Source organism: Labeo rohita, chromosome 15, assembly GCF_022985175.1.
Source record: "Labeo rohita strain BAU-BD-2019 chromosome 15, IGBB_LRoh.1.0, whole genome shotgun sequence".
Taxonomy (NCBI): Eukaryota; Metazoa; Chordata; class Actinopteri; order Cypriniformes; family Cyprinidae; genus Labeo; species Labeo rohita.
Window position 1 is genome coordinate 19,557,740 of NC_066883.1, and position 242,759 is coordinate 19,800,498.

The 242,759-nt window shown below is 35.5% G+C and overlaps 18 protein-coding genes, 3 long non-coding RNA genes, 2 other non-coding genes and 1 pseudogene across 27 annotated transcripts; 9 read left to right on the forward strand and 15 right to left on the reverse strand.

Annotated features, from left to right (window-relative positions):
• Positions 1-6,657: 6,657 nt before the first annotated feature.
• On the reverse strand, positions 6,658-55,578 carry traf4a (tnf receptor-associated factor 4a). Of its 2 annotated transcripts, XR_007829213.1 has the most exons (8): positions 55,084-55,578; positions 21,951-22,002; positions 15,921-16,025; positions 15,524-15,685; positions 13,557-13,718; positions 10,624-10,779; positions 7,210-8,608; positions 6,658-7,107 (listed from the first exon to the last, which is right to left on the reverse strand). XR_007829213.1 is itself a non-coding variant. In XM_051129633.1 (7 exons), the coding sequence occupies exons 1-7, from the start codon at positions 55,224-55,226 to the stop codon at positions 7,976-7,978; spliced, it is 1,413 nt and encodes a 470-aa protein (XP_050985590.1). In that variant the 5' UTR covers positions 55,227-55,578; the 3' UTR covers positions 6,658-7,975. The 2 variants fall into 2 exon arrangements, 1 of the variants encoding a protein (XP_050985590.1); XM_051129633.1 differs by having other exon boundaries at positions 6,658-8,608.
• Positions 55,579-56,908: 1,330 nt separating this feature from the next.
• Positions 56,909-64,339, forward strand: LOC127177785 (uncharacterized). The gene is made up of 3 exons (XR_007829259.1): positions 56,909-57,167; positions 60,782-60,971; positions 64,191-64,339. It is a non-coding gene; the product is annotated as an uncharacterized LOC127177785 (long non-coding RNA).
• nek8 (NIMA-related kinase 8) lies at positions 58,378-74,106 on the reverse strand. The gene is made up of 15 exons (XM_051130298.1): positions 74,016-74,106; positions 71,358-71,563; positions 70,863-71,095; positions 70,656-70,787; positions 70,329-70,537; positions 68,689-68,768; positions 68,323-68,510; positions 68,095-68,242; positions 67,456-67,532; positions 64,493-64,610; positions 64,176-64,326; positions 61,085-61,248; positions 60,838-60,990; positions 59,311-59,469; positions 58,378-59,146 (listed from the first exon to the last, which is right to left on the reverse strand). Exons 1-15 carry the CDS (start codon positions 74,060-74,062, stop codon positions 59,118-59,120), a joined length of 2,094 nt encoding a protein of 697 aa, XP_050986255.1. The 5' UTR covers positions 74,063-74,106; the 3' UTR covers positions 58,378-59,117.
• A 2,732-nt stretch (positions 74,107-76,838) lies between these two features.
• On the reverse strand, positions 76,839-76,928 carry trnar-ucu (transfer RNA arginine (anticodon UCU)). The gene is given in 2 exon segments: positions 76,839-76,874; positions 76,892-76,928. It is a non-coding gene; the product is annotated as a tRNA-Arg (tRNA).
• A 292-nt stretch (positions 76,929-77,220) lies between these two features.
• Positions 77,221-77,294, reverse strand: trnat-agu (transfer RNA threonine (anticodon AGU)). Its single transcript has one exon. It is a non-coding gene; the product is annotated as a tRNA-Thr (tRNA).
• Positions 77,295-79,686: 2,392 nt separating this feature from the next.
• On the forward strand, positions 79,687-84,612 carry rab34a (RAB34, member RAS oncogene family a). 3 transcript variants are annotated; one of them, XM_051130095.1, is made up of 11 exons: positions 79,687-79,920; positions 80,473-80,533; positions 80,668-80,759; positions 80,856-80,924; positions 81,027-81,128; positions 81,215-81,279; positions 81,519-81,570; positions 81,661-81,742; positions 83,284-83,374; positions 83,533-83,640; positions 84,486-84,612. In XM_051130095.1, the coding sequence occupies exons 2-11, from the start codon at positions 80,480-80,482 to the stop codon at positions 84,551-84,553; spliced, it is 783 nt and encodes a 260-aa protein (XP_050986052.1). In that variant the 5' UTR covers positions 79,687-79,920; positions 80,473-80,479; the 3' UTR covers positions 84,554-84,612. The 3 variants fall into 3 exon arrangements, with proteins under 3 accessions (XP_050986052.1, XP_050986051.1, XP_050986053.1); XM_051130094.1 differs by having other exon boundaries at positions 79,688-79,920; positions 80,470-80,533; XM_051130096.1 differs by having other exon boundaries at positions 79,689-79,920; positions 80,470-80,533; positions 80,859-80,924.
• Positions 84,613-84,990: 378 nt separating this feature from the next.
• zgc:174895 (uncharacterized protein LOC100126024 homolog) lies at positions 84,991-87,286 on the reverse strand. Its single transcript, XM_051130097.1, has 5 exons — positions 87,078-87,286; positions 86,811-86,904; positions 86,132-86,278; positions 85,883-85,978; positions 84,991-85,584 (listed from the first exon to the last, which is right to left on the reverse strand). Exons 1-5 carry the CDS (start codon positions 87,273-87,275, stop codon positions 85,442-85,444), a joined length of 678 nt encoding a protein of 225 aa, XP_050986054.1. The 5' UTR covers positions 87,276-87,286; the 3' UTR covers positions 84,991-85,441.
• Positions 87,287-93,710: 6,424 nt separating this feature from the next.
• Positions 93,711-96,942, forward strand: proca1 (protein interacting with cyclin A1). Its single transcript, XM_051130264.1, has 4 exons — positions 93,711-94,385; positions 94,472-94,604; positions 95,138-95,272; positions 95,370-96,942. The coding sequence occupies exons 1-4, from the start codon at positions 93,854-93,856 to the stop codon at positions 96,736-96,738; spliced, it is 2,169 nt and encodes a 722-aa protein (XP_050986221.1). The 5' UTR covers positions 93,711-93,853; the 3' UTR covers positions 96,739-96,942.
• Positions 96,943-98,983: 2,041 nt separating this feature from the next.
• On the reverse strand, positions 98,984-100,989 carry LOC127177294 (dehydrogenase/reductase SDR family member 11). Its single transcript, XM_051129504.1, has 7 exons — positions 100,800-100,989; positions 100,223-100,432; positions 100,043-100,137; positions 99,829-99,958; positions 99,633-99,725; positions 99,484-99,549; positions 98,984-99,280 (listed from the first exon to the last, which is right to left on the reverse strand). The coding sequence occupies exons 1-7, from the start codon at positions 100,929-100,931 to the stop codon at positions 99,239-99,241; spliced, it is 768 nt and encodes a 255-aa protein (XP_050985461.1). The 5' UTR covers positions 100,932-100,989; the 3' UTR covers positions 98,984-99,238.
• A 4,389-nt stretch (positions 100,990-105,378) lies between these two features.
• LOC127177298 (uncharacterized) lies at positions 105,379-106,395 on the forward strand. The gene is made up of 3 exons (XR_007829207.1): positions 105,379-105,437; positions 106,106-106,169; positions 106,344-106,395. It is a non-coding gene; the product is annotated as an uncharacterized LOC127177298 (long non-coding RNA).
• Positions 106,396-106,413: 18 nt separating this feature from the next.
• On the forward strand, positions 106,414-108,762 carry LOC127176918 (zinc finger MYM-type protein 1-like). The gene is made up of 4 exons (XM_051128769.1): positions 106,414-106,506; positions 106,563-106,895; positions 107,174-108,358; positions 108,475-108,762. The coding sequence occupies exons 1-4, from the start codon at positions 106,414-106,416 to the stop codon at positions 108,760-108,762; spliced, it is 1,899 nt and encodes a 632-aa protein (XP_050984726.1).
• Positions 108,763-113,202: 4,440 nt separating this feature from the next.
• Positions 113,203-115,278, reverse strand: LOC127177296 (dehydrogenase/reductase SDR family member 11-like). The gene is made up of 7 exons (XM_051129505.1): positions 114,975-115,278; positions 114,390-114,599; positions 114,210-114,304; positions 113,996-114,125; positions 113,803-113,895; positions 113,654-113,719; positions 113,203-113,420 (listed from the first exon to the last, which is right to left on the reverse strand). The coding sequence occupies exons 1-7, from the start codon at positions 115,104-115,106 to the stop codon at positions 113,379-113,381; spliced, it is 768 nt and encodes a 255-aa protein (XP_050985462.1). The 5' UTR covers positions 115,107-115,278; the 3' UTR covers positions 113,203-113,378.
• Positions 115,279-120,167: 4,889 nt separating this feature from the next.
• Positions 120,168-124,225, reverse strand: LOC127176919 (dehydrogenase/reductase SDR family member 11-like; annotated as a pseudogene).
• A 318-nt stretch (positions 124,226-124,543) lies between these two features.
• Positions 124,544-129,019, reverse strand: dhrs11b.1 (dehydrogenase/reductase 11b, tandem duplicate 1). Its single transcript, XM_051129506.1, has 7 exons — positions 128,561-129,019; positions 128,259-128,468; positions 127,252-127,346; positions 127,016-127,145; positions 126,832-126,924; positions 126,681-126,746; positions 124,544-126,571 (listed from the first exon to the last, which is right to left on the reverse strand). The coding sequence occupies exons 1-7, from the start codon at positions 128,690-128,692 to the stop codon at positions 126,530-126,532; spliced, it is 768 nt and encodes a 255-aa protein (XP_050985463.1). The 5' UTR covers positions 128,693-129,019; the 3' UTR covers positions 124,544-126,529.
• Positions 129,020-129,301: 282 nt separating this feature from the next.
• Positions 129,302-134,270, reverse strand: ca4b (carbonic anhydrase IV b). The gene is made up of 8 exons (XM_051129503.1): positions 134,123-134,270; positions 133,715-133,762; positions 133,323-133,487; positions 133,065-133,210; positions 131,371-131,463; positions 131,212-131,278; positions 130,836-130,999; positions 129,302-130,754 (listed from the first exon to the last, which is right to left on the reverse strand). Exons 1-8 carry the CDS (start codon positions 134,178-134,180, stop codon positions 130,578-130,580), a joined length of 918 nt encoding a protein of 305 aa, XP_050985460.1. The 5' UTR covers positions 134,181-134,270; the 3' UTR covers positions 129,302-130,577.
• A 3,636-nt stretch (positions 134,271-137,906) lies between these two features.
• LOC127176816 (uncharacterized) lies at positions 137,907-140,064 on the forward strand. The gene is made up of 2 exons (XR_007829153.1): positions 137,907-139,294; positions 139,779-140,064. It is a non-coding gene; the product is annotated as an uncharacterized LOC127176816 (long non-coding RNA).
• A 222-nt stretch (positions 140,065-140,286) lies between these two features.
• Positions 140,287-143,432, reverse strand: si:ch211-105f12.2 (RIMS-binding protein 2-like). Its single transcript, XM_051128608.1, has 5 exons — positions 143,094-143,432; positions 142,776-142,938; positions 142,546-142,649; positions 140,708-140,779; positions 140,287-140,622 (listed from the first exon to the last, which is right to left on the reverse strand). Exons 1-5 carry the CDS (start codon positions 143,298-143,300, stop codon positions 140,557-140,559), a joined length of 612 nt encoding a protein of 203 aa, XP_050984565.1. The 5' UTR covers positions 143,301-143,432; the 3' UTR covers positions 140,287-140,556.
• Positions 143,433-147,129: 3,697 nt separating this feature from the next.
• On the forward strand, positions 147,130-152,408 carry ywhag2 (3-monooxygenase/tryptophan 5-monooxygenase activation protein, gamma polypeptide 2). Its single transcript, XM_051129709.1, has 2 exons — positions 147,130-147,378; positions 150,344-152,408. The coding sequence occupies exons 1-2, from the start codon at positions 147,292-147,294 to the stop codon at positions 150,998-151,000; spliced, it is 744 nt and encodes a 247-aa protein (XP_050985666.1). The 5' UTR covers positions 147,130-147,291; the 3' UTR covers positions 151,001-152,408.
• A 5,166-nt stretch (positions 152,409-157,574) lies between these two features.
• Positions 157,575-170,551, reverse strand: camkk1b (calcium/calmodulin-dependent protein kinase kinase 1, alpha b). The gene is made up of 17 exons (XM_051130126.1): positions 170,196-170,551; positions 168,409-168,765; positions 166,953-167,000; positions 166,808-166,861; positions 166,520-166,571; positions 166,286-166,419; positions 165,841-165,877; positions 165,721-165,742; positions 165,550-165,638; positions 165,241-165,440; positions 165,101-165,154; positions 164,952-165,025; positions 164,732-164,819; positions 160,997-161,125; positions 159,743-159,846; positions 159,606-159,632; positions 157,575-159,485 (listed from the first exon to the last, which is right to left on the reverse strand). The coding sequence occupies exons 2-17, from the start codon at positions 168,664-168,666 to the stop codon at positions 159,407-159,409; spliced, it is 1,449 nt and encodes a 482-aa protein (XP_050986083.1). The 5' UTR covers positions 168,667-168,765; positions 170,196-170,551; the 3' UTR covers positions 157,575-159,406.
• A 2,257-nt stretch (positions 170,552-172,808) lies between these two features.
• LOC127177655 (vacuolar protein sorting-associated protein 37C) lies at positions 172,809-174,178 on the forward strand. Its single transcript, XM_051130047.1, has 4 exons — positions 172,809-172,952; positions 173,123-173,294; positions 173,367-173,449; positions 173,532-174,178. Exons 1-4 carry the CDS (start codon positions 172,830-172,832, stop codon positions 173,964-173,966), a joined length of 813 nt encoding a protein of 270 aa, XP_050986004.1. The 5' UTR covers positions 172,809-172,829; the 3' UTR covers positions 173,967-174,178.
• Positions 174,179-174,474: 296 nt separating this feature from the next.
• c2cd3 (C2 domain containing 3 centriole elongation regulator) lies at positions 174,475-198,226 on the reverse strand. The gene is given in 34 exon segments (XM_051129067.1): positions 174,475-174,790; positions 176,331-176,439; positions 176,678-177,506; positions 177,582-177,772; positions 178,080-178,223; positions 178,309-178,442; positions 179,112-179,317; positions 179,918-179,982; positions 181,142-181,280; positions 182,901-183,209; positions 183,419-184,039; positions 185,320-185,400; positions 186,259-186,527; positions 186,653-186,788; positions 186,903-187,075; positions 188,687-188,870; positions 188,964-189,141; positions 189,226-189,469; positions 190,597-190,748; positions 190,889-191,338; positions 191,418-191,549; positions 191,637-191,755; positions 193,283-193,392; positions 193,501-193,520; positions 193,523-193,697; positions 193,894-193,979; positions 194,173-194,320; positions 194,480-194,617; positions 194,714-194,840; positions 195,255-195,382; positions 195,993-196,156; positions 196,366-196,523; positions 197,534-197,800; positions 198,081-198,226. Coding segments are annotated over 34 exon segments (6,570 nt in total). The 5' UTR covers positions 198,133-198,226; the 3' UTR covers positions 174,475-174,658.
• Positions 198,227-199,173: 947 nt separating this feature from the next.
• On the reverse strand, positions 199,174-200,446 carry med29 (mediator complex subunit 29). Its single transcript, XM_051129072.1, has 4 exons — positions 200,218-200,446; positions 200,058-200,128; positions 199,636-199,720; positions 199,174-199,541 (listed from the first exon to the last, which is right to left on the reverse strand). Exons 1-4 carry the CDS (start codon positions 200,401-200,403, stop codon positions 199,317-199,319), a joined length of 567 nt encoding a protein of 188 aa, XP_050985029.1. The 5' UTR covers positions 200,404-200,446; the 3' UTR covers positions 199,174-199,316.
• A 3,111-nt stretch (positions 200,447-203,557) lies between these two features.
• rrp8 (ribosomal RNA processing 8) lies at positions 203,558-207,496 on the forward strand. The gene is made up of 8 exons (XM_051129073.1): positions 203,558-203,764; positions 203,952-204,049; positions 204,130-204,433; positions 204,511-205,300; positions 205,396-205,525; positions 205,608-205,714; positions 205,878-205,974; positions 207,186-207,496. Exons 2-8 carry the CDS (start codon positions 203,963-203,965, stop codon positions 207,297-207,299), a joined length of 1,629 nt encoding a protein of 542 aa, XP_050985030.1. The 5' UTR covers positions 203,558-203,764; positions 203,952-203,962; the 3' UTR covers positions 207,300-207,496.
• Positions 207,497-207,538: 42 nt separating this feature from the next.
• Positions 207,539-219,552, reverse strand: si:ch211-149e23.4 (uncharacterized). 2 transcript variants are annotated; one of them, XM_051129068.1, is made up of 14 exons: positions 219,347-219,551; positions 216,063-216,395; positions 215,656-215,964; positions 214,522-214,809; positions 214,296-214,443; positions 213,930-214,099; positions 213,544-213,831; positions 212,163-212,474; positions 211,601-211,885; positions 211,352-211,508; positions 209,260-209,420; positions 209,099-209,174; positions 208,727-208,757; positions 207,539-208,634 (listed from the first exon to the last, which is right to left on the reverse strand). In XM_051129068.1, the coding sequence occupies exons 1-14, from the start codon at positions 219,411-219,413 to the stop codon at positions 208,485-208,487; spliced, it is 2,775 nt and encodes a 924-aa protein (XP_050985025.1). In that variant the 5' UTR covers positions 219,414-219,551; the 3' UTR covers positions 207,539-208,484. The 2 variants fall into 2 exon arrangements, with proteins under 2 accessions (XP_050985025.1, XP_050985026.1); XM_051129069.1 differs by lacking the exon at positions 211,601-211,885 and having other exon boundaries at positions 219,347-219,552.
• Between the last annotated feature and the right edge of the window lie 23,207 nt (positions 219,553-242,759).

A 242,759-nucleotide genomic window follows, 5' to 3' on the forward strand; every position in this document is an offset into this window, starting at 1 on the left:
CGAAATAAATTACTTTTTGGCTGACAAGAAATGTACCCCTGAATATAGAATGACTTGTTTATTGCGAATACACGCATACATTACCTAACGAAGTCTAGTAGATTAAACTAGTTAGTAGCTAATATTAAGAGACTTACGTCTTAGTCACCATATTTCCTGTTTTTGCTCTATTTCGCCGACAAAACTCATTCCAACACAGCACTGTTTTGCATCTCTGAGCAACATGACAGTGTTTTGTTCCTGAATGAATCAACTGTTTAAACGACTCAAATGATTCAATCGAAGTGACTCACTTAACTTGTTAAGTTAGTGACTTGTTGCCACCAGCCGGCGGTTTTAATTTCACATTTAAAGTATCTTATTTTTAAATAATTTCAAATATCAGTATTCAGCGTTATCAAAACAGTTATGTAAGCATTCCATGTCCCTCTAAACTGCATTAACTGTGTAAATACATTAAAAAATGCCACTTCAGATGCAGCTTCTGTTCCCTCTGCATTGCATTTAGATTAATTTTAATGACACTGATTTCATTTGCTTGGTTACAGCCCAAATGTAAGAATATGACTCAATAGATAATGTACACTTTTAGAAAAAATGGCTTTATAAAGGTTAAAATGCAGATAAAAGGTAAAAAAATCAATTTAAACTTATTGGAGCTGATCACAGAATATGAGGAATATCTGAAAATTCAGGAGTCAGCTGTCCACGGTAAGATGTACTTGCGCAATAACACACGCAGCAAAATATTGTCTAATTATCGTTATTGATAAAATTCCAGAAACTATCGAGATATCACTTTTTGTTGTCTCATGTCCATATATTTAGTTATTTGATTTTAAAAACTACACTGTAAAAAACAATTTGTTGAGTCAACTTAAAATAATTTGTAACCTGGCTGCCTTGAAATTTTTTTGAAAGTTGTCAACTCAAAAAAAGTTTGTTCAACTTGAAATGTTAAATTATACTAAGTGACAACTTAGATATTTGAGTTGAATCAACTTAAAATTTTAAGGCAGCTGTGTTACTTACCCATCTGTTAAGTTTAGCAAACACAAATATCTAAGTTGTTACTTAGTACAACTTAACATTTCAAGTTTAATAAACTTATTTTAGTTGACTGAACTTAAAATTTTAAGGCAGCAGGGTAACAAATTATTTTAAGCCGACTCAACAAATTGTGTTTTTTATTTTTTACAGTGTACATGTACATAATCAACTTACCATCTCATTACGACAAATCTAAACAAAGAAGACTCTGTTATTAGCTTATATGCTAATGTTTTCCAGTTTACCACATCACAACATAAAAGACAGACCCTTCATCAGCGAATCAGTAAACAGACATCACATCCTATCCCACTTCACAACACTCATTCAAGCTCACACACATCACTCATTGACATTTTGTGATGTAATTTGCTGAGGGCTTCACCTACGGTAGGAAAACACGGTAGGAGAGTTTAGTCCTTGAATGTGAGAGACAGGGTGAGCTGTAGCTGGGGTCTGCATCGCACGTGACTTTTCCACTCCGAATGGGAAACATGTATGAGCTAATGTGTAATTAGACGTTACTATTTTCGCTGAGCTCTGCCCTAGAGGAGCTGCTGTTTGAACTCGCTGTGCCAGGAAACTTAGGGGCCATCAGAACGGCTTTGGGCTCTTGCAGTTAACTTTAAATAACTTTAAATAACGGTGGAAAATGATACGGCTGGAGAAACTTACTCAGAACACCCTGAAAGCCACTCTTTTTGATAGAATAATGCCATGAAATATGTAAGTATAATTTCCTAAAACACAGTTTGTACATTAGAAATCCCCATATTCAAGTACAAGTACATAGTATATAATTTTAAAAAAGTTAGTTTCTTTAAAACAAGTGTAATATTGCCTCACAGAAATAGATTAATAAACATGTTTATCTGACATTTGAAATAAATACATAAAAACTCTTATAGCTAAGAGGGGTTTTTTTCATTAAAAAGTCTATTTTACATAAGCATTAAGATTTTCCATGACATTTACATTTTTATTTTCTCTCAAATTCTAGTTTTTACCTTTTTTTGTCATTCCCATCATTCTCAATGGAGATTCTGCTGCATTCTTTATGCAAAATGTAATTTCTAATTTTTGTTTTTAATTTTGAGGTGAAATATGACTATATACACTACCATAAGATTTTTTTAAAATGTCTCTAATGCTTACCAAGGCTGCATTAATTAGATCAAAAACACAGTAAATACTGTCATATTGTGAAATGTTGTTACAATTTCAAATAGGCGTTTTCTATTTTAATATATTTTAAATTGTAATTTATTCCTGTGATGCAAAGCTGAAGTTTCAGCATCGTAACCTCAGCCTTCAGTGTCACATGATCCTTCAGAAATATTTTTAATACGCTGATTTGCTCTATTATTATCAATGTTGAAATCAGTTGTGCGGCTTAATACTTAATTACCAGTCAAAAGTTTTTGAACAGTAAGATTTTTCAGATTTTTAAAGAAGTGTCTTTTGCTCACCAAGCCTGTATTTATTTGATCCAAGGTACAGCAAAAACTGTAAAATATTGAAATATTTTTGCTATTTAGTAACTGTTTTCTATTTGAATGTATTTTAAAATGTAATTTAATGTAATGTAATGTAAATAAAATGTAATATAAATAAAATGTAATTTAAAATGTAATGTAAATGTAATTTCTTGTGATTGCAAAGCTGAATTTTTAGCATTATTACTCCTGTCACAATCATTTTAATATTCTGATTTGCTGCTCAAAAAAAAAAAAAAAAAAAAATATATATATATATATATATATATATATATATATATATACACATGCATACATACATATATATTTATATATACATGCATGCATGCATAATAATAATAATAATAAATGTTTCTTGAACAGCAAAATCAGCACATTAGAATGATTTCTGAAGGATCATGTGACTGAAGATTGGAGATTGGAGTAATGATGCTGAAAATTTAGCTTTGATCACAGGAATAAATTAAATTTAAAAATATTATTATTAAAATATTATAAAATTAAATATTTCACAATATTACTGCTTTTGCTGTATTTTGGATCAAATAAATGCAGGCTTGGTGAGCAGAAGAGAATTCTTTAAAAACATAAAAAATCTTACTGTTCAAAAACTTTTTGACTGGTAGTGTATATTTTGTGGAAACTTTGAAGGCTCAAAAGATCAGCATTTATTTGAAATATAAATATATAGTAAGGACATTATTAATATCTTTAAATTTTGAATAGTTTAATGCATTCTTGCTAAATAAAAGTATTAATTTCCTTAGAAAAATCTAATGCTAAATTTGTGCACGGTAGCATTTCCGTCAGGTTTGTGAGATTTACCCTGCGAATTCAAATTCCAAACAAACTTGTCACAACACATAGTTTTTCAAGTGATTTTTCAGGGCTGACCGGTTTCACTAATAAATCGAACAGCTTTTCTCCTCTGGGGGACTTGAGAAGCCTTTACAGGCCTTCTTTTCTCAAAAAAAAAAAAAAAAAAAAAAAAAAAACTCCCATATGCCTGTACAGAGTCCAGAGAAAACCTCTGGCGCAACATCAAAGTTGAGCACGTGTCTGCTTCACTTCCTCCCCCTTCATCTCAGGAGGAGATCAGCACATGCAGCGGCGATGTGAGCGTAGTAATGAGATACAGCCCCCTTTCACTTATTGTTGTAAAACAAAGCCATAAAAAACTTGTGCAGACTTGGCACTCGCAGCGACTGTTTGGAGACATACTGAATGAAATGAAAGCTGTGACATTGTAAGACATTTCAGCCTGTAAAGACCTTTACACACCTTTTCGTCAATGCATTTCCACAACCTGTCCAGCTGTTTGTGATCAGGCTTTTTAAAGTCATTTCACAGGGATTGCACTCAAATAGAGCAGCTGATGCAATATTTTCAAGCTAACTGCAAGTAGAAAATGTATGTTCACAATAGAAGTTTCTGTTTTTATTACTTTTCCAGACCTAACTCGCTGTAATTCAACCAATTTTCCACAACCGTGGGAACATTGACTGTACATCATTTTATTCTAGTCTATGGACGTTTCACAAGAAGTTATTTGAGACTAAATTGGAGGACATGCTGTTCTTCAGTCAAATGTGGTTTGTTTCTTCTACAAAAGCTTTGTGTTGCCGGTCTTGTGGGCGGTTCCTGCGGGACTGGTAAACATACTGTGACTGTAAACTTTGAGACGGCCAACAGTCACGTGAGAGAAACTGAAAGCTCAGAGAAGTGTTTTCAGCAAGAGACTAGGGTTGGGCGATGTCTACCAAACTGCCAAACTAGCCTGTTACATTACATTACATTTGGTCAGTTACCTGGATGTGCAGCATTATTGGAGATTCTTGGATGTAAACAGTTGCACAGTTAATGTACTGTTGAATACATTGTTTTGCTAAATTTGGCCAAACGCCTTTTTCCCTCAGACAGTTTTTTGCACTTTTCTCCTTGATTTGTTATAACTTTTGGCAGTCTATAATACTCCAAATGTTTTTCCCAGTCCAGCCAGTTAGTACAGCCCAGAACATTACAATAATTGACCATTTTCAGCAGCAATAAAAAGCAAAATTTGCGAGTTCTGTTCGGTTCAGTGGCATTGTTTACATTCTGTGCCAGCAATATGGCCAACTGACGACATATCGTGAAAACACTCTATGATGTTCATCAGTGGCTCCCTGGTGTCCGCAATAAGGTTATGTACAGTGTAATTACCCAACGACATAACTGCGAGAGAAAGTATTGAAATATATATGTTTCTCCCAAGTCGTATTTATTCTCTTAAGGGGTTCTGTAGTACACATCATTTCCTGTTGATGCCATCATCTATCAACTATCCCCAACCCTACAGCCCAAGACATACTGCATGATTTTCGGCTGTCCCAGATGAAAGAATGGCATGAAACAATCGTGGTGATTTCGGTGATCGTGGCTTCTAATCAGTGGTCTTATGTTGTACAGTGAGAGAGGTTCAAAGACAGCCATTGCCATGGTCTTGTGACCAAAGACAGTCTACGAAGAGAGAGAGCTCGTGAATTACCTCTCTGGTTCTTTGCGTCTATTAAAAGTGACCGGCAGCAGCGTCTCTATTAATAGTGACACTTTAAGTTCATTTTCTTAAGGAACAGCGCTGTTGTTACCTCCCTTGTGAAAAATGTCATGTAGTTTTTAAGTTCTTAATCGTTTGAAAACTGTATGTGTGTGCATCTGTAAGTTAAGGGAGAGTGAAAGCAATAGAGTATGTGCTTTCCGTACATAATAAATGTAAATAATCTGTCCTTTTTGTCCTATTGTTTACTGTATTTATTTGCTTGGCCAGTGTCATTGTGGGTTTTGGTTATTTTGCTGTTTTAGGGTGTAGGACCTTTGAAATAACTGAAATCATGTGGCGAAGTGATATAGACATGTAATGCGGTCAAGAGTTGTCTGGAACTATATTCGCCTTGCACTTTCCTGAAAATAATGCACACCTTTAGACCGTTCATCAGCCAATCAGATTCAAGCATTCAACGCCCCGTAGTATAGACCTTTGTCCTGGTCAAGGCTAGAAGGGATACAGCTGTGGCTACTGGGCATGCGCACATCAGTCTAACGTTATTTTTGTCACACTGTACAACAATAATACTGTTGTATTATAGGGCTACGTTTAGGGTTGGGGTAGGTGTAGACGTTAATAAATCAACAATCTAATAGGTAGAAAAATTAATTTCATTGTTAGTTTCTGGTCGGAGCTGTATTCCTTCTAGCCACAACCCTTTTTCCAGAGTAAACGATGAGCGCCACCATTACGAATTCTAACTTCCGATTGGATGCTCTTCTGTTCCGGTCTCCATAGGAACCCATTCAAATACCGCCTATCTGTTTTTAATGTAGATAACGTCGGTAGCTTCATGTCATTTACATATTCATTAAACTTTGAGGAGTGAGGCACTGACAAATGACCGTCATTGCGACATTGCAAAGTGATGGCGCTATGGAGCCATGTGCTTTTTAAAAACATTTTAATAGGTTTAACATTAGATTATCAACTCAGAATATATGCTAATTTGACTAGAAACACTGGACACTGGAAATGCAAAGCTTTCTTCAGGTTAAAAGTCAGACTGACCCCGCTTCGCATCATACCCAACAACACCCCTTTGCGGTTATAAATTCACTGTAAACCACGGCTTCCTGGGGCTTATTGATTTATTTACCACTAGCGCATGCTGATGATGTTTTACTCTTTTATAGGTACATGCGTCGTAACATACAAGTCATTAGGTGTCCTCATCGTACAGTCTACATGCATGTCGTACCCAAGTTTATTAGTTTATTATCCATGTCGCACAGTGTGATTTGCAATGATCTTATAGGATTGCTAAAATCGTGCAGTCTGTAGAAGGCTTACAAGAGACAACACCAGATCTTGTAGACATAGTTTTATTTCAAGTGATATTCGACAAGCAATCATCAAATCAACATATAAAAACATCTGCACCACTTCTTGTCAAGCTTATGCCATGGCGCTGTAAAATAAATACTTCTCAAGAGGAAATAATACAGACATAATATGCAAAATCCAAACCAGACGAAAACAAAACGACCGATCAAATGCCACAGAGGAGGAACATAAAAAGGGTCCATAAAACGTCAACGTACAGCCCCGAAACTCATCGCCAAAAAGTGTTGTAGAAAACGTCTGAAGTACCTTGTAAAATACAGAATCTTAGCAAAAAATGTCTTTTTTTTCACTTTTCCAGGTTTTCTTAAAATCATTGCAAAATATTAGCTGGTATCGTAGCGAGATTAAATGTGAAGAAGAATGTGCTTTTGCATTTTTTTCTTATTAGTATTCACATATAATATATAGTAAGTATCAACAAAGTCCTCCACTGGTCTGTATGGAGCAATGGCAGCCATATTGCACAAGGCTCATCTTCCTCAGGCACATGGAAGAACTCTCTTCTCGTTCACATGCTGCTCTAACAGGCACGGGTAACCATGGCTACCGGCGCCGCTCGAATAGGACGCCCTCGCACTCGACGCGCTTACGGGCGGCCGTCGCGAGTGCCCGCACCTTTCTATTCATCATCTGCCAGAGTAAGACAAAGAACAGAAAGAATCAACTCAGCATGTGAGTCCAGAGTTCACATTCGAAATCACCCTCCGTTTATGACACAAACAGGTTGCTCACATTTATGTTTTTTTCACATATTAAAAAAATTTGGTTCCTTTCGCTCGTCCATCCGCCGCAACGCAACAAGCCCTCACACGCTGGTTAAGAATACAGGTTACAGTACAAAAAAAAACAACAAAAACAAACTGGTCCGCATCGTAGATCCTCACAGATTGAATGTAAACAACCTCTCGCATGGCTTTCGATCCGAAAAATTCGTCGTTTCCATCGTACAGTAACAAAAAAGCTTTAGCACCTCGGGAATCGGTCCTAATGTTAAAAAACAAGTACTACAATGCACCGAACAAGTCTGAAAACCGCTAGAGCGAGTTAAGCTACATTTAGTTCACAGCCGTTGTTGTTGTTAGTTTACATAAAACGAGTTCAAGTTCTGTTGAGTTTTCTTTCGTGAGGACCGATGCCGGGCGAAAGCGAGTAAAAAAAAATCAGCAATCTTCAAAGAACCAAAGTCTCAAAGTGCAAAGCTTCCGATTAGCCTTTCACAGTCCGCTTCGATTGTTTACTTGACATCTGTGAGAGAAAAAACATAAATCGTGCTTGAAAAATAACATTTAAATTAAATGTTCTAGGCACTACTGAATGTCCAAAGGCGTTGCTGTAGTTTGAGGAAGAGAGTGTTAGAAAGCAAATCCAAAAAGTGATGACTTTGCGAAAACACTTCTACGTGGGTCCCAGTCGAGAAACCGGACAGACGAGCTCTTTCAGTAGAGTTTCTGACAGGAAACAGGGTCGTACGTCAAGACAGATCGTCACTCGAACAGCCTCAGGCCATGATTTTTTGCGGGATCTCTATGGAAGCTTTGAGGAAGATGGAGTTGTCACGGATGTAGTTCCTCTTCTTGATCTCCTCGTGCGAGATGAACTTGGGGTAGCCGAAACCCAGCGTGCTCTCGTCCAGCGAGTTCCGGCTGCTGCACGGTTTCTGGAAGTTTTTCCAGTTGGGATCGGGGTTGAAGGTCTCCGTGATATGCTGAGGTTTGGACAGCGACGGGTCGCTCTGGTCCAGAATGGAGAAGGTCACCTTGTAGGAGAAGGGCCATTCCAGCAGGTTGTCGTACTCGCCGGGCAGTACGCGGATGTAGATGGACAGGTGCGAGCCTTCGCCGCTGCCGTTGCCGTTCAGGAAGGCCGACACCTGGAGCTTGTAGCCGTAGCGGTGCGTGTAGAAGGGCGGGCTGAAGAACTCGTGGTTGTTGCGCAGTTTGGCCTCCTGCAGCTTGCGTGAGTAGTCGGTGAGTTTCCAGATGAGAACGCCGTCGTGGCTCACCGACAGCTCCTCCATTTCACGTCGCAGCTCCATGATCTCCTGCCGCTGCCGTCCCACCAGATTACACATCATGGTCAGGTGGGACTTTGTGCTCTCTTCCAGGTGTCGTCCAATTGCCATCTTTGGGCACTGAAAATCAGAGAAGCATAGTGTCAATTTGCTTGCGGTTTTTTATCTACATGAGACTATTAGCATATAACTATAGACCTTGATCTTCATTATAGACATTATATTTAATTTGGCACAAATCAATGCATTAATAATTCAATGTATCAGTGTAATAAAACAACAAAATCAATGTAAATAAATATATATTTTTTTTAAACAGACAAATAGACTTTTTAAAGTCATGTTAAAAAGACGTACTGTAGGTAATTATTATATAAATTGATAAATATGTCTTAAAAGCAACATTCTTTTTTTCTCTGTTTTTAAACAAACTATTTTAAATATGCTTGTTTATTTGTCAGTTTGCACTTGTGAGTGATTATTTACTGTTATTATTTTACTGCTACATTTACCTTCATTGTTCAATGTATTGTGAAAAAGAAAAAATGTAAATAAAGAAATAAGTCACTTTTTAAACTCATAAATAAACAATTTAAAAAATTATTTAATTTCTATCAAATAATAGAAGTCAAAAGTAACAAATAAATTGATAAATTATTTTTAAATGCAACATGTACAACTACAAAACAGTTACAAATGACATTTTCTGTTTTTAATAAACATTTGTTTTTTTGGCAATTTGAAGTGATTAATTATGTACTGTTATTATTTTACTGCTACATTAATGAAAAATAAAACTGTAAATAAAAAAATAAATAAATTACTTTTCAAATTGATAAATAAACAGACATATTTAAAATAATGCATTATTATTATTATTATTATTATTATTATTATTAATAAACGATTCATTATTATTATTCTGTCAAATAATAAAATGTAGTAATAAAATAAAGACTGATGAATTATTTACTGTTTATTTTACTGCTACATTTTCAATGAATTAATAAAATGTAAATAAAAAATAAATCACTTTTTAAATTAATAAACAGGCATATTTAAAATTATTTAATTTCTGTCAAATAATAAAATGTAGTCAAATGTGACTAATAAATGTATAAATTATTTTTAAATGCAACATTTAAAAATATAAAACATTTAAAATTAATTTTTTCTGTTTTTAAAAAAAACATTTTAAATATGTATGTTTATTTGTCAGTTTGAAGAGTGATTATTTACTGTTAATATTTTTTTGCTACATTTAACTACATTGTTCAATGTATTAATAAAAAATAAAAATATAAATAAATAAATCACTTTAAAAATCGATAAGCAGGCATATTTAAAATAACTATTTATTTACTGTCAAATAATAAAATGTTGTCAAATGTAACTAATAAATGTATACATTATTTTTAAATGCAACATTTAAAAATATAAAATATTTACAAAACTTTCTGATTAATAAAATAAACAGTTTATTTGTTGATTATTTGTCAATTTGAAAAGGGATTCTTTAATGTTTTTCCATTTTTATAATTTTTTAATTATTTTACTGATTAACAGAATTTTAAACATGAATTATGTAAACAGTTGTACTACGTCTATTTGTCAGTGATTTTTAAAATTATCTTACTGTTACATTTGCTTAAATATTTCAATGCATTAGTTAAAAAATAAAAATGTAAATAAATCAATTAAGTATTTTTTTTTAACATGATAAATTAAACAAATGTTTTAAATGTTGATTTATTTGTTCATTTAAAAATGACTTATTTGCATTTTTAAATGATAAATTAATAATTTCTTTTACTTTTAAGTAGCACTGCTATTCCTCCACACTCTCAGGTCTAACTACTGCAAGTAAAGACATGAGACTGGAAACATGACACATAAAGTTGTTGACAGTGCCGCCTGCAAAATGCATAAAACATAAAATTTCCCCAAACTCCCTTGATCTCAAAAACTAGCAAAGATGAAATCTCACAGCAGACACCCCATCCTTAAAAAGGGTCTTTTACTATAAGCTTCAAAGAAATTTCTTCCTGACACAAACACAGTTTTTACAGGTGTAGAGGAAGGAAAACTGCATTGGGCAGCAGAGGAATTGAGTGAAGTTATAGCACAGGACTCACTCTGTGTTTGCAGCCGGCCTCCTTAAAGGGGCAGAGGACCAGCGCGCTGCCACAGCTCTCCTTCACGTGGTTGGCCAGATCCTCACGTGCGATGTTCGGGGTGCCGCACTGATTAGGACACTGCACGGGAAAGCGAGGGCAGTGGTACTGATGGTTCTGAGGGATGAAAGGCAAAAGAGTCAGCATTGACGTGAATCTGTAGGTTGCGCTGTGATTTCTTGAGCAATAACAGCTTGAGCACTGAGGCGTGACAACTAAAATATGCATGGATTCATGAAATCATCATGAGATCATCTATAAGAGCCGCTGCGCTCGTGTTCTTGTGGCTCAACTGCTGGAGCGTGACACTAGCAACATCAAAGTCAGGGCTTCGGCTCCCAGGAAACAAATACTGATAAATATTGAGGCTTTGGATTAAAGCGTAGGTCAAATATTAGTCACGAAGTAGGAAATGACGCACCAGAATCATACAAATCCTCCTCTGTATGTGGACATTAAACCAGTTTTTCTGTTTTCTAAAACCTTCGGGTACCTACGGAGGCAGTGGTATCAAAGGTGTTTACAACATAAAGGATGCTCTAAAAGGCAGGCCACTTAATTATGCCGCCTCCTAAGATCCCTCATTTTAACCAAATTGTGAGGCATTGTGTGTATCCATAGAAATGCATTGTAGAATTATTACAAGTTAATTATTACTAAACAAATGAATAATTATTAACAAAAATACACAAATTGTTAATGTGATACTGAAAAGTTCCAACAAATTTAGTTCAGTGTTGAGTCTGCACGATTTTGGGAAAGAAAATATCATTTTCGGAATTACGTGTCGAAATTTTCTGATAAAAAATGTGAATGTGAAAATTTGATTTAAGTAATAATAATAAAAAACTTCAGGTTCGGTTTGCTGTTTGTAGAGCTTTTTGAATTTTGTGATAATATATATGTATCAAAATGACTAAAATAATAAATATTACAATAGTTTTGAATAAATTCATTTAATATTTTTGTTTAGTTACAATAAAAAATGATAATAGTAATAATTATTATTTTGTTGTTGTTATGATTTTATTGTTACTAAAATATTAAACATTTATTGATTAAACTTTAACAATAATCGTTAATAATAAACTAATTTATTATTAAAATATCTGTAATAGATTAAATATAAAAATATTTTGTAAAATAATCTAGTAATGATTTCATTTTACAGTAAAACTATAAATTACTATACTAATAATTACTCTGCATTTTCAAATGTTCAGCCATTGAGCTTTCATTTTGTAAAAAACAAGCACATAAAATAATAAAGTAGAATAAAAAATAAACAAAACTAAAATAAATAATAAAATAAAACAAAAAGCAAATGCAAAGAATTCATGCGGTGCAACAAATATTTTTGTTTAGTTAAAATAAAATATATATAAAATAATAAATGTTGTTGTTATTAATGATTTTATTGTTACTACAAATATTAAACTAATTTATTACTAAAATAAAATAATATTTTAATAATAACAGTTTATAATACTCTAATTTAATATATATATATATATATATATATATATATATATAATAGTTTAATGTTAAATATAATATTTAAGAAAAATAATAGTTTCATTTTACAGTAAAACTAAAAATTACATTATTAAAATGTATGGCTTTATTTCTGCATTTTCAAATGTTCAACCACTAAGCTTTCATTTTTTTTAAAAAACAAAAACAAAAAAACAAATAAATAACTTTCTTAAAGCAGGTCCAAAGAGTTCATGTGAAGCATGACAATAATAATAATAATAATAATAATAATGTTATTATTTATGATTTTATTGTTACTAAAATATGAAATTTATTTATTACTAAAATAAAATAATATTTTAATAATAATAGTTTTATAACTTTATAACTAATTTATTACTAGGTTAATGTAAAATATAAAAATATTTAAGAAAAATAATCTAGTATTAATTTAATTTTAAACTAAAGCTAGAAATTACAATACTAATATTTATAGCTTCATTTCTGCATTTTCAAATATTAAACCACTGAGCTTTCATTTTGTCAAAAATAAACAAACAAACAAACAAATAAAATAATAGACAAAATACAAAAAATACAAAAAAAAAAATAATAATACAATATATTAAAAAAAAAAAAAAAAGGCGGAGCAACATTTACTGTGAACCGAGCCACTCTTAAGATACTGAAAACCGATCATGAGCTGCGCACGTGTAAATGAACACAGTGCCAAGCTCGACTCTGAAACATGCTTTCTATACATTTAATTAAATTGCAACCTTCGAGATTTAAAAATCACACTAAGGCACACAGAGATATGGTTTCATTTTGATTAATCTCACTGCCTATTTAGTGTAATTTAGTTCAAAATATTAGCATGCTATGAATTGTATGCTATCAATCTGTTAGCTTAGCGGCATGCTAACATCAGAATCCACTGAAATCACTTACAAGTCTAGTCTCTCTTGCAGAGAGCTTTAAATGAGTCACTTACAAGGTTCAATGACAGATGTAGCGAGGCAGCGCACTAGGTTTTGGAACAGAGCGTTTGTGTGCATGAGCCAGGCCGCTGAATCTCACAGTGTTTTCAGCATGTATATACCTCTATGTGTGTGAACGCAGGTGTTAAAAAAAGAAGCTAGTCCAGCCCAAGCTGTGGTTGGCACCAAACCCAGAATCTACTATGAAAGCCAGCGTTTATGTAGTCACCGGCCCACTGCCATCCCACCCTGTGCAGCCTCAAAACCCCTTTAATTCACCACTGAGCGGCTACTGTTCCATTCACACCCGCTGCTGGACGGGCACAGAAAGATCAACAAACAAACACTATTAGCATCCATTTTTCTGTCGTACAGATGCAAGGCCACAGCTGAAAGCCCTTCACAGTGCTGAATGATTTGTTGTGTCGTGTCGCTCACCTGGATGGTGTCGTAGACGAACTCCTTCCCACAGTACTTGCAGGGCTGCGTGCGTTTGGGGCATTCTGTCATGGTGTGCTGGGATAATAGTCTCCTCATCATTCTTGCGCCACACTTGTTCTCACAGTACACGCTCTCCTGCGGACAGATGCCCTGGTGGTTCTGAGAGAAAAGGAGATGTCAGAGTAAGAAAAGAAACTAGATTTGCATTTCCTAAAGATAACAGCGGCTACTTGAGGGTGAGTAATTGATGACAGAATTTTCATTTTTGTGTCAACTATCCCTTTAAAGTCTGTGACCATCAGTTCTGACTGTCCAAAATCTGGCAACAAGCATCGACTCGCCCAGAGTGCAAATTAGGGCAAACGTCATATACCGTATTCCAGCCTTAATTAGAATGTTTGTGTTACATCATATCTGCCTTGCAAGCACTTTCATGACGCAAAAACACCACTTATAAAGCAGTAAATAGCAAATAAAATGGTTATTTAATTATAGACTGCAACAATTTAGTGCAATTTTGCAGCCTGCCCTCAAAACACAAAAGAAAGATTCCCATAAAATGCAATAAAAGGGCTTAATAGTCTCTTTTATACATTGTGAGGTTTTCTTTAGTATTAGTTTGTATTGTAAAAATAGGAGTGCCACTATATTAGCAACCAACCGCAGCTTCTTGTGCTACTACGAGATCAAGCTGCCAATATGCTAATAACAATTTCACACATTTCAGAATTACACCACGTGGAGAAGCACACAAGCCTCTTTCTTTGTCTAGAAATGCTTGTTATAGAGCACACACAGGCAGTGATCAAATAATATGTCTTTGCTAATACACTAATGCATCCAAAAAGCTAATATACCAAACAATAGAGCGATGCAGGTTCACTCAATAAAACAGGTAATGGACTGATATGGTGCCCCAATTTTGAACTTCCAAAATGCAGTTTAAATGTGGCTTCAGGCGATCCCAAATGCGGTTGTAAATGATTCCAGCCGAGGAAGAAGGGTCTTATCTAGCGAAACAATCGGTTATTTTCATTTTAAAAAATACAATTTAAACACTTTTTATTCTCAAACGCTCATCCTGCCTTGCTCTCCCTGAACTCTGTGTATTCTGACTCAAGACAGTTAGGGTATTTCGAAAAACTCCAATCGTATTTTCTCCCTCAACTTCAAAAATCATTTAAAAATCATCCTACATCGCTGCCGAAGTACCGACCCAGTCTTTGCAAAGAGAACATGCAAAGAAGATCAAACACCCTTAACAAAAAAGGTAAAACGGCGATATAGGACGATTTTGAAGTTGAGGGAGAACATGAAATGGGAGTTTTTCGACATACCCTAACTGTCATGAACCGGAAAAACACAGAGTTCAGGCAGAGTGAGACAAGACGAGCGTTTGACATTAAAAAGTATATAAATTGTATTATTTTTATGAAAATAACGATTGTTACGCTAGATAAGACCCTTTTTTTTTTGTCTGGGATTGTTTACAACTGCATTTGGGATCGTTTGAAGCCGCATTTAAACTGCATTTTGTAAGTTCAAAATCGGGACACCATACCAGTTCATTTATATGGAGAAAAATCCTGAAATGTTTTCCTCAAAAAACGATTTCATTACGACTGAGGAAAGAAAGGCATGAACATCTTGGATGACAAGGTGGTGAGTACATTATATATGAATCCTTTAAATACACCATAAGTGTAAGAAGAGTATATGCATTTTGATAGCCTGGTTTATGAAAACCGTAAGTCGGATTAGTTAGAAAAGATATAGCACACCAGGTCAGACCAGTTTGAAGGTCTGACCCAAGTTTGGTGATTGTAGCGTTAAAGCTCTAGGAAGGGGTAGTGTTTAAATTTTGGCTCATGAGAGGAAGAAACACAAGAAGCTTGAAGCTTAAAATGTAGATGAGTTATGTTGGCTTTCTCAAACATGTCTCAGATTTGATTTGACCGCAGTACCTCGTAGGCCTCTCCTGTGAACTCGCTCCCGCAGAACTCACACTTGACCTTGCGTTTGGGACAGTCGTGCTGCAGGTGCTCGGGCAGGTCTCTGCGCGTCAGCTTGACGGAGCAGCGGTTGGGACAGGGAATCACATTGAAGGCGCAAGTCGAGAAGTGGCTCTGGAAAAGAAACAGACAAGTATGCTTTGTAGTGTATATTTACAGTGACAGAGTTTTCATTTTTAGGCCAAATATACCTAGTTCACCCAAAACAGTTGCTGGTACCCACTGACCTCCATAGTGTTTTTTTCTCTTCATACTATGGAAGTCAATGGCTACTGTCAATTAGTCGATGTTGGGATACTACTATTTTTTGAAAGAATCGAAAAATATAAAACGTGAAAAGCATTATTACCTGTAGCTGTTTCATCTGGCCGGTCCAGCGGCAGCCCTCTTCACTGTGAATACAGCGGATGGGCAGTGCCAGTATCTGCTGCTCCAGCTCAGGGTCAGGATAGATCTATAACACACCATTACACCAAGGACACATTAATCAACGTTGTCTCCTCTCTTCAAACACACTCATATATTAACCACTCAAGGACAGGACAGAGGCCTGGATTTAAACGCTCACTTATTAACTCAGACACAGCATAGGCCTGTGGCTTCTCCCACGCTAAAAGGGGATTGTCTGTTGATATAATTACAGCAAACGTCACGTCAGACATAAGGATGGGCGTGAGTACTTGAGTGCTCGGAAATGACAGCACTAAATGACCATTAAACTGCACACCAAAATGTTTAAATGTTCACATCAAAATGTTAAAATGCATCATTTTCAGTGATATCTTGTGATTCTGACAGAGAGTTTGAGTCAATACTGACACTCGTCAATAATAAGGTTCCAAATGCACATATTTTTATGCAGAATTTGGGATATCACACAGAAATTCTGCACAGAAACCAAAATGCAAAAGATTAATAAAAAAAATTCATTGCAGTAGATACATCTTCATCTGTACTTCTATTTTGTGCCAATTTTCCTAGAAGTGTATTTTTTTTAACTTAGGATGGAAACGTATTTTATTTTATTTTGCATTATTTTGTGTCAATTCAGACACTTGCCAATAATAATGTTTCAAATACACTTTTTTTTTTTTTTTGCAGATTTTGAGATATCACAGAAATTCTGCACAGAAACCAAAATGCAAAGTAATAATAATAATAATAATACAATCATTGTCGTTGATACATTTTACTTTACTTTAAACAAATTTTTATTTTTATTTTGTGCCAATTTTCCTAGAAGTGTATTTTTTAACTTGGGATGGAAAACTGATTTATTTGCATTTTCCCCATAAAATAAAGTCACAACCAGTGATTTTAAACCAGTGACACTTAATAATAACAGATATTATATATACAATACAGATATTTTTGTGCAGGTTTTAGGATATCACACAGAAAATGCTAAATAATAAGTACACATTTTCTCACCCACATTTTCATATGTACTTCAAACAGATTTTTATTTCTATTTTATGCCAAATTCTTTTTTTGCATAAATTAAAATCAAAACCAGTTTTTGTGGTTTTGGGCTAAATACACATTTTTATGCAGATTTTGGGATATCACATAGAAATTCTGTACAAAAACGCAAAAAAAAAAAAAAAAAAAATTATATATATATATATATGTATAAATAAAATACTACTAATAATAAAATTACATTGCAGTAAATACATTTTTATCTGTACTTTAAACAGATTTTTATTTCTATTTTGTGCCAGAGAAGAAGTTTTTTTTTTTCCTAGAAGTGTATTTTTAACTGGGGATATTTAGACTTTTCACTTTTATTTTTGGAATAAATTAAAATCAAAACCAGTTTTTGTGATTTTGGCAAAACACTTTTTTTTTTTTTTTTTTGCAGATTTTGGGATTCCACATAGAAATTCTGCATGCTAATGCTAATAATAATTAATAATAATAATAATAATAATAATAATTTTTTATTTTCATTTTGTGCCATTTTTTGTGCATAAAATCACAACCAGTTTTGGTGATTTTGACAAAATTTCAGTATAGACACCTGCTAATAATTAGGTTCAAAATATAAATATTTATATTCTTTTTCTATGCAGATTTTAGGATATGACATTCTGCACAGAAACTAAAATGCAAAATAATAATAATAGTAATAATATTTCTTTGAGGCAGATACATTTGGTGGGGGAAATTCACAAATAATGAATTGTTTCAATTGCTTTAGCACCTGATTCAGTAATAAAAATTCTTCAAATTAGATAATGATGCAAACACAGCCACAAAAACTGTGATGAATGTAGTTTTCGCAATGCAATTCCTAGTATGTCTGGTCTAAGTGCTAGACTGGAATCCACATACCTGAATTATCTCTAAAAACACCTGGTTATAATGCACTTTTGCATCAGTTGATCATAATTTGATGAACTACTACAGCTATAATCCACATAATTTATACAGAAAGCATCTGACATATGTAAACTGACCAAAAGTAATAAAAATTAGTTTAAATGTTTTCAAGTTTAAAATGCAGTAAATCACAGTCAGTTGCATGCTAATGATTTTATATTATTATATTATTAAAAAACGTAAAAAACACTGCTGCACAATCAAATTAAATTGCACAGTAATGGACGACCTCAACCAGAGCCCCGTGAGACGAGCGCGTACACGTGCGTCTGTGTTTGTACGTTAGATCCAGAGGCTATTGCAACTTCCCTTCATCCATAAAGTCGATAAAGGATGAGACGCTCCTCCATCCAATCAGCCCAAATCCCCTGCCAGCAGGATTTACATACACACACAGATCTGCAGCGTAACGACAGCACTGCAGACGCAGCCCTTCGCCACCCATGTAGTCCCATATGGAGCCGTCTCCCCCCCCCCGCCTCACCCTCCCAGCCACACACACACACATTCATTTTCATTGACAGATTTTCTGGCACACCAAGATAAACTCTCCCAACTGTGCCATCCTGCCGTACACACGACGGCTGAGAATTCACAGAAGATTTGTAGATAAAAAAAACAACGAATTATATAAAGAACTAAAAATACACCAAAAATGGTTGGTTGCTACTTTGAAACTATAGATTTGACAGAGGTGTATCAGAGACCAGAGACGTGGGGTGAACCCCACCTCAAACAAGCAAAGACAGGTACTGAACAGCAGCCGTGCAGAGGTGGATGGGTAATCTGTGGGCGGCCGTCAGGTTTTTAAAAATGACTGTTTGTGCAATAATTGTGTGCGTTCAGGCCTCATGAGCATCAGACGCTCTTGCGGCACTCCAGGCTTTCCAGGATGAGTAGAGTTATCCCGCCGACTTCATGCAAATCACAGCTTCAACGGATTAGTGCGCTAAAGCTCTTTCCAACACAGAACAGGTTTAACTTTGTGCATGTGCTCTTACAGAAGCCTGTCAAACACACCGCAGGAGAAGATGACTCAGATGTTACAGCGGGTTTTTAAAGAGAACAGTAATAGGGAAATTTGGGTAAGTGTGAGATGAATTTATGCCACTGATTTGACTGTAAAATCACTCTTGTTAAATTAAAGGTACGCTCATCATCTTCTGAGCACTCGGAGGTTTCATAAGCTCACTCTCTAGGGCACCGCATGAGAAAAATTACTCTTTAATGAACGCCGACACTTATGGCGTATTTCCCAGCTCAACCTGATTAATTAACTAAAGAGCACGATGAAAAATTAGCCAATACTTTAATTAAAGATTTGGTGAAATTCTTTCTTTAATGTGGCATGGTGCAGATTAGCTGAAGCGCAGAGTATAATTGCCTAACTGAAATATTTTGCGAGGAGGAGGAGGAGGAGGCGGCTACTGTATTAATATGAAGAGATTAACCCTTAATCACTTTTAAACTCTCTTTTATAAACGCAACACATTTTGGCCATACTTCAGTGAGTTTCAACCAGGTATGTGCGTGTGTACAAAACAGAACACCTATCACAAATTAGAAATGCAAAACAAGGATTTGTAAAGAAAAATGTTGCACGATTTCAATATAAGCTTAGAGGAGATTGGTTTTCCTTTGCTGTAAAGACTAGCATACAGTGTTCATTTCGTTGATGAATAATTTTCGTCAACGACATTTTTTCACCAACAAAAACGAGACGATAACAAAACTAAAACTCGTTTAGAATGACCAAAACTATGACGAAAATCTATTGACGTTTTCATCAACGAATAAAAAATAAAACGAAAATGTTAAGGAGGGATGATTTGGGAAGAGATTCATTCAGAACGAAACTGCTGCGTAGTTAGGAGGATAGATGTACTATATCATATCTATCTGGCAGGACATAAGCTAGCATACATTTGCTGCATGTCTCATAAAACATTCAAAAATGTCAATATCTGGGAGTAAGAGAAGAGCAGACATGGATAAATTTAAACTGACGATGCAAAAGAGTTTTCTGAGCGCAGACACTGACGCAGCGCCTCTCACACAACGCATGAGTACTCGTTCGCATCTTATGAAAGGAGGAATACACACAAAATTATATTGAATTGTCCGTTTTGACAAGTAGTCACGTTAACACACTAGGTTATGTCTTGGGTGAACGTTAACAGTTGGGAGAATATCGGACGTGTTTCAGTGCATTGCATCCAGGGTTGCCAGGTCTTCACAAGAAAACTCACTCAACTGCTACTCAAAACTAGCCCAAAACTAGCCCATTTCGAGGGGGTCCCCCATTTAAAAAAAAATAAAAAAATTCACAGTAAGGGTTGTAAAATACACTTTTTTTTTTTTTTGTCAGGCAGTGTTGCCAAATCAGCGGTTCTCCTGTGGGCTACTTTAACACTGCTGCTGCACGTGTTAAAGTTTTTTTGATGTCAGCGACCCCAATAATGTCATATTTAGCCCTTAGAATGCAAATTTACCAGGGGAACCTCACCAAAAAAAAATGTATTTTACTCCCCTGAATGCGATTTTTACCATGGGACCCCCACGAAATGCGATTGGGATAGTTTTGGGCTCGTTTTGAGTAGCAGTTGGGCAGGTTTTGTTGTTAAACTCTGGCAACCCTGTTGTCGGGGTTCCCCTTTGAAATTTGCATTCCAAGGGCTAAATATGACGTTACTGGGGTTGCTTAAACCCGAGGACATCAAAAACAACCCACGGCAACAGTGTTAAAGTAGCCCAATTCGCCGGGAAAACTACGGACTTGGCAACACTGATTGCATCTGTACATTCGGTTTTAAAGGGACAGCAGCCTAATTTAGTTGCCATTCTCTGTGGCATATGTTTGCTTGAAGAAATGAAGAATGTGGTAAACAAGATGTTATAAAGAATGCATAATTAGCCTATATAACCATTTGTATTTTATTGAAGATCATGTTCTTGTTTCTTTATGAGAAGTGATTTCATTTAATTTTAATATAAAGGCATGTTGCATGTCACAGCAGTTAAATCTGTGTATATCATGATAAAACCTTAATATCAAACCTATACAATGAGTTTGGTAATTCTAGAGAAATGCTTAATAAATGCATTACACTGTAACTAAACCAATTAGATTTTAGACGACTATATCTACTGTAGATTTAGTCGACAAAAATTTTAAAAACCGTTCAGACGACTAATATATGACTAAAACTAAATGGCATTTTAGTCAAAAGACTATGACTAAAACTAGATCAAAATTTGCTGTCAAAATTAACAGTGCTAGCATATTCTCACCAGAGCTTACACTACACCTACGTCATCTGCTGAAACGCTACTCTCTTGTGAATGCACATACAAGTTAGCGGAAGCTAGTGATTACAGTTTTAAATATGGATATTTTTCTTACACAAGCACATCAATTCACTTCAGAAAGCCTTTATTTACCCCTGGAGCAGTGTGGAGTATTTTTATGATGGATGGATGCACTTTATTGGACTTCAAAATCTCAACAGCCATTCATTGCCATTATAAAGAAATAAATTTTGCCCAAACAACTTTATTTATATATTCATAAATGTTCCATTTAGTGGTGCAGAAAGAGCACACTGCCGCATTAAAGCAGCATCAAATATATTCTGTCATATTCCAAACTAATCTATGTGGCATCTCTGTCTCTTTCTTCCTTCCTTCCTTTAGACATTCCCAGGAAAATGAGTGGCCTGTGGTAGTTCATTAGTGTGATTACTCTGGTGGTTTGAGAAGCGTGGACGCAGGCCGAGCGCCCGGGGCAGTCAGTGACTCACAAACATAGCCTGCTATTGTTGACACATTAGCATTTCGTTCACTCTCTCAGAGCTACTCAGAAAAAGTTGTACGGTGAATAAAGGCCTCTGTAACTCCACTCTATGCTACAGGGATGTAAATGACTGTGGGAGATTGATCTGTAATCTGGTTTAGAGCAGAATGGATGAGAGATTAGTGCGGAGTGCATTACTACCTTGGCGTAATCCAGTGGGAGCTGGTCCTCCGGGCACTTGAAGACCCCCTCACTGCAAGCAGAAAAAAAAGGGAAAGATGTATTTTCAACTTTAACTAGCAGTACACAACAAATCAGATAAATAATGGATTCAGTTCGAGGTTGTTATAAACAGCAGTTTCAGTGTAAAAGCATCTGAAAATAAATTGCAAGAGGAAACAAGATTTTCTAAAGAAAACATAAGTGGTGAGACCAGTCGTCAAAATAAAAATTTTTAACATTTTTTTTTAAATACATGTGTATACTATGGAAGCCTGTTTTCCGCCACTAAATAAAAAATTAGAAAAGGTAAGTGCATACATTATATAGATATTAACTTGCAATTGCAAGTTATAAAGTCAGAGTTGTGGGACGTAAATTAGCAATTGCAAGAAAAAAAAAAAAACGTAGAAACCCAGAATTGACTTTTTTCTCAAAACTGCGAGTTTGTATCTCTAAATTTAGACTTCTGTTAAAATTGAGTTATTCACATATTCTTATTCTGTGACAACTTTGCAAGTTTATTTCAGTTCTCAGTAGTGTGTGATGGAAACTAAGAATTACGAGTTATAAAGTCAGAATTGTGGGATATAAACTCAGAATTGAATTTTTTTCTCGCAATTGCGAGTTTGTATCTCACAATTCTGACTTTTTTTTGTGTTGTGTGATATAAACTTTAAAATTCCAAGTAAGAGTCAAAATTGCGGGATATAAACTCACAAATGCAAGAAAAAAACTCTGAAACCCCGAATTAACTTTTTTCAGAATTGCGTGATGGAAACTCACAATTGCGAGTTATAAAGTCAGAATTACAGGACATAAACTCGCAATTGCGAGAGCAAAACTCAAACTCAAACTCAGAACTGAATCTTTTCCTTGTAATTGCGAGTTTGTATCTCACAATTCAGATTTTTTTTCTCAGAATTGACTCTTCTTTCTCAGAATTGAGAGTTTATATCTTGCAATTCTGACTTTTTTTCTCAGACTCACGTGATATAACTTCACAGTTGCGAGTTATAAAGTCAGAAATGAGGTATATAAACTCACATTTGCAAGAAAAAAAACTCAGAAACCCAAAACTCAAAATTTTCTCAAAATTGTGAATTTGTATCTCGCAATTTTGACTTTTTTTAGATTTTTTCTCACAACTCAGAATTTTGTGATATAAACGTACAATTCCGAGTTATAAAGTCGGAATTTACTTTTATTTCTCAGAATTGCCGGTTTGTATCTCACATTTCTGAGTTTTCTTCTTAGACTTACATGATTTAAATTCACAATTGTAAGTTCTAAAGTCAGAATTGTGGGAAATAAACAACTGCAAAAGCAACTGCAAAAAAAAAAAAAAAAAAAAAAAAAAAAAAAAAAAAAAAAAAAAAGTGATATTTTCTTAGAATTGTGAGTTTGTATCTCGCAATTCTGACTTTTTTTTTCTCTGAGAATTGCATGATATAAACTCCCAGTTGTGAGTTCTAAAGTTAGAATTGTGGGATATAAACTCACAATTGCAAAAACAAAACAAAACCAAAATTTAGAAACCCAGAAGTGACATTTTCTCAGAACTGTGAGTCTGTATCTTGCAATTTTGATAAAAACTCCCAGTTGCGAGAAAAAACGTAGAAACTAAGAACTGACTTTTTTCCTCTTTTTTTTCTGTGAGTCTGTATCTCACAATTCTGACTTATTTTCTAGCAATTGTGAGTGTATATCATGCAATTCTGACTCAGAATTGCATAATATAAAGTTACAATTATAGTTATAAAGTCAGAATTGTGGGATTTAAACTCAGAATTGCAATTTTTTCCTCGTAGTTGTGAGTTTATCTCGCAATTCAGATTTTTTTTTCTCAGAACTGTGTGATATTTACAATTTCTAACTCACAATTGACTTTTTTCTAGCAATTACAAGTTCGTATCTCACAATTTATTCAGAATTGTAAGACAAAAACTTGCAGTTGAAAGTTATAATGTCCAGTTCTGAGTGGGAAAAAAGACTTACATTACATTTATTTGAACAAGTTAAATCAATGGGACAAAATAGGAGCACTATTCATGTCTGTGGGACAAATGGCACATGATGATTTACTCACTCAGGTCTAATGCTCAGGATTAGTGGTTTGTTAAGTATGCGCACCAGTAGTAGTGAGTCACGCCTTAGCAAGCACCACTAAACATTGACTTTCTGTCTGACTGGAGGAGTGCCCTAATCTGGGCTCTTTGCCCTTTTTTTACTAGGATGAAGGTTAATTATGTACCCTTGTTGTGAACTTCTTACAACACTGCCGTAAGGAGCTGAGAGAAAGACGCTGTGGTGGGACATAAAGGAGAAAAAAAGAAGACATGAGATTTATCCCGGCTGTGAGGCGACCAGCTGAGAGGGGCGTCGTGCCTCATTAGCGGGGCCCCTCTGGCAGCATAGGCCGTCCAGAACACTGATGTCACCATGAAATATTCACATGGTAAATAATGGAAGTGACTGCAGATCACGCTGACGGCCGTAGGGGGAGGTGTGTGAGTGTGTGTCATTGTGTCCTACTGTACAGTGCTGTTATTTACATAAGAAGAATCCAAAAAGACCATCTGTGGACGCGTCCCAAGAGATGTGTTAATACGGCCCCTCTACTGCCTACAGAGGCCATTAAACTGTACTTACGAATGTGACACTACAGTGTGTGCCACATAAGCACTGTATTATTTATATACAGTGTGAAACATTCAGCATAGAAACAATTTTCACTTAGAAACTGATTTTCACAGAACACATTGAAAACTGGTAACACATTGAAAACTGCATTCTTGCTAAATGTACTTCAGTTATCTTTCTTTTAAATTTGCTACTTGAAAAATCATTTTACAGTGTGCAAAATAATATTCTTACTCAGATTTGTCTTGTCTTTGTCTTGTTTTCCAGTACAAATATCTGAATTTTCTTAAATCAATATATATATTTACCTGAAAAACAAAATTACTTAAGATATTAGGATTAAAAACATAAATAAATAAATAAAAATTAAGTGAGTTTATGCCTAAAACAAGAAAAAAATCTCTGCTAATAAGGTAAAAAAAATCTACTTAATTCAAAGGAAAAACAGTACATTTTCATACATTTTTCAGAAAACAAAATTAAATATGTAATGTCATTTTTCTTTCCAACTACAAATGCACCTTGATTTTTAAAATGTATTTGTAATGGAAAAAAGGACAAAATTACTATTATTATAAAGAAAATCATTTTTAAGTGTACTAATTATTAATATTAGAAATAATAATTTATTTAATATTATACATTTTGTGAAGTTTTAGCAATTTTATGTGCATTTGTCATTTGTATTAGTTTTTTATATTTATATTTAGCTTTAGTTTATGCATATTTTAGTTTTAATAATTTTAGTAATAAACTAAATTATAAATTTAGTTTAATTTTAGTAATTTTAGTAGTAAACTAAAATTTTACATTTAAAAATTCCAATAATAAATTATATTTTAAAAAAAGAAAAATAAGAAAACAAAAAAATTGTAAGTTAAATAAATAATAAATACATTTAATATTTACTTTCTTCATGTGTTTATATTATTTTCACCTTAAGTTTTTCATATATATATGTATATATATTTTTTCATATATAATTTTTCATCTAGTGTATATAATGTATGTATATTTTAGTTTTATTAATTTAAATTAAAAAATGTAATTAATTTAAAAATGTTTTTAATTTAAACTAAAAAATATAAATAATAAATAATATTAAAAAAAATAATAATAATAATAATAAATAATAAATATTTTAATACTTTATATATAAGTTTACGTTTTTTTTATCCAGTGTGCATGTATATGTATATATATGTATATTTCAGCTTAATTTCAAGTAATTACTTATGATTTATATGATGATAACGTCTCGATTATGCATGTAACCCTTGTTCCCTAAAGGAGGGAACGGAGACGTTACGTCGACTGACGTTAGGGGTCTCACTTGGGACCCTAATGTCAGTCGACATAACGTCAAATGTGACTGAATGATAGCGAACCACTAATTTTTAATAGTTAACCATGCCACATGCAATAAGGGAATTTATTTAAAGGTAAAAGTGCACGGCGAGTTGAAGTTGAGTTGAGTCTTTATAGTGAAAAAAATACATTTTCCTGTGTCACGAGACCTTGTGACAGGCAAAACAACTCAATAATAAATTGTTTTCTGACTTTTAAACAAATAAGGCCACAATGTCTCCATTGATGGTTTCCCTAATGTAAAGGGAATGACAAGTCACATGACATGGACTGTCCCGAGTCTATTCGGAGACCAGATGGAAAGGGCTTTAACGCCTGAGGTGACGGCAGCCACATCCATTAAGGTCAGTGTGTCAGTAGGGTGCAATTAATAAATCAGGCTTTAACGAAAAAGTTAATCAATTGCCCACCAGAGGCAGGCCTACTAACGCAAATGCACGCCGGACTATATTTCTAGACCATCAATGTGGTTCCACTGGGGCTGTTCAGCTTTTGAGATGCGCTCTGATTTACAACCGAGAACCGCCTCCTGACTGATGAACAAATATGAGACAGAGAGGTGGGGAAGGTACACTGGAAACTCTCATTTCTTAGCATGTAAATAAATGGCTTGTCAGACTGATTCTTTCCAGACAGCAAGAGAAAACCGGCAGCTATACATTCATCTGCCGAACGCCTCTAATTCGGACTGACTCTGAGGCACTGACTCATTTGTTGAGACTCATTGTTATGCTTCAGCGCTGTATTAGCATTAGCGTAAGAAAGACAACATCAGCAAATGCATTTCATCTTCAGTGCTAAGGCAAGTATAAAAGAAACACTTCAAAACCCTTGATGCCTGGCCCTTTCTCTACACTTTGAAAGCCTCGCATGAGGGAACCTCTTACATTTTTTCTCTTAACTTTACGAGAGTGCTGATCTGACAGATTTGAGTTAAAGTGATAGTTCACTCAAACATCAAAAGTCTCTCATCTTGTAGTCACCCTAACGTTGCTCCAAACCATCACTTAAACATCAAATCTTATTCATGTAAGCACACATTCAGTAAAATTTTCAGTAAAAAACTGCCTATCTTTACATTTAAATCTGCTCCGCACACAAAAAATAAGTCTAACCCTAACGCTAACCTTAACTCATATTTAGGGCTGTCAAAGTTACTGTGTTAAGATATTGTTTAACACAATATTTTAAAATATTTAACAACTGTAATAATATCATTGGTTCATTCTGCTTTCTAAATACAGCTCTAGTTTTAAACATTAAAAAAGAAATACAAATATACATACAGTTATACATAAACAACAATTAGATTTATATTTTTAACAAAATACGCAGAGTTTAACTTACTTCATACTGTTTTATATATAAATAAATAAATATATAAATATATATATATATATATATATATATATAAATCAAAATTATTTACATTTACAATCTTTCCAAAGATTTAGATTTCAAACAAATGCTGTTTTTTTTACCTTCTATTAAGAATCCTGAAAACATTGATAATAATAATACATTTCTCTTGAGAAGCAAATCAGCATATACAACATATACATATTTTAGATATATATTTTTATATATATTATTTCTTTATATATATTTATAAGTTTGTGGTCGGTAATTAATTAATTTTTTAAAGAAATGTATTCTTACCAAAGACTTCTATTTCAAATAAAAGCTTAAAATAAAATTTCAATATGATAATAATAATAATAATAATCAGCATATTAGAATGATTTCTAAAAGATCATGTGACACTGAAGACTGGAGTAATGATGCTGAAAATTCAGAGAAATTAATTACATTTTAAAATATATTAAAATTTTACATTGTACTAATATTTTGTTTTTATTATACTTTTCATCTAAGAAATGCAACCTCTTTCAAAAATCAAACCTTCAAACCTTTATTATATAATACACTATAATACAATATGGCAGTCACAATATCTTTTTAAGGTATCTGACTGCCTCACTCCAAATCACAAGCGAGCAATGGGTGCAAATAAGTGAAAGCTCAGTTCCTCCAGCACGCAGGCCGGCGTGACAGATGCTCTACTAGAAAGACGACCAATTGAGATGAAGACCCATGTGTTGTAACAGCAGGACAGACGAGAGTGCCTGCAGGCTAATTATATATTCACGTCTGTCCCCCTTCACCTAACACAGAGCCACAGCCCTCTGATCTCTCTTGAACATCATCTTCCACTTCCTGTGGGCACATGAGGGTCAGATATGTAGCATTAACACAGCTGATTCTGATTTTCAATGAATTTTGATTGCCTCCAAAGCTCCTTACAATTCTCTGCCGTGGCCCCCCGGGTCAAATTAGTGACCCGTCCGTTTGCAAAGTGATATAGATGAGGACAGGCGTCACAACACTGCACTCACACCTTCTACATCGCCTTTGACAGGCAGGCCACCGGGAAGTGACCAATCACTGTAGAGAAAGCTCAACAAAGGAAACCTTGGAAGCACTGAGAGCGAATCTAAATGGCTTCTTTATGAAGCAACATCTCTCTCTTTCTTTCGCAGAATTGTATGGAGGTGTACAGTCATCGATTTAACAGACATGAATAGTAAGTGCACTTGAGGACGGTCGAAGGCAGCTAAATGCATCTCTGCCCTTGAAAAGTGCACTGTATGTTCATTTGGATAAAGGGAACCATAATTGTGACATCTCAGATCTTACAAAAGACTTCTGTTGCTCATTTACTATTAACCTTCCTATGCATCCCAATTCAACCTCACAGTCAAAAAAAAAAAAACTGACTTAGAATAGTTTTGTTGTTATATTTCACCGATTTTATTGTATGCTGTTTCCCACAATTGCAACTTTCTAACATTTGTGACCCTGGACCACAAAACCAGTCTTAAGTCGCTGGGGTTTATTTGTAGCAATAGCCAAAAATACATTGTATGGGTCAAAATGATTGATTTTTCTTTTATGCCAAAAATCATTGGGAAATTAAGTACAGATCATGTTCCATGAAGATATTTAGTAAAATTCCAACTGTAAATATACGAAAACTTAATTTTTGATTAGTAATATACATTGTTAATAACTTTATTTGGACAACTTTAAAGGCGATTTTCTCAATATTTTGATTTTTTTGCACCCTTAGATTCCAGATTTTTTACAACTGCAACTTCATTTCTTGTAATTGTCTCACTATTCCTTGTAATTATCTCACAAATGTATGAAAACCTCATACCTCACCAATGTGACTGTATATCTTTGTCTGTTTCTGTGAATTTATTATCTTCACTTCATTTTTCCACATAATTTTTTTCATAATTGTCAAATTATTTCTTGTCAGATTAGATCTCTATTTTTTGTAAAGGTGACTTTATTTTTGTAAGCAATGCTTTATATTTCACAATGTGGCTATTTCCTGTAATTCCAACTTTATTTCTCATAGTTTTCACCATATTTTTTACATCCGCAACTTTATTTCCTGTAATTGTCGCTTTAGTTCTAACAATTGCAACTTTATTTCTTGTAACTGTCAATTTATACTTCACAACTGACTTTATTTCTTGTAATTGTGGTTTTATATCTCACAATGTAACTTTATACCTCACAGATGCAACTTTTGTAACCATTTCTTGTAACTGAAAATGTATTTCTCCTTGTTTTCATGTAATTTCTCACAATCGACGGTTTAAATCGTACAACTGAAACTTTGTTTCTCGTAACTGTCTTAAGATTTATTGTAATTATCTCACAAAGTGATTTCATACCTCAAAGATGCAATTGTATCTCATAATTTCAGCCTTCATACATTTGCAACTAAAAATTACATTTCTTGTAATTCTAAACATAGTTTTTATCTTATTTCTCAAATTTTTGACAATTTTCTTATAATTGCAAATATACTTCCCATAATCATGACTTCATTTCTTGTAATGTTATATCTCACAACTTCGACTCAAATTTGTCTATTTCTCATAACTGTGAATTTATCATCATTTTCACTTTGTTTTTAACATATTTTTTTCAAAATTGTCACTTTATATCTTGTAATTGTCAGTTTAGAGCTCATAACTGCAATTTTATTTCTTGTAAAAGTGACTTTATTTTTTCATAACCAATGCTTTATATTTGCAATTACAAGAAATAGTTGCAAATTTGAGATAAACATTGTGAGATAATTACAAGAAATTGTGAGAAAATGTGGCACAATGTGGCTATATCTTACAGATCACAACTGCGATTATTTTTTGTTATTCCAAATTTATTTCTTATTGTTTTTACCTTATTTCTCATATTTGTGACTATTTCTTGTAACTGTGACTATTTCTTGTAATTAACATTTTAGATCTAACAATTGCAACTTTATTTGTTACTGTGACATTATACTTTACAACTGACTTTATTTCTTGTAACTGTCTCACAATTTCTTGTAATTATCTCAAAATGTAACTTAATACCTCACAGATGCGATAATATATATCATAATTGCAACTTTCTTACATTTGCAACTATTCCTTGTAATTGTAAAGTTTTTATCATATTTCTCAAATGTGTGACTATTTCTTGTAATTGCAACATTTTTCCCTCATAGTTTTCAGCTTATTTCTCATATTTGCAACTATTTCTTGTAATTTCTTAGATCTCACAATTGCTACTTTATTTCTTGTAACTGTGAATTTTTACCTCACAATTGCGATTTCCTGTAATTGTGGCTTTATATCTCACAATGCAACTTTATTTATTATTCTAAACTTGTAGTTTGGGCCTAATGGTCAGCATCCATCCCTGCTCTCTCTCTTCCCAGTTATCTTCTCCTCACTCTTTCCTTTTCTATTAACAAAGTAAGAAAACTACAAGTGCAGCTAAGTTTCTGGCTTGACATTTAGGATGAACGATAGCATATCATCTCACCCACCCACCTGACTGTGTAGATCACAGACCTCCGCAGGCGGGCTCAGGTCAGCACAACACTGTGACTGTTGTTAGATTGTGAGGGCTTGACCATCATAAATCTAGCATGTCTGTTCGTTTCAAACACTGCAGGAGCTGAGCACTTAACACCAGCACTTAACTGTTACTCATTCACTGCTGCCTACCCTTTCTCTCAGTGTCCCAGGCATGATTTACAATAGCCAAGTCAAATAATCTTGACCTTGATACAAAACATTGCAGAGATGCTTTAACTGATGCAAAGCCTGTGCATGAAGAAGCTGAATCGACTGTAAATTTATGATGACGCACTCAGAGGAAGTGTGTGGTGGTCTCTGGAACGACTCTGAAATCGCAATGACGACCTGTCAAAATTCTGTGCTGCTATGTGACACAAGCAGCATCTCGGGTCACATGGCCTCACACTTACGCAAAACCTGTTTTTTCCACACTTCTCTCATCACTCCCTCTCCGCTGACATTGGTGAGACAAGCCACCTGTGATTCACACAGTCCCACCATGTTCAAAGGTTAGAAAAATATCAGAATTTCTTTTCAGAAATGTCATATTACTACCACAATCTACGTATTGATTAAAAAATGCTAATTTATTTAAAACAACAACTCCAAATCTCCATATCCCAACTGTTTTTTATTCTACAGGTCAATCAGATACCTATTAATGTGCATCTCTCAATAACAGAGTTTATCAGCATGCTTCTAATGACAACAGCCCTATTCAGATGGCAGAAGCCCAGGTAAATTTGGACCGAATGTGAATGAATATTCATGTAAATTAATTTTGAATTCATGGATAGATTTTAGGAAGCACCCAAGTGTAGCAAAATGCATCAAGGCTACTCTAGTGGCATCCTAACCTTGATTTCAACATCTGAACATAGCTGTAAGAGGTTTCAAGAGCAAAAGCTCACTCAGGGAGTCTTTTTATGTAATTGGTTGGAGTACAGATGCATGAGGGAGGCAAAGGAAAATCAATTCCATCTCATTAAATGATCTGCACCGGGCCAAGCAGCTGCTATTAGTCCTGATGGAGATGCCATGCGTTTATCATTTCATCCCAGCTCTGTCCAGCACAACCAGCACGTCCAGCTCTGCAAGATTCTGCACTGTTTGTAGGTTGATCATCAAATGTATGCAAATTGTGGCAGTCATCACGTCAAACTTGCGGTGTTCATGCAGTTTGAGTGCTTCTCTCATTAAAGCAAAAAGACTTCCTCAAAGCTACAACTTTTAGAAATGTGCTGACATTATAAAATATAACTTGTAATAAAAAGATATAAATAATTCAATCTAATATTTTAATAATATATTTTTCTTAATTTTTCATTTGAACTGTAATGCTGAAAATGTAAAATATAATTTGTAATAAAAAAGACATCAAATTAAAATCTAACATTGAATTATAATATAATACAATATCATTTTCTTACATTTTTATTCAAACTAATTCTGAAAATGTAAAATATAATTTAGCAGTATTATAATAAAGCAGCTATAAAAATTAAATCTAATATTTTAATAATATAATACAATATAAGTTTCTTACATTTTCATTCAAACTATAAAGCTGAAAATGTAAAATATAATTTGTAATAAAAATAAAAACAAATAAAAAATAAAGATATAAAAATCACATTTAATATTTTAATAATATAATACAATACAATTTTCTTACATTTTCATTCAAACTAATTCTGAAAATGTAAAATATAATTTGTGATAAAAATAAAAATCTAATCCAATATGTAATATAATACAATATAATTGTCCTACATTTTAATTCAAACTGTAAAGCTGAGAATGTAAAATATAATTGGTAATAAAGCAGATATAAAAGTTAAATCTAATATTTTAATGATATAATTCAATATAATTGTCTTACATTTTCATTTAAACTATAATGCTGACAATGTAAAATATAATTTGTAATAAACATAAAAATAAATCAAATCTGATTTTAATAATATTATACAATACAATATCATTTTATTATATTTTCATTCATGCTGTAAATAAATGTAAAATATAATTTGTAAAAAAAATTATAAAGTAATATTTAAATAATATAACACAATATAATTTTCTTAAATTTTCACTCAAATTGTAATTCTAATATGCAATGAAAAATATGAAAATTTTATCTAATCTAATATTTTAATATAATACAACATCATTATCATAAATCTTGACAGAAACTGTAATGCTGACCACATAAAAAAAAAAAAAAAAAAAAAAACACGCAAAAATGTAATTAATATTTTAATAATATAAAAAAATATTTTCTTAAATGTTGACTGAAAGACTTAAAATTGAAAAAAATCGAATTCTAATTAGATTTTAATAATATAATTATACATATAATATATATATATATATATATATATATATATATAAATAAATGTAATATATTTGATACATATTTTCTAAAAGTAAACTGAAATTCTATACATTCTGTCATTCTTAAATGTTTAAATTATAATTGTAAAAATAACTAAATAATTTGATTTTCCAAATATATAAAATAAATAATTTTAAATGACATTTAAATAACATAATATAATATAATATAATATAATTTATTACATAGCAGACAACCCTTCAAGGACATGTTGATATCAGTTACAGCGCACAATATAAATGCTGCGATGGTCCTAAACACCTTCTCAAGTGCTTTGATGAAAACACAAAATATCCGACCTCATGCTGTCCACTTGATCAGATCCCTGACACAGATGGATGCTACAACCAGGTGTAAACGTGGCCTGGCATTAGACCTGGAAATGAAGGACCTAAGAAAGGTGTCAATGGAGTATAATGGTTCCTGGCGAGCTTTGATGAGGACTTGAAAGAGCAGTAAGGAGAGCCTGATCTCACATGTGAACGTTCGAAGTGGTTAAGGAGCGTTTCTCCATTAGACTTAGCACACATGTGAGAAAGAGACACCGGCCTGTGTTGAGAGGTGCTAAAAGCTACAGTCAAGTGCAGATGTGAAACGGCCTGCGCTTTCGATGTTCACTCAAAATGTCATCTCTTTTTCTTCAGCCTTCTCCCACTCCTTTTACTGTCACTTCTTTTGTTTGCATCTCTCTTTCTCCCTCCTACATAACCACGCATGCATATGCACAAGCTGGCACGCAGTCATGAAAAAACGGCATGAACGGCAAACAAAGTTCCTCCGACAGGCTGCTTTTGCTGTTTAATTACAGATGGCAAGTCTAATTTTAGCTTCCTCGGTAAAGGGCAGATGTTTGCAGAACGTTCATCCATGAGAAGGCAAATGTTTTGAGGCGAAGCAGCGACGCCATAGATTCCTGAAGAACGCAAGCGCGTGACGCCGCAGATACGCTGACAGTTTTATTAAAAGAGACGCTGTCCATACGCACCAAAGCGCTTTGATGTGCCTCGGCGATCCCCCTTTTTAACGCTGTCAAAGGGCAAAGCGCCGCTAAGTATCACGGTCGGGGCACAAGGAAGGCTTTGACAAGGGTCGGAGGAATCCGACTCTAAAAATAACAGAAGATATTAAAGAAGTGTCACACTAATCCCAGATACTGAGAGGACGGATAACCAGCACATCTGATGGATGACTCCGTTTGCTGTTAATCCTAAGATTCGAGACACTAGAAAACAGCGGTTCTCCTCAGGATAAAATGAGGGAGTCTTAAAGGAGTAGCGAGCCCACAAACCAAAATTTGTGTTATAACAAACACGTTTGGAAGTTTCCTGCTTCCGTGGAAGACAAAAAGTGATTTTTTGAACAATGTTCTGATCAAAATAACGAGGGCAGGGGGATTCAAAAGTTCTAAGAAAGAACCATAAAAGTGGTTTATATGACTCATTAACTATTTAAAGAGAGAGAATACTCAAAAATGATGTTCAAACCTGTCTGACTTTCTTTCTTTTATGGAACAAAGTCAGAAAGTCATGATTTTTAATGTATGAAAAATACTTTTTTTCCCCCAAAGAAGAAGAAGAAACGGTTTGTGGGTGAACTGTCCATTTAGATTCTTCTAATAACCTTCAAGAGTTTTGTATAAAGAACAAAAATAAAAAATAAAATAAACTAAATCACCAATCTGCCACAGCGTAATTGTAGTATTATTTATATACTATTATAGTTTTTATTATAGTATTTATTATTCATTTAATTTTCAATTTAATTTTTATGTGCTTGTCATTTGTTTTTTGTTTTTTTGTATTAATTTAGTTTTAGTTTTTCTTTATTTCTTCATTTAAAAAAATCTAATATTTTAATTTAATACAATACAATTTTCCTAAATGTTGACACAACCTGTAAACCAGACAATTTAAAACATAATTTGTAATGAAAATTATATATATATATATATATATATATATACTCTAATATTATAACAATATAATACAATATTTTATACATATTTTCTTACATGTTTACTGAATTATATGCTGCAATTCTGAACACACAAATTACAATTTATAAAAATATTAAAAATTTAAATATGTAGATATTTCACAATATATTAAATAACCTCATAACCTTAAATAACAAAATAAAATAAATCTGCCACTGCATAATTAAAGAATTATTCATATACTATTATAGCTGTTATTAATATTTTGAATATTCACATTTATTTTTATATTATTCATTTCATTTCCACAATTTTTATATGCTTGCCATTTTATTCGTTTTTGTTTTTTGGATTTAGTTTTTCTTTATTTTCAGTTTCCAGTAATTTTATTGCTTCAGTTTTAACTTGCTTCAGTCATTCGAAATTTTGGTTTAATTTAAGTTTCTAATGTTTATATTATACATACATTTCATACAACAAACATGGTTTTAATAGTTTTAGTTTTAATTTAATTAATAAATAAAAATAAAAATGTACAGTCTAATTTGTAATGAAAAATATGAACATTTAATAAAAAATGTAATCTTTTAATATAATACAATATAATTTTTCTAAATGTTAAAAAAAAATAAAGGAAACTTGTAATGAAGACAATTTAAAATTTAACTTGTTATTAAAAAAATATAATGAAAAATATAATCTAATATTTTAATATAATACAATATATTATTTCTAAATGTTGACAAAACCTGTATTGCGGACAATTTGAAAGATTAAGATTTAACTTATTAAAGAAAAGAAAAATGTAATCTTTTAATATAATACAATATATTTTTTCTAAATGTTAAAAAAAAATAAAGAAAACTTTAGATGTTGACAAAACAACTTCTCATGTGCATTGATGAAAACACAAGACACGTTTTTGTTTTTGGTACGTTGATAAGAAATTAATTTTATAACAGAGATGCCCACTTACTTTCATTGCTTGTACAGTATGTTACAGTACAGTTTGTTGGTGCCTAATTAAATGCAGCATCCATTCTGACTGAGGTCTGTAAGACTGAGGTAAAGTGTGCGTCTACACATACTAAAGCTCTCAAGCTTTCATTGTATTAGAAGGCGAAGCCTGATGAAGCCCTGAATGTGATAAACACTGAAGTACAAAGCGTTTAATTCACGAAAATGACATTTAGGGCACATTCTCACATCACATCAGTCGCTGATTAAAGTTTAAAACTGACATAATGCAGGCGACAAAGACAAAGCCGGTCTGAATTAAAAAGCTCCTTAACAGTTTGAAAGGACTGCAAGTTCAATGATGTGGAAATTAGCAGGGAAAGCATAAGCATAAAGGACCGCGGGATTAGCTTATCTTCCAGCCGCGAGCCCTTCTTGCCCTTCTCAGTCGGTGGGAAGGCGAGATGTTAAAAAAGGTCCCAGTTCCGAGCTGGAAAACAGCAAGCTCTCAAGCTCATTCTGAGATGAATACATAATTCATTAAACTGAGAAGATCTAAGAACAAGCTGATAATGTCTGTTGGATAATCTTGCGACGGCTTGATAAATTCAATCTTCTACGGGTTTATTTTGGAGGGAAAGTAAGTTGGAGAGCCTTTGAGCAAGTTCAGAGCTCTGGATGGAAGATATGAAGCTTACGTGCAGCTCCGAATGTTCTCCACTTTGTTGTCGGGTCCAAAAGATAAAGGCGCTAATGCGATCGAAGATACGATCTCCAGCAAATATGAGGGTGGATATCAAATGAACTACATGTTTGTTCCCGATCGATTCCTTTTAGCCTACATAGACTTAGCGAAGCATTAAAACAGCACATGTAGGGCTGTAGCTATCGATTATTTTAGCAATCGAGTATTCTACCGATTATTCTATCGATTAATCGGATAAGAAGGTATTTTTCTTTATTAAAGAGCAATACTAAATATACAAGAGAAAATAAGATAGCCTAATAAACAATTAATTTGTTTCCTTTTTAGAAGAAGTAATATTTTTATTGCTGAAATTGCATACATTAATAACCATGAAAACTAAACCCATTTAATTAATTGTTTTGCCAAATTACCTTCAAAATGCAAATACATACATACACAAACACACACACAAAGTTTGTTTTTGTGAATTGTGGGGACTTTCCATAGACTTCTATAGATTTTATACTGACCAAATGATATTGTCTATCCCCTAAGCCTAACCCTAAACCTACCCCTTACAGAAAACATGTTTGCATCGTTACACTTTCAGATAAACATCATTTACTATTTTTAATAATTTCTTAACATTGTGGGGACCGCAGGCCGGTTTTACTATCCTTCTGGGGACATTTGGTCCCCACAATGTAGCAAAAACAAGTACACACACACACACACGCCGTCTAAAATGTAAGTCTCTTAATACTAACTTCTTGTTTATTGATGAACTGTTGCATAAAATCAGTATCACATTTGTAAACATGCTGATATTGACGAACTTTCTCTGTGTCATAGAGAGGGAATGAGACAGTCAACATAAATGGCACTTAGTCTTTTTACAAAACATAGCTAACTTAGGGACATCACAACTAACCACCATTAATTAACGGTCTTAAAAATGTCCAGGATTTATCGGTTTGTCCGTCAGTAATATTGGTCCGTGGGGAAACACAGTGTTCCGTGTGTAGTTACAGTAAATGGACTAAACGAAGGCAAATAATTTGCCTCGATGATTTTTTGTATTCGAGTTACTCGAGGAATCGTTTCAGCCCTAAGCACATGTGCCATAAGTAATGAAATTCGACACAGTTTTGGTTATCTTGCTATGGCCTCACACTCCAGGCTGGCTTCTGTACTGTAAAAACACAAAACTAACGGGACTTGGGGTGACTAAACATACTGCACAGCTTCAGGGTTCACTAGAGGCAAATTAGCAGCGTGTTAATCCTAAGAGCCGGTTGGGATGAGGATGGGTGGATTACCTTCCTGAATGTCATGCGCTGTTCTGCCATGACGGCAGGTGGAGCGGACAGAAAATCCGGGCCAGCAACTACTTATCTGGCAGAGATGTCTGTCATTAGCCTGCAGCGGACAGACTTTTCTCTCCTCAGAGCGCAACTGTGACTCTCTGAAATAATCGATTCTGACTGGTCAGTATGGCAAACTAGATTTGCATAATGACCACTAAACTGTTTAACTGACCACAGTTCCAGGCTGATTATCTACGTATTTGCGCTTGTTTTGCGTCTTGGGTATTATCTTGTGATATTTATAATTGAACTATGTCTACTATACATATTTATTTAAACAAAAATGTATCATTTATTAATTTAATATTTATTTATTGCCATCATTCACTAATTTATTTATTCATTGATTTAAGCAATTTGTTTTATTCTATTATTTTATTTCTTAAATTTGTTTATTATTTCTTTACATTATTCATGTATTTATTTATTTAAATTATTTCTTTGAATAGGCCATTTATTTGTTCTTTATTTAATATTTCAATAATCTGTTAATTCATTTATTATATTTATTTAATCTTTTTTATTTCAATGATATCAATTAATTTATTTAACTACTGCCTCATTTTTCTTGCATAGTGTAATATATAATATAATATAATATAACTACGTTTTTACATATGTATATACATATTTCTTTAAATAAACATGTATTTATTTATTTAAATATTTATTTATTACAATAATTCTTAAATATATTTAGCCATTTTTATTTCTTCTATAATTTCATTCACTAATTAATTAATTTATTTACATTATTAACTCATGTATTTATTTATTTAAATTACTTCTTTAAATAGGCAGTTTATTTGTTTGTTTATTTAATATTTTTATTTCAATGATTTTAATTTATCTAATTTAATATTTACTACTGTCATTTTTCTTGCATAGTATTATATATAATATAATTTGAATTTTAACTGTCTGCTATACACGTTTATTTATTTAAATATTTATTTATTACAATTTCAATAATTTATTTATTTATTCCATTTTTATTTATTCTGTTGTTTAATCTATTAATGGACATATGTTTTCTTTAAATGATTTATTTTTTCATGCATTTATTTCTTTAAATTATTAATTTAAATAATCTGTTTTATATTTTAATAATATCAGTTAATTTATTTATTCATGTATTTATTTATTTAAATGGTCCATTTATTTATTTATTTTCATTCATTAATTCATTCCCTATCCCCGTAAAAGAAATGTAAAAGAAATCAGAAGGATTTTTTAAAAAAAAAAAACAAACAAAAAAAAACAAATACATAGCTGCTTTGTCATCCAGTGAGTGAATGTTTTATTTAAGCACCGACACAAAAGCTTCTCAGTGAATCCACCACTATTGCGCCACACTAAAGATGGCACTAAATTAACTCTTAAGCAAGACTTGTGTGGATGGACAGAGCTCCTCATTGTGTGTTTGCATGAGAGAGCGTCCAACACCAGGTGCTGAAGAGTAAACTCATGTGTGTTGTGTTAGGAGGCTCGATTTAGCTCAACTCCATAGGCGCTTCAGGGAAAAGCTCAACCACACCCCAATAGCACAGCTCCAGCGTCTAATTATACCATCTATTTCCTCAAGCGCCCAAGAAACGTCCAAAGAGTGGGTGAGACAATCCACAGCAGATACGGACAGCGGCGTGCCGCATTAAACTTTATATCGCAGTTGAGTCAGCGCAGTAAAAGTAACTGAAAAGTGGGTGAAACTCTTTGTGAATGTAAAAGATTTTATCCTCATTATCAGCTGTGTGAGTCACCGCGTGCCGCTGGAAACAAACTACGCACCTTATACGCGATGAGTCACCTCCGGCGTCCCGAGACAACACCTCTCTGTCTGTCTCCCGCTCCTGACTTCAAAAACTTTTAAAACCACGTTAAACCCAGTGACTCCCTATGTGGGAGGATTATGTAATTATAATGTGATTTCTCCTCTTTCAGTTCATTGATTAGAGGAAGACAGTCAGAGAAAGCAGAGAAAGCGGGCGGCTCGTCAGCACCTCATCACCGATTCAGTGCGTGTGTGTGTGTCGTGCTCCACTGGCTAGGCCCGCAACTTCAGTGGCCATGGTAACGGGGTGAAGGTGAGGCTCTTTATGCTGGAGAGAGAGAGATGTGTGTGTGTGTTTAAGGGAGCGGCGAGTCTGTTAGGAGGCTAGATGTGCACTCATGTAGCTGATAAGAACATGCTAGAACTCCTGTGCTCGCCATCAGCCCAGTGAACACTCACACGGAGCAAAACACAATCCTCACGCTCGCTCGCTTTCTCTCTTTTTCTCATAGGCTTTGCTGTTCTCTATGAATGATGGGTGTCCTTTGTGCATGTACCAAGATGTGTAATGGTCAATGATGTAGATGATACAGTGATTTCTGTGGTACATAAAGGATGGGTTTGCCAATTTTCATCTATCTTTGTATTGTCACAATGTCAGTAATACTAGTAAATTAACAAATGGGTCTTCCACGTTTTCTGCACCCAGATTTCTGTTTATTTTTAAGCAAAAGTCCACCGTATGACGCAAAATGTGTGACAGACTTTCGACAGCTACAGGGCTTTTAAAACGGTTTTAGAAATGGTGAAAGCATTTTCTTTCTTTTTTTTTTTTTTTAGCATAGATTGTAAACATTTTTTTTGTGTTTCTACTGCATATTCATCCTCAAGTTAAAATAAAAATAAAAAATAACAATAATAATAAAAAAAAATCTAAACCAGGAAATGTTGTCATTTTTATCTTTAAATAATCTCTTTATTAAGTAATATTCATTTCAAAGTAGTGAAGGAGTTTTGTTTTAAAGAATATATATATATATATAATTTTAATTCATTTTAATATATCCAAAATATTAAGACATTAAGTAAAATATACAATTTCTAAATAATAATAATAATAATAATAGGAGTAGTAGCATATAAGTAATATTATTATTATTATTAATAAAATATAATTTCTAAATAGCATACAATAATAACAATAATAATAATAATAATTATTATTATTATTAACAACAACAATAATAATATAATTAATAATAATAAAATATAATTTCTAAATAATTGTAGCATATAATAATAATAATGATGATGATGATGATTATTAACAACAACAATACTAATATTAATATTATTTTAATTAATGTGACAATTAAGTATCACAAGAAATACAAGGCATGCGAAGTCATTTTAGACTTAATCTTAAATATATATATATATATATATATATACATATATTATCAATAATACTACTAATAATATAATTACTGTGATTATATATATAAATATGTTTGTTTTTTATTGATAAATTATATAATCTCTAAATAATAATAATAATAGTAGCATATAATAATTATATTTATATGTATATTATTATTATTATATGCTCTTGCTGTTATTATTATTATTATTATTACCATTAATTATGTGATAAGAATATATCACAAGAAAGACATATCAAGTAATTTTAGACTGTTAATCTTAAGATTTAGCTTTATATATATATATATATATATATATATATTTATTTATTTATATATACACACACACACACACACACACATTTAAAATGGTTCAAATATATAATTTCTAAATATAATAATATTGATAACAATAATAATTATAATAAAATAATTTATTTAACTTTAATAACACTTTAATATTAAATGTTAAAAACTAAAAATAATAATACTGAAACAGACTAAAAGTAAACAGATTGAAAATAAATAGAAAGTATTTTAAAGTGCTAAGAGTCCCTATAAATAAATAAAAAATGGTACAAAAAAATCATAATCATACTGAAATTATTGATGTGTACACAAAATTACCATTGTTCGTCCTTTCAAAAGCCAAAAAAGGAGACTTGGAGCAATTTACAGCAAATGAGTTTAAACAGGAAGCTCTTTAACATCTCTCTCATCTCTAGCGGAAGGAACGATCCACGCGCCTGGCCTTGAAGATGAGGAAATGGCTTTCTGCGTCCTCTTTCACGGGATCAGTGTCACTTCTGAGCCGAGTTGGGACGCGCGATTGTGAGTCTGTGTTGCGCTGACACGTTTGAGAGTAAGCCAGGGGTGTTGGATGAGGGTAACGTGCCATGCTGGATCTGAAAGGGCGTCTTTGAGCTGCTATATAGAGCGGATCTGCGCAGGGTAGAGCAGGAAGGAAACGACCACAGTTCCTCTTTCACAAAGGGGAACCAATAGCTGTGACCTTCAATCCGGAATTGACTGTCAATAACACAGAATAAGCAAATGCTTAAACCGAAGAGCTTAACCGCTCTGCCAACACCTGTTGTCCTCTATAAGAGAGCCTTTCACTGAGACAGGTGCCTTCCTCCTTCCTCAAAATCTGGCCACCCCAGCTGCTCCCCTCACCAGCGGATTCTTCAAATGCCTGCCTGTCAGCTATACAACGGATAGCATTCTCACACCAGTGCTCTCTCAGCTGTCTCAGCCCCCTTAAGAGCCCATGCAAATGCATTCGCTTTGGATCGAACTGCGTTACGGTAAAATGAAAAATACACAAGCTGCGTGTGCAGAACAGGATGGGATTGGGATTTAGAGGTTTACATTACCACAGCGATCAGCCGAGAGAAACTAATTGCATCTAGATGCTCCAAATGACCTTCAGCTGCTTGTTACAGGGATATTTCACAAAGCATTACAATGAACTCATTCATGTGTAAAATATCTACACTAAAATGAGCCATTTATCACAAAATAGCTTTGCAAACTTGAAACAAAGTGCAGAAAGCACAATTAACACGATATGACTACTTAAAACTAGATTTTTTTCCATTGTTGAGAGCTCTGCTTTAAAAAAAAAAAAAGAAGCTAAAAACCAGCCTAACATAGTTTGCAGGTCTCACCTGGTTTGAGCTGGTTTTGGCTGGTTAAAATGGACAGCTTAACCAAAAATGAATTTTTTTTCAATGTTTTAACTGTTTTTGTCTACACAGTGAAGTCAAACATGGTCAAAAAGTGTTATTTTAGTATTATTTATATTAACAAAGACTAATTCACTAAAATGAGCAATTTATCTCAAATTAGCTTTGGAAATCTGAAACAAAGTGCAGATTGTATATATATATATATATATATATATATATATATATATATATATATACACACATGTATATATATATATATATATATATATACTGAAAAAGAGAGAGAGAGAGAGAGAAACCTGCTGGAAAAATTGCTAAAAACCGGCCTAAGATAGTTTGCTATTTTATCTGGTTTGGGCTGGTTTAAACTGACAGCTTACTAAGGAATGAAAATTGCTTTAATGTTTTAAATGTTTTTCTCCACACAGTGAAGTCAAATGTGGTCAAAAAGTGTAAATTATATATGATTGGTAGATATTTTATTTATTGTTGAGAGACTTGCTGAAAAATGCTAAAACCAGCCTGATAAAGTTTGCTGGTCTTACCTGGTTTGAGTTGGTTTTGGCTTGTTAAAACAGACAGTTTACACAAAAATGGCAATTGTTTCAAAGTAGGATTGTTAGTATTAGTATTGTTTTATTAATAAATACTATAACAGTATATTTACAATTACCTTTTATTTTTATATTTAGTTTTCATTTTAATTTTAGTTTACATTTTGGTAATTCTGTTATGTGCTTTTGCCATTTTCATTCTTTTTTATATTTCCATCTTTCATCAGTTTTTTAAAAGTTTTTTTTGTTTTTACATTTACAGTTTACGTTTCAGCTTTATATAAATTACCAAAACTAATTGTTAATAGTTTCATTTAACAATAACACTGGTCCCCAATCACTTTCATTGTAAAAATTGACCAGTAAATAAATAAACAAATGTATCCCTCTAGGCTGGTCAGCAAACAACTCGGCTTGGTCTAGCTGTCTTAAAACTGAAAAAATGCCTAGAAAACCAGCCAACAGACCAGACTTGGAGACCAGCAAACCAGTTTAGGCTGGATTAAGATGTTTTTTCAGCATGGAATGGTTGCCAAGACATAGCTATGTGTTTGCTAAGGTGCTCTGGATGCCTTCAGAGCATTTCTATGTGGTTTCTAGGGAGTTCTTGGTGGTTGCAACCAAGACCCCTCCAGTGCAAATCTATGAAGTTTCCATCATCAGTTTTATCATCCGTCAGGAAAAAAATTTAACATAACAAGAAGCTGTACAATTTGAGTTATCAAAGCACATACCTAGTGTTAGGGGTTTGTTCATTGCCCAAGAATGATGGATAGCAATAGCGGTGTTTGCCTAAGCAAGTACCGCAGATTAATTATTGTTGATTCCTGCTAGCTGATGTGTGTCTGACGGCTCTAGGTTAAAGCAACCTGGCCTCAGCATGCAAGGAGCGAGTGACAATGTGCTTTACCGCATAACTAAAATAGTTCCCTGCGAACAGTTCTCTGCACCCAAGGGGAGTCATGATTATATGATTTCTCTTTAAATACAAGCATGCTCGGGCAAGTCCCGGATCCCCACAAACCGTTCTATCCACTTTGTTTATGAACCCCACCGAGCATCCGAGGCCGTCAAGCACCACGGTTTTTCACAAAAGAATGTTGTCTATGCGCTCGCAGACGATGGACATCTGAATAGGGCAGAAAATCCAGTCAGGAATGTTAAGAGCTCGCCTACTTTTTGTGTCCCCTTATTGGACAAGTCCTTTAGCTCGTAATAACACCCTCTACGATGATAATTAACACAGAAGCCTTACGACACTTCAAACCGAAGAAGCACTGATGCAAAATATTTAAATCAAATGCAAACTTCTCGATAACAACCTCTACCCTACTCCAGTTTGCAGCTGTGTGGAACGGATGGAGAACTTTCTGTCCCCTCCACAGCTGGACAGAGGTGTAACCTCCCCAAACGCCCCCTCTCAATGACATCACTCTCAGTTTTTCAGACTTTCAGCTGAGAAAACAACGCATGAGGGTCTTGTTGAAGTCGTCACAAATTAAAACCGCTGTAAACTTGACGTCAAATCGTTTCAAAGGCATTTATGTAACGCTTGTTTTCTTCTACTGAATTGATTTGAATTTACTTGACAGGGCTAATGAGCATTCCTGGTTGTTTTTTCTTGGTTGAAACTGCGGAAACATATTTATGGATTAGGACTGTGAAGCGCCCGAGGCGTTTTCGTTTGTTGGACCGCAGTCTAAAAGCTCAGCACTCATTGGGATTTCTGAAGCAGCAACTTGCCCGACACAGTTTATTTCAGGAAGACAAATCAATATTACGCTGTTGCTAACTTTCTCTCCACTATGTATTGGCAAACATACAACTGTGTGATGTAGTTCAGCTCTTTTTTCGGGGCTGGGTAAAAGACATGATGATTTAATGCTCTATTTATCAAAGATACATTAAAACGGTAACACTTTACAATAAAGTGTCATTTTTTATCATTAGTTATGTTAACAAACAACTTTTGATTTAAATAATACATTAGTAAATGCTGAAATTAACATTGTTAATTGCAAGCTTTAATTTTGCAGAAGTATTGTTCATTCTTAGTTCATGTTAACTAATGTAGTTAACTAATGTTAACTAATGATCCTTATTGTGAAGTGTTACCATTAAAACTACAATTCATACATACAATGATTTGAACATAACTTTTTTATAATGAGAACGTTTTTTAATGTATGAACTAACATTCATTTAGATATTCCTGGGGCAGCAAAAAGTCAAATTACAAAGTAGTTTGGCACAATCTTAGTCTTACAAAATACTTTGAGAAAATTGCTTATTAATATTTTAAAAACCTTTATTACTTTATCAAAGTGATATTAAAATTATAATTCATACATGCAGCAGCTTGAATACACAACTTCTGAGGACAATGTTTTTAATTTTTTAAAAATAAAATTCATTATATTCTCTTATTCTTGTTCTTCTTACACAAGTAATATCACATAATTTGACCTTTACATGAAAATACATGGTTCCGGCTGTAAAAATTCAAGTAACGTGACTCAAAAAAAGGGTAATAATTTATGAATTTATGATTTTTTTTTTCCTGAATTAAAATAGATTTTTTTGAGGGCATCAGTAAAAAAGTCAGCATGATACAACTGCCCTGATATAATAATAAAGAAAAAAGCTTAAAATAATTAAATTCTTAATAAGAAAATCTTATTAATTAGTTGACATAATTTATTACTATTAATTCAATATTAAAAAAAATGTTACAATGCTTGTAAAAGATAAAATGTTGTAAAACTTTTGTATTAATAGTGTAAAACGTTTGTACACCAAGTCATGTGGTGCGACCAACATGCAGAAAAAAAATTGGTATTAAAAATATAATTTATACATACAATGGCTTGAATACGCTACTTCAATGAGGACTTTTTTTATTTTTCAAATAAAATTCATTAAATTCTCTTATTCTTATTATAATATCACATAATCTGACTTTTACATGAAAAGACCTGGTTCCCCCTGTAAAATGTCATGCGGCGCGACTCCCAAAAATGTAATAAATTTATGCTATGTTAAAAAAAAAAAAAAAAAAAACTTTTCAAAGCTTTTTTTTTTAATTTCTGAATTCATTTTTTTTGTTTGTTTTTAAGGGAATCAAGAAAAAAGTCAGGATGACAAACCTTTTTTAATTCTTAATTAAAAAAAATATTAATTAGACTCACATCATTTATTACTATTTATTCTAAAAAAAAAAAAAAAAACACTTCAATGCTTATTAATATTGTAAAACATATGTATTAATCATGTAAAACTTCTGTACAACAAGTCATACGGTGCGACCAACATGCAGAAAAAAGGACTTACAAATATTTAAATTAAATTAAATAAAAATGAACAATTTTAATAAATAAATAAATATTGATGTGTATATACACATCAAAAACATGATTTCTTTTTACTTGATAGTTACACCACACAATCTTTTTTGAGTCATTAAATTTAAACCTTAACCCTTTCTTAAGCAGCGTTTGCATTCTCAGATCTTCTATGTCATTGACCCAGCTAACAGATGAGCTTGGATGGATGACTTCTATGGCCAGTGGCACCTGTGAGAGGATGTGAGGGTCTTTGATAAGGCTGGACAGGAAGTGGGAGAGGATGCCCAGTCACTATTCATCTGCCTCAATGGCATGAATCCTGAGGAGAGACTCAGACTCCCAGCTGTCATACGCAGCCTGGCTTCCTCTCAGCACTGGGCACCAACGTTTCCTCTAAATCTCCCTTTCCTCAGAGAACTACTCACTATCTGTGACAGGCCAAAGAGTCTCCTTTCTGTATCTCAATGGACAGAGGGCAATTCATTTGAGCTTTAATGTAAAAAAGATGTTGTTCACACAGATGGCCCTGGCTGGAAAGAAGTCAATCTTTCTTTTCCCACTTCGCCTGTCACCAGTTACCCCGTTCTACCCCGGTTAAACCCATCCTTCCGTTGCGAGGCTTCAGTGTGCACATGTTACAGACCATCAGCTCTCAAGAGAACGCAGGAGGACTTGACTTCAATACAAGACACAGAGGACTCCATTCAGACGCTCTGAGAAAAAGACATTCTGTTTGAGAAAATTAGGTTGTGAAAACTGAAGCTTAATAGAGAAGCGAAGGCTTTATGCTCCTTAGACCAGGATAGTCACCTTTTGTACTTTCTTTGGATACAAGTGGCTTTTAAATAGTGGCCTTTTCACACATTTCTATTTTAAATCTCAGAGTATGCAGTTCTTGTTATATTTTGAAGATTAGTATCTAGAGTATCTTGGCAGACTAACCTTAATAGATGCATGGGGCAGCATGTGAGGCAAATGTTAGTTAAAAAATGTAATTTTTAGCTCGACAAAGGCTTTGTTCCAAAACATAGTGAGCTGCCTATTTAGACACCATGTTTAGGCATCATATGCTGTTCCAAAAGGTAGGTAGAAACATTAAGATACATTCGCTGTGACCAAATATGACGACTTCCCTATCGTATAGTATGTGTGTCTGAATTAACGTTATTCATACATTTTTTCAGTCGCGAAGCAAGTTTTACTCCCAAGTGTAGTGTCTACTAGACAGTATGCGATTTTGGATGCAGCTATTGTTTTGGCCACATTTTAAAGCTCTGACATTGTTTTCCTTTGCAGAGAAGGCTATCCCAGAATGCACTGTGAAAATGCTGTGACAAAAATGTATCCAAGATGGCAGACAGAAAAAATTATGAGAAATTTCGTTTATTACCATAAAAGTAACAAAAGAAACAAGTAAATTTAATTAAAAACTGACAAATTTTAAATATTTGCACCCTATATATTTCACATTTTTTGTGCCGCCACATGCTAGCATAGCCACATCAAATTCTAGATAAATCAATAATTGTCTCAAAACAGTATTAAAAAATATTATAGTTTTATTAATACTTTGAATTTTCTTTTTAATTGTAATTAAAATTGTAGTAATTCTGTTGCTTTTTATTTGTATTAGATTTAGTGTTTTTTTATGTCTATATAGTATTTATTAATTTTTATTTTATTTTGTAGTTGTAATAATTTTATATTAAACTTGGCAGCTAGCTGAAATTGTGTTGTGTCCCAAATCAATATATAAAAACTATAATAGTTTTTATTAATATTTTGAATTAGTTTTCATTTTTATGTTTTGTTTTCTTTTTGATTGCAGTACTTTTGTTGCTTTTTTCAATTTTTATTAGATTTTAGTTTTTTTTTATGTCTATATAGTTTTTATAATTTTTTTTAGTTAAAGATTTTAGTACATCAAATTAAACTTGGCAACTAGCTGAAATTAATAGTTGTGTCCCAAATCAGTACTAAAATTATTGTAATTTTTATTAATATTTTAAATTCATTTTTTTATATTTATATCTTATCTTCTTTTTCATTTTAATAAAAATTCTAGTAATTCTGTTGCTTTTTTCCATTTTTTATTAGTTTTAGTTTTTTTTAATGTCTGTATAGTTTTTATTCATTTTTATTTCAGTTTTTGTTGTAATTATTTTAGCACATCAAATTAAACTTGGCAACTAGCTGGATTTAATAGTTGTGACCCAAATCGGTATAAAAACTATGACAGTTTTTTATTAATATTTTTAATTAGTTTTAATTTTCTATTTTCTGTATTTTCTCAGTATTTTTTCCATTTTGATTAGCTTTAGATTTTTATATGTCTATACAGTTTTTGATTAATTTTTATTCCATTTTTAGTCTTAATTATTTTAGTAAATCAAATTGGCAACTAGCTAAAATAAAATAAGTTTAAGTTTTTTAAATTTTATTTTTATTTTCATCATTATATATAATAATTTAATTTAGTACTTAATATAGAAAGATAGATAGATGATAGATCGATAGATCGATAGATAGATATAGATACATACTACTTGCAAGAAGACACTACTTGCACCATGCATAAGTGCATAAGTATGTGATTTGGGACGCACCTCACGTGCAATATTAGCTGAATATGTACACAAGAAGTTCAGACACTAAACAAACAAAGCTAAAGCTTGAATAACAGACTACAATAACAGACTACAACCCAGTAACCGCTATCTCACAAAGCCCCACATGAAAACATCCTGGAGTTTATCTGACTCGACTCGTCTAACTAGTCTAAACCATTGCTGAATGACAAAAAGGCTGTCCTTGTGTGTGCATTCAGAGATGTTAGCCCATATTATGAGAACCTCTTTTGTGTGATAGCGCTGAACCAAATGCCCACAGGTCAAGGTTCGTCTATTCTGCATTAGCGTCACGGTCACGTGACTCGAGCTGATTGCCGAAGTGATAAGGCCTGAGGGTCGCCCTCTCCTGACCCTCCCGGCACTGATTAGACCTTCTGAGATAACCGCCTCACTTACACATTCCTCCTTCGGCGGAAACGCGCTCCATTTACAACGCAAATAAACAAATATGGAGCAAAGTCAAAGTCTGTGTGCACGAGACAAATCCAAGTGAATGGAGCTTGATTGAGATGATTCAGGGTTGAATCTAAAACCGGGTTTTATGAGGCAAGTCTATAGGTGTATATGTAGCGTGAGACTCAACCTGAAGTTGCTGGAGGCCCTTTTCTAATAATGGTTAAAAAGCAGCAGATGGTGATTCATAGTTGTGCAAGAGCATAACTCATGTAAATCCTCGCACATATGGCAAAATTTCCCAATGAGACGGCAGGTCTGAACTGATCAGAGGCTGACTGCAGTAACGGATGGAATAACTCTGAATGTGTACTGTACACAACAATGAAGAACCGAATGCACGCTTATCACGCAATGTCAACAAAGCACATGCTTATCTTAATATGCAGGCACGTGAGTTTCTGATTCTATAAACCATGATTAAACAACTTCAAACTAATTCAACAAGTAATACTTAATATAACATTTAGATCAGTGGTTCTCGTTTCCACTCCAAGGCCCACCATTGTTCACAACAATACTCAAGGAATGGGTAACATTTCCAGCCATTTGTGCTTTACTTAGGCGAACACAGAGGCGCAGAGGACAAAGCAAAACAAAACAGCAGTCACAATTTAGAAGTATAAAACAAAGATCTGTGAAGAAAAACGTCTAAGGATTTCAATATAAGCCAAGAGGAGACAGTTTTTCTTTGCTGTAAACAAATCTTGAATCATGCGAGACTAACATATTCTCACCGCTACGCCTGCATCATCTGCTAGAACGGCGCTTTCTCGTGAATAAACGTATGACAGTTAGCAAGATTACGGTTTATAAAGTTTTAAATATAGATATTTTTCTTACAAAAATGCATTGATTCACTTTAAAAGGTCTTTATTAACCGTCCGGAGCTATGTGGTGCATTTTTATGATGGATGGATGCACTTTTTTGGGCTTCAAAATCTCAACAGCCATTCACTGCCATTATAAAGCTTGGAAGAGCCAGGACATTTTTAAAATATATATAAATATAACTCCGATTATATTCGTCTGAAAGAAGAAAGTCATGTACACCTAGAATGGCTTGAGGGTGAGTAAATCATAGGGTAATTTTCTTTTTTGGGTGAACCATCCCTTTAAATTACATGGCCTTTCCAGGAAATCACACTTTAAAAATTAAGCTACACTCTTAAAAATAAAGGTGCTTTAAAGATTTCTTTATAGCGATGCCCCAGAAGAACCATTTTTGGTTTCACAAAGAACCAAAGTCAAAGGCTTTTTAAAGAACCATCTCTTTCTAACCTTTTTATAATCTGAAGAACTTTCTTTCGCCACAAAGAATCTTTTGTGAAACAGAAAGGTTATTTATAGAACCATTTAGACAAAAAAAAAGTTCTTCTATGGCATCGTGAAGCACCTTTATTTTTAAGAGTGCACCTTGTATATCCAAGTTGTCCAAGACCGTGCAAATCCCTGTTCTTAAAAGAATAAAAAAAACAGTTGTTGAGGAGGTGAATTAAAATACAAAATATCTTGATTTTCAGTCATTTTAGCTCATATTAAAACTTGTTTTATCTTAAGTCATCTTGAGGCCCTCTTGGAAGTTTGTCCTAGTGGGCCCTGTACCACTGGTTTAGAACCACTAGTTTAGATCCTAACTAGAATAACTTCCTAACTCCATACTGTGGAGATTCAATTTAATTAAGTTTTAATGTGAATCACAACTTATGTACAGAGTTTGAACTAAAGACTAGCATTCTATTCTTTTAAAATGGATATTTTAAATTAATTTTCATGAAACTGGTCTAAATGATTCTGCAAATTCAAGGAAAAGACAGAAATTGCAATTTCTGCATATAGTCTCTTTAAAATCCTTCTTCATAACAGCAAAAAAGGTAGAACTTTAAAAAAGCAATTTGCCAAATGTGTGGGAAGCCTGGTTTATGGACAGTAGGCACAGTAAACTCTAAATAGGCGTAGCTTTAACTAGTGTTAAAAAATCACTCATTAACTTATGACAAATGTTGGTAAAGAAAAAGTTACTTGTAAAGAAAAATAAATTGGCTTTCTTCCCAGTGACACTTTAATGACCTGATGACTCATAAGCATTTTCTGCTTTCATTTAGTCTTCCACGGCACGTCTTTTATTTGTATTATCTCAAGCAATTTTGAGAATACAAAAAACGAGCAAAGCTTCTCCTATGTAGGCGTGAAAGGAAAGAGGTTTACCGAGAATAGAACAAACATAAACACACAGAGCCTTAGGCAAAATGCACCATGTGCTTCCTTTTTCCTCCCTCGATCCAAAAATGTACATGTTAATTCAGTCTATAGTGGACATCGCATTCACTGGAATAAAACCCTCTGACCTTTTATCTTTCAGCATCAGCATCAGCACAAGCTCTGTTTATATCCCACAACATGCAAACAGGAAAGAAACAAAACTTGTTTGAATATGTGGAAAAACTAGATAAGATCTTCACCCTATCTGTGACTCACATTGAAGCTGTTGTTCAGTATTGAACTGATCATGTATTTTGGAAAAAAAAAAAAAAAAAAAAAAAAAAAAAATCAATTCATGCTCTCATGTTCCCTAGTGTCAGGATATCAGTGTTGGCATGATACAATAATGTATCAATGTTCTAAATATAAATACAGTGATATTCTATTAGTGTGCAACATTTAAGAAGTCATAATATGATCTATTTGAACTAATGCCTGATGATGTGTAATGTGTAACTTCCTATTCAAGCTCACGTGAGGATACCAGGATGTAAACTCACCTAAAAATATAAACCACCGTTCAAAAGTTTAGGAAATTAATATTTATATTCAGCAAGAACACAATAAATGAATCAAACCTGACAGTAAAAACGTTTATAATGTTGCCAAGGAGTTATCTTATCGGTTTCCACCAGAATATTAAACAGCACAACTGTTTTCAGTGTTTTTAACACTGATAATAATAATAACTATATTTTTTTTAATGAAAATCTGCATATTAGAATGATTTCTGAAGGATCATGTGATCATAAGACTGGAGTAACGATGCTGAATATTTAGCTTTGCATCAAAGAATAAATTACATTTTAAAATATATTAAAATACAAACCAGCTATTTTAAACTGTAATAATATTTCACTATTTGTGACCTTGGACCACAAAACTAGTCATAAGTAGCATGGGTATATTTGTAACAATAGCCAACAATACATTGTATGGGTCAAAAGATTTTTCTTTTATGCCAAAAATAATTAGGATATTAAGTAAAGATATTTTGTAAATTTCCTACCGTAAATATATCAAAACATTTGTTTTGATTAGTAATATGCATCGCTAAGAACTTAAAAAGGTGATTTTCTCAACATTTTGATTTTTTGGCACCCTGAGATTCCAGATTTTCAAATGGTTGTATCTCGGCCAAAAGTTGTCCTATCCTAACAAACCATACATCAATCAAATTTACTCTTATGACTGGTTTGTGGTCCAGGGTAACTGTATTTTGAATCATATATGCAGCCTTGGTGATCAAAAAAACGTAAAAACATTAAAATCTTACAGACTTTATTTTTGGACAGCAGTACCGATACTGTAGTTTATTTTTCTAAAACCAGTTTCCTTTTTATTTGTTTATGCATGACTAATGCTCTGAGACTACCACGTCACACTGACAAGAATGTGCATCTCAGCTGTCAATCATTTAGTTTTAAAACCAAGGTTTACAGCGTCATCATGTAATTCTCAAAGCAACTAACTATCCAAATGACGAAGACATTTACATGATATTACACACCTAGTAGCGAAGAGTCTTTTATGGGCACTCCTGCTTTATAGCGGTTTACTACTTTTTATAGCTGATAAGGTTCGCTCTTTCGGTTATAATTCAATTTGTAAAGCAGTTTTGGATGATATTGTAAACGCACTTATTTAGAGTTTCCTGCTCGATGAAAATGAAAGCTATTACACTGATACACGATTCACCGTAAACATTGCAGAACTGCTACCTGCAGAGGTTTTGTTGGCCTGCATGCCTTTATTCATATGACTTTTGAGCATCTCTGTTCCATGCATTCCTACTTGACCTAGCAAACGAAATAACACAAATTAGTGCTGAGCCAACGACCCGCCAGTCTTTCAGCACACCGATTCCAATAAAGAATTCGCTTCCTAATCCCACATGAGTCCGTCCCCCTCAAAGAGCCTTGTAGTGCCTCAGGTCAAAATGACAGACAGGGCCAGAGCTGAGAGTCCCGACTGCCTGAATACACACACAGGTCTGAAAATATTTTTCTCCCGCATTTATGAAGGTACATCCACAAACAGATATTTATATCTATATTTACTCAAAAATATTTACATTCTCCACACCTTGAAAAGCTATTTCCACTTGATTCAACCTATTAAAAATGAGTTTTTTGGTATAATTTAATGTATTTAGGTTAATTCAGTGGTGTTAAATCAGATTTTTGACTTGAATAACACCAGTTGATGTGCATATACACTGAATGTTAATGAAAGGTAACGCTGACAGACCTGCACCTCTTTGACGGTACAACAAAAACTGCTCTCAAATAACTGCTGAAGTGCACATTTTTGATATTATGATTTCATTAATCTGTTTACCCACCTCTCCTTTCATTTTCTAACCGGTTAATGTCCTTCGCATGCACATGTAGCCGCTCTATCTGTCATTGTTTATCTCCTGACGCTCTGCAACTAACTTCATTTGCCATATATTTGCATACATACATCCCTTGTATGCCATTGGCTGCTAGATCATCTCAAGGCCTACGGGCAGATATAAAAATGTCAATATAGCGCAGATGACTGACTGTCATCGAAACTGTTTCTCACTGGAACCCACTTCAGTGTTTTAATAGTCGCCTCCATCGCTTCAAATGCTGATAATGTTGCTGTTGTTGTTGCCACGCTTAGTTCCTTATGCAAAATACACAGTATGTGTTTGTCAAATGTGCTTGCTCACCTGAGAAATTCCTGCAGACAGGTATCGCAGAATCGGTGTCCACATGTGGAAACTTGGACGGGTTCCCTCATTGCTTTGCTACAAAGAGGACACTGAAAGCGTCTCTTGGGCTTCTCCAGGAACTTGTAGTCAAACCCCGGCATTGCTGGTGTTTACAGTCAGCGTCTATAGGAACTGTGGTTTGTTGTCCTCCGCCGCTTGGAAAGGCGCGGTGACAAGAGTCCTTCGCGGCGCGGCGCGGCGTATGAAAACTGATATTCACTTGCCAACGATACACAAGCTCCGTCGGTATTGTTCCGTCTCAGATTTCTCTTTCGAGCAACACGGCTCGATCCAACATCAGGGTGACAGCTCAAACCCAGCGATCTGTCTGAGGGATTAGGCTGTCCAATGCAGCGCTAGTGCCCGCCGATGAACCGAGATGATGAGAAACGCGTTGAGAAACGTTCACAGCGCCTGTCGAGAATAACACTGACTGCCTGGAGACAAAGCTCGGATCCCATCTGTTTAGGTATATAAAGCCCCACCCACTATGCATGAGGGAGGAGTCTAATTTAAATCTCTCTGAGCCCCGCAGAAATCAGATGGCAAGCTTATTTACAGTTAAGTACAGTAATACTATCCGTGCGCGTTCTAATGTAACCAAGTAAGGAGATTATTTAAACGCTTTTCGGTATTTGCGCGATTTCTTTTCACGGTTTTTAGAAACTTGAACAAAACGTTTTGAATCAAATTAAAAAATAATGACTAAAAATATCCCTTCTGAATAAAACAGCTAGTCTTCCTGGTCATAGCTGCTTTGCAGACTGGTTTTAAAGGAGTTTTGACCACTTAAGGCTGGAGACCAGTTGACCAAACATCTCCCTGGTGAAAAAACCAGCATATGCTTGTAGGTATGTTTTGATGCTGGTTTATGCTGGTCCTTAGCTGGTTTATGCTGGTCCTTAGCTGGTTTATGCTGGTCATGTTGCTGGTCAAGGACCAGCATGAACCAGCAAAGGACCAGCATAAACCAGCTAAGGACCAGCATAAACCAGCAAAGGACCAGCTTAAACCAGCATCAAAACCTACCTAACCAGCATCCCAGCATCAAAACATACCTACCAGCATATGCTGTGTTTTTTTTTTACCAGGGCTAAAACCGGCTGAACACCAGTTTGGCCAGGCTGGGAGACTAACTCAAACCAGCTAAGACCAGCCAACCAGCATAGGCTGGTTTTAGCAGCCTTTACAAAAATAACCACAAATAAAACCAAAAACCAAATTCAATATAGTTTAACCACGGTAACCACAGTTGCTACACGAACCGTAGTTTAACCATGGTATTTGTAGTAAAACCGTCTTATACAAATGGTAGTCAATGCACCAAAACATGGGTACTACACTTTTACTATAGTAAAACCATGCGGGGTGCCTTTCTCAAAGCCTAACCAGCTAAATCCCCTCTAAAACCAGCCTGCAAACTAGCTATGACCAAGCTGGAAGACCAGCTATAACCAGCTAATCAGCTTAGGCTGAATTTATTTATTTATTTATTTATTTTCTGCATTTTTGTGCTTAAAACAAGGTTGTATGAAAAGTATATGTGCTTAGGTAAAAATACCTTGAATGTAACTGTGCAGGAGTTTTGTTGCACGTTTTTACGTTAATATGAAACATTAAAATGCGAATTTAGAACGTAAACTAATTAACTATGCACAAAGTGCATACAAATCATTTATTAAAATCATTTTCATTGACTGGATTGCTGGTAACAAAAGGTTGCAGAGTTATTTGTAAGGCAAACGACTCCCTCTATCGGTGAATGCGCATGCGATACGTGCAAGAGCAGACATTACGTCAACAACAACAGCACAAAAGATGGAATTAGAGTTGTATGTTTTATCCCAGTTGGACTGTTTACTAGTTCGGCTTCATTAAACTCTCGTTAATGTTAAATATGTTTTGCATGGTAACGCGTGCGCTACATTAGTGACACGTTGTGAGCATCACGTATTGCACAAGAATTACATCATAGCATGATGGACGCATGAGCTTTGTGGATCCTGCCATGTTGATGGTGCTCATCTGAGGATAAAACTTGAGTATGTTTTTTTGATATGCATTAATGGTATATTTATTGTGATTGTTCTAGGTATAAAATAGTAGTTTTGGTTACACTGTTTAAGGTGACGTTGTTACAGTGTAATTATAGGCTATATTTAAGTACTGAGTATTATAATTAACAACATGTTCTTACTACAGAGTTAGAGTTAGGTTTTGGTTTAGGGTTAGTTGCATGTAATCATGCATAATTTACTGTTATTATGACAGTAAATACATGTAACGTGTAACAAGGACACACGTTTCACCATTGTTAATCATTCTTAAGGATTATAATTACATTAACAATTAAGCACTATTATTATTTTTATTATTATACGTGATATAAAATATTATTGTAAATTATAAATATATATTTATTACTAAAGACATTTAAAGAATTTATTGTTGGACACAAAAAAGAGCACTCGCATAAGAACTGTCAATATTCGGATACATATTTATACATATTTATGATACTCTTTAGAAATTGTGTTTTGTGTTTTTTGTAGAAATATACCTACATTACATAATACAGATAAACACAACAAAAATTATGGTCTTAAAACAGGAAAAAAAATCATAATAATATAATATAATATAATATAATAATGATTATTTATATGTTTATGACAATTATATAATATATTTATATTACATTATATTATATTATATAATAGTAATATGTATAATATAAATATTTATTATCGTTTTTAAATACTTCACTTTTTTTTGCCTTTTTTAAACCATTGTTTTTTTTATTTTGTTGTTGTTGTTGTTGTTGTTGTTGTTTTTGGAAATTTTTCTTCCAAATTGTCATAAACAACAATTATTATATTATATTATATTATATTATATTATCCAACTGAAATTCTTTGTTTTTTTGCCTATTTTTAAGATCATTAGGTTTTTGTATATATTATATTATATTATGCTATATTATATTATATTATTATAATGTTCCGGTACATATTTATATTTATATATATTTATGATACTCTTTGGAAATTGTATTTTTTGTGTAAATATACATATATAATATAGATAAATACAAAAAAAAGGTCTTAAAAACAGGAAACAGGGAAAAAATCTAAGTATAATAATATAATATAATATAATATAATATAATATAATATAATAAATTATATAACAATATAATAATACAATTTTAATTTAATTGAAAATAATGTTACAATACAAAAAAAGTCATGGTTTTAAAAACAGTTAAAAAAAGCAAAGTATAATAAATATAAAACAATATAATATAATATAATATAATATAATATAATATAATATTATTTTTCCCCTTTATTTTACAATGCTACATATTAGTAGTAGTAGTAGCAATATAGAGAATATGGTATTCTAGTCTATGGATATACATTTATTACAAAAGCGTTTTAAATAATTAATTTTTGTCCACAATTAAGAATGTTTACATAAGATCTGTCACAATGTTTAGGCACATATTTATGATACACTTTAGAAATTATGTTTTAGCTTTCAGTTATGAGGAAACAAAAGCAGCACTTTATTATCTCCATAAAATATCTTTTTTATATATTTTTTTTCTTCCAGGCAGACTGACCTCAGTGAGGCATTATTTACAATGCTACATATGATTATTTTTATTATTATTATTAAATTATATATATTAATAATAATTAAATTAATAATAATAATAACAACATAATTCAGTCTAATTTTCTGTACACAAAAGATGTAATACTGCAAATAAAGAATTTGAGCAATTCTGTTGTCATAAGTCATAAATAGGCATATGCATTTAGTCAAAAAAGCTTTACATATCTGGAAATCATGTTACATTATAAATGCAACTGCATGGCTTAAAATTCCTAATGAACCCACACTAGTATGCAGTCCCTCAGTCCTTGTGTACAGGAGCTGAACGGCTCTTCTGCGGAGCGTGTGCAGTCATTTGGGCAGTGATGTCACTTTGGAACAGGCTCTTCAAAAAATGCTGAGGAGAGAAATGATGAGCGAGAGAATATAGTCAGTGTTTTTAACAACGACAACAACCATTGTAATGCCAAGCCAGCAATAGATTACAATAAATACATTACACTAAATGTCTAGTTTCAAGATCTGTTAACATTCGTAAAAGAAATCATAGCTGCACATTACGTTTCACAGCCAACAGTGTGTTTCCATGGCAACAGGCCACTGACGTGACAGTGTAAGGGTGGCTCTCGTCGAGCTGCACTGCCTTCGGTTTCCCAGAATCCTCTTCTTTTCGTCCAAGCCGACCACGTGCCCCTTTACCCCAGGTGTACACTTCGCCCTCTGCCGAATCAAGGAGCAGAACATTTACTCACAATTCTGAACATCATTTGGCTGAATGACATCTTTGTCCTTCTGTTTCTTTGCATGTCAGATCCTGTGAGAATCATGAATGAACAAAGACCAAATGAAACAATAAAGGTCTTCAGAGTCTTCTAAGCCTCTGGGACACAGTTGGGGTTACATGCTGACCTTTAGCCACATGTCACATTAATTAACCTACCTGCCCCCACTATAGCACATTCTGTGACTGAAGCAGTTAATGGCGTGATAGCAGCCATGTTTGAACTGCACTGAAATGATTTTTGCTGCTGTAATTTGTTGCCAGGTCATCCTCCCAGAAAAATTAAAAAAGAAAAAAAAAAAAAAAAGTAGATTAGATTAGATACTTTGCATTTTTGCCTGTTATTATTATTATTATTGTAGTATTATTGTCATGTGCATATTAATAATAATATAAATTGAATTATATGAATAGTAATACATAATACAATATAATATAATAATATGAATTATATGATTATATATGATATTATTGAATTATATGATATTATTGAATTTCTTTGTTGTTGTTTTTTTGCACTATTTTTAAGACAATTAGGTTTTATATTATATTATATTATATTATATTATATTATATTATATTATATTATATTATATTATATTATATTATATTATAGAAATGACTTGCCTTTCTTTGTATTTTTAAAAACCTTTAGTATTTATATCTATCTATTTATTTTATTTTGGACTGCATTATTTTCCTCCAAACTGTCATAAACAAAAAAATTATATTATATTATATTATATTATATTATATTATATCTAATTGAAAGCCCTTGCTTTTCTGCATATTTTTTAAGACCATTAGTATTTATTTATTTATTTATTTATTGTGGCATTATTTCCTTCAAACTGTCATAAAAGATAATTATATTAAACAATAATTATATTATATTATACTATATTATATTATATTATTGAGTTATATGATTACATATTATTAATTATATTATATTATTAAAATTCTATTTATCTATTTATTTTGTACTGCATTATTTTCCTCCAAACTGTTATAAACAAATTTATATATTATATTATATTATATTATATTATATTATATTATATTATATTATTATCTAATTGAAAGCCTTTGCTTTTCTGCATATTTTTTAAGACCATTAGTATTTATTCATTTCTCTTTATTTATTTATTTGTTTTTGTATTGTGGCATTATTTTCCTCCAAACTGTCATAAACATAATTATATTATATTATATTATATTATTGCTTTTCTTTGCTTTTATGCATTTCAGTGCATGGATGGGGACGTGATCTGTTTTCTGAGATTTAGTGCATATATCTTGTTTACCTGCTCCAATAGCCAGAGTGAACGCATCGCCACACGCGGCCATGGTGATCCCCTGCAGTCCTGACACCTGATAGGGCACTCGACTGCTTCTGCGAGAGCTGCAGCCAAGCTGCCCATGCTGGTTACTGCCGAAGGTGAAACACTGACCTTTCTCTGCATTTAGGGCACATATTCATAGTTTATGAGTCGGTCCTCGGACTACATCAAAACAGCACACCAAACTGTAGTGTAAATGAACTGCTCTGACCTGTGACTGCAACAGAGTGTGCTGTGCCGATGTCTATGTACACAATCTTCTCAACATTTAGAGGAGCCGACTGGACGGGCTGAAACGTGTGGACCTCCTCTACCTGACAGTGAGACGGGGGCTCCTCTGCGCCAGAGAGCTTATCCAAACCCAGCTTGTTAAACCTGCATTTAATATTCGTTCAAATATCACTTTAGCAGCACTATGTGAAAAAGAACTACACTGAACTGTATTGAATGTACACTTGTAGTGTACGTCAAATCTTAAGGTATATTTCTGAGTGTAAATCTATAAGTATAAAAGTATGAAACTGTAAGAAAATAAAAGACAGCTTAAGTGCAGTTAAAGGGATAGTTCACCCAAAAATGACAGTTACCCCATCATTTACTCACCCTCAAGCCATTCTAGGTGTATATGACTTTCTTCTTTCAGACGAATACATTAGAGTTATATTAAAAAATGTCCTGGTTCTTCCAAGCTTTATAATGCCAGTGAATGGCTGTTGAGATTTTAAAGTCCACATGGCTCCAGGGGGTTAATAAAGGCCTTCTGAAACTATATTCATCCTACGCCATCCGCTAACGACACCACTCTCTTGTGAACGCATGTACAGCAGTTAATGAAGCTACAGATTACGCTTTATAAAGTTTGAAATATGGATTATTTTTCAAATGCATCAATGCACTTTGTTAAATGTCTTTATTAACTCCCCAAAGCTGTGTGGAGCACTTTTTATGATGGATGGATGCACTTTATTGGGTTTCAAAATCTCAACACCCATTCACTGCCATTATAAAGCTTGGAAGAGCCAGGACATTTTTTTAATATAACTCAGACTGTATTCATCTGAAAGAACCTAGAAGGTGAGTAAAACATGGGCTTATTTTCATTTTCGGGTGAACTTTCCTCTTAAAGGATTTCTCAAAAACACTTACTGTGTAAGTACTTGAAGTATTTAGTATTTTTTAAAAAGTGCACTTTTTAAATTAAAACTTTAAATTAAAAACGTTATTTTATAGTACCTTTAGACTTTGATTTGATTCAATAATTTTTGTTTTGATTTAAAGAAGTACACTTATTTTTTATACATTTAAAGGTGATATGTTTTAAATGTATTAAAATGCAATGTCATCATTACGAAAGTGCAATTACAAATTTAAATGCATGACAATAAAGTTTCAATGGAAATTACATCAAATAATTTTTTGTTTAACATAATAGTTTGTCAGAACATTCCACAATACTTTAAAGACAAAAGAAGTAATTAGGAAATTACATATAAAGATGTACTTAAGTCATACTTTATATCATACATTAGTGGGTCAAACTTAAGTACTTAAGTGGGTCAAAAAGCAGAAAAACATTACATTCAGTTTGCATTTAAAGGAATAGTTCATTACGTCTGTTAACTTATAAATATGCTCAAGTTGTCCCAAGCCTGTATAAATTTCCTTTTTCTGCTAAGCACAAAAAATTATACGTTGGTAAACAAAACGTTCCTGGTCCCCACTGACTTTCATAGTATTTTTTTCTATACTATGGAATCAATTGGGACCAGCAACTCTTTGTTTCCCAACATTCTTTAAAAGGTTTTCTTTTGTGTTCAGCGGAAAAAAAGAAACTCATACAGAACATGTATATATATTGTTTGTGCTGTGTACTGTGTTGTTACCTGGATGATCCACAGCTGTGTTTTGTTTGTTTAGTGATAGTTGTTCATGAGTCCCTTGTTTGTCCTGATCAGTTAAACTGTCTGCTGTTCTTTAGAAAAATCCTGCAGTTCCCACAAATTCTTACATTTCTCAGCATTTTTGTGCATTTGAACCCTTTCCAACAATGACTGTATGCTTTCAAGATCCATCTTTTCATACTGAGAACAACTGAGGGACTCATATGCAACACTCACTGATGCTCCAGAAGGAGAAAGGATGGGGGGTGAAAACTTTTGAACAGAATGAAGATGTGTACATTTTCCTTTAGAAGCTACAGTAGATACTAACATGTTTCCCAGAAGACAAAATAAGTTAAATTTACCCTGATCTTCAAATTCCAAAAGTTTTCAACCACCCCCCAACCTCCCTCAGTTGTCCTCATTGTTAAAAGATGGATCTCAAAATCATACAGTCATTGTTGAAAAGGGTTCAAATACACAAAGAATTTGTGGGACCTGAAGGATTTTTCTGAAGAACAGCCGGCAGTTTAACTGTTCAGGACAAACAAGGGACTCATGAACAACTATCACTAAACAAAAAAAACAGCTGTGGATCATTCAGGTAACAACACATACTAAGAATCAAAGGGATGTAAACTTTTGAACGAAGTAATTTTTATAAATTCAACTATTGTTTTCTATTGTGAACTATATGTAAATGTCTTTCATGTGAAGTATCTTATTCAGGTCAGTACTACATAAAAAATAACATGCATTTTGTATGATCCCTCTTAATAATTAACATTTTGCAGATTCTACAAGGTGTATGTAAACTTTTGACCTGAACTGTATATTTTTAAGTATATTAATTTCTGCAGTAAATACTATTTTGTATGCTAAAGTGTACTTCCTTTTCACAACCACATCTGGCAAGTCTGCACGAATGATAAAAAAGGATATTTAGCACTCATACAGTAGGATGGTGTGGCTGACAGGGTGTGACAGTTATTTAAAGTATGGACATTGTGCTGGTCATTTCCTGTGACGAAATGTCGTCAGCATTCACAGTCCTTTTTCAAACGCTAGAGCAGGAATGAGGAGTGTTAACTCCCTAAACTGGTTTAACAATCTATGAAAAACTGCCTAGACAGCTAAGAAAGAAGTTCATTGAGATTTTTTTTACATTTTGAGATTCATTATTATGTATAGTTGTGATTAGATTCATGACAGGTTTAAAAATCCACTTCCAGGCTCATTAACCAGCAACACATGTCAAAATCTAGCCACATTTGGAAATGTGCTAGTCGACACTTCAACTAGCCACATGCTGTCTGAAGTTTCAGTAAAGTAATGCAGCCTTGAAGTCATGTCAGAATAACCATATTTCTGAAATTGGTGCACACAGTGTCAGAAATGTGGGTTTTCTGACATATTGAGTACCTGTTGTTCCCACAGGCCAGAAGCTGGTGCTGCGAGCTGATGATCATGGAGCAGTCGATCCCACACAGCACACGCTGGGCTTCAAAATCAGCTGGTAAACTCACCTGCTGCGGGCAGTTGTGGCAGTCTTGAGTGGCCAAACCCAGCCGGCCTGTCGGACAGAGAGATAAAAGAGAGTGAGTGCAAAGTGAGGGAGAGGAGGACGACGGAGCACAAAATGCCAGGTCTGCCTGGAGGCGCTGCTGCTGTCTACAAGAGTACAAAGAGAAACCCAAGGAAACACAGTGTTCGAGTGACAAGTGGTGTTGCTCATTTACCATTGTCTCCTCGCCCCCAGGAGAACACCTCTCGCTCGTTGGTCACCGCCAGAACGTGGGACGCTCCACAAGACACTTGAACCAGCTCATAACCCAGCAGAGCCTCTACTATCTTGGGCTGAATACAAAGACGGGAACATGAAGAACCATGACAACAATAAAAAATAGATTTGTACATATTGTAAAGAAAATGGGAGGGATGTTTGACTGCAAACTTGAAGAGACATTGCTAAATTAACACATATACCTCTAGTATTCTAACATCCGTTAATTTAATATAAATGACGATTTCATCAAAAGTGCATCTTTCTTTTCAAATAAAATGTGCAATAATAGCTGTAAATTATACAGGTATTATTACTGTACAGAAACTCCAAAACAGCAGTAAACTAATAGGTACGTTATTTTTGCAATTTCATAAAATGTTTATCAGTTGTCCTCAGCTACCAATTTTCAGTGTTTAAGAGTTTAAGAAAAGCATAAAATGCTTGTACATCAAACAATGTAAGACCCTAATGATCAAGTGAAAGCTCTGTTAACTGCCCTGAAACTCTTTTATTATTAATACTATTATAGTATTTAATATTATTTTTAATTTGCCCTTATTTTATATTTTCAGTTTTCATTTTAATTTTAGTTTTCATTTTTTATTATTTTTTTTTTTTATGTAAATATTTTTAGCTTTTGTAATTTATTTGTTTTAGTTTAGTTTCTATTTTGGTTTAATTTATTTTTATTTAAGTTTTAGTAATTTTAGTACTTGTACCTAAACTTTATTTATTCAGTTTATTTGCCAAAGCAACATTTCTAACTTTGATTTCATCAAATATTCATAATTCATAATTTCAGCTTTATTTCATGTAAATATTTTTAGCTTTCACTATTTATTTGTTTTACGTAAATATTTTTTATTTTGCTTTAATTAATTAATTTTTTTAAGTTTTAGTCATTTTAGTACTTGAAACTAAACTTTATTTATTACATTTATTTGCCAAAGCAAAGTCTAATTTTATGTTTTTCATCTAATATTCATACTTTTTCAGCTTTATTTGAGTTAACAAAAACTATTTTTCATGTAAATATTTTTAGCTTTTGTAATTTATTTGTTTTAGTTACATTTCTATTTTGGTTTAATTTATTTTTATTTAAGTTTTAGTAATTTTAGTACTTGTACTTAAACTTTATTTATTCAGTTTATTTGTCAAAGCTACATTTCTAACTTTGATATTCATAATTCATAATCTCAGCTTTATTTCAGTTACCAAAAACAATTTTTCATGTGAATATTTTTAGCTTTCGCAATTTATTTGTTTTATGTAAATATTTTTATTTTGCTTTACTTTATTTTTATTTTTTAGTTTTAGTCATTTTAGTACTTGAAACTAGACTTCATTTATTCCATTTATTTGCATCGTCTAACTTTCTGTTTTTCATCCAATATTCATAATTTTTCAGCTTTATTTCAGTTAACAAAAACTATTTTTCATGTAAATATTTTTAGCTTTTGTAATTTATTTGTTTTACTTAAATATTTCTATTTTGCTTTATTTTTAAGTTTTAGTCATTTAAGTACTTGAACCTAAAGTTTATTTATTCCATTTATTTGCCAAAGCAACATTTCTATTTTTATGTTTTTCAGCTAATATTCATATTTTTCAGCTTTTTTTCAATTAAAAAGGAAACAAAACAATTTTTTTCATGTAAATATTTTTAGCTTTTGTAATTTTTATGTTTTAGTTAAATCATTTTATTTTGCTTTAATTTATTTTTATAGTCATTTTTTTGTCATTTTAGTACTTAGTACCAGTAGTAAAGTCATTTATACAACCTATACTTTATTTACTGTAATTATCTGCCAAAGCAACTTTTCAAATGTTTTGTTTTTCAGCTAATATTAATATTTTTCTGCTTTATTTCAGTTACAAAAAACTATTTATTATGTAAATATTTTTAGCTTTTTATGAAAGCCCGTTTCCACCACTGAATAAAAAAAATTAAAAAGGTTATTGCAACTATTTTACTTGCAGTTGTGAGTTTACATCTCATAATTTTGACTTTTTTTTTCTCAGAAGTGCGTGATATAAACTTGCAGTTCTGACTTTCTTTCTCTGAATTCAGTGAATTGCATGACATAAACTCACGAATGAGAGAAATTAAGTCAGAATTTGTATTTTTTTCTTGCAAATGTGAGTTTGCATCTCGCATTTCTGACTTTTTTTTCCACAATTGTGAGTTTATATCTCACAATTCTCACTTTTTTTCCTCAGAATTGCATGATATAAACTCTCGCAATTATCTTTTTTTATTTTTTATTCAGTGGCAGAAATGGACTTCCATAGCTTTTGTAATTTATTTGTTTTAGTTAAATATTTCTATTTTGTGAGTTTACATCTCGTAATTTTGACTTTTTTCTCAGAAGTGCACATATAAGCTTACGTTTCTGACTTTCTTTCTCTGAATTGTATGACATAAACTCACAGTTGAGAGAAATTAAATCAGAATTGCGAGTTTTTGTTTTTTTCTAGCAAATGCGAGTTTGCATCTCGCACGTCTTTTTTTCCTCAGAATTGCATGATATTAACTCACAATTCTGACTTTTTTTGCTAGAAAAGAGTTGCAGGTATCTTTTTTTATTTTTTATTCAGTGGTTTTCGTCATTTTAGTACTTGAACGTAAACTTTCCATTTATTTCCCAAAGCAGCATTTCTAATTTTTTGTTTTTCATCTAATATTCCTTTTTCAACTTTATTTCAGTTACCAAAAAACAGTTTTTAAATAGTTTTAGTTAACAATACCAGTGTCACACTGATCACAGGCCAGTGTGTCATCTTTATTGTTGAACCCTGAGGTCAGTGTTTAAGATAAGCTTGTTTAAATCCTTAGCTTGCTCAGCAAGCATCACTAAGCCATAATATACCATTGTAAAACAATAGATCTCTATATTTTAGGTCATGTAAACCTACCTGTGTCACATCATTGAAGTTCCCATGTCCAAGACAACCATTACTTCCACTTCCAAACGTCATGATTATACCTCTGTCTGCAAAATCAAAAGCAAATTGAGCAGATTACAGTTGCTGCTGCTGATAAACAAATAAAAAAAGATTTAACCAACAGCCGTTCCTCCGTCAGTGCAAACCGCTGGATGAGACGAACAACTGAGCTGGAAGTGAGGACCTTTAATCCTCAGTATCTGCTGGTGACTAATGATTCCCCCGCAGAGACGACTGCTAACAGCATATCCTTTACTTTAGAGCAGACAAATGTACACCGCTGTGCTACAATGCCAGGGGACAAGAGATTAGCTTGTGCACTCTGAACAAATGGTGCTTAATGAGCTCTGTAGGAAGCACAGTAAAAAGGGGTGATTACATCCTCCTTTCATCCTTTTTTTTAAACTTTATCACAAATGTTTAAATTACTCTAATTTCACATAGACAGGTCCACTTTGCAGCTTCAGGCCAAGAATTGCCCACTTAGGCAGGAAAAGAGCATTTGATGGACAAGTAAACCTTGTTAGTTTCGGATTTATGAGGCATTACGGATGAAAGATCTGACGTCACGACAATACGCGGAGAAATTCTGGATTGTAAGAAGCATACCTGTTAGACAGGTGGTGAAGAGATCGCCACATGAGACCGATTTGATGGTGACACCAGACTGTCCCTCCAGGAAGCGAGAGATAAACTGTGGCTGCATCTGCTCCACAGCGCCGGGCAGTGAGGGCTCACCTGATCCAACCGAGGGGGCCTGGCATAGAGTCAAATTGAAACAAACATTGAAAACTGAAATATGATTTTGATTAGGATACAAAACGATGATCATCACACCTCCCAAGTGATGAGCCTCCCTGATTTGGTGACGCCCATCTTCTGGGTGCGGCCCAGGGACACTTGAATAACCTCTGTGTTTAACATGGGCAGACGCAGAGGAGTGGAAATGCCACTGCCCCAAGTGTACACTGATGATAAAGGCAATGGGTGCATCATCTTGGTCGAAGTTAGACCGGACAGCCCTCCTAATGGAGCAAATGGCAACAGAAAAGCTTCAAGCATGAAACCAAAAGGGCTAAAATGGAGTAAAAACATGATATTTAATCAGCTACAAACACAAGGCTGCATTAAAAAATATCTATGTAATGATGCTTTAATAATAGTATATAGGAAATAATAGTAAATAAGGAAAAAAGATCCCACCTCTGGTTCTGGTACCGGTTACGCGTCCACCAGGTCTCCCATGTGGGCCTGTCTGTACGGTAGAAAGTGGCTTTTCTATTCTAAAAAAAAATAGGGAAGGAATAAGGAAGACCAGCAAACTAAGTATATAGTTAGCAACAAAGACTATAGAAATACAAAGACGCGCAATATGGTTGAAAAGTCCTGCCTTCTACATGAAATAGCCAATCGCTGATTGGTAAAGTCATTGCGTCACTGCAGTAGATGTTAGAAGTGCACGTTCCCATAGAAACCTGAGGCTGGACAACCACATTGGCTGGTCTAGCTTGAAAAATAAGCTTTTTAAACGCTATGTGAGCACAAACAACATTCATGGGGCAGTTTATTTCAGATTTTGTTGCTGATTTGAAATATGTAATTTAATTGCGAGTTCAGCGAGCAGCTTTTGAGATTTTCAGGATTTCAGGATAAATTAAATTAAATTAAAGTAGTGGCCAAGCAAATGATTTAACAATACTTAGCCCAAGTCCAAAAACAGTACTATTCATTGTGGTAATAAAATAAAATAAAATTTAATTAAAATACACAATAAATTAAAAACACAAGTCTAAAATGCAATCCAATTAAATATGGTATAAAATAAAATAAAATAAAAAAAATTATATAATAAAAGTGTTCAGACAAAATGCATTTACAATACTTAACTCAAGTCCAAAAACAGTACTATTAGTTGTGGTAGAAAATTACAATAAAATAAAATAAAATACACAAGCCTAAAATAACTGTTCTATTAAATATGGTAGTAAATAAACAAAACAAAACAAAACAAATAAAATAAATACACAAATCTAAATCATATGGTAACAATATTCCATTAAATGTGATAGTAAAATAAAATAATAAAATAAAATAAATTAATAAAAGTGCATTTACAATACTCAACTCAAGTCCAAAAACAGTACTATCAGTTGTGGTAGAAAATTACAATAAAATAAAATAAAATAAAATAAAATAAAATACACAAACCTAAAATAACTGTTCTATTAAATATGGTAGTAAATAAATTAAAATAAAATAAAATAAAATAAAAAATAAATAAATACAATTTTATTAAATTAAATAAAATGACATGTTCAAACAAAATGAATTTATAAAACCTAACCCAAGTCCAAAAACAGTACTATTAATTGTTTAAAAAAAAAAAGGAAAATAAAAAATAAAATACAGTCTAAAAGTCTAAAAAAAACTGTTCTATTAAATATGGTAGTAAAATAAAATTAAATTAAATTAAATTAAATTAAATTAAATTAAATTAAATTAAATTACACTAAAGTAGTGGCCAAACAAATGAATTAACAAGACTTAGCCCAAAAACAGTACTATTCGTTGTGGTAATAAAATAAAATGTAATTAAAATACACAATAAATTAAATACACAAGTCTAAAATACAATCCAATTAATTGTGGTAATAAAATAAAATAAAATAAAATAAAATAAAAAACAGTTCTATTAAATATGGTAGTAAAATAAAATAAAACAAAATTTTGGCCAAACAAAATGTATTTACAATACATAACCCAAATCAGTACTTTTAAATGCAGTGAAAAAGTAAAATTAAAAACAAAATAAAATAAAATAAAATTAGATAAAATAGTCGTACCTGCGCATTTTGACATTGCCTATGTCAGTGTAGAGATTGAGCAACGGCCTGATGCAGATGGGATGAGCCATTATCTCATTGAGTTGGGGCCTTTTGGATGGGTCCAGATTCAGCATGTTGAGAATGAGTTGTCTCAATTCTGGGCTGTAACGATCTGAAATGGGGGCGAATGTGCCACTCATGATCTTCAGCACCAAAGCCGGCAGGTTCTGTCAACAGAGAAGCAGCTTCGCTTTCAAAATTCATTCAAGAAACAAATTAATTAGTGATGTTCAGATACTTTAAAATCAAGTCACAGCCAAATCAACAAGAAAACACATCTCTTACTGCTGCCTCAAAAGCTCTCTTGAGACTAGCAAGCTCGTAAAGCACACAGCCAAGGGCCCAAATGTCACTCTTCTGGTTGTATGGCTTTCCTTCACACAGTTCTGGAGAGATATAACACGGTGTCCCCACAACCTGTCATAAAAAGGAGAATTTGAGCTGTGGCTAAATCACATACTGTCACATTCAAGTAATTGCAGCGGTACTCACAGTATAAGCTTTGCTCTTGCTGACAAGAATTTTTGAGATTCCGAAGTCTCCTATTTTTACTATCATTTGATGCTTGTCTAAGAGTATGTTCTGGGTTTTGAGGTCCCGGTGTAGGATGAGCTTATTGTGCACATGATAAAGGGCCAATAATATCTGAACAAAGAAGTGTAATATGGTGTCCTCATCTAACAGGGAGTTGCAGCGCTTCTGTATGTAATCGGCCAGGGTTCCACCTGCAATAATCATAAAGAGTCAAATGATTACAGATCCTAAGATTATTGACTACATGCATGTTGTTTAGAATCATAATTCAAAAAACTAGTCATATTAAAATCAGCAAAGATTAAATTCTATACAACAAATGCGACCATACCTTATAATTTCAATAACACATACTTTTTGCATCACTATAATACATACTATGAATTTTGTTCCTGATTTAAACTGTAGGAATACATTAAGCAAACATCAAAAGTAAGTGAAAAAAGTCTATGCCTGGAGCGTATTCCATTGCAATCATTAGCGCCTTGTCTTCAAGGAAGTTTTCGTAATACTCAATTATGTTTGGGTGGCTGAGTAACTTAAGGACTTGGCATTCATTCTGGGCTGCGAGACGCTCATCACGGGTCATTTGCTCAACTGGGATTTCCTTCAAGATCACCAATGCGCCATCAGTGCGTCTGCGACAAAGGTGGACTATCCTGTAAGAGGTCAAGAAAGTTTGTAAGTATAAACTGAATATCATTTTTCAGTCACTTAAGTGCAATTCAATGTGACCCTAGAGCACAAAACTAGTCATAAGGATCAATTTTTTTTTTTTACTTTTTCAATTTTTTAAATCTAAAATAGAATTGTTTTTCTTTCTTTCTCTGATAGTGTATGGGATTATTTTTGTGCCAATAAGAATGAACGTAACTTTATAAAACTGAACGTAACTTTCCAAGAAACGATCAAAAATATGCCACTGCAAAAGAAGAAAAACACAATGAAAATGAAAAAATGAACTCAGTCGCACGAATTTAACATGCTCTTCAAATATGCTTCATTCTTTGTTAATGATATTCAAAGAATCGTTTTCGCGAATCATGGATTCTGAATGCGTTGCCACAGCTTTCGCTTACGCTTCGCAAATTTTCGTTTGCTGTTTTGGCACAAACCTCTCGTAGGGGCGGGCTTAACAGCGATCTACTCTGATTGGCTAATGAGCTTTTGATGGACAGTTGCTCTCTGACCTGGAAGCACGGACGGTGACGTCAGTGGCGCGCATATTGGAAAGTTGTTGCGGTGTGCAATACGTTGTGCTTTGTTTATATTAAGTATTAATGTTATTAGTATTTCACCTACGGTCGTCTCTTAGTTTCTGAAGATGAGCTCCCAGGAGAGACAAGGAGCAGCATCATCTTCCACCTCATCTTGTCCCTCAGGGCAGCTTGAAGTAAGTTCGTGTTGCTAAAGTAACGTTAATCAATAACATCGATAAAAGTTTTATTCATGTACAGTGTGCAACAGTTCTGATATTTTCTATAAACAAAGCACGACGTATTGCGCCACTGACGTCACCGTCCGTGCTTCCAGGTCAGAGAGCAACTGTCCATCAAAAGCTCATTAGCCAATCAGAGTAGATCGCTGTTAAGCCCGCCCCTACGAGAGGTTTGTGCCAAAACAGCAAACGAAAATTTGCGAAGCGTAAGCGAAAGCTGTGGCAACGCATTCAGAATCCATGATTCGCGAAAACGATTCTTTGAAAATCATTAACAAAGAAGGAAGCATATTTGAAGAGCATGTTAAATTCGTGCGACTGAGTTCATTTTTTCATTTTCATTGTGTTTTTCTTCTTTTGCAGTGGCATATTTTTGATCGTTTCTTGGAAAGTTACGTTCAGTTTTATAAAGTTACGTTCATTCTTATTGGCACAAAAATAATCCCATAATAGTGTAAGCAATGTTTATTTACCCAAGAAAATGTGACTGGGCCATGAATTTACATTTGATTTAAACAGAAAGAAAGAAAGAAAGAAAGAACCCTGGTGAAAAAAACAGCATATGCTGGTAGGTATGTTTTGATGCTGGGATGCCGGTTAGGTAGGTTTTGATGCTGGTTTAAGCTGGTTCTTTGCTGGTTTATGCTGGTCCTTTGCTGGTTCATGCTGGTCCTTGACCAGCAACATGACCAGCAAAAACCAGCAAAGGACCAGCTTAAACCAGCTAAGGACCAGCATAAACCAGCAAAGGACCAGCTTAAACCAGCATCAAAACCTACCTAACCAGCACATGCTGTTTTTTTCACTAGCGAAAGAACAAAAACTTTAAAGACTTTGCCTCCTCATTTCAGAAACATCACCGCACACCACTGATTCATGGCAAACTAAAATCTAGTTCTCCTTTAATGTCATTACTACTGAAACTTTGTAATTACAACTTTTAATAATAAAGTTTCAGAATAGTTTAGTTAATGTAATAATACTGAATAACACAGAGATCAAACTATAATCAAGTACTTTACAAGTGCGTTAGTGTTAGTCAATACATCAGGTAAGTGTTGTCAAAGCACGACAAAAGATTATTAAAACACAAAGATTTAAAATGTACTTGACGTTATTACAAAATGCATAGTCATGTGTACTTTTGTGACTCTGGACGTGTTCTCAAAAACGTTTTAAGACAGAAACTTTGAGTAAACATTTCACATAGTAGCCATAATTATCTTTATAGTTCTGACTGAGAACGTTTAAATTGCTACTGGACATTCCGGTTACGTTCCAAATTACGACAGAAAATTCCAATGGGAACGCTGTAAACTTTGCTGTTTTGACAGGCGCATTTAAAAAGAGCAGGTCTATTCGTTGCTCACCAGTTCATTTCCCTTTGAAAGGAAGTTTCGAAATATTATTCAAACTTTTAATGCAATTGTAACTCGTTAAAAGGGTGATAATAGCTCTGTAAGTAACTATACTGATGGAATGCGGAAACGAGAGAAAGTGATGCTCTGTATGTTCCGCTAGCTCTCGCTCGGATTCTGAGAGGAGCTGCGGATTTGAAGTTCTTCACAGAGTTTCTCAAGTAAGTTTTACCAAATTCAAACGCGTAAAAAGTCGTTTTTGTGAAGCAAAACAAGCATTTCGCGAACTAATAACGCGTCCGTAGTTGTATTTACCCGAATGCTCCTCTCCCGACCACTTTTATCTTCTCGTACTTCTCCATGTTTGCTGGCTTCTAAACGCGACCCGTCACTAGGCAACACTTCCTTTACCCCTACAGAGTTCTGGAGGGGACAAACTACAGCAAGGAAGGGGAACTGACTCTGACCCATCACTTTGACAAGGGTTGTGCTAATCAAGGATGTAAACACAAATTTAATATTGATAAGACCAAGTCGTTTATGAATGAACTACTGAAAACTCCTATCAAAGTTTGATTCCTTTGTGCATTGACAGAGGGTGCCTTAGTAGTGTGTCTTGTGAGTTGTTCAGGCTCTATGATGCTGAATAGACTATCCTGCTGCTCAAAGCTAGAGGTATAAAGTCCTTTCTACAGCATCTGCACAATTAATAGGCTTCATTTTATGCTTTGTACGCCTATTCAGACTAGATTTTTAAAGTGGGTTGAATCACAGATTCTTTTCAACACCACTTAATACTGGTGAAACCAGTAACTGTGACTAGTTGACTAAAGTTTAGGCTGCTTCTGGACTATTATGTCACTTTGGCTCTCAGCAGGAAGATCGGGTGATTTGATGGCCTACACCGTGCCCAAAAAATAATTCAAGTGTGTTTTGGTGACCTATGACTTTTCAGCCTGGTTAGACCTCAGATATGACAGGTTTACATTTCAGAAGTACATAAAAGACCCTTGTTTGCAAAATGAAACTTTCCTCACCATACTGTTTGAAAATTCTATTGGATGAAACACTGGAGGAGTTTTTAAAGTGGTAGTCTGCTGTGTTTTTTATTTGTTGTTTATTTTAGATATGAATGTTAAAAAGAATCAACAACACCTGTGAGAATGAGTTTAGGCAGTGCCCTTTCGACTCGATATTGTTTTCTTACAAACAGTTCCGGTGAGAGTGAACATTGAACATTCTTGATCACTGACTGTCGCATTCTGAGACAAGAAACATTTTGAACATGGATTACAGTGCATTTTATGGGATGAACCAAAAATGTAACCAAGCTGGTTCTGAAAAAAAAAAAAAGGCAGTGTTTCAGAGCAGCAAAGACAGCAATTAAATAGGTCACAACCTTTTGTTTAGAAAGTTCATAATTTTGCTGTATTATATGAATGAGATTCGCAAAAAGTATGCATATGCTACAAATAACTCAGGCTGAGCACCACTGACCTGAATGATTGCATAAAGGTGTAGAAAATACACTGCCTGCCTTAGACGTTTATGCTGTCATGCAAATTGCCGGTTAGTTTCTCTGACCATTTCTGTAGTATCAGTCCCGGGCTCTCATGCTTCAGTGAGAATCAGATTTACATCTGAATGAATTTTAGACTAAATTAACACCATTCTGAATCAAATGCAATATCTTTAATAACTTAACATTATTTAAAATAATAACAATTGTTAATAAAAATTCTTATGAACCTGCAGATTAATAATATGAGTCATCATGAGTCACAGTCTGTCGTAACACATATTCCAATATGACATTTCATGACACACAGATATCACATTTCATGTGATCTTAAGAAAAGACAAAGGTTACTAAGAATATTTAAAAAGTTTATTTGCAAAAACGATAAACGCCACTTAAAAAAATAAATTAACTGAGTGCCATGCATTATTCTCCACACATACCGCCCTAGTTGTTTGTGAACATAAACCGATAAATCCATTTTAGCGAATCAGCGCGCTGTATTCAAGTCAGGTGACACGGCAGCCAGTCACTTTGGGAAAAGCTGACTGAAAGTGATAGAGGATGGATAATTTCGGCAAACTTGATGAACCTGTGATAACTTCTTCAGGGCGTAAAAGGAATATAAAAGCTGAAACTTTTTCACGGAACCTTGCTGTAGCAGCACGTTTCAATGGTATGGAAAAAAGCTGCTCCCTGTTTTGTCTGTAATCACAACCATACAGTTGATCACAACAACAAAACTTGTCAGGCGTCTGCATTGTCAGCTGATAAGATTACAAAGATTAAAAGAACGCACCCCCTTTTAATATATATAAAAAACATACTTTCAATTAACTTTAATTTTGTAAGTTGTATTTGTTTAAGTTATTACTTAATCAAAATAACCCAACTGCCGTTTGATTTGATTACTTGGAATGCACAATAAAAACATGATTTCTAAAAATGTTTTTTTTCTTTTGCAAATACACTCCTCATTTCAAACATATTTTTTGTGACTGAGCAGGTATTGTAGATGTAATACCAAGCAACTGGTATTTCCTCAAGTTCCGACTAACTGATTACTGATAACATCCTTCATTCAGCTCAAACTGACCTTGATTTTTGTTAAAAGACTAAGGTTTGAAACACCTACACACATCAAGAAAAATTACGTGGAAGAGATTTGACCTTCACGTTCATGTCATTGTTCAGATGTGTGTACAGTGAAAAGAGATAAAGGAAAATCTGATGTTATTTCACCACACTGTAACTGATTTGGTCTGTTGGAGCTTAAATAGCTCTTACCATGACGGGTCGTTTTAGGATATTTTTTTTTCTGTGGGTGTGTGCTGCCCCCTTCTGAATGTTGGTGGAAGAATTCAATGGAATCAATGAAATTTAGTTTTTACCACTACACAAGATTACAGAATGACAATCGTTAGGCTAAACAATTATGGATGGTTTTCTTTAGAATGTGTAAAATATTGTTTTTGCATTTCATTAAACTCATTGCACTGTTCTTGAACATGTTTTAAAGCATTTTGAAATTGTAATAGCTAAAAACACGAAGAATTATAAGTTTATGTTGCGTGTAAGATACGTTGTGCATGTTTGGGTTAACGTAATTCCAAAAGCTGCGACTCTGGTGGGACTCGAACCCACAACCTTTGAATGACCTCATTCATCAATCTAGAAGTCCAATGCGCTATCCATTGCGCCACAGAGCCTGGCGACGTAAGCACGTGGTACATGTAATAGTTTTTGCCAGGCGAGGCTGCGCGCTCTGTGGACAGGAAAAAACAGATCTTCGAGTTTCTATACGAGTTTCTAATGAAGCCCCGTTAAAAATGCGGAGGTCAGTTTAAAGTGTCCTGTACAAGAACGAGCCGAGAGAGCGGAGACGTTGTCAGAGGGAAACACAGAACCCCCAGAATAACTTTGCAGCTGTCGAAATGAATTGCAGCACGTGGCTGTCGTTTTTGGGTGGTTGTTCAATCGTAGAAAAGCGCACATTTCATAAGGCACCGCTGGGATTCGAACCCAGGATCTCCTGTTTACTAGACAGGCGCTTTAACCAACTAAGCCACGGCGCCACCCTGCATGTTTATTGCCTGGGGGAGTTCGATAAAAATCTGCTCAAGGGAGTTCGTTTGCCAATTGACTGGGGGCACAATCTTAGAGCTTGAACATGGATGTTACAACGAGAACGACAATAGAAGAAATCGGACTGAATATCGCTAACGACAACGGCTGCAGTTCATTTTATATATATTTTTTTTAATTTAGACCTTCATTCTAATCACACTGGCGGCAAGTTGCCTCTATTCTATAAATTACTCTTTCACAAACAAATCACGACATGCATAGATTTTTCCTTGCAAAGCCTGAACAGCAATAGCTGTATAGTTTGTATTTTATATTAAAAATATGTAAGCACAGTCTTGTAATGCAGTCAGTTCTTCTCAAAATACACAAACAATACAGTGAGTTTTCTATAGTGAAATGCTTTTTCAGTAAATGTAGGTTCGATATTTTTCTCTTTCTCTTCTCTTCAACTGTTCTACTGTTCTTTACAGTTCAACAGTTCACACTGACACTGGTTTTCCAGACACCGCAAATTCAACAAACATAATTGAAATATTTGTGGAATTGAAATGGGCTGTGCCAGAGAGTTAACCTCCTTCACCCCTCAGTAATGTGAAACATCTCTACTGTTGACAATCAATGCAATGAGCGAGGAAGATCACATAACAGATGTTTTCTGCCAATAGTACTTTTTAGACATTGCCCAGTTTAGACCGTTACTAGTAGGCTAAGCAAATAAACATGTATTGCAAAATGGACATAAACACAGGAGGGTGGATGGATGGATGGATGGACGGACAGTTGGACGGATGAATGAATGGATGGATGGATGGATGGACAAATTAATGCATGGATGGATGGATGGAAAATAATGGATGGATGGATGAACGGATGAATAAATTAATGGATGGATAGAAAAATGGATGGATGGATGGATAAATGAATGGATGGATGGATAGAATGGAGTCTAGGCTGCAGTGGTACCCTGCTGTCAATGGATGAATGGATGGATGGACGGATGAATAAATGAATGAATGGATAGATAAATGAATGGATGGATGGATGGATGGATGGAAAAATGAATGGAGGGATGAATAGATGGATAAATGAATGGATGGATGGATGGAATGGAGTCTGCGCTGCAGTGGTACCCTGCTATCAATATGTTTGCTTTCTCATTCACATAGTGATTAGTATATGAACTGGTTCACATCATACCTCTCTCAAAAGTGGTGACACATGAAGACTTCCACTCGTGGAGGTGGAGGAACCTCTCTCTCTGGTCCATTCTGTGCTGTCAGGATGCTGGGCTGTGAGTGAGGACGACTTTGCCACTGCTTTGTTCATTAATGAAAGGTGTGCAGAGCCAGAAAATTTCGCAATATCTACATAAACTTCTTTAGAGCTTGAGAGAAAGTGATGGCGTTTCAGAACGGCGCCCTCTGGTGGCTGAGAAGAAACAACATGCTTTGCACATCTCTACACTAGAAAAACTGATAATTGCATACTTGTTATGAACATGTAGTGTTTTATTGCAAGCTTTTTTTTTTAATATATTAATATGAACTGATAATGTCTGAGAGTAAAGGTTTAAGAAAAGTTAATGTTGTTAAGTGAAATCTATTTTGAAAGTTATTTTCTAGCTTTTTAACTAATGATGACTTACGACAATTTCATTACCGTTAAAAAGTTTGGGTTCGTCAAGATTTTTTAATGTTCTTTTAGGAAGTCTCACAATACAGTAAAAAACAGTAATATTGTGAACTGTGAAGTATTATAAAGCCTAACATTTAAATTAAATGTTTTCTAGTACTGTAGCATATGTTAAAATGTAATTTTCATCAGCCAGTACTCCACTCTTCAGTGTCATCGTTCAGAAATCATTCGAATATGCTAATTTGCATCTCAAGAAACATTTCATATTATCGTCACTGTTGAAAACAGTTATTACTTCGGTGGAAATCGTGGTAGCCATTTTTGCTTCAGAAGACTTTGACGAGTAGAAAGATCAAAAGAACAGCTTTTATTATAAATGTAGATGTATGTATTTATTTATTTACTTATTTATTTATTTATTAATAATAACAGCTAGTAATACAACTTTTAAATGTGATACCATTAATATCCATGGTACCACCATAGCACAAGGGTTGACAATAAAAATTATTGTTTAGAGACGTATTTCTAAACACAATATGCCATATATATATTCATGCCATAAAAATCTATATTTATGCTAATTTGCACCAGATGCTAGTTTTAGGCCTACTAACAAACCCGGTCATAACATCTTCCATACAACAACCATATTAATCTGCTGTAAACGGTCTGAAAACGCTGGGGGCTGTAGGGGGCGTTTACTATCCCTCTTTCCTGGTTTTTGGTGGGGAGACACCGGGGGATTGGAGGAGACGAATCCATCTGTATGCAGTTCACAGCGTTTCCGTCGGTCGGAGTATCCTGCCGTTTTCTTAAGAAACTTGGAAACTGTACACGATGGATGAATGCTAAAACCGCCTCAGATCCCCATACTTTTTCTTTCTTTTCCTTTTTCCTCTTCTTTCCTTAAAGGCGTTTCAAACGTTTTTGTCTCAGGAAACTAGCGCTTTACTTTTACAGAAACAACGTCCTGAGGTAAGAAGCACACGTTTGTTTGTAGCAACAGAGTTGTTACAGTGTTGCGAAGCACGAATTGAGTTCGACTAGAAAAGATGCACTGTTGTTTGTTCTTAACATGTACTTTTGAAATGTTTATGTACATTATACGCGTCATAAAACTACTATACCTAATATTTACGTTGTTAATGTATTCATGTACGTGTAGAAGATGCACATATTACACCAAAAGCAGGCATCACCATAGGGCTTTGCCACAAATTAGGGGTTTTTCTTTGTTCTCAGATTTACTTTGGGATTAACAGATACAGATTAGTGAGTCATCGCCCATGCCGCTCTAGTGACCAAATAGACAACTATTTAAACTAACCCGTTCCTGCACGTTCGTTGTTTCATAACTGTTGTATTAACACATAGGCTAAGTAACTAATGCTAAACTGAAGGATAGGCTAATGTTTTATTCCTGCATAGCCTCGTCTTGACCAGCCATTACTCATTTCTTCCTTAATGGTGTGCCGTGTTACAAAATGCCAAGCTGTGATTCATAACTTTGTGTTTCTCTTGAAGAAGCATCATCATGAGTGTACTGCCTCCTGTACGAAAAGACCGCATAATAGGCCAGCTTCCTAAGGTAAATGCTTTACACACAATTCACTGATGCTCAAGGTATTTTGTGTTCCCGAAACATCAGACTTAACCCATCAGAAATCCAGATCAAGTGCTTCCTGAAGTAATTAGTGTTATTATTCACTCCTGTGTGAACAGTGCTTCAATAAAGGTGCTGCTTTGAACACAGAGGATGAATTCCACAGCAAGGTGAAGACGGCCTGTCAGCAGCAGAGGACAGGAACTGTGGGGTGAGATGTTAGCTTATGTTGAATCAGTGGGACATTTTGTCTGAATGGTTTACGCAGCATTGTTTTTATCCAGTTTTTTTTTTCCTTTTCGTCCAGTAGGTTTAAGATCTCCAAGGTCATTGTAGTAGGAGATCTGGCGGTGGGGAAAACCTGTTTGATTAATAGGTGAGCAAAGTTAAATGGTTAATGTTTAATAGCCATATTAAAGAATTCACTTATTGTTTGGCTGAATATCATAATTTAATCTATTGAAATGTTTCTTTTTAGATTTTGTAAAGATGTCTTTGATAAAAATTACAAGGCCACCATTGGTGTGGATTTTGAAATGGAGAGGTTTGAAGTTCTTGGGGTGCCTTTCAGTTTACAACTGTAAGTAAATTTTCTGACAGTTTAAATATCTATAAGTGAATCATTTCTATAGTTATTTCAATTAGGTTTTTGTTTTAATTTTTCAGGTGGGACACTGCAGGACAGGAGAGATTTAAATGCATTGCCTCTACATACTACAGAGGAGCTCAGGGTATATGACTCACCAGAAAATAAAATAATGCAAAAAAAAGAAGCTTTTAGTATATTGTATAATTTTTGTCTAACAGTAGTTTATTTTAATATACTATAATGTATACTATGTCTAAATCTGGTAATAATTAGTTAATACATTTAATGTTTTTTAATTATTATTTTTTAAAAGTACATATTTTTAACTTTTTTTTGTACCTTTGAGGTATTCATATTTTTTTCCCCATTCCTGTTTTACAGCTGTAATCATTGTGTTTGATTTGACTGATGTGGCATCACTGGAACATACAAGGTAAATGACATCATCACTGTAATTCTGCCCTCTGGGTTAACAAATACACAGTGTACCTCACACATTGAAATTTATCATGTACTTTTAAAGGCAGTGGCTGGAGGATGCAATGAAAGAGAATGATCCTACCAGTGTATTACTCTTCTTAGTTGGCACAAAGAAAGATCTGAGTGTAAGTGACTATTTTTATTATTTTTAAATGTACATTATACTCAGGGCCGTAACCACCATGGAGGACATTGAGGACAAGTCCCCCTCAATAATTAGAAATGGGCAGTCTGTCCCACCCAGAAATTCTTGCACTAATCTGCTGCACTCCGTTACGCAGATAGACAAAAAGTGTTAAAGGTCTGCTTCAGCAGTCTAACAGCGCTCTTCAATGTCAAAATAACTGAGATGGCCAATCAGCTCAAAGTAGGCAAGGTTTACTGTTCACAGAAGCAGAGTGTGAATTCCAGCGCGAAGTGTCAGTTTTACATTGAATGAGAGCAAGGTTAGATGGAAGTCGCAAATCTTTTAATATTAGTCAACTGTTTTACAATAGAAATGACCGACAGCTACATCCAGTGATCCAAACTACTCAACGTTTTTCTCAAATATAGCCATTTTGAGAGAGGAAGAGAGATTAAAGTTGCGTGTGTCAATTATCTGTGTTTGCTGTGAGCGTCTGAGCGTCAGTGAAACTGTGGGTTTATTTCAAAAACAGCTCCTTTACCTCTCTGTTAATGAGAAATGTAATGTAGCAATTCAGCATTGAAGCTATTTTAATAATTAAAGTCACGGGGCAAAGTTAACAGTAAGTTAGTAATATAGAACACACTAAGGACAGTTGAGGGACTCATATGCAACTTACAGATGGTTCAAATGCTCACTGATGCTTCAGAAGGAAAAACGTTGCGTTAAGAGGCTGTGGCATTAAGTGGCTTGGGGGTGAAAACTTTTGAACTGAATGAAGATGTGTATATTTTTCTTATTTTGGCCTAAATATCATATTTTTGTCATTTAGTAATGCCCTTCAGAAGCTACAGAAGATACTTACATGTTTCCCAAAAGACAAAATAAGTCAAATTTACCTTGATCTTCAAATTCAAAAAGCTCTTAATGCATCGTGTTTCCTTCTGGAGCATCAGTGAGCGTTTGAACCTTCTGTAATAGTTGCATGGGTCCCTCAGTTGTTCAAATACACAAAAATGCTGAAAAACCAAAGAATCTGTTGGACCTGAAGGACGTTTCTGAAGAACAGTGGGCAGATTAACTGTTCAGAAAAACAAGGAACTCTTAAACAAATATTATAAAAAAAAAAAACACACAGCTGTGGATCGTTCAGGTAACAACACAGTATTAAGAATCAAGCGTATGTAAACTTTTGAACATTGTCATTTTTATAAATTCAACTATTATTTTCTCTTGTGGACTATATGTAAACATCTTTTATGTGAAATATCTTATTCAGATCAGTACTAAATAAACAATAACATGTATTTTATATGATTAAGGTGTATGTACAGTTATGACTCAACTGTGTATAAATAGTTGGTCCCCCTCAGTGTTTAAGACATGGTTACGGCCTTGATTATGCTTGATAAATATCCATTTTTATATTGTAATTTCATAGCCATGCATAATCCAGTATGGTCTTCTTCCATATACTGTATGTATATATTTATATACGTTCTACCAATGTGTACTAACCAATGTACCAATTTCCTGCAGTCTCCTGCACAGTATACACTAATTGAGCAGGACGCCATTAAACTGGCAGATCAGATGAAAGCAGAGTACTGGGCTGTGTCTGCTTTGTCTGGTGAGTTCCTGACTAGAGATATTGCAATAGTGTATTATATATTAATAGGATTTGTAGCAATTTTGTGTAATGTATTACCAAATAACAAAGTATTTGGCAAACCTTAGACAGAAGTTGCTACTGTTTATGTTGTTTAATCGCTCTGTTTGTCGCTGTAGGAGAGAATGTGAGAGAGTTTTTCTTTAGAGTGGCATCTTTAACATTTGAGGCCAATGTGCTGGCAGAACTGGAGAAAAGTGGATCTAGACGTATTGGGGAAGTTGTTCGTAAGTACATTAACGATGACCTACAAAATTCAAATTTGCTAAAAATGTACTCACCCTCAGGCCATCCGAGATGTAGATGAGTTTGTTTTGATTTGGAGAGACGTAGCATTATGAATACTCTGCAGTGAATGGGTGCTGTCAGAATGGAAGTCCAAACAGCTGATAAAAATTGCACAGTAATCCACGTTTAAACAACATGACTCCAGTCCATCAGCTAATGTCTTGTAAATGAAAAGTTGTGTGTTTGTAAGAAACCAATTGTGCTTGTTCTGTCCATATTTCTTTCGCTGGTGAAAGCCACATTATTAGTATTTTAGTCTGAAGCTAAAATAATTCAGTGATTTATATAAAAAAAACACAGCTTTCATTTTACAAGACATTAATTATTGGACTGGAGTTGTGTGGATTACTACTGGACTGTTGTGATTTCTTATAAAGCTGTTTGGACTTTTCTGACGGCACCCATTCACTGCAGAGGATCCGATAGAGAGCAAATGAAGTAAAGCTAAATTTCTCCACATCTGTTCCAATGAGGAAACAAACTTGTCTACATCCTGGATGGCCTGAGGGTGAGTAAATTCTTAGCCAATTTTTATTTTTGAGTGAACTATTCCTTTAACAACATTTGATCCATTGGAATTTTATTGCATCATGAAAAGAATCTAATTATATTATTGGCTCCCCTAAATTCATTAATAGAGAAAAGTCATTTCAGAGTTAGTTGTTATTACATATAAAAGATTATGAAGCAGTGATTTTCTGTAGAATAAGACTCACTGGTGAATAGTATACAGTATATGATCATACTGTCTTCACAGTTAAATGAAACCTTTTTCTCCACACAGAAATCAACAGCAACTCAAATAACCTGTATGCAACCTCCAAGAAGAAACAGACCAACTGTTGTCAGTAAAGACTGAGTGTGTGAAAATGCAAACATTTGCACCAACATATAATGGTACCAAAGCAAAACATACACAAAAATGTACATACATAGGGAGAATCTGCAAGATAAGAAATGTGGGATGGATAATATTCCAACTATGTGACTACAGAGAGCAGTGTGGTTTGTTATTCATAGGGTGTAACTGAATATCTGCTGGATGAAAGAAAACATTCCTTTGTTGGGAAAACCTGAGGTTTGCAGTTTTTGTCGCAAAGCGGTATTCTGTTCTCCCAAGAGTTCTATGCATAATTTCTGCACAATCATTATCAGTGATTATTCCATTGTGTTAATTAAAAATATTTTATTTCACGTTTTGCATAGTTTACAGTTAGTAGTGATTTTAAAAGGTACACAAGAGGATCATGCATGAGTTGCACAAAAAGCAATAAACAGTGATAAAAGTATTTTTATATATTAAAAAGTCATTTTGCTTGAAGTTATATAGAACCTTTTTGATAGAAGTTCTTTGATATAAATTCTTGCTGTATTAGGTATTAGAGCTTACATTGTTTTCTGTGATTGACATTTTATTCTAAATAAAATGTTTTTCCTTATATGAGCCATTTAATATTGTTTTATTAAATACTGATTTTAATACTGATAATATTTTGATTCAATCTTTAATTGACATGAAGTGCATCATTAGTATTTTACCTTTTTAAAGTTTGTACTAAGCTCAAAATCTGTTTTACAATCTGATAGTGACCTCTAGTGCTATTTTAGTGTAACAACAACAGACGTCAGACTACTTATGACCGATGCAGTTTAACATTTAATCTAGGAAAGATTAGTCTTCACAAGATGCCTACCTCTTAACATACAATAATGTATGTTACAACCTGCATTTTGTGATATTTAACTACTAAAGTTTTTAAAAGACTCCAGGTATTGACTGTCTATCTGAGATTGCAGCTTGTTTGAAATGCAGTGGGAATATTTATAGTTTTCCTTTAGCCACTTTCCTCCCTCACTGTTTTCAATGGCCACAGCAGCAATGCCTACAAAGAACAGAGAAATAATAGCACTGATTTACCAACTTTATCAAGGCTACTGATAGCTGAACAGGAGCTATTACACCCTCTCACAGAAAACAGCTGTCCAAATCGCTTTTGTTGTATCTTGTAACAACTAATATAACAAGAATGTCAACAAACTCACCAGTCATGATTCAGTTACAGTGTTTATTTTAATAGTGCCCTAAAGGGAGAATCAACGCCGAAGAAAGATACAAAGGTTTCGGGTGGAGAGTTTCAAAACATTACATTGCTTTTATTGTGTTAGCTGTTTTATGCTTACCTACAACTGTAGCTCCTTGACTTTCCACCAGTTTGATAGCTGCTTTCATAGTTCCTCCGGTCTCAATCCACTGGTCTACTATAAGAACCCGCAGACCTAAAGTGCATCATAACCTATAATTTCTCATTTTACTGTGTTGCTAAGAAATAGATGTGAATTCATACATAAATACCTTTCTCCATTTCAGCACAGCCTTCAACAACATAATCAGTCATTATAGTAACAATATGAGTTTTCATGCATCAGTACCTGGCTTTAACACATCGACACGCACTTCCATGAGTTTATCTCGTCCAGAATAGTCGCTGTAGTCCTGAGTGAGAGTTTGAACACATAAGTGTCCTGCTTTTCGAATGGCCAGAAAACCCTTTCCTAAAGATATGGCCACAGCTGACCCTTAAATTGCAAGAAAACGTAAATGTAAAAACATAAAAAAAAACATAAACATCTAATTTTTAGTTATTCACTAAAACATTGAAATTTTAGTAACTATCATTTAAGTTTATACATTTCAATAAAGAGACAGTTGATTTGAAATGATTTTAAGTGAGTGGTGTGGAGTACTTTTTATGATGGATGGATGCACTTTATTGGACTTCCAAATCTCAACAGCCATTCAATGCCATTATAAATCTTGGAAGAGCCAGGACATTTTTTAATGTAACTCCGATTGTATTCATCTGAAAGAAGAAATACACCTAGGATGGCTTGAGGGTAAATCATGGGGTAATTTCCAATTTTGGGAGAACTATCCCTTTAAGTCAGGTTTTAGAGATGGTCCCTGAGTTTATACCCCACTCTGTATTTAGCCTATTTGCAGAGGTGTTATTTATATGTACTGCAACATGTGAACTGAGCTAAAAATATCCAGTTCAGACTATCTAGCTTCATACCAGCTACAAAACAACCAGCTACAAAAGTTATATACCGAGGATGAAGCCCATGGCATCTATTCCAGCCACCAGGTCAATGGTCTCATTCTTGAATGGTTTGAGAAGATCTTGTACACAATCTGTCAGTGCCTGGAGCAGTCAGGAGTAACAGAAATCAGTGAGACTATAAACTCTAGCACATTCTAACATGTCTTACTTTATTTTTCAGACTTAAAGATACATTATAAAGCTAAGTTATGCAATAACGTAGGCTGCATGGTACACTGGGTAAAGTCTGACGTGCAAAAAGAGAGATTATTTACCTGTGAATTGCAATAGAGTCTTGATGGATCAAGCCATGCAAACTTTGGACCCTTTGTGTTCGGTGCCATAAGAGACAAGTACCAGCCCTCTTCTCTCTTTTGGGGAACTGCTAAAACATCCATTCTGGAAAGACCGCTAGACTTCTGAAAACTCGCCCAGTAACGGCGTGTATTTGGTATGAAGTTTAAGTAGGTCATGTACTGTAAAGTGGGCGTTTTCATATCTCCCCCAAAGTATTCGCTCACCCATTAGCTCAAAACCAGAGCGCTGGAGAGAGTTTGTGCTTACTCAGCGTAATGCACAGACGACCGTTTTTTCAGCATAATGATGTTATGAATGAACAGGCTACAGATTCATTTTCAGAATAGAACTTAAAAAATTACTGGGTCACTGTTTTATGCACAAGCATGTTTTGGTGTTTATATGAACTTTTATACTTTTAAAGTGATATCCTAAATGCGAACTAAACTGTAAATGTGACTAATGTTTGATAACGCACAACAACAATGCACCTACACTCCGCAACAAAATATGTTGACCTAGGAACACATCTAACTCAGGTATGTAAGTAAGTAAAGAAACAAAGTAAGAAAGAAAGAAAGGACCCATAATGTTGGGTCGCGATGTGTTTTAACAAATGCTCCATAACGTCATAAGAAGCGCTACAATGTGACTGACTCCTGACTAACCGGGGAATGCGCTCTTCTTATCATAATATCAATCCGCACTATCGCTTGTGCGACGTGTCCCGAACCGGAGTGCTACATGAATAAAAAATAATATCCCTCCGCGATATCAGCAAAGGGTCTAAAGTGACGCTGACAGCTGTCACTCAGGATTCTTACGCAGTAATCAAGCACAGGAGACAAGCAGAAATATGACAGATTCAGAAAGAGTGAGGGTTGGCCATAATATGTTATGCATGGTGTAAAGTAGGCGAGTCATCCTGACTCTTTACTTTTTTACAAATAAAAAAGACATCTACAGCAGTTGTTCTTTCAGAGCAAAGACATGAATTCAGTCATGAAATTTGTAGCAGTGAAGATAAGTATAAAATGAGTATTATTCATTTGTGTTGGATATGCTTTGAAAATAATCACTGTGAGGTATTCACAACATTACTGTAGTGCAGCCTACTGTAGTGTGTTAGAAAAACACACAAAAACATACATGTTAGGTTTCTGTGAATTGTGGGGACTTTCCATAGACTTTCCATTGTTTTTACACTGACCAAATTATGTTTTCTTTCCCAAAATGTAAAAAAAGAAAGAAAGAAAGTGTTGTGGCAAAATAAAACCGACTCTCAAAAGTCAAATGTCTTTTATAAATGTATTTTTTGCAAAGAAGATCAGACAGTCATACAGAAACACAGATTTTCTCAATCATAATAAAGCAAACTTACGTCATTACATCACACTTGTTCTCTGGAAGCCGGGCTAAATGAATAAACACTGTTACTGCATTCCTGACATGTGTCAGACCCTCAGTCACTTCACAGATATCAAACATGAATGCTTATAATTCCAAAGTCTTAAATTTGTGAAATAAGGGAAAATATGCTAATGCCCCTTTTTTTCTGGTATAAACCCTAATATATGCAAGCAAAAGAGTATATAGAGAGAGATATATAGATATGAAAGGGCTAATCATTAAAACTAAATGCCCCATATTTTGACTACGAAGTATTGTCTCATTAAGTCATTGAATGCATTTCACTGTAACCTCCACTACCGTTAGCTTATCTTCTTTATTAGGATGTACATCAAATTTAACCATTTAATGGGAGACACCAGTTTTTCACCAGTCTCTGTACTGAGCTGGATACAAGCTGAAAAATATAGGGTAGGCCCAGTAACACCAACAGTCCTGCTGCCAAAACTGGTAACACAGTATTACACAGCCCATATCCCCATTCTCCCCACAAATTCACTAACCATTCAAACCATTAATTGTTTGCTTGTTCAGGCTCTTTTACAGCCATTCTCATGTGGGTAAAAGCACTTTGTGTTTAAACCGGACTTTTGTTGACATGTGCCTCAAATCTCTTTACTCCATCTGCTCCTCCTCCTGGGGTGTAGAAGGGACTTTTCTGCAGTGGATGGCATTAGTCCACATGTTTCTTTCTCATTCTCATGTCCATGAAAACAACTGGGAGTGCCTTAACCCATATCAGTCCCGTTTCCTCACAACACTTGGCCAGTTAGTTTTTTTTAATAGTATTTTATCATTTGACTGCTCCACCTGAGCTGAATGTCAGTCAACAGAGCCTTTGCTACTGCTGCTGCTTGGGACATTTTTGTCCCTTTCGCCGCATTGTGAGTGTTACAAATAACACATCTTTTACAAAAATTTTCTGCCAATTTTGTATACCCCTTTGTAAACCACAGTTCTTTAATTTGTGCAATCATTCCCCCTTTCGATGCATGGTCCAACCCATGCATCATCTTAGCATAATGAGTAAAGAAGTGTCGGGGTAAACAACGCTTGCCATCACAGCTCATCCAACACCATTGGTCAGTGCACATCCGGATTGTTTTCACTGGTCTTTCTCTGCTCCTAAAGCAAAAGTCTGCATGCTCTGTAAGGAAGAACAAACATCAAGGTTATTTTCAGATAACAAAGTACACTCTGTTTCTTTTGGGTGTTTAGCCACTGCGGCCTTCGCTGCCGCGTCTGCTCTGGCGTTTCCTGTGCATACAAAATCTTTGTTAATTGTGTGTGCTGCACATTTACAAATGGCTATCTTATCAGGCAGCAAAATGGCTTCTAATAAAGCTGCCACAAGAGGAGCATGGAGTATTGGGCGCCCATCTGACTTAAAAAATTCTGTGTTTCCACAGTGCTCCAAAATCGTGCAAAAGTCCAAATGCGTAACGTGAGTCTGTGTAAATTGTGACACATTTTCCTGTCATAAGTTTACACGCTTCTGTTAAGGCCACAAGCTCTGCTGCTTGTACTGAATAGTTTTATGGCAGTGAGACAGAGGCCACAATTTCAAATTCTGTCGTCACAGCGTAGCCCACTTTATTTTGGCCTGTTTGTGGAGCTCTGAATGCTGAACCATCCACAAAGAGGACATTTTCGCAATTTTCAAGCAGTGTGTCCAAAATATCTGGACGTGGCGTACACTGTAAAAAAATAAAAAACACAATTTGTTGAGTCAGCTTAAAATAATTTGTTACCCTGCTGCCTTAAAATTTTAAGTTTTAAGTCAACTAAAATAAGTTTAGTCAACTTAAAATGTTGGTACTAAGTAACTACTTAGATATTTGTGTTTGCTAAACTTAACAGACGGGTAAGTAACCCAGCTACCTTAAAATTTTAAGTTGATTCAACTCAAATATCTAAGTTGTCACTTTATAATTTAACATTTCAAGTTGAATAAACTGTTTTTGAGTTGACTGAACTCAAAATTTTAAGGCAGCCAGGTTACAAATTGTTTTAAGTTTTGTACTCCCCATCCTCCTCCGTCGGAAGGAGGGTGGGAGGATTCAAGGTTGTGTAGCGTTTAATGGTTATGTTCGGCATATTAAGCAAGATAGTGTGCTATCGTAACCAACAAGCCTTTTAACCAAAAAAGGAAACCAGTTCAGCTCCAGACGCTGTCCCATCCCAGGATGCAAAGAATGGCTAAAATTATTGAAAAAGAACAAAGAGGAAAATACATTAGATATTTTTTTTTAAAAACAATGATACGGTCAGATACAGACAGAGGGATGACAGATACAGTCAAAGACAGATAGAGTGATGATTGTTACAGTAAGATACAGATAAACTGCCATTAAAATGTTTGGGAGATCGAAAGAAAAGCAGTTATTTAAAATAGAAATCGTATCTAACAATATAAGTCTTAACTATGACTTTCAATTTAACACATACTTGTTGGATAAAAGTAAAAACAAACAAACAAATTTTTTTGATCAATTAAATGCAGCCTTGATGAGCAGAAGAGACATAAAAAATCTTACTAATCCCAAACTTTTGAACGGCAGTGTAAATAATAAAAGAATATTTCTCATCCACCATCTGAACAAAAGGCTTGGTTGGTACCGGTGGAACCACAGTCTCAGCCGCCTCCTCTGTCCACTCAGTCTCAATCAGAAGTACCAGTTCTTACATAGAAACCTATAAAAAGTAGCCAGAAAGAAATGCTCATTTTAATGAAATACGTCAGATGGATTTAGAGGCTTTTGCATCTGAACTCTTCATATATTTACAGTAGGAAATGTACAAAATATCTTAATGAAACATGATCTTTACTTAATACTTACTTCACTTAATTATTTTGACTGTGTATTTTTTGGCTATTGCTACAAATATAACCGTGCAACTTAAGACTGGATTTGTGGTCCAGCGTCAAAAATACATGAACAACAAATAGCAGACAAAAGTAGCTACAACTAGCCTATTATTGTTACAAAAATTACAAAGGACCGTCAATAAAAATAAGGTTCAGATAGGTTCTGAAAGCTTCTTACAGACTTTTAAGATGCTAGAATATGAATAGATTTTTTTTTCAATAATGGCTGAATATACGAGAATAACTAGTTAACAAAAATAATAGGGAAACCTGATACAAAAAGCCTAAGACGACTATAAGCGTCTTTATGTGCAAGGTGCCAGGAGACGCCTGTTTCTACTAAATTGCGCCTCATTATCCACAGTACATCCACACAATCAACAAAAGATCGAAATTATGATGCTATGGACAATTGGACATATGGATCTCTTGATTGAGCAACTAATTTATTTCATTATGTAATACAGGGAAATGTGGTTCCTTTTTGACCTATATCTGAAAATCATGTGCTATTGTAAGACAATGGATTCCTAGTTACATCAGTTATCATGAGAACAGTCCTGCGCTGTCATGCCAACGCTGATAAATGATGAAAAAAATGTTTTCATACTACAAGCTGCAATATTTTAGATTTATGCTCAAAGAACTAAGAAATGGCAGTAGGGGATTCTGTAGACCACAAACATTTTGAAGAAATTACACAGTGCGTTGTGATGAAGTAACAGTTCGTCAGGTATGTGGAACACGCAGTGATTAATAATCTCGGCAAAAGTTTTTAATAAGCATTAAATTAATACTACATCGGGCGGATTTTCCAACAATGTCGCATGTTGCCTCTGGTGATTTTACATCATTTGTTTCCTCCCCCACCAATCCGATTTCTTTGCCAAAGCTCACTGCTGGACTCAATGGGGGCTCTTTAAAAGCCGGCCATAAATATTTACTTGCACATACTCAGTTCCTGATTTATTTGGTTATTTTGATAGTTCGTTGTTTGTCCTTTTCAAACAATGTTGCACCAGTTGTTAACTGCTAATGAAATAAATCTCATCTGGAACGGACAATTTTTAATCATATGATCTTTTTCTTAGAAATACCGGAAAGCTACACATTTCATTGCTTGAACGCAACAGCAACGTACAGTTGCAAATAAATTTACATATGGTCAAATGTGCTTTCTCTTCTCAAGTGACTCTTTTTTTACTTTGCTGGCGCCTGCGTCTGTTAAGATCCCAAAGTTAAGATCCATGTAACCATAGGAAAAGACACTAACTGATGTTCAGTAACTGCATGGAGATCTCCACTGGACTGCATAGAAAAAGCCCACTGTTCCAAATTAGGTCACTACCCATTCCTTTTGTGAAATTAGAATGCCCAATCTCGTTGGGTCGGAAGAATCACCCCATCTCTTGTTACTATGGAAAGCGTCAAAGGAACCTCCTCCTTGCTGCGTCACCAAAGTAAATCTCGAGGTGTGGGGAGCGATGGGGTTACTTGCGGTCAAAACACTACATATCCATTACACCAAACATTCATTATGTAGGATTATATATTCCGGTGCGAGTGCATGCAACAAAAAACGGCTTGATTAAAAAGAACCTAATTAGTTGCAATTAAAATTGTGTTTGCATGTCATTTAGAAAAATATATTTGTAGACGTGATGTAAGTTTGTATTGTTTTCACATGATATTTAGTGGGTCGAAAGTCATATTCTCTCAGTATTATAATGCTTCAACGTCCCCCAACTAACTTTTAGGGCTTTAAACAAAATATCAACGTTTGTGATATATTTGATAAATAATTTCTGTAAAACTCTCAAGCAGCGAACCCTTGCGATCGTTACCTCATATTTAGGAAATACTGTAATCCCACTTTTTTACGATCAGTGAAACTCAATGTATTCATGAATGTATTTACTTTATCTAAAATATATAATAGGCTACATATGAAATCTCCAATCTTTTGTTTTCTTTGTAGAATTCATAGATTTGCCTTAAATACTTAATTCTCATGCCTTATGCTTTTAACTGTAACGCTATGCTTTCTATTTGTTCTAAACTGTAATAAAAATACAAAATGTGGTTTCAACAAGCATCGATTTATTTTTAAAAAGGAACAAAACAAGAATAGCATTGCTTGTTAGCTATTGCCTTGTAACATTTCCCTCTCGCAAATAAGAAAATTACAGATTTGCCTTTTGCAAATACATAAGGTTCATTGGAAATGAGAATCCATTGGAAATCACTGCACATTGTTCACTTGCCAGAGTCGCCAGGAGGAGGAAACAGATGCACATTAGGGTATTCAAGTTCATTGGAGGAGGAAAGGGTTAATTAAATGACAGACCCCTCCCATTATTGACCGGCAATATAATAATACCCACGGCAGCCGGTGAAAGAAGCCGGTACTCGTTGGAGAGGAGAGGCTGCGGTGCTGTCTGAGACTCCGTGGTGCTGAAAGTGCCACCCGCCGCGATGTGGTCCGTGTTTTTCGTGTTTCTGTCTTACCTAGACAGGAACTTTGTTAAAGGCGAATTCTTAAGCCAAGCTTTAGATGCAGAAAAAGAGAGCAAAGTGCTCTTTTACATGCTCAACAACACTCTTTGCGCCAAAAGTTCGGTTGTGGGAGACTATCACCTCCATCAGGTTACCGATGGAGCTGAAGAGGTTCGCTCTGTGCATGACTCTGAGGGCCGCCTGGTCGACTGCTCTGTGATCCAAAACGAAATGCAAGTCAAATCCTTCATGCACGTTTGCAGACTTGGGCTAAGAAACCAAATGAGCTCTGATCTTAAGATGACTTTGACTGGGGTGTCCGAGGCGAAGGCGAACTGTAACAAGTTGAAATCAAAAGGCGACAGAAACGTGATCGCGACGACAAAACAAGCAAAAGAACCGAACTCGGAGGCAGCGAACGATAAAAAGACGCGAAACAAGCGAGGCTTCACTTATCCCGGGACTCTCTGGTGTGGTGCTGGAAACATCGCAGATCATTATGATCAGTTGGGTGAGCTGACTTGAGCATTATTTTTCATTTTCGCACTGTAGCAGATGTTTAGGCAGTTTGTAATAGTGTGTGTGATGTCTTCCCAGGCGAATTTCAAGAGACCGACAAATGTTGCCGCGTTCACGACCATTGCCCATACGTTATCCATGCGTTCTCCTCTAACTATGGATACACCAACTTTAAATGGCACTCTCTTAGCCATTGCGACTGTGACAATGCGTAAGTCTGATGTGGTCCAGGTTTGTAAGTTTGATAGATGACAGCAGCCTGAATGATATGCAATACTTCATTTGAAACACTGTTTTATAGTGTTGTTTATGCCGTTTTATTATGACGATTTTTTAAAAATTCTATTTAACTTAAGTACTAAAATCTGATTAGAACGATGGAAGACTGATAATTATGCAAAATTTAACATTTTAACCTACAAATCCTATGTCAACTACCCTCAAAATGTTAATATGTGCTTCATGTGGAGATGAGTCACATAACAATCAATGAATTTTTCCTGAAAATTTTTTTTCATAGAACAATCATATTAATCATATTACTAAATTTGAGATGTAGATCAGGTTTCAAGTTAACAATTGCAGCAGGATATCAATTTTTTGCAGTGTATGCAACTAATAAACTAATGATAGCACTGCAATCAAATCTAAATCATTATCTTTATGTAAAATGCTGAACAAAAGACATTTTAAATGTCTATATAAGCTAATTAACATTTATACACTTATATCTGCATCTTACAGCTTAAAGGAATGCCTGAGACTTGTCAATGACACTTCATCTCGGGTGGTCGGACAAGCCTTCTTTAATGTGATCGAAGTGCCTTGCTTTGAATTTTCATTTGAAGAACAGTGTGTTGAGCGTCACTGGTATGGGGTGTAAGTATCAAATTCTATGCAATTCTATCTAAATCCATCCTTAGATTCTGGTGTCTACATTAGCCTCAAATTTTTAACTCTTTTCTCCATCATAAAGGTGTAAAAAGTATGACAAAGTTCCCGTCGCAGTGCTTAAAGAATCAATCCCTTATGACTTCGGAGGCATTGATGTCATTGACGTATTGACGATCGCTCCTCCTAAGAAGCAGCAGCCAGATGAAGAAAAGGAGAACCAGACTGAAAGCACAACACAGTCGTCATTCTCTGAATCAAAGGCCGCCACCCCCGAGGAGCCCTCGCTCACAAATGTGGTCACGGCTGCGGAGGATTTCATTAAAGTGCTCGCCACAGTCTCCACCTCTCAAAGCTCATCTGCAGACGCAGGTAAAGGAGAAACTCAGACGTCGGAGAAAAAGAAGAAGAAAAATTCCGGCAAAAAGAAAAAAGAGAACAAGAAGAAACGAGGAAAGGGTAAAGGCAGGAAGAAGAATAAAAAACTTGACGAAGGAACAACCGGTGCGCCCTCAACCGTGCAAACAGAGGAGGTCATGGGTAAGAACAACTTTGCAGAGGAAGCGTCTAAGATCAATCGTTTTAGCATAAAAGAAAACAACTTCATGAACAGCGAGCTAGACTCTAAAGGAAATAAGATGATGCGAGATGATCCTCAGCGGACAGCGAATGATAATCAGGATGTTCTTACCTTAAGAGAGACAGAACCAGAGATTCAAGAGCTAGTTTCCTCCTCGCCTACAGCTCACATTACCCCAGCTGTCCGCGATAAGACCAAGCTGAGACAAAGATCCGGAAAGAAAAAGCAAAGAAAAAACATCCCTTCCACAGTAGCCACACAACTTCAGAAACTCTCTGAAGAAAAAACTCTCTCGACCAGTCCATCTGAAGGTGTCAGCCTCACAACGTCAACCGAGAGTCCAAACGACGCTGTAAGAAATGAGCACACAGAAGAAGAGGAACCTGTAGTCGCTCCAACACAAAAAACACCCATTGTTAGAACCAAAAGGCCAAGTTCGAGGCAGAGAGAAGGAAGAAAGAAAATGAGGAAAATCAATGCTTCCTCTACAGAAGAACCTCCTCGTGATATCAGCTCTCAGGATCTGCTATTGTTCACAGGTTCTGCGACCGTCAGGCCAGCAGACGTGCTAGAGCGACTGGGACTGGACCAAACGGAAAGTTTGAAGGACACCAGTGGTAGACGGAACAAAGGAAGGCGTGTAATCAAAATCTGCTATGAAGCCATTGTGCCTGACGCTGCAGACACGACACCCCTTCCGACTCCGGACACTGAGTTTCAGTTAAAGGACCCTGAGATAAACACAGCACCGAGGTTTTCTCTCCTACAGACTGACACTCCATCTACTGCGACCCGCAGACCTAAGAATGCAAAGATGAAAAGAAGCAAGGAGCGAGGAAATCGAGAAAAGCGTGGAAAAGTTAAGAGAGAGTGAAACTCAAGAAGCTCCACACGGTTGGTTATCTTCTAGGCTGCCATACGATATGCAGCAATGTTATTTTAATAAGCAGCATGTTTTTACCTACTCTGTTTTTATAGCTCCATTGATGGTAGACTGAAAAATCAGATCATTTTATGAAGCATGTGTTTTTTCGACATGATCGCTGAATAAAGTCAATAAGAGCACTGGTGATCCTTCCATAGTGTGGTTTGAGCAAACATTCCTTTGTTTCACAGTATGGGTGTTGTTTTTAATGAACAAAATCTTGAACTGATTGTTTGCAGCACTTGCCATCCTGTATAAAAAAAAAAAGAAATCAAGCCATGTACCTGCAGTGCATTGAATCCATTTATGATAGTCTTTGATTTAGCACAGACTTTGGCCTTCCGAGGCCTTTGCCAATGGAATTAAGCAGAAAGGGTCGCATTCTTCTCAAAGGATAATCTGCTTTAGGTACCTCACCCACCGCCCGACATTAAATGAGTATTGTAATACTGGACTCAAATCACCCATCAGCTGACACTCACATGCTCTTGGTAGAAAGCGAGGCTGAAGTAGGCTATGCAATAGAAGATATGTGATTTAAGCTTAGGAATTACACTGTAAAATACAATTTGTTAAGTCAGCTTTAAATAATTTGTCACCTGGTTGCCTTCAGTCCAATCAAAAAAGTTTGGTCAACTTGCAGTGTTAAGTTGTACTAAGTGACAACTTATATACTTGAATTGATTCAACTTAAAATTTTAAGGCAGCTGCGTAACAAGCCCAGCTTTTAAGTTCAACCAACCAAATTTTTAGCATATTCAACTCAAATTTCTAAGTTGTGACTTAGTATAACTTAACATTTAAAGTTGACTAAACATATTTGAGTTAACTGAACTTTTAAGGCAGCAGGGTAACAAATTATTTTGAGTTGACTCAACAAATTGCATTTTGTTTTTTACAGTAGAGGTTTGGACATGCATCTTCAATCAGGGTACCTCTGACCTCCTAATTCGGTCAGATGGTAATGCTTACTTAACACCTTCTCTTGGAAAATACGCCACTCAGGGGAGACCAATATGGGATTTCCATTATTCAAATGAGGGACCACCCAGATTTATTCATATTATGGCCTGAGCCGAACATCACCCCATTTTACATCACACCAACTACTTCCTCCTCCTCAACCCCGCTGTACTCAGCAGTTTCGGAACGGGCGTGTGAAAACAATGTGGAGTCTCATACCAGCTCCCTGGTTCCCAGACATGGAATAATAATCCAGTATTCAGAGGGTGTAGACATTATGAAATAATATACATTCCAAAAACAGTACAATAGTATCACTTACAAAGCATAAAAGACAATTCATGATTGATTCCGTGGCGTTTCGTGCTGTTACGGTCACAGAAATGGGGTTAAGAGGGCGCGACTGTGTTCCCATGAGAACAAGAGGCTTTTGCTGAGTAACTGCATGTTCTGTCCACATGCTGAGACGAAATGTGACAGGTCATCTAAGAACGCAGAGGAACTCTCTAGGAAAAGTGGCTAAATAACTAATCTGACTATGTTTGGTTTAAAGCAAGTTTTTAAGTTAAAACAATGTTTCCCTCACAGTCGTGACACACATTTTATTCTCAAGGCTGAACATTTCTGGTTGCTAGGTAATTTTCCTTGAGATGCCAATCATGCATGAGGAGGAAACATTGGGCTGTGAGCAGCTACAGAGTCTTAAACTGAAAGCAAGTGCAAAAATCTGATGAATGGTTGTCTTTTACATTATAAATACACTGGAAATAATACTTGCATTTTAATGCCTTTCATTACTGTGCTGTTTTTAGAGGAAAACAAGGTGTCAGACTCGTTCCCTAATTTTAAGCATGTTTGACAAGTCGATTGTAGGTATTGAAGGTATTGTTTTCCGCTCTTGGCATTATAAAAGCTGGCAGTAGTTTCAGTACTTTTCAATATTCAATAGGTGTCAGCTTTGATTTTAGAGAAAACAAGAAAAACCAGAAAGAATAAAGAGCTGTTTGGTAGTATTCTCTCTTTCTCTCTTTCACAAACACACACACACATACACCCATGGGTACATTACATAGACTTCTGTTGTTTTTATATGGGCTGTTTTACAGAAAAAAAAAAAACACATTTAAAAAGCATTAAGGTATTCAAATTTTAGATGTTTACTAAGACCCTTCTATTATCTATTGAAACCCACAATAATATTTACAATATCTGAAAATAAATGACAGTGATCCTGCATTTTGCAACTTTTTATTTTTGCAACATTTTTTTTTTTCATTTTTAATTAAAACAGCACCAAGAGTATTTAGAACATTTTCTAAAAATCTTTTTTTTCTAATAACATTTACAATAATAGTAAATGTGCAATTATTAGAAATGTACTGGTAAACTAATAGTAAACAATAATTATATTATTTTTACTTCAAGTTCTGTACTTCATCACTGTCACAATGTTCTAGAGATGCTTGTTCCCATTTATCTCCTCATGTTACAACGAATCCTCCACTGGCGTGATCTCAATGTCACCAATCTACACAAGGGGAAGAAAAAAAAATATTATGTAGAAATTTTCCATTGCTGCTCAGATAGATTCTATATCAGTATAAACCTACAAAGAACAGCAATTATTCTATTTTCTGACAAATTCAAATTCCATTTATCTCCTAATCAGAACACTAAGTGACAGCAAACATGATCAGCGCAATAGTTTCTTCAGAGAAGGACAATGCTTACTTGAACGTGAGGGGGAGCACTTAGTACATACACCACTGAGTTTGCTATGTCATCTGCGTGTAGGCACTGTAAATATGATATTTAAATGTAAACATTTAAATGATGACCTACAACATGTTGTATAGAAAGGAATCAGAATTGGTCTATACCTTTATTCTGTTGTAGGTAGCATCAGCCATTTCTGGTTTATCACAATAGAGCCGGTAGGCAAATTCTGTCTTCACTAATCCAGGAGATATGCACTGTTAAAGAAAGAGCATACTTTGTACCAGCACGTTTTAAGACAATAATCATATTACATAAATAATGTGTTAAAAAAGCAGAACGTGATCATCCTGCTCTTACTGTGGCACGTATGTGGGTTTTGGCCTCTCGTAGCTCTTGCCTCAAACCTTCTGTGAGAGCCGTCACTGCATATTTGCTGCCAGTGTAGAAGTGTCCATCAGGGTGGTTGATGACCCGGTGTCCACAAATACTAAACACATATTTCAATAAGACATTGAACGCTTTTGAGTCTGTACATATTCAGGAAAATGAGTGCAATAAAATACACCTGTACCTGTTAATATTAATGATCTGACCATCATCAACTTTCCTTTCTTTCATGGACTGGTAAGCCTCACGGGTGCACACTGACAGGGCAAGGACATTCACCTGCAAAGTTTTCATGTTTTAGGATGACTAATATCAAACATTCTGTATGTTAAATCAGGATTACCTGCTTATTTCAGTTACTTACATTTAACATATTCCTCCACCCAGTGGTTTTGCCGCTCAGTAGAGGCTCAGGGTGAGCCAAACCAGCATTGTTAATGCACACGTCAACACCTTTATGTTGACCTTTGATCCAGGTAAACATAGACAAGATTTCCTCTTCTACAGTCAGATCACATTTATATGGGAACAGAGTGCCACTGAACCCACTGCTAACGCATTCCGCTGCCAATGTCTGCGAAAGGAAAGAGCACTTTGAGATTTACATTTCATGAAGGGCACAAAGCTCAAAAACCTATGGCAGAGACATATAAGCTTTGTATTTTTACTGCTGTTGTGTCATAATTTGTCAGAATGCAACACACACTGCATTATTCTTATTTACACGGATAGAAATTAAATTTAACAAGCTATTTATTGATTTGGAATTATGTAAGTATTAAATCAATAGTGACCAACACAGACTGTCGACTATGTGCAATCAGCCTGCTCGAGTTTCGTATGACGTGCTAAATAATACCTGCGATTTCTTCACATGATTTAGTTTCTTTTGTGCAGCATATGCACGTTTATTCCCCAGATAACATTAGATGTATAATTACCTCAATTTGCTTCACATTTCTGGCACAGCCGACCACCTTCATGCCATACTGGACAAGAGACTTTGCGATTGCAGCTCCGATTCCCACTGAAGCTCCGGTGACAAGAGCAACCCTGCCTTTCCAGCGATCCATGTTACAAGTTCAACTCTGTTCAACTCTTACAGAAAATCTGCAGCCAGTTTGCAGCGGTCTTACCTTATGTAAACGAACACTCCCTGACAAGCTAGCCAATAGCAGTGCACTTCCTATACTATGCTGCATAATTTTCTATTCCAAGATTTCGCAGTTTACAAAACGTAGTATAAACTCGAACGACCCCGCATTGTTTGCGAGAGCCTTAATTGTGTCTTATTTCGCAAAGAAAGAAAAAAGTAATATTAGCAACCCAAAATAAATGGCTGTTGTTCTCTTGTAGTGAATTCTTTAGTAGCCTACGTTGTGTACTTTCACTTTGGGTCAGTAATTAAGAACTCTTTAAAAGAGTAGTTTATTTAAAAAAAAAAAAAAAAAAAAAAAAAAAAAGTGTCTTTTTTTGTGCAGAATCAACACTATCTCACGGCCAGTTCATACTAGGTGGATAATTCGTACTCGAATCTGGGTAGATTACTTACAAATTGTAATCCGTTACTGATTTCAAATTACATTACAAAAATTGTAGTTAGTATTGTATATTTTCAAAATAAATTATGCTATTTTACTCAATATGGTATTATTTTACTTAAACATTTAATGTATGGTACTAACAGTAATCAATAGACTGATCAAAATGCTTATTGTTACAATACTGGATATCTTAACACTGACTAAGAGTCTCATGTGTATGCTGTTAGGCAGCACCGGTGAATTCCACTGGACCATACCAGTGAACTTAAGTCAGCTTATGAACTTTGGGTGATTTCCAATATATGACAGATACTTGTAAACAGGTTTGATGTATGTCCCATGTGACCATCTCCAACCAATCGGAGATGGCGGAATAAAGGTTATTTTTAAAAATGGCTGATCTGGCCAAATTCCACCATTAAAAATGGGCCAGGTGGGCTAGTAATTAATTGTGGCGAACCAGACAGGCATAACCAATAAAAAACCGGAATTACCTATTTTGGTGAGCATGGATAGGTATAAGAATGGATATTCGGACGGACGGAGACTAGATGCGGTGACCGTTGTCTCGGCTTTGTTGCTTTGTTCAATAAAGTCTTATTTTGACATTTGGAACTCTGCTTCTCGAGCCTTATTGACTTCATTGAGAAAATTCATCAACTTTGCTCCACAACATTAGTAATGAATTCATTACATACTTTAGGTAATACTTTCAGATTACTTTTAACGTTACTCGTTTATCCCACTGATTTTTTAAAATAGTGTAATCTTGTAACATACTGACATAAAAATATACTGTAGATGTGCACAGAACAGACAAGTCCTGTAATAACTTTGTATGAACTTGTATGAACTCCTTTAATGAGTAACCACCAATGAATCAGCACATCTACACAGAACCCGCATACCAAAACTCCCCCTCTAGTCAGCTGCTCCACAGGCCTCATCTGAATATCACCAACCTGCAGAGAGAAAAGGAAACTCAAAATTACAATTAAATTATTAAGTCTTCAAATCTTTTTGCAAAATTGGCGTGGTTAGGCCAGTGTCAAAAAGACGATGCATTTGCTGTGTCATCGGCTTCCAGGCATTGTAAATATGATTTTTAAATATTTACAAGGTAAACATGACCTACAATATGTTTTCTAGACAAGAATCAAGATTTGTCTATACCTTTATGCTTTTATAGATAGCAGCAGCCTTTTCTGGGTTTTTACTAAAGGGCCAATATCTCTGTCTCCACTAAACCAGGAGACATAGAAAGAAAGAGCACACTTCTAACAAGTACACAGTAGAAGTGTCCATTCGCGTGGTCGATGACCCGGTGTCCACAAATACTAAAACACATATTTTAAGACACTAAATGCTTTTGTGTCTGGACATAGACAGAAAAATGAGTGCACAGAACAAAGGTGCAATAAAATACACATCATTATTATAATTACAATTACCTATTAATATTAACTTGATGAGTAAAGTTTGAGAACAAATTTTAAGTTGGCCTGAGAAAGCCTAGCCAGAAAGTTTGAAGCAGTTGTAAAAGTATGAAAGCAGCTAGCATGATTTAACATATTGCTTACATGATTTAACATGTTGTTAACATGTTTTAACATGATTAGCTTGTTGCTTGTATTTTTATAGGCTGATTACAATGTTGTTAGCATGATTAGCATGTTGTTAGCATAATTTGCAAGTTACTAGAATGTTGTTAGCATGATTAGCAAGCTACTAGCATGTTGCTAGCATGTTTCTAACATAATTTGCATGTTACTAGCATGTTGTCAGCATGTTTCTAACATTATTAGCATGCTGCTAGCATGAATACCGATTTACTAGCATGTTGTTAGCATGATTAGCATGTTACTAGCACGTTGTTAGCATGATTAACACTAAGTACTTTTCAATATTCAATAGGTGTCACCTTTGATTTTAGAGAAAACAAGAAAAACCAGAAAGAATAAAGAGCTGTTTGGTAGTATTCTCTCTTTCTCTCTTTCACAAACACACACACACATACACCCATGGGTACATTACATAGACTTCTGTTGTTTTTATATGGGCTGTTCTACAGAAAAACAAAAAAACAAAAACACATTTAAAAAGCATTAAGGTATTCAAATTTTAGATGTTTACTAAGACCCTTCTATTAACTATTGAAACCCACAATAATATTTACAATATCAGTAAGCCTAATATATATAAAATCATCATTTATTGGGTACTTTCAATTGGGAGGTGGCTGTCCTGAACCCTAACCACTAGCTTTCAACTTACTATTTTTTTCTTTTTAAATTATGAAACTTTATGTAAAAAAAATGTCTTGCATTTTTCAAGTCACTACTGAAACAGTGTATGTTTTAGTCCATTGGCTGAGACTGATTTTAACCACACCCCTATATTCATGGGCGACATTTGACTCTTGAGTCTGGGGGGGCAAGAAAAAAAAATAAGCATCAAAACAGTGCCCTACCGTATAACGCACCAAAGCAGTCATTACAGCGCAGTCACGAATGACTTAAAGAGGTTGCCAACGTTTACTAAACTGTGGACGAGCTTTTGACTCTTGAATCTGGCGATGCTTCCCGTTTTAAGTGTCGGTTGACAGCCTTTCATTTTTAACCAAATGTGCACGCTGCTTTTCTGATTTTCCGTGTCTTTTTCCCGTGTCACTTGAAATGTATCCGTTTTGATTTGTTGTTTCTAAAGGTGAAACACGTTAAGAAAAAATGAACGATCAGTTGTGGGACTATTTTGTCTTAAATCGCATACTATTCATTCCTGAGCTTTACCGTCCGTTACTGGCAATGAAATTAGCCTACTGGTTGATATGTCCCGGTAGAGCCCTGCATTGCAGCCCGAGCCCGACAAGCCCCGACTTTTTTACGCCCCTAGGGCCGGACTTCGGGTCAATTTTCAAGTCATAGTTCAAACGCGGGACGGGCTTCGGGCCTGTTTTAGGCTTCTTCTTCTTATTTTTATATTTTAGACATTCATCAAATATGGCGATGAAAAAAAAAAAAACCGCGCTGTTGGAAACAACACGAGACTTTGCTTTCACTTTCGAGACCGGCTCGGAAGGCGTTTAGCGCGCCTTCAGCGCAGCAGGAACAGTTCCGCGTTCAAACGCACGCAATAGGCTAAAGCTTGCGGCAAAGTTATTACCATGCATGTGTCGGGGGGAAATAGTAAGGAGATTTTTGATTTATTAATTAATAATCTCGTGTTTTCTGAGTCAGTGTGGAAAGGATGAAGTTGCCGATCCTGACTCGTCATCTCCTCTTTGGATGCGCCTTTAAAGAGAAATGCATCCTTAAAGATTACATAATGATAGTTTTTGTTTTCGATTTGCTGTATTTCGTTAAGTTACAATTTAAAACTTTCTATAGATATATGTATCATGTTTGTGAGGTATATATTCGCTGAGTTTCGGTTCATTTTTGTGAAGGGCTCGTGTTGAGACGACAGACAGCGCATCATGTTATCTTAGAAGCACCATTTGCAACGTTTTGTTGATATTGTGAGTGCACACAAATAAAAGTAGACCCTTTACAGTTTGGAATGATGTATTTGTCTTATTTTTATCAGCAAAAATGACGGAATATTTAAAATGGTTTCCACTGAAAAAAAAATGGAAGTGATCGCGCTGGCGCCTCCATGTTCTGCCAAGTGGCTTTAGCTTCCACTCTCCACACAAATGATTGGATATGCGCCTAATAGCCAGGGGCGTCGCACCCGTGGGGGATGTGGGTGTTTTAACACCCACACTTTTCCCGGTGAGAGGGTTCAACACCCACACTTTTTCTACAGTTTTCCCGCAGTTTTGAACAAACGCCTTCGCATTCGCTCCTCCGTTTCTCTGGCCCCTCTGTGTCTACGCTCGCTTCAGCTCTCCTCTCCCCTCCCCCTCAAACATGACACCGGCTGATGATTGGCTGTTCTGCCTTAAGTCTTGCCTCTCTTGGTGTGTTATTTATCGGTCAGCTCGTGCAGAGGAGGCGGGAATTTATGGTTATTATGATTATCTCAGTTTTCCAGGTACTTTGAATGTTTATGCTTTTGAGGTTTTTAAATAAGCTTGATATATGTTTGGGAAGATGTTCTGTTTATGTTTTGTTGGCATGTCGAATGTTTTCTGTATTATATTTCGTTTTTTAGACTAATGGCAATTGCTAATTGGGATAGTGTTCAGTAGCTAACTTAGCTAAATTCGGTCATGTGTGTGGCATGCAATGCATGAAGTAACTGTGATGAAGAAGGCAGGAAATTGATGAGGAGGGACAAACTGACAATGTTAGGCAATGTATTTATGGGTTTATTGCCAGTGCAATTGATTTTGATATTTTGAGCATTGTTTGTTCATTAGCTGACTTGCCTGTTGTGTTTGATTGTATCTGTTGAGGAGAAAAAAGTGAGAAATAATGTCAGTTTGCATACCTGTTGACTATGGAAGAATATTATTTTAATGTGTATATTATTTTAATGTTTAAAAACAGTAAATTGTTAAATTATTTATACTATTATTTATATTATTATACTTTTGTTTATATTATTATTATTTAGAAAAAGCTTTTTGTGAGGACTTTTTTTTTTGTTTTATATCTCAATTGCTTACTTGCTTATCTGCAAGTAAGCGAAATGTAGCAGTCACAGTCCTGTCAGACCCATGCCACTATCAAGCTTACCACTGTCCTTTTGTCACGCAGTATCATTAAGATGCAGAAAAGAAAGAGGCAGGAGAAGATTGACACCTTTTTCAAGAGAAATCCTGTAAGTGAAGTTGAGAGATGAAAGTTGAAAAATGTTGACATTAAACAACAGTAGCCTATTACCATTAGATGCTGTTTGCATTTATTTCATTGTATTACTTTTCAATATTCACTGAGGTTTTCTAGTGCCACAGCTGTAACTGTTTGAACCTATTACCACTGCAACCTTGTTTAGGAGAGGACGTTGCTGGAGGCATTGGTTTCAGAGGCAGCACAGGAAGGTTCACAGGTGAGCAATTAAATGAATGTTACAGTTTGTAAAAGAGGTTTATGAAGGAAGAGGGGCTGTGTGTGTGTTTGTGTCATGGGTGGTGCTTATTTCCATCTCAGGTGCACAAGTGTGTATGGTGTGTTTATATCAAATTCACAAATTCATTTTAAATGTTTTGATTAGGGTGTATGTGAGGATGTGGCCAGGAGTGAGGAAGACAGAGATGAAGAGGGAGTAAAAGGCAGACAAGAAGCAGACAGACAAGAAGCAGAGAGACAAGAAGCAGACAGACAAGAAGCAGACAGACAAGAAAAACAGAGTGAGGGGGAAGTCAGAGAGGATAAGGATGAAGATGAAATGGTAGAGAGAGGAGCAGAGAACACAGACGTGGATGTTACTCGCCATCAGTTCAGTAAACCCAATCAACCAGATCCAAAATTAATTTCTAAACAGTCCTTGCCCAAATATACTCTGAGTTTTCAAACTCAGTGGTACCAGAAATTTCCATGGCTCCATGTGAGTCCTGATGTTGAGGGTGTATTGTGCTTTTACTGCTCCAAAGCCTTTGACTCAGGGACATCATCTCTTGCCAAGCATTCATTTCATCTGGGTTTAAAAATTGGAAAAAAGCCCTTGAACGATTTACTGTGCATGAGCGATCTGATAGTCATAAGACAGCCATGACAACGCACATCTATGAAAATCGATCAGTACAGGTTCAGCTATCTAGTGTGAGTGTGAAACAGCAAGAGGAAGCAAGGGGATGTCTTCTCAAAATCATTGGTGCTGTGCAGATGTTGGCTAGGCAGGGCTTACCTTTTAGAGGCCATGAATGTGGTGAAGGAAATTTTGAACAGGTTCTGAAGTACAAATCAGAGAATGACCCCTCTCTAACCAAGTGGTTGACATGTGGTAGAAAGGATGTATATACTTCAGCTATTGTTCAAAATGAAATCCTAAGTTTGTTCAGCAGCATGATCATACGTGAAATAGTTGAAAACATCAGATCACTTCCACACCTGCAGTACTCTGTGATGATGGATGGGACACAAGATGTGTCTGGAAAAGAGCAAGAGGCAGTGTGTTTGAGATATGTTGACAAGGATTTAGTCCCTCATGAAGAATTTATTGGTCTTTATGAAGTTTCTTCGACATCTGGAGAAAATCTAGCAAAAGTAGTCATGGATGTTTTGCAGCGCCTAAACTTGCCTATCACTGGGTTGCGTGGCCAAGCATATGATGGGGCCGGAAATATGGCTGGCAAATACAATGGAGCACAGGCCATTATAAGAAAAATACAACCTCTGGCTCCCTATGTTCATTGTGCTGCACACTGTGTTAACCTAATTACACAGAGGTCCTGTACTGCCTCAATATTTATCCGTAATTCTCTGGATTGGGTCAATGAGTTGGGTGTGTTGTTTGGGCAGTCAGGGAAACTGAAGGACATATTTAAGGGAATTGCAAGGTCTGAGGGGGGTGAGGGTCCATGTCACACTATAAGACCTCTGTGTCCAACAAGGTGGACCGTTCGCACTAGTGCCATCCGCACTGTGCTAAACCAGTACGAGTGCATAATCAAGGCTTTGGCTGAAATGGCAGTGAGTCAGTCTGATGCGGCTAGTAAGGCACAGGGGCTTTATGACACATTTCAGCAGGGAAATGTTGTCTTTGGTCTTCTGTGTGCTTTGGAGATCACAGGGGAGTTGGAGGTTTTAAATATGTCCCTCCAGAGCACAATTCAGACCATAGATGGGATGCTTTCAGCTGTTGCCTGTGTTAAGGACAGTTTCAGCAAAAAGAGAAACTCAGAGAGTTTTCAGGCTCTTTACACGAAAGCAACAAGTATGTGTGAAACACTCCATCTCGCTCCTATTGCCGCTCCTCGTGTCCGTATCCCACCTCAGCGCTTCACAGGTAATGCTCCTGCACATGTACATGTGTCCCCTTCTGACTACTACAGGACTGAATTCTACAAAGTTCTGGATGTTGCTGACATGCAGTTTAGAGAAAGATTTGAGCAGGAAGGAATGCAAATGTTAAGGCACCTGGAACAAGTTCTATTAACTGGAAAATACATGTTGTTGTCCAACAGTACCCAGAAATCAACCCAGACATCTTCAAAGTTCAGCTTGCATTGTTCAGAATGAAGTACAGCTTCCAGTCTAGTACTGAAGTTGTTGCAGTTCTTCAAGGAATGACCCCAGAGGTCCGTGGTCTCTTTGACCAAGTCGAAACAGTTGCCCAACTCCTCCTAGTTGTGCCTGTGTCATCAGCAGAGTCAGAAAGGAGTTTCAGCAGCCTCCGGAGGCTGAAAACATGGCTACGCAGCACGATGACCCAAACTCGCCTCCAACAGTGTTGCTGTGTGCCATGTGCATAAAGACAAGCTGGACAGGGTAAACAGAAAAAAGGTTGCTGAGCAGTTTGTCTCTTGTAAGGAGAGCAGAAAGAGCACTTTTGGTTCTTTTAAATGAGAGATATAGTTGGTCATATATTATTTGGTCAGTTGTTGTTGTTGTTGGTTGCATTTATATATGTACATAGTTGTTTATATTTTTGTTCTGAATATACAGTATGTTGTTTGTATGAAATGTTGTCTGTATATTTGGAGTAACAAAATAATTTCTCCCTGAGATTATCAAAGCATTTCTGATTCTAAATCTTTAGCAAGTCTAGCAAGTGTGTTCTGAGTGTGTTTTTAGTATCACTCTAGTATCACTATCACTCATTTAAATTGAAAGCTTTTTATATCTTGTATGTTAATACCTTTTGTACCCTTCTGTCATTGTATTCATCATTTTTATTGTTAACAACCAAACCACATTCATCCCCCACACTTTGGAAAAGCTTGCTACGCCCTTTGCTAATAGCACACATTTATCTAGGTCTAACGTTTAAACTAACATTGTTTTATACTTGAACTGTTTTATAGCTGTAGATATTTCATCTTAGGCAAGTCGTGATGATTTGAGAAGGCAAAATTGATCAAACAGACTATGATCAGTCTTCCGCTGGCCGCTTTGTCGTTACTTTAAAAAACAAAAAAATATATTTAACAAAAAAAAAAACGCTTCAAAATGCTTAAATTAACTTAATAAAAAAACCCCGAAATAATCACTTTGCAATTGCATACAAAACTGGACTATTTTAATAACTGAAACAGTAGTATAAGCTGTTTTGGGAGAAGAGGGAAAAAAGACGGGCTCGGGTCGGACTCGGGACAAGAATTCTGATAAGATGTCGGACAAGGGCCGGGCGAAGAACGAATCCAGTATAAATATGCAGATGTCATCCCGAAACATTGCACCGTATAAAACGAACGTTTCTTACAAAATCTGAACGGATTATAGCCTAGAAAGTGCGCACAGCTCGCTCACTTTATTATCACCTATAAAAGCGTCATTCATCTCAGTTCATCGCGATCTCACAAGTTCTGTTATAATCAATGAAGCTCTTTAAACTACACAATGGGTCTGGCTGCTCTGCCAGATCTTCAGTTACTGCAAAGTATATTTACAATATAGATGTAAGCAAAATCTTCCCAGATAGCACATGTACGTCTGCAAGATGTCTGTTAAAGATCACTTGATCTGGAAAGCATCTGCTGCGTACAGACATCTGACAGACGTCTGTAAGATGTCAGTTTTACATACATTCTAAATCATAAACATCTTAAAGACATCTAATAGACATCTATTTGACATCTGATAGGAAACTTCATATAGACGTATTGCAGATGAGCAAAAAAAACGTCTTGCAGATGTAAATGCAGATGTCAGATAGACCTTGGATAGTACACAATTTGCATACATGCAATTTTTTTAAACAATATAAACAAAAGTGTCCAAAAAATATTGTGGCAGGGGAGGAAGGAGGGGCAGTGACAGACACCTATCCTATGATAATTACTCGCTCCCCGCCGAGGGGAGGCAGCACTTCCGGCGGGTAAATCGGCCTGGCATCCTATGATCACATCACATTATATATTTTTTTCAAGATGTTTCCAACTCTGACTTTGGACCAGTTCTGTAGAATGGCCCATATACATATAGTCAGGGTTGGTAAAAATCAGCGAGTAAAACTGTCAAATCACTAGCCATAAGTTATGTTCACTCATTAATTCCTTGAGGATGTTCATGCAAGCCAAATCTGCGCAGGTTTAGGACAAATACTGAACTCGTGAGACATGACATTATTGAGCATATTGCAGAAAACAAACAAAACACACCTACAGAGTGCACGCATTTGCGACTACCACATGAAATCTGGTTAGACTAATGCATATGCATTTAGAGTGCATTCTTTCACTGCATGATTCAGTCTATTAAAATGCATTTAGAATGATCACATAATTCAAGGGGGGCAGAAAATGTATGTATTCATATCATTTCATATAGTTAATCAATATCACATGAGTACTGTTTTTTTCAAAAAAAAAAAAAAAAAAACGTTAGCATGGTTACAAATCTGATATTGATTTTATACAACTGTTCAGTAAACGAAAAGTTAATCTCAAGAGACTTACGTTTTAGACACCATATTGGCTATTTTTGCTCTATTTCGCCAACAAAAATCAATCCAAACACAGCTTTTTTTTCCATCTCTGAGCGACATGACGGTGTTTCGTTCCTGAATTAATCAAACGAATGATTCGGTTTAATTGCAATGGCTCACTTATTAACAGTGACTTGCTGCCACCTACCGGTGGTTTTAATTTTACATTTAAAGTATCTTTTAAAGGGGTCATTGGATGCTAAGTTCACTTTTACATGTTGTTTGAACATTAATGTGTGTTGGCAGTGTATGTACAAATTTACCCTATAATTATAAAAATCCATGCAGTGTTTTTTTAATTAATCTGTTAAAATAATATTCCCTTTTTCAAATCGAGCCATTCTCAGACGCCTGTCATTGTGGCGTCACACCCACAGAGGCCGCTCCCACGATAGTTGATTGACATGAGCGTTTTACCTCAGATCAGCTGTAACAGTCCGCCCTCTTTGTTTCGATGCCAGAGCAGGGATGTAAGTTAGACAAGAATATCTCCGAATGAGCGATTGAGGTGTTGTGTTGCTGGATGTAATAATGAACGTAGTGGTCGTCATTTACTCCCGACATCTGAGCTGCTGAAGATGCAGTAGATTACATATGTTTGTGAAGGGAATGCACCTCCCGATCTACATATATGCGTCTATGTTCACACGAATCATTCATGATCCAGCTTCACTTACAGCAGAAGTGAGTATAAGGGGTTTTTTTATGAATCTTTGTGATCGCCTTTCCTAAAAAAGTGCTAGTTAGCAAGTTTAGCGGCTAAACGCGGCTAAAGTAAACAGGCTTGTCTTTCCACAGAGAAGAGAGAGGGGCGGGGTGAGCAAAGCTCATTTGCATTTAAAGAAGCCTCGACCAGAATGAGATGATTTTTGCTGAGCTGATTTTGGCAAGGTAAAAAGGGTGTTGTTTTACACAACTATTGAGAATTTTTAACCAAAGCATATTATAGACTTTTCATTAAGACCCTAAAGAATCATATCAACTTACAGAAAATGGGCATCCGATGACCCCTTTAATGTTTTAAATAATTTCAAATATCAGTATTCAACGTTTTATGTTTAAAATATCAAAACATTATTTATGCATTTGTAACTGCAGGTTAAAGCAAAGCATTCCTAAGCTGTCTAAGCTGCATTAACATGTGTAAATACATCTAAATGCCACTTCAGATGCAACTTCTGCGAAGATGAATTTTGTTGATACTTATTTAATTAATTTTGTAACAGCCTAAATGTATTATTATTATAATTTATTGATTAAATGTAAGAATTTGACTCAAAAGATGATGCACACTTCTAGAAAAAAAGGCTTTATAAAGGTAAAAATGTCATCTAATTATCATCATCATTAAAAACCCAGAAAATATTGAGACAGGCCTTTTTGTCAATATCACACACCCCTAGTACTGACACATATTGCAATGGGTATGTTTGCAATATTTCGATAATTTCAACATATTGCACAGTCCTCTTATGAAATTTGATTAAAACCATTGATGCAATGTAACCCTAAATGCTGAGCTGCAAATTCAGAGCCAAAGTTTGCACAGAAGCATCACATTTCATCATCACTGATTCTTTGTCTGCAAAATAAACGGTGTTGCAATATTGCGTTGCTCCCTAAAAAAGTAACTACGTTACTTAGTTACTTTTAATGGAAAGTAGTGTGTTATATTACTGTTGTGTTGCTTTTTAAATCTGTGCAGGGCTTGCTTGTTTGTTTTTAATATAAAAAGTTCTGTTTTTAGTAACTGTAAAAGCCCTTTTACACCAAAAAGTGAAATAAGCTTAAGGCTGAAGGAAAAGTAAATTGACGTCTGTACAAAGGAGCACAGGAGAAGAAACTTCAACACTCTTCAGCAATAAAAAAAAAATGACACAAATGTTAACTTAACCTAAAAAGTAATTTTTGCTTATTAGTATGGTTGTATTGGATCAAAGGTCAGCAGCAAAAACACTGGTTAATAAAATGGGATTAAATACATAAAGGATTTGTGTTAACTTATTTAATTATTGCAGGTTTGCTTCATATTCTGAGTTTGGATTTATTTTGAGGAATACGTGATTTTTTTTAGTAATGCTTTACTAGTTCCTTAAAGAAAGTAATATGATTATGTAACTTGCGTTACTTGTAATGCTTTACCCCAATACTGAAAATAAATGACAGTGATTCTGCATTTTGCAACTGATTTTTTTTTTTTTTTTTCATTTTTAATTAAAACAGCACCAAGAGTATTTAGAACATTTCTAAAAATCTTTATTTTTTTCTAATAACATTTACAATAATAGTAAATGTGCAATTATCTAATTATTATTACTATTATTACTAGTAAACTGATTATAGTTTACTAGTAATAATAATTATATTATTTTTACTTCAAGTTCTGTACTTCATCACTATCACAGTGTTCTAGAGATGCTTGATCCCATTTATCTCCTCATGTTACAACGAATCCTCCACTGGCGTGATCTCAATGTCACCAATCTACACAAGAGGAAGAAAAAAAAACTATTAAGTTAAATAATTCAGCATTAGAAAATACAATGCAGAAATTTTCCATTGCTGCTCAAATAGATTCTATATCAGTATAAACCTACAAAGAACAGCAATTATTCTATTTTCTGACAAATTCAAATTCCATTTATCTCCTAATCAGAACACTAAGTGACAGCAAACATGATCAGCGCAATATTTCTCCATTGAAGGACAATGCTTACTTGAACATGAGGGGGAGCACTTAGTACATACACCACTGAGTTTGCTATGTCATCTGCTTGTAGGCACTGTAAATATGATATTTAAATGTAAACATTTAAATGATGACCTACAACATGTTGTATAGAAAGGAATCAGAATTGGTCTATACCTTTATTCTTTTGTAGACAGCATCAGCTATTTCTGTTTTTTCACCATAGAGCCGGTAGGCAAAATCTGTCTTCACTAAACCAGGAGATATGCACTGTTAAAGAAAGAGCATACTTTGTATCAGCACGTTTTAAGACAATGATATTACATTAATAATGTGTTAAAAAAGCAGAACTTGATCATCCTGCTCTTACTGTGGCACGTATGTGGGTTTTGGCCTCTCGTAGCTCTTGCCTCAAACCTTCTGTGAGAGCCGTCACTGCATATTTGCTGCCAGCGTAGAAGTGTGCATCAGGGTGGTTGATGACCCGGTGTCCACAAATACTAAACACATATTTCAATAAGACATTGAATGCTTTTGAGTCTGTACATATTCAGGAAAATGAGTGCAATAAAATACACCTGTACCTGTTAATATTAATGATCTGACCATCATCAACTTTCCTTTCTTTCATGGACTGGTAAGCCTCACGGGTGCACACTGACAGGGCAAGGACATTCAACTGCAAAACTGTCATGTTTTAGGATGACTAATGTCAAACATTCTGCATGTTAGATCAGGATTACCTGCTTATTTGAGTTACTTACGTCCATCATATTCTTCCAGCCACTGGTTTTGCCGCTCAGCAGAGGCTCTGGGAGAGCCAAACCAGCATTGTTAATGCACACGTCAACACCTTTATGTTGACCTTTGATCCAGGTAAACATAGACAAGATTTCCTCTTCTACAGTCAGATCACATTTATATGGGATCAGAGTGCCACTGAACCCACTACTAACATATTCCGCTGCCAATGTCTGCGAAAGGAAAGAGCACTTTGAGATTTACATTTCATGAAGGGCACAAAGCTCAAAAACCTATGGCAGAGACATATAAGCTTTGTATTTTTACTGCTGTTGTGTCATAATTTGTCAGAATGTAACACACACTGCATTATTCTTATTTACAGGGATAGAAATTTAAATTTAACAGGCTATTTATTCATTTGGAATTATGTAAGTATTAAATCAATAGTGACCAACACAGACTGTCGACTATGTGCAATCAGCCTGATCGAGTTTCGTATGACGTGCTACATAAATTAGACTACCGGTGATTTCCTCACATGATTTAGTTTCTTTTGTGCAGCATATGCACATTTATTCCTCAGATAACATTAGCTGTATAATTACCTCAATTGGCTTCACATTTCTGGCACAGCCGACCACCTTCATGCCATGCTGGACAAGAGACTTTGCAATTGCAGCTCCGATTCCCACTGAAGCTCCAGTGACAAGAGCAACCCTGCCCTTCCAGCGATCCATGTTACAAGTTCAACTCTGTTCAACTGTTACAGAAAATCTGCAGCCAGTTTGCAGCGGTCTTACCTTATGTAAACGAACACTCCCTGACAAGCTAGCCAATAGCAGTGCACTTCCTATAATATGCTGCATAATTTTCTATTCCAAGATTTCGCAGTTTACAAAACGTAGTATAAACTCGAACAACCCTTCATGTTGACCTTTGATCCAGGTAAACATTGATTTGATTTCATCCTCTGCAGACAGGTGACATTTATACGGGATCACAGTGCCACTGAATCCACTACTGACACATTTAGCAGCCAATTTCTGTGAAAGGAATAAGTACTTTGAGACATAAAGTGTTCTGGCATAAAACTCTAGATGGTACAGTCCGATAAGTCAAACTCAGTCTGACCTAATGACATCATTATCACATGGCACAGCTGCTGGTTCTCTCCTGTGTCGGTATCCAATGAGCTCGCTGCTCAGCATTCAAATACATGACTAGTGCTTGCCGTAGCAGTTTGCAGTGTGCCTCAGAAACCCTCCACCTCCCCCAGCTCCACCTGTATAGATCTGCTACAAGGTAATTCATATATGCTATATGGGGGTTATTCATATATGTTACACGTGCAGCAGCAGTATTTCTTACATGCTCACAGCAGCGTCTTGTAGATGCATTGGCAGTAGCAAGTCTCAGTACTTGCTCTGCCGCCGCTGCAGCGTATCAGATCTATTCCGCCAAGACCAAATACATTTACATTGTCATGTACATTACCATGCCAATCCCTCTGAGATTTGTCATGACAGAATTACATTTCATGCCTGATAGCACAGGTACATCTCGGAGATGTCTTTTTGATGTCTGCATCTATAGGACGTTTCTTATCAGATGTCAAATAGACATCTATTAGATGTCTTTAAGATGTTTATGATTTAGAATGTATGTAAAACTGACATCTTACAGATGTCTGTCAGATGTTTGTACACAGCAGATGCTTTCCAGATCAAGTGATCCTTAACAGATATCTTGCAGTGTACTATCTGGGATGATGGGTATAAATCTCAAAAAACTTTGGCAGCAGGATACAAACTTTGGATTATTACCGCTGCTGTGTCATAATTGGTCAGAATGCAATACAATTATAAAAATCAAATTTAACAGGCTATTATTCAGTAATTTGGAATTATCTAAGTATTAAATCAACAGTGACTAACACAGGCTGTCGACTATGTGCAATCAGCCTGCACATGTTTCGTACAAGGTGCTGCTACATAAATTACCTGGGTCATTCTATAATTACCCAGGTACATTTAGAATTTGACAATTTGAATGTTTGCTACTTTCCACCATGTTACCTTTACTGGGTAACACAGTTGACAGGTAACTTAGTTGACATTTTTAGTGTTTTGGGCCTATACTCAACATGGAAGCCTAGAATTACTGAGCATATGGTATGTTTAAAAATATATTTTCGTAAACAAAACGTAAGTTTTAGTCTTGTTAACATTTGCAGCAATAATACATGTGTAACACTGTTGACAGTCAATTATTCCACTCTTGGCACAGGTTTGTTAGTTTAACCAATATTAGGGGAAAGAGAGAGAGAGCATAACGTCTAGTGTTTTATCCATGTGCTTCTATAGGAAATATCATCATACTGTGCAAATTATGCAAGAATGGGACAAACCATTCCTTTTTAGGGTGGTGGGGGGGCCTTCTAGTGGGTAATTTAGTTGACAATGGTTTTTCGGACACAAATAAAACAAGTTCTACCATGACAACTCTTGGAAGATTTTAGCACGGTAATGTATATGACAATGTTAATGTATTTGGTCTTGGCGGAATAGATCTGCTACACTGCTGTATTACTGCTGCTGTTGGTTATTGCTGTAGTTGTAGAGTACTGCGGCTGCTGCAGCTGCAAGCAAGTACAGGAACTTGCTACTGCCAAAGCATATGGCGATATGGTGCTGTGACTATTTAAGACACACTGCTGCTGCACAAATAGCATATAAAATAACCCCGATTTATACAGGTGGAGCTGCGGAAAAAGTGGAGGGTTTCAGAGGAATTCTGAAAGCGCGTTGCTGCAAAAGGCTCGAGTGAATGCCAACCAGCCATTTAAAGGTAAAGGTGCAAACTCATTGGCTGTTACGGTGTAGTGCTGGATGGACGAGACGAGAAACGATACACGATACAAACAAATAACAATTTAATATAAATCTTCGTAGGAACAGGCAGGAACAGGCAGGAACACAACGATACATCCACACACATTGAAATAACATTAAGGACCGACAGCAAACTCAGGACACAAGCAGACTTATAAAGGGTGGAACTAATTACAGACAGGTGTAGACAATAATAAGGGAGAAACCAAAGTCAATACAACAACAGGGGGAGACAATGGGAGAAACCAACGACAAGCACAGACATAAATGTGACATTACGCCCCCCTCTGAATAGGCACGTCTTGCGCCGTACAACATACAAAACAAAACAAAACAAAACAAGAGAGTAGGTGGGCGGTTCAGGAGGCCATGGCCGGACAGACAGTTCAAATAAACATAACATAGTCCAGGGGGGTGATGAAGGTGGAAGGAGCCAAGGAGGAAACAGGAGGGACCCGGAGCAGGAGAAGCAGAGGGAGACCCAGACCGCAGCCATGATGTCGACCCACGGTGGAGCCGACGGAGGGAGGAGCCATGGTGGAGGAAGGGCTGACGACTCCAGGGGGCCGACCGACAGAGGCGGAGCAGCTGGTGGAGGAGCCCGAGGCGGAGAGCCGAAGATACAGGGCGACACCGAGGATCCGGAGGGCCAAGGCGGAGCCCTAGGCTCTGGCGACCAAGGCGTAGGCGGAGATCCGGAGGTCCGTGGCGGAGCCGGAGCGACAGAGGATGGAGGCTGTGCCGGAGGGAGGGAGTAGTCCTTAGGAGCCGGTGGGACGGAGTGACGAGGCACAGCCGGAGGAACAGAGTCCTGAGGTGACGGAGGGACGTCGACCGACCAGGGCGGAGCCGGAAAGACGAGGGAGCCCGGTGGAGCTGGTGGACCGACGGGCGATGATGGAGACGAGGGCGCTGAGAGCCATGGTGGAGCTGCAGGGTCGGAGGGCCGAGGCAGAGTTCTGGACTCTGAGGCTGGAGGCGGAGAAGAGGGATCCTCCAGCCCTGACGCCGATGGAAGCTGGCAGACCCGCGGCGAGCCCACTGCACAGGTGGAAGACTGAGGGTAAGCAGAGGGGCTGTCAGGGGACAGCGGTGCGCAGACAGATGTTGACATAGGCAGAAGAGGGAGGGTGGGTGGGGATTCCATACAGGCAGGTTTAACGTGACAGGTAGATATTTCCATGAAGAAGTCTATTAAATCCCCAGAGTTATTTTCTAGCACTTCATTAGAAAAGTCAATTAAGTCCCCAGAGTTGTTCTCCAGCTCACCCCCAGCAGTGGTGCAGTGGGCAGGGCTCTCCATAGCCCTCACTTGCTCCATGTTGCACTCCCCCGTTACGGTAGCTGTAGCCGGCTCTCGCACCTGATCGGACGTGTAAGGCTCTGTCGCTCGTGGCTCTGGCTCGTCATCCGCGGTGGGCTCGGGCTCAATGCTCAATGTCGGGATGCTGGTTGGCTGGGCTCTGGGTCTTGAGTGGGGCTGGTGTCATCCTCCGCGGTCAGCGAAGCTCTGCAGGACACCAGCACCCACTCGATGTAGTCGGCGAAGCTCTCTCGTGGACCCTCCCCGGACAGCTGCGCTTTCGTGGCGATGTTCAGTCCAGCACGGTAGAATGTGCAAAGGCTGCTGTCCGGGTAGTGAGTGAATGGTACGAGGTGGACGAAGTCTCTAGTGTGGTCCACGAGAAAGCGATTCCCCTGCTCCAGGAGAAGAAGGAGGACGGCGGGGTTATCCATAACGAAAAACAAAAAACAAACACTGAGAAAAAACGGGAAAAATAAAGCAGGGAAACGCCGGGGATAAACTGTTTCGGTCGGTCCTTCTGTTACGGTGTAGTGCTGGATGGACGAGACGAGAAACGAGATACGATATAAACAAATAACAATTTAATATAAATCTTCATAGGAACAGGCAGGAACACAACGATACATCCACACACATTGAAATAACGTTAAGGACCGACAGCAAACTCAGGACACAAGCAGACTTATAAAGGGTGGAACTAATTACAGACAGGTGTAGACAATAATAAGGGAGAAACCAAAGTCAATACAACAACAGGGGGAGACAATGAGAGAAACCAACGACAAGCACAGACATAAATGTGACAGTGGCATGAACCAATCAGCTTGTGCCAAGTCATGTAAGGCTGTGAATATCATCAGTTACGTTAACACCTGTCAGCCTGCACCATCTAGAGTTTCATGAAAGAACTAGGCATTTATATCATAACAAACAATTGCTATTTTTGAAGCATACACCCTAATGTCTTGATAACCTAATCTAACTGAAGGCAAAACTATGAAATGTATTTATATTTGAGATCATTTTCATGCTTAAATGCAGAGTAGAATGAGAAACTTTCAAAGTTACAAAATCGGACAGCTGAATACCAGCGTTGTATGTGATATGAACATATAGTTTTCAACATATAGCAGTGTGGTTGGGAAAAATATGATTGTGTACTAGAACATTAAGCATCAGGGCTTTATATTGATGAAAATATATAAAAAATATACTTCAAGGACATGAGATGTACCCACAATTATAGAATGACCCACCTGTGATTTCTTCACATTTGTTCATTTTTTTCTGTACATAGCTGTATAATTACCTCAATTTGCTTCACATTTCTGGCACAGCTGACCACCTTAATGCCATGCTGGACAAGAGACTTTGTGATTGCAGCTCCGATTCCCACTGAAGCTCCAGTGACAAGAGCAACCCTGCCTTTCCAGCGATCCATGTTACAAGTTGACAAAACTCTTATATAAAATCTGCTGCCAGTTTGCTGTGGTCTTCACTCAGTCCAAATATAGGTCTCTGCTTCAGGAAAATAATGGGAGCTGCCATCAGTGGGTGAGGCCTAATCAGAGGGGTGTTTACACAAGCACCGAAAGTATTTCTTAAATCAATTCAGTCACTACAACAAAAAATGTAAACATCACGATGAGACAAAACAGTGTTTTGTGTTCTTACAAAATATATTTCAATAGATTTAGAGACTTCACAATTAGTATATACAATGTAATATACAATTATATTGGACATGCTTGTGATCTCTTACAATGTTTATAAAAGACACTTTCTTAGCATGATCCTGTTAACTGTTCAATTTATGTCAGCTGCTCCACAGACCTCATCTAAATGTCACCAGTCTACAGAGCCTAAAGCACTAAAAAAAAAATAAGTGAATTTGGCAAACATTAACAGCAGTATAGTTTATCAATGATGCTTGAACGTGAGGAGGAGCACACTGCGTTTGCTGTCATCTGCTCGTAGGCACTGTAAATATGATTTTTTAAATATTAATAAGGTAAACAAAGACCTAAAAAACATGCTTTGTAGACAAGAATCAGGATTTGGATTACCTTTATGCTTTTTTTTTTTTTTTTTTCCAGCAGCCTTTTCTGTTTTTTTCACTAAAGAGCTGGTAGGTTAACTCCATCTCCACTAAACCAGGAGGATACAGACTCATTAAGAAAGAGCACACAAGTGTTTAGACATGTTTTATTTTGAATAACCATATTACCTCTTGATCATCCTGCTCTTACTGTGGCAGGTATGTGGGTTTTGGCCTCTTGCCTCAAAACCCACATACCTGCCACAGTGGTTTGGTAGCGGTATAGAAGTGTAAATCAGCATTGTGGAGGATGCGTTGTCCACACATAATAAAACATAGCAAGACATTGAATTATTTGGTGCATGGCACAGTAGCAAAATAAATATGTCTAAAATTGTCTAATAAAACATTCCCGTACCCATTAATATTAATGATATGACCATCAATAACTTCTTTCTTTCATGGACCGGTAAGCCTCACAGGTGCGCACTGACAGGCCAATGACATTTACCTGCAAAATATGAATATGACTGAAATCACACAATCTCTAGCTGCATAAGTCAAACCAGCATTATTAATGCACACATCAACACCTTGATGTCAAACTTTGATCCAGGAGAACATGGACAATACGTTGTTCTCTACAGACAGACAAATCACATTTATATGGGATCAGAGACCCCCTGAATCACTACTGACGCATTCAGATGACAATTTATGTAAATGGAAGAAAAACCTTGCTGAAAAAAAAACCCCCAGCTAAAACCAGCCTAGGCTGGTTGGCTGGTCTTAGCTGGTTTAAGCTGGAAGTAGCTGGTTTTAGCTGGTCTCCCAGCCTGGCTAGGCTGGTCAGGCTGGTTTTAGCTGGTTGTTCCAAAACTGACACTGGACTGCGGTCACGCCAGCCGCGTCTTCAAAATACACGGCCACACCAGCCGCACTTTTTTTTGCGCATCTAATCGCGTACTTACGGTATGGGTGCTGGGAGCGGTCAAAATGGATGTAAAGATGCTGTCAGAACGGCGTTTTCTTTATGCTTTAGCTGATATTTTCAGTAGATTGCTGTTCACGAATATTAATGCATAAAATCTAATTTAACCCTTAAAAGACCATAAAGCAACACCAGAATAGTTACTTTTTGCTATTTTCCATCAGAATGTAAAAAATAGTAGTACAGTTACAGATTTTTTTAACATTGATTTGAATGAATGTGAATATGTTACATACTATATATATATATATATGATCCTTCAGAAATAATTCTAATATTCTAATTTGCTGCTCAGAAAACATTTATTAATATTATTATGTTGAAAAGAGAGGAGTACAAATTTTCAGGTTTCTTTGATGAATAAGAACAGCATTTATCTAAAATAGAAATCTTTTGTATTAATAACTGTCTTTATCATCACTTGTGATCAATTTAAAGCATCCTTGTTAAATAAAAGTATTAATTTCCATAATGTATTTCCAAAAAAAAGAAAGAAAATAAACTTTTTTTTTTTTAAGAAATGCTGATCTTTGGATTTTATATTCATCAAAGAATCCTGAAAGAATGTACTCAACTGTTTTAAATAATAATAACAGCAACAACAACAATATATTATATAATATTATCACCTATATATATATATATATATATATATATATATATATATAATTATACTACACTGTTTCTTGAGCAGCAAATCAGCATATTAGAATGATTTCTGAAGTATCATGTGACACTGAAGACTGGAGTAATGATCCTTAAAATTTAGCTTTGATCAAAATAATAAATTACATTTTAAAATATATTCAAATACAAAACAGTTATTTTAAATAGTAAAAAAAAAAAAAAAAAATTCACAACATTGCTGCTTTTGCTGGACTCTTCAAAATCTTTCCTTTATAGGTTTGCTGCTTTTGCTGGACTCTTCAAAATTTCCAAGTCATTTTACTGTACAGTTTTGGAGAAAATTAAAGGTAAATTCACCCCAAACATAAGTGCATCCTAGCGCTTTTGCATCATGTCCCATATTCAAACATTCACAAAAATCTTTCCTTTATAGGTTTGCTCATTCTTTCACTTGATTCCTGTTCACAGTCACCCTGACTATTACTGTATTAACTTCCAAGTCATTTTACTGTACAGTTTTGGAGAAAAGTAAAGGCAAATTCACCTCAAGCATGTCTACATTCTAGCACTTTTACACTATGTCCCATATTCAAATGCTCATAAAAACTTTCCTTTATAGGTTTGCTCATTCTTTCACTTGATTCCTGTTCACAGTCACCCTGACTATTACTGTATTAATTTCCAAGTCATTTTACTGTACAGTTTTGGAGAAAATTAAAGGTAAATTCACCCCAAGCATAAGTGCATCCTAGCGCTTTTGCATCATGTTCCATATTCAAACATTCACAAAAATCTTTCCTTTATAGGTTTGCTCATTCTTTCACTTGATTCTTGTTCACGGTCACCCTGACTATTACTTTATTAATTTTCAAGTCATTTCACTGTACAGTTTTGGAGAAAATTAAAGTAAACTTCAAAGGAAAGATTTTTATGAGCATTTGAATATGGGACATGACGCAAAAGTGATAAAATGCTCTTAGATGTTTGGGATGAATTTGCCTTTAATTTTCTCCAAAACTGTGCAGTAAAATGACTTGAAAATTAATACAGTAATAGTCAGGGTGACTGTGAACAGGAATCAAGTGAAAGAATGAGCAAACCTATAAAGAAAAGATTTTGAAGAGTCCAACATACAGCAAAAGCAGCAATGTTGTGATTTTTTTTTTACTATTTAAAATAACTGTTTTGTATTTGAATATATTTTAAATGTAATTTATTATTTTGATCAAAGCTAAATTTTAAGCATCATTACTCCAGTCTTCAGTGTCACATGATACTTCAGAAATCATTCTAATATGCTGATTTGCTGCTCAAGGAACAATGTATTATAATTATATATATATTGGTGTTAATAATATATAATATATTGTTGTTGTTGTTGCTGTTATTATTATTTAAAACAGCTGAGTACATTTTTTCAGGATTCTTTGATGAATAGAAAATCCAAAGATCAGCATTTTTTAAAAAAAAAAAAAAAAAAAAAGTTTCTTTCTTTCTTTTTTTTTTTTTTTTTTTTTGGAAAGACATTATGGAAATTAATACTTTTATTTAACAAGGATGCTTTAAATTGATCACAAGTGATGATAAAGACATTTATTAATACAAAAGATTTCTATTTTAGATAAATGCTGTTCTTCTGAACTTCTATTCATCAAAGAAACCTGAAAAATTGTACTCCTCTTCAACATAATAATATTAATAAATGTTTTCTGAGCAGCAAAATAGAATATTAGAATTATTTCTGAAGGATCATTTGACTGGACTAATGAATCTAAAAAAAACAGCTTTGACACAGAAATAAATATATATATATATGTATATACATATATATATATATATATATATATACATATATAGCCAAGATCCAGTCAGTTCCTCCGATATTTTTGTATGTTCTAAGGTTACTTCTGCAACTGCCAGTGTAACAATAAAATTCAGTTCAGTAAACATGTTTAACCGTTAGGATTGTTGCTGCGAATACTTCCTTGTCCTTTCTCTTCCATTTGAGAGTGTCACGTTGCTGTAGTGCCATTCAAAATGCCATAGAAATTGCCAAGAAATTCGCACTGGAGTTTAACATAAATATAAATATCCAAATCAGCATGTTGCCGCTATTGCATAATTTTGTCTGAAACTAATGCTAACTGTATTCCGTTTTTATGCACTCAAACTCATACATACAAGGTTTTTTTTTATAAACGCAATTGCAAATTAAGTTATTTGGGGTCTGTGACATATCTTAAGTCCTCAGGCATGACTTTTTAATAATACTATTTGATAGTTTATTAATACTCTTTAATGAAGTTTACAAAGAAAAGACATAAACCGCTCTTTTTTTTTATTAGTCAATGCCTCACTTAAAAATATAAGGTCAGAACTGCAGGCACAGAATTGAACAGAAATTTGTTAAAGGAGAAGTCCACTTTCAAAAACAAAGATTCACATATAATATACTCACCCCCTTGTCATCCAAGATGTTCATGTCTTTCTTTCTTCAGTCGTAAAGAAATTATGTTTTTTGAGGAAAACATTTCTGCATTTTTTCTCCATATAATGGACTGGTATGGTGCCCCGATTTTGAACTTCCAAAATGCAGTTTAAATGCGGCTTCAAACAATCCCAAATGCAGTTGTAAATTATCCCAGACAAGGAAGAAGGGTCTTATCTGGCGAAACGATTGGTTATTTTCATTAAAAAATATAAAAATTACTTTTTAATCTCAAATGCTTGTCTTGCCTTTCTCTCGCTTAACTCTGTGTATTCTGACTCAAAACAATTAGGGTATGTTGAAAAACTCCAATCCTATTTTCTCCCTCAACTTCAAAAATCATTTCAAAATCATCCTACATCACTGCAGAAGTACCGACCCAGTCTTTGCAAAGTGAACATGCAAAGAAGATCAAACACCCTTAACAAAAAGGGTAAAACAGTGATATAGAGCGATTTTGAAGTTGAGGGAGAACATGAGATGGGAGTTTTTCGACATACCCAGTGCTGGGGAGTAACTAGGTACATGTTACGGAATTACATAATTTAATTTAATTACAAAATAAATGTAATTAGTTACAGTTACTGAGAAAAAAAATGTGTAATTAAATTACAGTTACTTTTGAAAAATGCCAGTGATTACAAAGGGGATTACATCTGAATTTTTTCACACACCCACCCCCACTTGACTTAATTGACTTCTTTTATAAATTGTATTGACTGCTCTAAAATGAAACACCAATGTTTCAGGAATTTAGGACACAGAATAGGACACATGCTTATTCGATAACTGTTTTATTTCTTATTTGGGTTTATGCATAAACTTTATTTTTAAAGATTATTTTTTCCAAGGCATTGTTAGATGCTAGTGTTTTCTGTCATAACTATGCAAACATTTGATTTCAAACCCAGTATCATAGCTATTAAACTATTTCTTGTTATGGTGTTTTTTATGTTATGATCTTGTTATGACATAGAGCGCAACTGCGCTCACGGTGACCCGAGTTCGATTCCTGTCTCGAGGTCCTTTGCCAATCCCACACCCCTCTCTCCTCCCAGCTCTTTCCTGTCATCTCTCTACTGTCCTATCACAATAAAAAGGCATAAAAAAAAAAAAAAAAAAAAAAATGAATTTGTGGTGGCTGTGCTTTAAATTAAATTATTACATGGCTCTGTGGAATGCTTGATTCTGATTGGTCAGTCATGACATTCCAAGGTAGGTTATTCCCCAATAACAACTGGTAGGAGCTAATAACACAGACTCATTCGGGGCAACTGAAGTCAGTGCTAAAAAGTATAGAAATTGTAAGTATAGATAAGACCCTTCTTTCTCGGCTGGAATCATTTACAACTGCATTTGGGGTGAGACCTTATATGTGAATCTTTGTTTTGGAAGTGGACTTCTCCTTTAAACATTATCACATTTCCTCAACATTCCTCAAAACATTTATGTTCATCTGTAAATGTTCATTCAAAAAAAGCCAATCATTATGATGCCAAGCATAATAAATTACACCGATTCTACATCAGTATGTGGTGAAAAGTACTTTTGGTGTTTTCAAAATTATTTCTCCAATACTAATTCGGTCTTTTTAAACATACACAAAAATAGTCGTTAAAATTATTATAAAAAATGTAAACCTTCTGATCAGACAGAGCAGTAGTATATGTTCTTGCTATTTGCATTTTAAAGATTTAAAGTGCAGAAATGGGACATTTTTGTGGCTTTTATCAGCTTTGCATTTTATATTTAACACCATTCATGAGCCATTCAGATGATGAAGACCTCAGAGATGTTTCATCCCGTTTCTCCGTTCAGTTTATGCCAGCTGTTCCACAGGCCTCATTTGAATGTCACCAATCTGGAAAGGAAAGGAAAACTATTATATAAAACACTGTCTGTATACATGAACAATGTCAGCAAACACCAACAGTATAATATTGTTTTCTCCAGGAATAGATCATGCTTACTTGAACATGAGGAGGAGCACTTAGTACATACACCACTGCGTCTGCTATGTCATCTGCTTGTAGGCACTGCAAATACAATATTTAAAAATGTAAACATGTAAACAATGACCTACAACATGTTGTATAGAAATGAATCAGAATTTGTCTATACCTTTATACTTTTATAAGTAGCAGCAGCCTTTTCTTGTTCTTCACTAAAGAGTCTGTAAGCAAATTCTGTCTCCACTAAACCAGGTGAAATACACTGTTAAAGAAAGAGCACACAAGTCATGGACATGCAATAATCATATAACATAAATAAGGTGCTCAACAGAAGCAGATCTTGATCCACTTACAGTGGCTCGTATGTGGGTTTTGGCCTCTCGTAACTCTTGCCTCAAACCTTCGGTAAGAGCCGTCACTGCAAATTTGCTGGCAGTGTAGAAGTGTGTAACGGCATTGTTAACAACCCGGTGTCCACTCATGCTAAAACACACAAATATATTAAAGGTTACGTTGACCCGGCACAGGCTGAAATTTAAAGACAGGCAAAAAAAAAAAAAAAAAAAAGTCTAATAAAACATTCCTGTACCTGTTAATATTAATGATATGGCCATCATCAATATTTCTTTCTTTCATTGATTGGTAAGCCTCACGGGTGCACACTGACAGGGCAATGACATTCACCTTAACAAAAAGTAAAGTACTGGAGTAAACCAAGTTCTTGACTAAGAAAGTGAAAAGGTACAGTTTTATCAACACACATATAATACAGTTGAAGTCAAAAGTTTACATACACCTTGCAGAATTGGCAAAATGTTAATTATTTTACCACAATAAAAGGAATCATACAAAATGCAGGTTTTTTTTATTTAGTACTGACCTGAACATATTTCACATAAAAGACATTTACATATAGTCCACAAGAGAAAATAATAGTTAAATTACTTACACGTTACATACACTTGTTTCTTAATACTGTGTTGGTACCTGAATGACCCACATTTGTTTTAGTTGTTTATGAGTCCCTCGTAAGTCCTGAACAGTTTAGACGCCCTCTGTTCTTAAGAAAAGTCCTTCAGGTCTCACAAATTCTGTGGTTTTGCAGCATTTTTGTGTATTTAAACCCTTTCTAACAATGACTGCATGATTATCAGATCCATCTTTTCACACTGAGGGACTCATATGCAACTATTTTAGAAGTTTCAAATGCTAACTGATGCTCCAGAAGGAAACACAATGCATTAAGGGTTGTAAAGTTTTGAACAGAAGATACTTACATGCTTCCCATCAGACAAAATGAGTGACGAAATTTACCCTGATCTTTAAATTCCAAAAGTTTTCACCCCACTCTTAATGCATTGTTTCCTTCTGAAATGGGCTTACAGAGATCGCCCCCGAGCGGTGAACCATTGAACTTTCGAAACATTTCCAAAGCACGCTCCGAATCATTGATTCGAAACAAATGATTCGCAAAAGTTTCGAAGCTTCACGAAGCAGTGATTCGAAAGCACGTTACTATTGAAATGGGCTATGGAAAGAACCGATTCGCAAAAATGATTCGGCGGCTTTTGTCGGGTCAAGTAGAGTGCTACTTACATCCATCATAGTCTTCCAGCCACTGGTTTTGCCGCTCAATAGAAGCTCTGGGAGAGCCAAACCAGCATTATTAATGCACACGTCAACACCCTGATGTTGACCTTTGATCCAGGAGAACATGGATAACATGTCGTCCTCTACAGTCAGATCACATTTATATGGGAACAGAGTGCCGCTGAATTCACTGCGGACACATTCAGCTGCCAGTTTCTGCAAGACAGAACACGCGATTCTTCAGCCGGTGCATAAACATTTACTCCTCGCAAGTGTATGTTATAAAGCGTATGCTAACGGTGCATTACCTCTATTTGCTCTACATTTCTAGCACAGCCGACCACCTTCATGCCATGCTGGACAAGAGACTTTGCGATTGCAGCTCCGATTCCCACTGAAGCTCCAGTGACAACAGCAACCCTGCCTTTCCAGCGATCCATGTTACTTGTTTCTCCGGCGAAGTTCAAGTGCTGGACAGCTGACTGTTGTAGTCACAATGAGTAGGGTTGCCAGGTCCCAGACCAGTTTAAACCTGCGCCCTCCGCCTAAACACACCCTTGTACAGTACACGTTCAGCATTGCTGAATGTGTACTGCCAGTTTTTATGAATTTATCTGATTTGGGTGATTTTGGCGATTGCCTATAATATATATATATTCTATGATGCATTTTATTTGATACGTAATTTGATAGTCTCTTTTCAATTTGTGTTTTTAATTGTCTTCATGTAAATTCATAAATTAGACATGACACATGCAAGTTTTGGATAATATGAGTATAAAATTAATAGAAATTCTGATAACTAATAGTATGTGTATGCTTATCAGTGAATGAATGATTGATTGAATGAACGAATAAATGAATGAATTAATAAATTAATGAATTAGTATGCTTTCCCCAGTCTTTTTGATACATATAAGTTTTTATTATTTGAATTTCAAAGTTTCCATGTCCTTCTTTCCTCCTTAATTCTCATTTCGGTTGCCAGATATTTAAAACCAATAAGAAATCACCCAAATGTCAATGAATAATCTGTCTTCTGAGAATCTGGCCAATGAGAACACACTTCCTTTCTATCCCGTACAGCTTTAACATGTGCAATAAACAGTAGCAAGTGTTCAGCTTGTAAAATGTTCACATGGTTAGTTATTCATTATTAAACACTGAAACAAACGATCATTGTATGACCATGTTTGTCAAGTTTCTTTTTATGTTTTTATTAATTTGGACTGAACATTTACAATACAGAAACCACAAGAAAGGAAACACAAGAATACAGTAACTCCAATCATAAAAATTGCCAATGCCAGTTAGTAAATATTGTCTTATTATATTACATATGCAGCCACGTTCCTCTGTTTAGTATAATATGCTGTATATGCAGGGTTCGAACTGAGCCCACTGGAATGCAGTTAGAATGTCCTTAAGTAATGAAAGAAAAAATATTTCTGTATAAGTTATTTATTTGTTTTATATAACACAAGCGAGAATATTTTTCGAGATAGCTTGCTGGATTGCAAATGTGCTATTGATTCTATATAACGGTGGAGATCAACATGGGGTGTTTCGATCCTGAATTAATCTGTTTGTGAATGAATCGTGTGAGCCAATGATTCAACAATCCACTCAGTTGTTCAATCAGACATTTTGAGCAAATCATTTGATTTTAATGATTCAGTTAATCATTTATTAAAACAAGGATTTGTTACCACCTACTGGCGGTTTTACTGATTTATTTATATATCCATGACAGTCCTAAAAAATCTTTCAGGCCTGGGAAGAAAAACAGCTTATAAATAATAGTTCATTTAATAAAGCTCAATTTTTTTATTACATAAAAATGTGTTTAAAATTAGATTAATTTAGAATCATTGTGTAAAGTTATCTACAGGACCCCCACCAAATAAATACTTGACCACACCATTTTTTTACAATTCAGCTACTGTGTATGTGTTATACAATGTCTTTTTGCATTTTTTTAATTTATACTTTCCACAAATAGATCTTAAATTAGAATGTTTTTCTACATGCTTGTAACAGGGACAGTTGTGCAAAAGTGTGCAAAATTTGGGACACAGTTAAATATTATTTTAATAACAGATAATTCAATATAAGTTCAATAGATGTCAAAATTATGATTTTTGTATAATTAATTTATAGATATATACATCTGAGAAGACCTCAGAGGTGGGCTGTGGATTGATATGTTTGACTAGCTGCTTTTCATACTACATAATTTTATGTTAGATACACTTTGAAGTCACAGTAAAGTGTGATTTGTCATAAATATATTGAGGAATGATAAATAACTTGTTTCAACATAAATCAGACAGTGAGAGCATAGAAGGATGTGAAAACAGAGCTGACCAATAAGGCAGTGCTAACACAAAAAACATAACTCCCAGAATAATTCACTTCACGTCCATTTCGGAGCTGAACGGGTCGGAATGTGTTTACCATTGGAGTCCCGTCAGAAAACGTCAGGTTTGAAAATGCAGAAAGCTGCAAGACAAAGATAAGACGGTTATATGATATTCTCATGATGTGTTAAAGATTCACTTGTTTATACGCACAGCAAATTACCTGTTGTTTACTAAGCGGTATCGGTTTCTCAAATACTGTCCAGACCACAGCTTCAGAGCAGCCTGGTGTGGTGAGGGACCCCTGGTATCGGAAGTACCTCTCCAGTTCAGTGTGGGGGAGAATGAGCATGTCTAATGACACCGCTGGAAGTGTTACGTTGGTGCCTAAAAAAAAAGATGTTTTATAAGTTGTCATGAAGTTCCCGTTCTTTGTTCTAAATAGTGTCTGATTAATAACACATTATCAGACAGGTTCCTCCCATACTAGAGATAGCCGATTGTGACCTTGTGAATATGTATAGCGCTGCAGTATATCAAACAAGAAGCAATAAAAGAACATGTTTGTTTAGCTTTGAAGGTATATAAAATAATCTTACCAGGATGTGTAATATTTTTCAGTGAATTTATGATCCCATCATATTTGTTATTGGCGTTTGTTGATTCCTGTAAGGTAAGATAGTTGTAAAAAAACACTGTTGTATTAACTTTTATTAGTATTTGTTAACAAACATTTTGAAATGCATCTGTGGTTTTACCTCATAAAAAAATCCAAGAACAGCAACTCCAGAAGGGTCTCCAACGGCCTCTTCCACAGAGTTGTATTTTTCTTTTATATGTACAATATGAAGCTGTTAAGGATACAAAATTCATACTTAATTTCGATCACAAATAATTGCAGGAATATAATCTGTATGTCCACTTTATTTTGCAACGCGGATGGATATTTTTATATTTATATTTTTGTGAAGGAGAGGGACTTCTGATTTATTAGTCGCTATTGGTAAAAAAAAGTAGAAGAATCATGCAGTATACGGTAAAACTATCTGCGCTATAAATCAGAGTGTTTATGAGTAATAAATCAAAATACTATGATAACAAATACCACTTTGCAAAATCAAGCAAGATAACCGATGTTCCTTAATGTGTGCGACTTCTGATTTATCAGCCGCTATTGGTAATTAAGTAGAGTAATCATGCAGTAAACCGTAAAACTATTTGGACTATAAACCAAAGTGTTTATGAATAGGTTAATAAATTAAAATACTATAACAAATACCACTTTGCAATCAAACAGCATAACCGATTTTTCGTGAATTTGCGTGACTTACGGTTTATTAGCAGCTATTGTTAAATAAGTAGAAGCATGCAGTAAACGGTAAAACGATTTGCTATAACCCAGAGTGTTTATGAATACGTTAATAAATTAAAATACTATGATAACAAATACCACTTTGCAATCAAACAACAACCGATTTTTCGTGAATTACGTGACTTACGATTTATTAGCAGCTATTGTTAAATAAGTAGAAGCATGCAGTAAACGGTAAACGATTTGCTATAACCCAGAGTGTTTATGAATACGTTAATAAATTAAAATACTATGATAACAAATACCACTTTGCAATCAAACAACATAACCGATTTTCCTTAATGTGTGCGACTTCCGATTTATTAGCAGGTATTGGTAAATAAGTAGAAGAATCGTGCAGTAAACAGTAAAACTATTTGGACTATAAACCAAAGTGTTTATGAATACGTTAATAAATTAAGATACTATGATAAAAATTCCACTTTGCAATCAAACAGCATAACCGATTTTTCGTGAATGTGCGTGACTTACCATTTATTAGCAGCTATTGTTAAATAAGTGGAAGCATGCAGTAAACGGTAAACGATTTGCTATAACCCAGAGTGTTTATGAATACGTTAATAAATTAAAATACTATGATAACAAATACCACTTTGCAATCAAACAACAACCGATTTTTCGTGAATTACGTGACTTACGATTTATTAGCAGCTATTGTTAAATAAGTAGAAGCATGCAGTAAACGGTAAACGATTTGCTATAACCCAGAGTGTTTATGAATACGTTAATAAATTAAAATACTATGATAACAAATACCACTTTGCAATCAAACAACATAACCGATTTTCCTTAATGTGTGCGACTTCCGATTTATTAGCAGGTATTGGTAAATAAGTAGAAGAATCGTGCAGTAAACAGTAAAACTATTTGCACTATAAACCAAAGTGTTTATGAATACGTTAATAAATTAAAATATTACAATAACGAATACCACTTTGCCATATCACGCAGTATAACGGATTGTTTTTCTACAGCTAAAATAACTTGAAGTGGATGTACCGGAAGTCACGCACATTCAAGTTACAAATAGCCGTGCCTATTCTTACATTAAAAATAAGAAGGATTTCAATAGCCGGTTACCTCCATAGGGTACTTCTCTCCATCTATGGTATGCTCTGATCCAGGTCCACCATTCTTGCCCCAGTGCAGGTGAAGCTGCTGAGCTTTGTAATTGGCTCCTAAATTGGCTCCACTAATTGTTGCTTTGTCTGGCAGTTTAACTTGCACTAGAGATAACAAAGTATATATGATAAAAATTGTTTATAAAGTGATAAACAGTTTTCAGTGGGTAAAAGATATTCCCAGTGAAAATGTAGGCTATATTCAAGAGTAACTTACCTGTGTGTCCATTGTTTGTAATGACAGTATTGACTGTTTCTTGGTAGCCTGTAAATTGCACTGGGGTCAGACGACTGTCAAAGACAACTTGCTTTGTCACAATGTTAATGGGTGACTGTTTTGACCGTCCACAGGCTGAGGCTACCGACTCCCAGTCATCCGGTCCTATACAAAAAGTCATACTATGTTAATAAAAATCATCTAATATGTTGATTTTTTTTTTTTTTTTTAATTAATAAAAAGTTCAAAAAGACTTATCACTTGTAAACAATTTTAATGCATCTTTCTTGAATAAAAGTGTTTTTTACAAATAAAAAAAAAAATTGATGACCCCAAACATTTGAAAAATACTGGATTTCCTTCTAATAGCTTAATATAAAAGCAATGCTCACCTACGCATGTATGGGACGCATTTTTGCTTTGAGACTGATAGCACCATTCTGAAAGAAAACCAAGTTGAATCATTGCAAACTAATATATATTCAGTGTAATATATTGATAACGAAATATAATCACATTTAATTGATTACACATGCATGTGCATGTACATGTCTGTCCTCAGGTCATTCAGTTTTAACATCTAAGATTTTAACATCTAAAACCTGCAAAGGTGTTTAATTCCATGTTTTAAATCTGCTTAGCTATGCTTTTTATTTTTATTTTCAGCAATCATTTCTTACACAAATCAAAACTGAACAACTAAAATGATGGATTGATGCTCTACCTAAATCAACAGCATCAGGTTTAACACTAAACCTTTTTTTATGATAAGTAACATTACATATAGGTACACCACTTACCTGCGCTTGAAGCAAAGCTGCATAAAACAGCAAGCACAGAAAAACAGAGCACATTCATTCTTCAAATTTGGATAAAAATCCACCTGAAAGAACAACCCAGCTGAAGAAAAGGGGAATGTGTTTTATGATGGGATATACTGGTGGTGCATTTTATAAGAGTGCTTTATCTCAGGTGACTCCTCCTTTCACGTTTTTACAGCAGAAAACCTGACTGTAAAACTGTATGTATTTGAATGAGTCTTAGAGATCCCTGTCAAGATCCCTGTCAGATCCATGAGTAAAGTTCAGCGTATCTTCTCTACTCCAATCTCTTCATGATGACAAATATGTTCTCCACCCATAACAAACTTTCACATGTTTTCAAATAACACTCGAAAAAAACACTTATTATCTGTTGTTATCAGTTATTATCACTTACTAAGGAATATTGTGGTTACACAGATCATCCTTTGGAGCAGTAAGCAAACACGACAACAGTAAAATGAAGTGAATCACAGCATAATAAAAAAAAGTTACATTCCTTTACTGTTATGTATGTGTTAATAAAGGTTTTGATACATGGATATACCGCATAATGTAACATAAATACACCTGTGGGTGTTTGAATAGAATGTAGGCCCGTTACAGTCTCTGATCTGAAATAGTCACGCCGTCTAGTGGTGACAGAATATTAATCTTTTTTTCTGAATTGCAGCTCTACTTAAAATGCTGCCTTGGCCTAAAATGTACGTGTTTTGGCCTTGTTGTTTTCATATTGACGTGCTAGTCCTCATACAGTATATGTAGGTACGTTTGTATACACTATTAAAAAATAGAGATTGAGCTAATAGTAAAAGTTCAAAACTGTTCAAACTTAATTTATGGGAGCTTTAATAACAATTTATTGATTCATGTTTATGCTGATTGCATTTGAAATGTATGAAATCATTAACTGAGTCTTCATAAATATGAAAAATGTGGGATTTGTGTATTTAATGACTAAAATGTTGCAACAGTGAAAGTGTTTAGCTCGTCTTACAACTAAAGGCAAAGATGCTAATTGAATTAACCCTAATCTAAACCTGTCTGGATAATACCCATCTTTTCATGCAGCTAGTTAAAAGACGCTATCTATACCATGGTATTTATTTCAGGACTTAATCTTGTTTTGTACAGGAATAGGTGTGTAAAACATGTCCTCAACCCCTCCTGCTTGAACAGTGGATTGCATTGTATAGGAGACAGTTGTTAGCACAGAGACAGTTGTAAAACACTACAAGTTCATGGTGGAGGTGATAATAGATCCATCGGTCTTAGTGGATTGCTCAATGAGTGATTTGTGTGTCTGATAAAAGGGAGGCAACCAACGTCCTCTAGATTTGACCTTTAGATGCAACCTTCATTTTTCATAAGCTCTGACGCTAGTGTATCGCACACGTGCTGGATATTGCAAGCTGCTGTAAATGTTTTGAAATAAAATGATTTACTAGTAGGCTTAAGGCACTTTCATGTCTCAGTTATTGATTTTTTATTACAACTGTTAGATCTTCATATTACACCTATTTTCTTTTGTGATATATAAAGGTTGCGTACATCAAACAAACCTGGCTTAAACTTGTAATCATGCCAAACTTATTATGAAGGGTGAAAAAATCAAACTTGAATGAAGTGTTGCACTATATCCAAATATAATAAAATGCATTTGAAAGGAAATCAAAAAATGCTAGAACACAAAGAGAAATTAGAAATGAAGATATGCTCCAGTGATCATTTTTATGGCATGGCGGCTAAATCAGACGTGGGCCCTGACTGTTATCATTTATTTTTACTATGTTGAAATACCTTTTATGTGTAGATTTTATTGTTTTGCTCTTAGCCCAGACTCAGAGTTACATTCATAAAGATGTAATTTCATAGTAAAAACAATTGTCTTATATAAGAATTATAAAAGACAATTCAAAACAATAAGTGAAATAATGGTAAACAACTTGTAAAATGTATTCTATTTTTATCACCAACAAATATATGTTTGCATGTTTGTTTACCAATGCGACAAACACATCAGTGAAGAGCTTGAGATTAAACCCCTAACCCCTAAATTTCATGAAAATGAAATAAAATCATTTTATAACTTACGAAAATGATATATTTGCTTTAAAAATGATGTAAAAAAAAACGTGTCCTGCATTTTCATGTCACTGCCACCGCAGTGTATATTTTAGTCCACTGGCTGAGACGATTTTACCTACACCCCTACATTTATGATCAGGAAATACTCACTCTCGCTCATAGCTACAAGGTGTGAGTAGATAGGCCCCATCATTTTGAGGCTTTTTTTTTTTTTCAAAAGTCTGAAAATTTGTGTGGAACTTTAACCCTTTAACTGCCACTCCCATTTTTGAACACAGACATAAAAATGCACTATCCAGTCTTACATTTTTATAATTCATGAATGAAAACATTTTGTAATATGATTATGATGTGCATTTTCTGTGGTAATGCAATGTCTGATTTTAAAATGCCTTTCAAAGGATGAATTTTGAGATTTTAAGTTTTGAACTGATATATAATTTCGTATGATATCTAAAGCGTGATAGGGAAAAAGGCAATGAAGAAAGTCTTTTGTGACAAAGGACAGAACTCATGTTATGATGTAGATTCTTTAAGCTGCACTCTTGACATATGAAGAGTTCAGATGCAAAACCAGCTAAAAGCCATCTCGGTCAAAAATTAGATGATGATACTGAGTGAATGCTCCTGACACATATTATACATCCATCAAATACTTTTACTTAAAACTCGCTAAATTCCAGCCTCAGCCCAATCAGAAGTACCAGTACTTACATAGAAACCTATACAAAGTAGCCAAAAAGAAATGCTCATTTTAAAGAAATACGTCATATGGATTTAGAGGCTTTTGCATCTGAACTCTTCATATATTAATCTATTACTTTTCCTACATAATTTCTAACACAAAAATATGGTAAAAGTTTTATATGTGTACAGCTGTTCAGAACTGTTCTAGCTAACCATGTGCTGATTAGCATCTTTGAGCTAGGTTCAAAAATACCTAAATTGTCACTACCTAAACATTTGGTGGAGTTTTGTTAGTGACATAATAATTTTTTGGGGTGTTATTCCATAAAATGTAGTTTTTATATATGTACAACTGTTCAGAACTGTGCTAGCTAACCATGCGCTGTGATGAGCATCTTTGAGGTTCAAAGGTACCTAAAATCGCCACTACCAAAGCAGTCACAACTGAAACATTTAGTAAAGTTTTAGTAGTGATATAAATGCTTTTTGGGGTGTCGTTCCATAAAATTTAGTTTTTAAATGTGTACAGCTGTTCATAACTGTGCTAGCTAACCATGTGCTCATTAGCATCTTTGAGCGAGGTTCAAAAGTACCTAAAATTGTCCCTACTGTAACAGTCACGACCGAAACACGTCATCATTGTTTCAGTAGTGACAAAAGAGAACGCATAATCCTTTATTTGGGAGAAATAAACAAAATTTTTGTACAGTTATACAAATGTTTAGTATTGGAGTATGTTTTAGTAGTGTTTTAGTAATTCTGTGATGTGATGCGGTTGGTATCAAAACATTGCTTTGACTACCAAAAATAAAGTATAAAAAAGATGTTATGATAGTCTTCGGTTTAATTTATTTTCAAACTAATGAATCCTTAAGTTTGAAATCAGTATGATCAACTTTTTGCCTTTTACAAAGAAAGATTGGATTCAAAATACAATGCCTCTGAAAACTTTTTAATAAAATAGCAAAAATATACATTTACAGGGCAGATGCAAACAAAATCTTAACAGGTCAATATAACCCTTCTTATTAAATCTTTATATTACTGTGTTTGGGTAGTGACAACTTTGGGGACAGAACAAATCTTCCAAAACGTTCCAAAAATACAATTACTAGAAACCTTGGATATTATACAATTTGCATACATACAAAATTTGTGGAAAACAAAGCTGTTTCCAACTCTGACTTTGCACCAAATCTGTAGAATGGCCCATATACACAGTGCGGTTTGACTATATTATTAGACAAACTAATAAAAATGTGAAGAGTATGTTAAAGAATGTTTACTTTGTAAACTTCACCAGAGCCAAAACGGTCCATGTTTGAATAATCACCCAGTTACATATCACAGAATGTCTATAAATCATGTTTGACTCTTTCTTTTTTACAACACTACATTATCATTGTACATCACAGAGAAGTGTGTCTGCACATCCCCCACTTCCTTCTGTGCGTGTCAAACGAGAGTTTGAGGTTTGGGTTGTCTAGACAACCAAGTCCATCTCGTGTACATCATGTTCAGGGAAATAAGAGAGCGGCCTCCTGTTTATCAAACTACCACGTACTCAGGACAAAAGTGTTCAGATTCAAGCATCTCAGAACAGCGACACCGAAGAAAAAACGTCTGATGTGACATTTTCATTCGATAATCTCATAATCTGATAAATTCTGTATGCATATAATAACTTTTCAGCATTTTACCATTAAGCAATGTGAAAGTAACAAGCTATGACTTTAAATTACACTCATATTGACTTTTATATGACACAATACCACACCTTCATATTGGACTCAAAGTATATGCAATATGCTGATGAAACTGTGTGGTTTTGCACAACATAGCAACCACCCCTCCCCCTCAGGAAAGAGATCTACAAGTGCTGCAAACAAGATTATGCATCAAATGTTCAGCTTATTATGAAGCTATTTATAAAAACACACACAAAACAAGTGTAACATCTTCCACCGATGATATTTTCCTCACAGACCAACATTGCTGTTTTTTAAACTGTTGGAACATCAAGTTTTTAAAGCCACACCGACAGACTACGTGGAAGCCTGATGCAATCTGATCACATGTTTGCTAAACTTCCTCTTTACTTCTTTGTGTGATTTTTATGTATGCTAAAGACCAAGGGCTTTTTCTCTCATTTCTGATCTGTCTTTTATCGGTTAAATGCCCTTAAAAGGAATTGATTCGAGTCCGTCTTCGAACGAAACTCGCTGTAGTCCAATAGGCGTGCATTCGTGCTTCTTTAAGACAGCGACTGCAGGGCCTCTTCCTGTGGTTTGCACCATGTGGCCTAAAAAGTGTTAAAAGGCGACAACTTCTTTCTCTTGTCGCTGTTGTTTCCGGGATCAAGCAGGCAGAGAACTGGTAAGTCACTGCTCTTCGGTTTATTCTAAAATGTTGGATAAATATGACTGCTTTTCTGTTTTATGACCTTGGTTTAATGGATGATGAAGTGCTAATATAACTAGGTGAATTTGCTACAACTTAATAACAGAAAATAATACTTTTAAAAAGTGAGTACACTCAGTTCTTGTTTAACTAGTAGTTACAAAACCACAATTTCAAAAAAGTCAATTCCAGTAGTTAACGCTGAATCCATTTCACATACAAAGCAGCAAAACTGAAGGTGTTATATGTTATTTTATTTCAAATTAGTTAATTCCACATGTAATATTTCATTTTTACCTACAGAAAATGCAATAGAAATGATTCTAAACTTCCTGGTGGTTTACAGTGACTCACTATTAACAACTGAAGCTGATGCAGCTGAACATCCAACCATCCAATCCATATTAAAACGTGATCTGACTGATTTAGTTACATCGTTTCAATCTATTTTTCATTTCAGATTTAACAAATGGCTGTGAAATGAACATTTGGCGCACATGGAGATAAGAGGAAGCGTGCAAAGAAACGAATGGAGCACAAAGAGAAGAGGCGGGAACCTTAGAGGTACAGTGCAGTCACTCATAAAGTAGACAGCACTACTAAAGGTCTCTACACGGTGTAGTGTTTCCTACTTTATGGATGAGTGTACTGTTGGCTGCGATGGATGATCTTATGGAGAACTAAATAATGCTGAATCTGAATGTCTTGTTTATTAAATATTAATAAATATTGTGTTTCATAACTGATTGTAACAGCGTTCATCTGTATGTGTGCATGTATGGAAAACTGAAATTATGAAACTGTAATAAAATTAAGTTTAACTGTGTAGATGTTTGCAAAACATACAGTGCAGTTGCTGCAAACAGGAAGGACATTACAAAAATAGCTCTAATCAATATAAAGACATGAGTAGTTAAAAGAAGACACGTAAGGATAATTCTTAAATTACCATTATCAGTCTTTTAAGGCTATAATGCACTAGGTGCTTCCAAAAGCTCTTGTATTAATTAGAAGTTAATTTCCTTTTACGTATTTAAATAATGTTAAGCGTAGTGCACGCATAAAGGAAAGGTCAAGTGCATTTAGAGACACATGAGACAATACGTCATGTACATTACAGGAAACAAGACACGTTATATGGTTTTAAAAAAAACGAACAAAAAGCTAGATTGGAGCTGGAGCTGAATTCACAACCTGACGTCATTCTCCTGTTCCTGATTTATGGTTGCTCATTTCCTTCAGTCCCAAGGCAGTGGTTGCAAAAAGTTTGATGGCACAAGACCTCGATAACCATGTAGATCTCCCTGGATCAATATAAAACAGTCATTCTTTAACTTACGACCTTTAAACAAAAAATGCATGCGTGGTAGACAGAGTCGTAATACTCACGTAATAAAATCCATCGCTGTCCATTTCTCCAAAAACGTATATAATATCTCCTGCACGAAAGGGAAGCTCATCCTAAAGGAGAAAACAACCAAAAAGCAAAGATGTAAAATTATATTTGATATTTTAAGATGTAAAAGTAAACGTTTGTACAAGTGTTTAACAGTGGTATTCCAAACTAGTTATGAATAAATCATTAAAGAAATAAAATGAATGAATGAACTAAGAAACTAAGCGGGATTCAAGCGCTTTAGGTATTTAAGCACATAAGGAAAAAGACATTACATATTATTTAGCAAGCCTGTAACCACCTAAATCAATTATTTAAAACACATTTTTGTTAACAGCTATTTTTATTTCCTATAGAAATAAGATGTTTTTATAACGTTTATGACTGTTATAGCGCCAGCTGTGGTCTGATCTCCCTGAAACTTTGCATGCTTGTTTAGAATCACCTGTCGCATGTGCTCAGCAGGTTTCGTGAAGTTTTGAGCTTTTGTTTAGGCTTTATAGGCTTTTGGGTGTATTTGGCCAGGCCCCTTTTCTAAAGGACCCCGTTATAGCTTCCCAAAGCATAAATTTCAACATGTTTTTGATAATTATTGACCTAGAGAGTCCAGAGAATTGCACTGCGGTGTTTTTTTCCAGACTGAGTGAAAAAAACCTAGAACTAAAGTTCGCAAAAGTATGTTTTTCACATCTTCTCAATCATGTAAAAAATGGTTTAATTGACAGCAGTGGTTCTAGAGGCAAAGTTGTTTAGAATGAAGAGGTCTGACATACGATATGGATATCATGTGTATGTGCAGAAAACCGCGCAATGCACAATCGTTTACTCCCTCAAATAATGCGATATTTGAGGGTGTGTGCGATTTCTTTGAAACTTCTCATACATCTTTGGGGCTGAGAGTCAAACAGGCCCACCAAGTTTCCTTTTCGATTGGTCTCCGTTAACCTTGTCTAATAGGTGTTCAAACTTTAATTGGCCAATGGCGGCCATGTTTTTTTGAGACACATGAAATGTCACTGGTTTGGTTCCGATTGGGAGAAAAACCTAGGAATAGTTTGCAAAAATTAGGTTTTGCAAAAAAAAGTGAAATTCCCAAAAATTTTGACAATTGACACTAGAGCCTGTGACTGACGGTGTAGGAGTATGAGCGATTTCATACTTACGATCACTGTACCGCCCCCGTCAAACCGATTGGGGCGACCCTGGGGCGAGCCTCGATTGAGTTGTAGGCGGTGTGAGTACTACCATCCCTTTAATTTTTAAGTCTCTACGACTTACGGTTTGGTCTGCATGATCAGTTTTATGTGGAAGTCGCTCATCAATTTTTTTCTGAGTAATCACTGTTCAACAGTGACACCAGCAAGTGTCAACAATATAATGACGTGAATGGGAAGAATAATTTTAAAAAGTAAGTGAACAAGGTACACACTTAGATATTACCACATTGTTATATCAAAATAAGACTTGATCTGTAGGAGTTTTTAGTGAGTGATCAGCTTGGTGAAATTTAAAATAAATCTCTGTTGAACATAAATTTGCAAATATATTGTTTTAGTTGTTACTGCTTTGAGTTATTTTGGAATAAATGTAAAATGCTTAAAAACACTAACTTGATGAGATTCATACTTGGCTTTACAACCTGATCTCATGATGAAAACTACCTGTGGGAACTTTTTTGCAAGATGTAAAATACGTATTGCCATGTACGTTTTGTCACATATTCGATGTTAAATGTCCACTAAGTTTCGCTAAAAGCGTATTTGTTCACATTTACATATGATTACAAAATGTATATATACACATATGTCTATAAGAATATAAATGCAATCACCTCAATGTCCATATTTGGAGAACTTTCCCAAGGATCATAATCAAAGATGGCCACCATCCTGTGGACTTTGACACCATCTGGCACACTAGAAGTTTCGCTGGGGGCTAAAATTAAAAGTACAAAGTAGCCATGAATCAATCCTTAAATCCATACAAGTGTATTTTTAATAATGTATTAAATATATGGCTAGTTTTATCAAGTAAAAAAGAGAGAATAATGTAAATGCTTGCCTATGGAAGGCGTCTCCTCTGGCAAAAACCCCTGCTGGAACAATCGAAGTTTAAGCTCTCCGTCCTCCACAGGAATCTCAGAAACCATGTTGCTCGGTACAAAACCGAAGCGACCACCCGTTTCGCCGCTATAGAAGCCGTCAGCATCTTTATCCCCATATACCTACAAAAGAGCACATCCCGCTGTCTTTGAGGCTCCCATCACAGCATGAGCTAAGTAGGACAGAAATGATCTAAAGATCATGCGTTTCATTTAGCAGGTTCGTGTAAGCTGCGAAAGCTGAATAATTGTGAATTAAGATATGAGAAGATCTTTACTTTAATGATCTGTCCTTGTTCAAAAGGCAGTTCCTCTTCCATGCTTTCAGGGTTTGGAGACATCACCGCAGGGTTGTAAGAGAACAGAGCCACAAAGAGACGCACATTTGGGTCAAACATTTCCCTCTCGGATTCCCAGTTCTCTATATCTTCTGGTGTAGCAACTCTAAGACCATCTGGATATAGATAGACATCCAGCCCATTCATTCCAGTCTTCTTCCTCTACGCCTGCGACTGTCCAACTGATATCCCCTCAGTAGGCAGACAGGTGGTTAGCAAACACCCATATGCTCACTATAGCTTTAGCATTAAGAGCGGTAGCCAGGCTAATCTGCCTCAGACTAATCCTCTTGGAGGAAATGAATCAGTTTTACCTGAGACATCCTCAACTACTAACCTGACATGTTAAATGGTTATGAAGTCCATTTTTTAAAGATAGTCTACAAAACTCTTTAGTGAATGTACAGATTTCACATCATGGATTTGGAAGTGCTGAGGAACTGGAATAACACTCTGCCAGTGGATTTGGCCCAGTCCTGCTGTGCACAGTCCTGCCGATTAGCTGAGCCAACCGTTCTGAACTGTGCCAAGTAGAGCTAGCTGTTAACCACATTATCATCAAGGAAGTAACCTTGCAAGTCCCTTTCACCTTTTCAGGACAATCCTTATAGTCAACAAAAGGTTGGCATGGGTCAACTTAAGAAAACCAAAAAACAAAACAAAACAAAACACATTGTGATGATATTGTATAAACCAAATGCCATATTATGGGAGAGAACTTGACTAACTCTTCTATTGTTAACTGGTAAGGTAAAACAGCTTCTATTCTATTCTATTCTATTCTATTCTATTCTATTCTGAAATTTTTTGATTGTATTTATCATATTCCTGACTATATGTCACTTATTAAAAAATGTTCATACACTACCAGTCAAAAGTCTGGGTCATTTATTTGATCAAAAATACAATTAAAATAAAAAATGAAATATTATTGTAATTTAAAAGAACTGTTTTCTGCTGTGATATATTTTACAATGTAATTTATTCCTGTGACAAATATGCTGCATTTTTTAGCAGCCATTACTCCAGTCTTCAGTGTGTCAGAAAAATGTGTCCAAAATAAATAAAATAAATAAATAATAATAATAAATGAAATAAATAAATAATAAAAAATAAACAGTTTTCTTCAACATTGATAATAGTAAGAACCATTATTAGTGATAGAATAATGGCTGATGAAAAATCAGGTATGTATTACATTAATAAATTACATTTTAACAATAAAAGCAGATTTTTGGAATTCCAATATTATTTCACAATATTGCTGTTTTTACTGTATTTTAAAAATCAAATTAATGCAAGCTTGCTGAGCATAAAAAACATCTTAATCTTAAAAAATTCTTAATTACTTAAAACATTCAGTAGTACTGTTTCCAATCTGAAGTGTTTATGTCAGTTCCAAATGTTTGCCAGTTTTATCTATGACACTTATTAAATGTTTATAGAGAACAATGAAAAGGAATCAACATGATAAAAAAGGAATGTTACACATGCATTAAACTTTGTGACAACTAGCCCCAGTCTCCTCTATATAAGGGATACAAATTACACTGGATTTGTGCAGTGACTCATATGAAGATCCAAGTTGCTTGTCTGTTCCATCAATCTGATATCTAGCACATCTATAACCTTTTTGAGCATAGTCAAAACATGAGACACATTATCCTAAATATTACCATAATTGTGTCATCCCCAAAATCCTCCAGTCCATACAGGACGGGTGCTAGATATGGTAATAGGGGGTGACTCATTCCCCCATATTGTATTTGTTCTTAGAAGACCTCTGATGTGCCATCATCATCACTGCTGATATGTGGCCTCTTGACTCCCATATAAGGACTATTACATCATGAGTGAGGCACCCGTATGGCAAGCTGTTTTAACATTTATTCTTTAAACATTTCCTATTTTATGTTACTAATTAGTACTGTAGTATCTATCAGTAGTTTTACTAGTAGTCAAATATCTATTTATGTGACATAACAGTATATCTCACTATTGTTACTATTAGCATTTAGAGAAAGGTAACAACATAAAAGAAGACAAGACATTAATAAACCTCTACTACTCCAACTCAGTTAAGAACTCGACTCCGACCAAACAAAGTGGACTCGGACTCACTACTAGTAGAATTTCTTATAATGTACATATGTTTTATATGTAACATTTCATTGTCATATGCAATCACTAGACAAAATGTTGCTTTATAATTCTTAGTTCAAACTGTTTTCTTCTATTAAGATTTAAAACGTAACTAGTAACAACTGGAATTTGCATCTAATAAACAGGTAATAGTGTCTATTAAAAACAAGAAAACAGTTTGAATACTAATGCTACAATTTTAATAGTGATAGTTAACTTAAGGATAAGCACTATGCACTGGTCACTAGTAAAGCTGGAATAGTCAGAAAACCCTGAAATACTCATTAGAAGTAAAAATGACATCTGAACCACAGCATTCAATTAATCCAATGCTACACAATTACAATTCTAACTAATTACATTAAAATAGTTACATGTCACCATTGTAATAGTACTAGAATTTAGATAGCCTTTGGTTACCTTAAAAAGTGGTAGTAAAGCCCAAGGAATACTTCATATTTCATTTTTTTACAAGTATGCGAGGGTCAGCGTAGGGGACAGTGGGGTAAGTTGAGCCAGTGGGTAAGTTGACCCACCCCTGTATCTTTGCAACTGTACACTTTTACTGTCATGTGACCATATATTTTGGAATCACACATCATTTCTGTCAGACTGTGAAAAGGAGAAACAAATGGGAGGAGTAGAAGGCACCCATTTAGCAACAAAGTTGTTTATTTGATAGGGACAGTGGACACCAAATCCTTCTCTGAGAACCAGAAGATGCTTTTCATCACATTAATGGCTGGTTTGACATAGCAGAAAAGGTACCATGCCAAGAATCATTTGACTAAAATATTTATCAGTTTAAGTGACATTTATTCCTTCATTCTGATTAAACTTTTATTTAATTTTACTCATTAAAATCTCTGTTTAGTCTGTTTTTGGAAGGTTAAAACTTTGGTGTTCAACGCATTGTTTCAGAAACAATTAAAGATTGGAAATTAAAATAAATTTGATTGGTTTTATTTTAAGTTAGCTTTAAAAAAAGAAAAACGACTGTAAAATTAAATTTGACTATTTAAGTTGCTTTTTCAAAGAGGTAATTATCTTTAAAATTTTACATGGGGTAGAATCAGATTCAGTTGGATGGTTAGTTTACACCCAGATCTTACCCTCTGACTCGGGTCAACTTACCTCTAACCTGGGGCAAATTGAGCCACAGGAACACACTTTTATAAGAAGCCATATTTTACAACCCTTTGTCATAGATACATTATGATAATTTAAAATGATAAGAAACATCCCGAAATTCCTTTAGAAACTTTCATTACATCTGCCTCATTTTCCCTTATCTCAATTACCACATAAGTAAAAAATGTCTGGTGTTACCCGACTCTCCCCTACAGTGCACATGATGCAAACTTCATCATCAGAATAATCACCACCCAATTTTTGTAACCGCATAGTGTGCAGGATGCACATGCGCATTGAATTTGTTTTACAGTAATCAGTGTTTCCACAAGGTGGTCAGACCTTTGTTTTACATTAGAAAAGAAAACTAAAGAGAAGGAACAACAACCAAGACGCTCACATCAAACGTTTGTGAGTGAGAAGGTATGAGACAGCCAAGCTTTGGTTTTTTAAAAGAAAAGAAAAAAAAATGTTATCCATCATAACTTAAAAACAGAGAAAACACTGGACACGGATGTAGCTTTGTATGGATGTGTGCATGTATCATCAAATGGAGTATACTTTTAAAAAGCTACACTAGCGTACGCGTACAAAAACTAAGTGTTAAGGTAACAATAGACAGGCCTAGAAGTTAGTTTTAAGGAATAAATGTCGAAGCAGCTTGCCATAGCACCCACGTTTAGAACCCTGACGTAGCCCTCCAGCTCGTGAGGAGGGGCGAGGGTGGCCCGTCGGCACGAGCGCAGACAGCAAGGAACAGCTGCAGAGAGGCTCTCGTTCATTGAATTACACCGCATAGCTCATACAATATTACTGTTTCTTCCCCAAAAAACAAATAATATCGTCCAAACCATAACCATCCAACATGGTTGACCGCGAGCAGCTGGTTCAAAAAGCCAGGCTGGCTGAGCAGGCAGAGAGATATGATGATATGGCAGCAGCCATGAAATCGGTAAGTCATTCTTTCAATTTACCCTTGGGGTTTTATTTGTTTGATGGTTTAGTTTGACCAGCGATCGTTAAATCATTTAGTTTGCTAAATCATCATCTATCTATCTATCTATCTATCTGTCTATCTATCTATCTATATATCTGTCTATCTGTCTGTTTGTCTGTCTGTCTTTAATAAAATATAAATAATAAAAAAATGAATGATGGTATAATTGTCGTATTATGCATACTAGAAGCTTGATACATTTGGAGAAAAATCAGTAAGGGATAACGATCATATAGGCTGAGTTACAGTAAAATATGCCATGTAACAAGAGGCTTTAATGTGCTGTAATAATTTTTGGGGTGTTGATCAATGATAAATCAGTGCTTTATTAATGAGAGTGCAGTGGATCGGGTGTAGACTGTCTGGATCTTGGGCGGTGCCTCCTGTCTTACCCAAACCCATAATCAAATGAATGAGACGACACATGACAAATGCATAAATATTTGTTTCAACATCGCTTTCGGCATTAATGCAACCCACACACACACAAAATATATATTTTGCGCTTTATTCTTATTAAAAAAACGTTGCTCTGCGTAACATACTGCATATTCATGGCTCGTAACGCAGTGTATAGTATTTTATTTTACACTAGAAACCAGCCTTTTTTATTACTGCTGTACAATAAGCATAGTGCATTGTCATAATTGCATTAGATATTCATTTTCCATCATCAGCATATATAAATTCCAACAGCCTTTTCTCAAGCATCCTCACAATTTAGTTATGTCTTCCCATATTAATTTTCCCCATATGGGAGTTATTAAGATATTTCCTCTAAACCAACGTTAGAGGCAGCAGCATTCCTTCTAGAATCTTCCATCCTTGTCATATTGCAGTAAGGTCCACGATACAGATTGGATATTCCTTCTCCTTTCAAACGCACTGATTTGAATATTATTATTATTAAATGTATCTCTTGTACAGTGTTAATTAGTGAATATTATTTCTGTGAATATACCAATAGTATTTCAGTGGGTGAGTATACAGGGCACCATAATGAATTCATTCAAGGCCTTAGGGCTTCTCGAGGGAGGGAAAGGGGAACATCTGCATCTCTAACGCTTCTTCGCCGTCAGCATCCTGCCTATATTCCCATCCGAGTGAGGGCATTTAGGAGACTAGTCTTACATAGGCTTATTGAGATTAAGGAGGACCCCTCCGTTTCTGCTTTGTCAAGGGTTGACATCATGCTTTTTTCTGGAGGGGTGTCGTCTAGCATCTCTTCTCTTATTTCTTGAGCGATTGGTTCTTACCCGTGGTAATACGTTGATGACTTCATTAAAAATGACATGTTGATGCGTCTATCTCAATACTGTCATTTTACAATCTAGACCAGATGTGTTCGCTCTCATTAGCTGTGTTTTATATAAAATAATCTTAATTTGCAAAATGTGCAATATGAGATTAAGCATATTGATTGAAAAATAGAGTAGTGACAGGCAAGATCCACCCGATCAATTTAGCTAAAATGCTTGTATTATCTTACCTTGGTTTAAATCCCAAATGGCTGTTAAAAGGAAAGGTTCTCATCCTTGCAATGATTGTTGTGTATGCCGGACAGGCAATTTTAGCTTCATGGATCAGTGGGGGAGATTTAAAAGCAGTTTGACTCTAAAGTTACTTCAGTCCTATAGCTAAAAGCCCATTTAGCCACAGACCTGATGGGAAAGTGCCCACAGGCCTCCATTATCTTGATGCGTCCGGTTAAAGAGACAAGCAGCAATAGGCCAAGCTTCAAACTTCACATTGGAGGGCGATCATCCAGTTAGTTTATATTTTAAATTTGCGAATGGCTTTCTTCCATGTAAATATTTGCATCCGACTGCAACACAGCTATCAAGGTAACAAGGTTACCCGTTACCCACTGCAACTAGTCGACATGCCAAATCATCGTTGCACTGAACCTGTGTACCCCAGACGCAAATAGCAGAACATTTGTTTAAGTAAAACCCTTTCATATCCTCCATCCTGTGTTTCGTTATGAGTCTTGTCTTCCTGTCCTACCCAGTGTTCCTGTTTTCTACTCTGATCTTTATTGATCTGTCTAAGCTGTCTTTGAATTCAGTTCTCTTTGTATTCTGAAGAGTTTGAGGGAATAATTTTAGCTTTTGTGGCTGGAAGCTAAAACTAGAAACCTTGATCTGAAGCACATGGCATTTGAAAAGTGTTTAGTTGCACATTGGTACACTTAAATAAAAATAAATGTTACTAGCTTTGATGATTGCACGAAGAACATTTCCATTCCGAAAAAGGTTCAGGAAGATGTTCTTCCCTTTAAGACTCTTAAGAGTTCTTTGGAGAGAAACCTGGGGAACCCAGAATGGTTCATTTTGAAGAGAGTACCTTTTACTTAACCTGGGATATTATGTAATTCCATCACAAAGAGATTGTGACTAGAAGGAGATGCTATATCCTCGTGAAAGTATGGAATCAAACTCATTTTACATACATAGTATGGTCGTCCCAGTTTGGCAAGGGAAAAGGTCAAGGAGAAGGCCACCGTAACACATGAACTGCCGCGCAGCGATCGTGTTAACTTACACTGCAGCTGCCCTGGAGGGTATGTGGGAACATTTTGCCTCCCGGCCCTGCCCCCTATCCTCTCCCTGCCCCCACTCTCGGCTGAAGTGATTTCACCTCTAGAGTATTGTGTAGCGCTAGCGCTCTGTCATCTCACTAGATAGAGTCGGACTACTGTACAAAATGAGACGATTGCCATGGAAACTGCACTTGGCATATAGCTCGAGCTCACGGCTGCACAATGCGTTCAACCAGATGATGAAGCTCTCTGTGGATCATTATGCAACTGAAAAATTAAGCGTTCAAATTAGTTGCGTAACAAGGAAAGCATGTTATTACCTTGTTGGGTGTTGTACGTCTCTTTCCTCAACCGGCGTTCTATTTCCTTCCTCCTCAGGTAACCGAGTTGAACGAGGCCTTGTCCAACGAAGAGAGGAACCTCTTGTCGGTCGCCTACAAGAACGTGGTAGGCGCTCGGCGTTCGTCCTGGAGGGTCATCTCCAGCATCGAGCAGAAGACCTCCGCGGACGGCAACGAGAAGAAGATCGAGATGGTGAGGGCCTACCGCGAGAAGATTGAGAAGGAGCTGGAGGCCGTGTGCCAAGACGTGCTCAACCTGTTGGATAACTTCCTGATCAAGAACTGCAGCGACACCCAGCACGAGAGCAAGGTCTTCTACCTGAAGATGAAAGGAGATTATTACCGCTACTTGGCCGAGGTGGCCACCGGAGAGAAGCGCTCCACCGTGGTGGAATCCTCCGAGAAGGCCTACAACGAGGCTCACGAGATCAGCAAAGAGCACATGCAGCCCACTCACCCCATCCGGCTGGGATTGGCCCTCAACTACTCGGTCTTCTACTACGAGATCCAGAACGCTCCGGAGCAGGCCTGCCATCTGGCCAAGACGGCCTTCGACGACGCCATCGCCGAGCTCGACACCCTCAATGAGGACTCCTACAAAGACTCAACCCTCATCATGCAGCTCCTCCGAGACAACTTGACACTCTGGACGAGTGATCAGCAAGACGATGAGGGCGGGGAGGGCAACAATTAAAAGTAGACAAGCTCTCGTTCTAGAAACATAAAAATGGCTGGTGGACTTTGGCAGCAGCTTTTGCCATGGTTTCCTCTGCAGCAGCAGTTCTTTATTTTTCCACGAGTTAAAAGAAAAAAAATATCAAGGGTGGTAAAAGGGGGGGCTGAAGTCCTAGTTTGAATATATACAGAAATATATATAGTTGAATGGGCCTCCCTCTTCTTGGTTCTCTTTGACATTTGCCAAAAACCACTGAAGTGTCAGTCAATCAGCCGGAAACGGTCGTTGTTGGTTGGGAATGGCAGCCTCACACTGGCATTTGGACTGATGTATTTCAAAGGGATGCTGCTTATTTATGTTTTGGGTAGTAGAAAAGCATTTCAAAAGAGGGGAAGGTGGCGTTCGAAGGGTAAAAATAGTATTAAATGGTTCCAGTATTAGTCACGAGTTCGTCTGTTTGTATGCGCTCGATTAACTGAACTGGAAATTCGATTTAAATAGATGTTAGTTGGAAGTGAGGTAAATAAAATCGCGTTCTTTTGAATGCACCAAAACGGAGTCATATATTCATCACGGTCTGATACTACTGGAACCATTCACTTTTTTTGAAGGACGGGTTGGGGAAAAGAAACAGACTGATCTGGTTTAAAAAAGAAAAAGAAAAAAAAAAGAAAAGAAAATAGGAAAAATATCGCAGCTTCAAAGTTTGTGGTTTACTTCTGTGTTTAATTTATTTTTGCACTTGCCAAGTATACTGTTTTGTCAGTGTAAGATAATTACGACGATACTATCAACGATTCAATATTGTGCATGCTGGTGATGTATTTATACAATAGCTTGACTTTATTAACTTATATCTTGGATGTTATGTATTCCTATAATTGAAGAGTAAACTGGCTTCATATTGTTTATTTATAATTTCTCCGTTTTCGTTTTGATTTGCTATTCCAAAATTGTGATTGTTAACAATAAATCGATCTGTTATGGGCGTTGCCGTTGTGACATGGAATGTTTTTTTCTTTAGCTAGGCTGACTTTCGAAAAACACTTAAACTGATCACTTAAATGTACCGGTGTTTTTCTTGGTAAATTGTAACCATGACATTGTTAAGCAATGTTTTGCTCTCTGAACAATATATGAGTGCTCTTCTTGTCATATTATGCACATTGAACGTGTGGTTTAAACAACAGTGACGTTACCGAATCAGTGTTTCCGTGACCGATTCAGAACATGGACCATAAGATGTCTCTGGCAGTATTTTTAAATTCATTTCTTTGCCTTTTTCCTTTCTTTTTTTTACTTTTAGCTGTATCCTGAGTGACAATATCTTGAATGTGAATAACTATGTAGCAGTTGCACAAGAGCCAAAATAATGATAACAATAAAAAGACAGAAAAAAAGACTAGTCATAGATGCATCATGTCAATCAATGCTGGTCGTGTGTATTGTTTTTCTATTAATGACTCATCTAAAAAAAGAAGCAAACACTTACTCAAATAGATGCCAAATGAACTGAAGAAGACCAAATGGTTTTTCTCTGCATTGCACCTACTATCCATGATTAGCTGCATTGCAGAGCTCACCTCTCCACAATATAATAATGTGCTTGACATACGAATGTGCCTCAATGAGGACCACGTTATTAGCTTTAGTTACAGTACGCTTGCATTAAAATCATTTGATGAGGGTAGAGACTCGAAGAAATGGCTGACTTTCTTTATCTGAAGGTCACATGATAAACCTGCATGCTTGTAGACATTTCCAATTGAATTCATTATCAGCATGACTAATTGCCGATGCTAAAATCCGATCTCATCTGCTGTTTGAAATGAACGTGACGTGTGACTGACACTTAAACGGCACGAGCACCACCTGAAATCGTGCTTTAGTCTAGCATTACATCTAATTCTTTTTCAGATTACGGAGGTAAACTTACACACTGAATTGCTAGCTCTTTCAGCATTCTGCTGCAGCCTCCTACAGCAACCCACACCCAGTAGAGCAAGAGATGAATTTCTCTGCTCAAAATGGTCCACAATAACAGCCAATCGCAGGCACGGTGAGCTGTCATATCCACCAATCCAGTGCATGTTGCTAGGGCTGGAGGAAAAAAAAAAACATCCTCTTTCCCATTGGCACTGTTCAGACATCTAGAACAACCTGCAAAGAGATAAACATCAGAACATCAGAGACACCATTAAAATTCAAGGGAAACCTGTCTCCCCTCGTTCACATTGAGACTCTGTCATGTAGACAAAAGGAGCAAGCCACCATTTTCTGCTGCGTTATGATCGGATGCAAGATAGAAAGCATAGAAGATTTGAATATGTTTGCCCTGGTTAAATTGGTCGGACCTCTCAGCTGAAGATTTGTCACCTCGTAATGTATTTAAAGCATTATTTATTTCTATTCTACTGAGGTTTATTTTGATTTCAGACTCGGCTGTCTGATAAACAGGGACATTTCGGTCTCACATACAATTAGAATAGGATGTAATACGTCTGTCTCTGCCCCATCAAGGGCGTTCACATTTAAAGTTTAATTTGGAGAAAGAAAATAGAGAGCATTTATTAACACATTGTACCATCTGTATAAAGCCGAACGCCAAGGATTTGTGATGTGCTTTGGTCTAAGATCCCATCTGCCTAATGTAGAAATGACTTCCAAATCAATAACAGAATATGCAGATTTATACATCATTAAAAAGCATTGGTTAATCAATTGTGGGCCTTACGGTTACAGATGAACAAGTAAACAACTTACAGACATAATTCAACCTCAAATTAAAAATTTGTCATCATTTACTCACCCACATGTTGTGTCAAACCTGTATGGTAAAGTGGAGAAAAACATTAAAATCAAGATTTTGTAACATTTTTATTGTAACTATGGACTACGTTGACAAGAGTCTTGTAGAAGTTTTCACCGTGAAGCTTACACTGGTGATGCACCGAAGAGAAAACAGATTTCACACTAAATGATCTAATCTTCAGCAGTATGAAAGTGTTTTAAAGCTTGTTGTTTTGAATATCACAGTTATATATGATATTAGAACAGTAGGGCCTGTAGATAGGGAGTTTGTGTTAATAAAAATATAATTGTATTTTCAGAATGACATAATTTTTTCTCAAACATAGTCAGTTGGTGGAATGGGCAGTTTCATTTTACCCCACCCATTGTGGCGTTTTGCCCCATAGATGGAGTAATATGCCCCCTTGGTACACATTATGTCATTGTCACTAAAACTGTGAAAACTTTTCTGAACACATTTAACTTTTGTTGCACAGCAAAAAATTACACAGTCCTTAAGGTTTTCCCCCACTCTACCCTATAACTTTATTTCTGCTGTGGAACACAAAAGAAGATATTTTATATAAATGAATAAAATAAGTAAATAAATGCAAAATTTCAAGAAAAAAATTATTGTAAAAATAAAAAAGATTATAAAAACAAAATGATTAAACTAATTAAATAACATGAATAAAATAACAAAAAAAGTATTAAAATAAAGGAAATTATATAAATAATACATGTAGCAGTACAGTAGTGAGTATAAAAAAAGTTACATAATACAAACAAAATATATGTTAAATATTTACAATATACTTTATTGTGTGTGTGTGTGTGTGTGTGTATATATATATATATATATATATATATATATATATATATATATATATATACAGTATATATATATATATATATATATATATATGTATATATATTAAGAAAACAGCTGTCTTTTAAATTTTAGGATAGGGGTCCCTCACACTACAATTTGCAAAACAAGCATTTTTTGTTAAAAAGTATATGAAGTTGTATTTTTTTAAGAAAATGGCCGATCGTTTCACTAGATCCCTAGACCCTTATTCCTCAGCTGGGATCATGTAGAGCCTTTTGAAACTGCATTTTGGACCTTCAACCCCACTGATCCCCATTAAAGTCCACTATATGGATAAAAATCATTATGAGGAAATTTTCATTCTGGAAGTGAACTTCTCCTTTAAAGCATATAGGCATTATAGAAATAACAACATTCTGTAAAGCTGAAGGTTTAATTTTACAAAATTTTAATTTGAAATAACGTGTATTGTGAAAACACAAATAAATTTGATTTGAGATCTACCTATTCAAACAGTCACCACAGGACACCAGTTTCAATTAGTGTTTGAATATTACACACATAATGATTTTAATTTGTTACTAATGCAGCAAATATGATTAGATATGAGAGATCAAAGTAACAGTTCTTAATCTATCATGTTCCCGACTAAAGAGAAAAAGTGTTTTGCTGTGCAAATGCACAAACAGAAAACAAACCAAATGTTTACTTTAGAGCTCAAGAACTTAATTCAAACAAAAAGGGGTCTTTTAGGATTACTCATACTTGTACATTCAGTTATTTTTTTAGCAGCTTTTATATTGAAGCACTGAAATAGGTAAAGTGTAGTGTCTCTGAATAAGGCCAGAGGGAAAAGGAACAGTAACACCTCAAGGCTTCCTTCGTTATGTAACAAAAGAGCACTTACCAATGGTTTTGACCTCTCCATCCACATTTTTCACAAACTGCCTATCTGGAAAGGTTATTGATAACTTCTAGGCTTGCTAATGAAAATACAACAACCTGGAATTAGTGCAGAACACAAATATGACACTGGTGATTTGAGCATTATGTTTTCTGAATGAGTAATAACATTGTTTTCGGATTGTATCACGCACACACGCTCTTACATAAGGTGGATACTCTGGGAATATTTGCTCTATAGGCTCTTACACTGTCAACAAAAGTAAATTGTACAAGGAGTGATCTGTGAACAGTGACTAACATCGTATTATGTTTTAAATGTGTACTAAATTACTTGCTATTTGAAAATCCACTGTGCACAACCAGGGAAATATGACAGCCGGTAAGCATATGAGTGCTTACCATATGTTGGGTAAGTAATCTGCATTTTGATAATGTGAACTGAGTAAAAAACTGCTGTCAAGCCCCACATGTCACTCAGGAATGGATTCAAATCTAAAGTTGACAGTTTGACAGCTGAGCCCAAGCCTCTGTTATTACTTTAAAAAACGTCACTTTAGTACTAGTAACTAAGAAACATTGAGTTGCTTCATTTAAAATGTATTGTATTACTTTATAAAAAGCTCACTGTATTATGTAGAGTTAATGAGAGAGAGAGATGGACTGAGCGAGTGCGATTACCTGCAACTCATACAGCATTCATTCTTCAGTTCAATCTCATATTCACAATAAAACATTAGTTTGAATGTCCACTGAGGAACTTTGTCTTTTACTATCCTTTCATCTGTTAAGGGTGATTTCTAACGACTGCTCATTTGTTGGCTTGTGTTGTTGAAAGTAAAAAATAACTTCCTTGTATACAACAGCGTTTCAGTCTCTTTAAATCCGCCTTTACATTACATTTCCTGGTGTTTCTAGTCAAAGTAACATTTTCTGAGTTGTCAAACCTGCGCGCATTTTTATATTTAGTTATACAGAAAAAGTTTTTCAGTATAAAAAGCACCTAAACGGATATTGGTTTCATGTCTTTCTTTCTTCAGTTGAAAAGAAATTGTTTTTTTTATGCATTTTTCTTCATATTATGGACTGATATGGTGCCCTGATTTTGAACTTTCAAAATGCAGTTTAAATGCGGCTTCAAACGATCCCAGCCGAGAAAGAAGGGTCTTATCTAGCAAAACAATTGGTTATTTTCATTAAAAAAAAATACAATTTAAATACTTTTTAATCTCAAGCGCTTGTATTCTGGCTCAAGACAGTTAGGGTATGTTGAAAAACTCCAATCATATTTTCTCCCTCAACTTCAAAAATCATTTCAAAATCATCCTACATTGCTGCAGAAGTACCGACCCAGTCTTTGCAAAGTTGAGGAAGAACATGAGATGGGAGTTTTTCGACATACCCTAACTGTCATGAACCGGAACAAAAACAGTCCAAGCAGAGTGAGACAAAGACGAGCGTTTGGCATTAAAAAGTATATAAATTGTATTCTTTTTATTAAAATAACTGATTGTTATGCTAGATAAGACCCTTCTTTCTCAGCTGAGATCGTTTACAACCACATTTGGGATCGTTTGAAGCCACATTTAAACTGCATTTTGGAAGTTCAAAATCGGGGCACCATATCAGTCCATTATATGGAGAAAAACGCTGAAATGTTTTCCTTAACAAACATAATTTCTTTACGACTGAAGAAAGAAAGACATGAACATCTTGGATGACAAGGGGGTGAGTAAATTATTTGTAAATTGCTGTTCTGGAAGAGGAGTTCTCCTTTAAATAAATTATAATATTTACATAAAATAACTTCAAGAGATTTTGCCTTCAGCCAAAACAATTTGCTCTGAAACAAATAATAGATTAATGAGACCAAAGACTGCCTGTTAGATTTACCCAAAACCAATATATACCATGTTTAACGACTAGAGAGACATCAAAGCTAGCAGCAGATTCCAGAAGAACTGGCCGAGGTGAGGCTGCTCTTGGCGGTTGCATGAGTGCTGAACGGCCGCTGACACCCTGGAGCTCTTCGAAAACATCGAAGCAAATTTTCAAATAGAAGATATCTTTATTAACAAACCGTATATTTTAAGTCTAAAGTACATTAGCGCCTAAAAAACTCTTAAAACTACATTCCGTGACACAAAAACGGTATTATAACACTGTAGTTGATTTGCGAGTCCGCCATGACACTCGCTGTGAAAAATACCACAAGCGGGAATGATACAAACAGTGAAACGGTTAGAGTTCCGACATCACAAATTATATGCAAAACCACATTACAGTAATGAGAATTTGGGAGAGGGAATATGCTTTGTTTTTATATATTTAATATTATATAATATTATTTCATATAATTTAATATGGGGTGAAATGTGTGTTGGTCTTGGACAGATTTTGTGAGAACAAAGAGCGTACAAAGGCAAAATAAAAGCTTCTCCAAAAAATCAGGAATTGAGCACACTGGGATTATCTGTTCTTTGCTCCTCTATGATAATTACACTATTTTAATGTTTGCCAGGTTTTTGTGGAATACTTTGGAGAGACACCACAAAGTGGGAGTCTAAATATGAATCAAATTAATATGCTTGCATCCTGTGTCCTGAATTACCCATGAGGCTGAAGCGCTGATATAAAAAGCCACATTGTAAAATCCACTGGCCCATTTTCCTTCATTATATCCACCCCAATCTCAAACATCCTTACAGCTGCTGACAGCACTGCATATACCAACCTACAGCTCATCCTACCAGTCACGGCCGATAAAACACACGGTCAGCTGTAGTAAGACAAAGTGATGTATTCATTTCTGTTCTCTTTAGTGTTTTGGACCAACACTGTACAGATAGTAAAGATAAGAACTGCGTCCTGGTATTTGAGAACTAAACTGCTAAGAAGATAAAGGATAAACATCCTGGCATGTCCTGAGTAGCCAATAAATGTTTCCAGATCATAAGTCCAAATCTATACCTAAGTGACGCACATCAACTATCATCAATAGATAGTTCGTTTAAACACCTTGAAACTCCATAGCAAAGCACAGCAGGTGACAACCATTCAATTTTTTTCAGAAAATGTACTTAGATCAAATGAATGCTCTCTGACAGACAAAAACACTTATGCTTGATACACTTAAGCTCTGTAATACATCCTGAAAGAGTGTTTGCAATGAAATAAAGGTTATTGATCACTCATGGACTGTCATCATAATATGAAAGAGGAACAGCAGTGACGTTTACTATGTTGACACGTCTGTCTAGGCCATAATGGAGCTCTTATCCTGACATACTATCTCTCTTAGATGGTTATTTTTAAAAAGAGTGGCATACAGAGTCCCTGGGGTTTGTGTTGCTAATCAGAGAACAACCTCACAGAGGCACTAGAGCACATCCGTAGTGATTATTAATAGTGCACACTAAAGGAACCCAAAGGCCTATTCTCAAAATGCAATGTGTTTTATATTCTTATTTGTACATAATAATAAAAAATGCTATATATGATTAAAAATATGTCAAATAAAATACATTCTTTTCATTTTAGATTTTATATATGCACCACAGAACTTCAAAACCTTAAAAGGGTAACAAAAAAACAAAAACAAACAAAAAAAAATCATACAGACCTTTACCACATAGACTTCTAATACATAAAATCTCTTTATATATGCATTTATATCTACATTTCTTTCAATTTAACTTTAATTTTGGCACATAAATGCAATGAAACACAAATATTACTCTAATATAAAGTATTACCAGATTCTATATTTTAAAGATACCTCCTAAGATTTTATCATGCATAACATTATGTTGATTCTCAAAATAATCCAGTTTAGATGAGAAAAAAAAGTAACAATAATCACAAAACTGGGGCGATCTGAATAAATGATTTTTGCTCATTTATGGAAAAGTTTCATCTTCAATAAGGTTTTCCAGTTCTCCCTCTCTGCTTCCGTGACTGTTACTGTTACTCCCTCTGCTGTTGGAGACACAGAGCATCAAAATATGAATATGTATTGCACAAACACACACTGAAACAAGAGAATTGAGTTTGAAATTCTAAATGTAGCTCATGGCATTGAGATTTATTGTGTGATACCTTAGAGGACGAAACAATGACATATCCCTGCAGAAATTATTGAGAGAGATAAGAACAAAACGTCAGTGCCAGTGAAATCACAGGTATTATGAGTATCAGTATACAGTAGGATGTAGTGATGTGCATTCTGGACTTACACAGTCAGACCTCCAGGGGCAGACATGGACCTGCCCTGTCTGCGGCTGGGACACTCGAATGGGTTACTAAAGGAGCGCTTCCTCAGCATGGACTTCACCAGGATCTTAAAATACAGTGCAAAACACAAATTTAGACGCATTCACTCTAAAACAAGTCATAAAACACATTTACAAGAACCTCAGTGTGGTACTTTGTGATTCACAGATATGAAAGAATTAGTTCAATTCCAGAATGAAAATTTCCTGATAATTTACTCACCCCCATGTCATCCGAGATGTTCATTTCATTCTTCAGTCGCAGAGAAATTAAGGTTTTTGAGAAAAACATTCCAGGATTTTTCTCCATATAGTGGACTTCAATGGGGATCAGCAGGTTGAAGGTCCAAATTGCAGTTTCAATGCAGCTTCAAAGGGCTCTGCACAATCCCAGAGGAGGAATAAGGGTCTAATGTAAGCAAATGATTGGTCATTTTCTAAAAAAATAAAAATTTATATACTTTTTAACCAATGGTCTTGCATAGCTCTGCGATGCGCATGCACGTCTTGACACATCGGTCATGTGCGGTTAGTTCTTTGTCTGTTCGTCGGTTAAAAAAGGTAGGGTAGGGCGAAAAACTTGATCTCATTTTTTCCTCCAACATCAAAATCTTCCAACATCACTTTTTTACCTTTTTTTTGGAAAGGGCGTTTAACTTTCTTTGCATGTTCACTTTGTAAACACTGGATTGGTACTTTTTTAATAAAATGACCAAACAAAAATATTGTTTCGCTAGGTAAGACCCTTATTCCTCAGCTGGGGTCGTGTGGAGATCTGCATTGAAACTGCAAGTTGGACCTTCAACCTGCTGATCCCCATTGAAGTCCACTATATGGAAAAAAATCCTTGAATGTTTTCCTCAAAAACCTTAATTTCTTTGCGACTGAAGAAAGAAAGACACGAACATCTTAGATGACATGGGGGTGGGTAAATTAGTTCACTTCCAGAATAAAACTATATTGCTAACAGTATCACTATCAAATAATAATACATTTAAATAGAATGTAAAATGTTAGATTGATTAAATATATTTTGAAATTTTAAATGTATTTTATTTTAATAATTAGCATTATTGTGGCTAAGGGAACTATTTCTAGTTTAAAAAAAAAAAAAAAAAAAAAAAACACACAATACACTATAAATTTTTTCCCCCTTTATCAACCATTATTTTTTTTACAGTGTGTGGCAATGATTTTTCTTCCTTCAGATGTACTCACCACAGCAGAGAGGCTGGGAACTAGTTTGATGGAGTTCTGCACCTCCTCCTCAGTAACCTCCACCACGGTGCAGTGCTCCTCCTCCAGAGGCAGGAGATCCGTGCCATCCAGCGTGACCCACGGGTGCAGCTGCCCACAGACTCAAGATTACACACACTTAGAGTAACAGTAACACCTACACATTAAAGGAGACCTATTATGGCCCTTTTAACAAAATGTAATATAAGTCTCAGTTGTCCCCAGAATGTGTCTGTGAAGTTTCAGCTCAAAATACCTCTCAGATCATTTATTATATCATGAAAATGCCTATTTTGAGTGGAAGCACAAACACACTGTTTTCATGCATGTCTCTTTAAATGCAAATGAGCTGCTGCTCCCCAACCCTTTTCTAGAATAGGGCTGTGCCTTTACAGGTCGTTCCTCAGATATTCTAATTAAAAACATCTGTTTGGTTTCGATTCTCATGCCTATCATGCTGAAATGATGCGTTTTAAAGCCCTTTTAGTTTAAACTTTTGATACAGGGTTTTCTGAGCTCACACATCCAAAGCATGCGCACAGAAACCGTCTGTCTCATGGCATGTAAGTGCTAAACTAATTCTCTTTCATGTCTTATTGCTCTTGAACTGTCAAATACACACAATTTTATGTTAAAAACACGAGTTACAAAATCAGTCGGTTATGTGTGTGAACGCAAACAGCTGGGAAAGAAATTGCATGTTTATATTAGATCTGTGTGGCAGTAGCGTAATATACAGTAAATAAATCAATAAATCCACAGCTCTCTTGTCTCCTCTGAGTCTGGGACTCTAAATAGTGTTCTGTGCTCGTCTGTGCAGCCAACGACAGAACAGTTAGCATGCTTTGTTTGAACTTTTGCCATGGCGTTAGAACTGTTACACCACTGTCGCATGTGAAAACTACATTACGGCACCGTGGGTGGAAACGTGCAGATTTAGGGGCGGTAAGATCCCCTTCCTACATCACAGGGGGAAGCGACTCATTTTTTCACAAGCTTGCAGAGAAAGGCTTACCAAAACAAATTTACTGGGTTATTCTTTTTACGTTTTTTGGGCTGGTAGATGCACCGGGGCCCCTGTTATAGCACATAAACACAGAGGTGGGTAGAGTACCCAAAATCTGTACTCAAGTAAAAGTAAAAGTACTTATGGAAATATTTACTCAAGTAAGAGTAAAAGTAACAATCCCAATAGTTACTTGAGTAAGAGTAAAAAAGTATCCAATGGAAAAACTACTCAAGTAGCTAGTTACTAGTTACTTCTGATCTGACTGATATGAAGCGAAAACCTTGAATTTCAAACTATTTGGAAAGCTTCCACACACCTCTCCTTGAAAGTCTCTTTGTTTTGTTTATATAAAACATAGGCTGAAGTAAAGTAGCCTATCTCAGTCCTGTGATGGGCACAACAGTGTACGAATTTGTGTATAACGTCACAGTATGCACTTCAATTTATTTAGATTTTTGGAAAATGGATATGAAAACATGCAGACATTTAGAATGAACGTTTTTTTTACGAACGTGTGTTGTTTGTAAGGTTCACAAGATATTTGTCATTGCTTGCACAAGCGCGCATATGAGGAAAAACATTCGGACAGTGTGTGAAATATGATACTATAAGGTCAAAGTGCCCATAGTTACCAAATTACCATTAATAGGGTTCAAATAGGCATCATCATATTAGCCGCTTTTCCACTATCGTGATAGAATGTGTGTGCTAAGCGAAAGTGCGCTGTATGATCAAACAGCCAAGTAATCAGCTGTTACGCTGCGTTCATAGCTCATGCATTAATACTGTCAATAAATGTGTTCGTTTTCAGAAATGTTTTACCTTCTGTGTCCGTCTCCGTTGGCAAGCATATCCCCTCAGCATTTGTTGGTAACGTTATACCTGTCGTCGCCTTCTGTTTATTTTATTTTTTGCGTTGTTTATAGTTGTGTCCTTTTTTCTGTTATTTAACAAAGTCCCAAAAACAGAAATATCTGATCATATCTCTGTTTATATTACAATTGCGTTACCAAGGCAACGACTAACGCATTTGTATTTACATTCCAAAGAGTTCCGTTATCGGCACCACAGTGGAAAATGAAACCGTATCCGTGCTGACTGGCCCGGATCGGCACGGAACGGTTAAGTGAAGAGAACGGTTCGGCCCGATAGTGGAAAAGCGGCTATTGACACTTAACGTTACCGCTACATGTTTTTTTATGTTGGAGCTGGAATTTTTGTACGCAGCGATGTCGGCCACGGGTGATCTGCCCCCGATAGCTTGAACTTAAGCGGAGATTAGTGATGGGTCGTTCTTGAACGATTCGTTCATTTTGAACGAATCTTTAATGTGACTCGGGACGAACGAGTCGCCTCGGGGAGTGATTCGTTCAGTCGCGCATGCGCAACATCCTATTAGGTTCTGTACTGGAATTAGTTCACCTGTTTTAGAGTCGTTCGTTCACCTTATGGGGCTGTCACGTGATGAACGAACGATTCAAACCCGAAGACTCAAAAGATGAACTAATCAATTCTCCTTCCGGCTCAGGCTGCATAGGTTAACATTACAGGGCTGTCACGTGATGAACGAACGACTCAAACCCGAAGACTCATAAGATGAACTAATCAATTCTCTTTCCGGCTCAGGCTGCATAGGTTAACATTACAGGGCTGTCACGTGATGAACGAACGACTCAAACCCGAAGACTCATAAGATGAACTAATCAATTCTCTTTCCGGCTCAGGCTGCATAGGTTAACATTACAGGGCTGTCACGTGATGAACGAACGACTCAAACCCGAAGACTCATAAGATGAACTAATCAATTCTCCTTCCGGCTCAGGCTGCATAGGTTAACATTACAGGGCTGTCACGTGATGAACGAACGACTCAAACCCGAAGACTCATAAGATGAACTAATCAATTCTCTTTCCGGCTCAGGCTGCATAGGTTAACATTACAGGGCTGTCACGTGATGAACGAACGACTCAAACCCGAGGACTCGAGAGATGAACTAATCAATTCTCTTTCCGGCTCAGACTGCGTTGGTTAGCTAATTGGGCTGTCACGTGATGAACGAACAACTCAAACCCGAAAACTTGTCAGATAAGAGGCGAGGTGAGCGAATCATAGACTAAAGACCCAGGTAAACAATGAATGAATCTTTTCTGTTTCTTATAGCATTATAGTTTTGTTTTGTTTGTAGTGTGATCAACGTTTGTGTAAGCAGTAGATGTGTTAGGGAGGTAAAACGTAACATTTTAATTATATTTTGCTAAAATGAACGAAATGAACGAAATGACTCGAAAAAAGATTCGTTCATTTTGCTGAACGAGACTCAAAGGACCGAGTCGGTAAAATGATCCGAACTTCCCATCACTAGCGGAGATGCGTAGCAGACTCTCGCGAAGCAGCCTCTCCAACGTCTCGCGAGACTTCAGATCAAGTCACGTAAACGAATTATTATTTTATATACCTAATATTTATTACAAATTTGTCAGTAACGGAGGAACGCCAAAAAATGTAGCGAAGTAAAAGTAAAGTTTTTTCACTAAAAATGTACTTGAGTAAAAGTAAAAGTACCTATCTTTAAATATACTCTAAAAGTACTAGTTACCCCAAAAATTTACTCAAGTAAATGTAACGAAGTAAATGTAATTCGTTACTACCCACCTCTGCATAAACATGAAAAAAGGTTTTTTATGATATGTCTTCCAATAGGATTTCACCTTGATTTCTGCTAACGTGATTCTAGTTTCAGGGACTTTGTCCAGCATTCTGATGATGAGATCCTTCAGCCAATCACTGATCACAGGCCTGTGCAAACAACACATAAACAATTAGACCAGCTGTCTATCTTATCTACCTATCTATCTAAATGGATATCTTTAAAGTTATGTTTTCTTATCATGGGGTTTACAACAGGGATTTTCAGCGTTTGTGACTCACATGTTTGGGAACTCAACTTGTGCAGTCCTGATCTTTTCATGCAGGCCTAAGATGTATTCATCATGAAACGGACACTGAACAAAGAAATATGAACAGATATGTATTATGCTCTTAATCACATTCATAATTGTAAAAAGCTGTTGTCTTACCTTTCCAAAGACGAAACAAAACAGCGTCACTCCCATTGCCCATATGTCTAAAGCCTGAATCAAACAAGAGTCATTTGTAAATAATACAGAATCAATGTCTTATCTGTTTGTAAACAGGAATATTCTATAGGTCCACGTACCTTTCCGCTGAATCTCAGGTCCTGGTCAGTCAGAGTTTCAGGTGCCATGAAAGCTGGTGTTCCTGCACTGTTTGATAGGAGAGCATCGTTCCCCTCAAACTCATTACTGACACCGAAATCCGCAATCTTGATGTGCCCATCATCTCCCAGCAACAGATTAGAGGGTTTGATGTCTCTGTGAATGATTTTCTGATAGTGCACTAAAAAATAAAACATGAAACAAAGAACTAGCACCAAACCCTGAAGTTTCTAAATGACATTCATAAATACAAGACAACTTTAAAAACTCTAGACTATAGGGAAACATACAGTATTCAATTCCTAGGATGACATCTCTGAAGTAGAAGCGGGCCATTTCTTCTGTTAGAGGATTGTCTGTTGGGATCTCCATCACTGGACTAGGATCAAAGAGAAAAAACAAACTAAAGAAACATCCAATTTGTTTATGTGTGGCAATGACCTATAGGTATAAATACTCACCCTTTAGGTACCAACTCAAAGACTATGAAAAGGACACACAGAATAAATAGGAGAAATAGAGCAAAGCGTAAAAAGTAAAGCGTTTTATATTGGAGATTGTTGACTGATAGAATTACTCACCCATGTGCAAGTTATCCTCAGCCGGGTCATCAAGAACCTTCAGTTAAATATCATAGATGTGTTTTGGTTAGTTACAGCAGAGTATTTATTTAAATTAAAAATTATTTTATTAAATAAAGCTGAACAAAATGCAACATAAATATTAGATTAAAAAAAAAAAAAAATGTTAATATTGCCTCGGCAGCTAGCTGAAATAAGTCGAATAAGCTGAAAATAAATTAAAGCTAAATAGAAATACTTAGTAAAATTAATACAAATTACTAAAAGTAAAATTAAAAATGAAAACTATAAAAAAATAATTTAAAATAATAATAAATACTATAATAACAATATTAAAATAATAAAAATAATAATAAGTTATTTATAGTACAACACATTTCACTTGTATGGTAAAAATCCTGATTTATTTTTTTAAAACTTAAATAATTTTTTTTGGATCACTCACCTCAACTAAATTAACAACATTAAGATGGTCAAGTTTCTTCAAGATGGCGATTTCCTGATATACTCGATCCAACAGGCCAGAATGCTTTAAAAGATTCTCTTGTGATCCATTGGATTCCCTGGAAGGAGGTCGGCCTACACAACCATCATAACATTAATATTAATATTATTATTTTTGCAAACAAACTTCAGAAGAAAAAGTCACAAGCCGAAAATGTAAATGTTTATTGCTTACGTGGGAATCCACACTGCTTCATCAACTTCTTTTTGGACACCAACTTCATAGCCTGCAATAAATTTGTTTACATAATATATGTGTGTGTCCTGTGTATATTTATTATGTACATATAAATTTTGGGTGCGATTAATAGTTTGACAGCACTAATTATATTATATTATATTATATTATATAAGTAGTATTAAAAATCTAATCTATACATCTAATCTAATCTAATCTAACCTAATCTAATACAATGCTTACAAAATAAATATAGTTTTACAACATATATAGGCCCATGCTTACATAATACTGGTCATCATCTTCGTTATATGCTAATTTGACCACCCCGTAGGAACCCTGGTTAAAAAAAAAGGAAGGTTACCAGATTTTGCAAAATTAATCATTAATATTGTAAAACAAATTGAGATTTTTAAGTAGAATCACCAACCTTTCCTATCTCACTCTTTAACTTGTACTGGTTTAGCTGGACACAGTCCTGTGGGTAGAAATGGGAATGTATTATTATATGCAAATATAGCGATATAAAAATGAAATACTTATATTTTATTACACTCATATTTTGAGAGTGATTTATTGGCCAAAATGGAGAAAATATAAAATAAACACACAAAAAGTAAAGATGAATTTAATAGCTATTTTTATTTATTTATTTTCAAAATTTCTATACACTGCAATTTTAAATAAAACAATTTATCAGGAACCCTGGTTATTTGGAAAAAAAAAAAAAAAAAAAAAAAAAAAAAAAAAAAAAAAACATGAAAGACTTTTCAGACACTATTTTGGACTATGGGGGCGCCATTATTTCGATGTTGTGAAATGGTTCCACTAGTTGAGCTACTGGCACTACCTGTTGCTATTTTTATCACATTGCAACTCAGAAAATAAAATACTGATACGATGCCACATTGTGCGGCTTTTGGTCGTAATTTTCAGTTGAAGGGCAACAAGAGAAGCGATGTAAGTCTTTACTGCTTTTCTAGTGATAAGAAGAGGAGAATAAAATGGAAAGATGCTTGTGGATGAATAAAACTTTCTAAAGACCTGTGTTTTTGTTCTCTCCACTTTAGCCCTGATGCCTTTGAGGCTTTTAGTAGAGCACAGCTCCAGAAAGAGCTTACAAACGGCAGAGACAAGAAACACTAGATGGCATCCTGGCAAGATGTAAACATGCCGATGCTTGTCATGACGCCACAACCACTGAAGGAGTTTCTCAGCATGGATATTACTTGATATCTGGGGGCGTTTAGACACCTTGTGCAGAAAAATCGATGGTATGGTCTTTGGTTTAAGCCTGTGTTTATAGCCATTGCCACCTATATGTAGCTGTGGTCATCGAATCAGTATTTTATTTTCCGAGTTGTGTTGTGGTAAAAATAGCCACAGGTAGTGCCAGTAGCTCACCAAGTGCAACTGTTTCACGTCACTGAAATAATGCCCCCCACTATAGTCCAAAATATGCATAAAGCGATGTGGATTTTTAGAATAACATAAATCTTTCATGGGCTTTCTACTACATATTTCAGTAAGACACATCATTTATGTTATATTAAGCCATGCAAGTCGTAATACCCGGGGTTCCCCACTCAAAGATATTAAAAGATATTTTTACAAGAAAACTTTTCAGTCTTTCTACTTCAGAATTTAAAGTTTAATTCAATGTGTTAACTTGCCATTTCTTATAATTATCTGTAAAATTTACCAGCAATTTCTGAGTGAAAACTGTAAATTTGTAAAACTCGACACCAACTTTTGCGTAAATATTGCAATAACATCTTTATCATGAATCATTTCGGCCCACGATAACCATGTAGCCTAGTGAAGCCTACTATAATGAATTCCATGTTCATTTTGGTGACACACTCCATTGATTCACAACAACTCACATCCCCATCAGAGATAGACACCCGCTTCGATTCAATAGTGGGTCTTCTGGCTATTCGTGGGGTGACGCCATTCTGGTAACTGGATCGCTCCTGCAGTGACAGCTTGCGATCGGAGAGATTGAGGCGATGTGGGGTGGTCCTGCATCCATTAGGAGGGGTCAGTCTGTTGGCAGCCATGTTCATGGCCGCTACCATGTCAGCCAGTTCAGCATGGTAATCAGGGTCCAGATCCAGCCTGTTGGCTGTGTCAGCACTCATGACTGTCCCGCTTCAAGCTGAGCTGCTTAGAACAAAGTACTCATCTCAGTGGACATCGCAGAGCCCGATGGTCTTCAGAGGCTCCGTGGGAACGTCAAACTGTAAAAGCAGAATTGGATAGTTGAGTCTGACAGCAATAAAAAGCACACTCACTGACATATGTTCAAATACATTTAAGTGATCCACTGTGCTCTTTAGACAAAAGAATTTTTCACGTCTCAGGTTAAATATACTTTTCTCTACTGCTATTATGGACCACTGCTAGAGAGAAAAACTCATAAAACCATTTGTACTTCTTTTATAAACATGCATCAACAGAGAAAATATATTGTAAAATAATGGCTTGTATAGTTTTTATTAATTTTTAGCGTGTTTAGTATTTATTTATTTATTTATTAATTTTAAAATGTCTATACACTGCAAAGTTTATTAAAGTTTAGTTAATTTATTTATTTCCTTTCAAAATTTCTACACACTGCAAAAATGATTGTTCTTTATTTTAAATAAAACAATTACAGATTATTATTTTACAAGAAAATATTTCAGTCTGTCAGAATTTAATGTTGCATTGAATGTTACTTGTTATTTCTTAATTATTTGTGAAATTTACTAGCAATTGCTGTCTGATTCAAGGTTTTCATTATATCATATATTCATATATTTATTTATTTTCAAAATTTCTATACACTGCAAAAATTATTATTATTATTATTAGTAGTAGTAGTAGTATTTTTTTATATAAATAAAACAATTATAGATTATATTTTACAAGAAAATATTTCAGTTACTTCATTTTAATAAATTTAATGTTTAATTCAATGTGTTACTTGCTATTTCTTTAGAATTATTTGTGAAATTTACTAGCAATTGCTGTTTGATTGAATTTTTAGTTTTGAAGTTTCTTGTTTAGATTTAGATATTTTAATACTTGTTGCCTCAGAAACTAGCAAAAATAAACTAATTACGTAAACTTATTTAATTTCAGCTACAAATGTGTCATTTTTGTTTAGATTAGGTTGAAGTATTAAAATAACTAAAGCTAAACAAACGTAAAGGTTAAAAAACTATACAGACGTTTAAACTAACTAATAAAAAAAAAAAACACATATACACAGATAAAATCGAATAAACATTAAGTGAAATAAGAAAAAATAAAGTTGACGTATTAAAATAAATACAAATAAACTGATACTTAACTATAAACATAACTATACACAATATACTATACATTTATAAACTATATAGACATTAAAAAAAATACATATGAAAAACACATAATAAAAAAAAAAAAAATAGTATCTCAGTGATACTTAATAACACTGGCCTGATAGGTTGCAAGTTATCAACACATTTAAACAGTTACATTTGTTAATATTAATATATTATATTCAACATACAACACACAAAGTGCTACTACAAAGCATTTAATGTGATAAAAATGTTGCATAAGTGGTTGACAATCAAGAAAGCATTACTTAAACAGGTTTCTAGTTTTACATATAGTATACATAAGAGCTGTTATTACTTACATAGAGCAGTAAGAGTTTGAATTGCCAGCCATAGTGTTGCATGGTCTTCCATTCATCAGGCAGAAAACACTCTTGTGCCTCTGAAGCCCAGAGGACTCCAGACTCTTTGGGATCACCGAAGCAAAGAGGATTAGCTAGCATGGTCACATTTAGTGCAGCGTGGCTATATCTGTTCCAAAAGACTGTTTACATCAACTGACTGCAGTCAGTGAAAGGACATGTACAGTAATCAATGAGCGAGGCTACGTCATTCCGAGGGCGAGTGCGGTAAAGTAGCTACATACAGTTTGAACACACAAAGTAAGACAGTTAGTCCTATTGCAGGGTGGAAAGAAACTGATGGCTTTGAAAGTCTTTGAAGTCAAAGTATAACAGGATAACACTTTAAGGTTAAAGCAATATACTCCTGAGTCAGTTTATCAGGTGGAGATCAAGAAGATCAAGTGTTACGTAACCTCATATTAGGACATACTACGGGACAGCAAAATTGGATTTAATCCAAAACAAAGATACTTTTAAAGAACATGTCAAACATTTTATAAACAGTGTCTGTTTTATTATATCTCTAACAGTTTTATTATGTTTTATTATATCTTTAACCTGTCCGGAAAATAATGAATAAGCCTATGAATATGAGTGTATGTATATATAAAAGTAATATGTTAAAATATAAATAAATGTGGTCTCATAGTCTTATTAGAAAGAGAGTTTAACGCTGGTACTTCGACAAATACCTCATTTTAAAAGACAGATTGTTTTCTACAGAAAACCACAGTTGACAATATAAGAATCAGAATCAGAATCAGAATCTTTTTTTATTGCCAAGTATGCTTGCGCATACTAGGAATTTGTTTTAGTGTCATTAGCTTCCAGTACACAGAGACAGCAACAACATACAGACAACAAACATAGGATGAGAATAAAATAAACATATGTAATATAAATAGACAAAAAATAGAAAAATAAATTGAGAAATAAATAAATAAGTGGTATGTACAGTTGTGCTATAGAATAGAATAGAACAGAACAGAATAGAATAGGATAGGATAGAAAGAGGTAGAGATGCAGGGATGTGCTAGGATGGGGGTGGTAAATACATAAAAGTTATTGCACAATGGGGGGAACATTTAACTGTTCATAAGGAGAATTGCCTGGAGGAAAAAACTGTTCTTGTGCCTGGTTGTCCTGGTGTTTGGGGCTCTGTACCGCTGGCCAGATGGTAAATTGTCACAGATGAGTATTGTCATACTCTTTTGATAAGACTTTAAAATGAAATATAAAGTGCAAAAAAGAGGCGACACTTACTTTTTCTCGTAGCATTTACCTCCTGAAAGGATGACGATGTCATTTTGCGTTTTGTTTATTTATCCACCTGATTTTTCAGCATGGAAATAAGCCGTATTCTGTAAGCGTGAATGTGTGAGACTTCCGGTTTATTTACCACTAAAGGGAAATAACAAGTAGAATAACAAAGTGCTGTAAACAGTACAGCTGTTTGCACTACAAAACAGTGTTCATAATTAAGATAATGCATTAAAATAATATGGTAAGACATACCAGTTTGCAATATAAAGCAGCAAAACAAGCTGTTTTGTACAGCTAGCTGGAAACAATGACACCGGAAGTCAATTTACAAATGAAAAATAAGTTGGATAGAACATGTAAAAATAAAATGGTGACAGGTTGCCAAGTCTTTTAATAATACATTGTGAGAGAATAAATATACTAGTTATCCACCTTATTCTTCAATTAGCCACTATACAGTGTTGCCAAGTCCGTGATTTTCCCACAGAATTGGACTACTTTAACACTGGGTTAAAGCGACCTCAATAACGTGATATTGAGCCACTGAAATGTGAATTTTACAAGGGGAACCCCGGCAAAAAATGTGTTTTTACCGCCCAGAACGTGGTTTTTACCAGGGGACCCCCATCAAAATGTGATCGAGCTAATTTTGGGCTGTTTTTGAGCAGCAATTGGGCAGGTTTTGGTGTGAAAACCTGGCAACCCTGCCACTATAGGAAAATAACGAGAAGAATAACAGTGTGTAGTAGATGGTAAAACTGCACTACAATCCAATGATGATATGGTAAAATGAAGCAGCAAAACAAGCTGTTTTGCACAGCCTAAAATAGCTGGATGCAGATGAGACCCATAAAATTTACAAAATGGCCACATCCTTGCTTACAGGAAAAAAAGGGGGATATGTTGTATTTCTTAATTTTGTTTTTATGAAATTACCACATTTGCAAATATAAGAGGGTAAAATGATGTATGTTTCATAATACAAAACATAGATAACTCATATCTAAACAGTAGAATATACCCCCAAGTTTTTTTTTTTTTAAGTTATTCTAACTATTCTAGAGCTTTCCAAGGGGCTGAAGGCCTTCAAAGATCCTGACTCATGTTTTTTGTGCCTGTTCTGGTCTACATTTATTGAGGGTGTTGGAAGAGAACGTGTAGTTCTGTGTTGGTATGTTGGCTCCAGTGAAAGCTCAGTCCCTCAGTCCCTAGTAACCAACCTCTCTGGAGCTGGTGATCATGTTACAAGATGTACAAATGCAGCATGATCTCACAGAATCAGTAGCTCAAGTCCTGAGTGAGAGGCAGCAACATCATAAATAGGCTGAAATGTCTCATGAAGGAGATTCAATGCTAAATTTGGACTATCTCAAGTGTTTGAACACTACTCAACTTCTGGAGCTCCTGGAAGATGAAGAAATGATGCGAGAAGCTGTCAGACACAATTCGAAGGTACCGTTCAACATCAAACAAGTACCCTATCAAGAATGACAAAAAATTAAGTTTAGTTTAGCTAGGTGTCAGGTAGCATTTGTTTACAGATGATTACTGATTTCAAAGTGTCTAAATACTTTTGTAGTGTCATTGTACTTGACTTACTTATCTGAAAGACTTACCTGTAGTTACAGCATCTTCAGAGGTGTAAAAAGATCTTGATGGCCTCCAACGGTTGGCTTGCAGAGCAGAACTTAGCAAATCAACCACATCTGAACAACTCTAAAAAGCTTTTAGCTGAAAAGTACCAGATTCTTGGTCAAATGGTGTCTTCAGTGCGACAAAAACAGAGAAAGCTGGGTAAGTTAGCCTTGTAATATGATGTTTTTTTTCTGTGTGTCACTATATCTGATCTAATACTTCCATATGCAGAAAGTTTGCAGCAGAAACTCGATCTTCGAGCAATTCATAAGCTTTTAAAGGAGAAGACCAATCATTCCTTGAGTCAATCTCAGGTACATTTGAGATTTTTCATGATCTCAATGACTTGAGCATGATTTTAAAGCCTGATTCAGATGTCTGTCTTCTGTTTTCCAGACTCTCTGGCATAAGTTCATAGAAGGAAAACTTCTCCCGACAGATTTTGTGGAATCACTTCAAAGCTTTCAGACGTTGTGTCATCGACGGCTTTTTCAAGCTGAGAAGATCCAGAACCTCATCACACAAGGACAAATATACAATCAAGATGCTGATTTTTGCCATCTTGGGCATCATCCAAACTTCTTGCACTTACCGAACACAATCAGTGTTTTCACCGGCAGCGCTCCTGTTATCTTGCTGCCTGGTTTCCAGTGTCCTCATTTATCTCCAACATCACATCTTCCTCCTCTAAAGCATCATGGCTGTGTCGACACATGCTTGACTTTGATATCCAAAAACGAATCGAGCACTGAGACTCGCCGATGGCCACAAAGACATGCTGCTTTACAGCCACTTGACAAGATTCAACCTAATATTTACCAGACTCCCTAAAATAGGTGTGCTGCTGATCTGGGAAAAAGCACTAAATTGTTTTTAAAAGCATTTTAAAACCAAAAACGGTTTAAAATTGGTGATGGTTAATAGTTTTAATTTAATGTTTTTAGCCTAATTTGCTGTCATCTTCTATAGCTCTGAGTCTGTCAACTGATTCATCTGGTTTAGAAGAAGGTCAACACGAGGACCAGTTGCTTGATCGGACTCATCTCTCTAATTAGAGCTCATTAAACAGGCTGAGAGGGTAAAGGAGAGCTTTTGTCTGGCTGTTGGCTTCTTTTGTCTCTGGATAATACTTTGGTTACATCACTGTCAGTATGTGGCATTGTCTGCAGCAGCTCAAATTGGCCAATTTTCTCATCTGTCAGCTAAATGCTTCTAGCCTTTTGAGCAGCTCGGTCTGACAGACATTAACTGCCCCAGACAAGCTGACAATGTGTATAAGAGGTAAAACTAAATAGTGCAAACGGGACCTTCAAGAACAATTACCCATATATGGAAATACAAAATTCTTTATTACAAAAATAGTTCATTACTGTAAATAAACAACTTTTTTAATGCTCACATTATCCAAAATTACTGTTAAAAAGTATATTGTGTCACGTAAGAAATAAATAAGCATCACAATCAAATATTTTAAATATAAAAAAAAACTTAAAACAAGCACACACACAAATTAGAAGAATTTACTAACTTTCTTCTGTAAACTTTGAAGAAAATATTTTTGCAATTCTTTTGGTCTCTTCACTTCTCTGTGACGGAGGGATGCTAGGTCTTGATCGAGGCATTCTTCTATATAGATTTCCAGGATTTGCAGTCTCCTAAAAGAATGAAATGTAATAACTAAATCATGACAGGTTTAAAAACAGATAAATAATTTTACAAATATGAAAGTGTATACCAAGATTAATGAAAATTTGTAGATTGTGCTTACAAGGAAAACTGGAAAAATGTAGTCAGTCATGAATGAAACCAACAGACTAGATTGAGCCCAACAATTTTTCTTTCCCAAAAAGAGATAGATAGATAGATAGATATAGCATCTTCAGTGTCTTAATTATAAATGAAAATATCTATCTATCTATTTCAAAGATGCAGTATGTGATATTGACAGCTAGCAGTTGAAATGGGTAGCCTGCAAATTCTAGCCTACAAAGTTTTTTCTCCCACCCCCTACTCAGATTTGAACATCCCACAGATCATTTATTATATCATTTTGAAAATGCCTATTTTGAGTAGAAGCAGTAACACAAACACACCGTTTCCATGCATGTCTCTTTAAATGCAAATGAGCTGGTGCTCTAAGCCCCCTTTTCCAGAATAGGGAAAGTTTAAGATAAAATAACCCAGATATCACATAAGCAGCAGCAGTTTAAAACATCTGTCCCACACACTTCCATTTTAAATTCACTTAGAACCTGGTCATAGGTTTTTAGCTGGACTTTGAGGCTTTTTAGGTTGGGTAAAATCTGCAATCTCTGACCCAGTTTGTTTGCAGAGTTTTCCACTAACTGGCAACCAAGGGTGTTGAAATACTATTGGGTAAACTGGCAGTGGGTGGAGTCGCACAGATGAAAACAAATACAGACATTCTGACACAGAACACACATTTAAAAGTCGAATAATGGGCTGTAGCACTGTTTTTCAGAGAAACAAGTATGTGAACTTAGCATGTATCCTAAATATTTTTATATTTACACTTTAGTTTTCAGGTTTTCAAGTTTTTCTCCAAAGTTTGCATGCCTGTAACTCAAGAAGTATTAAAGATATTTTAATGTCCTTTTAGATATTGGGTCTTAACAAACTTTCCTTTTGTTCTTTAGTTTTAATGCCCTATGGGATTAGGTTCCAGAGATACTGAATTTTTAATATGGCTCCATGAGTAAATCAATAAAATGTACACATTTTCAGTGGTTGAAAACAAAAGGTGGGTCAGTTTGCAAAAATATGACACTTCTTTTCTTTTGAAAAGGAATACCTGAAGAACAAATAATGTTACAAATAGTGATGCATCTCGTTTCTCTCTGTCAAGTGCCATAAATATTCTTTTTCCAAAGTTTGTGTGCCTATAAATCAAGAAGTATTAAAGATATTGCAATATCTTTCTACTTCTTAATGAACTTTTATTTTGAAATCTTAATTTTCAAGGCCCTACATCATTCAGTCCCAGAGATATGGGGATCTAAATTAGGCTCCATGTCCAGATCGCTAAATGTTACCTATTTTCAGAGCATATATATATATATATATATATATATATACACACATATATACATATTCACAGTACCTTTAACTTTTTCAGGATTACCAAACAGTTGCAGCAGGTTTATTGTAGTTAAAAAAAAAAGGCAGAGTACTCACAGATTCAGTTGTTGCTGATGGAAAGACAGGTGCCATCCTCAAAGCCCTCATGGATGCCTCCAGATGGTGAGCTGACAGGAAGAAATTTGGAATCTCTATAGATTCCAAACTGCACAGAGGAGTTTAGATGAAATAACCCAGATATCACATAATAATAAGCAGTTTAAAACATCTGTCCCACAGACTTCTATTTTAAATTCACTTAGAATCTCTATGGGGCAAGTGCCAATTTCTTTTGTTGGTTTTTACAACCTGAGGCACAACATGAATTTTGTTTTGAGGTAATCAGCTACATATGCTCTCACATGCTGACTTTTTTGGGGGTCATACAAAGTTCGGAAGGATACAGTTTTGCGGTCCTCTCATCACTTTTATCATCCGTTTCTGAACCAGACTCTGTAGAGGGAGGCAAATTTGGTCTCTCGCCACTTTCTTCAAGCCCACTGTTACTTTGCTCATAATCTTCACTGATACTAGAAAGAGCATCGTCTCCATCCAGACCATCTGGAGAAGACTGCTGTTCCCGATGATCTGTGGCAACTGCACCGTCACCCCTAAATGTCTCCAGCTCAGTTTCAGATCTTTCACAGATATCTGAATCAGAATCAATGCCTTGTGATTCTACGGTCAATGACTGCGGGTTAAAATCTGGACGAAGTTCTCTGCTGCTTCTATCCTCTTCTCGAGTGTGGATGGTGTCGTCATGAGCGTGATGCTGCACTAACTCCAGACTCTCCAGAGATCCCATATCTGGGTCAGACAGTAAGCTGGTCCAAGGACTGGTTCTGTCTGTGACTGAAGTGACCTCATTGAGCGTTCGAGGCTGTATTAAAGTTTCCTCAAAGTCTTCATGCTCATCCTCGTCTTTTTGCTCTTCTTTACACTCATCAGATGAGTGATCGCCGGAGCTGTGGTGGAGCTTTTCATCTTCAAGAGCAGCTGGTGACTGTCTGGTCTCTGCAGGAGCAGGAGAACTGATGGGTGAAACGTCATCGTCATCGTCATCCTCCAACATCATGTCTGAGTCTTTATGAAAGCGCGGCTCAATCTCACAGCTGTCAGACTCTGATAATATCAGCTGATCAACTCCAGATGTTAAGTGCTCCTCAAGTGCATCAAGAGTAGCAGAGCTTTTATGGGCAGTTGGTGCTTTTTCTGTGTGGTGTTCACTTAAGCCTGATTTAAAATAAATGTAAAGTTAAAATGCCTTTAAATAAACAAGAAAATCACTACAGATAACAACTGACTCACCTTTTATGATGTTATTGACCTCTCCAACCAGCTGACTGGACTTCAGGAGCAGTTGTGTGGCGTCTGTCCCAGAGTCTCTGTGCTCTTCCTGCCTGGAGGTTCCTCCCAACTCACTCAGCTTTGGGAATGTTGGAGTAGACAACTTTCGGCTAAAATATCTTTGAATATCATCCAGCTCACTCAGGTTTTTCCTTAAAAGCAACAAAAACTCCATTAATATGCATATATTTGCTTCCGAACGCCTTTATGAACCCCCCAGAGCTGTGTGGAGCACTTTTATGATGGATGGATGCACTTTTTTGGGCTTCTAAATCTCAACACCCATTCACTGCCATTATAAAGCTTGAAGGAGCCAGGACTCTGATTGTATTCGTCTGAAAAAAAAAGTCATATACACCTAGCATGGCTTAAGAGTGAGTAAATCAGAGGGTAATTTTTATTTTTGGGCGTACTATCCCTTTAAACTTTCATCTAGGAAGCGGAAGACATCGTGGGTACCTGAGGGCAGAGAAGAGTGTTGAACTGGATGGGTGGGAATCTCCTGCCAAAGAGAAGTGAGATGCTTTCTCTTCCTCGTGCAAAGTCTGATGGAACATTCTTATGTTGTCCATGTGCTCGTCGTGGCGATCCGTCACGCTGGATCTGAAAACACATTCCCATAGGTATTACTTCAGACAGTAAATCTGATAATAAGACAGCTTGCATATATTTTTCCCTAAATAAATACCGGTCAGAGAGCAGTCTTTCAAACTGTTCAGGAGGGGTGCTGATCCTCTGCTCTGAGAATCGAGTGATGTGGCTGGGAAAGCTGCTATATGTGGCTGTCGTTTGATAGCAAAGTGGAAGTGTACTGAAGAGAGCCTGCAAAAAAAACAGACAATCATCTCACTGTATTGACACTTTCAGGTTAAAATAACAGATTTTTTATTTTTATACACTACACTGTAAAAAAATAAAAAACACCATTTGTTGAGTCAGCTTAAAATAATGTTACCCTGCTGCCTTAAAATTTTAAGTTCAGTCAACTAAAATAAGTTTAGTCAACTTGAAATGTTAAGTTGTACTAAGTAACAACTTAGATATTTGTGTTTGCTAAACTTAACAGATGGGTAAGTAACCCAGCTGCCTTAAAATCTGAAGTTGATTCAACTCAAATATATAAGTTGTCACTTTGTATAATTTAACATTTCAAGTTGAATACATTTTTTTTTGAGTTGACTGAACTTAAAATTTTAAGGCAGCCAGGTTACAAATTATTTTAAGTTGACTCAACAAATTGTTTTTTTACAGTGTAGTGGTCAAAAATTAAGATTTTTTTAAAATTATTTTTAATGATGCTTGCCAAGGCTGCATATATTTGCTCCAAAATGCAATAAAAATAGTAATATTGTGAAATATTATTGCAGTTTAAAAGAACTGATTTCTATTGTAACATATTTTAAAATGTAATTTATTACTGTGATGTTAAATCTGAATTTTAATTAGCCACTACTCCAGTCTTCAGTGTCACATGGTCTATAAATGGCTTACACTTGAGTCTGGAACAACAGCCTCCTGGGCTGGCAGTCTCTGTGCACGTAGTTCCTGTACTGCCCTCAGAGGAGACACAGAGACCTTTAGCTGCCCCTGACACTGCCCGCTGAAATCAGTGATGTTATACCAGCCACAAACTGACTGAAATCCTGACAGAAGTGGTGACAGGTCTACAGACACAAATCCAATCACCCGCTCGACCTCTGCAAAGGAAATACATTGCAAAACTAGTCTTTTATATTTTCTGATGAAAATATTCCTACATTCACACTCTCAGTTTTTGCGATTAACAACAGCATTTACTTACAGGTGTGAACTGAATTACACAGACTAGGCATGCGCATCGCAGAGACGAGATAAGACAAGCATTTGAGGTTAAAAAAAGTATATAAATTATCAATTTGTTTAGAAAACGACTGATTGTTTCACTAGATAAGACCCTTCTTCCTTAGCTGGGATCGTTTAGAGCCGTTTGAAGCTGCATTTAAACTGCATTGTGGAAATTCAAATTGGGGGCACCATTGAAGTCCACTATATGAAGAACAATCCTAAAATGTTTTCCACATGAAACATAATTTCTTATCGACTTTAGAAAGAAAGACATGAACATCTTGGATGACAAGGGGGTGAGTAAATTATCTGTAAATTTTTGTTCTGGAGGTGGACTTCTCCTTTAAGGACTCGACTACAGGACTGACAACCGTATTCTGCTGCTGTGTGAACGTGGCCTATGAGTGGTGGCTTCCTGTTCAAAACCTGCTGCCGCAATGCTAGGGTGTTGTGAATGACTGCTATGTCATTACCTCCTTTATGCCAAACTTTGAAAACCAAGGACTGCTGGGGATCCAAAAGAAGCTCCTTCGACAGCCTAAAAAAAAAACAGACACACACACAAAGCAGCCACGAGTTTAACATGGGCCCACCTGGTATTAAGATAGATAATCACATGACCATTTCCACCTGGTCTTTACATGCATCTTTTGTGACCACTTGTGTTCGGATTTCATCGAGACACTCCCCTCTTAAAGGAATAGTTCATGTAAATATGTAAATTCTGTCATTAATTACCTGTAAGATCTTTGTTCATCTTCAGAACACAAATTAAGATATTTTCGATGAAATCCGAGAGCTTTCTGACCCTGCATAGACATCAACGCAACTAACAAATAATATTAATAAAATAATAATGACTTTATTCAACAATTTTTTCTCTTCCATGTTAGTCTTCACCGCGTTTTCACGAGAGTACAATGATACATCAAGAAATTCTCTACGTATAAAAAATTCTCGCTTTCTTAAAATTAAGGTTGAACCACTGATGTCACATGGGCTATTTTAACAATGGAAGGTTTGTAACAACATGGATGAGTAATTGATGACAGAATTTTCATTTTTGGGTGAACTATCCCTTTAATTGGTCACGATTTACATCACTTTCACAGGTGCACTGAATGCGCCATATAACACTCATGTGTCAGTAAGACAGTAAAACATAACTCTTACGTGGGCAGCAGGTGTCAAAAAGTAGCCTGTTCACACGCATTTGGCCATATGAGCATCTATGCTATGAAAACAATCCATTTTGCATTTACTGTCACCCACTTGAGAACGTCAATGGACCCTTTTAACATTTTCCATGATTCACAGAACCAGACGTCATAGCTGGGTAAATCCATAATGGTGAATTAAATCTACAGGTATAATTTTTGTGTGCCCATTTGCCCCAATAGAAATGAAAGAATCCTCAATAACATTTCTATGACTTCACAAAAGAGAAAAAATACTGAGAGATTGATTGGTTGGTCAGAATAAAGAAAGATAAAATTGACTGTCATTCAATGCAGTAACATCAACTTATTTTTTTGTAATTTATTACCAAGCTAAATGAACACAAAGTATAGGGCTGTAAAATGTACATTAATCTTTAATTAAAAAATGAATTTTACGAGTAAATGGTAACATCACTGTCTATGAAAAGGGCCCATGGGAAAGTATGAGAAATGTCAAATGGGTTTAAATGGGTTTACCTGCATTCTTGCTGGTGGTCCCACACAGGGCAGTCACTGTCTTTGATCAGTGCTGTGGTCACTGTGCCCGGGGCATCGGCGGTGGCGTAAGAAACACAGCAACTAGGCAATCCTCCACCGCGCTCAGCAAGAGGACAACCTGAGGATGACAACACCGTTAAAACATCTTATACACAAGGTACTTGCAAATGAGAAAAGTCAAATATGTAATAAAATACAAAGTTCTGTCATGAAACTCTAGATGCCTGCAAGCCGATAGGTTCTAACTCCATCTGATATAATTACATTATTATTCACATGGCACAGCTGATTGGTTCGTTTCACATCAGCAGCCAATGAGCTTGTTGCTCAGTTTTCAAATACTTGGCTAGTGCTTGCTGTAGCAGTTACAGCGAGCTTCAGAAACCCTCCACCATCCCCAGCTCCACCTTTATAGATCTGCTACGGGGTAATGTTATGTATGTTATATGTGAGCGTGGACCACAAACCACTCATAAGTAGCACGGTATATTTTTTCTTTTATGCCAAAAATCATTAGGATATTAATTAAAGATCATGTTCCATGAAGATATTTTGTACATATCCTACCGTAAATATATCAAACCTTAATTTTTGATTAGTAATATGCATTGCTAAGAACTTCATTTCGACAACCTTTAAAGGCATTTTTCTTAAGATTAAAGATATTCGGCCAAATGTCCTATCCTAACAAACCATACATCAATGGAAAGCTTTATTTATTCCAGATGATTCATTTATTTCAGCTGATGTATAAATCTATAAATGTATACATTTAAAAAAAATTGACCCTTATGACAGGTTTTATGGTCCAGGGTCACATATGTTATATGTGCAGTAGCACTAATTCCAACATGCTCACAGCAGCATGTCTGTGAATGCATTGCCAGTAGCAAGACTTGGTACTATCTATTCTGCTAAGATCAAAAACATATTGAAATTATGTTTCTTGAGGAAAACATTTCAGGAATTGTCTGCCTATAATGGACTTCAATGGTGCCCCCAAGTTTGAACTTCCAAAATGCAGTTTAAATGCAGCTTCAAGGGGCTCTAAACGATCACAGCTGAAGAAGTGTATTATCTGGCGAAACAATTGGGCATCTGCGATGCATATGCGTAGTTGGTGTAATTCGGGTTCAGTAAAGTTTAGGGTATGTTGAAAAACTCCTGTCTCATTTTCTTCTTCAACATCAAAATCATCCTACATCTCTGTTTTACCATATTTTTTTTGTAAAGGGGGTTTGATCTTTTTTGCATGTTCACTTTGTAAACACTGGGTTGGTACTTCCGCAGCGATGTAGCATGATTTTGAAGTTGGGGAAGAAAACGAGACAAAAAAAAAACAGAGTTTACACAGACTTCGACAAGACGAGCTTTTGAGGTTAAAAAGTATATATAACTGTCAATTTGTTTTTCGAAAATGACCGATCGTTTTGCTAGACAAGACTCTTGTTCCTCGGCTGGGATCGTTTAGAGCCCTTTGAAGCTTTTAAACTGCATTTTGGAAGTTCAAACTTGGGGGAACCACTGAAGTCCATTATATGGAAATAATTCCTGATTTTTTTTCCTCAAAAAACAATTTCTTATCGACTGAAGAAAGAAAGACGGGAACATCTGACAAGGGGGTGAGTAAATTATCTGTGAAATTTTGTTCTAGAAGTGAACTTCTCCTTTGACATTTTCATGTACATTACTATTGTAAACTCTGAGAGTTGTCATGACAGAACTGTGGTTAATTTACCCTTCAGGCTCAGATGCATAGCTTTGTCCACAGTAACGTTGGCTATGAAGGTGTCCTCATTGTTGATTTCTTTGGCTGGTGGTTCATCAGTGTTCACAGCTGATTTGATCAGCTGTTTGCTGGGGGATTGAGATGGTCTAGACAGCACTGTGGTGGGGAGGTCTCCATCCTCCTCATCTTCTACTGAGCTGTTGAGCTCCTCAGTGGCTTGAGGTTCATGCTGAACAGAGTCTGTTGTGACAGTAATATGGACTCTGAGAGCAGCGCCACTCAGGTTTACAGCGGAGCGCTTGAACAAAGGATACACACCTACCACGAAAGATCAGATAAGATAAGATTAGATTAGATAAAAGCAAAGGAAATATCATGGACAGGATTTGCCTGGCACTTTAGGCACTAACTAAAACCATGGTACAATATATGGACTAAAATGCAATTAAGATTAATCAAAATTGTGTCTCTTTTCTTCCATGTGTCTTTATTGCTTTAAAATAAATAAGAAAAAAGCAAACATCTACCACTGATTGTTTGGTGGTGCTTCAAGGTCCCAGCGAGAGCAGAGAGATCCACAAAGGCAGAGCCCAGCAGACGGTCAGCGTTATGAGGCCTGACTCTCTTCTCCTTCCCAAAGGCCACCCACACCTGCACCTCCAGCTTCTCCTCCCTCAGGTACCAGCGCAGGGGTTGAGTCCGCCTCAGCACCACGCTTCTGCTCCCTTGAAATGCCACCGTGGCTAAACCTTCTCCTCCCTCACTCTCGTCTGGAACGGGATGTCTAAGTTCAGAGCAGACGGTCTGCTGGTTGTACAGTTTGTATCTGTAGTAGCAGTACGTGGAACGCTGTAAGTCTTCATGTCCTGGCAGCAGCAGGCAATGGATGGGAAGCCACACTCTAGGCATGGAAAGTGACAATGTCAGCGACTTTGTGCTGGCTTCCAAAGTGTCTTCGTCCTCTATGTCTGCCTCTTCTTCACTGTCTTGCTTCACGTCCCATCCCAGACCACGGGCTGAAGTGATGACTCGCTCTCTATCTGCATGATGGGAAAAACTGATGGAGACTTCAAGCCCTCCTGCTGAAGTCAGACTGTGAGATGATGTTGTGCTCGGAGGTAGAGAAAGACTGTACCAGCCAGATATGCCTGTCAATATGTAAATATAATAATAATTATATTTCTATTAATATTCAATACTTTACTAGAAGCATTGCCAAATAACAGACAAGGTTTTACAAAGCTAAAATGTAAAAAAAAGGAAATAAATTATATTACATACAAACCGCTGTTAAAAAGTTTCTTAAATAAGTCTCTTATGATCATCAAGGCTGCATTTATTTGATCAAAAATACAGAAAAAAAACAGTAATATTGTTAAATATTATTATAATTTAAAAAAACGTTTTTCTATTTTACTAGTTTTTAAAATTATGAAATAATTTTAAAAAATTTGTTCCTTTCATGCAAAGTTGAATTTTCATCAGCCATTACACAATTCTTCAGTGTCACACAATCCTTCAAAAATTATTCTAATATGCTGATTTGATACTCCGTTATCATCAATATGCTTAATATTTCTTTGGAACCTGTGATAGTTTTTTCAGGATTCTTTGCTGAATAAAAAGTTAAAAAGAACATAATTGATTAAAAATTTTTTTTTTAAATAAAAAAAAAAAGTCTTTACTATCTATCCCTATCAATTTAACACATCCTTACTAAATAAAGGTATTCATAAAAAAAAAAAATATATATATATATATATATATATATTGTACATGTATATTGTTAAAAAGGATTTCTATTTTGGATAAATGCTGTTCTTTCGGACTTTTTATTTATCAAAGTATCCTGAAAAAAGTATCACAGCAGCAAAATCTGTTTTCAACATTGATAATAAATCCGCATATTAGAATGATTTCTGAAGGGTCATGTGGAGACTGGAGAGATGATGATGAAAATTCAGCTGTGCGCACAGGAATAAATTATATTTTAAAGCATATTAAAACAGAACACCATTATTTTAAATTGTAATAATATTTCACAATTTTCGTTTGAGCAAATACAGCCTTGATGAGCTTAAAGAGACTTCTTTAAAAATATAAACAAAAATCTCACTGATCCCAAACTTTTGAATGCCAGTGTAAATTACCACAAACATATAAAAACAAGTAATACTAAAATAGAAAGTAGTTGTTTTAAATTGTAAACATATTTCACAATAGTACTGTTTTACTGTATTTTGGATAAAATAGCATAAATAATTAAATAAAACTAACACAATAAAAACATTTTCAAGCAAAGCAGATAATTTTAAAAGCTAAAATATAAAAGCTAAATAGAAATGTACAAACATTACACTACATTACATATAAATTAACACTACAATTTTATATATATATATATATCAAATCCTAAAGACTTTCTTACCACTTTGTTTATAAATCAGATCTGCAAGCCTAATTTTCACAGTGCCCAAGACAATGTCCTTTGATCTTGTTGTATCAGCCACTACAATGAAATGAAAGAAATATACAGTACATAATATTTAAAATGCTGAAATGGAGTGATAATACTACTAATTAAAAAATAAATATTAAAATAAGACTAAACTGCAGGTGTATAAATAAAAACAAATTGACTTAAAAATTTCCCAAACAGGAAAATCATCCTTTTCAAACAGAACTAAAAAAAAAAAAAAAAAAAAAAAATAAAAAAAAACAAATAAAATAATAAACTAAAATAACTACCCACACAATAAAAGCCATGTTCTTTTTCATTCCTTACAACACAGATATACACCTACACACATCTTTTGCATGACAGGATTATATAATAAAAAGCTGCATGTTTTGGTGGAGTAATTTGCAACCCAAAGGCATAGGTGGAGTTTTACTTTTATGCATGGTGGGGCACCCACTGGCAGAATTTTATTTTTATATATGTTCTATATTTCATATATTTAAGTAACGTAATTTATGTAACATATTCTACATTAAAATACATTTAGAATTGCCCTACTTTCCTCATAACTGAGAAACTTGTTTCTGATGTAGCCAAAGAGTTAACTTGCAAAAGCGGGAAAATAACGAAAAGAGAGTCCTCTCTATCAAGATAGGTTGAGAATCATGAGTTGAGGGATATGAGGCTTAAATTGAAATTATTTTACCCAAAACGTACTTATTCTATCCACTAAAATAATAAGATAATATAAATAAAATGAAAAAATATGAACTCTTCGATTTTTTTATAGCTCAGACAAAATCACGATTGGCTCCCGTCTAAACTCCGCCTATGCCCAAAGGTATCCAAACATCCTTAACAGAAGTGTGTCATGACAAAACGACATCTCAAACATATCTCACTCACTTTTGCGTGTATCTCTGTTGTAAATAGTGAAGACGGCCACTGCCTCCTGCAGGAGTTCTGCCAGACTGACGCTCTCCCCGCTGTCTCTCTGCACCAGCAGGTTACAGCAGAACTCAGCGTGATGTTCAAACTCTGGGCAGAAACTTCTGGCCGCTACACGTGTGCTTCGAATCTCACTGTCTGGCAGGAAGGACAACTGCATGGTGATGAAGGAGTTGAGCCCCACTTCAGAGTAATACTGCAATGAGTTGTCTATATCTGCAAGAGCTCTGAGAAACAAAAGAAAAATGCCAAAATTATAGGTTATGTAATGTTGAATCAGTTTAATCAAACTAGATTGCTGTTGGGGTAATTGGTTAAAAGCTAAAGGCAGATCTGAAGCAGATTGACTCACTTGGCAGCGCCTTGCAATCCAGCTGCTCTGTGCACCTGCACAACCAGTGTCACTCTGCGGGATGGCACAACCCCACTTTTCACTCCTATGCTCCTCATTGGTCGAGACTTGTACTGAACGCTCACTTCAAGCAGCCCTACAGGTAAGCACAGATAAAAGCTGGTTTTAGGTTATTGCATTGTTTCAAATTCATAATGATTATGTGCATGTTATCTGTATGGAGTTTTAAGATAATTAGATATGCAACTACCAGGGGGCAGAGGTTGTGTGTGAACAGGTCGATCAGTTCTTGGTACCAGAGGAAGGGAGAAAAGTTGTGCATCGGTTTGACCCTGTTTATGCATAGTTACCATGGCGCATAGTTTGGACATGGGCAGCAGTCCTCTCGCTACTAGCTGATCTCTAACATTTGGATAATAATACCTGCAAAAGTCATATTTTCCAAACAAATATTACAAAAATATTACTTACAAAGAGAGACATGTTTAAAAAAAAAAATAATAATAATAATACAGAAAACAGAATTAAACAATAAAAACATTATTAAATGAAAACAATGTTTTTAAATGCTAAAATATAAAAAGAAGAATGAATAAAATTAAATAATATTGCCAAATAAAATATTGCTAACACAAAATAACATTTTTTAATGTTTAAACATAAAAAGCAAATAAATAAATGAAAATATTTCCAAGTAAAAAAAACAAATAAGTAAATCAAATATTGTCAAAAAACACATTTTAAATGCTAAAATGTAAAAAGCAAACAAATAAATAGACAAAGAAACAAATCAATAAATAAAACCAAATAAATAGACGCTTTAAACGCTACAACGCAAAAATAAATAAAAAATAAATAAATAAATAAATAAATAAAACTGACAAAAAAGACATTTAAATGATAGAACATAAATAAATAAAATATTGCCAATAAACATGCTTTTACAAAAAAAAAAAAAACGCTAAAGAGACATTTTAAATGCTGAATGTAAAAAGCAAATAAATAAAACCAAATAATGAGACGTGTTTTTAAAAGCTACAATGTATAAATAAATAAATAAATAAATAAACAGGCAAACAAAACAGACACATTCTCAATGCTAGAATGTAAATAAATCAGCTAAAAAAGCTGCCAAAAAACATGCTTTGACATGTAAAAAATATATTAATATGTAAAAAAATTATTGCTAAAGGGACATTTTAATTGCTAAACGTTAAAAGTAAACTAAATAAATAGAAATATTACCAAATAAAAGAGACAAACAAGTACATAAATCAAATATGGTCAAAAACATGTTTGAAATACTAAAATGCAAAACAATAATAATAATAATAAAGAAAGAAAGAAATCATAATAATATTGCCAAAAAAAAGACAAATTTTAAATGCTAAAATGTACAAAGCAAATAAATAAACAAATAAAACCAAATAAAAGAGACATGTTTTTAAATGCTTAAATGTAATAAATAAATAAACATTACCAAACAAGAGACACAATAAATAAACAAACAAACATAAACCTTCGCTAAAGAGACACAATTTATTTGCTAAATGTAAAAGGCAAATAAATAAATAAACAAATAAATAAAACCACATAAAGTGTTTTTATAAACTATGTTATGTAAACATGTTTTTAAATGCTATAATGTAAAAGAAATGAATAAAAAGTAAAACTATTGCCAAACAATGAACACATTTTAAATGCTAGTGTGTAGATAAATAAATAAAGCAATGCCAAAACGTGCTTTTACATGCTAAAATGTTAAAAAAAAAACAAAAAAAAACAACACACACTGCTAAAAAGCCATGTTTCAAATGATAAATATGAAAAGCAACTAAGTAACTAAATGAGTAGAACCAAACCAAAAAGTATTACCAAATAAAAGAGAAAATGTAAGTACCGTAAATAAACAAACAAACAAACAAACAAACAAATAAATAAATACATATTGCCAAATAAAATAAATACATTTTAAATGCAACAATGTAATAAATAAAATTCAGGACTAAACTACAATTTCTTAATTTACTGTACCTGCACCAAACCTCAAACTGCACTCCTCCTCCATTCCTCATCCCCTGACTGGCTAGTGAGCTTAACAGTATTCTTTGCACCGGGACTTCAGGAGAAGCCAGCAAGACATGAGTTTCATTATGTCCAAACATGGGGTCAGGCACACAGAGAGTGGTCTCAGTTCGGTAGGCCTTGAGCTCCACATCTGTGAAACAGAAAGTTGGTTGAGCCGAATAGAGGAAAAAAAAAAAAAAAACCAAAAACTTTTTTTCATACAGTCAGCAAGAAAACAGCTTACTGCTCTCAACAACATGTGGGTCCGTGTCCTCACTCGACTCATTCTGTGCAGGGAAGGAGTACTGGATGTAACAGTCAGCTTCTCCCCACACTGTGGACTGCAGAGGCGTCAGACCCTTCACTCTCTCTACTCGGACCATGAAGACATGCTCACGCAGAACATCCACAGTGGTACTGGCCTACAAGAACATTGATTTAGAAACAAACTAAGCTTCATTCTTTAGGCACAAACGCTACTTTTGGGAGTTTTAAAGTGAACTAGCCTTGTTTTCCACATGTGGCCGATGATCTAACATGTGCGCTGGTCGAGGTAATGGTAATACGTGGGTCAGCTCGTCATCCCTCATTCGCTGCAGTGCCGTGATCTGCTGGGCTAGACCCATTGCTAGACACACCCTGAGGTTTCCACGAGTGGCGCCGCTGAATACATCAACCACAGGCATGTAACTGTCCACTCCAACCACTGGATACTGAGACTGCAAGAGCAGTTCTGTGATCTTGGGGTCTCTGGAGACAGAGTAAAACAAACAAACAAAAAAAAACTGTTAAGCTTCTGTTTCAGTGTTATTTTACTATTCTTTTATTTATTATTATATCATTCATATTTTTAATAATTTGAAATTTTATTTCAGTTGTTTTTAACATTTTTTAAATGTATTAATTTTAATTTGTTTTAGTCATTTCTATGCAATTTTGTCATTTCGTTTAAATAAAAATAGATTTATGTTGCTTGAACCCCTTAACTAGATAGACAGATAGATAAAATAATGGATAGAATGATAGATAGAATGAAAAATGTAACGATAGATAGAACGATAAAACGATATGATAAAGATGATAGATAGACAGAATGATAAACAGACAGATAGAACACAAAATAGACAGATGGATAGACAGACAGTCAGACAGACAGACAGACAGACAACGATATATATAGAAACAGATAGATAGATAGATAGACAAAGTTAGAATGACAGACAGAACGATAGAAAGACAGATAGAATGTCAGAACGAAAGTTGACAGAACGACAGAACGATAAAAGGATAGATAGAATGATAGAACGATACATAGAACGATAGATAGATAGATAGATAGATAGATAGATAGATAGATAGATAGAAAGTTATAATGATAGAGGGATAGACAGACAGAACGATAGAACAATAGATAGAATGACAGATAGATAGAACGATAGATAGATAGACAGAACGATAGATAGAACATTAGAACGATAGATGATAGAACGACAGAATGATAAAAGGATAGATAGAACGATAAAAGGATAGAATGGTAGAACGATACATAGAATGATATAGATAGATAGACAGATAGATAGATAGATAGACAGATAGATAGAGGGATAGACAGACAGAACAATAGACAGAACAACAGATAGATAGAACGATAGATAGAATGATAGATAGATAGAACATTAGAACGATAGATGATAGAATGATAGACAGAATGACAGAACTATAGACAGAACGATAGATAGACAGATAGACAGAACGACAGAACGATAGATGGAATGATAGAACGATACATAAAACGACAGATAAAACGATAAATAGAACGACAGAATGATAGAACGATAGATAGAACGATAGATAGATAGATAGATAGACAGATCTACCTGAAGGACATGTAGAACTGGTGGAGAAGTAGTTTTACCAAACCGAGAAGTTTATCATGGTCTGAGCTACTGGCCCTCAACCAAACTTCAACAACCATCATGTTGTTCTTCATTCTCTCTAACAGTTTGTTGGTCAGTGCAACTGGAGCCACCTGTATCATATTAGAAATTAAGTTAAAAACAAAGAACAAACTACATTTTCTAAATAATACTGTATTGTGGGAACCCTGATGATATCCACCACTAAGTAATATGGTTAAAGCTTGTGAATGATTCTGTGTTTAGCACCAACCTGAATAAAGCCGAACGATGGATGTTTCTGACCCCAGCTCACTGTTGACCGAGCGGTTTCATCGGATCCGAGGAGTTTACAGTTTAAGTAGACGTTGGGCTGCATGGGTGCACAGTTAAAATCTTTCCCATCAGGCACCATGAGCAACATATGAAGTAAAACCTCAGTCTCCTCCTCTTCCTGCCGCAGAGGCTCATGAAGAGAGCTCTGGTATCTGACGTGTGGTGATATGGATCGTGATCTGGTTGGAGGTATCAGGATACTCTGGACTTGATGAACACCTGCACTAGGAGACGGGTCTCTTCTGCAGTCGCTGACACATAAACCCTGTGGTCCATCATACTCTTCAGTCAAACGGGAAGAAAGAGGTCTTGCTGGACTGAGCATTCGTTTTGCAGGTCTCTTTTTGGTAGAGAAATCATTCTTGTCTGCTGCCAACTCAAATGACACCTTAAAAAAAACATAAGGGACAAAGAATCATGAGATCAATACAATCTCCTAATTTTGGATCTTTTGAGCGATGCATTACCTTTAGAGGACCAACTGCTTGTTTATCAGTGTTTCCATCTGGTCTCTGAACAGGAAGGGCAGCAGAAATGCTCAGAAATTCACTCTGCATCAGAGAGCTCAGAGGAAACATTGCTGATCCAATGAGAACGTGCTAAACAACAGACAAGAGAAGATCAGGCCTCTAACAGCTTTTTTTTGAGGTTTGTTTGATTTTGTGATTAGCACACACTGCACTTACTGTCTTTTGAAGGCTATTTCTGGAGTAGATCTTGAATGTGACGTTCATCTCCCACCATTGTTTAATCGTCAACCTACTGAACCTCACTGGAAACAAACTTTGGTGCTGAAACGTCACAACTGAAACAAAAATGAATCACCAGATTACTACACCACTTCGTAGCACTGAAACCCTACTGTAATTGTCAGAATGATCACGGACCAGCGATCTCCATGTAAAACTGATTGTGCAGACCAAACCGTAAGTCATAGAGACTTGAAACTTGGAGGGATGGTAGTACTCACACCATCTACCATGTGACCAAGGCTCGCCCCAGTCGGCTTGACGGGGGTGCTACAGCAAACAAAAGTATAAAATCGCTCATAACTTCTAAGCTGTCAGCTGCAGGCTTAAGTGTCTTATGTTGTTGGAATCCTTGGCTCATGGCAAACAAAACACATCAGTTTCGATCAAGTCTGGGAAAATTTTTCAGGTATTTTGCATTTTTTGAAAATTTTACTTTTGCAAACTAGTCCTAGGTCAGCCAATTGGAACCAAACCAGTGCAGAAAGATTCTCTTGAGACTTAATATAAAAAATTATCAAAAAAGCTGAACTTTCAACTCACCGTCGCAAAGGGATGCCAAAATGTTCGAAAGGGGCAGGTACACTTTTAGTAAAATGCCTAGAACTCCTTAACAGAATGAGATATCTTAGCCAAACTCAAAACACTTATGTAAGAGCTCAATCTGAGATCATAGGGAAAAAAAAAAAAAAAACATTGTGGAGCTTGACCACTTAGTGGCGCTACTAGAGAAGAAAAACATAAAAATGGCTATAATGGCACAACCATTTGTCCTGTCAACATGGAAATCAGTGTGCACGGTCTTGTTCCAAAGTGTCACAAGTGTCTATAAAGACATTTGCGTATCTCAAAAAAGGTCCCAAAGACCTGATAGAAATTTCAAAGAAATCCACTGGGGTAAATCGCATACACTGTGTATACACAGTGTAATACACTGTGTGGTTTTTCGCACATACACGCAATATTCGTATCATATGATTGAACTCCTAATTCCGGACAACTTTGCCTCTAGTACCACTGCTGTCAATCAAATTGTTTGTTGAATAATTGAAAAGATGTAAAAACCCTACTTTTGGAAACTAGTCCAAATTTTTTTACTCAATCTGGACAATACCAGATAATTCTCAGTACAATTCTCCTGGCTCTCTAGGCCAATAATTATCATAATAATAATAATAATAATAATAATAATAATGTTGAAATTTATCCTTTGGGAATACAGGGTTGTTTAGAAAAGACGCTTGTCTGAATTTACCCAAAATCCTATAAAGCCTAAAGAAAAACTCAAAACTTCACAAAGCCAGGCAAGCACATGCAACAGGTGATTCTAAACAAACATGCAAAGTTTTAAGGAGATCGGACCACAGCTGACGCTTTAACAGTCATAAACGTTTGAAAAACATCATATTTCTATGGCAAAATACCTGTATTTGACAAAAATGTTTTTTTTTCAATCACTGATTTAGGTAGTTACAGACTTATTAAACAATATGTCTTTTTCCATATTTTTTTAAATGCCTTAAAGCGCTTGAAAAGCTATATTTTCTCTTAGTTTTTGTTAAAGTTTTCTAGAATGTACTCACCGCCATCTGTTACCTTACTAGAGACAACTTTCGTAATCTCTGAAGGTACACGCTGAACATCTTCATACCCAGCAGAGACCAGTGGAAAGAGGTACTCCACAATATAAAAGCTAGATAAACAGGATATTAGTTCAGGTTAGTTTTTAAAAATGAACACAAATCACTAGCCAATACGATCTATGAATATTATCTCATGTGAAATATCTTAAATGTCATACCATTTCTTTGTGGTGAGAGGGGGCGGGGTGGTCTTCCTCTTTTAGACAGACTTCTTGAAGTACTCTCAGTGGGAACTTTTACCTCACTGATGGTGACCCTGGCAAAACGAATATCTCCAAGCAAAGCTATTTTATCCATGCTAAGTCCAGAGAAATCATCTCCTGCTTCTGAATGCTGCACATCTTCCGAATCAAGCCTTCAAAAAATATAGGAAGATATGAATTTTTCTTCAAAGTTGAACTTTTTTTTATTACTCTAAATATATTGTATGATTTTTCTGTTCATTCACAAAGAAGTTTAAACATTTACATAAAGGTTTTTTAATTTATTTACTTTTATAAAAAAACATAAGTAAATGAGTTTTGAGGATTTTCTGTATTGGTGTAACTGACCGGGCATTTTTAGTTGGTCCTGTGTGTACTAGCTTCTCTGCTGGGTCTTTCTTCTGATGGTCCTCTTCCAAACATTCATCTGATATCTGAAAAAAAAAAAAAAAAGTTATATGTTTAAAGGGACATATCTTAATTTGTGTTCCAAAGATGAACAAAAGTCTTTCGGGTTTGGAATGACATAAGGGTGAGTAATTCATGACAGAATTTTCATTTTTGGGTGAACTATCCCTTTAAGGAAACTAAACGTAAAAGTTTGCCATGTTACACTGTAAGACTTACAGGAGCTTTGTAGAAAAGGTTCTCCAGAAGACTCTGATCATACTGAGGGTCGTTGAGCTCACTGTCCATGAGCACACTACTGTGATCAGAAAGAGAATCTGGGAGAGAACCCTCTCCGTCCCAGAACTGCAGAACAGATCCATTAACACTGAGGAACAGAGCCACCACAAACATTTAAACATATAGTTTGCAAACACAGACAATATAATTCAACTCACTCTAAAAGTTTCCCACATTTTTATCAAGTATTTAAGAGCAAAGTTCCATTTACTTCACTTAAACTAAAGGTAACGGTAGCCTTGACTACCTTCCCAGCAGTAGATCCACAGCCATGTCCTCTGTGTTGACTCTAGTCTGACTTGGTTCTTCAAGGTCCTGAGAAGGATGCTGGAGTTCTGATTGAAGGATGTTCTCCAGAAACTGTCCTGAAGAGGGTCTGGCTGGCCTTTAGGAGGAAGATAATGTTTAACACCATTTATAATCATCAACATTCTGCCATTTTTTTTTTACCTTTTTTGAATAAAAAAAGAACAGTTCATACAAGGCATCAGTGTTGTCTTTGGAGAGAGGCAGGGGAATGTCCTTCAGAGGAACATCTGACTCCACATCAGATTTTAAGGCTGAAACCACCATGGCATTTCTGAGTTTGCTCCCACGCTCCAGAAGAACTGGAGGAAAAACATAAATAAGTCAAATATAATGAAAATAAGTCAACTTTATCATGAAAAATAAGTAAAGAGTAAACAAATACTTGGCATATGCATCAGGTAAATAACTGAAAAGAGTCACATGTAAGAGAGTGTAAGAGCCTGGTCTTTTTGTCTAAAGGTTTGCCATCAGGACTATCACAATGATGTCAAAATCTCTAAAGAAACATTTTTAATTGGTTTAGTGTTATACTGACATAAAGTTGAGAGCTATTACGAAACTATGTTAATTTTTGGACTATATTTTAAAAAGAACAGTCCTTTGAACATTCCTTATAAATGTTCTATGGCACAAAGTATTTAAGCTAAAATAGTGCTGTGTTTAACATTAATGTGAATATAATGAATTCAGTGAATCAAGATTTTAAGGTTTACCTGATAAAAGGTCAACAGGTGCATGGCTATTTGCTGGAAGACTTTGGGCTGAAGCAGGTTTAGGTTTTCCAGTAGAAGCAGCTGGCATGACGTTACTGTTTTCTTGAAAATACAAGTAATCCTTCCCTCTAAAACAAGAATATTGGACAAGAACAATAATTTACTGTTAATGTTTATTGAGATAAAATTAAAAACTAAAGAATTGTGTTTAAAAAACAGTTTAGAAATTGTTTCCTTAGCAAGTAACTAAAAAAAAAACCTCATGTCTTTAAGTTGAAGTACAATATTACTAAAACTAAATTAAAATGAAATTAAATGAAATCATAAAAAAAGGTAATTCAAATAAAAATAAATGGACAACACATAATAATAACAACTGAATTTAATGATTATTGTAATTATTATTATTAGTTTTACAAAGAGATAATAATATAACTTAAAAGATCATAAATAAAAAAATAATAAATAGTATATAAATGACACCAAAATAACACTGGGGAAAATGATTACAATAGAATTACTTTTTTCATGTAAAATAATAATTTTAATAAAGACATTTTAAATTACACATTTAATCCAATATTTTTGTACTTTAACTTGACCATTCATAGACCACAGTAAATCTTAAACTAATTACAAGATCAGTCCTGAGGATGAGCGTTGTTGCTGAAGAACAACATGTGAACAGAGTGATCTAATGACAGTTTGCTCCACATTATCCAAAAGATAAAAACAAACCTAGGTATGTGGCCAGAACTGCTGCCAGCTGTCTCCTTTACACTCGGGACAGCCTGGTCCAGGGATGGCTGTGGATGAGCCTGTGCGTCGAGGCTCATATCAGTTGTGGGTACTGAACTACTGCTGTCATATCCCTCCGTTAACGCTTCCAGGGCAAGAGTAACCTACGATACACATGAAACAACACATAAATAACTCTTGTGCTGTGCTGATAATCTATCTAATTTGATGTTCCCAGTCCAAATTCCCAGAAAGAAAACAAGTTGATTTGATTTCAGCTGCGATAGGATTAACTATGGTTTTTGATAAAATATATTCACAAGTGAATTTGATCAGCTGAATAAATGTGAACTCTGTTGAACATCTCACCCACCTGGAGCTCTCCAAGTTTTTCTGATGTTGGGGAAACAAGTGTGAAATATCCATTTATGGAGTTAGACAAAGAAAGCCGGGCAATCCCAGGAATTTGAGCTCGAGCTAACGGCAAATGATCAACCTTTGTAAGCACATCCAGCACCAATGAGCCCATATCTGTGAATAAAGAAATATTAGATTCAGTTATGCATAACATAAATAAATTCATGGCTTCTGCAGGTTCAACAAAGATACATTTCAGACCCGCTGAAAACCTGAAATTCACACACATGTAAAGTTAAAGAAGAAGTCCAGAACAAAAACTGACAGATAATGTACTCACCCCTTGTCATTCAAGATGTTCATGTCTTTCTTTCTTCAGTCAATAAGAAATTATGTTTTTTGAAGGAAACATTTCAGTATTTTTCTCCATATAATGGACTGACATGGTGCCACGATCCCAAATGCAGTTGTAAACGTTCCCAGTCAAGGAAGAATGGTCTTATATAGGGAAACGATCGGTTATTTTCATAAAAATAATACAATTTCTATACTTTTTAATGTCAAACGCTCGTCTTGTCTCACTCTGCCTGAACAGTTTTTTTCCGGTTTGTGACAGTTAGGGTATGTCAAAAAATTCCCATCTCATGTTCTTCCTCAACTTCAAAATCGTCCTCGCTGTTTTACCTTTTTTGTTAAGGGTGTTTGATCTTCTTTGCATGTTCACTTTGCAAAGACTGGGTCGGTACTTCTGCAGTGATGTGGAATGATTTTGAAATTATTTTTGAAGTTGAGGCAGAATACACAGAGTTCAGGGAGAGCAAAACAAGACGAGCGTTTGAGATTAAAAAGTATTTAAAAAGTATTTTTTTAAGAAAATAACTAATTGTTTCGCTAGATAAGACCCTTCTTCCTCGGCTGGGACCGCATTTGGGATAAATTGGAGCCGCATTTAAACTGCATTTTGGAAGTTCAAAATCGGGGCACCATATCAGTCCATTATACAGAGAAAAATCCTTAAATGTTTAACTAAAAAAACATAATTCTCTTTACAGCTGAAGTAAAAAGACACGAACATTTTGGATGACAAGGGGGTGAGTACATTAGTTGTACATTTTTGTTCTGGAAGTGAACTTCTCCTTTAAATATGTTTAGTATGTTCAGTCAATAATCAGTCCAAGTCTAACCTGTCAAATAGGACGTCAGCTGTTTTGGTCCACATCGAACTGGAAAGCGGGCTGTCGATTTTACCCCTTTCTGATCAACATGTCCATCTCTAGGCCTGAAGAAGGTGCCACTGGAAGACTCTCCCCACCATCTGAGCCTGATCAGAGTCACAGGAGGAGGTCTAGTGATGGTCCACAGCACTTTACTCACTGTCACTCTTAGAAAACATCTCAGCTGGCCCTCCACTAGAGGAGGAATACTGGTGGTTGGAGACACATCACTGAGCACTGCAAAGTGGACAGTAAGAAAGACATGAGATTACGTTTTCTAACTTTCAATACTTACAATACAGCTGTTTATTTTTCACCTAACTGTCGAAGCGCAGTCTACAAATAAGTACTACTGACTCTAAACACTAAAATGCTGACTAAAATGCTGTCTAGGTAAGTTAGGCAGATCACTATTTAGACGCGGGTTTTGTCCTCGCAAAGGTTACGAGATTTTAAATCTCTTTAAAACACTGTCGGATTTGCTACAAATAACAACCTCCACACCAAAGTAACTTACCTCTTTTTCTGTTGCTTACACCCTTTGAGGGTTTCACCTTTTTATTCTTCATCCCTCACATCGAGAGAGTACTAAATAATGTTATTAATGAACCAAAGCCATCATACTTTGTTGACAGTTGCGTTAACAAACATAATACCGCTGAGCAACGGCTCGACCAATCAGAAGCCAGAATGACTTCTTCGCTTTGCTTTGACAAACAGTGAAAGGGGTTTCTAGCGCCTGTAAAGGAAATATATGAAATTACAAGGAAACGAATTGATATTACGAACATTTTAACACACTGGTAAACAAACGTGTAGTAATTGTAATCCTAGGATTACTTATTAAACCGATGATACTTATTATTATACTTGTTTGTATTATGCAAAGTCATTAACTCTAAGCAATAATACTGTAACTAATAATAGTAGATCATATAATATTTGCTGTAATAATAGTGAACAAACTAACCACAAACCATTTAATGGATCTGGTCGAAGAATCCTGGTGTTTAGTGCACTTCATCTCAATGGGTGTGTCCTACCCAGTTGTTTTTATGTTTGCATGTTATGTTTTTGTATAAGTAAGTTGGTTGCAAATTACCTCAGCACTTTAATGTACTTCATGAAGAAAAAAGATACAGATTTTTAAAAAAAAGAAGCATGTCTAAAATACAGTAAAGAGTGTGGTTAATACTAAAAAGTAAACCATTAAAAATTATTTTAATTAATTCAAATAAAGCTGAAATAAAATATAATTATTGAATCAAAAAAAAAAAAAAAAAAAAATAGATATGATGCCTTCGCAACTGATTGAAATAAAAATTAAAATGCTAAATACTTTAAAATTGAAGTAAAATTTAGTTAAGGCTAAATAAAATATTTTAAAAAAAGTATAAAAATGACAGGATATAACATTACTAAAAAAAAAAAAGAAGTGAACATAAATGCTAATTATACATACGAATAAATACTGAAATGGAATAATACTAATAAAACAACTCTAGCATATAAATACTAAAATATTTTAGCAATTGAGCAGACAGGACCCATATGTAGCTTGTTAGATCAAAAAGTATGTTATAAGACAAACACATTTCTTTTCAAGAATATATAATTTTAATTGTATGAGTACATTTGTCACAATAGTAAACAGACAAAAGGAATTGAAAACACAAAAAAATATATATTCTTCAATCAGCATCAAAGCTACGCAAAATACAAATAAAAAGTAAACTAAATAAATTGGCACCTACTAATTACAAGCTCCTTGACCCTTCCCAGCAATCTTTTTTGAACACTCCAAGAGAGCATTATGAATGTCTTTAGCACATGAAATCTGTGATTTGATCATACTGAGATACTGAGAGTAAGATAGAGACTCTGTTTGCACTGTGTCCGGCTTGGTGGCTGTAGGTACGAGATTTGGAGAATGCTTCGTGCTGTCGATGCTCTGTGAGAGGCACTCGTGGGCCAGCCGCTGAAGAAACAAAATGTCAATGTTAATGTCAATGTTAATCGAAATCAAAAAAGATCTCCGAATGACATTTTCAACAGAAACAGCAGTTGCTTACCAGACAGAGCTCCAGCTGATCACAGAGAGCATAAAACTCCTCTAAACTTTTGTCAAACCGCTGAACTGCTGCATCGTTACCCTTCCTACATTTTGAGAAGAACAAAATATATTTTTAAATATTATTTATTGGTTTATGCAACCATAAATCTTTCTACTGAAGCTAAATTCTGCCACAGGAAAGAAGGAATAAATAAATAAAATAACTGTGACATTTTATTACACAGTTCAGATTGTTTTTCTTGTAATCTTTACAGAGTTTACACCTTACAATAAAAGATAAATTCACAATTTTGAGAATTAAAGTATGATTGTGAGAAGAAAGTCACAATTGTACTTTAACAGCTAAAACAGACAGACTATATACATATTTACAATATACATTATTATTTACTCATTTACATAATAATAAGAGAATATTACTCTGTCGTTCTTAAGCCGTTGTCAATAGCAGCATTGTGTCCAAAATTTAATGAAGCAATTGTCATGACGTTCTGAAAAGAAAAAAAATGTAATTAAATGTTAGTATTTTATTTCAAGGTACTTTCAGTTCTCGTGTTCAATGAAAGGCACCAAAACAAACCTGTAAACTATCCTTGAGCAGAGGAATCAGCATTTTGAATCTGTGAACGGGATCAAAATCTTGTTGTTGACTGAGCTGTTGCTGCTGTTGTTGCTGCTGCAGTTGTTGAGTTTGCGGTTGCTGTAAAACAGCCGCTTGCTGAACGCCCATCTGAGCATTGTTGGGGACCATCTGCTGCGACGCCATTGTTGATATGAATAACACAGCCTACCACTTCCGCTAGTAGAAGCTACTGCGACGGATATGAACATATTTAACAAACGTTGCTAGTCTTCCCCTAGGGGGCGCTAGAAGAATCAGAGCCGATCCTGACCAGCGCTGAGAAGAGTAACAGGAGCCACATTGGACTACTTCATAGGATGGCGATAATTTACAGTTAAATCACTGACTATCTTAAACCAGTATGGTCCAAATACACAGCGAAGAGTATTAAAATGGAAAAGGTGTTATTTAGGTACATCGTGCATGACTAAAAGACTTTATTCTTTACTACATAAAATATCCCTCAATATAACTTTCATAATCTTGACATGTTGTCAAGCGAACAACCGGTCTGTAACTAGTTTAAATATCATGAGCATAAAGTAGACTAATTCATTTCGGACATTAAGAAATAAAAAATTTTAATATCTGAGTTGTATAATCGCTTGTGTAGTCATTGCTTCGGAAATCAGACACTGATCTAGCTCAATATAAGTTGTCAGATTTAGATTTCTCACAATAAATAATAAAATCACAATCTGATTAACAGCAGATTTAGATTACTAGTTTTATAAACCAGGATAGAGTCAACGTGGTTAAATGAAAGCAAATGGTGCCATCTAGAGGAAAATTTATGGTACTACGATTTGTTATAACTTCATAAAACTCGTGCACTTTTTCTGACAATCGTGATATGAAATATGATGGATGTGGTGGCCAAAATTATTAGAACAATACTATTTTCACCAGCTAAAAATGGTTTTAAGTCAGTCATTTCTATTTTTGCTGTGGTGTGTCAGTAGTAAATATCAGTTTACGTTCCCAAACATTCATTTTGGCATTAATTGTAAAAATCCAGTGAGATTTTTGAGTCTGACTCCACACAGAGATCTGATCTCATCATCATCTAGTCTGGAATGACATGAAGAAACAACAAAGTGAGACAGACTAAATCCAGAAGAACTGTGGCAACGTCTTCAAGATGCTTCAAGAGACCTTCCTGATAGCACACGTACATCTTGGAGACATCTATTTGACGTCTGCATTTGCTCATCTGCGATACGTCTATTGAATGTTTCCTATCAGATGTCAAATAGACGTCTATTAGATGTCTTTAAGATGTTTATGATTTAGAATGTTTGTAAACTGACATCTTACAGACGTCTGCCAGACGTTTGTACACAGCAGATGCTTTCAAGATCTTGCAGACGTACGTGTGCTATCTGGGCTACCTGCAAAACTACCTGAAAAATGATGCACAAGTGTACCTAGGGCAAAAGCTACTTTAAATGCAAAGGATGCTCACACCAAATGTTGATTTAATTAATAGAATTTATGTGATAAAAAAAAAAAAAAAAAAAAAAAAAACTGTTTATGACATTATTTTTGACAGCCTCATTTTACAGCATTTTTGCACAACTGCCTAAAACGTTAAACAGTACTGTAGCTTTGCAGGTAGGTTTCTTGAAGCATCTTGGAGACGTTGCCACAGATCTTCTGGATGTAGTCTGTCTCATCCTTTTTTATGTGTCTGTAATGGTTAATCCACAAGTATGTGTAAGATCTTTAGTAACAGTAGTGACTAATGCTAAAATATAATTATTGTTGGGATTGAATGGATTCAAAGATACATTGCACAAAATTTTAATCAAAAGCAAGTTTTTGGTAACAACTAAAAACTACTTGGAAGCAGGGGCGATTCTGGTATTTTCATTTTAGGGGGGCTCAGACCCCAGTGAGGGTTTAATAATAATAATAAAAAAATAATAATAATGACTAGGGGTGCTCATTGCAGTATTTCACTGTATTGCATAGATAGGTATAACATTTGAGTACTGAAAAAAACCAAATACAAGTCTTCATGATCTCTCTCTCTCTTACACACAGACACACAGACACACATACACACACACATACACACACACCTGTTTACTGTACAAATACAAAATTTTACTGTTTGCATTTCTACTACAACCCTCTTTCCTTAACTCAAGTATGCAAACCTTTTTGGCACATGCACTGGAATATGTATTAATTGAAAGTTAAATTTTCAAATTAAAATGAAAAGAAAAAAAAGGGAAAAAACGGCATGGGCAGCAATATAGGCACCCTTCCTTAATATTTGATTGCACACTCATTTGCAGCAGTGACAGCGTCCAGGGGAGGCAGAAGCTTCGAGCCCCTCAGATAAGTGCTTCTCACTTCTCACTGTGCTTCTCACAGCATTCAGCCCATCTCACAGCTTATCCAAAGGATGGTTAGTACCTTTTATCTTTACTATCTTTTATCTTAACTGAAACACTGAAGCTACTGTTTTCTGCATCCTCTGTTTAAAATTGTATGTAAAAAAAAAAAAAGCAGTGCAAGCCTAACAAAACCAGAGACCAACAATTGGGATATAATAAAATAAATAATAACATAAAACAATAAATAATAATAAAATAAAAATAACATGTCTACATGGTGCACAATGTTACTATGACATTAGGAGATTTGGGAGCAGAGGTGATCAAAGTTGAACGGCCAGGTGAGGTTCTTGTTAATAGAGTGGTACGTAAAAACAGTAAATATTTTATATGATATATTGCATGATGAATAACACATTTAATACATTTTCATCTAATTGCACATAACACCTTAGTGTCCAGAAACATTACATGCAGCTTGCACATCTCTGTGATAAGTACTGTTTTTAAAAAATATGTATCTTTTTTTCACAAAAAGGCCAATATGCCTTTTTGTTCTTTGGTAACTACTGTCCTGAATAAGATATTACACATAACAGATGTACACATGTATCCCACAAGACAAAACAGTAACAATTTGCACATGTTCAAAAATTTACATTCATAAGTTTACAACTTTACAGCGTGTTGTTACCTGGCTGATCGACAACTGTTTTGATGTTTTTTAATACTGTTCCCTAGTCTTTTGTTTGTATTTACTATATTCATACATTAAAATGAGGTGCGAATAATTATTGATGCTCAGGAATGAAACACATGAGATAAATAACCAGGCGGAATTTAAACTTTAAGTTTGAACAGATTAATAGATGTACATTGTTATTTTGTATCATTGTGTATCGTGAACCGTTCAAAAGAACCGATTCGCGGAAACGAGTCGTACCTTCCATCACTACAGCCAAAGGCCGTAAGAATCGAAGTGTTAAAACCAGTCATGATTTTAGTTTAATGAACCATTTACAATGTAACAACTAGTTTAAGATTAAGCGCATTTGGAAAACCAGGCATCCGAGCAGTTTGGAAAGGAAGTTGTCACGGTAACCCGGATGTACACAAATCCACATGACGGTGCTTTGCACGTGTGGAAGAGCGAGTGAGATGTAAGTACGGCGTAAATGTATCTGAAATGCGTTGTGGGATATTGTTATAAGTTTCTGGGGGATGTGAAAATTAATTTCTGCCAACATTATGATCAATTTTATCATCTGAGAAGATATGCAAGCAGATAACTCAGTTAATAGCTAGCTTGCAAATTCTTTAGGTATAATTTATTGTCACGGTTTACAGCTTTTACAAACATGTTTGCTGAAGAAGAATGGACTGATTCTCCATTACCAAATGGATCATCTCACAAAGTTAAAACGTCTCCTGCCCCCCGGCAAGGTATTATGATTTTCTCCTTATTTAAGTATGTGTCTATCACATGAATTGAATTTTTCATCTGGCATCTTTATCCCAACAGAACAAGGTTGTGGGTAAAAAAAGTCTTATGAGAACCTTGCAAACACTGGGTTCAGTTCCAGACTGGGAAACTAGGAATGTTTTTGAGGACAGTGATGAGGAGAAAGACGCCTCCACTACAGTCAAGACAAAAAAAAAGAAAAGGTGCAAAAAGCGTAAAAGAACATCTAATACTGAAAATGAAGGGAAGCAGCAGGATGAAGTGAATTCACGAGAACCACCTGTGAAGAAGAACAAGCTAATGAAGAAGACCGTGAATGCGGATTCAGCTGAATTACCTGCAAACAAGAAGACAGTAAAAGAAACAAGTGAGGACATGTGCTAGTCATTTTATGTCTACATTCTTAAACATGATTGAATTTTTCACATCAGTTTGTGTTTGCAGGTTCTAAGGTGTCACAAGAGTCCAGCAAAGATAAGAATCTCAAAGAAGTCAGACCACAATTGGAGAAAAATGAAAGTCATGTAGAAAACACACTAAGCAGAAAGCAGTGGAGGAACAAGATGAAAAACAAAAGAAAGTGTAAGAACAAATATCTTGGGAAAACAACAGGTGTCGATGATGCTAATGCGAAGGAAGAACCATTAGACGTCAAAGAATCCAAGAAAGTGAAGAAACATGATAAAGCATCCAAAAAAACGAAAAAGTCTCAGAAAAAAAATAGTATTTCTTCCATCACGGACATTGCTGACAATTGCAAAGACTGTAAAACAGATGAGACGTCCAGCACAAGGACTAGAAGTGTAGATGACTCCCTAAGTAACAGTACCGTCTCACATAAAGTGAAAGATAAAGGGAAACCTTCTAAAATGATGAAAAAATCGCATGCAGAAAAGCTGCGTCGTATTTTAAAGTCGCAGCTTCCTGATGACAGTAATAAAGCCTCAGAGGAACCAGAAGAGCCAAAAGATACAACAGTAAATTTGAAGGGTGATGAAGAGGAAGTGGCTCCTGACCCCTCAACTGCTTTAAGGACAAAGATGGAGAAGCGGTTAGAAGCCGCTCGATTCCGCTACATCAATGAGCTGCTTTACACGTCTACCAGCGGTGAGGCCAAACGCATGTTTCAACAGGACCCAGAGGCCATTGCGATTTACCACAAGGGCTACACGACACAAGTTCAACACTGGCCCAAAAACCCTGTGGATTCAATCATTTCCTATATTCGTAAAAAGTGAGATATCTATCTATCTGTCATGTCTTTCTATCTTGAAGGCACTGAATATCACTGAGTTTTGTTTTTTTTTTTTTTTTTTTTTTTTTTTTCAGACCAGCTTCTTTAGTTGTTGCAGACTTTGGCTGTGGAGACTGTAAAATTGCTCGGAGTGTAAAGAATAAAGTACACTCTTTTGATTTGGCTCCGGTTTGTGATCTTGCCACTGCATGTGACATGGCAAAAGTAAGTTATTGTGGTAATAAAACTTTGCTTTGTAATGCAGCCAAAATGCTAAAGGCAGCACTGTTTATTACTTTTTCCACAGGTGCCGCTTCGTGATTCTACAGTAGATATTGCTGTTTTCTGTCTTTCTCTGATGGGGACAAATCTGGGAGACTTTTTGGCAGAAGCAAACAGAGTCCTGGTGATGGGGTAACTGTCTTTTATTTGATTTTTAGTTTAATTTAATTATTATTATTCTTTTTTTAACAATTGCAATTATTTTTAAAATGTATTGTAAAATTCAAACCATTTTGAGTCTAATAATTAGCCAATATATATCCTGTTTCCATTTTTTTTTTTTTTTTTTTTGCAGGGGTGTTCTTAAAATTGCTGAAGTGGCTAGTAGATTTGAAAACGAGCGTTCGTTCATTGGTGCATTGTCAAGTCTGGGCTTCAAGTTAGTCCATAAGGTAATGTGCTGTTTATTTCAGGGAACATACACTACCATTCAAACAATACCGTTTTGTATTTTAATATAATAAATTAATACTTTTATTCAGCAAGGATGCATTAAACTGACCAGAAGTGACAGTAAAGACATTTATAATCAAATAAATGCTGTTCTTTTAAGCTTTCAATTTATCCTGAAAAAAAAAATCGCTGTTTCCACAAAAAAATATTAATCAGCACAACTGATAATAATACATGTTTAAGCAAATCAGCATATTAGAATGATTTCTGAAGGATCATGTAACATCGAAGATTGAAATAATGAAACCAAATCTTTTAATTTTAAATAATATTTCATAATAATACATTTTGTACTATATCTTTCATCAAATAAATACAGCCTTGATGAGCATAAGAGTCTCTAAAAAGCATGTTTCTAGCATAACATGCAGCTGGTGCTGTGAAATGGCCTCATATTTTTGTCTACGTAATAACTCCCATGAGGTAAACCATTACACTGTCCAGCACATTGTTGAAGGTATAGAGAAAACAGGGTAAAGTCGGGTTTTTAATGCTTTTTACACCAGGATATTTGTCTCCTGTACTTCCTTTGGTTCAAGCGGCTTGTAAATGGAAGCGTAATCATACATTCTATCTGTTTAAATCTCAGAATATGCAGTTCTTTCATCAGTCATTACTTTTGAAAACCCAAAATGTATGCTCATTCAAAATATTAATAAATCCTAACAAAAACACAGGTGCAGAATACAAAGTGAGTAAAATGATAATAGGAGAACCTGATATTTTGGAATTGGTGATCATGATTTATTCATTAGATGATTGTGCAAAACCTTTTTTTTTGTGCGTACTTACTGTTCAAAACTGACAAACATGCAAATAATAAAGAACTGCTGTCAAAAATCTATTAAATCATTAGAATAATCTCCTCCTTAATTATCATAAATAATAGTTTGTTGCAGGTCCAATGCTGTATTCTAGAGATGGAAGGTCAGGCCAAGTGTGCAGTGTTGCAGACTAGAATTGTGCTGTTCTGCAAGTATGCAGATCAATAATGGAATATATTAAGAACAACGCTATCATAACATGCTCTACATAATCATTTTTTTTAGTAAAACCATGGAGATAGCAACAGATCATTAATTAGTGATCAAAATGTAGTTTCATTTACTGTATAACGAACAAGATGTTTATTTTCACTTATTTTTTCTAGGACACAGAAAACAGCCACTTCCACTCCTTTGAATTCATAAAGACAGGAAAAGCACCCGGGAACGTGAAGAAAATCGGTCTTCAACTTAGACCTTGTCTGTACAAGAAACGATAAATGAACATAAAGTAAATGTACATTATCAGCAATAATTCAGTTTAACTCAAGGGTCAAATCTCCTCTTATCGTTGTATGTTTTGTAAATCACTGTAAAACGAAAGTACATTTTATATATATAATAATAAGACAATTTAATGTGATGTTTAAAGAACTGTGTTTTATGGTTGGATAATACTTTTTACCTGATAAACAAACTGACTCGGTACATATTTAAACTTGTCAAGTATTTTATTGTATTTTTATAAGTGTCACAGTGATATTATTTACTCTGGAAATGCATAAACACCTTACAGCAACACAGAGGAAGACCAGTCGTCATTTAAACAGAGACTATGAAGGTAGTACAATCTTATAACCAAAATATCAGGCTTGATTCACAAGGCCCAGATCCGTCCCACTATAGAATGCATGACATCAACAGAGGGCGCTACAGCGCTACACATTGAAACGGAATGAAAACGAGAAGACACCAACCGAGCGCGGACTTTTAAAGTATCTCTGTAAATCAGAACAAAATAACAATCAAAAAAGGTAAGAAAACATTTAAAATGTGCTCATAAGATTTATAAAACGATGCTACTTAATTGCCACAGTGAATCATAATGCTGAAATGAATGCCAAGCTACTTAAATGGATTCCCTTACAGTAGGCATTTGTAATTCAGAAAAAAGAACAACTGCAATGTGTATATACAGTGGGGTCTTAAACCCATGAGATCACTAGTGAAATATTCATATTAAAGGAATAGTTAAAGGTGTAAATGGGTTTGTTTCTAAATCAGAACAGATTTGGAGAAGTTCATGGATTTGGACACATTTTTGGAGAAAGTACAGTATGTTAATAGATTGACTGGAGTGGTGTGGATTGTGGATTATTTTGTTTTTATTGGCTGTTTGGGCTGTCATTCTGACGGCACCCATTCACTGCAGAGGATCCATTGGTGATCAAGTGTAAAGCTACATTTCACCAAATCTGTTCAGATCTAATCAGTCTTAGATGGCTTGAGTTTGAGTAAACTTTTAGCCATTTTTCATATTCTTTTTTCATCACAAATTACATTTTCATCCTGAAAATGAATGATTTTATTAAGCATATCCCCCTTTTTAATGCACTCAAACTGCCATGAACTCCACAAGTATGTGCAAAAACAGATGTATTACGTCGTAAAATTCAACAGGTGTGTCACACGGTGCTTTTAGCATCAAAAACAATGGAATAGTGCACATTAAGCTCAGCATAGTGCGGCCCAGCCGTGCCTGGAATCGCCATCCTTTCTGGGCAGCGAGGATCCTGCATTAGAGCAGCTAGAGATTCACGCTCTTTTCTGTTTTTCTTTTGGAAAAAAAAGAAAGAAAAATTAGCCATTGATATTTAGTGGACCAAACATTGTAGTGATTATATAACATTTTGTCTACCGTTTGTACCTTTTGTGATGTGTGACTTCTCCCACTTTTACTAGAAAGAAACAACAATAGGAAATTTATATGTCAGGGTTTTTTTTTCTAAAACAAAAAGCCACAGATACTTTAAGATTTAAATTGACATCATTCTCCACTGCTGAGACATGAACATGAGTATGTTTATATCGCGTGTGTAGCAGAGCTGCGGTAGATGTGGTCTGTTCTGCCAGCCTGTTCAAGCCACCATGTATCCTGTTTATGAACACTGTGCATGTCGCTGGTCTAGGTAAGCTACCTAGCTTCCTGTTTGCCTACACCGATCTCACCTGTATGGTAATATTCAAAAAGAAAACAGCAGAATTTTACCTAAGTTTGTTAGAAAGCGAGTCTACTCACCAGAGGACAACCAAAACGATAATCAGGATGAGGGTGACTGCAGCGGCAGACGAGAAGCAAATAATGATGAATATCACTGTGGAAAACAGACATTTGTTACAAACCAATTCACCACACCTCTATACACTACTATCAAGTGTTGATAATCTAGGCAAACTCACTGTGTTGAGTCTCTTCACTAGTTACATCCACCCGAATGAAAACTTTAGCCATGTGGTGGTGGTACGAGATGTGGCATATGTACAGTCCTGCATCCTGTTCAGACACTGGTTCTCTAAAAACTAATGCCATGTCCTCTGTTTCAGCTGCTGACCCGTCCTGCCTGGGATGAGAAAAATTCAGAGGTATGTCTTAAATAACAATCTCTTTTTCTCTGGAGACTAAGGGATTGAAGATTTAGAAGAGATTTGGTCAATATGTCTGAAATTAGCACAAACAAAACTAAGTTAAGAATGGATGTCTAGGCATAGTTCACACACACACACAAAAAAAGATAATTGTCATAATTTACTCACTCATGGCTTTCTTTCATGAAACATGTTACCATTGCATTATCAATACAGTGAAACTGAATGTTGGCAAATACTGGAGTTCAGTGTTATTTTTGTATTATTTATATGTGACCCTGGACCACAAAACCAGTCTTAAGTATAAGACAGTAGCCAAAAAATACATTGTATGGGTCAAAATGATTGATTTTTATTTTATGCCAAAAATCATTAGGAATAATGAAAGTAAAGATCATGTTCCATGAAGATATACTGTAAAATTCCTACCGTAAATATATCAAAACTTAATTTTTGATTAGTAATATGCATTGCTAAGAACTTATTTGGACAACTTTAACGGTGATTTTCTCAATACTTTCATTTTTTTGCACCCTCGGCCAAATATTGTTCTATCATAGCAAACCATGCATCAATGCTTATTTATTCAGCTTTCAGATGATGTATAAATCAAAATTTAGAAAAACTGACCCTTATGACTGGTTTTGTGGTCCAGGGTCACATATAGTATTATAATATGTATTTATGTTGAATTAGCTTTTATTTTAATATTTTACGTTTCCGTAAAATGTAAGTAAATAAATCTTAATTTGATTGTTGTTGTTTTGTATTTTTTCTTGTGGTTTTGTAAGTTTTATCAGTTTTTAATTTTTTTTTATGATTATTTTTTATTTCTATTTAGCTTTAATCTATTTTTATTTTTAGTGTTACTATTTACTAGATTCCAGTATTTCAGCTTAAACTTATTTCATTTTACTATTCACTTTCAATGTATGGAAAAGAGTAGCATGAACATTCTGCTGAATATCTCCTTTTGTGTTCCACAGAAGATACAAAGTCATAAAGGTTGAAGACAAGATGGAGATGAGTAAATGATGACAGAATATTAATTTTGGGGTGAATAGCCCCTGTGAGACACTGAGTGTTCTTATAGAATGACACTTGATTGTCATTTTATATTCATTTTTATTAATTAGTTTTAATACTCAAGTTAAACTAAATAAAAATGAGAAATGTTGTCTTTTTTTAGATTTAGTTTAATAGAGTAGCATGTATTATCAAGCAAAAAGAATCCTTTACAACCTCACAATCTTTAACTATCCCTAGTTACCCCATAATGTTTTTTAGGGTTTTTTTTTCTTTATTGAGCGCTAACTTTGGATTTTTAAGTATGTTGTGGCTTATTCACTCCTGAACTAAAATTTCCTGACAATTTACTCACCTCCATGTCAGCCCAGATGTTCATGTCTTTCTTCACTCGAAAAGAAATGACTTTTTATGAGAAAACATTCCAGGCTTTTTCTCCATATCCTCTACATAGTGGATTTCAGTGGGGATCAGCGGGTTGAAGGTCCAAATTGCAGTTTCAATGCAGGTTCAAAGGGCTCTACACGACCCCAGCTGAGGAATAAAGGTCTTATCTAGCGGAACGATCTGTCATTTTCTAAAAAAATATACAAATTTACATACATATTATTTTTTTTTAGAAAATGACCCATCATTTCACTATACAAGACCCTTAGTCTTCGGCTGGGATCGTGTAGAGCCCTTTGAAGCTGCACTGAAACCGCAGTTTGGACTTTCAACACAAGTCCACTACATGGAGAAAAATCCAGGCAAGTTTTCCTCAAAAACCTTAATTTCTTTTTGACTGAAGAAAGAAGGACATAAACATCTTGAAAGACATTATCAGGAATTTTTATTTGCGGAGTGAACTAATCCTTTAAGCATGCACTACTCAACATACCTGTAACATGTTGTCTTGTATGATGGCGCATTGCCGTGGACTCTGAGAAGTATCTTCTGATTGGAGAGGTTTTCTTGCAGTGCTAATCGGTGCTCATTCTGGCCATGACTTCTACGATCAAGTGTGGTTTTGTTTAAAACCTCAATAGATAAGATAGCTGAGTGGGAAAAAAACGGATTGCATTCAGCAAATAAAATACATTTACTGAATGAACAGTCAAAAGTTGCGCCAGTATTGCAATACGCTTACAGTATTTTGGAACACGCATCGTCCGTTTGTCATCGATGCCGAGATTGTTCTGGATCAGACATATCAAATCTTTCCCTTCATACTGACTAAGTTGAAATTCAAGAGTTGAGTTGACTTCTACTTTAATTACACCATATTTGAACTCAGTAGTCACTTGAGTTGCATTAGCATCAGGAAGGACCCAGGAGATGTTGGGTTTCACGCCATCGCTGCTGTACTCACACACAGCATGCCAAATATCAGTGTATGTCTTGTTTTTCAGAAACACACGGCTTTTAGACAGCCCTGACAGCAAAAAAAAAAAGTCATTACTTAATGTGTTGATTTTGTAAAAGCAGCTGTAAAGTTGCTGTCTTACATTGCTTAACTTACATTGAACGCAGATTATTTCTTACAATTCAAGCTATAATAACCACAGCAGTTTCACAGCGATAATTAGGTCATGTTTAAAATGTATGAATGACTTGACATTTAGCTTCCTGATGCAATCACAATCATACATTTCTACATGTCTGGCTCAAGTGTCAAACTGTTTTTGGGGTTAAAATTTAATAAAACTTACCTAAGGATGGGAGGACAATGCTCTTGTTCTCTGGTTTCTCTAACCCTCTATGCTCAACCACACAGGTCACGGTGCATCCGGCATGTGAGTAAATAGGAATACGTGCCACGCTCCGAGCGACAACCACATGACTCTGCTGAAACTCAAGTTGAGTCATTACAAATTCACTAAAACTAACATCAATGCCATGGCGCTCTACAGTATAGGTGATGGCCGCTGCTGGGGTCTGGCTCTGCACTGAACACACCAGCCTTGCGTATGCAATGCCACCGTCCCATTCAACACTAGATTGCAGGGTTATATTGGGTGGTGCTACAAACAAAAAACAAACTACATGTCAGAATGTTTGATATATGTCTGTGTTTTAAACACTAGTGAACTGCCTATGTCAGCAGCACCCATCCGTCCATCCTTCAATGCATGCATCCATTATCCATCCTTCCATCCATCCATCCATTGTTCTATCCATCAATCATCCATCTACCCATCAATGCACTCATCCATTATCTGTCCTTCTATCATCCACCCATCCATTGTTCTAACCATCCATCCATCCATTGTTCTGTCCATCCATACATCCACCAATCTACCCATCAAGGCATTCATCCATTATCCATCCTTCTATCATCATTATCATCCATTCATCCATCCATAGTTCCATCTATCATTGTTCTATCCATTATCCATTATTCTATCCATCCATACATCATCTGTCTACCCATCAATGTATTCATCCATTATCCATCCATCTATCATCCATCCATTCTTCTGTCCATTCATCCATCCACCAATCTATTCATCCACCTATTCATTATCCATCTATCAACCATCAATCCATCCATTGTTCTTTCCATCATCCACCTGTGCATCCATCCATCCATCTACCCATCAATGCAATCATACATTACCCATCCATTATTCTATTCATCCATCCATTTTTCCATTCATCCATTGTTCTCTCTCCATCCATCCATCCATCCATTGTTCTATCTGTCTGTCTACCCATCAACGCATTCATCTGTTGTCCATCCTTCTGTCATCCTCATCATCATCCATCCATCATTCCATCCATCCATGTACCATCAGTGCATTCATCCATTATCCTTTCTTCCATCCATCTATTGTTCTTTCCATCTATCCATACATCCACCTAATCATCCACTTATCCATCTATCCATTGTTCTATCCACCATCCATCCATCTACCCATCAATGCATCCATCCATTATCCATCTTTCTATCATCCATCCATCTATCCATTGTTCTATCCATCATCCATCCTCGCATACATCCATCCATTCGTCCACCTATCTATCCATCCATTTGTCTATCTATCCATTCATTTATCGTTTCATCCATCCATCCATCTATCAATGTCTTACCGCACACAGGTAGAGCAATCTGATGCTTCTCTTCCTCAGTGAAGTCAGGATGGTCGACTACACACTCAATAACATATTTGCGGGTCATGCAGCTAGGCACAGTCAACATGCTTCTGACAGAATAAGATCCATTATAGTGAGTGGCATTAGAGTGAATTGTACTATTAATCTCTTGTGGAAGAACCCAGGACACATTTGCAGCGGGAACAGCATTGGAGGCCAAACACTCAATGTGAATGTAGTCTGAATTCTCTACTAAATTCACACTGACATTTGGGGGAAATGTCACTGAAAATAAAATAAATCACATTTTAGTTCACAATCTTTAGTTGTAGAGTGTAGAATATTAATACAGTGTGATGATATTATGACACCAAATATAGTACCTGGCAGTAGGACTTTTGGATTTATTTCAATTGTGAACTGTAGGGAAACTTGATGTCTACGGTAAGATGCCTGACAGAGATATTGTCCAACATGGTGCAGCTCAACAGGTCCTCTGATAAAAAGATCGTTGCCAACCACATCCACATCCTCAGGTAGTGGTTGGCCTTCCCTTTATCAAGTGATATGAAAGTGCAAAGCAAGCTTTTTACAACTTGTCTCAGTGTCTTTATTCTATAGTAAACACACTCCAATATTTTCATTTTCATTGGTGGATGAAATTGACAGTATCATTATGTTGTATCAGTGCTCATTTTTTATTATAATTTTACGCTCATATTCAAAGGGATACAATTACTACATCTTACCTGGAACATTTAATTTTATAACTTGGTACATTGCCCATAACATCCATCCTGATTGTAATGTCCGTGTCGCCCTCCACAAACGCCAGTGAAGTCTGATTCTCACTGTTAATGGCATAATCAAGTTCCTTCAGCCGAAGTGAGGAAAGATCTAGATGGAAAAAAGTTTGACAAATTAAAAATCGCTACATTTTTGCATCCATACAGTTTAAATAGTTCTGGTACTCACAGTAAATTGGCAAAGTGCTTGTTCTTGTTTCCATGAATGGGAAAAATGTGTAGCTAAAGACACAGGAGATATTTTTTCCTTCATAAGGATCTGAAGGGAACCGATACGAACTGACAACTGAATCTGCTTTAGAGACATTTCTCTGTAAAGGTGGTGTGTCTTTAAATTCAGGCAGTATCCATGTGATATTTGGATGTGGCCTCCCTCCTGATGCTATACAGGTGACCTCTTGAAAGTCTTCTCCTTCTTCTTGGACCAAGACAGTCTCCATGCTTATACACGGAGAAACTGTCAAAAAGAAGAAAAGTGCCAATAAGAACAGGGGAAGTTCATGCAAAGGAGACTGTTCTTTTTCAAAGACTGAGAAAAGTATCTATGAGTTTAATTTGAAGGTTAAACAAGCATACATTTCAGTTTAGAGGAGTTTAAACAGCTGTGCTGTCTGTTTACCAAGCTGTTGGAGACGCTAACTATAGCTCCAAGCAAGGTATTTTCTTAGTGAATGAACAAATGCTGGAGAACAGGTATATGTCAAGACACATGACGCAACATTTAAATAGCAGGGATAGCAATAAAATGATGCTGTATGGTTCTAAAAAGTATGCTAGACTGTAGTAGTCCGCTGCATATTTAATAACTCCTAACAAGTTTGCACGATTAAGAACTGCACTGTGCAAATAATGTTCAGAACTACATTTTGCGCTGGTTTTGTTAGCTGCATCAGGTCTGAAAACAATCAAATAAACTGCAAGCTGTGAGAACAATTCACACAGGTCATCAGTATTCATAAGTTTGCTTATCAGCCATTTTTAAATGTATTTTGTTCTATAATAAATGGTAAACTTAGCAATTTTGCAGTTTTTGTATTCTGCAAGGAACACATCTATACTGTCTCTTCACAAGTTGTTGCATTTGTGGTCAGACAGCTGCTACAAATGTGACAGTACCACAGGAAACACTTGCAACCTTGGCACAAAGAGAAGGCAGTAGGAGAATACCAAATTGATTTCTCAGTTCTGTGTTTTAGGTTTCATTGTGTACAAACTTAGCCAATGCAAAAGAACAGAAAAGTGCCTTATGTTGTCTTGCACACTCTGTCTTTTCCTTTTGATTAGCTATAAAAACAGAACTTACCAAATGTATCCACCTCTATGTTGGCTCTTTTGGGTTCAGTAAAAGCTGGATGCTCAACCACACAGGTAACAGTGCTCTCATTATTCATAATTAGGGGGAAGCGAAGTACACTGATTGAACTGGTTGTGCCATTGGGATGAACCGGATTAGTCATGTTCACAGAGAAGATGTCGTCTCTTGGAAGGGCACCAGAGATTTCCCATCTAATCACAGCCTCAGGCTTGGCACCAAAGGCAGAGCAAGTGACAGCATGGTATAGAGTTGTATTCACAACTTCCTTATTCAGAGTTATGTCAACATCAGGCCGAGCTTAGAGACAAAACAGAGGTATTGACGAATTTGCCATTATTTACTCAATCTTACTCATGTCATTTTAAAATGGTATGACTACATTTTTGCATACTCACCAACAACACTAAGAAACACGGTGTCCTTTATTTCATGCTCATCAGAGTCGAAGACACATGTGTACTCTCCCTCTTGATCAAAACTTGTCACGTTCACCTTTACAGTAAGGTTTGTACTTGATGCTGGGACGTCAAAGTTTTCTCTTTTGAAAGAATTGCCACCTGCTTTGTAGCCTGCCATTTTCTTTGCCTTTTTTGTAGAATCGAAACGGTTCCAGGAGGAGAACGAGATTTCACTTTGTCCAGTGTACAGACAACGCAAGTAGACCTCCTCCCCCAAAATCCCTGTCACAGTTTGGTCAAGAACCAAGTCTCTGGTCTCCGAATCTGAATCTAAAAAAGAGGGACAAATATTACTAAAATATTTAATGACAGATCTTTACCGAAATCATTACAGAAAGATCTAGTTTTATTTGTTGTTTAGGTCCATTGTGTCCCCTGCTAACCCTACATATATAAAGCATTGTCTGGGTAAGTTTTGGCACTTGGCACTTTTTATTTCTTCATTTGTGATAGGGCGGCCAACAAAAGGATTTCTTGACATGCCCATTTAACACTCCCTAACATTTTGTAAAATTAATCCTGAAGGGCATACATTATGTAACCCAAAGTAAATTAAGTAATCACTTTCTTAAAAGGAGGAATTCTGTCATTATTTACTCACCCTCTTGTGGTTCAAAACCCAAAAGACCCTTTTTCCTTGTGGAAGAATGCTCTGGCTGCTCTTTCCGTTTAATGAAAGATAAAGTCACAGTATGTAATTTTTACCGCTAGAGGGCGCATATTCAAAAGAAACAAAGGCGTAGTTTGATGACGCCATGATTGAGTGTGGAATCATGGGAGATGTAGTCATCATCCCCACAGCCCATGCAATCCGATGGGACTCAGACAGAAATCATGTTCATGGATGAGCTAACATATTAAAGATTTATTAACGTGACTGCAGTATGAAGCAGAGTGGGGCTGAAAAGCCATGAAAGTGAAAGGAGGACGCTGAAGCAATTGCTAATGAGAAACTAGCGCGACACATGACTTGAAAACAGGGGAGCTTAATATTATACCACAGTCGAGTGCTTCCACTCCTTCCGGTCATGTGTATCGGGTTAAGCAGCGCTCAACTATCATACTAGATACATTAGAGTGTGTTGAAAGTTCTATTATAAAGCAACTCTGTGCGTTCGTCGCCTCTCTAATAAAAATAATAAAGAGTCCTTCATTAGCAATCGCTCTATGACTTTCAGCCCCATCCTGCTTCATACTACAGTGACCTTTATAAGTGTTTAATACATTAGCTCATCCATGGACATGATTTCTGCCCATGTCCCATCGGATTGCATCGGCTGTGAGGATGAAGACTACAACTTCCATGATTCCACACTCAATCACTGCATCATCAAACTTCTTTCCCAGATAGCACGCGTACGTCTGCAAGATGTCTGTTAAAGATCACTTGATCTGGAAAGCATCTGCTGTGTACAAACATCTGGCAGACGTCTGTAAGATGTCAGTTTTGCATATTCTGAATCATACACATCTTAAAGGCATCTAATAGACGTCTATTTGACATCTGAAAGGAAACATCCTATAGACGTATTGCAGATGAGCAAACAATCTAAAAAATATGTCTTGCAGATAAATGCAGACGTCAAATAGACATCTCCAAGATCTACCTGTGCTATCAGGGTTGTTTGTTTTGAATATGCGCCCTCTAGTTTCGGAAACTTAATCATTGTGCCTTTAAGACTACCTACACACTGCAGCTAAATTCAGATGTCAGTTCACCTTTCACTCCTTAATCGCGTTCTGTACATATATAATTTACTAAAATACGCAACTGACAACTGTATTCGACAACTGCATTAACTCCCGAAAAATACTTACAATATACAAACATTTACAGAATTTACAATTTACAGAAATTACGTGCAGTGTGTACGGAGCTGAACTGAACAACTAGTTCCTAAACGGCAGTTTCGAGAGTGAGGCAAGGCTTCGATACGTTGTCATACGATAGTTTGTGTGAAGAAGAGGCTTAAATTTAGGTCATGTCGCCTACTTTTATGATGCTTTTGCATCCTTTTTTGCATCCAGACTCCAGTCATTGTGATAGAAAAGAGAGACTAGCACATTACACATTATTCAAAATGTCTCCATTTGTGTTCCAATGAAGAAAGAAAGAAAGAAAGTCAGCCAGGATTTGAAATGACAAGTGAGCAAATAGTCATGCACATGACAGAATTGTTTTCACTATTTAGAAAAGCTAAAATTATCTTAAAAATGCATTGCATAGACAATATTCACATGCAGTGCATAGTCTGAGATTGAAATTAGACTGCTTTGCACAAAAGGAAGCAGATGTTTTTGGTTTTTCAGTCATGTGACTAGACTTTCCAACACAGTTCTTTAACACACATGTTGCGTGCTGCTGTAAACCGCATACATACCACTGTACGTCATGTAACTGATTACATGCAAAAACAATTCAGTGTTCAAAATCACAGCTGCTGAATGTGTCATTGCCACCCTGATTTGATGATACCCTGATACAAATCTTGCAATAATGGCTTGAGCAAGAAAAATAAATAAATAAAGCCAGCAAAACACACAATTGCAATAAGCACTTTTTGCTGACTGATAAAGCACCATGCATTCTGCATTGCTACTGTATGTCTACTGAACAATTTAAACCACATTTTTCTTTTTTAAATAACTGAATCTTTTCTATGGATCTAATTTCATCAGTACTACCAAACAAATACAAGCCAGAATTGATTGTTTCCATGCCTCAGCATTTATTAGTTTCAGAATGAAAATACGGAAGGTCACTGGAAATGCCTAAAGCAGAATTTGTGAAAGAATCTTCATTCATTGCATGCAGATCTTCTCAATGAGCAACAGATTTTATCATTATGATAATCTGCACATACACAAAAAAAAGATCAAAATAAAAATAGAAACAATTCAAAGCACACGCTAATGTAAAGAAATAATAACTATATTTATTATGCACAATTGCAAAGCCAGACAATAATTCTCTTCCCCTTTTCTCAGGAAATGTCTTCTCAGTGTGAGCAAAGTGACAGACTCAAATGACTAAAATGCACAGGTATGTTTACATTTTTAACCATATGCTATTAATTCACATTATTTCATACAAAATCTGTCTGTTTTTATATCTAGCCCTGTAGAAAATTTGCAGGATGTTCAAAAGGGCCAGAAAACACAACAGCACCACCTGATCAAATTATGCAAAAAGAATTAAACCTGAGACAATATGAACCTACCTTGCATGTCCCTGCAGAAAGCAAAATTCAAAAGCACTGCTAAAATAAAAAATATTGGCAGGCTCATGTTGAAATCATTAAAGAAGGCAACTGGAGCAAAAAACACTTGAATGCATGTGCCAGGGTGTGTATGTGTGGTTGAATCTGTTAGTCTGTGGGGCAGAAGAGGTCATAGTCAGCTGTCAGAGAAGCGTGCGAATGCGTGTGTGCGCGCCTCACCCCAAACCCCAAAATAGTCAAGCTTTGAATAACCCACAAACTGCTTGTCTACACTACATTTTTAGATCATTACTTCAAAAATAACTTTCATGCCCTTTTATTACGATCATAGATATAACATCTTTTTCCAGTTTGTTTTGATGTGGCAACCTGTAATGTTTTATGATAATGAGATTATAAGATAAGTTGTTTATATCTAAAAAAAAAGAAGGGTAAAACCACGCAAAGATGAGCCACAAAACTTTCCATTTAAGTGCTGATGACATTTTACTGCCAACCGTTTAGACCAAAGGCATAGGGTTGGAGAAGCTAGATTGGTCCTATTAAAATAATTATGTTTTAATTATTATAGTAGTTTAACAGATTAAATATAACAGTTTAGATTAACGGTCATTGTCACTTTATAAAAGCAGTCAAAAAAGCTTTTCAACTACCGTCACTAAAGGTATAACCGCTATTTGCTTACAACTGTCAATTTGTCAGTTATCATTCTTAGTCATGCATCCTCTTTCAGTCCCATTTCAGAGGTGAGTTGTAAAAAATGAAGGTCACTTCATGTGAAACTACGCTAAAACTGCTGACTCATTGGTGTACTGAGGTTTCAACAACATTTTTTACTCATTCACTGAACAATGAAAAAGTAGTTTCAGTCCACGGCAAACACTTCACTTGAGGTTTCTCAGTTTCCTACTTCACATAGTAGGTGGCAGGAGCGTTTGCCGTCTGCTCTGAATCTAACAGTAACTGCAACTTTTTAAGTCTATCACTCTGCGCAAAAACAGACTGCCTCAGACGGGCACCGAAAAACTGACATTCACTCGTCAACACAGACACATATTCTCACAAGTTTACACCACAGAATGGCAGTTATCAAGGTAAACAGGAAGACTATGAGCCAAACACCAACCTCAGTGCAAGGTTCCTGTTAGTCAATGTTAAAATCTCCTTTAAAGGCAGTCAGTGGAGCTTGTGCAAAACAGGTCCTCTATATTCATCACTTTTTGGTGTTTCCATTTTAAATGTCATTAGATATCTATAAAGATCCTGTAGGTTGAAAGGACTGTAATGCAGTGGAAATACTGTAGCTATTACTTCTCAGAATCAAAGACAATTACATTTACAATAATTACTTTTGGGGATAAATTGTTTATCGATACAGAGTCTGCTGATACTGCCCAAGCTCTAATTCACTTTGATGAACTGCAAATGAAAAGCTCACAAATATACAATTCAAATCTTTAGTACATAAAAAAGAGTGTAAAATGATACAATAAACCTTATCATGTACAGTGCATCCTTGGTAAATATGAGCAAAGGTGGCTGTGAAAATTGATCTGCATTGTTTATACTTTTAATCCTTCATTCAAAAAATTCAAAATTTGAATCTTTCAATGAAGTAAAACAGTGCAAACTGAGGGGAAAGTCTCATCTTTATGAAATAAATGCTTTCCTTTTAGTTCAGTCACAATTATTGGCACCCAATTATTACAACATACCTTTCTCAAGATAACAGCAATAAGTTTTCTTCTATAATACCTGATGAGTTTGGAGAACATCTGACAAGAGATCAAAGACCATTCCTTCATACAGAATCTCTCCAGATTCTCCTTCAGGTCACCCCACTCATTTTCTATAGGGTTCAGGTCAGGTGACCCATTTTTGTGTTGATTCTGATGTTTGGAACATTATCCTGGTGGAAGATCCAACCATGACCCATTAATAAGATTTCTAACAGAGGCAGTTAGGTTTAGATTTTTTTTATCTGTTGGTATTTGATAGAATCCATGATGCCATGTATCTGAACAAGATGTACAGGACCTCCAGCAGAAAAATAGGCCCAAAACATTAAAGATCCAGCAGTATGGGGTACTTTTTATTCTTGTTTGCACCAAATCCATCTAGTGGGTTTACTGCCGAAAAGCTTTTTTAGTTTCATCTTACTATAGAAACCAGTCCTGTTTGAAGTTCCGGTCGTATCTGACAACTGAATATGCTGGAGTTTATTTTTGGATAAGTGTGGAAGACTTTTCTTGAAACCCTCCCAAACAACATGTGGTGATGTAAGAGGCTGTTTGATTTTTTTTAGTCTTTCTGACCCCAGGACTCAACTAATCTCTGCGATTCTCCAGCTCTGATCCTTGGAGAGTCTTTGGCCACACAAACTCTCCTCCTCATCGTGCATTAGGATCTTATAGACACACATCCTCTTCCAGGCAGATTTGTAACATCTTTAGTTGATTGGAACTTCCTAATTGCCTTGATGGTGGAAATGGGGACTTTAGCTCTTCTCCTACAGCCAACTTTCTATTTTGTGAAGCTTAACAATCTTGTTCTGAACATCAGAACTATATACTTTGGTTTTAACTGCTGTGATGGATGATTGAGGGAGTTTGGCCTTTATGTTCCTTATATTTATATTTCTTTGAAACTGGAAGTTATGGCTGGACAATTTCATGCTCAATGTAAATATGAAAGGGAATATACTCCAGAGATATTTAACTCATATGAATTTCTAGGGGTGCCAATAATTTTGGTCAACATGCATTGGAGAAAAACATTTATTTCATAATGTGAGTGTCACACCCCTGAACTCTTTGTATTGGTTTTTCCCTCTTGTGCCCATATATGGTTTTCCTGTTCCTGCCCTTGTTATGTCATTATGAGTTGACCTTGTATTACCAGTGTGTCTTAATTAAGTTAATTGTAATGTAAGAAGGGACAACACTATGATTGATGGGATCACTGTTTTTATTTTTCAAAATGGACGTAATCTGGAGAACTATGTGGAGGAGTTGCCCGCTTCGTCCTGCCCATGGGCGATCTGCACTGGACCCTGAAAGACTACGTCAATTTCACGCTGTGGGTGAATGGATCCACACTCACAGTGGACGATGTGGATGTAGACCATAACATCAGCGTCCAGCCACACCTTGCAGACATTTCACAGCAGGACCCAGAGCCCAGCCTACCATCACCCCGATTTGCGGAGCATGAGCCCGAGCCCACCGCGGACAGAAAGCCAAAGCCCAGCGTGACTGATGAGCCATCGGCAAGTAAAGCGACAGAGCTGAGGATCGCCCCTGAGCCAAAGCCTGTCACGTCCGACCAGGTGCGAGAGCCGGCTATATAGCTTGCGGAATTACAGTGGAGCATGAGGAGGCTGCGGAAAGCCCTGCCCACTGCACCTCCGCTGAGTGCAGTTGATCCTGAACCCTCTGTCTGCCTGCCTGGATTTCCCATCCACCCTCCCTCTCTTACCTCATCCACTCATCCCTGCCTCAGCCACGCCACCTCTGTCTCCTGACAGCCCCTCTGCTAACCCTCACCCCACCATCTGTGTGGTGGGTTCGCTGCAAGTCTGCCAGTTTCCATCGGTGTCGTGGCTGGAGGATCCCTCGTCTCCACCTCCAGCTTCTGAGTCCTGGACTCCGCGTTGGCCCTCCGACCCAGTGACTCTGGCCCAGCTCCTGGCTCCCTCATCTCCACCGTCGGCCCACCAGCTCTACCGGGCTCCCTCGTCTCTCCGGCTCTGCCTTGGTTGGTCATCGTCCTGCCATCGCCTCAGGCTGCACCTCGTTGCTTCATCCCACCGGCTTCATTGGGCTCCTCCCTCCCTCCAGCTCTGCCTCAGTCCTCTGTCACTCCGTCTCCGCCGCAGACCTCCAGATCGCCTGAGCCCTGGACTCCGCCTTGGCCCTCCGGATTCTCGGTTGGCCTGGACTCGTCGGCTCTCCGTCTCCACTTGCTCCGCCATGGCTCCTCCCTCTGTCAGTTCCGCCATGGGCCACCATCATGGCTGCGGCCTGGGTCTCACCTGGCTCCTCCTGCTCTGGGTCTTTTCTGTCTCCACCCTGGCTCCTCCCTCTGTCTGATCCGCCCTGGACCCCTCTGTCTTCTCCTTGGCTCCTCCCTCCGTCGTCACCACCGTGGACTTTGTTTGTTGTACTCCTCTTGGGAGTCCATCCTCCGCCGGAACCTCCTCCTCCACTGACTTCCTGTTGCCATCCCACATTCACTCCTTTGTCCACCTCCTAAGTCCCCTCCGTCCGTCCCTCTTTTCTTTGTTTTTCTGCGGGGTGAGGTCGCACCTTCCAGGAGAGCAGCGAACTGTCACACCCCTGAACTCCTTGTACTGGTTTCAAGATTTTAAGATTTCAAGATTTCATTGACCTTCGTCTTTGTGCTTATCTTTCACACATAGTTGTGACAAAGAGTCCCATGCCCCATTTTACTTTTTTTCTCTCAAAATTTGTTTACATCTCGCAATTCTTATTTTTTTCCCCGCCATAGAGTAACAGTGTACTTTTTATGTCACAATTCAGACTTTTTTCCCTTAGAATTCTCAGAATTTTATCACAATTGCAGGTTATTGACATAATTAAGTTTACTTATTAGCAAAAAACTTATATTAAGTTTACGTCTCAAAATCTGCATCTTAATATCTATTACTATGATATCTATTGCATTTTTTAAAGAAAGCATGATGTTTACATAAAAAAACATCTATACTGATGACATTGAAAACAGATGGCAGATGATTTGGTGTTCACGCCTCGTTTCCACAATGAAAGCCAAACCTTCGCCCACCACTCCTGGCAAGCTGTCCACCACTCACTGTCACTGTGTAAAACTAGCAAACTAGGAAGCTTTTCCATGCCAACAAGCACTGTTGTCCTAACATTGGGGAGTCCACATTTCCTCCAGCCAACTGGGATGATGTCAGCAGAACATCCTTCCCATAGTTGAGCTCAAGGGACATTTCACTAAGCCTACTTTCATGATTCTGCTCCATTCCTGATGGATAAAATCAATCAAACATACATAACAGAAGTAAAATGGGTTGCACTTTCATGCTAAGTTTGATTATAAAACAAATTCATTAATATAAATTGTATAAAGATGAAAGTCCATTTCTAATGAAAGTATTGCATGCTGAGTAAATGAGCTTATGAAGACTGGGAAAGGAAAGCTATTAATTAAGTGGCAAGTAATTGCAATTACATCTCCTTTCATGCGTTATTTTTTCAAGCTGACACAACAGAAAATCCACACGCAAACTGTGAATGAGAACGGAAAGTGCTGCGTGTAGAGGCACGACATTGGAGGGAATAATCAATAAATTTCTTGAAGTCGAATCATACATAAATACTCACTTAAGTGTGCCATATTTTGTGCCCTGGGGAATCTACTTTATACATAGTCAGCACTCCTCCACCTGACCGGCCAACCAGATATCATGTATTTTTATGAGGTCATTAAAATTTTATGTTTTTTATTGTTTTCAGCAATAGGTCTAATCATTTGGAAAATGTGTCTTTTATGATTAGCACTTAATCAAACTAGTGTCACTTTCAGAGGGAAATTATAGAAGGAAGAGAATATAAAAGAAATGTTGTAAGGAAACATGTATAAAACAAGTCATCAGTCATGCAGAGTGCCAAACACAACCCATGACTGCCATCTAAGGGTAAAAACACTGTGACACAGATGTTCATTAGCACAAAACTGCATTAAATTAAATTATAAATAATAAATAAATAAATAACATTTCAATCATTTTAAAGTTACGAGTAATTATAACAACTCTTTAGCTGATTAAAAGATTGCCTGAAAATATAAAATGATATTAAGTAAATATGTAAACACTTAAATAAATAAATAAATAGATCAGAAAAAAACTAAAAAAACTTTTTTACATTAAAGGAGAAGTTGACTTCCAGAACAAATATTTACAGATAATGTACAGGTAATGTACCCCCTTGTCATCCAAGATGTTCATGTCTTTCTTTCTTCAGTTGTAAAGATGTTTTTTGAGGACAACATTTGAGGACTTCTATGGTGCTTCCAAAATGCAGTTTAAATGCAGCTTCAAAGAGCTCTAAACAATCCCAGCTGAGGAAAAAGGGTCTGATCTAGCAAAACGATTGTTTTTTTGTTTTTTAAATAATTTTTATCCACCTATTTCTGAGGGGCACTACTGTAAAAAAGAACATGGGTAGTATACCAATGGTATTTCATGCTAGGAAACTTGTGGATACTTTTTAACCTCAAACGCTTGTCTCGTCTAACTCTGTGTGAACTGTTTTTTTTACGGTCATGACAGTTAGGGTTTGTCTAAAAACTCCCATCTTATTTTCTCCTCCAACATCAGAAACATCGCTGCAGAAGTACCAACCCAGAGTTTACAAAGTGAACATGCAAAGAAGATCAAACACTCTTTACAAAAAAAGTTAAAAAACAGCGATGTAGGATGATTTTGAAGTTGGAGAAGAAAATTCAACAGGAGTTTTTAGGTGTACCCTAACTGTCAGGACGGGGGAAAAACAGCTCACACAGAGTTAAACAAGACAGGCGTTTGAGGTTAAAAAGCATATAAATTGCAATTATTATTATTATTTTTTTTTTTTTAGAAAATAACCTATCGTTTCGCTAAATAAGACCCTTATTCCTTGGCTGGGATTGTCAAGAGCCCTTTGAAGGTGCATTTAAACTGCATTTTGGAAGTTCAAATTTGGGGGCACCATAGAAGTCCATTACATGGAGAACATTCCTTAAATGTTTTCCTCAAAAAACATAATTCCTTTATGACTGAAGATAGTGAACTAATCCTTTAACAATGTAATCAATATTTAATTTATTGAAGCCAAGTATGAATCTAATCAAATGAGTGATTTTAAGCATTTTACAATTGTGAACTTATGTTCAGCGATTGCTTTTAATAGTTAACGTTGAACTATTTTTTATTTTCTGGATTATCAGTCATTAAAGCTCGGTAAATACTGGTCACAGATGCAGAGATTTACTTTAAAAGCTGATTACTAACTAAAAACTCCCACAGATCATGTTTTCACATTTTCCATTATCGCCATTATATTTATTCAGACTGATTCGCGAGTGCGGAACGCGCACGAACACAAGAGGCGGGATTTATCACATGAACCAATCACAGCCGATCATAGCCAGTCATATCCAATCATATCGTGATAGAGGCATTGCCTCCTCTTACGTGACTTTCCCACATTCATTCTTAATTACCCCCCACCAAACTCACCCCATGCTTTAGGGAGTCTGTTAAAATTAATGGGCTCAGGGAAGGCAGGAGAGATGCAGGCTCTCGTTGTAACTTTACCTGCTGGTGTCGCTGTTGCACAGTTTTACATAAAAAGTTTTTAATGTTATATTTTGTAATATTGTAATATTATACACACACACACTTATAATACATATATATTATATTATTTAAGGGTAAAAACTCAAACTGACACAAATGTCCATTAGGGAGACTTCAAAAAGTGCATTAAATTAACTTTTGGAGGAAGCATTTACATTTATGCATTTAGCTGTTGTAACAATATTAACCGTACATTAGGTGTAATGAGCAGTGTGGCTAGAATAAAGAAACACATTAATTCTTTCCATCTCATACTCTCAAATTCAAATAAATAAATGCATGAATAAATGCAAACCAAAATAAAATCTCCTTAAACCTGTATTTCCCAGGGGAGCTGTCTCTGCGCTGATCTAATAGGTTCAAAGTGGTGCTCATCTAAAATGGTCTGTCACACTCGCTGTTGCAACTGTCTGTTCATTTGCATTATTGATCGGGCTCTAATGACCTTACAGTCAGCCTTTGCTTTCAGCGTCCTTGTGTATGCTTCAACGTTTTAAATGTGCAATTTATATTAGTTGCACAATCAGGTTTCTGATAGTGTCAAACAGTTAAATGATGACCCTGCACTGATTTTATCACAAATCAAGTGTTTAGAATGAGTGGACGCAAGATAGAAGCACTGTCTGCTTTTGTAGCTTCCTGCCAAGCCGCTCCAGCCCACATAATCACTGCTCAACCTTTAATGTGATACAGCAGAGACAAAAGATTCTGTTTACTTTCTGTTTGCTTGTTCTGACTGTAGAAATACATGTGGCCAGCAGTATCAGTCAGAAGCACATTGCCCTTGATGTTTAGAAACAACAGCTGTAGTAAATCGTTGCCGATGGCGAGATCAATTTCCCTAATAGGCCGACGTTAATTGCAAGTAATTAGTCGTGCTATTAACGCTAAATGTGAGGTCGTTGCAGCTCAAGATATAAACAACGACGCACTTCTGTCCAGAAAAATAACCTGAAACACATAGAAAAATTTAGGAAATGGTAAAAAAAAACAAAAAAAACCCATTAAATATCAATCAATAACATCCCACTCTTTATTCAGTAGAAGTGATAAAATACTAACTAATAAAAATAGAATAATTTATAAATGCATGTATGTTTATCTTCAGTGTCACACAATGTGTAATATGATAATTGATTACATTTTTTTAGTGTTGGAAACAGTTGTGCTACTTAATATTTGTTTGAAAACTGTGTACTTTTTCAGTATTCTTTGATGCAAATATAGTTAAAAAGAACAGCATTTATTCAAAATAGAAATCTTTTCTAACAATATGTCTATTACTTTTTAGCAATTTAACTCATCCTTGCTGAATAAAAGTGTTAATTTCTTTCAAACCAAAGAAAGAAAGAAAAAAACTGATTTACCCCAAATTTTGAATGGTAGTTTATATTGTTACAAAAGGTTTCTATTTTAAATAAATGCTGTTCTTTTTAACAATTTTTCATCAAAGTATAAAAAAGTATCATGTTAAAAAAATAAATAAAATAATAATAATAAAATAAATAAATATTAGGCAGCACAACAATTTCCAACACTGATAATAAATCAGCATTTGGTTTTTGAAGGACACTGAATACTGGAGTAATGATGCTGAAAATTCAGCTTTGCATCACTGAAATAAACTCTATTTTAAAGTATATTAAAACAGGAAACCACCACTTTAAATTGCAATAGTATTTCACAATGTTACTGTTTTTTTCTGCATTTTTAATCACGTATTTGGGATTTTTTATGCATTTTAAAGAAGCTTTTTCTGCTATATATATATATATTTTTCTGTATATATATATATATATGTGTGTGTGTGTGTGTGTGTGTGTATATATATATACAGTATATTTCAATTATATTATAATTACAACAATTATAATTACATATTATAATTACAACAATTTTTAGCTGTTGATGATGAGATTCTCTGATAAAACAAAAATAAACAATCAAATAAATAAATACATACATAAATGTTAAATAAAATGTAAATATTTTCCTTAATTACAAATTTTAATATATTTATATATTTTATGTAATAGAAATTATACATAAATTACATTTACTTTTAATAATAATAATTTTAAATAATTTTAATTAATTACATATTATAATATATTTTATGTAATAGATATTATATATAAATTACATTTACATTTAATAATAATAATAATTTTAAATAACTTTAATAAAGTTCATTGATAGCCAGTATTTACCTGTTGATGATAAGATATTGTCAGATGAAATTAAAGCAAACAAACAAATAAATAAGAACCATTATCAATACAATTGATTTCTCCACAGTACTGTAGCTTTTTTGTTACAGCAGTAGCTGAAGTTCTTATGAATGGGTAGTAAATCAGTTCATTTATATTTTATTTATTTTGTACTACAAACCTTCTGAACGACCTTCCCCGGTCTGCAATTCAGGCAAAAGCCGGCTATAATTCAGTCAAAACATCTCTATACAGCACACTCCCACAAATTTAATTATTAAAAGCAAATGTTATGCATCAGTTGGGCTGATATGTCCAGTGAATATATTTCTCTCCTCAAGGGCATTCGGACTAAACAAATAAATTGGTTGTTCATTTAATCACATGGTTTATATAAAAGATAATACAGAAAAGGGGAGCTAAAAAGTACGGATATATATGATTTTGAATCTTTTTTTTAATACTTTGCAGCTCTATCCTGCTTACAGCGATGGAAAAACTAAACGGCAGGCATTTTGTAACTGCAGCTTCCCAAAAAATCATCCAAAACCACCAAAATGAAAACCATCTACAGTGGAAAACTTTGCCACCTCTATTCACTTAAATATCATCAGCTTCTACCAAAAAGCAAGAAACCAAAATGACTCTATAAACTTTTAATAGATAAGAGACATTTAATACCCACACACAGACCTCCAAACACCAAAATTAAGTTTGCCAAATCAAATAAGCAAATCTTTGACTTGACCTGTAGCTCAACCAGTATTTCAGTATAGGTTAGTCATTAAAACATGAGGTTTACCTCCCGGGTAGTTAGTGACTCACTTGTCCAGCAGCTGCTTTATGGTGTCCAACAGCTAAACCTACAAGGAACAAGACGCCATTATTCTACATCTGACATTTCGTTACTAATAGTTTTCAGGGCTAGAATTTTGGGTCAGTAAAACAGTCCGACTGGAGCCAGACATGAGGCCAGACAGTTTTATTGCATTCTGGCATTACAAAAGCAGGGAGAAATGAAATTGCATTGTCACGGCTTCCAGAGCCTTTATCCCCAATGACGGAGTGACATAAATGCACGAGCCCTCCAGGTATCGCTGCCAGTGGTGAATTTAATAACGTGACTGGACGCCCGGGCAACACGGGAACTGAGGAGCGTGCACAGAGCTGTCAGAAGGCCTTTTGTTACTCAGACACCAGAGGTGCCACTAGCAAGACGGAACTAATTGAAAGCACTATATTACTCTGTGATTTACAGTCAGTGGGGTTACAAATATAACTTTAAGGTCTTGCAGTCTCACAGGCTATTTAATTACTTGGTTGTTTGAGGGCTGAAATATACTTTACACATGTAGTCTACACGACACAGATGCAAAGCTCAGACATACCTCGGTACTTATTGGCGTGATGGAGTTACATTCAGATGTCTGTCTGCTATTAAACTGGTTGTGTTATTATACAAGTTGCTATAAACAAACTGATTTATATCTCTTATTTATAGTTCATATCTCGCCATTCAGACTTTATAATTCGCAGCTGCAAGTAAGTCAGACAATTCTGACTTTATTTCTCAGAAATGCAAGTTTATATCTCACAGCTCTGGCTATATTGCACACAATTTCAACTTTATATCCTGCAATTCTGACTTCTTTTCTCACAATTGTAAGTTTATATCTCACAATTCTGAGAAAAAAAAAGTCAGAATTTGCAAGAAAAAGTCAGAAGCCGTTTCCACCATTGAGTAATAAATTCAAAAAGGTAATTACAAGTTTTTTTTAATCTCTCAATTCGGACTGTCTCGCAATTGTGAATTCACATCTCACAATTCTGCAAGTTGTCAAGTCAGAATTGCGTGTTAAAAACTTGCAATTATGAGAAATAAAGTCGCAATTTTTTCCCTCTGAATTTCGAGTTTATATTTCGCATTTGTGACTTCTTTCCTCAGAATTTCAAGTTTATATCTCACAATTCCGACTTTTTTTTGTACAATTACCAGTTTTTATCTTGCAATTCAGACTTTACAGCTTAAATGCAAAAAGTTTATATCACACTATTGACTTTATTTCTTAGAAATGCAAGTTTATATTTTTTTACAATTTTGACTTTATTTCTACAAAAATTAAGTTTATTTCTGTCAATTCTGAATTTATAACACAACTGCGACTTCATATCCTGCCATTCTGACTTGCAATTGCGAGTTTATGTCTCACAGTTCTGAGAAAAAAATATCAGGATTGTGAGAAAAAAGTCAGAAATTAAAAAGTTAATTACAATTTATCTCAATACAAGTTTTTTTTTTTATCTCTTAAATCTTACTTTTTGCTTACAATTGCAAATTCACATCTTACAATTCTGTGAGCTGTAAAGACAGAATTTCATGTTAGAAACTCGAAATTCTGAGAAATAAAGTCGCAATTTTGAGAAGTAAAATAAGAATTGTGAGATAAACTCACAAATGTGAAAAAAAGTCATTATATCGAGTTTATATCTCACAATTCTGACAACAAGCAGTTGTGAGTTGTAAAGTCAGAATTGTAGATATAAACTCTCAAAAACCACAAACTGATAAAAACTTTTTTCGCAATTCCATGTTTATATTCTCGCAATTCAGATTTTATAGCTTTATAGCTTGTTTTATAATACACAAGACTTTATTTCTCAGAAAAGCAAGTTTATATCTCACAATTTTGATTATAACACATAATTGAGACTATATATTCTGCGAATCTGAATACTTTCCTCACAACTGCGAGTTTATATCTCACAATTATATATGATATACAGTTGCAATTACCTTTTTTTATTTTTTTATTCAGTGGCTTCTATATAAAAGAGACAAAACTGACCATAAGTGAATATTTACGCTATAACACCCCTTGTGGCAGTGCAGAGAATAACAAATAAACCATATGTGCATGTTCCTCAAAAAAGGCTTGCACTACTTTAACATTCTTTTTCTATGTAGACACACAGTAGATGGATGTGTTTGACAACTGTGCTTGAGTCTTGCGGCTTTTGCATTGTCTTGCATGACGCAATGTTCAAAAACACATGTTTTTTGCCCATTTGTCTTGTTTTTTTAACTGCATAAATGTGTGTGAATGGCCCCTTAGGCCTAAAAAGTTGTTTTATGTTTATGTTTTGTTTTGTTCCGTCTTTCCACTGATTAGAATTTTAATTTTCATTGTTTACTTGGAATTCTACAAACAAAGTGCACATTTTAACATCAAACACAGTGCTGCTTGTGTCGGCCATTAGACAAATTAAAACCCAAGCTAAACAGACTATTTAGACAGCAAGATTAAATCACGTCTGCATTTTGCTATAAAATGTTTAGCCCCGTATCCTTGGTCAAACAATGCTAGGTTGAACCAGACAAAATATTTTTTATATTTTGTCTCTGAGTAATTTCTCAGGGTGTGTGGTGTACAGAATTTCAATAACTTTTAGTTAATGCACCATCTAGAACATTTGGCAACTAATAACATTACATAAAGAGTATGACATTCGTTTCCCCTCAATGTGGTATTGATTAGAAAACTGCAACAGGGGCCCAGAGGAGAAATTACCCCGAAGAAAACAGAGCATGCCAAGGTTAAGAGGTGTTACATGAATACTTCCTTATAGTTGCTTTCTCGACTCATAGCTCTTTTCTTCTCCATCTCCTCTACAGTTCATCTTTCTTCCTGTGGAATTTTAGTTGGCACAGACCCATAATAGAGCATTCAGGGGCTATTTAGACTTATTTATTATATGTTTTAATGGCTTTTTGGGGTGTAACCATGGATAAAGTCAAGTGCTATTAAACGCTGAAGTCTGAATTTGCATTCTCACCGTTTTCTCTTCTCATTTGGTTTCTTGGCAATGTGACTGAAAGTCTTAGCAATGCGCAGGACAGCTCTTCATTGCTCTGACAGGGAGAGTCTATTTTGCTTCCTCTAGCGCAGCAGGCCAAAACAGAGGCTAACTTCTGACCGTCACAGCATGAATGCAGCACAGCCTGATGTTAAGTCCCTGTAATTAGGGCTTCAAGCTGCTTGCCTTTAATGGCTTTTAAAGGCTGGCTGTTCCCCTCACATTCTATCATAAGCAATTTATTAGACTCTTTAACCTCATCCTCCTCCCTGCCATTGTAAAAATGTATTTTGTGGACAACCACTTTTAAAAATATAGCAAAACCGTTTTAAAACTGGCATGCCTTAATCACTGGTCTCCTCAGCTTTCATTAAAAGAATCAAGAAGGAACAGCAATTAATCAAAGCAAATGACTGCGGCAAGAACATTTTTACCGAACAGCTGCTATGATACTTATAGTACGGAGTTGTGAGGTGGGACGAACGTGAACGTGAAAATTTGCATTGAAATGTAATTGTTCCGCTACGTGAAATAGTAAAAATTATTTTGTAAAGTTTTTATTTATTTATTTATTTGAGGTAAACTATTTTTTGTTGTTCTTTTTTATTTTAAATGAGCTAGGAGTACCATATTTTAAATTTAAGATGTTTTTTTTTTTTTTTTTTTTTTTTTTTTTAATTTTATTTAAAGCATTATATATTATATTATATTGTATTATATTATATTATATTATATTATTGTTTCTTAATACAAATATTTTAGTGGTACTTTCACTGTTGGAACATATAATTTGGGAAAGAGTTTTTAACGTTTTTACAAGAAGTGTCTTATTACTGAAACTGCATTTTTACAGTAAAAACAGCAAAACTGTGAAATATTATTCAAATTTAAAATAACTGTTTTTTATTTGTAACTTATTATGTGAAAGTTGAATTTTCAGCAGTCGTTGCTCCATTCTCATCAAAACGTTTTAAAACAAAAATACAGTAAAAACAGCAGTATGAAATATTATGAGAAGTTGAAAAAATGTTAATTCTATTTAATATATATTTTAAAATGCTTCCTGTGGTCAAAGCTGAATATTCAGCATCAGTCTTCAGTGTCACATGATCCTTCAGAAATTACTGTAATATGCTTATTTGGCATTCAAGAAACATTTTATTACTATTATTACTTTAAATGTTGAATACAGTTGTGCTGCTACATTTATTTGAAGCAGAAGTCTTATTTAACATTATACATATCTGTATTGTCACTTTTTTAAATCAATTTTTACACGCCCTTGAATGGAAGTATTAATTGCTTTCCAAAAAAGTTAAAATAAGAGTAGTGTATATGTTTCTAATATCCAAAAAGGAATCTGTGAGATATGGAGGAAAATGTATAATCGGTTTCTCCAAGTCTCAATATGGCAACAACTGCAGATGCTTTAGGAAATTAAAAAGCAGTAGCTGCAGATGTTGATAGATGTTTTAATGATAGAGGCAGTGTTGATGAGTGACCATGTGCACACACTATTAATATACTCGTGTATATTGTAATTATACAGTCCTTGAACCAACATAATGCTCATTCTAATACCACGCTGTGTGTAATTCTTTCTTGTGGTTCTTGTCTGGTTACCGTCCACCTGTTAGCAGCACAACAGGTGGGACAAACACATCAAAATGTCTCAGCGACCCAAGGAAACTATTGCAATAAGTGCCTCACTGGCAAAAGAAACATTACAAGAGAGGCAGACGGCCGCACATGGTATTACAATCAATAGACTTTGGCTAGAAAAATAAGTCATTAAAGAAAGTCAAGAACTTAAGGAATTGGGGGTTGTATATTGTTTCAAAGGATTTCAATTCATGTAGGATTATATCTGCTTGAGCACTGAAAACACTGTCAGTTTTCAGAGAAATTGTTGCCCACCCAAACTGTTCACAGGGCTTACATGCCACGATCCCAATTAAAGCCCAGGTCATGAGAGAAGCTTTAAATCACACATGTTCTCATTAGCAAAACCACAAACTACTGAACTGTATTTTTAGGTGCTGGTTCTCAACAGATCCCAAGACTAGTCAAATGTTTGGAGCCACTATGTGTGAGACATCTGAGGTTTCTCATGGATTCTGCAGTAACTACAACCTACTTCTCACATTTTGTCCTTGCCCTCTGAAAAACCTCCATAATTCAACACAGTGATGAAACATTACCCGTTCATCGTCTTTGTTCTCACTCTCACTGGGGTTCAGTAAAAACAAACAAGCTTTTGTTGACTTGTATTCATCAAGTTTCTGTATATAAAATGCCTCATTTAGAAAGAAATTAAGAGTCCTCTGGTTCATTCCAACATGCTAAGTCTCCTTTGAATGTCGGTGTAAATGCTTGATATTTCTTGATAAAAAGTCAAAGTCAATGGCTACAAGTGTGATATTGCGTTTTTTCAACAGTTTGACAGCACAAGTGTGTAAATACATAAGAAACAACAATGGAGTGTCTTTTAAAACCCTATTCTGTGCAAACTATTTCCGTCCGCCTTGGATTCAAATCTCAGTTCGACAGTTTAACATCTAAACTCAAGCCTCTGTTACTAATTCAAAAACAAAACTGTTGAAAGCTCACTGTATTACGTAGAGTATTATGAGAGAGAGAGATAGACTTACCTGCATCTGATACAGCATTCATTCTTCAGCTTAATCTCATATTTATAGTAAAACATCAATTTGAATGTCCGCTGAGGAAAGCGATATCTTTGTCGTACTATCCTTTTATCTGTTAAGGGTGATTTCTGATGCCAGCGCTGCTCAGTGCATTTGTTGGCTGCATCTTACAAGATGAAAGTAAAAATAACTTCTTTGTTTACAAGAGCGTTTCAGTCTCTTTCAATATAAAAGTCTTCACTGCTGACTCACTCATAAAAAGTCTCGTCCCCATCTAATCTAATGTAACTAAAATCACCATTACAGACACACACACGTTTGCTAATACTAAATAGTATTATTAAATATTACTATTATTTATATGAAATATTACTTATTGAATAATAATATTTAATAAACAACAACAGCCATCATAAGTGTTGCTAGGCAATTCAGTCAGAAGTACAAAGGCAGCACTTTTATATAACAAAGTTATATAAAAATATATTGTGATGAGATTTGCCTTCAGCCAAAACTATTTGCTCTGGAACAAATAATAGATTAATGAGACCAAAGACTGTCCATTAGATTTACCCAAAATGAATTATATCTCATGTTTAACCACTATAGAGACATCAGAGCCATCTGCAAATTCCAGAAGATCTGGGCGAGGTTAGGCTGATCTTGAACGGCTGCTGATTCCCCGAAGCTCACATCTCTGAAAACTTCGAAGCACATTTATTAACAAACCGCATATTTAAAGTCTAAACAAACACATTCTTGTCTAAACTTTTTTTAAAACTACATTCCGTGGCTTATTTATAAAATGACAGTGAATTTGGGTGTCCACCATGACTCGCTGTGAAAAAATGCCTCAAATGGAGTGATACAAACGGTGAAACGGTTGGAGTTCTGTTATCACTAGAATAACACACTCCTCTCCACCAATCAGATTTCAAAGACCAGAAAGAACTGTTGTATACCTACACAGAAAAGTGGAACATTGTCACTGTATTTATGTTTACGTATAAAAGAAATGAATAATTGTAAAATATTGTTTATTATTTTACGCAAGAACCTACTGAAGTACATTGTTATTGTATTTAATATAAAGGTTATGGTAAACACAGCTGCCTATTATTTACTGTTGATTTAACAACTTTAACAAGTTTCTGAGCATGTAGTTGGCTGCTGTTTTCTGTCAGTGAAGAAACTCTAAACAACAAACAGTTGTGGGAGTCATTTGGTAAATATTGGAGAGGCCTGTCCTGCTCAATGACTTGTCCTCATTCACTGAGCACAGCAAGCCAAGTTTCTATGGAGACTGCATTTTTCTGCTGATGTAAGAAGAAGCTCTTCAAACCCCCCACATTCCCGCATTTACCTCCAGTCACTCACATAATCAGACGTGAAGCATTGACCCATGGGGAACACTTGTTCAAGACAGAACTAGATTGTTACTCTATTTGAATTTTCCAACCAAAATCACATAAGGCATTCTTTCCACAGGACCCCACTTTGTGTTTTAACTATCACCCACTCTCTCACCCTCTGAAGCATTTCATTATTTCCAAATCCATGAGCTCAGACAATTTGTGTGTTCTGCTGTGTCAGTTGTGGCCTTTGATGTGAGCTCCCCAATGCTCGGGTTGTGTTCATTAGCCAACAATGGTGTGATCTTGTGCTCATTTTATTCTAGGATGAACAAGAATGAGAGTAGCCTGCTCTATAACCTTTAAATCCAAGTTACTGGCACCCAGTAGAAGTCCCAGTTCCTGACCTAAGAACATTTGAACAATACTTAAGTACTTACAGGAGTCTCTGGTGGTAAACAGTTCCCTGATGTTTAATGGTGTTACTTATTTTTTAAGTGGAGTTACACTGGGGTCGAAAAGTTGTAGACCAAATTCTGGGATAAATAAAACAGCGTTATTTTTTCATTAACGGGCAATCAAACAAATTAGTTTCCCCCGTTACAACGCTGCTACAGTTACTAACAATAAAATGCACCGTTACTATAATATTATTAACATTTTATTTGGCAGTTCATTATGGATGCGGAGCATACCTGTAACTTATTTGACGAATCGCAAACTCTAGTGTGAAGGCACAAGACTAGCCATCGCTTTGTCTCACACACACGCAAAGAAAGATACAGACCTTATCTTATATGACATTATGCATGCAGAACTGATGCGCGACATGTAACGATAATCTTTGTTGTATTTTCCTGTCAAAATAACAACGTTAATTTCGAATTCTTCAGCTTTTAAGACCTGCCGGTTTTTCCGGTAGTAAACTAATGCGCAAATGGCAATCTTATTGAATTAATATTCATGAACCCAGCAGCTCATTAATCCTCAGTGCGTCCAATTTCCTGCTTCTACACTGCCAAAAATAAATAAAATAAAATAAAATAAAATTACTGAATGAAATTAAATTGTAATTAAATAATTAAATTAAATATTTCTAAAATGCTACATTTACAATAAACTTATTTGCTTAATATATGTACTATCATTTATTATAATAAATTATTATAATATAATATATACATATGTAGTAAATAATTTAATATATATAATTATAAATGATATAAGTAACTTAAACCTGACAGATCACTAATCCAAAAAAAGAAAGAAAGAAAGAAAGAAAGAAAGAAAGAAAGAAAGAAAGACTGGTTGGGTCAAATTTTCTGCTTCTACACTGGCATAAAATAAAATAAATGCTACATTCATAACAAACTTTTTTGCGTAATAAATGTACTATCATTTATTATTTAATCAATTAATTATATATATTATATATATATATATATATATACATGTTGTAAATAACGTAACTTGTAGTTGAGAAAGAAAGAAAGAAAGGTTATGTTACTTTTATATTAACTGTTACTTTTTTAGTGTGGATCCATTGTCCTGTTTCTACACTGAATAAATAAATAAATAAATAAATAAATAGGGTTGTTATAATAATATCTAATATCTATACAATTCCTTGAAACTTATTTAATTAAAAAATACTAATGTTTACTATAATATATTATTTATTATATAAATAGTCAAAAAAGTAATTTAATTAACTGTAATTGTTTGAAGGATGTTTTGATATTTTTACTGAAAAAGAAAAACAATTAAAAAAAGTTAAACATTAAATTGAGATTTGCTCACATGCTGCAGTAAGTAAAGTAAAAAAAACCGGTTTAATACGGGTTTAAAAAAATACGAAAACATTCTGAAATTCATATTATTCTTTTCTTTTTTTCCAATTGTTGACAATATTTGTTAGAATAGAGCGTATTTAAACTAGTGGTATCAGAATTTTTGGTCCCCACCTTACATTTGTTCAAGAAATTTACTCTAGAACCTCAAGATTTCGCATTTTTAAGTGTGGAACATCTAGAAGAGGTGATGCTTATGAAAAATTGCTGAAATTAGAGAAGCAGGTAGAAGGTAACTTGAGGCCACCAGCAGAGAGATATTTATACTCAAACTGGACAAACGTGCTGCTGAAAGCAGTGATGGATGAGATTGGGGCCACTGCGGTGAAACAACACGACGACACAAAAGCTGTCCCGCTGCAGAGAAGACACTAGAGCCACTTGAGTGTTGAAAGCACGACAGCGGGTAGGACATGAGGGGTGACCGAAGGTCTGCTAGCCTCCTGGAGCTTTCCCTGGGAAAAGATGCTGATTAACCACGAGAATGATTTTGATGTCAATTTTAAGTTTCAGTTACCTTATTCCAAATAGCTCACTTTGGATGAAAGTTCTTCCTAAATGTAAAGTCCTACAAAAAAAAAAACGATATTGGAGGAGGCTACTGGAAGCTTCTGTGGGTCTCATTTTACCAGGATCACATTGCAGGATCAATCAACAGCAGGGAGAAATACTCAAGACTGTCTTGGTGGTGCAGATCCAGAGCTGACATTGTGTGTGGGTTGTGACTATGTTTTTGTGTGGTTGGTCAATACAGAGAAGAATAGACAGCATGATGCATCAGGGCTGTGCTGATGTGATCGATTACCTCTCATTGCCAAAAATCTATTTTCCTTCCCAGTGATGGAGAGGGTGCTGAGTTGGACCTAATGGAGGGTGATGCGTCGGGTCAGTAGCCAATAATCACAGGTGCGAGGCGTTCCTTCACATGGAGCCTTTGGCGACATAGCTTTTGGGTCCCATTTTGTGGTGAACTTCAGTTTCTACATCTAATCAGGTCCCACAAAGCAGAAGTTTTCAATAAAGAAAAAGACCTTCCTTTGTTGGTATTCCAAAACACAAATACCCTTAATCCTTGATTCCTTTCAAAGGTGCATAACATTCTGCTGACACAAATCGATGACACAAAAGCGCATAGTAGGTGTCCGTGACTGATTGGACCTCACCGCCTCCAACAGCTTTATCTAGTTATTGACAATATTTGAAGATTAAAGGGATGTAGTTTGCCCAATATGGAAATTCTGTCATCATTTACTCACTCTTATGTTGCTTCAGAGCTGCAAGACTTTCATCTGCTGAGCAGAAAATGAGAAAGTCCAAACTGCTCTTTTCCATTCTGCAGAAGTGACAAGAAGTCATCAAACTCCAAAAATGCACTATTAAAATAACATAAAGGTATTTTCAAATCTGCTGAATACATACAATAGCTTTGTGTGAGGAACAGTCATTTCTGCTCTTTTGTTCTTTGTGAAAATTATTTAAAGGGACAGTTCACCCTAAAATTAAAATTTTGTCAAATTACTCACCCTCATGTCGTTCCAAACCCGTAAGACCTTTGTTCATCTTTAGAACACAAATTAAGATATTTTTGATGAAATCCGAAAGCTTTTTGACCCAGCATAGACAGTAACTAGTCCATGTGACATCAGTGGTTCAACTGTGATGTTATGAAGCTATGACAATACTTTTTGTGTGCAAAGTGAACAAAATTAGTGACTTTATTCAACATATTTTTCATCATATGTCGTGGTACTCTTGTGAACGTGCGTCAAAGGATGCACATGGAAGAGAAGGAATTGCTGAATAAAGTCATTATTTTTGTTTTCTTTGTGCACATAAAGTATTCTCATAGCTTCATATCATAGCATTTGAACCACTGATGTCACATGGACTATTTTAATGATGTTCTTACTACCTTTCTGGGCCTTGAACGTGTCAGTTGCATTGCTGTCTATGTAGAATCAGAGAGCTCTCAGATTTCATCAAAAATATCTTAATTTGTGTTCAAATAATGAACGAATGTCTTACGGGTTTGTAATGACATGAGGGTGAGTAATTAATGACAGAATTTTCATTTTTAGGTGAACTATCCCTTTAAATTAGAATGCTACATTGGAAATTCATGCAAGAGCCATACATCTTACAAAAATATATGTTTTCTGGATGAAATGAGAAAATATCTGTGGTTAAAATGGTAATCTCTTTTTTTTTTTTTTTTAACGTCCCTGATAGCACGCATACATCTGCAAGATGTCTGATAAAGATCACTTGACCTGGAAAGCATCTGATGTGTGCAAACATCTGCAGATGTCTGTAAGATGTCAGCTTTACATACATTCTAAATTATAAACATCTGAAAGACATCTAATAGATGTCTATTTGACATCTGATAGGAGAAGTCATAGGCATTGCAGATGAGCAAACAATGTAAAAAATATGTCTTGCAGATGTAAATGCAGATGTCAATTAGACGTCTCGATGTATGTGCCCTGATAGCACACGTACATCATGGAGACGTCTATTTGATGTCTGGATTTACATTTGGAAGCCTTTTTTTTTTTTTTTTTTTTTTTTTACAGTGTTTGCTCATCTGCAATACGTCTATAGGACATTTCCTATCAGATGTCAAATAGACATCTATTAGATGTCTTTAAGATGTTTATGATTTAGAATGTATATAAATCTGACATCTTACAGTCTTACGTCTGTCAGATGTTTGTACACAGCAGATGCTTTCCAGATCAAGTGATCTTTAACAGACATCTTGCAGACGTACGTGTGCTATCTGGGCATTATTATAAAGATGAGAAGCAGCTCAATTTGTTGAACAATAAAACATTTTATAAGTGTATTTTGTTTTACTGCAGTGACTTTTTTTCTCGTTTTAATTAGTTTATACTTAAAATAGTGACACATTATCTAAAAACAAGTCTTGATTTGTTGCTACTCAAGTAAGTTTATCTTGTGTTAAGAAGTTTTAGTTATTTTAATTGGAAAATAAGACTAAATACTTGTTAAGAACAGAAGTTTTGTGCAGTATCATAACTAAATAAACAGAACCGCACGCGTCTTGTGGAAGAACATTTTAGCTACTTCTCTCTGTTTGAGTCGCGTTAAGCTAAAATTATCAGTCATTTACGAAATGTTTTATCAGTGACGGAAAAATCAGAAGGCTGTCTGTCACTGTGGGTGATCTATTCTAACTTCTAACTGTAATTCCCACCGCTGTCCAGTTAGTTACGAGTGCGCTCCAGTGTCGCAGCAGAGCACGGGATCCAGAACAAAAATGAAACTGTCACGGATGTTTTGCTGTGCATTTGAATACGCACAAGCGAACCTACCCAGTTTAAGGTACAGGTATCACGCCACATTAAAGAGTGCCAAAACGGCATTTATTGCTTGAATTCAGTAATGAAATGGACAGAATTTGAAATCTGAGACCGTTAAAAGTAACAAAGCATATAGCTTAGCCTGTATGTTTATTCGTCAACTGAAAACAGCAGAGACCAAAAATTGATTGTGATTTAAGAATCGATATTGGTTCATAAAAATGTGAATCTATTAAAACAGAAATCAAATTTTTACCCATCCCTAGCATATTTTGTTGTTTTCAGTGGCCTCAGCAGGTGTTTTGTTGAACATGAAAAGTCATCTGTTACCGTTCTAAACAAATGCATAAGCTTTTGTCGACCTGTAGGTTCATGTTTAAAAATTATAATGTTAACAAAAATAAAAGCTATTAAATGTGTTATTATAATTAAAATATGAAAAATAAAAATGACAGGTAAATAATATTTTATAAACCTGTCAGTCAAAATTATGCAGGTACTGGTGTCCTATTCCTACCAGAACCAGTTTAAAATAGTCTGAATATAAAAACTTATTATAGGTGTACTGTAGCGATTCAGGATTAGCCAAAAACACAGCTTGGAAAATAGATTTGTGATGTACCAGAACAAGTTACAGACTGCAGCTTTAACAAGCTTTGAGTGTGAAAAATGAACTAAATTTGGGCTTATTCCATATACACAGTTTAGTGCAGTTTTAACAGCCTTATTCTCTGTTATTGTATGGAAAAGAGCAGCCTGCACATTGTGCTAAATACTTTCTT

What these genes read in the sequence shown, in the direction of transcription:
- dhrs11b.1 (XM_051129506.1), bottom strand. Translation starts at nt 128,692, where the DNA reads ATGGATCGCTGGAAAGGCAGGGTTGCTGTTGTCACTGGAGCTTCAGTG. An exon ending in GCTGGAAGACTATGATGGAT is followed by an intron (nt 127,347 to 128,258) that starts GTAAGTAGCACT and finishes CTTTTTGTTAAG; the next exon opens with GTGAATGTCATTGCCCTGTC. An exon ending in CTACTTATAAAAGTATAAAG is followed by an intron (nt 126,747 to 126,831) that starts GTATAGACAAAT and finishes TTGTATTTGCAG; the next exon opens with TGCCTACAAGCAGATGACAT.
- traf4a (XM_051129633.1), bottom strand. Translation starts at nt 55,226, where the DNA reads ATGCCGGGGTTTGACTACAAGTTCCTGGAGAAGCCCAAGAGACGCTTT. An exon ending in TCCCACTGGATTACGCCAAG is followed by an intron (nt 16,026 to 21,950) that starts GTAGTAATGCAC and finishes GGTGTGTTATAG; the next exon opens with ATCTATCCTGACCCTGAGCT. An exon ending in GCCAGATGAAACAGCTACAG is followed by an intron (nt 15,686 to 15,920) that starts GTAATAATGCTT and finishes TTTCTTTTCCAG; the next exon opens with AGCCACTTCTCGACTTGCGC.
- rab34a (XM_051130095.1), top strand. Translation starts at nt 80,480, where the DNA reads ATGAGTGTACTGCCTCCTGTACGAAAAGACCGCATAATAGGCCAGCTT. An exon ending in CAGAGGACAGGAACTGTGGG is followed by an intron (nt 80,760 to 80,855) that starts GTGAGATGTTAG and finishes CTTTTCGTCCAG; the next exon opens with TAGGTTTAAGATCTCCAAGG. An exon ending in AAAACCTGTTTGATTAATAG is followed by an intron (nt 80,925 to 81,026) that starts GTGAGCAAAGTT and finishes GTTTCTTTTTAG; the next exon opens with ATTTTGTAAAGATGTCTTTG.
- si:ch211-149e23.4 (XM_051129068.1), bottom strand. Translation starts at nt 219,413, where the DNA reads ATGAGCCTGCCAATATTTTTTATTTTAGCAGTGCTTTTGAATTTTGCT. An exon ending in CATAGAGGTGGATACATTTG is followed by an intron (nt 214,810 to 215,655) that starts GTAAGTTCTGTT and finishes TCTTTTTGACAG; the next exon opens with TTTCTCCGTGTATAAGCATG. An exon ending in TACAAGACAACATGTTACAG is followed by an intron (nt 209,421 to 211,351) that starts GTATGTTGAGTA and finishes TTCTCATCCCAG; the next exon opens with GCAGGACGGGTCAGCAGCTG.
- LOC127177296 (XM_051129505.1), bottom strand. Translation starts at nt 115,106, where the DNA reads ATGGATCGCTGGAAGGGCAGGGTTGCTCTTGTCACTGGAGCTTCAGTG. An exon ending in CAGATCATTAATATTAACAG is followed by an intron (nt 114,126 to 114,209) that starts GTACAGGTGTAT and finishes ATATGTGTTTAG; the next exon opens with TATTTGTGGACACCGGGTCA. An exon ending in AAACCCACATACGTGCCACA is followed by an intron (nt 113,896 to 113,995) that starts GTAAGAGCAGGA and finishes TTTCTTTAACAG; the next exon opens with TGCATATCTCCTGGTTTAGT.
- med29 (XM_051129072.1), bottom strand. Translation starts at nt 200,403, where the DNA reads ATGGCGTCGCAGCAGATGGTCCCCAACAATGCTCAGATGGGCGTTCAG. An exon ending in TGCTCAAGGATAGTTTACAG is followed by an intron (nt 200,129 to 200,217) that starts GTTTGTTTTGGT and finishes TTTTCTTTTCAG; the next exon opens with AACGTCATGACAATTGCTTC. An exon ending in AACGGCTTAAGAACGACAGA is followed by an intron (nt 199,721 to 200,057) that starts GTAATATTCTCT and finishes CTCAAAATGTAG; the next exon opens with GAAGGGTAACGATGCAGCAG.
- LOC127177294 (XM_051129504.1), bottom strand. Translation starts at nt 100,931, where the DNA reads ATGGATCGCTGGAAAGGCAGGGTTGCTCTTGTCACCGGAGCTTCAGTG. An exon ending in CTACCTACAACAGAATAAAG is followed by an intron (nt 99,550 to 99,632) that starts GTATAGACCAAT and finishes TCATATTTACAG; the next exon opens with TGCCTACACGCAGATGACAT. An exon ending in GTGCTCCCCCTCACGTTCAA is followed by an intron (nt 99,281 to 99,483) that starts GTAAGCATTGTC and finishes CCCCTTGTGTAG; the next exon opens with ATTGGTGACATTGAGATCAC.
- si:ch211-105f12.2 (XM_051128608.1), bottom strand. Translation starts at nt 143,300, where the DNA reads ATGAATGGGCTGGATGTCTATCTATATCCAGATGGTCTTAGAGTTGCT. An exon ending in AACAAGGACAGATCATTAAA is followed by an intron (nt 142,939 to 143,093) that starts GTAAAGATCTTC and finishes GCTCTTTTGTAG; the next exon opens with GTATATGGGGATAAAGATGC. An exon ending in ACAGCGATGGATTTTATTAC is followed by an intron (nt 140,623 to 140,707) that starts GTGAGTATTACG and finishes ATATTGATCCAG; the next exon opens with GGAGATCTACATGGTTATCG.
- LOC127176918 (XM_051128769.1), top strand. Translation starts at nt 106,414, where the DNA reads ATGTTACAGTTTGTAAAAGAGGTTTATGAAGGAAGAGGGGCTGTGTGT. An exon ending in TTTCCATCTCAGGTGCACAA is followed by an intron (nt 106,507 to 106,562) that starts GTGTGTATGGTG and finishes TGTTTTGATTAG; the next exon opens with GGTGTATGTGAGGATGTGGC. An exon ending in AGAAATTTCCATGGCTCCAT is followed by an intron (nt 106,896 to 107,173) that starts GTGAGTCCTGAT and finishes GGTGCTGTGCAG; the next exon opens with ATGTTGGCTAGGCAGGGCTT.
- ywhag2 (XM_051129709.1), top strand. Translation starts at nt 147,292, where the DNA reads ATGGTTGACCGCGAGCAGCTGGTTCAAAAAGCCAGGCTGGCTGAGCAG. An exon ending in TGGCAGCAGCCATGAAATCG is followed by an intron (nt 147,379 to 150,343) that starts GTAAGTCATTCT and finishes CTTCCTCCTCAG; the next exon opens with GTAACCGAGTTGAACGAGGC.
- proca1 (XM_051130264.1), top strand. Translation starts at nt 93,854, where the DNA reads ATGTGGTCCGTGTTTTTCGTGTTTCTGTCTTACCTAGACAGGAACTTT. An exon ending in CATTGCGACTGTGACAATGC is followed by an intron (nt 94,605 to 95,137) that starts GTAAGTCTGATG and finishes TGCATCTTACAG; the next exon opens with CTTAAAGGAATGCCTGAGAC. An exon ending in GAGCGTCACTGGTATGGGGT is followed by an intron (nt 95,273 to 95,369) that starts GTAAGTATCAAA and finishes TCCATCATAAAG; the next exon opens with GTGTAAAAAGTATGACAAAG.
- ca4b (XM_051129503.1), bottom strand. Translation starts at nt 134,180, where the DNA reads ATGAATGTGCTCTGTTTTTCTGTGCTTGCTGTTTTATGCAGCTTTGCT. An exon ending in GAAAAATATTACACATCCTG is followed by an intron (nt 131,000 to 131,211) that starts GTAAGATTATTT and finishes CTTTTTTTTTAG; the next exon opens with GCACCAACGTAACACTTCCA. An exon ending in TACCGCTTAGTAAACAACAG is followed by an intron (nt 130,755 to 130,835) that starts GTAATTTGCTGT and finishes TTTGTCTTGCAG; the next exon opens with CTTTCTGCATTTTCAAACCT.
- camkk1b (XM_051130126.1), bottom strand. Translation starts at nt 168,666, where the DNA reads ATGAGTGCTGACACAGCCAACAGGCTGGATCTGGACCCTGATTACCAT. An exon ending in ACCTGAGATTCAGCGGAAAG is followed by an intron (nt 165,155 to 165,240) that starts GTACGTGGACCT and finishes TGTTTGATTCAG; the next exon opens with GCTTTAGACATATGGGCAAT. An exon ending in TTCCCAGCCTCTCTGCTGTG is followed by an intron (nt 159,847 to 160,996) that starts GTGAGTACATCT and finishes CTGTATTTTAAG; the next exon opens with ATCCTGGTGAAGTCCATGCT.
- LOC127177655 (XM_051130047.1), top strand. Translation starts at nt 172,830, where the DNA reads ATGTCTCATGAAGGAGATTCAATGCTAAATTTGGACTATCTCAAGTGT. An exon ending in CTGTCAGACACAATTCGAAG is followed by an intron (nt 172,953 to 173,122) that starts GTACCGTTCAAC and finishes ACTTACCTGTAG; the next exon opens with TTACAGCATCTTCAGAGGTG. An exon ending in ATTCCTTGAGTCAATCTCAG is followed by an intron (nt 173,450 to 173,531) that starts GTACATTTGAGA and finishes TCTGTTTTCCAG; the next exon opens with ACTCTCTGGCATAAGTTCAT.
- zgc:174895 (XM_051130097.1), bottom strand. Translation starts at nt 87,275, where the DNA reads ATGACCTACTTAAACTTCATACCAAATACACGCCGTTACTGGGCGAGT. An exon ending in GACTCTATTGCAATTCACAG is followed by an intron (nt 86,905 to 87,077) that starts GTAAATAATCTC and finishes TGACTGCTCCAG; the next exon opens with GCACTGACAGATTGTGTACA. An exon ending in TCAAGGAGCTACAGTTGTAG is followed by an intron (nt 85,585 to 85,882) that starts GTAAGCATAAAA and finishes TGTTCTTTGTAG; the next exon opens with GCATTGCTGCTGTGGCCATT.
- nek8 (XM_051130298.1), bottom strand. Translation starts at nt 74,062, where the DNA reads ATGGAGAAGTACGAGAAGATAAAAGTGGTCGGGAGAGGAGCATTCGG. An exon ending in GTCGGGAGAGGAGCATTCGG is followed by an intron (nt 71,564 to 74,015) that starts GTAAATACAACT and finishes GACCTCTTACAG; the next exon opens with GATAGTCCACCTTTGTCGCA. An exon ending in ACACTCTGTTGCAGTCACAG is followed by an intron (nt 60,991 to 61,084) that starts GTCAGAGCAGTT and finishes CCCTAAATGCAG; the next exon opens with AGAAAGGTCAGTGTTTCACC.
- rrp8 (XM_051129073.1), top strand. Translation starts at nt 203,963, where the DNA reads ATGTTTGCTGAAGAAGAATGGACTGATTCTCCATTACCAAATGGATCA. An exon ending in CTCCTGCCCCCCGGCAAGGT is followed by an intron (nt 204,050 to 204,129) that starts ATTATGATTTTC and finishes TCCCAACAGAAC; the next exon opens with AAGGTTGTGGGTAAAAAAAG. An exon ending in GAAGACAGTAAAAGAAACAA is followed by an intron (nt 204,434 to 204,510) that starts GTGAGGACATGT and finishes TTGTGTTTGCAG; the next exon opens with GTTCTAAGGTGTCACAAGAG.